General features: G+C 34.0%; 24 protein-coding genes and 2 long non-coding RNA genes across 42 annotated transcripts; 19 read left to right on the forward strand and 7 right to left on the reverse strand.

Moving 5' to 3' along the window:
• The first annotated feature begins 3,589 nt into the window (after window positions 1-3,589).
• Window positions 3,590-6,234, forward strand: LOC133699680 (abscisic acid 8'-hydroxylase CYP707A2). The gene is made up of 6 exons (XM_062123044.1): window positions 3,590-4,225; window positions 4,407-4,793; window positions 4,895-5,069; window positions 5,179-5,285; window positions 5,398-5,516; window positions 5,640-6,234. Exons 1-6 carry the CDS (start codon window positions 3,692-3,694, stop codon window positions 5,731-5,733), a joined length of 1,416 nt encoding a protein of 471 aa, XP_061979028.1. The 5' UTR covers window positions 3,590-3,691; the 3' UTR covers window positions 5,734-6,234.
• Window positions 6,235-9,426: 3,192 nt separating this feature from the next.
• Window positions 9,427-13,313, reverse strand: LOC133699681 (uncharacterized). Its single transcript, XM_062123045.1, has 8 exons — window positions 12,889-13,313; window positions 12,712-12,780; window positions 12,583-12,612; window positions 11,909-11,941; window positions 11,087-11,157; window positions 10,459-10,540; window positions 9,835-9,927; window positions 9,427-9,718 (listed from the first exon to the last, which is right to left on the reverse strand). Exons 1-8 carry the CDS (start codon window positions 13,012-13,014, stop codon window positions 9,671-9,673), a joined length of 552 nt encoding a protein of 183 aa, XP_061979029.1. The 5' UTR covers window positions 13,015-13,313; the 3' UTR covers window positions 9,427-9,670.
• An 875-nt stretch (window positions 13,314-14,188) lies between these two features.
• On the reverse strand, window positions 14,189-21,480 carry LOC133698512 (AP-4 complex subunit epsilon). Its single transcript, XM_062121457.1, has 11 exons — window positions 20,717-21,480; window positions 20,127-20,312; window positions 18,861-19,076; window positions 18,638-18,748; window positions 18,236-18,433; window positions 18,007-18,138; window positions 17,427-17,483; window positions 17,202-17,318; window positions 16,803-16,880; window positions 16,298-16,441; window positions 14,189-15,807 (listed from the first exon to the last, which is right to left on the reverse strand). The coding sequence occupies exons 1-11, from the start codon at window positions 21,317-21,319 to the stop codon at window positions 14,707-14,709; spliced, it is 2,943 nt and encodes a 980-aa protein (XP_061977441.1). The 5' UTR covers window positions 21,320-21,480; the 3' UTR covers window positions 14,189-14,706.
• A 2,176-nt stretch (window positions 21,481-23,656) lies between these two features.
• On the forward strand, window positions 23,657-27,136 carry LOC133698456 (decapping 5-like protein). Its single transcript, XM_062121377.1, has 7 exons — window positions 23,657-23,923; window positions 24,410-24,510; window positions 24,920-24,991; window positions 25,080-25,901; window positions 26,038-26,235; window positions 26,373-26,480; window positions 26,574-27,136. Exons 1-7 carry the CDS (start codon window positions 23,776-23,778, stop codon window positions 26,712-26,714), a joined length of 1,590 nt encoding a protein of 529 aa, XP_061977361.1. The 5' UTR covers window positions 23,657-23,775; the 3' UTR covers window positions 26,715-27,136.
• Window positions 27,137-27,390: 254 nt separating this feature from the next.
• LOC133698457 (protein MODIFYING WALL LIGNIN-2-like) lies at window positions 27,391-29,622 on the reverse strand. Its single transcript, XM_062121378.1, has 3 exons — window positions 28,916-29,622; window positions 28,609-28,814; window positions 27,391-27,936 (listed from the first exon to the last, which is right to left on the reverse strand). Exons 1-3 carry the CDS (start codon window positions 29,024-29,026, stop codon window positions 27,702-27,704), a joined length of 552 nt encoding a protein of 183 aa, XP_061977362.1. The 5' UTR covers window positions 29,027-29,622; the 3' UTR covers window positions 27,391-27,701.
• Window positions 29,623-30,244: 622 nt separating this feature from the next.
• LOC133699082 (long-chain-alcohol oxidase FAO4A) lies at window positions 30,245-34,138 on the reverse strand. Its single transcript, XM_062122217.1, has 3 exons — window positions 33,656-34,138; window positions 33,069-33,338; window positions 30,245-32,315 (listed from the first exon to the last, which is right to left on the reverse strand). Exons 1-3 carry the CDS (start codon window positions 33,938-33,940, stop codon window positions 30,453-30,455), a joined length of 2,418 nt encoding a protein of 805 aa, XP_061978201.1. The 5' UTR covers window positions 33,941-34,138; the 3' UTR covers window positions 30,245-30,452.
• A 37,531-nt stretch (window positions 34,139-71,669) lies between these two features.
• LOC133698651 (uncharacterized) lies at window positions 71,670-74,001 on the reverse strand. Its single transcript, XM_062121654.1, has 5 exons — window positions 73,562-74,001; window positions 73,385-73,462; window positions 72,996-73,077; window positions 72,354-72,496; window positions 71,670-72,055 (listed from the first exon to the last, which is right to left on the reverse strand). Exons 1-5 carry the CDS (start codon window positions 73,838-73,840, stop codon window positions 71,846-71,848), a joined length of 792 nt encoding a protein of 263 aa, XP_061977638.1. The 5' UTR covers window positions 73,841-74,001; the 3' UTR covers window positions 71,670-71,845.
• A 1,671-nt stretch (window positions 74,002-75,672) lies between these two features.
• On the forward strand, window positions 75,673-76,660 carry LOC133699950 (NDR1/HIN1-like protein 12). Its single transcript, XM_062123479.1, has one exon. The coding sequence runs from the start codon at window positions 75,973-75,975 to the stop codon at window positions 76,576-76,578; it is 606 nt and encodes a 201-aa protein (XP_061979463.1). The 5' UTR covers window positions 75,673-75,972; the 3' UTR covers window positions 76,579-76,660.
• A 9,702-nt stretch (window positions 76,661-86,362) lies between these two features.
• On the forward strand, window positions 86,363-89,918 carry LOC133698827 (uncharacterized). 3 transcript variants are annotated; one of them, XM_062121910.1, is made up of 4 exons: window positions 86,363-86,583; window positions 87,099-87,404; window positions 87,610-87,789; window positions 88,993-89,918. In XM_062121910.1, exons 2-4 carry the CDS (start codon window positions 87,153-87,155, stop codon window positions 89,686-89,688), a joined length of 1,128 nt encoding a protein of 375 aa, XP_061977894.1. In that variant the 5' UTR covers window positions 86,363-86,583; window positions 87,099-87,152; the 3' UTR covers window positions 89,689-89,918. The 3 variants fall into 3 exon arrangements, with proteins under 3 accessions (XP_061977894.1, XP_061977896.1, XP_061977895.1); XM_062121912.1 differs by having other exon boundaries at window positions 89,158-89,918; XM_062121911.1 differs by lacking the exon at window positions 86,363-86,583 and adding an exon at window positions 86,604-86,627.
• A 9,531-nt stretch (window positions 89,919-99,449) lies between these two features.
• LOC133698372 (uncharacterized) lies at window positions 99,450-102,444 on the forward strand. The gene is made up of 2 exons (XR_009843100.1): window positions 99,450-99,828; window positions 102,153-102,444. It is a non-coding gene; the product is annotated as an uncharacterized LOC133698372 (long non-coding RNA).
• Window positions 102,445-112,578: 10,134 nt separating this feature from the next.
• Window positions 112,579-117,691, forward strand: LOC133699618 (pectin acetylesterase 8-like). Of its 7 annotated transcripts, none has more exons than XM_062122935.1 (15): window positions 112,579-112,797; window positions 113,542-113,663; window positions 113,772-113,854; window positions 114,114-114,243; window positions 114,342-114,421; window positions 114,501-114,587; window positions 114,670-114,794; window positions 114,884-114,944; window positions 115,027-115,080; window positions 115,162-115,239; window positions 115,619-115,724; window positions 116,078-116,223; window positions 116,370-116,492; window positions 117,122-117,321; window positions 117,407-117,691. In XM_062122935.1, the coding sequence occupies exons 2-14, from the start codon at window positions 113,543-113,545 to the stop codon at window positions 117,209-117,211; spliced, it is 1,284 nt and encodes a 427-aa protein (XP_061978919.1). In that variant the 5' UTR covers window positions 112,579-112,797; window position 113,542; the 3' UTR covers window positions 117,212-117,321; window positions 117,407-117,691. The 7 variants fall into 7 exon arrangements, with proteins under 7 accessions (XP_061978919.1, XP_061978920.1, XP_061978921.1 ...); XM_062122936.1 differs by lacking the exon at window positions 112,579-112,797 and adding an exon at window positions 112,969-113,413; XM_062122930.1 differs by lacking the exon at window positions 112,579-112,797 and having other exon boundaries at window positions 112,970-113,663.
• A 9,075-nt stretch (window positions 117,692-126,766) lies between these two features.
• Window positions 126,767-129,990, forward strand: LOC133699244 (pectin acetylesterase 11-like). 2 transcript variants are annotated; one of them, XM_062122417.1, is made up of 13 exons: window positions 126,767-126,967; window positions 127,099-127,222; window positions 127,331-127,413; window positions 127,578-127,707; window positions 127,799-127,878; window positions 127,989-128,075; window positions 128,173-128,297; window positions 128,397-128,457; window positions 128,622-128,675; window positions 128,761-128,838; window positions 129,133-129,238; window positions 129,402-129,550; window positions 129,661-129,990. In XM_062122417.1, the coding sequence occupies exons 2-13, from the start codon at window positions 127,102-127,104 to the stop codon at window positions 129,769-129,771; spliced, it is 1,185 nt and encodes a 394-aa protein (XP_061978401.1). In that variant the 5' UTR covers window positions 126,767-126,967; window positions 127,099-127,101; the 3' UTR covers window positions 129,772-129,990. The 2 variants fall into 2 exon arrangements, with proteins under 2 accessions (XP_061978401.1, XP_061978402.1); XM_062122418.1 differs by lacking the exon at window positions 126,767-126,967 and having other exon boundaries at window positions 127,014-127,222.
• Window positions 129,991-135,672: 5,682 nt separating this feature from the next.
• Window positions 135,673-138,623, reverse strand: LOC133699245 (uncharacterized). 2 transcript variants are annotated; one of them, XM_062122421.1, is made up of 5 exons: window positions 138,410-138,623; window positions 137,774-137,915; window positions 137,231-137,457; window positions 136,533-136,790; window positions 135,673-136,125 (listed from the first exon to the last, which is right to left on the reverse strand). In XM_062122421.1, the coding sequence occupies exons 1-5, from the start codon at window positions 138,449-138,451 to the stop codon at window positions 135,820-135,822; spliced, it is 975 nt and encodes a 324-aa protein (XP_061978405.1). In that variant the 5' UTR covers window positions 138,452-138,623; the 3' UTR covers window positions 135,673-135,819. The 2 variants fall into 2 exon arrangements, with proteins under 2 accessions (XP_061978405.1, XP_061978406.1); XM_062122422.1 differs by lacking the exon at window positions 138,410-138,623 and adding an exon at window positions 138,276-138,401.
• Window positions 138,624-139,557: 934 nt separating this feature from the next.
• On the forward strand, window positions 139,558-142,041 carry LOC133699715 (hexose carrier protein HEX6-like). Of its 3 annotated transcripts, none has more exons than XM_062123102.1 (3): window positions 139,558-140,003; window positions 140,220-140,542; window positions 140,622-142,041. In XM_062123102.1, the coding sequence occupies exons 1-3, from the start codon at window positions 139,874-139,876 to the stop codon at window positions 141,693-141,695; spliced, it is 1,527 nt and encodes a 508-aa protein (XP_061979086.1). In that variant the 5' UTR covers window positions 139,558-139,873; the 3' UTR covers window positions 141,696-142,041. The 3 variants fall into 3 exon arrangements, with proteins under 3 accessions (XP_061979086.1, XP_061979088.1, XP_061979087.1); XM_062123104.1 differs by having other exon boundaries at window positions 140,454-140,542; XM_062123103.1 differs by having other exon boundaries at window positions 139,867-140,003; window positions 140,108-140,542.
• Window positions 142,042-142,180: 139 nt separating this feature from the next.
• LOC133699714 (hexose carrier protein HEX6-like) lies at window positions 142,181-145,113 on the forward strand. Its single transcript, XM_062123101.1, has 3 exons — window positions 142,181-143,037; window positions 143,298-143,620; window positions 143,761-145,113. Exons 1-3 carry the CDS (start codon window positions 142,908-142,910, stop codon window positions 144,835-144,837), a joined length of 1,530 nt encoding a protein of 509 aa, XP_061979085.1. The 5' UTR covers window positions 142,181-142,907; the 3' UTR covers window positions 144,838-145,113.
• Window positions 145,114-149,235: 4,122 nt separating this feature from the next.
• On the forward strand, window positions 149,236-153,673 carry LOC133700019 (uncharacterized Rho GTPase-activating protein At5g61530). Its single transcript, XM_062123573.1, has 10 exons — window positions 149,236-149,486; window positions 150,045-150,122; window positions 150,209-150,471; window positions 150,795-150,857; window positions 150,964-150,982; window positions 151,129-151,227; window positions 151,329-151,406; window positions 151,495-151,739; window positions 152,897-153,059; window positions 153,212-153,673. The coding sequence occupies exons 2-10, from the start codon at window positions 150,062-150,064 to the stop codon at window positions 153,355-153,357; spliced, it is 1,137 nt and encodes a 378-aa protein (XP_061979557.1). The 5' UTR covers window positions 149,236-149,486; window positions 150,045-150,061; the 3' UTR covers window positions 153,358-153,673.
• A 2,596-nt stretch (window positions 153,674-156,269) lies between these two features.
• Window positions 156,270-162,411, forward strand: LOC133699907 (ceramide kinase). 3 transcript variants are annotated; one of them, XM_062123426.1, is made up of 14 exons: window positions 156,270-156,655; window positions 156,895-157,059; window positions 157,157-157,324; window positions 157,441-157,533; window positions 157,738-157,830; window positions 157,947-158,172; window positions 158,260-158,286; window positions 158,488-158,572; window positions 159,469-159,618; window positions 160,113-160,214; window positions 160,809-161,047; window positions 161,135-161,189; window positions 161,790-161,856; window positions 161,931-162,411. In XM_062123426.1, exons 1-14 carry the CDS (start codon window positions 156,467-156,469, stop codon window positions 162,066-162,068), a joined length of 1,797 nt encoding a protein of 598 aa, XP_061979410.1. In that variant the 5' UTR covers window positions 156,270-156,466; the 3' UTR covers window positions 162,069-162,411. The 3 variants fall into 3 exon arrangements, with proteins under 3 accessions (XP_061979410.1, XP_061979408.1, XP_061979409.1); XM_062123424.1 differs by lacking the exon at window positions 161,135-161,189; XM_062123425.1 differs by having other exon boundaries at window positions 156,271-156,655; window positions 160,809-161,189.
• Window positions 162,412-162,574: 163 nt separating this feature from the next.
• On the forward strand, window positions 162,575-165,128 carry LOC133699908 (derlin-1-like). The gene is made up of 7 exons (XM_062123427.1): window positions 162,575-162,779; window positions 162,887-163,022; window positions 163,141-163,214; window positions 163,303-163,396; window positions 164,027-164,155; window positions 164,418-164,578; window positions 164,747-165,128. The coding sequence occupies exons 1-7, from the start codon at window positions 162,763-162,765 to the stop codon at window positions 164,964-164,966; spliced, it is 831 nt and encodes a 276-aa protein (XP_061979411.1). The 5' UTR covers window positions 162,575-162,762; the 3' UTR covers window positions 164,967-165,128.
• Window positions 165,129-170,697: 5,569 nt separating this feature from the next.
• LOC133699546 (U-box domain-containing protein 35-like) lies at window positions 170,698-176,870 on the forward strand. The gene is made up of 10 exons (XM_062122837.1): window positions 170,698-171,485; window positions 172,180-172,390; window positions 172,681-172,802; window positions 172,901-173,022; window positions 173,265-173,464; window positions 173,699-174,015; window positions 174,482-174,583; window positions 174,780-175,208; window positions 175,519-176,271; window positions 176,371-176,870. Exons 1-10 carry the CDS (start codon window positions 171,480-171,482, stop codon window positions 176,581-176,583), a joined length of 2,475 nt encoding a protein of 824 aa, XP_061978821.1. The 5' UTR covers window positions 170,698-171,479; the 3' UTR covers window positions 176,584-176,870.
• Window positions 176,871-178,701: 1,831 nt separating this feature from the next.
• On the forward strand, window positions 178,702-181,618 carry LOC133700002 (acid phosphatase 1). The gene is made up of 3 exons (XM_062123553.1): window positions 178,702-179,500; window positions 179,964-180,173; window positions 181,248-181,618. Exons 1-3 carry the CDS (start codon window positions 179,103-179,105, stop codon window positions 181,423-181,425), a joined length of 786 nt encoding a protein of 261 aa, XP_061979537.1. The 5' UTR covers window positions 178,702-179,102; the 3' UTR covers window positions 181,426-181,618.
• Window positions 181,619-187,667: 6,049 nt separating this feature from the next.
• Window positions 187,668-190,393, forward strand: LOC133699549 (putative kinase-like protein TMKL1). Its single transcript, XM_062122841.1, has 2 exons — window positions 187,668-188,563; window positions 188,994-190,393. Exons 1-2 carry the CDS (start codon window positions 188,068-188,070, stop codon window positions 189,587-189,589), a joined length of 1,092 nt encoding a protein of 363 aa, XP_061978825.1. The 5' UTR covers window positions 187,668-188,067; the 3' UTR covers window positions 189,590-190,393.
• An 8,476-nt stretch (window positions 190,394-198,869) lies between these two features.
• On the forward strand, window positions 198,870-202,416 carry LOC133698429 (glutathione S-transferase zeta class-like). The gene is made up of 11 exons (XM_062121339.1): window positions 198,870-199,033; window positions 199,146-199,242; window positions 199,346-199,402; window positions 199,524-199,609; window positions 199,708-199,779; window positions 200,083-200,136; window positions 200,263-200,338; window positions 200,831-200,892; window positions 201,160-201,219; window positions 201,717-201,848; window positions 202,200-202,416. The coding sequence occupies exons 1-10, from the start codon at window positions 199,031-199,033 to the stop codon at window positions 201,825-201,827; spliced, it is 678 nt and encodes a 225-aa protein (XP_061977323.1). The 5' UTR covers window positions 198,870-199,030; the 3' UTR covers window positions 201,828-201,848; window positions 202,200-202,416.
• A 2,060-nt stretch (window positions 202,417-204,476) lies between these two features.
• Window positions 204,477-210,913, forward strand: LOC133698892 (leucine-rich repeat receptor protein kinase HPCA1-like). 2 transcript variants are annotated; one of them, XM_062121997.1, is made up of 20 exons: window positions 204,477-205,105; window positions 205,272-205,392; window positions 205,483-205,554; window positions 205,713-205,787; window positions 205,892-205,963; window positions 206,122-206,283; window positions 206,384-206,458; window positions 206,603-206,674; window positions 206,748-206,819; window positions 206,906-206,974; window positions 207,115-207,189; window positions 207,349-207,420; window positions 207,555-207,689; window positions 207,826-208,307; window positions 208,447-208,593; window positions 208,671-208,807; window positions 209,018-209,237; window positions 209,455-209,687; window positions 210,152-210,604; window positions 210,640-210,913. In XM_062121997.1, exons 1-20 carry the CDS (start codon window positions 205,024-205,026, stop codon window positions 210,721-210,723), a joined length of 2,910 nt encoding a protein of 969 aa, XP_061977981.1. In that variant the 5' UTR covers window positions 204,477-205,023; the 3' UTR covers window positions 210,724-210,913. The 2 variants fall into 2 exon arrangements, with proteins under 2 accessions (XP_061977981.1, XP_061977982.1); XM_062121998.1 differs by having other exon boundaries at window positions 210,152-210,913.
• On the reverse strand, window positions 209,877-211,912 carry LOC133698893 (uncharacterized). The gene is made up of 2 exons (XR_009843209.1): window positions 211,550-211,912; window positions 209,877-211,259 (listed from the first exon to the last, which is right to left on the reverse strand). It is a non-coding gene; the product is annotated as an uncharacterized LOC133698893 (long non-coding RNA).
• Window positions 211,913-214,766: 2,854 nt separating this feature from the next.
• LOC133699255 (leucine-rich repeat receptor protein kinase HPCA1-like) lies at window positions 214,767-222,201 on the forward strand. Its single transcript, XM_062122435.1, has 19 exons — window positions 214,767-215,095; window positions 215,573-215,693; window positions 215,794-215,865; window positions 216,173-216,247; window positions 216,338-216,409; window positions 216,507-216,668; window positions 216,773-216,847; window positions 217,059-217,130; window positions 217,219-217,290; window positions 217,403-217,471; window positions 217,574-217,648; window positions 218,612-218,683; window positions 218,816-218,953; window positions 219,085-219,563; window positions 219,663-219,821; window positions 219,898-220,034; window positions 220,620-220,839; window positions 221,051-221,295; window positions 221,546-222,201. Exons 1-19 carry the CDS (start codon window positions 215,014-215,016, stop codon window positions 222,023-222,025), a joined length of 2,877 nt encoding a protein of 958 aa, XP_061978419.1. The 5' UTR covers window positions 214,767-215,013; the 3' UTR covers window positions 222,026-222,201.
• A 9,295-nt stretch (window positions 222,202-231,496) lies between these two features.
• Window positions 231,497-237,391, forward strand: LOC133698745 (leucine-rich repeat receptor protein kinase HPCA1-like). 2 transcript variants are annotated; one of them, XM_062121779.1, is made up of 19 exons: window positions 231,497-231,646; window positions 231,962-232,082; window positions 232,181-232,252; window positions 232,520-232,594; window positions 232,676-232,747; window positions 232,840-233,001; window positions 233,097-233,171; window positions 233,349-233,420; window positions 233,499-233,570; window positions 233,687-233,755; window positions 233,854-233,928; window positions 234,276-234,347; window positions 234,462-234,605; window positions 234,894-235,372; window positions 235,489-235,647; window positions 235,740-235,873; window positions 236,044-236,263; window positions 236,407-236,642; window positions 236,779-237,391. In XM_062121779.1, exons 1-19 carry the CDS (start codon window positions 231,574-231,576, stop codon window positions 237,217-237,219), a joined length of 2,823 nt encoding a protein of 940 aa, XP_061977763.1. In that variant the 5' UTR covers window positions 231,497-231,573; the 3' UTR covers window positions 237,220-237,391. The 2 variants fall into 2 exon arrangements, with proteins under 2 accessions (XP_061977763.1, XP_061977764.1); XM_062121780.1 differs by lacking the exons at window positions 231,497-231,646; window positions 231,962-232,082; window positions 232,181-232,252; window positions 232,520-232,594 and having other exon boundaries at window positions 232,840-232,984.
• The last annotated feature ends 34,224 nt before the right edge of the window (window positions 237,392-271,615 follow it).

Here is a 271,615-nt window from a genome sequence, read left to right on the forward strand (position 1 = left end):
AAGTTAAGGGGTGATCGATGCATGGGACATATTAATTATGGGTTTGGTGGTGGATTTTGCTACGTCCAGGTGTCCTTCTATATATTGTGTCCTAATTAATTAAATATTAAATCTCTTTGGGTATCAAACTTGACTGATCGATCGGTTACGTGCATGCCGATCGGTGGTCCACTTGCATTTCATGATCATCAGAAACCACGACCAAGGAAGAAAGAAAGATGCCTTGGTGGTCAATTATAATTGGTCTCAAAATACGTATATATCATATCATATTTAATTGGACTAGTCCTCTAACTAAAAAACTGGTGATGGGTAGCTATTTGCTGGTGATGAATTGATGGATCGAGGGGTAATTAAGTGGGTTTTTTTCATTTAATTTATGAGGCCGAGCTGATGCTATATATAATTAATTAATAGCTTGCGCAGGGTTATTTTTAAACAGATTACCAGTCTTGGTGCTAATACATGTATGATTAATGAATGTCTTTTCAAATAAAACGATGGTGTAAAGTGAGTACAATTAATATTTCTCGTCCAAAAGAGAAATTTCATAATTAAGACTTTGAGATTAAATTTAATTCATAGAATTCCAGTAGAACTTATGTAATAGCGTTCCTGGTCTCGTACGTGCCAATTGGTTCTATAGAGTTCGTGCCACATATACATGGAAAAAACTTTAAAAAACACAATTAATACACTAAAAGTATGTATTTTAAATGATGGGAATTAATTAAGAAACTGAAATAATAAACTTGGTGGAAAATCCCCATGAAAAATGGATAGCAATTTGATTTAAACCTAATTAAGACACAATTAATTAATTAATTAATAGTCACATCATTAATTCATGTGTTCATGGTCAGTTTTTGACAAAGAATTAGATAGTATAATTAATCAATAGTACTGTTGTGAACTTCATTGGAGAAATGCCATGAACTACTGAGTGTACACGTAGCTTGGTTTGTTTTTCTCATGCATTAATTATTTCAATCCCTTGTGTAGTCAACTTCATTGCATAATGTTTGACAAAATCAATTATTGACTTTTAACACCCAGCAAGCACACTCAAGACACACGTAGCTCCTTAATTATCCGTACTCCTCTTTCTGGTGTTACCAGGTGCTCCTAGTTGTATTTTCATTTTGAAAATGTAATTATATTATTTATAAACAAGAGTACTTCAAGGGTATGGCAAATCGAATGATTAATAATTTAATTCTTAACGGTGAATAATATAGTTTCTTGGACATAGAAACATGGGCAAATTAACCCTTTAATTTGACAGACTGGATCATGTTATCTACCTTAATTTCTCTAATATTGTGCAACCATTTATCAAAGAGAAGAAACCCTCTGTTATGTTTATTATACAGTAATCTGTTAAGCTAATGGGCAGGATTAAAGATTTAATACGACATTATCGTGGGGCTCGAGCGGATGGGTCCATGAACTGTGACCAGTTGTTTTAGACCGCCTTGCCTTCTTCATTGATCATGCATGGAGTTGATGATCAATGGCACCCACCGGTCTGTCAAACTGTCTGCCAGTGTCAGTGTGTTTCTCTCTCTCGTTTTTTTAGGAGGAGGCAGGGAGTCTTCTTCCCTTAATTTCCACTCTCTCTCTTTCTACGTTCATTTTAGATGCAATCCCCATAAATGCAAAGCAGATTACAAGTCAAACCCTTCGGCCTTCTAGGTTGCAGCCATTAGGTGAGAATAGGGGAAGGACCCTTTCTAATTCAAATTAATATATATATTTGAATTGAAATGATGCATGAATTCGATGTTCAGTACTTGCCTTGCACTATTTGGATTCATTAATTTCTTCCTTCATTAATTATCACTTAGTTTGACAATTAAGGTGGTGAGGTAAGAAGAAGAAATCAGCTCAAATACTGAGCTTGGAAAAATGTTCTCCATTTGAACAGGAAGTTAAGTGGTTGCATCCTAGAGTTGGTAGCTTGAAAACAATGATGTTTGACACTACGAATTATTTACAACAAATTATTAACGAACATATAGACATTTAATTATGAATTAATGCGAATACAATCATAGTGAGTGCGTACTCTCACTGTATTTATTCGTTAATTATTTTATTTTTTTCTTAAGTGTAACAAATTTCTCTCCCTCTCTCTTACCTAAATAAAAGATTGTTGAATTAAAAGGAGGAGGAGGAGGAGGAGGAGGGTGTGGATTTCATTGAATACAATTAGGTCCCATTAATTTCAATGACAAAAGTTCTGACTTCGAGATCTATTAACACGATTTATAAATTCAACTCCAATCTGTTTATTAATTATATATATACACACATATGCACACATACATTACGTGTATTATTATTATAATAATAATAATCTTGGTCAATTCATTTATTTGCAGCATATGAAGCTGCTGCGAAAATATTACCTTAAGCCTTTGGAAAAAGAAAGCAGGGATTAACTTGGTCTTTTTTTATATTTAAAAATCATGGGAATTTAAAATGAACTCTTGAGATTGTTTGTGAAGTATGGGTGGGCCTTAATTCGTTCAAGTAAAGGAGGAAGCTTGGGCGTGTATGCATGCCGTGCCATGCCGTGCCATGAGGGCACTCATGCGATAAAAGGACATCTTGCAACTTTGTGCAAATTTTTTATGGCATTGAGTGTGTGGTTTGTGGTTGTGGTGTGGTTGTGTGTATCTATCTATCATATCTATGTATTATGTCAAATATTGTATCTTTGAGATGAGAGAAGTTGAGGGTGTGGTACGGACACGATCGATGAGCGAGCTACCGATGAATGATGATGATGTAATAAAAGGCATAACCTAATCTCCACCCTTTCTGTCTAAAGATTAAAAAAAAAAAAAAAAGGGAGCATTTCTCTTCATTCCACTCGTGCTTTTAAAACCGGGAATGGCTACATGGATGGATTCGAAACCGGGAATGGCCTCATCAGTTTGACTAAAAGGAATTTATCAGTCAAAAACTCAGATTAATTTATTGACCCAATTAATCTAAACTTGATCCAATTGGCTCTGCTCTTAAGTTGTTTTTTTTTTTTTTTTTTTATCAAAACAACGTTATTTTTAATAAAATTTAGAAATTAATCTGGGATGATTCTCTGGAGGAGGGACCCGTCACCCGGGTCTACCCGGTGAGATTTTACAACTATGACTCTACTGGCTAACCTGCAAACACCGTTGCTCCACTAGTGCTTGCATATTGTTTGCCTTGTTATTTGTAAAAGAATACTCACAGAAAATGGCCTCTATCCTTCCAAGACCACTTAATGCCAGTCTTATTTTTTTGCCTCGAAATCCTCTTTGTGGTCAAAATCTCAAACTATCTCTCTCAAGACCAAATAAAGGAAGCAGGTAGGAAAGGGTAATATACGTGACCAAAACCATGAATGAGCTGGAGGGAGATTCCGTGTATGGGATTCAAGCTGTATTTGAAAGGCTCCTCTCTCTCTCTCCCTCTCTCTCTCTCCCTCCCTCTCGCTACCCCACCCTACTTTTCCCTTCACCCATCCTCTTTTCTTTCTTTCTTTATTATTCTTTTTTTTTCCCTTGCTACCACAACAATTTGGACTGTGGAGGTTAGCTACTCAATACCCCCTATAAATACCTCCTCTTCTTCACTTGTTTTCCCCACACAAGTTTCTTCACTACTCACACATAAAAAAGAAAAAAACAAGGCAACAGAAATGGAATTCTCCCCCTCTGTGTTTTTCCTATCATTTGCTTCCATTCTATTGCTTGTAGGAGGACTTCTCTTCAAGTCCCTCCTCAAATTCTTTGCTTCTGATCGCCCCCAGAGTTTGCCGCTCCCTCCCGGCACCATGGGATGGCCTTATATGGGTGAAACATTCCAACTCTACTCTCAAGACCCCAATGTCTTCTTTGCCTCTAAGAGAAAGAGGTATGGCTCTATCTTCAAGACCCACATCTTGGGCTGTCCCTGTGTCATGATATCCAGCCCTGAAGCTGCAAAATTTGTCCTTGTAACCAAATCCCATCTCTTCAAGCCAACTTTTCCGGCTAGTAAAGAAAGGATGTTAGGCAAAGAAGCCATATTTTTTCACCAGGGAGCCTACCACATGAAATTGAGAAAGCTTGTTCTTCGTGCCTTCTTGCCTGAAGCAATAAAAAACATCGTCCCTGATATTCAAAACATTGCCAAGGACTCTCTTCAATATTGGGAAGGAAGATTAATCAACACTTTCCAAGAAATGAAATCAGTAAGCTTCTACTTATTCCCATTTCCCTAGTTCAAAACAGAGCTACTCTGCTTTAGCTTCCCCTGTTTATCTCTGCATGCAGGACTGCTAAGACTTTTAGATGACTAAGAATGGGTAGTATGTCTTCTAACTTTTTTTGGTTGATTACTGATCAAATTATGGGTTCTCTTTTTCCTCGCAGTACACATTCAATGTTGCATTACTTTCAATATTTGGGAAGGATGAAGTTCTATACAGAGAAGATCTTAAGAGGTGCTACTACATTCTCGAGAAGGGATACAATTCAATGCCCGTTAACCTCCCAGGAACACTCTTCAACAAATCAATGAAAGCAAGAAAAGAGCTGGCTAGGATCTTGGCTAAAATCTTGTCCACAAGGAGGCAAATGAAGCTTGATCACAATGACTTACTTGGATCTTTCATGGGTGACAAGGAAGGCCTCACTGACGATCAAATTGCCGACAACATCATTGGAGTAATCTTTGCTGCTCGTGACACCACAGCTAGTGTTTTGACATGGATTCTTAAATACCTTGGAGAGAATCCAAGTGTTCTTCAAGCTGTCACTGTAAGTAGCGATCAATTACTAGCACTAATTTGTACATAATATGACAAAATGATTGTTCTTCCAATGACTTGGTTTTGTGTGCTTGCCTTTTGGCTTTACAGGAAGAGCAGGAGGCCATAATGAGGAGTGAAGAAAAGGGTGATGAGGAGAAGCTCCTTACATGGGCAGATACCAAGAAGATGCCGATAACTTCAAGGGTCATTCAAGAAACTCTAAGAGTTGCCTCGATTTTATCTTTTACCTTTCGAGAGGCGGTGGAGGATGTTGAATATGAAGGTCAGAACTCCAGCTTCCAAAAAAGCTAATCTGACCAAGTTGCAATGCCCTTTTCTTTTTGCTCGCCATAGCTAATAAGTGTGTGTTTTCTTTTTTTAAACTCTTGCAGGATATTTGATCCCTAAGGGTTGGAAAGTCTTGCCACTTTTCAGAAACATTCACCACAGCCCAGAACTGTTTCCAGATCCTGAGAAGTTCGATCCTTCGAGATTTGAGGTAAGAACTTGTAGCGGAGAGGTTGCTTCTTAACACTTGAATTCACCACAATCTGGAGGAAGGAATAAAGCTATAAGCCAAGCCAATCATTTGTTGTTAATGATTTGTGCAGGTTGCACCGAAGCCCAATACATTTATGCCATTTGGGAATGGGACCCACTCATGTCCTGGGAACGAGCTAGCCAAGGTGGAGATTTTGGTGTTACTCCATCACCTAACCACCAAGTACAGGTTGGTAAAAATGGGCTAGTACCTAGTTACCCACTTACCCTTTTGAGGTGGTGTAACAGAAGATTTCAGTTGCTAAATATAGAAAGTAGAGACTCTTTGCTGACATGGTTAAAACTCTTGCAGGTGGTCTATTGTGGGTGCAAATAATGGGATTCAGTACGGCCCTTTTGCCCTTCCCCAGAATGGTTTGCCCATCATTTTATCCCACAAGTCATAGCAGAATGATGGGAGAGAGAGAGCTCTCTTCCAATACTACTAGGGCTACTACTACAGTACTACTAGCTAGCTAGCTAGCTAGAGCATCATCATCTTCAGTTAGCTTGATGATCTCTACTTCCATCAGAAGATTGATGGGGTGGGAGAGAAAGGGCTGGTCTTCGAAGGGAAGACCACTGTTTGACATCAAGAGATATGACACACCTCCCATGGACGGAAGAGTTATTTTAAGATTGGTATACAGAAAGGAACCCCAAGTGTACAGAAGAGTCTGAAAAGAAAAACTCATTGCAATCTACATATAGATATTATCTTCAATTATTATTAATATATTTTTATTTGTTTTTTTCTTGATTTTTGGAGAAGAAACAAGCGAGTGCATGGTATCCGCAAGAGGGTGTTAATACCCCCAAATCGGGGAGTACTTTGTATCTAAAGCAAGGTTTAATTATATTGCCGCAAGGCAGAAATGAATGGAAATTCCAAATTTCATTCTCTTTAATTCCCTTTGGCATGCTTTAATTCTCAGTGTGATTGATTTAAGCATTTCCCAGAAACCACATTAGTGCATTTCAGCATCTAATTAAGGAGTGATTACATCGCCAATTCTCTAAGGATATAAATTAACATCATTTACGACATCTAATTACATTTCCTTGCATAGTTTTCATCTCTCTCTCTACATCAGTGTCGGCCTGACAAAACGCCAGCTTCCTTGGTTTTCGCCTCTTTGTATCAGTGTCGGCCTAGCAGAAATTCATGTTTCCCACGGCGCTGCTACTTTGTTATAAATTAATGTAATAATATCCAAGCAATCAACGGCATTAACATCACTTGATTTAATCTCCATGCACGCATGTGTATGTGGACGTCTCCCATCTGTACAGACTAAAGACTCTGATTAAATTACATTTGATGTCATGCACATAACCATCAGTCATCCTCGCAAGCAACAGGACGAGCCCTTGTTCTCTTTAACACAGCTTGCTTCCATATGCATTCCTATATACTCCTAGCTAGCAAGCCGACATATAAATTTAGTCTGCCACGTTTATTAATATATATATATATATATATATATATATATATATATATATATATTTAAGTATTTTACATGACCATTTTATGCTCCTCTACGTGTTCATTAATTAATTAATATAATGTATGAGACTTTTCTTCTTTAATTTTCCATTCCATTTACAATAGCTGAAACCCTAAAAAGCAGGGAGCTTGCATGGATTTTTAAACTACTCGTATTTACCCTTTTAAGTTCTTGTGTATTGATATTCAACGTACATATATACATACAGGGGCTGAGTAAGAAAAAAAAATTAAGGGGCCAAGAAAAAATTTCAATTATTTTTATTAAATATTTACAAGGGAGGGGCATTCAGCCCCCCTCCCTCCGCCACTGCATATATATATACACACACACACACACACACACACACACAAAATCTTAAATACATAACCATTATATTTACAAAGAGATTATAGAATAAATATAAGCTCAAACTATATTATATCCTCACACATATATAAAACAAACATTTCTTAAACATTTTAAAAGTCTTATTTATATTTTGCCCAAGACTTCATTCACCGGCTCCGATTAAGCATCTCTCTTTTAAAAGTAATTTTAAAAACACATTAGGAATTTAATAAGTTTTTTTTTTTTCTGGATTTTGATTCCACTCCTAAACCTTCAAATCAACACCTTGAAATTACAACTTTCAAATACGAACACATGATACTTAATTTAAATCAAATATACACTCCATGTGTGTATGGTTTTCATGAAACTAACCCAAGTAATTTTGAATTTCGCTAGGAGGGACTCGATCAGATAGGATCAGTAACTAGAATCGTCAAACTTAACAGCCGAAAGAGACCGGTAAATCTGGCTTAATAATGGGACCATGACTTGAATACTCGATTTTCAATTACAATTATTAATTTGAATGATATTAAAACATTTCCCTCTGACTCTCTTTTTCCCTTCGGAAATCCTATTATCTTAAAACGCCGACTAAATTTAGCTTAGGATCTTCATTTCCTTATAATTCGATTTAAACACGTGTCCTTCATTCACTCCTTGATGTCAACTCATCCAGAGACCAAATGGAACTCATTCTTGTTTATTAATTAAATAATCTCCAAGGATTTTGAAGACATATCACCTAGCTAGAATAAATTTGGAGTTTCTCCCATCATGTTTATTGCATCTAAGATCTTAAATTAAATGAGCATGACAAAAACAATAACTTCACTCGTTATATTATTTTTATCATCAATTCAGATCATTAAATTCATAATTAAAACATGACCGGCCATGTTTCTTTAAAAATATAAAAAAAATCTAAATCCATTAAAACATCAGCAGCCTAGCTAGTGATGGTTTTGAAAACTAATTAGGGATCCTTAATTACATCACCCATGATCTATGCGGCTAGGCACGGGGCAAGTTTTTAGGAGGCTAAATTTAAATCAACAATCGAATGAAGAAATCAAAACAAAGAAATTATAGTTAACCAACCAAAACAAGCAAGAACTAGCAGAGCAGACTTCTACTTAGCTTAAAAAAAATTGATTTGTCTTTCATGAATGTCAACATAGAATTAGGAAATCTGTCTCTATACAAACTCTTTAGCTGCTACTTATGATTCATGAATTAATAATATAATTTTGCTTTCAACATCATAAACTTAGTGGACACTTGTTTTGGACATGGAGAAGTATTTGCCCCCATGAGACCTTATCCCTCCTCTCTCACCTAGATATTTTTTTTTGGTTTCACAGGACACGTCAAAATTCGGTTTTTCTTTTCCATATTTAGCCACACTGATTCAGGGTATGGTGCCGCTTGATCAAAATCTGGGGCCAAGGAAGAAAGCTGAGTTGCTGGGGAGGAGAACAGCTAGCAAAAAGACAACTCAGTGTAATAAGATGACAAGACACAATGAATCTGAATAAGGATTCTTGCAAAAAGACCTACATATTAAAGGTCGGATAAGCGGTTGCCTTGTGGGAAGGCAACAACGTTTCACAATCAGAAGCCTACTAGGCCAGTTTGCATTTCTCAAGTGGGCTTCTTAAATTGGAGATTCGCAATCAAACTGCCTACTTAAGAAAAGCTCCACTGGCTGATCAAAAGGGAGCGAAAAACCCTCCCCACTAATATATATAGTGTTAAAAAAAAAAAAGCATGGCACAACTCATTGCCACTAACATTTAATGGTAGGTTAATTCACTACGAGTTTGGCTAAAGGTTGCTATCGTGGTCCTTGAAACAGCAAGTACTTTCCAGGTACGAGTTTCATGAACATGGTGTGGGCAGAATAAAGATCGTTTTTTTCTGCACATTTATATGCATGAGATGAAAATCATTTTCGCAGAACAAAATTGCAAAAATGAGTTTCAAGAGCATGGTGTGGGCACAACAAGCTGGTTTTTTCTCTACATGTATATGCATAAGATGAAAACAGAGAAATCAGAGCCGCATGAACCAGCTACGTACCTAGACAAATTATGGTTCCTAAAACAGTCTAACCTCATGCATTGTGACCACCGCTAGGTGCATAATTTTGGAATGCACTGATAAGCAACGTATACCATCAATTTGGTTGCACAGGTGGTTTAATGAAGACCTACAAATTTAACAAACCCCATTCCATGTATGACACCTTTAGCCAAATACAAAAGAACAACCTGTTCATGCTTTAATAAAAATGGGAAGTGAGAGATTTCGCTGATTCACATTCACTTCAAACAAAAAGCATCGGGACGAACAATAAGAATCCTACAGAGTTTAAGCATCTATTACCAAGTCCAAAACAAACTTTACCTACACCTTAATGAGCTTTCGCTTTCTCCTTTCTCTTGCCATGCAGCTCTGCTCATCGATTCCTGGGTAAATATATTACTCCATTGGTGGCGTGTTAAATCCCATTACTGCATGTTCCATAACTTAAATTGCCACTTTTGAACTGCAAAAATTACATGTTGGATAAACGCAGTTAAGATACTAGACAGTGAACTGTGTTCACTTCTCTCTTTGCCCTATCATGATCCTTATAAAAAGGTCACAGAAAGAAATCCAAACCTTCTCCATGACAACTGAGATGCCCGAGTCATCAGGCATTTTTTGCTTGAGTTGTTCAACACGATCTCGGATACGGCGATTCTGCTCTTCAGCCTAATAAACACACAAGTAGTATTACACATACCAAAATTTAAGACAACTAGCAGTCCTTTACACTGCCATTCCATTTTTTGACTTTTCAACCTCCAACTATCTGTTTGATAGGTGATAACTTTTATTAAGACTAAGCCAAGTAACAAGTAAAGGTTTATTAACATGGGCAGAATCACCTGAGCCAAAACATGAAATGCAACTGCTACAAAATTTAAGGACCAAAAGTATCATCGGGCATGTCCCAGGAGCAATCCTGGACTGAAAATCTAATGGCCTCTGATAGGATTGAACATCCTTATCTATTATTGAAAATCAGACAGCTTGAATATCAAATCATGGTATGTTAGACACCTTTTAGAGATCTGACCTTTTGGATTGCATGTCTATTTTAGATCCACCAACATGGTTAAATCACAAAGTTGAATTTGGCAATAGAATTCAATAAGATACAATCTCTATGAATTCCCATCTTTCCATTTATTCATACTGATAGATTTAAATGGGGAGATTTTATGACAATGCTATACTCACCTTTTCCAGCATGCCCATCAAATAGTGGATCTCATTTTTCTTCTCCATTGATAGACTCTTTGCAGCATCCATTATATTAGACCTGCAAATAAAGACTTTCATGCAATGAAAACTCTACATAATGCAGTGCAACCTCCTTGGCAAACATGACACTGGGAAACTCTGACAGAAACACCCCATATTTGATAAATCCCCTACATAATGCTTGCAGGAGGATTTGATAAATCCCATCCTAAACGATATAAATCTTATCCCTACTGAGATGACCAACTAATCCTCCTGCAAGCATTTTCCGAATAAAAAAAAAGTTCACATCATAGGAATGCATGATTGAGCTGCTCTCATAAACAAGCCTCCCGGTTCTACCCGTAGGATCACCTATATATATTAAGAACCATGCCGAGAATGAGAAACAACTCAACATTGCCAAAACCTAGAATGAGAAACAGAGCAAGAGGAAAAGTTAATTCCACGTCATAATTTCTTTTTCTTTGTTGCAGAAAACTTTCTTTACTGCCCCTGCATCCCAATGTCACGAAATAAAGAAGTGAATATAACTATCCTGTAGCAAGACCATCAATGAACCACTATATATTCAGATGTCACCAAGAAACTACGTGATGCTTACTGTTCTGAGAACAAAGGGTCCAGATTTTGCTCTTCTACAAGTTGCTCCACAGTCTCAAGAGCAGTTCCCACCTGCAAAGTAGAAGTGAGAATGGCATAATGGGACCATGGATGATGGAACAAGATAATGAATGCTTACCCACATAAATAACATTAAATATAACAGAATATATGGACCAAACAGAACACTACCGCCCAAAAAGAGCATAGAAACTAGCCTCTGTAGACCGAAAGATCAAGAACTTAAAAGTTTGAGAAAGCTAGGATGTAGTGGAAGATAAGAACATAGAAGCAGAGTCTAAAAAAAACCCAGCTTTCAACTTACAAACCAATTAAGCAGCCAGTTAAAAGGGTCATATTTTCCATGTAACAAGATCACCTGAAGTGGACCCTTCACTTCTATATGGACAACTTTAAATTCAAAAGAAGAGTGGAAAATTACTGGGTTTTTTTATTAAAAAAATCAATATTAACTCTACTAGTTCAGCCTTGTTTTTTCTTTCTTGAAAATCTTGTATTGAAGGTTTAGTAGCTCCTATCATCAAGACTACCATAACTTCAAACTTCATAAAAAAAGAAAACAAAATCTATTTTGGATTTTTCCTGAAACAGGAGACTGACATCAAAATGAAAAATCCATCGCATTCTTAGTTAAAAAGGAAAATATATTAATAATGCCCTACATCCTACAAATATTGATTTCCAACAAACATGTGGGATACAAGAAACCACATTCTAAATTCACAAGAGTCTAAATTGTTTCTGTGGCAAACACTCTTAAGAACATAAAAAAAGCAATTGTTGTTGTAACAACAAGATTTACCTGTGTTTCGAGGCATAGAGACTCGAACTCATCCTGTAAAATTTTAAAGAGACAAGATTAGGGTTCAGATATGTGATCAATTCAAAACTAACTAGCAATAAAAAAGTTTATACTGGTTTCATTTTGAAAATTAGTTGCCCTTGCAGAGAGGTGGTTTATCACCAAAAAAGTGGGATGGTAATTAAGATACTATTCTTGTAATCTTCTTTTTAATTGTATATTAAAACTAAAATTTTCAAACATGTGGAAATTGAACTCCATTATTTGCCTCAACGAGTACTACAGTTTATAGATTACGTTATCGTATCTGCCTCTCGCATTCTTCAAATTCAGAATTAATATTTACACAATTGCCGCATAGAGAGAGTTAATATTCTCAACCATTTGAGTGAGACTCAAACAATAAAATAATCGATTGGAAACTTTAAATTTCCACCACTAAACCAATCAAGTAGGCAGCCCAAAATCAATTAAATACGAGATTTCTCCTGCAATAGTTTGTATAAGAAAGCAAAGGATTCAATCCTCCCATCCCATGGATTCAAGATCATCATATTTATAGTGGAAATTCAAGCTCATTGTTGGGCACGAACAGAATCTAGTCCATTCAACAAAATAAAATAAAAAGAAAAGCATAAATCAGCGGAGAAAATGCAGAAGAAATGTATACACACCTCTACCATTTTATGCAAAGAAGTAATAACCTGAAAGGATTTTATAAATATATATTAGTAATTTATGACACAAACTGTAATTATAAATTTTGGACATGAAATACCAAAATAGATAAAATAAAAAAATACCTGAATGAAAAGACGGTGAAGACTTTCCTGCTCTGCATTACTAAACTTGGAGAATGCTTTTGCCAACTCCTTCATTTTCATTATTTTTTTTTTTTTAATTTCAGTCTCCAAAATTTGAGGTTCTCAAATTGCAGTAATCATAATTTTTTTTTTAAAAAAAAGGAAAGAGTAATTGACCTGTTTGGAGCAGGAAGTGAGGAGAGAGCGAATAGCGAGCTTGAAGGATCTGTTGAGATCGGATTGCCTCCTTGATCCTCCTCCTCCTATTTTAGCAGGAGCAGCACTACTAGTTGCTTTCTCCATATTTCTCAATTTAAGATACAAAGGAGAAGAAAGTAAACCCTAGATCTAACCTAAAACAAATACAAATAAATAGATTGGAGAAGCAGTTGCAGCAGCAGCAGCATGTAATGTCAAAGTGATGTGATTGTAACCAACGTTGTCGTCTATTTTCTGGATTTGCTATTTGAATTTTTTTGAGTACTTGGTAGAGACTGGAGGGCGGCAACCTTCGGCGCCCAATTTTATTTACATTGACGTCATGGTCCTCTTCTCCTTTCTTTTGAGTTATCATGTCTATTTTGGGAATTCATTGGGAAAAAGTCTGTTCGCTAAATTAATTTGCGGGTCACCAACTGATCGAACGTGGAAGTATGAGAAGAACGATACATGCTTTTCTTTAAAAGAATATTAAAATAATAATCTTTTTTTTTTTTAAGTTATTTTTAATAGGAGTATGTCAATAAAAAAACATTAAAAGATTAATTTAAAATTTAAAAAATATAGTTGGAACTTGGAATACAATGCCAGATAAAACTAGAATCAATTATTTATATTAAAATGAATGTTTTTTTCATTATCGAGTTTTATCAAGTCAGAAAAACTTCGGGGTAAATTCATCAAGCCACACTTTTGCCAAAAGCCCAACTATTTTCTTAGTTTATCAAACAAAAAAGCCTAAACCATGCCCCCTAGTTTTTTACCACGACGTAGAAACCCAATTAAACAAAACCCATAATGAAACAAAGCGCAGCAACAAGATCAAGTGAAGAAACTGAAACTAAAACAGAGAAACTATGTCTACCAAGCTAAATTCACTTCGATTCTTGGATGTCTTAGCTCCATGCTTGCTTCCACGATGGATGACATCACTTCCTACTCCTCCCTTCCATCAAGATCCGGGCCCGTGTGAATTTTCCAGCCCAATTTTCACAATTTGCTAGCATTTTTATCAAACCGCACCTTTTATCGTTATCTTTAAACCCTAACTCGACAATTTTTTGGATTTTTATAATCCGGCCCACACAGAAACAAAGGTCACATGTAACAACACTCTTCATATGTTTTACTGAGTTGGATTTTAACAGAAGCTACATGATGGGTTGAGCATGTCATATGGAACACACCAAGCTGTGCGAACCCAACCGAAATCATCACAGCTTCAAATCGAAGGAGGCTAGAAAAAACCCACTAACAATACGATAAGAGGGAGGGAGAACCTCGCCATGCTTGGAGCATAACAGTCCGCTAGGCAAACAAAATGGGAGTTGGAAATTGGAATACAAAAAATGAATAAAAAAGGACAGAGACCATACATAGAACTTATTGTTGCAGCATTATTATAACAGGTTTTGACTCACTCAAAACTCATCTGACGCAGAACCAGTCAAACATGGATTGCACGACCCATTCGTCCACCCAGAGGCGCTAAAAAGAAGCTCTACACCGATTCACCACTCAAAAGGGAATAAATACCCTGTGTAACCCCCAGCTCTGTTCCTGCTACTAAAAAAGAGTTAACAACATACTTACGCCGTACAACAAATTGAAACCTGTACCTGGTTTTTAACAAGACTCCAGGAGGCCACTGGCTCCATTCCAAGTTAAAAGTGAAATCATCAAGCCAGCCAGCAGTCTTTGCAATAACCATGTGGAAATGACATGGCAACTGATCTCAAGATTAAAGATTTTAAACTCGCAAGTGTATGTCCAATTCTAGCCGAACAGATCCTTGAATAAGTTGGGATTTTGACCTGATGGCGTCACACCCATCTGCCTTACAAGTGCATCCTTTTCTAAGGCATCCTTGACATTCGGACCTTTGCTAATTTGCGAGGGGTTCGTCACTGTAGCTCCACCGTGAACAGTATTGCTACTTGCAATTGACAACCCAGGTGCTAAATTGATTTCATCCCTAATCAATGATAAGGGATGAGAAACACCAGCACTCTGCCCACTTGCAGGTGTCTCTGCATATAATGCCATAAAATCAGGTGCTTTGGTACCCCCCAAGGTACCAGGAACTTGGGTTGAGTCCAGCAACCCTTCCAGTTGCCTGAATGGATCTACTGATGGAGCACTACTTGTAACAATTGGTTCGCCCAAGTCAAGCAAATCTGGAGGTGGTTGAACAAGATTTGGTTTTTCCACTGCATTGTCAGCGCTAGAGATAGCTGTGGACTTTGGAGTGTGGAGCTTTTCAGCAGCTTGGCTGCTTGCCTTTGCAACCTTATGGCCTGTAGACGATCTCCTCTCAGTTTTTGATGAACCCCCAAATAATGATGCAGCAAGCTTCTGTTTTTCTTCAGAGATTTCAACTTGTGGCCTCCTTGAATCGTATGAAGTTTCATGTGTTTTTGAATTTCCAGTGCTCACCCCATCTACTTGTGTGACCCCATTCACCGCTTTCAGTGAAGAAGAATTTGAAGTAGAAGCTGAAGAAGAGGAATAAGTTGGCCTGCCCCACTTCTTTTGAACCCCATCAAGTCGCAGCTTGAGTCCTGATGGCCCTGTATCAGATGAATATGGCACTGATGCTGTTTGTGGGGTCTCTCTATAATAAGATGGCTCAGGAACGGGGACAAGTTCGGTTGAAGATGCCACTGACATAGGTGGAGTCCATGACTGCACTGAGGGCTTTGGAAGTTCATAAGCCTCAAACCTCAGACCATGAGATGCAACTTCAAGTTGGTCTTGGTTTCTGAAGTTGCTGATATTTACCATTCCAGAACGTTCATTCTCCAGAATATAGGGCTGAGCCCCTTTCTCTAGTGATTGCTGAACATAACCATTAAGAAAAGAAAGACACTTGTCAACCTGCAATGAAAAAAATAGTAGATGTCACTAATCTAGCAGGGCACCATTTTCTGAGATTGAAAGCAGTCAAATGAAGTGGGCACCAAATCACAGGTTTGAAGATGAGCACAAAAGGGAAACATAGAGAATCAACAAAATAAGTTTAAGTGAATAGAAGATAGTTGATGGTTCCAAGTCTCAAACAACTTATTTTTCATTAAACAAAAATTGCAAAGAAATTGCATCTATAAAGGTATAGAAGTCCATCAGAAATCATGATATCCATCACTCTTAATAGTTTGGAACTGACAACAAAAAAATGCTCCAAATAAGCCAGATGATAGTGTTGCATGTGTCTTAGAAACAGACATTTTTTATTAAAAAAATTCGAATAAAAGCAAGCAGATACTTGGGCTGGGAAATATGGAATTAATACATCTTCTAAACCAAGGACATGCCTTTTGACCCTTAAAAGAAAGTTAAATGAATATTAAGAGTAGAATAAAATGACCTCAATGTCTTCGCAGCTCGCATCTGATGGCATAATAGATCCAATTGCTCTCACATCTAAGCCAATGACTGCTTGGAGTTCATACGCACGCTGCTGCAAGTCTGTTGAGTGGGAAGCTGATAATTCCTCAATCAGAGATTGACACTGCAACAAAAGAAAGTGAGATTTACCAAAATACAAATCCTTCTCAAATGATTCAGGATATAAGCTAGCTAGACAATATGACAGAATTCTGGTGGGAGGAAGGCTGAGTATAAGAGAAAATTCAAGTTTTCAAGGACTAATGCATGACTGAACCACGTTGAAATTGCTAAAATAAATCAAAAGTTGCAATATAGATACCACATACATGACTAAAATATATCAAAAGTTTCAATACATAAATTGCATTTTACAAGCATTTAGGAAGAGTTCTTCAACTATAATCCAGAAACAGAAATTAAATATACAGAAATCAATTTGGATAGAAGGAAGAACTTTGCACTTGAGGGTTTAAAATACTTACCTCAGGTAGTATATCCAATTTTCTCCCAGCAGCTATTTCAAATGCATATATTTTCATGAGCGCTGTAACCGCATACGCCTTCAAAATTTAGATAAGAGTCATTCCCATTTCAAAATAATGCACCTCAACTGATACAAGAACTCAGTTTTTAGATACAAGATATCAACAATAGCTTCAAAAATAGCCCAATCTAGCATCTTAACTATCATGTAAAAAACTCAGGCATAAGCTATAGTAATGCAACATAAATCATGCAATTAGAAGGGGCAAGGAACTGATGGCCTAAAATACCAATGATAAGTAGTTTAAACAACATAAAATCTATTAAAAAAGGAAGAAAAGATGCCGTAGAGATCCCACAGAAAAAAGAATTAAGATGTCTTGAAATGCAAGGGATACCTTGACAGTTTCATCACTTGAATATGACTCTGCCACATCGCATAATTTTCCAGTGACATATGAAGCAGAGAACTTTCCATCAGCAGTTCCATATTCCCCCAAGACCCAACAAATGACCTGTTATCATAACCCAGGGTAGTAATAGGAGGAGGATGTTTCAGAGCAGCACTGATATGCAATACATATTTAAAGAGAAAAGATAAATCATAGTTGGACAGAACATACTTGAAGAAACACAGATGGAAGCTTCGGCTCCCCAATAATATGCAAATATGACTCAACCTGCATCATGTCAAAAAAATTTCTAATAAATAAACAAGGAACATCAAGAAAAGGACAGCTATATGAGATAAGAGTGCTATATCTATGCATATATCCAGGAATGATTTACACTGTATATCACTATATCACACCCAACAAGTTTCTACATGAAAAAACTGGAAAAAGAATTAGAACTTAGATCTTTGCATTACCAACAAACCAGCAACTTTCTTTTGGATTTGGCTCCCCTCAAGTTAGGGGTAACATGATGTATCATGGTGGTCAAAATTCCAAAAAATGATTTTGAAATCAGTTTTATATCACATACGATTTGGTATTAACCAGTGATATGGGTCCCAGTCTTCATGATTTTTCACTCGTACTTCTATTTAATAAATTATATGATGTGCTTTTGCACTGTCCTTTTTGTTGTTTGTAGCCTGTTAATGATGCTTCATCAATGCACCTAAAATAATAATATTAAAAAAAAAAAGTAGTGCACACACATAATTGACGACCAGGTACAAATGCTAAAACAACATACAGCAGATGATCTCAGCTGGCTATCTGCAGTATCATCATCCTCCCCAAATCCCTCAGCAATCAGGCGCATCAAGTTATGTGCCACCTTAATATTCACCAGATCTCCCGCATGCTCAAAGACTTTATTCATGGTCTGTGGAATAAATGCATCAGGGTAGCTTAATAGTTCATATTGAAACAAAAATCTCAAATAGACAGTCAATTTTGGGTAAACAAAAGATGATATGTACCTGAATAAACCAGTGGTTGCTAGGTGCAAATTGCTCAGCAAGTTCAACACATCGAGATGCTATTTCAGTCTTGTAATGATTGTCATTAATGCTAATCATGTAATCAATCATGCGGTCAACAATCACTTCCACGTTAGAGGATTTAGTCATTTTATACAGGAGCTCAAATGTTTTTCTCTTCAAAGTATCATCTGGATCCTGTGTCATGCACCAACATTGAGCACTGCTCTATAAGCAATCATGAAAAGACATCTAATTTGAAAGCCAAAAATTTGAAACAATAGAGTAAGCATAGACAGTGAGGATGACTAGGTAGAGCATAAGCCACGGAGCAAATCCAATAGCTCGACGGACCCCAACAAAATGATTTGTATCACAGGCACTTAATGGTAGAAGTCTCACCTCTAAACAATCTATCACAGCCAATTGGTGTTGTTCAGCAATCTCTGGACTAAGTTTTATCAATCGACCAAGGGCATCAATGCCCATATATTTCAGATTGTGACTGTCACTCTGCCAACAAGATAACAATGTTTTGATGTGATCAATACAATAAAAAAAAATGATTCAACAATCCATTCACACTAAAAGTTTAAAAGCAATGCACAAGCTGCAGGAGGCAAACCTTCAAAAATCTTGCTATTACATCGGCAGCAGCTTCTAATAGCTTAGGATTGGGATGTATTGAAGAAACACAGCATATACACTCATAAAGGACAGCATTTCCTATATTACTTGATGAGTCACACTTCCCGAATATGTCACCCACAACAGTATACATGTGCTCGCTTGCTTGCTTGTCACCACTTCCTAGCAAGGCTAGAATTTTCAGCAACCTGATCTGCAAGAGTTAAAATATGATGTAAATGAACCATGACCTAAAAATATATTACAAAAAGAAAAGGACAAACAAATCAACAACATTTTAACAAAGTATCTGACTCTCACTCCAGGCTAGCAAGCTCCACTAGTTTTAACACAACTATTTTTTTAGGTATGGAGAAGAGACATTGTACACTACATGCTATTGAGACCAAACCAAGGTGCATAAAATCATAGATTCACATGCTAACGTCATGTAATTCCACAATGCAAGACAAAACAAACAAGGTGCTAGCAGTGTGCACGTTGGAGGAGGGGTGGATCAGTGACCATAATTGCACATCCTTTCGAATCATATGGCATGAGTAGACTGAATAGAAGAGTTGTATCCCACAAAAAAGACTCACATGTTTACAGACTCTTGGTATACTGATTCTAAAAGATTCTACAATTACACTCCATCCAGTGGACCAGATAACAGTTAAAGATGGCACAGCCATACAAAATTTACGATCTTCCAACACAGAACCCACACAAAGCATGCGTTTAGCAGGTCCTTCACCATACCAAGCACCACATCAAAGTCCCCAAATAAATCAAACAACCCATGCCACATGTCTTAGGCTATAGGGTAATGTAGAAATAAATGGTTCTATTGCAGCACATGACAGACACACATCACAAGAAAAAGGCTCAGTGAAACCACTAAATCTGCACACGTCGATTCATTATGCAAACTTAAATTTGCAGGTGCTTTCAACAAAAAACAAAGTTAGGGTCTGAGAAATGTGAGAAAACAATGACAATAAGAAAATGCCCTTCATATTATATCTTTTTAAAATACTTATTAGAATTGAAATAAATGGCATGATTCTATTCATGGCTTGTCTTGATAAAAAACAGCTTACACAAAGGCCAGTTCATAGTTACCCCTAGAGCTGTAGTATGAAATGTTCATACTCCAACCAAAAAAATACACAATCACCAAAATTTACCCCCCCCCTCCCATCTCCACCGACACCACAAAAAAGGAAGTTTAACAGGAACAAAAGAATATAATGCAAAGCACCTGAATGAACGGAGCTGGCAACTGATGATAGTCATAAACCTTTGGCAATCTGCGTTCAGCTACTTGTTTAAGAATGCTGACGAAGCTGACCACTAAATCCTTATAAGAATTCGCATCTATTGTTATAAGATCAAAAAGTGGGCAGAGTGTTGCACCCATTACGCCAGGATCGCTATCGCAAAGCTTCTGCAACAAAAGAAGCCGCATTATGATAATCTTTCACTGTCATCTTGTTCTGAATATACATACGTCTCTTTCTTTAATGCATAAACTCTGATGAATTCAAGCAACTTAACAACTCTTATTGAGTTTACAGCATAAACTCTGATGAATTAATGCAACTCAACAACTCTTATTGAGTTTACAGCATAAACTCTCCTTCAGCAATGCTTATTTATATCTCAGAAACATGCGTCATAAGCTACAATGATACCCAGAAAAAAAAAGGGTTAATCTGTTTTATAGTGCTGGTAAATATTTTGTGATTGCCAGAACTAAGCCATCAATAACAATTTTTCAACAGCAACAGATTGTTATTAAACATAGAAAAAAAGATTAAATTCTGCATTCGAATTTCCTCGAATACATACCTTGCGGAAATTAGAAAGGAGATGTGAAACAGAGGACGGAGACTTATGATAGAAGCGATGAAGAGCCATAATGGCCTTCTTCCTAACAGCCTCCTTAGAATGCCCTAACAACTCAACCACTTGCGGCAACACAGCAGGTATGGTCTCCTCATTGATCAACTTACAAACGGCATTCAAAGCCGCACAAACAACCAAATAATTGTCCGATTTCAAGTCCTTTTGTATCGTATTGACAATCAAGATAATGAGATCATGATCTTCGTTCAAGAACAAAGTGACAGCCAAGTAACCAGTCCGTTTGAGGACCAAATTGTCGTCATGAGTCATTTTAACGGCGTGGATGTATCCGAATGACGCGTCGTGGCCGAGCATCTCGACGTAGACTAAACGGATTATGTACTCCTTCATCTTGCGCTTGGGGATGCCGGGTTCAACGATGCGTCGTTTGAGGGATTCGATCTCCCGAAGGACAATTCGATCTTCTTCGGCCTTAGATCGAGCCTCGCCGATTGATTTGACGAGATCGAGGAATTCTTTGGATTGGCCGAATCCTCCCTGAGACCCCATCGCCAGCTCCCTTCCTATTGTTTTTAGTTGCTCCATCCAGTTTCCCTAATTTCTTTTTGCGTGTAGAAGAAGAAGAGCTTGAAAGTGAGATTAAGAGAGAGCTTGATATTTTTTTGATGAGATCTAAAATGTGAAGATCGAGTTTTTTTTGTTTTTTTGTTTTTTTGTGAGCAGAGAGTGAGGACGAAGAAATAACGACTGTTAGTAATTCCTAATTCGATAGAGGTGTCGTCGTCCGAGGCTCGGAGGGACTAAATTATAAATAAGTCCCTCTAGTTTTGAGGAACAAGTTTCTTGGTCCTTATTGTTTAAAACAGGAAAGATTACCCACCCTCTTATAGTTTAATCACTTTTCATTTTGCTTCTATTTTTTCTAAAATTATAGTTTTTCAATTTAAATAAAAGACCAAACTACAATTATATGTAATACACTGAAAACATCTAAAAAAAAAATTATCTTTCTTCATTCACAATTTCTCTCTTTTTCTCGACCAAAATCAAAACCTAACATTATTTAACCCAAATAAAAATCAAATCTTGGATCCTATAATTTCAGCCCTTGTTATTTTTAACTAATTTGTAATTACAGTAATAAACAGATATGAAATTTTTGAAATTTCAAAAACCATTTACATATTATTTTTTTTATTTTTTAAAAATTATTCTTAATATCATCAATATATTAAAATGATCTAAAATATTAAAAAAATATTAATATAAAATAAAAATTAACATCTTTCAAAAATATTTTTAAAATACAAAAACAAAAATGTATTTGGAGGGATAACATGTCTTAGTAGCAATGATATAAGGATTGTGATGTTTTTATAAATGAACTGTCATGATTACTTGGAGAAGCATTGCAATAATATGAATACATAATATTTATTTTCCTTGCAATTCCTGTGGCATCAAACTTGTAGAATTTATATGTTGAGTAGAACCTATGTTATATTGCTCGGTATTGCAACGTTTTTTTTTTATTAGGGATAAATTTGTTGAATAGAACTCATCTACTGTTAGGATAGATCTGCTAAGTAGAACTTAAAATTAGCAAATATTTAACTTCCCCTCTTCTTTCTTCATTTGGGATTGTGAGATTCTCACTAAAGAACACGAGATAAACAAAAAAAGAACCCTTTCAATTACTCTTTTAATCGTGTGTTTTATTTCTTTGTTTTGCTGGTGAGAAAATGTGACAGAAACTAAAGGAATATTATAGTTTTACTATTTTTTGCAGGTGAAAGTTTTGAGACTGAGCGAGGAACTAAATCGTGAAAATCTAGAAACGTGGTTTCCTAAAAAATCAGTTATAACATTTGCGTATATTTTGTGATTTTGTATCCGAGTTTTCTTCAGAAACTGGTGAATTTTCCTGGCTAGGAGTATTTTTTGATTAACAGTAAAATTATAATATTTAATACAAGAGTTGTTAATTAGAATACAATGAAAATCTTGTAATTGTTTTGTTGATCTTTTAGAGCATATAAAGTGGTATGTAACTTGTAAACTTTGTAGTTTTGAAAAATATGAAGGTAAAGTTTTTTTTTTAAAAAAAACTAAGATAAGGAAGGTTGAGGTAATTTTTCCTTTTAAAAACTATTTATTTTATTCACTTGTCATTCCTTTTTCTATTTATTTTATTCTTTTAATAGCAAAATAATATTAAATTTAGTGTGATCAACACAGATAAAAGGACAAAAAAATTAGTCTCCAATTAATTTATTTTTCAAGGGATTAATTTATAATCTACTCTATATATAAATCAAATTGACAGGCAATCAAATCCTTACTAATTACCAATGATAATAAAATTGTCCATACTTTTTTTTATTCGACGGCAAAATTATTATCGAATAAACTAAATTTTTGGTTGAGCAAAATTAAGGTATATTTCTCATATAGAACCGATACATTCAAAAGAATTTAATAAAATTCATTTGAATATTCACTCCAAGATTTGAAAACAAATCTATAGTCTATTCTTTAAACTTAGTATTTTTTTTAGTAGGTTTTTGTAACCTATTATAGCAAATAATAAGACGCGAGAGGGAAAAGTGAGAGAAAAGTAATAAAAAATATAGTAAAAGTATGGAAAAAAATTACCTTTAGTAAACATTAACAAATTAGCGTTAAAGAGTAAAATTCGAACTTTCCAAATAACGTAGGGGGTAACATTAGAAAATATAAAAGTACAAGGATAAAAGCGGAGCACCGATAACGTTATGAGGGTACAAATACAGTTTACCCCATAAAAACCAAAATACGAGCCATCCCCTTGAATTTCTGGGCTTAGAAACCGAACTATGGGCCGGCTCATTATGAATAATCCATAGCCCTCCATCGCTCCCTCCCTCCCTCCCTCCCTCCCATTCATAAATTCCGCCATTCCCCGCTTAACTCTCTCAATTTCATTTCCCCCAAAAAAAAGAAAAAAGAAAAAACCGCCTCAACCGATCAGTCACAGAGAGAAGAGAACCCGAGGAAGATAAATGGCGTCGTCCTCTTCTTCGTCGTCTTCAAAAGCTGGAGAATCGTACTTAGGAAGCCTAATTAGCATCACTTCTAAGTACGAGATTCGCTACGAAGGTGTTCTTTATCACATCAATCCACAAGACGCCACCATTGGCCTAAAAAACGGTGCGCTTTTATATTCTTCTGTTGTCTCCCTACGTTTTCTTATTTATCACGATGAATCTGTACTTGAAAGCAAATTACATGAATATCTAATAATAATGATAATCTGGTGATATGTGGTTTCCGAGTAATTTTTGAGAGTGATGAATTTTGTTATGCTGCACGCTACTCTCTTTTTTTAGTGATTTTACTGGATAATTTTGTTGTAAATATCAGTTCTGCGAGTTTTAATTATTTTTTTATGTTTTTTTAATTAATTTAATTTATAGTGTGAATATTGAAAATAAGTTTTCTGCATTCATTTCTGGTAATACAACGCGTATTCATTTGCTCTTAGTGTGTTGTAATTTGTGGTTAGATAATATTAATGTAGATAAATTACTGTGTTCTATTGTTTGATACGGGAGATGTACATTTTTCTTTGTTTTGATGCAATATCTGGACATATTTATTTATTTGCAAAATGTTGCCTTATAAACTATGCTGCAGTGAGGTCTTACGGAACAGAGGGTCGTAAGAAGGATGGACCACAAATTGCCCCTAGTGATAAGGTGTATGAATATATTCTATTTCGTGGAAGTGATATTAAGGTAAGCCGGGGATAATTATCTGCCTCTCGTATGGATTTTTTTTTCCGGTGGCCTTTTTGTCGTAGCTTCATGTTGTTACTTCTGCGCTTTAAGAATTGAATGGCTTCTTTATTCAGTCATTTTATATGGAATTTGAGCAACTGATTAGCATCATGAATTCTCATTCGTATTCCTGTTCGGAACAAAAGATGTTAGGTTTCAGCTTTTCTTTCCTTTATTTTTTGTATGATTTATAGATAACGATGCTTTCCATACTCACCAAGTTGCCATCTAAGTGTTTCTAAGAATTTTGATATTTCAAAGCGATGCTATCACACATAGAGTTTCTGTTTCTTGTGCTAAGTGTAGGAACACTGTTTTGTGCTGTGCATGTAATGTGCTTGCTGCAATTAATTACTGCTATTATCAGGATTTGCAAGTGCAGTCCCCACCACCTGACCAAACAGAGGAACAGATTTACAATGACCCTGCTATCATCCAGGTTTTGACATTTGGCTTATATTGAGGAATTATGAAAATTATGAAACTCAGTCTATACTTATTCATTCTTCTGTTCCTGTGTTCTGTAGAACCATTCTGCTTTAAGTTCTTCAACTGCAGCTGGTGTTCAGGCACAACATACGCCTGCTTTGACGACCAGAGCCTATTCTGGTGCATTGCCTTTGTTTCAGCCTGTAAACCATGTTGGCTTAACAAATCTTTCCCAGGCTACTCAAAATGCTGGTCCATCTCTTTCAATTCCAAAGCATTCACAAGGATACCATGGAATATCTTCCCAGCAGTCTATGGTTTCATCTCCCTTAATAGTTCAGAATCATATGCAGGCTCTTGGATTGCAGGAACCTCCAGTTATGGGATTGAAAAGTCCTTCAGAATGTATTACTCCTGAATCAACTGTTGCAACTAATCCATTTAATCCATTTTTTTCATCTTCCCTTTCACCGGTACGGTATGTGACTTCTCCTGACACATCATCCTTCTTATCTCTGAAGACACCTGTTCCATCTCATGCTGCATCTCTTCCTGCTAATAGATTCACCATGTCTTCGATTCCCATGACTTCGATTCCCATGTCTAGTCAAGACATCAACGCAACTGAAACTCTAGCTGTTGCGGACCCCATGGCTATGCGTCCTGCCCAATCTTTGCCTTACCTCATGCCATCCTATGTTGGTTCCACTTCTAGCTCTGTGTTAACACCACTTCCATCTCTTTTAAGTCCTCATCACTTCTTACAGTCTAGGCCACCCGTGCTTTCGTCCCCACAAAAGCTGTACCCTGACCAGAGAGATGTAGCTGCTCAGACTCCTTTATCATCTACTTCTCCACCCTTGCTTTCTACTCCAGCATCTCAACCACCATTATTACCTTTGCCAGGTTCTGTACAACAGGTTGGACCTCTTTCACTCTTTCCGTTAAAGTTCTATAGAACTTTGTTACATGTATTGCCTCTCTTGCAAAAATATATGTATACTTAACAGTTCTGAAGGTGCTTTCCTTCTGTCTTTTTGTTGACATTTACCGCAGCATAAATACTTGACCTCAAAATTTACTGAAGAATTCGATTTTGAAGCCATGAATGAGAAGTTTAAAAAAGATGAGGTTTGGGGTTATCTTGGAAAGGCAAAGCAAAGAGAGAAAACTGAAGGCATGGAGGATAATACAACTGATCAAAGCATGGTGGACAAAGAGGCCCCTGTTGTGGTTCTTAATCTCGATCCTAAGGTAGGTCTTTGAGTTTTTTCATTCATTAGTTAAGACACATTTATGAAACTTTAAATTACTATCTCCCAGCAGTTGAAGATTTATAAATTATTTACCTCCATTCGCAATGTTAAAACCATTATTGATTCTCTATTCAGCCTGCCTACAAGAAGGATGAATTCTTTGATACAATTTCTTGCAACATCCGCAATCAGCGGTGGAATGGGCAGAATTGTTTCTCTGAGCGAATGAAGCTGGATACTGAGGTTTGCTTGCAGGAGATGATTATTAATTTGTGCTAATAATTCACTTTAGATTGGATGATTTATTGATATTCTGACATTATTTTCTTTTATCAGACTTTTGGCAACTTGCATCTCAGACCTAATTTGGGTTATGGAGGCATCAGTTCTGGACGTGGTGATACCTATCACACCTCACGTGGTCGGGGAAGGGGATATGGTTATCGTGGGAGGGGGCGTGGGTACATTGGATTCTGATGCCATCTGATCCCATTAGTCTCCGGCTATCCATCTGCTTCTGTACATTAAATCTCTTTTCCAATGTTCTACATCTACGAGTTATGGTAAAGGATATGGGACCATGGGGGACCTTTTTCTTAGAATATCCAGTTGAGTTGTCAACTAGGAACTGCAGGAATGAACACTGATGGCTAGTTCATGCTTTTTTTTTTTGCCGATGAGCCAGCCTTTCACTTTTACTACCATAAGGAACATTGATCTTAGATGTTCGAATTAGATGTTTAGGAGCCTACTGTTCTTGTGCTTTCTTTTCTAATTAGATCAGTTGTGTTTGTCAATGCTGACAGATCCATTTTACCCATCAGCTTCATTGTAATCGCGGACAGGCTTTCCTGGTATGAAGGCAGGCATTAAATCGTAAACCGTATTCTGGTGAGTAACATTGGATCCATTTGCATGTCCACAGAAATGTAATCTGTGAAATGGTTATGCTTGGTATGTAGGATGTTATATAGATTTTTTTATGAGTTGAAGCTACAATTTGCTATTCACATCACTGGGATTTCCCCTCTCTCAAAAACCTCATTTTATCCCCCTCGATTAGGAATAGCTTGCATTTAGTGTTTCCTCAACAGCTTAGCTGACTTGTTCTGACTAGTAAAAAATATTTGCTAAAAAGAAATTTGCAAGGAACTGTCTCAATCGTTTTGTTGAAAATTATTGCTTTTGAAAAATAGAAAGGGACTTGAAGCCTTTGCAGCATGCCTTTATTCTTTTCCTCATCTCGTCCCAACCACACAAAAGAATGGCAATCCCCTTCTCTCAGCCACTTTGCACTTTTTTTTTGGGGCATCTATACCTGTTACATGGTGGAGTTGTTCCCACTTATTGGCATGCGTATGGGGAGATTGACTCCATCTCTTCTTGTACACAAATATCAGTGCATGTGTGTGTGTGTGTGTGTGTTTTGTCTGTTGATGTGTATTTCCTTTTTGAGTGTGTTTTTTATCCAACTTGTGCATGCATTTTTCTACCTTGTTCTGCTTCTGCCTGTCTAAGTGTAAAGATTGCTGAGCCAAGTAAGGTGGCTGTGGTAACCAAGATTAGGACCCCTGAGCCAATAAACACTCCATCTCTGACCACATAGCATTCATGATCCAACCATCCTTTCCCATAGGCTTGCCTCCTGCTCATGCTTGTGGCTGTGCTTAGTAAAATAACTGCAATTCCAAAGCTGATCCTGCCAAATCCATTATATTATTAATTATAACTCTGGCATGCTTCTGTTTGAGAAACTCTGGCATCGCCAGCTGTCCATGTTCTTTAGAGGCTCAAATATCCTAATAACTGAGATCACTAGCACAGTGCCCCACGTTACTCGTATTTGTCCTTTTCCCCTTAAAAAATTGTCATTTCATTGCCACTGGTTAGTTGCTATCTTAATTCTACAGACGAGCCATGAATTGTCAAACTTTTAGGATGTAATGACATGCGCTCTATTATAGTATCTAGATTCATTGAAGTTCTCCCTTACAAGATAGCAGGGTATCTTTGCCTTACAAAAGTAAATCCATAATTTCCTAAATTAGGTCAATGTCAAATCACTGTTGATCGATTCTGATTGTTTTTTTGTGCGTGTAACCATTTGTTTGTATTGTTAGCTTATAAATATATCAAGATAATACTTTTTTTATAATTTAAAACTATATGTGAAAGAAAACCGTAACGTGGTAAGTTGGAAGCATTCTTATCACTCCATCTACGAACTTAGTGATTCATTTTACTTTTCCCTAATTTAGACAACTGAGATAATCCATGGAGGAGCTAGGATGTGTATGTTTTAGCAGTGGAAAGCCGAGTGCCAACAATGGGTATATATATAAATACACACGAGATGTGATTGATTACCTACCAGGAGAAAACCAGGAGTCCCGTGGCAATCTTTGGTTTCTTAGCCTTGGAGCTGTTACTGTTCTCTCTGTGCCGAAAAAGGGTGTAAATCATCACGTTCCCAATGACTTGAGCGATGACAAGCCATATCAGAGCTGCAATACCAAAGCCAAATGCATGGCTTTGGGGCAATTCACACAGTTTATTGCTCAATTTGAGATCCTCCTTCTGCAAATTAAACACCCCAAAACAATTAGGAAATCAATGAATTGGCTTGAATCTTTACAGCAAAGATATATATAAAAAACAGGCGAAAACAAATCAAGTACCTTGGCTTTCTTGGACTCAGCAAGAATACAAGAGACGAGGGAGACGAGGGAGAGGGAGAGGGAGACGATGATGGAGAAAATTAGCAGGAACCCATGTTGATGTCTAGCCATGGTGGAGAAATAGTGTGTATCTTTCTTGGAAAAGGGGTTGGTATAAAAGAAGAAGAAGAAGAAGAAGAAGAATAAGAGGATTGGATGCTTTGAGCTTACTCAAGGAATAGAAAGAGAGAGTGGCGTTCTCTTGATACTGTTGGTCCTCCTCCTTGTCATCATCTTTCCTTTGAAGTAGTTGAAGCCTTCTTTCATTGCTTTGAAGGAGAGGTACCATTCCTAACTGTATCTAGGCTGTTTTGGAATATATATTCTCGCTAACCTTTCCTTTTTGCCATGGAGCTGGCCAGTTGTTTAAATTTTGGTTTGCTTGCCATGGCATAAGATGACAGATCGATCCCTATAGAGACAGAGAGAGGACATAGGCTTCCATGGACTTCAAATTTGCTTGATCTGGACTGTTAGTGGAAACTGAAAGGGAATCTTAGTTGTTAATATAAAATGATTATTGTTTTACATGGGCCCAAGTTGCATACATGATTCTTATCACATACACAGATAGAGTCTCTCTTCCAGTGACAAAGGGATGGGAGAGGGGGAGATGGATCCAAGGAAGGTAGCATTAGATAAGTTTCATGTGATTCGTAAGAAATTTCCTTAAAAGTTGAAAAGTCCTCCATTAAAAAATGCAACGCATCTGGGCTTTTACTTAGAAATTAGGTCCCAAGCATCCATCTTGGATAGAGATAGTTTTCTTGGATGGTCTGTTTTCCACTCACTCCGATTTGGTGTTGGTGTGCTTCTGCGATATGGCTTCGATTCTTACTCTAGGTGGTAAATACTGGGATTTGTTCCTGATGGTTTGCTTTTACCACGACTCCTGTTGCTTGGACAGCCCTTGTTTCTTCTGCTTTCGTATTCCTAATTTGAAAGCTCCATCAGCTCAACACGTCTTCAGATTCCAAAATCTTGACTTCGAGTAAAAGCTAGTATTCACCGTAGATTATACGGAAGAAGCTAATGGCACAACCGTAAAAACACCTCGTTAAAGAGTTTGAGTTCAAGTTGTGATGACATAGCCCCTTGTCGGTGGCAATTCTATATCCTCGGCTCAATTCGCGGAGAATTCTTGACTTTGGCCTTAACATTGGTGGGGACTTGTCTTGGATACGCGCGGATGAAGTGGACATAATGTAATCTGCCGGGAGTAAGGGGACGCCTTCTTGTCTTGCATTACTATGGGGGGGGGGGGGGGGGGGGTGGGCGGGGGGAAGGTCATGCTGTCCTTAGGGAAGCAGGCTGCTGCGTTCGTTTTTGGAAGGGCCAAATTGAGTTGGGATCTAGGCTTTTTTAACAAGTAAGATAATCATCTTTACCTTAGGCTATAAATAACACAGGGAACTTTGAGAGTTGCAGGAACTTTATTATACCTGCAAGATCACGAGTACATAGCAGACATATATATATATATGAAGAGTAATACAAGTTAGTAATGAGTTCTCTTCCTAGAAAGAAGTTGCACAACTGACTGTGCAGTGCAATAAGCGATAGCTTGGACTGTGACCATTGGATTAACACCCAGAGCAGTTGGAAACACACTTGTATCTGCAACAAACAGTCCCTCTACTTCCCACGCCTCTCCCATTTGGTTCACCGCCGACTCCTTTGGATTCACACCCATCCTGCAACTCCCCATCTGATGAGCTGAACATATTTGTCCTGTTAAGTCTCTTAATGGTCTTGCACTCTCCTCTTTCACAAACCTTTCGAATTCACGGTAACTCACTTTCTTCACATTTAAGCTCTTCCCTGTGCTGTGATGTGTTCCGATCTCCTCAGCTCCTGCAGCTGCCAGTATCCTCAGTGTCTTCTCTAGCCCTTCCTGTAGATTCTTCTCGTCTTCAGCATCCATTCTGTAATTTATTGAGCTTGGCGAATTCACGGTTCCCGATCCTCTATCTCTTGCCAGAGCAAATACATGGGCAGTTCTTGAGAACCTGCACATCCTCCTTTTCATATCAGCTCCCGAAATCCATGGAATTAGACCCGAGAACATACCAGGATGCAATGATGGCGTCTGTATCACTGCCCCATATCCAGACTTGTTAACATTTGCAACAACTGTTGACATTGCTGTCATTATCCCTCCTTCATAGCTCTTCTTCTGTTCCTCTGGCCACGCCGTGGTTGAATTAGGTGCTTCTGGGAAGTAGCCCCATGCCATTGTGACTGGATGGAGGTGTAAGTGTTTACCAATGTTGGCATTCTTTAAGCCGCTTGCTTTTAGCAATGCAGGAGTGCTGAGAGCACCACCGGAAACAATAGTCACCTTGGACTCAACCACACACAAGTCTTTCATTCCATTGTATTCGAATCCAAAAGCTACTCCCGATGCAGTACTTCGATCCTTCCCTTTCTTTCGCTCATGCAAGACCTTAATAGCCTCACATCCAGGAAGAATTGCACCGTTACCTGAATTCACCATGTCCTTTAGCCATGTCTCACTAGTGCCCTTCTTTCTTCCATCCTTGCAGCCAAAACAACACCAGCCACAGTAATGATCCGGCACAGAATTTCGAGGAATAGTGTTTACAGGATAGCCCAATTCTTCACACCCTCTTCTTAAAACAGCACTATTGAAACCTTCCTCATCAATATCAGATTGAACTCCCATTTTCTCACACACAGCATCCAATGCTTCTTTGTATAATTTACTGTCAAATAACTCAAGGTCGTAGGTTTCGCTCCATTCATTGATCACATGTTGCGGGGTCTTAATTGAAGCTGACCAATTGATTGTGGAACCTCCACCAACAGTAGAGCCTGCAAGAACTACCACTCCCATATCATCGCTTGCTAACATACCTGCACCTAAATACATTTGATCCATTGAGGGCCCTTCAAGAAGTGAGAGATTGTTTCTAGCAAAATAGTTTCCTTTCTCCAAGACAAGCACTTTATAACCAGCTTTTGCTAGAACCCCAGCAACCACACCACCACCAGAGCCAGAACCAACTACTACTGCGTCACATTTGATGACTAAACTATGATTCCTAGTAGAAAAGTCCCGTGACGAGTCAATGTCTTTCCCGCGACAAATGGAGACAGGGAATCCAATCTGACGCAGGGAGTCTGCAACTCTATCCCTTGGAAGGTTGAGATCAACGAGGCCTCTGTAAAGAGGTCCAAAGAGATGCTCTTCTTTGCAGTCATGTTGATCATCATCTTTTAGACTTGCATATAATGTTTCTGGCAGCCCGCAGGTTTGTGTTTGTCTTTTGAGTGCTGCTGGGTCAGGCCCTGGATAGCCTATGGCTTTCCATGTCAGGTTCTCATTCTTTTCATCCACCTGAAAATCAATGGATAGTCGTCAGGTTATATATATATATTGAAAAGAGAGAGGCTAAGAGATAAAAAAAAAAACAAGGGGAAATATTACAGCCCACAAAGATGGGGTAAAGCTAGCACAAGCTCAAACCCAAGCCAAGCCCAATCACGTTCAACATGAACCCAACTCGACATCTTTCTTTATATATTTTTTTTGGATTTTCCCCCTAAAAACCTTTGCGAGCCTTTTCCACATTCGAAAACTGATTTCGGTCCAACACACATGGTCTATATTATTAAATCTTATCTAAAAAAAGTATCTATCACCTTCATTTATTTATTTACTATGAAACATATATAATTAAATAGAATATATTATGCATAGATATATGGATTTGTTGTAAAATTTTTTGAATATATATGATGGATGATTTCAGCTCTATTTATTTGATATATATATATATATATATATATATATATATATATATATATATATGAGGCATTAAATATATGTTTGACTCTCGAGTATTCCGCGCTTGTCATGATAAGGAAATATTGAATTAAATCCGGCCCTTAATTACCTTTTCGAAGCAGGGACAACAGTACCATTGGATTATTTATCAATCTTGATTTAATTTGATTACAAGCAAGAAGGCCGATATTAAGATTAGTATCCTGCATGTTTATCCAAATCTTTTTTTTTCTTTTTTTATAAAGAATATATCAGAAATAAATATTCAAGTAGTAATTAAAAGTGCATATAATTATATAGTACCTGAGAGAAAAACACGAGTGGGATGACGAGCTTGATGGATTTGAAGAGCATCCTGAGGAGATAGAAAAAGCTGGTAGCCCAGGAAAACACTATCTGCTCCCTCTTGCTTTGAGAGATTTGAGAAAATCTCAGGAAGTAGGGAAAAGAAGGTGAAATGCTGGGCAATCCACACAATATGAAGGTACCGATCCATGTAGATAACAAATATAGCGTCAGTCTTATCAGCCACTTCTTTGGATGCTGCACCCTCTCACAAAACAACTCTCCTACCTGCACCACCATGTTTGCTCAAATAGTAAAGAAACACTTTGCGTTGCGTTGCGGTTTGAGAAAATATATTATAAAAAATATGCATGTAAATATTAGTTTCAAAACGACGCAAGATTCAGCTAGCGTATTGGATGCACATATATATATATATATATATACAAGAAAAGAAAAGGAAATTTAGTTCAACCAACCTTAACATAATTTGTTAAAAACAAAAATGCATGGCCGCATGTGTATGTATGTGTAAATTAAAAAGGGTGCAAAATGTAGGGGTTGGTAGCTAGGGTAGGTACGAAGCTAAGAAAAGGATGTCATACACGTTGAGGAGTTCCGGCCATGGAAGCAGAAGATTGATAAAAAGTAGAGATACTATTGGTGGAGCCATCATCGGCGGAGGCGGCGATCATACTGCTATTATAAACGGATGGGAAAAGGGTGTCGCAGATAGCAGTGAGGGACTCCATTTCTCGGGAAGAGAGTGAGTTGACATACGAGCACGTCGACTGCTTCTCTCCCCCCACAAACAGTCCTTGTGTGTCAATGCTCCCCAAATCAATCACCATCGGTGCTTCTTCCTGCTGCTCCTTTTTTACCTCCTCCATCTTCTACTACAATTAAGCTAAAATTAAAGAAGACTGTGTTTCGCTGTAGTTTAGCAAGCCAGTGAGCAATATTTATCTCATAAAACTATATAGCAGTACTGTACTATACGTGCAAGGTTATAGTTGTTTTTAGCTTATAAGTGCATATAATTAACGTGTGAGCAAGTGATCATGAAGAAAGCTTGTAGCTTTACACACATATATATAGGAAGAGGAAGTAGCTAGAGGCCAAGTAGAAATGAAGATTAGAGAGTGTGGAAACGTAGAGGACATGAGAAACCAGCTTGTGATGACGATGGTGTCAGCCAAACTGGCCCCTTGAAAATTCAATTCTGCTATTACAAGGACACATCTAATTAAAATGCTATCAGTTGCCGTCTGCCAGCAATAAATTATCCCCTGTTTAATCAAACACAGCTAGCCACACAACTTGCCCCTTTTCTTTTCTTTTTTTCTTTTTTCTCCGTTCGATGGTGAGTGTTGACGAGTATTTTAAGAGAACTAGATTTAATATTAATTTATACATAAAAATAAGAGAGGTTATAATTTCAATTAGAATTCAATCCTGGATACTTAAAATGATTTCAAAAATGATTTTTTTATTAAATTAAATTGAGAGGGTTCTAAACATATTGGAGATATTTTTTTAACAAATTTAAATATATATCTTCTCCATATGGTATGATTTAATAATTTTTATTGTAATTACGGGTCTCAAAATTTAATCTTAAAAAACGAAAATAAAAACGATAACAAGTTGTTTTAACCATCAAACCAACCACGCAGCAACTTGCCCCACACCTGAACTCACCTTACAATAATGGATGCCACTGGACCAACTTAAGATAAACTATTCAACAGGTCTTTACTATATATATATATATATATATATATATATATATATATATATATATATATATATATATATATATATGGATCATAAATAGGTTAGAAACAGCTAGCCCTATACTAACCAGTCCTTGATTAAATATTAATTTCATTGCCTTGACTATATAGTATATATAGAGCCCACCTTTGGCTTGGTTATGCTCTACTCCACGTGTGTGTGTATATATATATATATATATATATATATATATATATATATATATATATATATATATATGTTAATTGATTCTCATGTTTTAGGCAATATATATCACTGCCGATATATTAATTAGGTACGTATTTATGAGCACTAATCAATGAATAGATTCCATTAGAATGGTGGAACTTAACTTGTGTTTTGTGGGCTACGCTACCTAGCAAGGTGTCTCTTCTGTAAGTACAAAAGCAGCTCTATTTCTTCACTGATCGCTTCTTTTTTTGGTATATCCATTCTTACTTGTCGACCTCTTACTCTTTAGGCACAAAAGCTACTCGTGGACACAGATTTGTATGATAATGATAATAATTGCGACCCATCGAACTAATGTTAATCGAATACTCGGCAAGAAAACTATATTCTTATGATCAAGCGTTTCACACAGCGGTAGCTTTTACTTTTTGAATTATCTTTTCGTTTGGCTGAAATGGGGAATATGAAATGGATGGATGGTATTGAAAGTTTATCTGGAAATTAAAGACGATTAAAGTTTTCACAAAATACTCCATTCCAACAGCTTCTTAATTTACACGGGACTTGGGAGAGTGACAGACAAGGGACTTACACAGTCAAGGCTTACAGCAACATAATAGAATTTCCAGGTACATCCCCATTCACATCACTACCATGGAGAAGATTAGCTGCTTCTCCAAGGCAGAGTTATTATACGGGCCCTTTTAGCACGATGAAATTTAATGAATTTGAGCCAAGCAGTATATCCTTTTCGTGAGGAAGAAAGTACTGAGCATGTTAATCACTCTTTTCTACTTTGCCTTGAGTCCTGGAGGATCTGGCAACGTTTTCAGAACTGGTTTGGTATTATCTGGTGTATGCTGAAAATCATGGATCAAGAAGTTTTGCAGTGGAGCGTAATGGTTAAAGGGAAGTTCCAGTGAAGAGCATTCATAATGCTATCATATGTAATTCTATGGGGGTATTTGGAATGTAAAAAACAACTTTTTTCTTTTTCTTTTTCTTTTTCTTTTTCTTTTTCTTTTTCTTTTTGAGAATAAAACACGAGATTAGAATGTAATGTTTCAGCTCATCCTTCATCGTCGTTGAGCTCGATCTCTGGTTGAAAGTCATAAATGGTAATTTCTCATAAAATAGAAATGATTTATTTAAATGTCCTAATGGTATTTTGAAAACCATATAATGAGTGTTTGGTGTATAAGTTTTAGTAATTGATTGTCATTTCTTCTACAAATTTTTATAAATATGTTGTACTTTTCAATATCTTTGTTAATATGATATACCATGTGTATTTTGGTTTAATCATTAATTAATTATTATATAAAAAAATATTTTTTAAAATATTTTTTATCTATTAAATTAATGATTTTAGATGCTTTGGATTTTTTTGATATATTGATGTCAAAAATAAAATAAAAATCACCAAAATCGATGGTTTTAAACTTCTTTTATATTTTATTTATGTATTACTTTAAATTAATCGTTATAATATTATCAAGTCAATGAAACATTCATAAGTGATCTTGCTTATTAAAGTAGAAGAGTGGAAGTTTATATCACAATTAAGGATAAGTTTTTTATTGGTAGTAATTAATAGATGAAGGAGTGTAGTGGTGGTGAATCTATCCTCTCTTTTATTCCGGCTACTTGGTGGGTCTCGTAGAGATATATATTGTCTACATTAATATTTATAATATCAAAAGAATATTGAAACCGAAACTGTAAATGAGATTTATTTTTTTTAATTATTTTTTATACATTTAAATGTTGAAATTAAAGTGAATATAACTATTATTCAGTTTAATTAAAAAAACATTATTATTTTTATACTTGGGAGCTTCTCGATATCTCTTGAATATGAATATTTACAATATCAAAATAAATATCAAGATCTAGACACATGAAACTAAAATATATAGCTAATGTGAGATTAATTCTTCTAAATTAATTTATTGAAAAATATGATTGCTGGGATTAAATTGAATAATAATAATCCGGTTAAATTAAAAAAAAATCTATAAATAAACTTGTTACTGCATGAAATATTTTCTTTTTTGTCTCTTCTTGTACTTTTTTTTTCCCTAGAGAGTTTAGAAGCGCAGTAATTGCACGTTGTACTGTGAATGTGTTGCTGGACAGGTATATACCTTAAAAATAATAATGTTTATTAGATTTTTTTTTCTGTTCCTTTATCTTTATACCAAATTTTCTCCGATAATATATGAAAGACATATCAAATTATTAACCTTCAAAATTATATTATGCATATTAATTTATTTTCATACACACACTCGTACTAGTGCATGCAGGCAGGAGTGGAAAGAGCTACACATGCTGATGCTGCCTCAATTCTGATAAATTTATCTCGAATGTAGTTGTAATTGTTTTGTAAAATATTTTTTACCTAAAAATATATTAATATAATATTTTTTTATTTTTTAAAATTTATTTTTGATACAACACATTAAAATGATATTAAAATAAAAAAAAATAAAGAGAAAGCCTAGTCGAGGCTAATGGCAGGGAAAATGAACGTGCCTCATGAGTTCTAAATTAATTAGGTTTGCAGGAAGGGTCTGCATCCCAAAGTAATTATTAGTCTGCAGCTCCATTGTTCTTTTCACTTGACACCAACGTATATCATCTCTAGGTGCCTCCCGACTCAGGAGCATTAATATTAATGATTGTCGGCAATTTCGAAATTCAATTATTCCACAAATTAGTTAATGCCAACCGTTTCCTATCGAACAATCAACCATATATTTATTTTAATTATAGTTTCCTTTTTATTTTCGTTTAACTTTAATTATTTCAAGATATTTAAATTTCAAAGAAATTCAAAATATTTTTCACTTAAAAATACATCAAAATAATATATTTTTTAAAAAAATTATTTTTGACATCAGCACATGAAAATAATCTGAAAACACCAATAAAATATTAATTAAAGCAAAGAAAAAATTAAAAAAATTTCAAATTTTTTCAAAAACGCTTTTAAAACGCAAAAACAAACAGGGCCAAATAATCAAACCGCCTCTTTCTTTCTTTCTTTCTTGAAATGTTAAATGTTAATTGTAGATTAAACATACACACCTATGCACCGAGTCCATCACCATGTTCGTTTGTTTGTGTGGTTAGGTTGCGTTTTATCTGATCACATATTCTAATAAAACAATGAAGTGGTTATACTTAGTTTCATTTGGGAATTTTCTCATGAACTTTAATAAAAAAAACCTAATTTCTGAACATCAAAGATATTGTCAAAGACATAATTTCTCAGTTGCATATTTAAAAATAAGTTAAGAAGAAATAGGAGGTTTAACATATTAGTTGGCTAATTTTTTTTATTTATATGTGTAAGGCAATATACAGTAGTAAAGATAGATATTATAACACTAGAATAGTCCTATAATATTTCACACGCACGCACACACTCCATAATATACCCCCTCAAGCCGAGAGTGGAGGATCGATCCAAGGCTTGAATTGAAAAGCAGTAAAAGAAGTGGTAGGAAACGGCTTAGTAAAGACATCTACAAGTTAATCATAAGAAGAGATAAAAACGAATCTAAATCTCTTTCTTTGCAACCCTGCCTCATATAGAATGATAATCAGCCTCAACATGTTTAGTACGAGCATAAAAGATAGGATTTGCAGATAAATAAGTAGCACCAAGATTATCACACAAAATGGTAGGAGCAGAGGTTGAAGGGATCTGCAGATTTGTTAATAAATACTGAAGTTAGATAACCTCAGCAGTATCGTCTGTTAAGGCTTTACACTCAGCCTCAATAGAGGAGCGGACAACAATGCGTTGCTTGCTTAATTTCCATGAAATCATTGTGTGACCAAAGAAAATAAGGTAATCACCTGTAGACTTGCGATCATCAATGTTACTGCCCAATCTGCATCTGTAAAACCATGTAAAGTAAAGAAGGAATCGCGAGTGATATGTAAACCATAGGATGTTATAACCTGAAGATAACACAAAATGCATTTAACGATAACCCAATGAGAATTTGTAGAAGCACGTATAAACTGATAAACTCTATTAATAGCAAAACAGATGTCTGACCTCATAAAGATGAGATGTTGAAGAGCACTAATGATTTGATGAAGCTATGTAGGATCAGATAACAAGAAATCAGACAGCACGGTAACTTTGGAGGTAGAAATAAGACTATCAACAAGTTTACAAGAGGTCATATCAGCCCGAGTAAAGATGTGGTGATACTGGGCAAGATGGGCAGAAGGCAACATAGACGACATGGGAAGCAGAGAGGGGTTGACAACTATGGATTGAAGAGAGGTCTTGTGTAGAAACTCATGGGTAAGGAGATGACTATGAAGAGCGGCATATGACAACAATTCTGCCTTGGTTGTGAGGATGGTTACCAATTCTTTGAACTCACCACGGAGGCCACAAAACACATAGAGGTTGAAATCTTCAAGAGAGATTGGTCGGCCAGTAACAGCCAATTCATCAAATAGGGTTTTTACTTACTGCATATACATAGCAACTGAAGCATCACGTAACAACCAATTCATCAAATAGGGTTTTTACTTACTGCATATACATAGCAACCGAAGCATCACCTTGTCAAAGATTGTGAAAAGACCCATGAAGTTGCATAATGCGAGAATTAGACGAAGATGCGAGAGTCTGCTCAAGAGTGCGCCAAACATAATGAGAGGTCTAAGAATCTACCACATGATACAATACATTCATTGAAAGAGAGGAGAATAACACACTCAAAATAGTTGATCATGTTGCTTCCAATAGAAAAAAAAGGCATTGATGGTCGAAAGAGAACCGACAGAACTATTAAAAATATAAGAAGGAGAACACAACATGGAGCCATCAATAAAGTGGAAGACACCCTGACCAAGAAGATACGGCTTCATTTGCATTCGCCAATAGAGATAATTAATGTTCATAAGTTTCAATGAAATAACTTGTGGAGTGTTGGACAAAACAACTATAGCTAGAGTTGAGGCCCCTATAATATGAAGAGGAATGACAAAAATATGAGAAGATGAACCATTGTCATGCTCTGCAAGAGAGGGAGACTGTTAATGTGGGAAGGGGAAGGGGCCACCGGTAATAGCCTGTGAGTGGTCGGCTGGCCGGGCAGCAGTGCCGGTTTGATGGAGGGAGAAGTTGGTGGTAGCAGTAAAGTACATTAGGAAGAGGGAGATATGAGTTTTGATGTGTTAAGATTCTAATATCAAGTTGAGAAAAAATAGGAGGCTTAATCTATTAGTTAATTAACCTTTCATATTTTATATGTGTATGGTAATATACAATAGTAAATATAGAGATTACAATACTAGAGTAGTGCTATATATATATATATATATATATATATATATATATTGCATAATACCATATAACAGAGTTTCAACTAATTTTTCATCAAAACTTGAATTTGTTTTGCTACAAACTAAAATTCTTAGTATTTTTAGATCATTTTAATATGTTAATATTAAAATAAATTATAAAAAATAAAAAATATTATTTTAACATATTTTAAATAAAAAATATTTTAAAAAATAACTACGGATATAATCCCATCACCATCGGGAGAAACACCCAGTCACAGTAGCTAGCACGTACGCAGAAGAATCCAAAGGAGCATCCACAGTTCAAAAAACAGAAACCAGAAAGTCAGGCAAGGTGGGAGCCTGCATGTCATGGTGGCTATCCCATCGTGATCAGTAAAAGGCTGCTGATCTTCAAGGTTCATAATTGTGTTTCTATTTTCAACGGTATCAGAGCTTTCCAACATATCAACGGTCTTTAATTGCTCAACAAACACCTAATAATTTATTGTTGGCGTTGACTAAGTTTTTCGTTATAATTACCCTTCAGCTAGCTGATCCAGTCGGACTCACTAATCTAATCTGGCTGAAAAGACGTTCAAAAAGACAATAAATTGAAAAAGCTGCTTGCATACAGTGTTTTTTAGTATGTATTTTCTTGATTAACGTACATGTTCAATAAATTTACACGTGTCTTTATCAATCTTATAAATTTAAATAAATAACTATTTAAATTTTCAATGATTCTAATATTTAACGTAAATATTTAAATAAGTTCCACATATCTTTATTAATTTTACAAACTTAAATAAATAATTATATAAATCTTTAATGGTCTTTATAAAACAAATCTAGAATATAATAAATTAAATTACACCCCTCAATATTATTTTTTTATAATATATAATTGAAATAACTAATCCTTGATTAATCTGATATATTAATTAATTAGCAAGTAGTAGTTAGCTTCTTAGTCAACTTTTAATTAAAAATCAATCTCTCTCGTACTAATTAATATTTATTACTGCAGGCTTGGATTTAATTTCAACAGAAAATTAATTAATGAAACAATTTCTCCAATGTCTACTTGTGTTTTCCACTTGATTTGCTGACAAAAGATTGCAATTGGTGGATGTGACTAGTGATTGCTTTGTTTTTGGAATTTTCTTATGACGATTGTGATGAATATTTTTAGTAGATGAATTGAAAAAGGTCCATGGCTATAAAGTAAGATACCAGTGGAACTCAACGCAGCGGTGGATCCAAAAATAAATCATTATTTTTAAAAGATCATGTAAATGAAATTGAAAAGATCCTTTCGTTTTTTTTTTTTTTGAAATATCCATCCTGAAATCCTTGAATTATTAAAGGGAAGAGACTATAGGGTTATTTTTAGAGAGATTTTTTAAGTAGATTAAATATTTATCCTTAATTAAATTATTTGTTAAATTATATATACATGTATATAAGATCTTTTAAAAAGACTTACCATACTTACTATCTCATTAATGATATGTCAAAAATATTTGTATTTCATTAATATCGCTAGAAGCAAATAACTTTCTAGTTTTTTTTTTATTTAAAAACAACAAGGTTTATGAGTATAAATATCATCTCATGATATAAAGATATATAGATTTCAGAGTATTAACCAACTTAAAATTCAAGAACAAATTAATATTTTTGTTCTTTGAATTTAAAATTCTTTTAAATAATTTATTGTCTTAAATCATTTAATATATTTTTCATAAATATACTGAATTTTTCATTGGAGGATTTTTAAGTCCCCTGATTGTAATTATTTTTGCAGGTATTCAAGCTTGTTCTATAAACCCGGAGTTCCTTAAATTTAAAAGGAAAAATAAAAGCACTTGAATATATTAATTAATTATTATTTTAAATACTAAATAACTTTTTAATTAAATATCTTGAATTTTAAAATATAATTAATAGGTTAAAATATACTTGAACTACGGCTGAAAGGGACCGCTCCAATGTTAATTTATATGGCGAGGCTCAAATATGTATACCTAGCTAGGGGGTGGTGATCAAACAATATTTTACGAATTAGCTTTTTCCTTCATTCTTTAACACTCTCTCTCTCTCTCATTGGGTTGGTTTTTTTTCATTAAATATTAAGGAAGTTCTTTGAGTTAATTTACATGTAATGGGGATTAAGTTTCACTCTAAGCGATCTTAATTTATCCTTCACTTTATTATATATATATATATATATATATATATATATATATATATATATAATCACAAAATTAATAATTTATTAATATTTATATCAACTATATACGAGCGTTATATATGTTGCTTTCCTTTCAAATCCATCTGCTTGTGAATTTTTAATTATGTCAACAATAATTTAATTAATTTGAGAGCAATGATCTGGAGACAATACCTCATGTACATCACATATGATGCCAGGCAGCCCTTTAAGCTGTGTACGTACGTACATATACATTGTATACAACTAGTTAACCAATAATAAAATTAATTAGCTATCTAGTCAATTGCCATTAAATAACTTTCAAAAGGAGCATGGATCTTTATCTACATCACATGCTCTTAAAGGTTTTTTTTTTTAATAAAAAAACAAATTGTTATTATTAATTATGACTTGTTTGTATGTGGAATGTCATTATTCATGATATTAAATCATGGATTTTCATCAGTAAATTAACCTCTTCAATTACCAGTCTAGTACTCAGAATTAAAAGAATGATAATATCATTAATTATACATAAATAGGTCTTCTATATGTATAATTATATATGTAACATGCATATAAGACCACGGACGAGATCAGTCAAATGAAGAAATTAATTTATATTCTCTTGTAACTAAGTAATTGCATTTCATCAAATTTATTTGAGAATTTAATGGCGTGATTCTTCTGTAGCGTAGAATCAATTAAACAAACAAGCGAATCAAACTTGATTGAAGATCCTAATTAAAGGATATTAAGAAAAAAATATTTTATAAATTTATTTTATTTTATTTTAATTTGTCTCTTTGTTCTCTTAATAACCTTTACTAGTAGCATAAAGCTGAACATTTATGATTTTAGAAGCTTTAAATCACAACAGATTAGTTGAAGTTAGCCAGGAAAAGAGAGAAAACTTGCTGCCATGCGATCTAGTAATTACTAGTTATTTACCCTGCAATTCACTACAAGTTGGATATATTTTTAGTAAAAAAATAAATATACAAGTTTTTCAAATGTATTTTTTTAATTCTAATTATAAATTAAAAGGTCTATGCATGTATTTAATTAAATACATCGATAACCATCTATGCCAATAAATATAAAAAACAAAGTATTAAAGTGTCTATTCAACTTGCCTTGCTACAAGTCGAATGATTTTTTTGCCATCATAAAAGACTTAATGTGTAGATGCTATTAACATGTTTTTTGACATCGAGTAAAATATATAATCATAAATCAAAAAGTCGATACTTACATATAATAAAATATCTTTAAGAATTTTTTTTTTAAAGAATGAAGATAAGAAAAAAATAGTGATAAATAATTCAAGTGTAGAGTGATAAGCATTTAAAGTGTATAAAATAAAAAATAATATTTTTTTTTCAAAGAAAAAGTGTAAAGAAAAAAACAGAAAAACTAAAAAAATATTAGAAAAAAATAAAGATAAGAAAAAAAAAATGGTGATATATAGGCTAAATTTAAAATGATAAAAATTTCAAATATAAAGAGAAAAAATGTATAAAAAAAACCTGTTTTTTTTAAAAACAGAACTGAAAATTATAATATTACAATAAAAAATTGTAAAAATTTATAATTACATCATTTCTATAGAAAATATGTATAATTATGTGGAGGAGAGGGTAGTTGTAGTCAGAATAATTCAGTTTTCCAGTGATGAAATCAAGGCACCCCAAGATACATGACATGAAGCTTAACCAACTCCAACCCTCTTATGTATTTTCTGCAATCTCTATAGAACCTCTTGTGCAGACATGTAGGGTCACCCTTTAAGCCAGACAAATGATATTGATTTAGAATTCCTCTGAATTTGAACAACAAAACACGAGTAAGCTTCACTTCTTCTTCTTCTTGTTTTTTTTATATATATTTTTGATGATATAGAATTAATATACTCTTCTCAACCTCTTCATTCAACAAGGCACTCCATATATAACAATGATACGAGACAGAGGGTCCCTTGTCTCAAGCCCTTTTTACCATCAAAATTCCCTCACAAACCACATCTATGATCATAATGGAAAGTCTTCAACAAGTTGCCCAGGGAACTTCATGGCTTGCAGATGTTTAAAGAGAAAGCTTCGATCCAGTCTACTACTCTAGAGAGAATCGTAGCTGGCTGCACCCTACATGATTCTTGTGCCCTTGAGAAGAACAAGTAGATTATGCGAGCTAGTGGTCAGAAAAGATAGGTCTCTAGAGTCTAGCCAGTGCATTATAAGAATATTCAACAGCTCATGCCTTGTTCCCCAGCTAAAACATTATATATTATTATCTACCTTCAAAATCAAGTTGCATTCAATCCTACAAGTTGACTATAAAAAATCACTTAATTTGTTTATAACTTGCATAACTTGATCAGTGGAGTCCAGCAAGTCAAAAACAAATGTAGAGGCAGGGCTAGCTCTTGTTCAACCACATTCAAGTACTTCCATGTCTACGCATGGATATTGTCTGGTCTAGGTACCTCACTGTAAAACATAGATGATGGGCGATATTTTTAAAGAACAGAAAAGATGTTGTCAACATATTGATTTCTCATCAGCAGGGGCCTACCTTTTTCACCTTTCCAGGCCTCGTATGATCACTTGCCAATGCCAGCTCCCCCAACATGCTTGAATACTATATATACACTATCGCGGCTATATTTAAAAATAGAAATGTTTAGTGATTAAATAATTTATTCTTAGAAAAAATAGATAGATTATCTCATAAAAGCAGATTACAACTGATCGCAAGAGAAGCATGTAAGCTCACACACACACACACACACACACACACACACACACACACACACACACCTCATCTGCAAATTCAATTTCTATAGTGCTCCACCTTTTTTTCAGAAGCCTTGATTATATTTATTATTATATTGCTTCTTTTTCAGAAACAAAAGAAAAATGGGAATTTTATGGCACAGTGGTTGATTGTTTTTATTTGCAAAGTCTTCCATGTCAGAAAATAATATAAATCATATATTGAGATTTCATTTAATAGCTTAAGTTATTGGGTTAAGATGATTATTTGACATAATATTAGAGTTTTGATGATCAAGCGGTCACGAGTTCAAATCTCACCGTATTTATTTATTTGATAAAAATTAAACACGAGATAATATGAGTCTATACAAATTTTAAGCCCAAAGAGCTTTCACTTGAGGGAGTGTGTTAGACAATAATATAAATCATATATTGTGACCTCACCTAATAACTTAAGCTATTGGGTTGAGATGGTTCTTTGACGTTTCCCTATGACATGGTGTTACCGTTCCAATCTCCCTCCATAAAAATTTCTAGGTACGTGATTTAATTAATTTATTGTAATTTTCTATTAAAATATTTTAAAAGATTTTTTAGGATTTTTTATAAATGAATAAATTTGGATTTTTATTAAATATAAATGTGTTTGGTTTTTAAATAATTTTATGTGAATTCAATACCAGAAATTTGACGAATACAAATGGAATCACCGACAGAATTTTTTTCATCGGTATATTGCGGTGAATTTTATCAACAGAATTTTCCGTCAGTATATACCGAGGGAATTGTAGTGGGAAAATAAAGAATAAAAAAGTCAAAAAAGTACGATGACATATAACTTTTACTGACGATAAAGTTCGTTTGTAAATATACCAACATAAATAATCTCTCAGTATATACCGATAAAATTACAAACGATATTACAGTGAGGTTCAAAAAGATAAATTGTACAGTGAAGTGATACTTTTTACCGACAGAATGACCAATGAAATGCCAGATATATTCGTAATATTTAATTTATGACCTGACGATCGACTCTCATCTCCTCTCATTATTCCTTCTTTCTTACGTATTTTTTCTGCAACAAACAACCAACCCCTCAATCTCAACATAATTCAACTTTCCACAACACTTGGTTTATCAACATTCGTGTTCTAATTCAAATTTTATTGAGGATTCTCCACCTTAAGTAAGCAAATCTATCATTTTTTTATTTGAACACAATTTTTAAATACTATTTTTTTTGCATATTTTTATAATATATGTATTTTATTTAGGTATTTACTTGTTTTATTGTTTTTTCTCATATAATTTTGTTGTATGAATTTATGATTTGTACATGTTGTGGTTTGTTTTAAATTTTGTAAAATTGTATTTGTTTGTAAACTGATGAAACTTATGTTGAATTTTTTACTTTAGTATTTTGTAATGAAATAAATAATGACTTATTTAATGAGTTCATTTTTATATTTTGTTAATTCTATTGCTGAGTTGTAATTTTCAGTAAATGTGTAGAAATTTAAATTTATTTAGATATATAATTGATAATGAATTAAGAGAACTATTACAATAGATTGAATAAGATTGAACTAAACCAATATTTTTATAAATTTATTTAGTTAATATAGTTAATTAATACATGTTGTCATTATTATTTAAATAGGTTTGATATAAGTAATGGATCATTGTTCATGGATATATCGAGATTCACCCCAAGGGTTGTGAAGGATGAATTATTGTAATGGGATGTAGAGTTTTATTAATTACACACTATCTAATCTGTAAAATATTAGTGGAGTCAGTATTAGATGTTCATGTAAGAGGTGTACAGATAAAAAAATTATCAATGCAGATATTGTAACGATGCATCTTTTACAAAAAAAAAGGTTCACGGAGAAATATCTGTGTTGGTATGCACATGAAGAACCATATGTTTCTCGCGATACCATGATAGAGAGGATGGTTGGGTCAACTTCTAATGCTAGCAACGTGCATAAAGTTGTAGATGACAATAGTAATCCTTATAGGAATATAGTTGTGGATGCAATGAGAATGGATCAGGGTCATGTCGGTCAATGTCCAATCATAGATGAAGAATATAATACACATGTAGCAAGGTTTTTTTTTTTAATCTTTATAAGATCTTGACGAACTATTATGGGATGGTTGCATAAATCATAGTAAATTATCGATCGTTGCACAAGTGTTCACCATCAAGTCGGCTCATGGGTTGAGTGATACCGATTATAAGAGAATTGTTGAATAGGCAAAAAACATTTTACTTGAAGGGAACAGACTGAAAAAGAACTTCTATGTTGCCAAGTCTATGATGAAACTCCTCGGTCTAGGATACCAGTAAATTGACATGTTTCCAAATTTCAGCATGTTGTACTATCTTGAAAATGTAGAGTTGACCGAGTGCAAAACATGTGAACATTCTCGTTATAAACCCAGAACTGGCATGTGCAGAATTTTTATCACACATAGAAAACTTAGATACTTTCCAATTACACTTAGATTGCAGAGGTTATTCATGTCACCAAAGACTGCTGAGCACATGACATGGTACCAATCATATGATGTGGTGGATTGAGTGATGATGCAGCCTTCTAATAGTGAAGTATGGAAACACTTTAATAGTGTGCATCCTCAATTTTTAGTGGAATCAAGAAACGTGTGTCTTGGATTATGTACAAATAGATTTAATCCATTCAAGTCATTTGTTGCTCCTTACTCTTGTTGGCCGATGATACTTATAGTTTACAACTTGCCACTGAGGATGTGTATGAGGCCGTAGTTCATGTTTTTATTTACGGTCATACATGGTCCTAATAGTATGGGTCGAAATATAGATGTTTGACTTCGACCTTTGATTGATGAGTTAAAACAGTTGTGGTCATCTAAGGTTTTGACTTATGATGTATCAAGGAAATAAAATTTCTTGATGAAGGCAGCTTTGATATGGATTATCAATGATTTTCTTGCTTATAAAATGGTTTTTGGTTGGAGTATGAATGAAAAATTAGCATGTCTATATTATATGGAAAATAACAAGGCCTTCACATTAACCAATGACGATGAAACATCTTATTTTTACTGTTACCGGCGGTTCATGCCAACGGATCACAATTACAGAAAGAATGAGAAGGATTTATTTGTTGGTAGAGTTGAAATGAATGTTACACCGCCACTTCTTTCGGGTGAGGAATTGTATGACTTGGTGTCGGAGTATGGTGATATTGTGTATGGTTTTTAATTCGGTAAACATAAATTTCTTGGTTTTAGTTTGACCTATAATTGGATTAAACAAAGTATTTTCTAAGAGTTTTCATATTGAAAAACCAATCTCCTCGCCTATAACCTTAATGTGATGCACATAGAAAAGAATGTGTTAGATAATATTTTCAACAGGGTTATGGATGTGAAAGGAAAGACAAAGAATAATATCAAGGCTAGAATGAATATAGTTTTGTTTTGTCATCGTAAAAATATAAAGTTGATTTATGTTGCGTCACATGTTTAAAAGCCCAAAGCTTGCTTCGTCTTTGACAAGAATGTATAGTTACTTGTCTACTAGTGGCTTAAAAGTTAGTGTTTTCTTGATGAACATACCTCAAACATATCAAGGTTGGGGAGTTTGGAGGATCACAAATTATATAGAATGAAGAGCCATGATTGCTATGTATTTATACAAACACTCATTTCATTAACTTATCGGGATTTATTACCAAAAGGAATATGAGATATACTTACGGAGATCAGTCATTTATTTAGATATATATGCTCTAACAAGTTACAAACACAACACATGGAGAGGATTGAAATGAATATTGTCCAGACAATATGCAAACTTGAGATGATATTTCCTTCATCATTTTCAACTCGATAGAGCATCTACCCATACATTTACCATTTAAGGTAAAAGTTGGAGTCCAATCCAATATAGATAGATGTATCCATTTAAGAGGTTAGGGATTACATATGCATTATAATTTTTTTTTATTATCTTTCTTTGCATAATTTAAAATATTCATTTAATTCCATGCAGGTATTTTTTCAACCTTAAGAGAAAAGTAAAAAAAAAAATATGCATGTTGAGGCTTCGATATGTAAGGCCTATATTGTTGAAGAGATCTCAACAATTATCTTGTAATATTTCAAATCTAAATTAAGAACAAAAATCAACCATGTTCCAAGGTATGAAGATGGTGGGGAAGTGCTTTTGAGTGAGAACTTGGCAATATTTTCCTATCCTAGAGAACCTGTACCAAAAAATATTATGAGGGGAAGATATTTATTTGAAATAGAATTCAGAAAAGCATATAATTATGTGCTATATAATTGCGATGAATTGAGACATTTTATTCAGTAAGTATACTACTTAACATGTCATTATTTTTGAATAATTTATCTCTTATGATATCATAAACTAATACATTGCTGAATTCTTCGTAGGTAAAATCGTTAATATTTATTGTCCCAAGACTCATAGTTGACTAAATCTTAAATTTTTTAATTACAAAATGAACAATTTTCCATGTGATTTAGAACACATGTAAGTACTATTTAATTATCCTTATTTCTTGGGATACTTAATTTCATTACATATTTCTTGTTAACTGTTCATGGTTGTACTTTATGCATCAGGTTTATCAATTGGGAAGGAATGCTAATATTATTTTATCTTTACTAAGTCTAGGTCCTGAAAGAAAGACGAAGTGCTACAACGGGTATTTAATCAATGGACATGTGTTTCATATTGAAGAATATGAGAATGGTAGAAAGATATATAATGATGAGATTTGTGTTAATGGATCAATTTCTAACGAGTTTGAAGTTGATTATTATAGGAAGTTAGAAAAGATAATTGAATTGCAATATCATAACAAACAAAATATAGTTTTTTTATTTAGATGTTATTGGTATGGCACCATTGATAAAACAATCAAAGTAGATCCCCATCATGATTTGGTCAAAATTAATTAAAAGGCTAGACTTCACAACATCGATAATGTCTTTGTTTTTATCAATCAATGCTAGCAAGCTTATTACACATACTCCCATTTCTTTAAAGATAATTGTTCAAGAGTTGATTGGTTATTCATAGTGAAAATTAAACCTAGGGGTCGTGTTGAGGTTTTCAACATGGGAACAATGAATTAACTGTGGGAGATGACATCTTTCAATTTAGTGAGTTAGTTGATCCATATTGAGTTGTCCCATTTAATGACTTAGAAGAAAATTTAAATTTTCACATCAGCAATAATATTGAATAATGTTTTGAGCTCTAGCGAGCATACACAAATCAATGAAGAAGATAATAGCGACGAAATCAACATAGAAGATTGCGATGGAGATAAGGATGAGTCAATTAACGAAGAATAAGATAATTCTGATTGATAATAAAATATAATGTGATATTTATGGACAAAATACACTTCAAAGTAATGACAATGATGTTAATTTATTACTGAATGTTAAGGAAATATTTGTTTTATTATTGTTATGTGAACAAGTGTTATTGTGTTGTGCATGTAACTATGAATTTAGGTATTTGCAGGATATATAGATAGAGAATACATATACAATCTGGCATCAGGATATGTCCGTTGATATATTCCAGAAGCAGAGGGAACTGTTCCCTTTCTCCCTGTCATTGTTCATGGTGTTAATTACACATGGATATACCGATTGAATGTGTTCGTTAGTATATTTTAATGGCGAAGAAAATTGTTTCTCTTCTCTCTAGCACTGTTTATTATGTTAATTACACATGGATATACCAACAAAATATTTCTGTCGGTATATTCCAGTGGTGATGAGAATTGTTCACTTCTCAAGGTGGTGATAATTAATGCGTTTTTTACCAATAGAATCACCGAAGAAATGAGAATTCCAACACACTAACAATTTATGTTTTTTTTTAATTGCGATACACGTTTCTTGACAGAATTACCAATGGAATGAGAATTTCAAGGTACTAGTAATTAATGCTCTTTCTGATTGTTTACTGTTTTACAAATAAAATCCCCAATGGAATGAAAAGCTATCAATAATATTTTGAGGGGTTTTTAAAATTTTTCATACGAATTGAAAATTTTACTTTGACTTCACAAACAGAATCACCGAAGAAAATTTTAAACATATTAATATTTAATATTCCATTAGGAATTTTGTCAGTAAAACCTAATATAAAATACCATAATCATAGAAGACAAAGCTTTATCTTCTTCTTTTGTCCTCTCTCTATTTTTCTCTTTTCTTTTTCACTTTTATTTCTGTTCACGACCCGAATAGATATCAATCATCTTCTCTTCTCATCCTAAGGTATGTTATCTTTCTTTATTTTTCTCCTTATTTTTCTATTTTTTGAGTTTTTTGGCAATCCCCTTTTCATTTATTTTGTTTTTCTTTTAATTTTAGTTCTTATTTAAATAATTTTTTCATTATTTTGAAGAATTTTAGTTATTTTTTTTCAATTTTGTTGTTCAATTTCAATTAAATGTGTACGATTAATTTTAATTATTATTTTGAATTTTTGAAAATTTAGATTATTTTTTTTTTGTAAATTTAGGATTAAAGTACAGGATCACTGCTAGTTCTTATAGGTGCCAAACAAGAAGAAGCACTTGAGGAACAAGCATCGACTCATAACGCGAAGTCGTTAAGTGCAATGCCACAACATCAAATGGGGTCCTTTCATAGCGGGATCCATTTATTCGCAAGTATGAGGACCAGTGGAAGGACAACCTTTCAATGTAAGTTTGATGTGCTTTCACAATGACATGTTTAATAATTTTTTTAAATTAATTTTATTTAACGAATGCAATTTAGGTTTACAAACACTGAGGTTGAAAGAACAATAACACCGACCTTTAAATCATCAATAAAAATTCTATTGTTTCAATGGAGTCAGGTTTCCAAATAACCTGAATGGAAATCGCAGGTCGATGCATGATTTTCAAGGTTTAAAGTTAGTATTAACTTAAATATTTTTTTATTATGTTACTTTAGTTAGTTTATTGAAATTACTAAAATTTTCCTTTTATAAATTTTTATTGCAAGGGAAAATCTGAATGAGAGAGAGTTGATGATAATATTGTGAGGAGGGTTTGAGAGAATCATGGTGCAACTAGATAAGATTGAAATTAAGATAATTTAATTATTTAAAATATTAAAATTTTATTTTTCATCTACTAATAGATAATTTATTTGTAACATATAGCTTACATGATTTTTGGTATGAGGCGAAAAAGAAAGCAAAAAAATATGTGAGAGAAAGCGAGCTTCCAACGTGAAATGATGTGGTGGTTTGGAAGGATTTTAGACCACCATATATCTCAGAGGCTGTATGGGTAGACTACATTCAGTACGTGACATCCATATATTTCACTTAACGGTCATAGTCCGGTACGAAGAACACCGACATTGGCGTGTTCACGGTTCTGTTACCATGCACACTGGTGGCCCTGTTCCATTCGTTTCACATGTGAAGCAGATGGTAATGATTTTTTTATTACTTCTATTTTTATTTTTTATTTTTTATAAATATATTTATTTGACAATATTTTTATCTTGCAGGCTACGAATCTTAGACGGGTGCCAAGCCCGATGAAACTTTTTGTTGAAATGCTTGTGCATAGTGATGACCGCCAAAAAAAGGTGCATTAGTTCGTGGACAATCGAGCTCAACACTTTATGGTATGTTGGTTTTCAATAAGTTTTTTAATTAAGTTATAATTTCCTTCAATTTGATGAATTTATCTTTTCCTTCCAAAATACATATAACATCCGCTTGAAGAAGAGATATGAGAATAATCTTTCGACCCATCTAAATCTTGATCTGAATTTGTGGTTAGTGGTAAAATCATCCAGTTGGCCCAATAGAAATCAGGTGTACGGACTCTCTAACATTACGGTTAGGAACTCGTGGACAACTAACAATGTTTCAATCATTGGATGCTTGCAATCGATTCCAATTACTCAAACTCCTGTGTTTGAGGTAATGTTAGACTAACAAATACAGGATCAGACGACCCATCTCAGTGAAAAATATGAATGACTCACTCCGTATTAGGAAGAACTCTGTCGAGTGGTAATTAAAATGAGATCACACATGAGTGATCCATGTGGTCCTCCTTATTGGCTTTACGGTCTTAGCGACGACTAGCCCTCCTCCCCTTTCTCCAACACCATCTCTGTTTTAGATTTATTCCTCCTCCTCCATCGCCGTCTCTGTTTTAAATTTATTGTATATGAATGTATAAATATTTAAGTTTATAATAAATATTTAATTTTTATATTATTTTGATTTCTTTTTATATATTTGATTTTAATTATTCTTCTACTTCTGTTCAATATATTTTTTTAAGAAAAATATTTTAAATTATTATTGACAAGATTATCGACGAAACAGTTCTGTTGGTATATTATAGAGAGTTGAAAAAGAATTATTGCAAATGCCACTGCTCCTTTTAACTCTTCGATATAATTACAGATGGTATCCCATTAGTAATATCTTATATTTACTGACAAACAAATAAAAACACCAAGAATTGCATACGGTATTCCATCGATTATATGACAAATTTCCCAAGAGAAATACTGACGGAATGAAGCAGATAAAATTTTTTTTGGCTTGCTTTGTCTGTTTGGAAATCCATCGGTAAATTTATTACCTTCAGACTCACCAACAGACTAGAAATTACCGACTAAAGTTTTCTCAGTGGACTATTTCTATCCGTGAGCTTGTTGGTAAAATACTTACTGATGGACTATGAGTATAAATATCAACTAAAATTTTTGTCGCTAAAATTTTTAAATCTGGTAGTGATTTTGATAATTTTGGTGAATAGGTTCAGAAGCATTATATTACTTTGATAAGAACTTACAAGCGAAAGATCAAAGCACAAAGATAGTGGCAGTACATATACAATCCACATCCCCAAAAGGATGACGAAATCAAGAAAAAGAAAATACAGAGAAAAAAATACACTTCGAAAACAACAGCAACATATAGTGGAGACCATGGTATCTTCTTGATAAAATATCATCACTCAAGAAAGCTACGTCATTTGGGAAGTTTGATATGTCGCAGATCATTTGGTTAAATAGAGACTTCATAAGGGAGTAAATTTAATTGTATGAATTTAGTTTTTCCAATTTCATAATTTTGATTATGATCTAGTTTTGTGGGTTAATTGGAAAGTGTTTTTAAGTTTTGTTTGGTTCATGTTTTACTTGTACAGTATTTGATATTATATTTGTTATTCTTTTTTCTCATCTTATATATTTAGCTATTTTCTTATTGGCTATACCAGATAATAATGAAGTTCTCGTCTTTGAAAGAAAAAAAAACTATAGAACTCGATAAATTATGCATGATATTTATAAATAGTTATTCTTAATGTGAGACAACTAGGTAAGGAATATATATAAACCAAGTCTCTCTCTCTCTCTCTCTCTCTCTCTCTCTCTCTCTCTATATATATATATATATATATATATATATATATATATATATATATAAGTTTAAGAAGACAACCTTAAAAAAATACGCATCATTTTGTTTTTTATAATAACATTTGATTTAGATATCTAATTAATGCAAATTTTATGAAGTGAAAAGCTAATTAAGAGACCCACAACCTCTCATGCTTCTAGTTTCTGGGTTGAAAAGCATAAAAAATTATGCTTTTCAACCCCAAAAACATAAATAATAGGGTAAACAAACATGTTCTTAGTCATAATTATAAGGTCATCATATGTTGTTTTTGTAATTTTCTTGGTTAAACACCAACGAAAAGTTTTCGTTAGTGTATATTGAGGGATACAATGAGAAAATATTATATTAGTAAATGTCACTGCAAATCTGCAATTTATCAATGGCATTGTTTTCATTTGTATTTTTTTAATTTTCTAGCCATGATTGTTGTCTTCATAGCATGTTGTTTTGTGTTGTCATAGTATGGATATTAAAAGGAAAAAAAAATTAATTTTTTAGTTCAGTTAAGTATATGTGCACTAAATACATTAAAGTATAGACACAACATATAATAAATAACTAGCATATTGACCTGCACTCCGTAGTGGATCAATAATAAAATTTTTTTCAAATGTAAAAAAAATATGAAGAGTATAAAAAATATTTTAAGTGTCTTAGGTCTGGCAGCCAAGCCAAACCCAATAGCCTTGGGTCTTATTGTCAAACCAACCCAATAACCTTATGCTTGGGGGCCAAGCTAGACCCAATAACATTAGGTCTTGCTACTAAGCTAGGCTCAATATCTTTGGGTATGAAATTGTGGTGCAAAATATTTTTTAAAAGTATTTTTTACTTGAAAATAGTTCAAATAGTTTTTTTTTTATTTTTAACAACAACACCTTAAAATTATAAAAAAGATACTACAAAAATGAATTAATGCAATGTTATTCAAGATAAATACACCTTTAAAATACAAAAACAAATAACTTTTAAAGCAAATATGACAAAGAAAATGTGATTAAGTTTAATATATACAAGGCGGCATGTCCGCACGCTACTGTGGGGCAACCTTTTATTTCTATAAAAATATATAAAAAATATAAGATCCTAAGAAATTGGAAGAGAATTGGGTTAGGATGTCGGACCAAGGGGGTTGGGGGTTGGGATCATGGTCGGACCCAAGGGGGTTGGGACCATCCATGTCCGGACCCAAGAGGGTAGGGGCTCCTCGGTCAAACCCAAGCGGGTTGGGTTTGGGGTCGTGTCCGGACCCATGGGGGCTGCGGTCTGGGTCCTTTCGTAGCCGAACCCAAAAGGGTTGGGGTTGGGTTTAGGGTCCGGGTCCGGACCCAAGGGGGCTGTGGTTTGGGTCCTTCCATTGTCGAACCCAAAAGGGTTGGGGTTGGGTTTGGGGTTCGGGTCTGGACCCAAGGGGGTTGGGTGGTAGATCCGTGTCTGGACCCAAGAAGGTTAAGGGTTGGGTCTGTGTCGTGACCTAAGGGGGTTTGGGTCTATCCGTGTCCGGACCCAAAACAGGTTGGGGTTAGGGGTTTGGGTTTGGGTCCTTTCCTGTCCGGACTTAAAAGGGGTTGGGGTGGGGTCCGGCCGTGTCTGGACCCAAGGGAGTTTGGGTTTCAGTCCTTCCCTGTCCGGACCATAAATGGGTTGGGCTGGGGTCAGAGTCTGGACCCAAGGGGTTCGAGGATAGGTCCATGTCCGGACCCAAGGGGTTTGGGTCCTTCCGTGTTCGTACCCAAAGGGGTTGAGTTTGGGGTCAAGGTCCAGACCTAAAATGGGTTTGGGTGTAAGTCCTTCCCTGTTTGAAACCCAAATGGGTTGGGCGGGGTCGGAGTCCGGACCCAAGGGGTTTGGGGATGGGTCCATGTCTGGACCCAAAGGGCATTTGGGTTTGGGTCCTTCCGTGTCAAGACTCAAAGGGGTTTGGGTTGGGATTGGAGTACACACCCAAGAAGGTTGGGGGATGGGTCCCTGTTTGGATCCAAGGGGGTTTGCATATGGGTCCTTCCGTGTCCAGATCCGAAGGGGTTTGGGTTGGGTTCGGAGTCCGGATCGAAGGGGGTTGGGTTCGGGGTAATGTTCTGGACCAAAGGGGATTTGGGTGTGGGTCCTTCCCTGTCCGGACCCTAAATGGATTAGGGTGGGGTAGGATTTTGGACCCATAGAGGTTTGGGTCTGGGTCCTTCCGTGTCCGGACACAAAGGGGTTTGGGCTGGGGTCGGTGCTCGGACCTAAGGAGGTTGGTATGGGTTAGCATCCGGACCCAAAAGGGGTTTGGATGTGGGTTCTTTTCTGTCCAGACCCAAGAGCGGTCGGTGTCCCGACCTAAAAGGGTTGGGTTTGGGGTCAGTATTCAGACCCAAGAGGGTTTGGGTTTCGATTTGTATCCTCCCTTTCAAGAACCCAAATAGGTTGGGGTGGGGTCGGAGTCTGGACCCAAGGTGGTTTGAGTCTTTCTGTGTCATGACCCAATGGGGTTTGGGCCGAGGTCGGAGTAGGGACCCAAAACGGGTTTGGGAGTGGGTCCTTCCCTGCCAGACCCAAGATGGTTGGGGGTTAGGTCATTGTCCGGACGCAATGGCTTAGGGGTGGGGTTGCAGTCCAGACCCAAGGGGGTTGGGGGTTGTGTTTGTGTTCGAACCTAAGGGGGTTTGATTTGGATCCTTCTGTTCCGAACCCAAAATGGGTTTGGGTCCTTCCGTGTCTAGACCTAAAATGGGTTTGGGTGTGGGTCCTTCCCTATCTACACCCAGAAGGATTAGGGGATGGATCTATGGCCAGACCCAATGGGGTTGGGTCATGCGCAGGACTCATTTCCATTCGGTCCTGCGCAGGATCCAAGCGTATTGGGTCCTCACAGCGGCCCATTCCTATTGGATCCTGATGTAGGCACACAGTCAAGGTAGCCCAAGTGCCATGTGGCGCTCGGGTCGAAGTGCAAGTTAGTCAACCTAAGTGCCACGTCTCCGCATATTATTATTTGCAGTACACATATTTTTATTTTTATTATAATTGAAAATATTAATATTTATTTTTATTGAACTTCAAAATATTAATATAAAAAATATTATTATTTGGGGTACCAAGATTATTATTTTTATTATCATTGAAAGTATTAATACTAAAAATAGTATTATTTGTGGTATAAATATTATTATTTGCGGTATAAATATTTTTTTATTGTTATAATTGGAAGTATTAATATTAAAAATAGTATTATTTGTGTTTTGAATATTATGATTTTTATTATAATTCAAAGTATTAATATCAACAATACTATTATTTGGGGTATAAATATTATCATTTGTATTACAATTGCACTAATAATATTTAGAACACAAATTATAATATGTTTGATATTAATAGTTTCAACTATAATAAAAATAATAATATTTATAAGAGAAATAATTATATTTAGAAACTTAATAGCCTTGGATCCTGACAAAGGACCCACGAAAATTGGATCCTAATGCAGGACCATGACCTAATAGCTCTGGATCGTGACAAAGGACCCATGAAAATTAGGTTCTGATGCAGGACCAATTAGCCATGGATACAATGCAAGCCAGCCCCAACGCTACGTGGCAAGCTAACCCAGCGCCACGTCGGGTCTAACCGAAAGCATAGGCAGGGCAATAATAATAATAATAATATTACTAATGGTAATTTATTAATGATGATGATGATCATAATAATAATATGAATAGTAATTTTTAATTTTACTTTTCAAATTAAATCTATGGTTGTTTTTCAATATAAATAATATTTTTTTTCTAATTTAGTAATTATTTTATTAATAATATTAATTATTATAAAAATAGTAATATTCATAACACAAAGATAATATTTTTAATATTAATATTTTTTATTACAGTAAAAATAATAATATTCATAACACAAATAATACTATTTTTAATATTAATACTATTAATTATAAGGAAAACAAATATTTAGAACATAAATAATAATATTTTTTAGATTAATACTTAGAATTGTTGAATATTTTTAATAATACTACAACGCGAGCTCACCTTTTATTTTTATAAAACATATCATAAAAATGTATAATATAAACATTAATATGTTTTCAATATTAATAATAATAATTTCTTTCAAATTTATTAATTATTTTATTATTAATTTTAATAAAAATAAAAATAATTATATTTATAATACAAATAATTATACTTAGAAACTGAGGACCGAAGAACTTAGGGTCTTGCTGAAGGACCCAATTCTATTGGGTCCTCACGTAAGACCCATTGAGCTTGGGTCCTAATGCCGGACCCATTTCCCTTGGGTTTAGTGCCATGACCTAAGTACCAGGTGTCCCTAAGTGAGGCACGGGCATGGCTCACGCCTAGTGCATCCCAAGCACCAGGTGTCCCCATGTGGGGTGCGGGCCTAGCACTTGCAACGCAAGACAACCCAAGCACCACGTGTGCACTGGTGTTCAGTTGGCCCAAGCGCCAGGTGTTTGTTCCTGAGGCTGCAGCACACCATGCCCCCACAAAATGTGCAATCCACAGTTCAATGAGTCTTGGTGAACAGTACCCGTTTTTAGCATTGTTCTAATCCACAGTGCAATGAGTCTTAATGAACATGACTTTACCACATCATTTTGCAAAATATGCAATTCACAGTGCAATGAGTCTTGGTGAACAGTTCCTGTTTTAAACACTGTTCCAATCCACAGTGCAATAAGTCTTGATGAAAATGACTTTTCCCACATGATTGAGTTTTATGTATAATATAAAAAATCCATATTAATTAAAACAAATATGCATAGGGTCAAAAAAATGAAAAAAATTGTAAATATAAAAATGCATGCGTATAAAAATATCCGGATGGATTATGTAGGCCAAACGGGTTAGAGGTTACCATAACTGCCATGACCTCTACCGCTTTGCAGATTTTAAGCATTGTCTCCATACTTGACTACGTGTATAAAAAATCTTCTTCTGCATCGCTTTTCATCAATGTGATTACACACACACACACACACTATGTACACGGTACTCTTAGATCCAAGAGCCTTGGGTTTGACAACAATTCCAGACCCAATAGCATTGGGTCTCGCGGTCAAGCCGAGCCCTATAGCCTTGGGTCAAGCGGTCTAGCCAGATCCAATCTCAATAATCTTCTCCCATTGTTCTTCATCAATCACTACCACTCCTTTATATGACGCCTGTAGTCACTTTTTTTGGAAAATTTGAAGTTTTGGGGACCTACATCACTTCCAAAGAAGCATTCGTATTCATTTTTTTTTAACAACAACACTTCAAAATTATAAAAAAAAACATACTTAAAAAATGCATTAATATAATGTTGTTTTTTTATTACTATGTTTTTTACAGTGATTTGGGTGAAATTTAGATCCACGAAGAGACATAGTCGAGTATTGTATTGAAGGTTTTCCTTTGCTTTCAAATATGTGATCCAGTGATATTTACTTGGAATTTTTATAGATTTCGAAGTGGATTTAAGATTTGATTAGATTCGACTTTAATTCTATAATGGAGTCTATTGAAGCTAAACGATGAAGAAAGTCAAGAGCTGAAATCAATAGCTAATGCTTTGAAAAAGCAAGCTTTGGATTCTAGATGGAAGCCATTAGTGGGTAGGTATGTGTTGAAAGAGTCTGATAGTGGGATTTGTTTGAGGAAGATAGTGTATTATGATACTGGGTTTGCCGGACCTAACAACATTGGGTCTGGTTGCCGAGTTAGACCCAATAACACTTGGTATAAAAAATAGAAAAGACAACGTTCCAATGATGTTACAATGTCGTCCACAATGCCAACACTACATGTCTACAATGTGGTCTACAGTGCAATGTATCTATATACACAGTACTTGCACAGTATTCTCCCGCGCGTTTTAAAATATAGTATAATAAACGGATTTGTTAATACTCAAAAACCTTTAAAAAATATGATAATACTGTAAAAAAAACTTATTTGAGATTTTGAATAAGCAACAATGGTGGTCAAAGGCCTACAAACAACATAAATAGTCAGCCTATTTGATGGAGGGCTACACTAGAAAATAAAATCAACTTAAAATCAAAATTTATGAATAGAAATACAAGAAGTAAGAAGATAAAGAAATTAGAATGTCTTAATAAACTAGAGTAATGCGGACTTCAAAATAGGTATTTGAAATGAATCTTTGATCTTAAAAATGACATATGATGACCTTACAATTATCATTAAGAACTCGTTTATCTATACTATTATTTATGCTTTTGCGGTTGAAAAGCATAGAAAGTATTTTTTATTTCTATCAGTTTATAATATTGGGTTTGCTACTATAAACAAACCTAAATTTTTTAGGTTAAAAACTTGGTCCAGAATAGTGAAATGTCCTCAATTATCTTTAAGGCTTCTTTTGGAGTAAAAAATGAATTTTTTTGGCTATTATGTCATTTTAAATAATATTTCAGATAAAATTTCTTATAATTTATTTTTCTTATATTATATATGAATGAGTTGTATTACTCCCAATAATATTTTGGATATTTACCTTGTATAGGTTTTTATCCTTATATTAAAAGTGAGTAATAAGAGATCATTATCCCTAATAATATTTTGGATATCAACTCTTTTGTAGATTTTTTTTTTATCTTTATATTAGTGAATAATATATTATTTTGCCTAAAATAATTTGAAATATTTTAAAAATATAGGCCAAAATCTTATGGAATTTTACAAACTTGTTGTAAAATCCATAAACACTTTTTTAAAACATGCCAGAAGATTTTAGATTTTGAAAAAATGATCAAATATTTTTTTAGGATTTTTTTTCCATATGAAAGGAAAAAATAATTTTTTTTTATTTAGGCTTTTTTTGGAAAAAAAAACTCATTTTTTCTTAAAATAAAACTGTCCTAAACAAGCATAAGAGGGTATTTGTCAAACATACCTTAAGCAAAAAAAAAAAAAAAACTTTTTTGCAAAAACATTGCCAACCAAAGCCTTAACAATATGACCTGATATTGAATTGATGGGTTGACCTGAAATCTTTGGCTCTACCGTAAACCGAACTAAAGACTACTTGTTTGACCCGAAAAACAAACCATAAATGGTACTAGAACCAAAACAAATCAAACTAAAAAAACAAAAAAAAAACTCTTTATCAAAACGGATCAAACATAAAAAAAAAATGAAGAACACGAAGAACAAATGAAGAACATTAAACAAAAATCCAATAATATGGATCAAGCTTTAGACTAGATATGAATAAATCAAATATATAAGCATGTTAGAAATCAATCTCTGAACAATAATCAAGCATTAAACATCAACAATTATTAGCCAATAATCACGATTTGATCAAATATGTTCGGTATAAAAACAAACCCTATATAGAAATCATGATTGTTGATGCACATTGACCCTAGATTATTGATTAACAAAGTCCAAGGAAGTGTTTGTTGCAAAGAAATGGACTAAAACTGGTCCAAAATATGGGGCTAAGATAATGTTATTTCCATGAACACGTAGAACATTGCCTTAGAACCCAGAAATACCCAGCAATGTTAAGCCCTAGAAATGGCCTTTAAGGCCTCTAAACACGTTACTTTTGGTTCTCACGAACCACATTATCAATACCGAGCATAATTGAATAGAAAGAACTAACAAAAAAATATATCAAATCATCAAAATCATGTATGAGGTTCTACTTTTCAAAACTGTAAAATTTGAACATCAAGTATATTTAACAATTTGGAGCTTAAAACTGATATTTTCACATCTAATAGGACTCAACCAAAAAATAGAAACCAAGAACATGCATCAGCCAACATAGAAAAAACATCACAAACATAATGTCGTGTTTAGTAGAATTCAAAACCACTTTATTTCATCAAAACCAATGCAACAAACATCATCTAAGTATTCAGGAACATCAACAAACAACTCAAAACATTTAAACACTCAAAACAATATTCTTATGTATTAAACCAAATTAAAACTAAGAACATCATAACACTAAAACAAGTTCAAAAACATCATTAAACATGTAAAATAAGCTAGAGGTGTGTCTTATGGACATCACTTACTAGGTTAGTGGAAGTTTATATCTTCTCAAGACTAAGAATAGTTGTTGCCCTTCTTCCTTAAAAAACTCCAATCTTTTGCTCAATATTTAACTTATCCTTTTAACTCTTAAATGCCGAGCAAAAAACGTGATTACTAATGAACTCCAAGAATAAATTTTTTTAATTAATGAACAGTAAGCGTCTATGATGAACAGTAACTTATTCGTTGAGTTAATTTATTTTAGGCTATTAGATTATGCATGGAGCTATATCTTACATATAGCATATCCTTTGCTAGTTTGCCATGCTGACTAATTAGCACTTCAGGACCACTAAAACCAATTTTATGTTGAGTGGAGGTGTATACTCAAAAGTCAAAACAACCATTTATCAAGGAGAAGAATTTATTTTAAAATTATTATAAAAATAAGTTTATTTTATATGAATATTTACTATGACTAAAATTCCACTTACCCTTTCCGTGATTTTTCCTTCCTATTCAGACATAATCTAAGAGTGCATCAAAAAACAAAACTCCACTGGTAATTTTGATAAATTAATTATCTGCTGACCTCAGACTCGGAGTGGGAATATTTCCTTAACAACAACGTTTTAATTAAATTTAAATGGGATTTTAAGTGTGGAAGTATATTATATGAGAATCCATGTCCAAGAGACAAACCTCTATGCGTACTTATTAGTAAATGTTATCTAAATTTCTTTAATAATCTTCCCCAAAGAATCTAATGCCTTGTTGTAAAGTGCAAGTTCAGGGAGAGATAGGTTTCAGATACTTTGTGGGCTACTGCTACAGATCCTGGAGAGGTAACCGTACCTTTTTTAATTCTTTTCCTTTTTCTTTTTGGGCATCGATCAAGGGCATCAAAAGAGAAATCCTATAGTTTATTGGTATATTCTTGTTCTTGCTGCCTAGCTACCTCGTCATTTCAATAAATATATTGAACAAAAGTACCTAAATGCGCAATGTCATTGGTTCTTAACATGGGAATGGTCAGGCAGAAAAAGGGAGATTTCTTGCCCAAATGCGTGGGCTTGCAATGGCGCGAGACATATAGTACGATATGCCACTTTAAGCTAGATTTGAGGTTAGGATTTCCTTAAACTAAAAAAAAATAGAAAGAAAAAGGAAGGAATTGATTGTGATAGAAGAGTATGCATAATTAACCATCACTAATCTTTAAATTAAGGGAAGGGTAGAGCCCTTAGCACACATGGAATCTCTCCCTAACTAGGCATTTGCTGGGGATGGTGTTTCGTGTTGGAGGCTAGTTAAGCTATATATATATATATATATATATTTGAATTTGAGATTTTCTCAAATAAGATAGAACATTAATCAATCCTAGTTAGTTCATTGACTTAATCTCTTCTATACAAGAATATGGAAATACATGATCCAGCAGATAAGAAGAAATAATTAATTAGACTTCATATCAATATATTTACTATCCGATAATAATTGACTAGCTAGATTGCTGCTCTCTGGTCTTTTTTTCAGCCATCGAAGTTTTTATTTTTTCCCTTCCCCGATGAGAAGGGTATCTTCTAATCAACCTGCATATCAATCGAAATCTTTTCTCTAACATCTTACTTTAATAGTCAAGTTGGGAGTTGTTATTGTTAGTGCAATATTTTTTACCTTTCATAATTATTTCATGGTTGATCAGCCGACATTTTGTCTTGCGGCCAACTAAATTCCCTGTCACACATACAGTGAAATACACACAAAAGAAGATTACTGACAGAATAAATAAAAAAATATTTCAAAGGAGATCGATCAGCCTCTCCCAACTTAGCAGTAATTTAGTACAAGTCTCAAAATGGATTAATTTAATTGGAAATTTTTCTAAAACAAGCAGCTGTGCGTGCAACTGCCACAGTGAATCGAATATCTCTGATTTGCGCTAAATCACTATAGAGACCTTCTTCTTTAAACAGCTAAGAAACTGATTCCCAGGGAACCTTTGAAAAACAGTTGGCATTGAGTAAATGAAAGAAAATCACAACTTTTTATGATCCTGATCAACTTGTTCATCAAGTCTTGATAAACCTAATTGCCTATATATATATATATATATATATATGATTTTGTAGTTCAAGACAAGTTTAAAACCGTGTGAGCCTTTGTTTTTTCCTTAAAAATAAATAAATCAAATAGACGTTATATATCTATATAATAAGTTTAGTGGAGCAAGCATTTTCCTTTTTAAAAAAAATTAATTAATGAGCTCAGAGCATTTCCATTTTCTGTTGTTGCCAACTTCAGTCGTCTCCTGAAAGCTGCTAATCAAAACAGAAATCTTTAAGCAAAGTGTTGATGGTGTTGTCTAATCACAGCCATGCTCTTTCCTTTTAAGTTCAAATGCATGTTCAACGAATGGTCGTAAGAAAGGTCTTTGAATTGGAGTGAATCGAGATTGCTAAACTTGCCATTTATAGAAATTATTCGCATGCTTTACTTTTCTCGACTCATCATTACATTAATGGCTTCCTAAACCCTACCATGTGCACCAGGAAGCCTATTTTATGTTCAAGTTGAACTTCACTTGGGGCCATTTATATCGCCTTAAATACCACACTAACTTATCACCTTCACTCATCAAATTATAATGTTTCATGTGTAGATTGCAAAATAATTCGGGGAAGCTAGCTTGAAAGCTTGGTTTCTCTTGCTTGCTTATCTTCAATATTTCTTGTTTGCCTTTGATCAATATATAAGAACTTTAAGTTTTTTGTCATTGATCATGGCAGACAAGACCCGCAGCTTCATGTTAACTTTCTTCACTGTTGTCCTACTCCTCTTGCACCAACATTTCGACTTGACGGCAGCATCAAGGCCACTAGACATTCACTCACCAGCTATCCCTAGATCAGGCTCGGAACCTCCTCCTACGGATGTTCATGATAGTTGGTATCGTATAAATCGTTACAAGAATCTCGAGTCAGACGCTTTCAGGCCAACGACTCCAGGCCATAGCCCTGGTGTTGGTCACGAGAATCCACCAGCTGCTCCTTGAATGCAGTGCTACATGCAAAGATATGAGGAGCTGGCTGATGATATATGGACATGATGTTATGCATGCATGAAAAATAACAAGAATATTGAGTGGAGGTTGTTTTGATTTTGGTAGGGCTAGCTAGGGTTTTGGAGTGATCTATATATTATGCTTGCAAAAGAGTGAAGAAGGTAGTAAAAGGCATGCATGCTCTAGATTTTTAACAATGTACAAATGGGAAATCGATGAAGATTTTCATTGATAGAAGTTTTGAATGTTGTTATTTTTCTAATGGAACATTCATTCCATTTCCTTTCTTAATATAATTAATTAATGATTGGATATTTTCAATTCGAGGACTATAAGAAAATTCCTTTTTTTTTTTTTTTTGTCTGATGGATTCTACTAATTATTATTGTTTTTCAATTGTAAGAAATGTATCTTTAAAATTTTCGATTTAACTCGATCGATATACAAATTAATTTTAAGAAATATCTTTTATATATTATTTTGCTATAATTACCTTGTGATTTGGACAGATTACATCTGGACTTAATTTCCTCTCTCTCATGATCAGTAGGTGTTCACATGCATAAAGAGCATCGTACGGTTAATTATGCCTTTTTTTTTTTATAATGATGAATAAAGCCATATATATATATATATATATATATATATATATATATATATATATATATATATATATATATATATATATCAGTCTCTCTAATTACAAAACACTTTCCTATCTTTTTTATATTTTTATTTTTACTCTAAAATATTAATCAAACACATATTTTTCTAGCTAGTAGCAAAACTGGCATGTTGTTGAGACTTTAAAACTCATTTAAGAGGAAAAGGACTGGTTGACTGAAGAACAGCTAGCGAAGGAGGATTGGGTAAATAAGTTTGAATGGTGAATTTGCCCACCATATATTCAGCCATCCAGGAAAGCATGGCAGGCTAACATTTTTTAACCGTGTTGGAAATCGTAGTAAATATTGTTTTTTTAAAAGATTTTTAATTTAAAAATCTATTAAAGTAATTTTTTTATTTTTAAAATTTTATTTTTAATTTTGGTATATTAAATCAATTTAAAAACATATAAAAATTAATTTAAAAAAATATTAAAAAATTTACACAATTATACCGCAAAAATAAACACAGCATTAATTCGTATACAAAAGAAGCTTTGTGAGAACGAAAAAGGCTTGATTTCAGTCAAGGAGTGAACAGATAAACTAATGATTAGAAGTTCTGTAAAAGGACAAGTGGTGAGATGATAACTTTCATGAGTAAACAAACAAGGTTTGTATTTATTTATCCAACACAATTACTAATTACTTTGAATGTGATGAAAAATATGATTGTGTTTAGAGAGTAAGGATTAGTGGCTTGGATGACGCTGCGGGCTGGACTAAACAAATTGTTTAGCTTAAGAAATTTTAGGAGATGATTATGCTTTTTACATAAATAAGAAAATTTTGATTATCTAGTTAAATATTGATTAATATGATAATATAATAAAATAAATTAAGATGACAACAACAAATAAAAAAACTACCTCGTTTAAAACTGGGATAACACGTGAAACCTGTAACCCAGACATGGGATATGTCCAGATTACATGTTTATTGTGTGTTCTAGGTCATGAGAATTCAATAGAAAAAGAAATTGATAATGAATAAACATAAAATTAAAAAAAAAATAAGATAATTGTAAATTAAATTATTTAATATTGTAACCTGAATTATTTATCAGGTTATGTTTAATGAATTTGTTTATTAAAATTAATTTATAATGAAAATCAACACTTATAAAAGTCATTGAATAAAATAAAAGGAAAAAAAATATTATGCAAGGAAACAAGGATTAAAAATATTATAAAAAATAAAATATTTTTAATTTTTAAAAATATTTTTAATCTATATAAAATATCTAAAAAAATATAAATAAATCATACTAATCTTCTAAACAATTAAATACACCCAATAATTAAAAAATTATCACCATTTATAAAATGCTAAATAAGCCAAAAGAATCACAAATAATGAGTATTAATTAAAACATAAACTTAAAAATTATTTAAAAATAATATATAAAAAAGGTATTAATTAAAAAAATTCAAAAGGAAAAGAAGGAAAAAAAAAAAGAATGAGGTCAGTCGTTAGTAGGCTTGGTAAGTCAGGCCAAACACCTGGCCTATCAAGAAATGGTTCACGCGCAGGCTTTTTATTTTTTTTTCAAGGTAATGGGGCAGATGAAATTAATTTATTCTAAAAAAATATACAGCGTGTCGTCTGGATTTTCAGATTCTAACCACTATGGTGGCTGAAAAATATTGTTCATGTTTTGTTTTCACCCAAAAACCCCTTTTCATCCCATTTTTAACCCAAAACACTTAGAAAATATTCTAAAAATCTTGTTAAACCAATTCATGGCCTCAAAAAATACACACAAAAAAATCTTCAAAATCCAATACCAAAAATCTTCATGACCTCAAATCTAATTTTTAGGCACTTTCATGAACTTTTAAGATTAATTTCAAAGTCGCTATCTAATTCACCTGATTTTGTCACTTTTATCATCTATCTTTCAATTCAATCATTTATCCCCAAAAAAATATGCAATTGTGTAATGGGGCGGATGAAATTAATTTATTCTAAAAAAATAAACAACGTGTCGTCTGGATTTTCAGATTCTAACCACTATGGTGGCTGAAAAATATTGTTCATATTTTGTTTTCACCCAAAAACCCCTTTTCATCCCATTTTTAACCCAAAACACTTAGAAAATATTCTAAAAATCTTGTTAAACCAATTCATGGCCTCAAAAAATACACACAAAAAAATCTTCAAAATCCAATACCAAAAATCTTCATGACCTCAAATCTAATTTTTAGGCACTTTCATGAACTTTTAAGATTAATTTCAAAGTCGCTATCTAATTCACCTGATTTTGTCACTTTTATCATCTATCTTTCAATTCAATCATTTATCCCCAAAAAAATATGCAATTGTGTAATGGGGCGGATGAAATTAATTTATTTTAAAAAAATGAATAGCGTGTCGTCTGGATTTCCAGATTCTAACCACTATGGTGGCTGAAAAAATATTGTTTATATTTTGTTTTCACCCAAAAACCCCTTTTCATCCCATTTTTAACCCAAAACACTTAGAAAATATTCTAAAAATCTTGTTAAACCAATTCATGGCCTTAAAAAATACACACAAAAAAAAACTTCAAAATCCAATACCAAAAATCTTCATGACCTCAAATCTAATTTTTAGATACTTTCATGAACTTTTAAGATAAATTTCAAAGTCGCTATCTAATTCACCTAATTTTGTTATTTTTATCTTCTATCTTTCAATTCAATCATTTATCTCCAAAAAAAATATGCAATTGTGTGCTGATTTGTGCTCAAAAGAGCTAAATTGTGCAAAATAAAAAATTTAAGAATCAAATCAAAAAAAAAAAATCATTGCTCCAATCCTAAATTATTTATGAGATAGTGAACAATATTTGTGCTACAGTAAATGAATGAGCTCTTTTAGTATATAGTTAATTAATGGTATTTTATTAGTAATTTCTTTGTATCTTATAGAAAGAGATGTATATAAAAAAAATAGTAGATATAAAGGGACATGTACCCTCTATTTCCATCCTCTATGTCTTTTATTATTATTTTTTTTATCTCAAGCTAGTAATTAAACACTCCCTCAGTTTTCCATGCCACAGCTTAACATCAGGAGGCAACGGAATCAGACTTTGCAATTGAAAAGTTGAAATGGGAGATGGGTGGAGGGTGAGGAGTTGCATCACAGAGATGATCAGACATCGTATTCAAGTATTTTTGCTCCCTCTACAGCAGGGTCCTTTGAAAACATCCTTCATGCAGTTCCACAGTCACCCAATTCTCATGATGCCTTCTGTATAGGCAGTGTCTGATGCAAAGGGTAAGAGAGCTGTTTTCTCACTTGGTGGCCATAAGGATGCAGGGCCTGATGGGTTTGGTGGTCTTTTTCACCATTAAATATTGGGATACAATTGGAGGTCATGTTAAAGCCTCATTTCAGAGCTTCTTCCACACAAGGATTATGGAACCAGAAAACCATGTTGCCAATATTGTTTTGATCCTGAAATGTGTAATCCATTATAGACCAATAAGTCTAAAGTGTATGCTTGGCATGGTGTTGCAAAAGCAGGTTTAAAAAAAGCTATAAATTGTAGCTTTTTCTTAACAAAGATTTCAAGAGAAAGAGCTTGCAGTGAGATTTATGTTAAAATTATAATGTTAATTAACCAAACACTTTCAAAACAAAACATAGTTTCAACCACACCGCACCAAACTTTCAAACACAAATAATTTCAAAGGCTTCTAGAGTCTAACCTTGGCTTAATTAACTAATTTCCCCAGAACAGGTTGCTTTTGTTCAAAAACAGTTGTATCCAAGACAATCTTGTGAATATCCATGAAGCATTCCATCACCCGCGAACAACTAAACGGGGTCACAACTACAATATGGCAATCAAATTGGATATGACCAAGGCTTTTGACAGAGTAGAATGGGGTTTCTTGGAAGAGGTTTCAAGGACAATGGGTTTCAATGACACTTGCATACGATGAGTTATGCAGTGGGTTCCCACGGTCATCTGCAAACATGATATAAGATAAACGGGGATCCTCCATCCCCTTATCCATCCATTCATCCTAGTACCCGATGCTCTTTCACACTACTTGTCATCTTTGCTGAATCAAAACAACATGGTGGAATCTAAAATCAAGAGAGCTTGTCCTTCTTTATCTTATATCATGTTTGCAGATGATACGTTTTTATTTGGAAAAGCTTGCATGGGTGAAGCTACATGTATCATGCAAGCTTTACAGGTCTATAGCCAAGCCTCTGGGAAAGAGTTAACACCTTTCCAAAAGCAGTGTTTATTTTGGAGCAAATACTCACCGGCGCGGTCCAAAAGTAAATTTCTCGATTACTTGAAGGAAGGGGTGGAAAAAAAGGTCCAAAGCCGGGGAGGAAAGCTGCAATGCCTTCTTACGCACGATGGTTTGTTTTAGGCTTCCAAAAACCTTCTGTGATGATATCAATCCAATCATTACAAGGTTTTGGTGGGATTCTAACCACGAAAAGGATAAGCTCCATGGTGTAAGCTAGGACAGGTTGACCCCACCGAAAATTGAAGATATTAATCTCTTCAACACTGCCATGTTAGCAGAGCAAGCTTGGAGTTCTTAATAGAGGAAGATACGGTAAATTATAGTTTGGAAAATTAAGATACTTGTTAATCACGAACACAGCAAAACATATCTTCTGTTTTATCATTTTTATATAATGCAGGCACCAAGGTTCTCACAACTTGCAATGAAGGCAGAGTTAATGCGCTATACTGAAACCTAAACAAAGATTAAATAAAATGAGAAGAACAGGGTTATAGCTTCAGGAATTTGGGGTCTTGAGAATCTAGTCTCAAATTCCAAAGCAACCATTAAAATTCAAAAGTTTAATAATGGTAGGAGCATTACATGGCTCCGCCTGTTCATAAGTAAGGGGAAAGCAAGATAATATAGATCAAGGAGTCACTCTATGGAGTTGAGAGTGTCATCTACCAAAGAGTGTGCAATTTCAATTAAGGGAGGAAAGAAGAAACAAGCAGCATTTCTATAGGAACTTGAGTTCATCAACATACAGCCACATATAATTTGTTTGAATGATCAACTAGTTAGTGAAGGCCAACTGGTTCAAGAAGCTCAAACAAAAACTAACTGCACATAGAGAGATTTTATTGCAGTGAGCATATGGTTAAGGTTTCATTACATGCCACTATCAGATCTGTGGAACGAACTCTTTGACCTCACTTATTCACATTAGTTTCCACTTTTTCTATAGACAGCATTTTCTAATCATTTTAACTCCTGGGGAAATTATACATGTCATTTGGTGTCGCCAAGCTTAGATAACAAGTAGAGGCAACCAGAGCAAAGGAAGACAGAAGCTGAGAAGCAAAGTAAATCAATGGGAGAGAGTATGATTGCCGTCTTACTCTTTTCAAAGAAGCCGATCAGAAGAAGCATTACTATGACGTGGCCAAGCTTGGTTTTCAGCTCATTAACAGTTTTCACTTCTAACCATTTCGGTCGTTCCTGCCAGAAAAGGTAAAAAGAGAAGATCTCAATTAACCGGGGTGCACAGAAACAAGTCAACAACACCATAAATGGAAAACATAATTTTTATTATAGTTCTACTCTTAGGAAGGTCAAGTATCAAATAAGATATCATTTGGATATGACAAGCTGAAGAGTATAGTTCCCAACCAACAGGCAATATAAATATTTCCCCGCTCATCAAGAAGGCTACAATTTCTACGAAACATTAGCTGCATCATATTACATGCATTGCTAAAATATAAAAATTGCTGTTGTTTAAGAGAATCAAAGATACCTTCAAGGCAAATAAGCCAAATAAACTTGACCTGTTTGGTGTTTTCCCCGTTGACACCTGCTTTGCAAGGTCAAGATTGCTAATAAAAAGTTCATATAGACCCATTCCAAAGACTAGCATCACTGTTCCCAAAAGATAGACATCTGGGATCCAATAAAACAGTTATTAGTAATTTTCTAGGGAGCTTTTCAGCAACAAAGCAGGCACTGTAGAAGATGGAGAATGAAGAGCTGGAAGTTCACGGAGAAAAAAAGACATCCAAAAGATGAACCCAACCCCTTCAGCAAATGCATGTATGGTGATTTGATATATATCTAGCAATTGCAAATAGTCTGGTGACCTACTCACCAAGCTGTAAAATAAGTATACATGAGCCAAATCCTTTATCTTAGTTTTGAGTTCTTTTACAGGTCATCAATCAATTCCAGAATTCTACCAGGGAGAAGCAAGAAATAGTTTTACTTGCCCCGCAACTACCCCATTGCAAAGCATTAGATTAACCCATTGCGAAACATGCATGGTACAAGGCTTAATTTGATGGAATGCTAAAAAAACATTGTGTGCTAGTTGTGGGTTCAATTACTTCAAAATAATGAAGCAAGGCATAGCCATTAATACTGAAAACTATTCCCAAGCACACACCTATGGCCTCGACCAGCAATATAATCACTTTGCTACGATTGACGAGGTATTGCATGAAAGCTGACCCAACATAAGTGCAGCCCTGCAAATCAAAGTAAATGATGTGATGATTAATACACCGTAACAATGTAAAGATCAGTACCTTCAACCAAATTGAAAGTACTACACTTGAGCTCAAAAGAGCCGTCCTTAACGGCATGTAATTGACAATTTGAAATCACATGCAGGTAGTGTTGCTATTGCTTGCATAATTGAACTTAATGCTTCCACTTGCATCAATATTTGTGGAAAAACAATGAGAATTTCAGTTTAATTTCATGAAAACTGAACTGAAAATTTAGAAATTGAAACCCAAGAAAGATTAACTTAAGAGTTTGGAGAAGCAGCACCTTTATGAAACAGAGAAATGATCCAACCATAGAGCCCAAAACCCCAAGAATCGCCAAGAACCGACATCGATAAATAACCTGCACATCATTCAAACAAAATTAATTAATGCTAATAATAACGATGATGGTGGTATAAAACACACACAAACAAAGAATTGCTTAGTTGTTGTTATATACCTTCTCTATGTTCTCCTCTATAGATTCGAAGTCGAGTATCTTTGATGCAATTACAGGGGATGCACGAGACGAAGAACAAGAAGATTGTGTAGCTTCTGCTGCTGCTAAATGAACATCACGAGCTCTTGAACATTTGGTCACAGCAGGTGAGAATCTAATACCATGTCTATGTGGGCTAAACCCAGATACCCTTTTAGAATATGGACTCAAATTACAAGTCTTGAGCACGAAAGGTGGTATTTTGATGGGTCTTGAAATAATGGGTCGGGAAGGGTTCATGGTGGATGACAGTAGAGAGCTTTTGGCATGAATGCTAGGTACAGTGAGTTGGAGGCACCAAGTTCACTGAGTGAAAACGATGGTGGGTACTGGGGAAGTGCATGCACTGACTAGCAAGATTGATGATTCACGGAAACTGGAACCACATAAATCCACTTAAAGTTTAGAATTTTGTTTTTCTTTTTTTTAAATATAAGCCAATAAAAGTATGGAACTTGGAAGCATTTTAAGCAGTCAAACTGTACTAATCTTAGCCCAAACATTGTCTTGTTTGTGTGAATATCTATATAAATTATAGAGGGAAACCTCAATTTAGCCTCCTAATATATTACTATTATCAATTCAGTTCAAATACGTTTGATTTTATCGGTTTTATCCCTAACAATGGCCAATATTAAAGATATCAACCCTTAATAATTTGTTATCATAGCGATTAAAAGATTTCATCTAATTTTTTTGGTAGGGATCAAAATAAGTTTTAACATGTTCTAGAAGACAATTTTACACTGAAAATAAGTGTTGTGGCATATTAGACATATAGTTGCACATTGAATGGAAATAACTAAAGATCATATGCAAATTGTATGGAGTTTTTTTAATAATTACTAATTATTTAGAGCTCGATTGTCTACTCAGTATAAATTAAGTTTTTAACTAAAAATATAAAAAATAATACTTTTTGAAAAAACAACTGGAATTGTACTCTCAAATATACGCAGTCACTTAAAATGAATGGGTTGGTGCATCGAGGGGGTGACATTGTTTATGAGATAATATTTGAAGGGGTAAATTGATGTTTCCCTTAAACATGAATAAACTCCAAAGGGGGCAGGGATGGGCGGCACGTGACTTCTCAATGTTCCTATCTGACGGGCTTGCCTCTCTCCGACAGTCATCCACAATACAGGTTCTGTCTGTATCTCTCTCCATCTCCATCTCCATGTGGGCATGTTTAAATTAGGAAAAGACTGGATTTTTAGAATAGAAGTAGCAGTAATGAACTGTAAAGCCATTGATTTTTGTATATTGCTTGATTCTTTTAACACAGACAGCAACAATCGAGGGCCGAAATATCCATTCATTTAGTTTTGCCATTATTGATTGCTAGGCTGAACACACTCTCCTCTTTGTTAAAACTCCGACCCCAACGCCTTAAAATCTCAATTGGAAAGTTGGAACCAAACTTGGACTCTCTGGATAGCGTTTAGATTGACCAAATCTTAAGAATAAATCATGGACTTGTCAACTAAAAGTGTTAATCAAACTAACAAACTTTCTTGACTGAATTGGATGAAAGGGTTAAAATGCCTCAAAAGTTGGGTTGCAATAGTTCGCGCGCGGGGCTCGAAATAGGATGGAGGATTCGGCAGAAAGCATTAAGAGCATAGTTGTAAACAATGGATCTGCCGGGGCTGGTCTCTATCGATTAGATTAAAGACAAAACAAAAGAAGAAGAAATCCGGTTATTTTAATATATTTTCAAATAAAAAATATATATTTTAAAAAATAAAACTGCCGAACACTCTAATATTTCACAGATGAAGCAAAGGGTACAAGATGATCATTGCCCCGTACTTCGTTTTTGGAAATGATCCCGTTCTTATGCAAGGAAACGAAAATGGGCTAAGCTTTGAGGCTTCTTTACTTTCACCACCAATTTCAACAAGCAGGCTGCTACCCTTTTTTAGTGGGAATCCACGTAGGACGTCCAATAAATTAGAGAGATTGCTCTAGCTTTTCATTAAAAATAAGGAGGTGTTTAATTTGAATTGAATTGCAAGATAAGAATATATTTGCTCAAGGCAGGATGGATAAAAAGGGTGCGGTTACCTAAGCTAAAGATTCCTTGATAGAGAAGAAAAGAGGCTCTTCAGGTACACTACTACAATAACGGTAAGATGGACATATCGTAGACACCACAAATGCTTTAAACTATGAAAAGAAGATACCTAAACCTTCCCCACCAAAGAGAGCCAAGAACCCAACTTGAAATTCTTTACCTTGCTGCCTACCTCTACTCCTGTTAAGAATTCACCTTTCTTCATAACATAAAAATTGCCTCAAAACACCGAAAAGCCGGATGTTGTCACTCCTAGAGTGCCAATTATTACTTGTCACCGCCGCCGTCAATTATGACCAAGAGCTTTCTATCCAGTCCCCCACCTCGAACCCATTTTCTATGGTGGTTTGCTGCTATCTTTTGTGCCATCCTCACCTTGGCAATAATCATTGCCGGCATCGTCATCTTCATTGGCTACATGGTAATTCACCCAAGAGTTCCAGTCATCAGCGTTGTCGGTGCTTATCTCCCTCATTTCAACTACGACGGAGCCGGGGTACTTGTAACGCAAGTAAACATCCTGATAAGGTCGAAGAATGACAACATGAAGGCCCATGCCAGGTTCTCAAATTTCAATCTTGAACTGTTCTTTGATGGGAATAGGATAGCAGTATTGTCAACTGCGACTCCATATGAGGTGAAGAAGAATAGTTCAGTTGATTTTAACTATGAATACACCTCGGATCCTATACCATTAAATCCTATGCAAATGAATCATGTGGATGAATCCCTTAAAAAGGATGAGGTGACTTTTGAGTTGAAAGGAGGTGTAAGAACTCAGTGGAGAGTTGGGGTTCTTGGCTCTTTTAAGTTCTTGTGTCACTTGAATTGTCAACTACAATTTCGCCCATCAAATGGAAGCTACATAACAAGACGTTGCTCCTCCAGGTCTAAGTGATTGATTTGCTCATCTTTTGTTTTGGATTTGGATATCTGTTCTTTCTTATTTCTCCTTAATTTAATTATCATGTATTTCTTCAGGGTTTTTTGTTCTTAATCCTTTCTTTAGGCTAAGTATCGGTTTAGTGCAAGCAATCACAAGTTCCAAAAATTAATACAAACCAAACTACGGTTTTTAATTTTCCTTCTCCTAGGAGCATAATTATTTCTACTCCTCGCTCGCTACTAATTAACATAGCTATTAAAACTAACCCGACAGATGATTTTGAGACCCGGCGGCTGACTTGTATTTTAGGTTGGGCTTTTAAATAAAATCAAAATTTAAAACCTTTATCTTTCTGAATGGGAATATATAGTTGATCTAGCCGACTCGATAAATCAAATTATAACTTGATTAATTCTTCAAAACTTGATTTATTTTTTATTAAAAAAATAATTTAAAATAATATTGTATTACTTTTAAAAAAAATAAAACTCGAGTTGATGAATTTAACCAAATTTAATTACTATGCTAATTAATTAGACTTCCTTTATATACTGAGAAAAAGTATTTATTCCATGAACTATAATTGCCTTCCAATGCAATATTAAGTCGAACTTGAATTTATCAAGCATTATATATTTATCTTTCTTTCTTTTTTCCTTCCACTCTTCTGATTGATCTTGAGTAAACTGGTGATTAAAAATAAAAACTAGTTATGAACTTTTGGTCAGCGATGAATTAAAAAGGCAAAAAGAAGAAGAAAAAGGAAAGTGGAAGGGTGCGCATCACACACACACCAACCTGAGTGCTGCAGCCGCTATTGTGTTAAGAAAAAAGTAGCCATGGCCCATGGGTGGAGCCTTAAAACCAGCAAAAAGCATCTACAACTATCTGCAAGCTTGTGAAAAAGAAATCCTTTTTTTCAATTGATAGATCTTTTGGTGATTTCAAAGCTTCATTCTAGTTACTTCCTCATGGCATCAGCTCTCCTTTAATCTGAAGCTTTGCCTCTGGGGTGCTCAAAATTCTATGCCACCTAATTAAAATTTATAATTAACAAAGAGAGATTTTATTATGCACCCCTCACGAAATATTATTTACAACATTTTTTTTGTTTTCTCTCTTTAATTAATTTTATCATTTAATATTTGTTTTATTGAAGATTAAATTTTATGATTTGTTATGGTCTGGTTTTTTATGGTTATTCTAGTCTCGTGACTCATATCGTGGATTTGATGAATTTATTCATTTGACTCAAGTTTTTTTTTATTGAATTTTATTGAATTTTATCTTTTAACATTGGGTTGATTAAGGATTAATTTTCATGATTTGTTTTAATTTGTTTTCTATGAGGTTATTATGATCTCTTGACTTGGGTCATGAGTTTTGCGAGTAGACTCGTGTTGTTTTATTATGTCTTTTTTATATATATTTTTTCAATTTCATCCTTCAACAATAAGTTTATTGAAAATTGAAGTTCATAATCTATTTCGATCTGTTTTTTATAGAATTATCCTAGTATAATGACTCGAGTACGTAGTGGGTTTGGTTGGTTAACTCGGGTTATTTTTTCTCTTTATTTTATATGAGGTTATCTTGGTATCATGACTCGTGTCATCATTTTGGTAAGTTAACTGAGTTGACTTGGATTTTTTTGTTTTATTTTTTTAATTGGATTTTTTTTTTCAATTCATCATTTAACATTAGACTTATTGTACATTAAGCTTCATAATTTGTTTTTACTTACTTTCTATGGGGTTATCTTGGTCGCATGACTCAGATTGTGGGTTTGGCAGGTTGACTCAAGTTTTTTTTTTCTTTTTCAATATTGAGTTATTTCAGAATTGAGATTCATAATTATTTTTTTTTAATTTTATATTAGGTTATCATAGTCTCATGAATTAGGTTGCAAATTTGACAGGTAAACTCAAGTTGATCTAATATGTTGACATCGTAATATTTTAAAAAAAAAGATGTTATCTTGACTTTTTTTAATCAAATTATATTTTTATCGATTGTTCGATTTGAATTTAAAATCGCCAAGTTGACATGTCATATTGAGTTAAACCCCACAAAATTTAAAATACTTTTACTACAAAAAAATTAAAAATTTCTAAATATTTTATTTTTTTATCAAAAACTTTTTTTGATCCATAGCATTGTGCACGAGCTAATCATTTTTGTATGATTTGAGGCTATAAGCCAGCTCGAGAATTGTTTAGGCCAGAAAATATAGTTCTATAAAGTACAAATACAAATACAGAATACGGATACGACATGATATGTATACTAATAAGATGATGTAGAAATTAAAAAAAAATAACATGATATATGTGGGTAAGTTAATTACACACACACACAACAAAATTATTTTGAAAGTAAATAAAAAAATTAGCACTTAAAAATCAATATAATGAATTGTGTGTGTAGAAATAAAAAAATTTTACCAATCAAATTATCTTCAATTATCAAGGACCTTTTAGTAGAAGAAGAAGAAGAATTATTCCTAAAGTCACCATATAAAAAACAATATAGTGCGTATTAGATACATATTTAAAAGAAGGGATAGGGAACAAGATTATAAATCTCATGACACTTATATGTCCTAAAGATAATAATAAAAAAAAAAGAGGGTAAGAGATTACCTTGAGAAAAAGCTAAAGAAGAGTGATAAGGTTATGAATTGCCAAAACCGACACCGATGGGTCGTAATAAAAAAAATTTAACAACCATGACCGTTGTTGTAACTCAATTTTGACCCATTGGCTTTTTAATTTAATTTTACAGGGTTTAAAATGTAAAATTAAAATATCAGAGATTTATTTTGATGAAAAGTGTGATCTGTCAACTTACATGAAAACTAAGGACTACAATGTGCTTTTGTCATTTTATCCTTATCTTCAAGATAATCCTTGTCTTCAAGATAATGATAATTATCCACTTTCAAATTTGATTCTTAATCAAATTCAAACTTCAAAAAAGAGAATGGGTTTGATTGAAACTTTGTTTCTCACACGCGAAGGGATTCTGGCACTATAAATACAGATCTCAGTATATACAAAAAAAGAAAGGAAAGAAAAATAGCAGAAAAACTAGAGAAAAACAAAAGAAGAGAAAATAGAGGAGAACCTATTAATAAACAAACAAAAGCAGAGCAAGGAGAGACCGAATAGAAAAGAGAGAGGAGAAGTCAAAAGGAGGAGGAGGAGGAAAGAATTCTCCAGGAGTGCTCGAACTGTTACTGTCGCCTTCACCTTCGTCATCGCCAGGTAAAGTCTTCCTTTTATCTTTGTTTCTGCATATTTGTTACAAAAGAAGAAAACAGTGTGAAGGTAATTTAATTACCTTCGCACTGTGCAGTGCACGGGTGGTTTGAGCCACGCATGCCTGCTGCCTAGCCGGGTCACTAGTTTGGGCCAGTGATCAGGTTGGGCCCGCTGGGTCCAACCCAGTCCATGCGGGCTGGCTAGACCCAGCCCTAAAAAAAAGAGTGTGTCGGGTTTGGGCTTTAGGCCCAATCGACCCAAATTGTGTTTGCTAAAGGTGTGTTTGGCAAAACACACCCTTATGCCTTGGCCATAATTTTTATGCCCATTCTAGTTTGATGTTTGGGCAAATGAGCCCCTTTTCGATATCAAAAAATTTCAAAAATATTTGGGGGTCTTCGTTGATTTATTTGTGGGTCCCTCGCAATTTATTTTATTTTTTTCCTTGTGTTTGTATTTCTTTTTTAGCTATATGTTCAATCTATGGATTATTACTGTTAAATGCAAATGTGTCATGCAAGGTTTTTTTTTCCATTCAAAAAAGGCCAATAATAATAAAGGATAAACAAGAAAAATGGCATAGAAAATTTCTTCGTCAAATTCATTTTTTTTGCGAAAATATTCACTAACGCTAGAGTCAGGAGTATCGTATTTTTTGGATTTGCGTAATATTTACCAACACTAGAGTCAGGAACATGAAAGAAATTATAGAAAAGGAAAAAGAGAACAAATTCTTAGCAATTTTAGACAAAACTAGCAATGTAGCTTGCCTTAGGTAAGACGCTTAAGGGGTGATAACATCTTTCCTTTTGCGTAACTAGTCCCGTACCATAGAATCTCTATTGACCAGTTTAGGATTCTTAATGACCATAATACTAAGTGGCGACTTCATGAACAAAACCTTTTCCCTTAAAAGAACAAGATATCAAATATTTGTTCTTTTTCCGTATCGAGAGATAATTTTTAATCGGTCACCTCGATATCCGGGTGTGACAATCATTAAAAAAAAAACTCTTTAAGCACCAAGCCTTGTGAAATATTACAGCAAGAGAATTCAGATCACCAAAGAAACTCGCATAGAACTCAAGTGATCAGGCGGTTAACCTACATCCAAATTCCAAAGAATGTTAAAGAAAATTGAGTTATAATCCAACACGGGACAAATACTTATATCATTGAAGATATGATCCATTCATTGAACATGAACAAGTCACAGAGTTATTCAAGTGGAGAAAGCCTTGAAAAATGCCAAAAAAAAAAAACATGCTAATATGGTTGAGAAGCTGCAGGAAGAATTTATAAGACTGTCCAAGCGAACGACATTGATTTCTGATGCAAACGAGAAGGAAAAACACTTGCGGAAGCTCTTTTATTTATAAGGCTGAAATGGTGGAATTGCTTTGGCCTTCATGTCTGATGAATTATAGAGCTGTGGGAGAAGCAGCCTTGAACTCGCAATGTTTGCAGAAATAATCTAGAGTTGAGAGAACACATCATAATCTATCAATTCAGGGCTGAGAATATATCATAATTTATGGTAGCAATGATTAGGGAGTATTGGTGACAAGGATGCTGAATCTCTTGCGGCAACTTCAACCGTGAATATGCCTAATGAACAAGGAATTTGCAATTCTGAACTACTGGTTGGAAGATCATGTATATCCACACATAAAGCCCGAGAAAATGTGTGAATGAGACCAGTTCACAGTCTAAAACAGCAAAGTTGAATTTTTGCTACGGTTGGTTTGTAAGCATAATTGACATCCAAGTTGAGGTTTTGCAATGCTGACAATGACAAGAAGAATGATTAAGTGGAATCTGTCTACAACAAACATTTCATCCAACTTCAATCTTTGATGAGGCTCTGCATATAAATCATGTGGAATCTGTCTACAACAGACTATACATCCAATTTTATGGGCTTTTGAATCTGTCCACAACTCAGAATTGTGTCCTGCATACATACAAAAACAAAACAAAGAAAACTTGCAGTTGTAAAACAAATACTGAAGAGCCATGCATACGTGCTAAGACCATCGCTGATGTCGGACTGCTATGTGGAAATTGCACTGCTACGAGGGAAGTAGCTCAACTGGTTAGGTTCTGGATTTACTTTTTAGATATTACCAGTTCGAGTCCTACAAATCTTAAGGTGATTGTAGGCTTATATGGTCGTTAACTTCAGGGCCCGCGAGATTAGTCGAGGTGCGCACAAACTGGCCCGAACATCCACGTTAATAAAAAAAAAACAAAACAAAAAACAAAGAACTACTAGGTTGAGGCTGCACCATTATTCGAATTCGAATTTAAGCAGTGCCACACTCGGTTTAATGATATCACCAAGTAATCACCTGACCCAACATCATTCTGCTTGACCTTTGGCTGACCAATTCTGTCCATAGATGCTAACCATACCCAACAACACTTGACAATCTTCACGAAGCAGCCAAAAAGTTCGATATTGATTTTGAAGTGAGACCTTCGGTTGCTAGGTTGAGGCTGCACGGTTAATAAAAGAGCAGTAGGAAGGGCTGCGTGGTTGGTAACAAGAAAGGGACAATGTAATGCTCTTTTATAACCACCCCAGGAATCCTTTCCTAATCTAAATCAATAAATCTTTCTTATTCTGTGAGAGCAAAGTCAGCAACAAGAAGAAGAAGAAGAAGAAGAAGAAAAGCAATTCATTTCCTCATTTGAAGCAGGTACACGGGGAGTCAAATTTTGTTTTCCTGTTCAAAGCATAGTAACGACAAAAGCAAAAAAGGAGCAATTGCAATAGTTCCTATTCTGTGAGGAAATATTGTTATCAAATCATGATAGATTTTTTTTTTTTTGGTTTTTTTTGTTTTTTATCAATATTTGATATCATGTCGTTCGATTCCACAACCATTAAGATGCTGATTACAATTCATGCATAAAAATCAATTTTATTTGGTCCCTAAATATGCAATTGTTTCAAGTAAGGTACTGAACTTTTATTCTATAATTTGATTTGATAAATATCAATAGAAATTAGTCCATAAATTTTTATTGTTTACTATCATATTTTATTTTCACAATAAAATATATTTATTTATTGTGAAAATTTAATATGGTCAAATCAAATTTTAATCAAAAATATATTTAAAGTACAAAACTCTATCAACCATATTTTCAAGACATGCCCATTTATTTTCAACAGTAAGTAAATTTGTCTCGAGTGGGCATTTGTAGAAACAAAAATTTTCTACCATTCGAATTTCATCATATGTTATTTTTATTTTATTTTATTTTATTTTGAAAGGATAAATTAAAATTGAAATAAATAACATAGAAAATAAATGAGTTTTCATATATTTCTTAGTGAATAAAAGGTTGACATTTGAGATGAGATATTCAATATATCTTGTCAAAAATGCAAGATCTCATCAATAAAGATCAACCAATAAAATCATACCATGTGGTATTAAAAAAGAACTTAGAAGTCCTTACAAACCTCTTATAGAGGCTCTAAACTTAGAAAAACAAAAAAGAAGAAGAATTTTTGGAGATACAAATTTTCTTCGGACAAGTTCTTCAAATAAGGAAGCTCTTTTTTCAAATAAGGAAAATCTCTCAAAAGTTCTCAAGCCTCCTTCGTCTACGCTTGAAGTCTACAAAGAATGAAGCTCTGCTGGAATAAGCTTAAACGCCCCATAAAAGTTCTTCAACAACATTTTAAAGACAAATTAAAGGTACTCTTTAAAGTATCAAATCACCAAATCTTGCTTCGCAATACACATTTAAATTCATGTTCTTGCAAAACATAAATTTTAGCTTGATTTTACAAATAAATCAAGTTACCATATATCAAATCAAAGGAAAAATTTAGAGAATTGTCTTGTTCTTTCGAAGAATACTTTAGATAAAGATTATACTCAGTCATATATTTAATAAAATTATATATTTATACACGCATACTTGTTTAATTTCAAATACTTAAAATTTTGTTTATAGTGTGTATCTATGCATCCATTAACTAGAATTGAACATTCTTCCTATATATATTAATCGATTCTCAACTCTCCTTTTTTTTACCAATTATGGCCCCAATTGTATTTTTTACGTGATACAAAAAATTAATTTTATATTTTTTTAATTAATCAAAATCAAATACATTCAAACTTAAAAATAGAAACACACATGATATTAAATACTATTTTAAAATTTTATGAAGTGTGAATTATAAAAAAAAACCCTAAAAGTACTATAAAATTACAATGACTATCCAAAAGTTTAAAGATATTATAAAACAATACCTGAATATTACAAAAACCTCCGTTTGTGTCCAAATTACATAATAATTTTAAATCATTCCCTTAAAATTAAAACCGAAGTGGATAAATACATAGGTATCAAATCCGGCATGGGGGTTGACCCGATAAAGGGGCCGGGTCCTAGGTTTCATGGGTCAACCCGAAAAAATTAAAAAATGTATATAATTTTTTTTTAATAATTCATATGAAAAAATTAAGAAAAAAATCCGTGTGAATATAGGCTATACATGTTGTAAATAATGAAGTTTGAAAGAATATCTTAAAATTTTTTTATCCCACATTAAAAAACATAATTTTTTTCTTGTGAACATAGAGTATATATATTAAAGAGCTTCAAATCCTATATTGAAAAAATAATTTCTTTCTTGCGAACATAGAGTGTATATATATTAAAGGGCTTCAAATACCATATTGAAAAGATATTATGTTATCATTTTAAGTTGAAGTATTTAAACCAAAATTTTTTTTTATCCTACATTAAAAAAACATAACTTTTTTCTTATGAACATAGAGTATATATATGAAAGAGCTTCAAATCCCATATTGAAAAGATATTATGTTATCCTTTTAAGTTGAAGTATTTAAACCAAAAGGTTTTTTATCCCACATTGAAAAAACATAACTTTTTTCTTGTAAACATAGAGTATATATACAAAATGGCTTCAAATCACACATTGAAAAAATAACTTTTTTCTTGAGAACATAAAGTATTACACAATATACTAAAAGGGCTCAGTGCCTCTGTTACTGTTTACATAGACACAAAGCACTGTGGATTGGAGCAGTGTAATGGCAATTCAGCCCTTGACACAAAGAGTTGCAAGGGCAGTAAGGGAGGGATGTGGTTGTCTTTTTCACTGGGGCGCATTTGGTATTGAAGAGTTGGTTATGGGAGAAAATGGTCAGTACAAGTTTTGGTGGGGCTGCAGGTCATGGGAAGCGGGCACCTGACGCTGCCCATGCAAGGACAGCTGGCGCTGAGGCAGACCCCAGCGCCACCTAGGGTTGGGGCACACTGTCACACCCACACCCAAGGTGGGTGTGGAGGCGTCCACGCCCAAACCCAATGTGGGTTGGACGCATCCACGCTCACCTTAAAGTTGGGTCTGGATGGATCCGCGCCCAACCACATGTGTTAATATAATAATGTGTGTTATAAATATTATTTTTTCTCCTATAATTCAAAGTGTTCAGATAAAAAATAGTATTATTTGTGTTATAAATATTATTATTTTTATTATAACTCAAAGCATTGATATAAAAAATATTATTATGTGTTGTAATCATCCTTGAAATTCTTAATATAATTATTTATGTTATAAATATAATTATTTTTATTATAATTCTAAATATTCATATCAAAAAGGGTATTATTTGTGTTATAAATATTATTATTTTTATTATAATTAATATTATTAATAAAATAATTAATAAATTTGAAAAAAATATTATTATTAATATTAAAAAAAATATTATTTTTTATATTATAAATTTTTACAATAGTTTTTATGAAAATAAAAAGTGAGTCCGCCGCGTAGTGCCAGCATCCAACTAGTATATACTAAAGGGTTTTAAATTTTACATTGAAAAAATAAAATATTTTTCTAAAATTTATATATTAAACTTTAAAAAATATTAATAACTAACTACAAAAAATAAAAAAGAAAGATATAGAAGAAAAACCACATTTAAAAAAAACTATATCTGATCTTAGTTTGTCCGAGCAACCTAGATCATGGTTCAACCCGTCGGTATACCAGGTTGGACTCATTTAATAACTAACTACAAAAAATAAAAAAGAAAGATATAGAAGAAAAACCACATTTTAAAAAAACTATATCTGGTCTTAGTTTGTCCGGGCAACCTAGATCATGGTTCAACCCGTCGGTATACCAGGTTTGACTCATTTAATAACTAACTACAAAAAATAAAAAAGAAAGATATAGAAGAAAAACCACATTTAAAAAAAACTATATCTGGTCTTAGTTTGTCCGGGCAACCTAGATCATGATTCAACCCGTCGGTATACCAGGTTTGACTCATTTAATAACTAACTACAAAAAATAAAAAAGAAAGATATAGAAGAAAAACCACATTTTAAAAAAACTATATGTGGTCTTAGTTTGTCCAGGCAACCTAGATCATGGTTCAACCCGTCGGTATACCAGGTTTGACTCATTTAATAACTGTGGATAAATATCTATCTTGGTTTGTTTGGTACTATACTGTGTACGAGAACAAGTACATAGAAGATGCAGGCAGCAGCCACGTGTCAGCCATGACAATTCTCTCGTTGCCACCTCTTCCCTTCTCCTCTTCTCTCCTCTACTTATCACTGGTTACGATTTCCGACTCGCCCGCCTCTCCCTTTACGTGTCTGTCTTTGGCTCTCTCTTTATCTCCAAAAGGATTCTATCTTTCAGTGCTGCCTCACTCAATTACTTCGATTTCATTTCTGAGTAAGTCTCTCCCTCTTTCTTCATTACTTTGATTTCATTTCTGAGTAAGTCCCTCTCCCCCTCCCGCTCTTCATGTACTTGTGGGTTCTTTTGAATGTTTTTACCTTTCCTTTATTGCTTCTTGAATACTGGTGCTGCAACTTGAGAAACTGCATGCACCTACATTTTCCAATTATCTCAATTTCCCTTTTGAAAGAGCTGGGCAGATGTGTTTTTGGTTTCAGCAGTTTTTTTCTCCAAAAAGTTGCTATCTGGAAGCCAAATTTAGCTGCTTTCTTGCTTGCTTCAGATTTCCCTACTTTTAAGATCAAGCTATTTCGAGAATCGTTCATTATCTGTCAATACTCAATGCTAATTCCTGAATATGTTCAGTGCAGAACTTTGTTTTTCTCTCTTCATTATTGCCTAAAATGTTCCTGAATGGAGTAACTGATTACAGCATTTCTTGGACTGATCTTGAATCATATCGTAGCTAAGAATAATTAGTTGATATTTTGCTTTAAACCTCTACGCAGCGCTCGTGGACGTGTCGTAATTGAGCAACAAATGAACTTAATTGGTCAATTATAATGGATCCAGTGGTGCTATTTCCGGAATCAATGGCAACTGCTTTAATCTTGGTGACAAAGCCTTTCTCATTATGCAAATTGGCCATCATGTTTCCTCTCAAAATCATGTTTATTGCGATTCACACTTGGATAGAGCTGCTGGTGGTCACAATCAATTTTCATCTAAATATGTTCTGGAAGGCCATGGTTTGCTTTGTCGGTCTTATACTTTTTCCTGGTCGGGTTTTGACTGCCTTACCAAGGGAGAAGATGGTTAGTTTTAACTCTTTGATTTCTATGGCTTTCCTAGATAAGATTTTTTTTTTTTTAGCCTTGATGGGCTATCAATTTGTGTGACGATTCGTATTTTTTGGTTTCTTAGCTAGCTAGGACCTACATGACTGTATGTTAATGGTGAATTGGAGCTACGTTTGCTTTTGATACATTTCTTAAGCTACTTTGCTATTATGATTTTCAGCTGGAAGACCATCTGCTTCGGATGCAGATCGAATTGGATAATCTTATTTGGGAAAGGAAGGAACTTCATGGCCAGCTCCAGACAGCAGATAAAGAAATTAGAATTTTGGAATCAGTGTTAGCCGAAGTTGAAGAGGAAAATGACAAGGCCATTGCCAAAATTGAATTTCTAGAGGTTGAGGTAATTGCTCTACCCTCCAGAAAATTGAGTTAATTGATTAAGTTAATTTGTGGCTTCAATCATCTAATTTGTGGTGATGGCAATTACAATGTCATACTTTTAAATTACACATTGCAGGTGCCTTTATGAAATTGTTTCCCTTGTAATTGACATGTTTTGGTTGTCCAACCAGGAAGAAAATGGAGAGAAGTGTTCCGATTTGAACTTTTATTTCAATACTCAATTTGCGTTATTGTGACCTGGCCTGTAGACTAATTCTATCGTTTAATTGCAGACATCAGTCTCCATTTCTGAACAGATTTCTAATAAACAGGCACTTAAGACTCTCTTCTTGAACAAATTAAAAATAAGCAGTAACCTGTTGCAGGCTTAGTTCTTCTAAATGGGCGAATTCAGTAGTCTAAATCATGGAGATTTTATAGCCTTTTCAGCCATGGCTTATCTCGATAGCATACGTTTTAGTGGAAAAAGATGAGCAGAGTTTGCACGTCAGCATTGACTATTAATGCATGATAACCTTTTACCTGGACTATCTTGTTCATAATGATTTACAGAGTATCAACCTTTTGATCGAAGTTTTGATAAGAAGTTTGTTGAAAAAGTGCTGCCCCTAAAGTTGCCATGTCTAACAATGTGTCCAGCCTAATATGTTGGATGAGTTAGATAACCTGCATTTGTTTGGTTATCGTAACCTTCCCTTTCCTTTGCATGTGTCAGATTGATTGGTTCATCCTTTCAGGTCTTAGCATAGTAGATAACCGATCTTGTTATCTATCTGACCTTTTTCTCACCGTGATCTGATGTTGAAGCAATTGCTTTAAAATCTGAATGCTGTGTTCTAAAGTAGTAGTTGGTGTTTACTCGATTCAAGGATAGACAACCTGGTAGAGATGCCATTCTTTCCCGACCTTCCTAGTCAATTTGAAAATAGCAATTTAGCAATGCTTACAAATTTGGAAGTGGGATGAATTGACAAAATCTTACTTGACATGCCAAAAAGTTAGATAGGGCATACCACAAACAAATAATGTCAAGGAATTGCTTAATCTAGGTTAGATTTTGGATCTGTATCTGTAAGTTTCTGTCAGTTTCCCATAACCCTTACAACTTATGCATCTATATAAGTTGAATTTTATGCTATTGTTTTGCCTACACATTGTGATTGTATTCTGTGCAAATGAAAAAATATGTGGGTTCCAACAGTTGCAGGATCTGAAGGCTGAAAATGCTCAGCTGAAGGAAAATCTGGGTAAAGGTCGTTGGAGCTTTAAAGATCATGATCACAGAGACAATGGCCATAATATCATTGCTGACAACTATGGCCATAATATCATTGCTGACAACTATGGCATTTCTTCTGGTATGCAGTCATGGAAATCTGACTATAAAGGAACTGAAATCCTATTCCAAGACCTGATGATGCAGAGAGAGGGATGGGAGGGCGACTGCAAGAGCAAAGCAGAATTTGTCAACTGCTTGAAAGCTGAATCCACAGATAGTGTGGCCATCCACCAAGTTACAACGGGTATTTTCTCAAGGAATTTGGACATTAATGAGGCTCTGATACATAGCAGGGAGGCTGCACTCTCTCAGTCTCTTTTCAGTGCTGTGCTATCACTTTTGGTAGGAATGATCATCTGGGAAGCTGAAGATCCTTGCATGCCCCTTGTGGTAGCACTCTTCACTGTTGTTGGCATGTCACTGAAAAGTGTGGTTCAATTTTTCTCCACTATAAAGAACAAACCTGCTTCTGATGCAGTTGCTCTTCTAAGCATCAACTGGTTCATACTAGGCACACTTACTTATCCAACACTGCCAAGGGTAGCCCATATTTTGGCTCCATGGGCCTTGAGTTTATTGGACCGGACAGTAAGCTGGCTTGGTATCTCTTCCTGTTAACTGACAATCTACGTACGTAGCTGTAGGAAGTACAGTATGGAACCATGTAATGTAAGACAGGCCATCGGTCTTTTTTGAGGTTTTCTTCATGGTAGTGAACACATTGTATAGCTTGCTTGTACGGTATAGGCTTTTCTTGTGTTTTTTTCCTTCTCTGCTATTAACTTGTGAACTCCCTTTTATTTTCCTTTTAATTAAACAGGAAGTGTTATGAGTGTAGGAATTCGTTATGGATTGTGTTATCGTCTATGTGGCTTTTCTGCATGTTTTTTGTTTTTCTGTATTTAGTGCCTATCTTTGTCATATTTCTCACCCCTAGAGGGCAAGCAGTCATGACATGTTACCTGGGACCTTTAAAGGGATGCAGGTTAAAGAGTAAATGGAAGAGATCAGCACAGCACATGCTTAGCTTGATGCGGTGTATTTCCGACGATGAGCACGTAGCTTCTCAGATATATATGCTATTGAACAGCTCTTCCACTTTCAATAGAGAGGTCAGTATCACTTCTTTTTCCATTTCTGCCTAAGTTTTTCTTTACATAAAGGGTAGAAGGACACGAATTTTGATGGTATGCGTGGTTATAATCAACCAAACATATTTTCCTAGGGTGTCAGTCGACAGTCGGTACAAGGATTAGTCTAATCTCATAAAGTTTAACTGACCTTGATCTCATGATCTGATAACATTATACTGGGTAGGACTTTAGCTTAGTTAAAGCTTTGAATTTGACTTGTCGAGAATCAGGAAATTTCTCTGTAAGAACTATCTTTAAATTCACGTCATTAAAGTAGAATTGCACTTGTGGTTCGTGGGCTCAATTAAAAGGACGTCAGAGCCTACCTTTACATCTCTTCCATGTATTTATAAACAGGAATATATTTGTGGGATCATGCTTGGTTGTCTCTTCTACATTCAACCTTATTCTATTTAAGTGGGAAATGGACTTGATGCCATTGAATTGAGCGTTTAGGGCCCAACCAGGGAAAATAACGACTCATAGTTGTTTGTAAAACAATATCCTTTTAAATATGAGCCTGAATGAGTGGGATGACAGAAGGTTGTTGTATAATTTCATCTCTTGAATCTTTTATCACGTAACTTGCACATCAAGCTGTTTGTATGTGCGCGCTTTTGAAAGTTCTTGAGCTGAACAGCTAGTTATGAGAATGAATTCTGTGGAAACACCTTTCTGTTGGTCAAGTAGCTAGCCCCTTTATCAATGACGGTCCAGTGTGGTACATCAATTGAAGCAAGTGTCTGTCTAAACACGACATGTTTTCCTTACAGTTGTGTGGTGCCATCATTTGCTAGGACACGTTATGTCGCCGGTTCATCGATCGCGTAACAGGTTTGATGATACAATCTGTGCTGTCCATTTAGTGGTTGTGATCTCCTTTTTGTTTATTACCTGGATGAGAGTTTGAAGCAGGCCACTGTTTATCCAAGTGGAGAGATTAGCTAGAAGGTTAATATCAATTCTCTTCTTAATCATGCAGAGTGCACTCTTCCCTTTTTTCGTGTCCCTCTTTTCTCCTGTGACTGCAATGATTTGCATGGAAGGGGCGATGAGGTTGTTTGGTGACACCGTGTGATTTTATTGAATAGGGTATCAGAAAAGTGTGGTCCTGCTGAGAACAAGTTTCCTGGGTAGACAAGCCATAATCATGTGACCTCCTAAGTAGAAAGTGTTATCGAAATATTTTTAGATGAAAACAAATAAGGAATTTGCCTAGAAACGTGAAAATACTGTTTTTAAAGTATTTATTTGTCATACATAGAAATGATACAATTAATTTCTCTAAACCACTAAAAAAATAAGCTGATAAAATAAAGGAAAGAAATTGTGTTTTTATTGTATATTTGTTTTCTGTGTAGTGACAAATTTTATTAGACTTGAAAATCTTATAATAAAATATTATATCTTTTAATATTATGACTTTTAATGAAACTATATGACTGTTAATGAAATAATTATATTTTAAATTAAACTGAATAGTTGTTATTCAGTTTTATCCCAACAGTCATAAATGTCAAAATTAATTACGAAAATTAAAGAAATTAATTCAAAAACAAATTAATATTACTAACATATCAAATGTCAAGTGTCATTTTCTGATATTATAAATATTCATATAATAGCATTAGAAAACCCACTAGGTGAGCCTATCCACCATGACTTTCACTTAATTTACTACACAATAGAAACTCACACTTATAAATACTTAGGAGAGAGTGTTTCTTTTTAATATAGGATAAACATCTTTTCCTTCTTTATTCATTTACAAGTTACATCAACAATCTCCCACTAGTTTGTAATGAATGGCTTTTCACTTGATAGAATTATGCTTGCAATAAAGTATTTTGCAATTTAAATCTTCAATTAGTGTTAGAACTTGAATCCTTAGAAGACTCAAGTATTGTTAGACAATATTGAATCTATTTCATCATTTACTACTTCTTTTCAAAAAGCAACATTCTTAGAAGACATAGCTTCACGGAATGTCTTTGGATCATCTTCCACATTTAGGATCATAGGTGTCACTTTAATTACTGAATTTTTGTCACCTTCCACTAAAAATATAACTGAATCAGTAGAAATAAAATATGTATCTGTGTTTTTCCTTTCTAACTCTATGACTTCATTTAGGTTCACTTGAACCTATTACTTCTAGGTTTTTATATTTTTCACTTGGAGTTGAGCTAGGAGTCATTACTTTTAGATCTATTTCTTGCATATTTGAATCACTTATGAATTTATATTTGATAAATTCAACATGTACAGATTCAACAATCATATTAGTTTCTAAATCTAAAAGCTTATAAGCCTTTAAATTTTGTGTATAACCAACAAAACACTCTTAAGACCTCTAGGTCCTGATTTTGTTCTTTGATTATCAGAAACTTTATAAAAAGCTACACACCCCCACACTTTAAAATAATTCAAATTTAGTTTTCTACTATTTCATGCTTCATAAGAAGAAACATTAATTGTTTAAATGATACTCTATTATGAATATGACATGCAGTAAATAAAGTTTCACCCCATAAATTATTTGATAAATTAGCATTCAAAAGCATGGCATTGACCATATCTAGTAAAGTCATATTTTTCCTTTCAACAAGTCTATTATGCTGTGGTGTATAGGGTGTTGTCATTTGATGAATTATTTCGTTTTCGTCACAAAATGTAGAAAACTTGTTAGAGAAGTATTCTCCACCTTTATCATTTCTAAAAATTTTAATTTACCTTTTATTTTGATTTTTTACCATTTTCTTGAATTCTTTGAATTTTCCAAAGGATTCTCTTTAATTCTTAACAAGTAAACATAGGTAAAACAAGAATAATCATCAATAAAAATTGTAAAATATCTTTTCCCGCCCCTTGTTAAAATATCATTTACTTCACATGTATTAGAATGTATCAACTCAAGTAATTGAGAATATTTTTTTACCTTTGAAAAATGCTTTTTTTGTTATATTTGCTTGAATACATACTTCATATTTATCATTATTATCATGTTGATATGAAATATAATTATGCTTACACATATATTTTAAATATCTATAATTTAGATGTTCTAATCTAACATGCCAAAGAAAAAGAAGTAGATTCAACCATATAAGCATAAGTAACATTGACTTCATTAATACTGAACTTAAACATGTCATCACAAGAATAATTTTTTTCCCACAAACATCCTACTCTTAGTTACAATAACCTTATCAGACTCTAAAACAATCTTGAACCCTTTCTTGCTTAAGAGACTAGCAGATACAAGGTTTTTCCTAATCTTGGAAACATTAAACACATTGACTAAAGATAATTTTTATCCAGAAATAAAGTACAACTCAATAGTTTTTTTTCCCAAAACTTTGGCAGAATTATGGTTGTTCATCAAGACCTCTTCAGGCTTCTTCGATTCTTCATAAGTCTTTAACCATACTTTGTTGTTGCATATATGAATTGTTGCATCAGAATCTAGCCATCAATCTGAAGTCTTCACAATATTAGTTGTCATATTTAATTCAGTAATTATTCCAATTTGAATGTTTGAAACCATGACAACTAACTCCTTGACTTTTTTTTTTCAACCATATTCACTTTAAAACAACCATTTTTCTTGTTGAAACTCTTGAATCTGCACTGTTTTATGTAGTGCCCTTTATTTCCACAATGAAAACAAACCTTGTGCTTCTTGTTAGCATTATGTTTCTTCTTGAATTTGTTTCCTTTCTTTTGCACTTTTAGATTGTTTTGAGTCATTGTCAAACCAATTTCATACATACGAAATTGAACCTCAATTTGCAAGTGAGTTTGAAATTTTTCAAAGATATAATTGTCTATAAAATACAACATCTTCTTCCTATATTCATTCTAGGATGGAGAAAGTTTTGATAAAACAACCCCTACTTGAGGTAAATTAGGATCTTTGATATCTAGATCATAAAGTTTTGATATCAGTATTTGAATTTCATGGACTTGATCCATGATTGACTTATTGTTAGTTATCTCATACTCAAAAAAATTTAAAGCAAGAAAAAGATCAGAACTTGATTTTTCCTACTTATAGTGTGTCTCCAAGGCAACCCAAATTTCTTTTGGTGACTTTCATTTGAAGAAGATGTCATAAAGTCAATTGGTTAGAGTATTAAGAATATGCCCTCGACAAAGCACTTTATATTCCTCACGTTTTAGTCTTTCAGTCTTAATAGTAACATATTTATCTTCTTGTGGTTCAGGTAGTGCATATAAATTCGGGTCAAGAATGTAGCAAATCTTTAATGAAGTAAACAAGAACACCATCTTGTCTATCCATCTTGTGTAATTCATACCATCGAAATGATCAGGTTGAATTTTGACATCCTTAGCAACCCTTACGCTTGAATTCAGATTTGTTTCCATTAGAATAAACACCTTAAAATTGTTGTCGAAATATTATAAGATGGAAACAAATAGGAATTGGCTTAAAGACATGAAAACACTGTCTTTAAACTATTTATTTGTCTCATATAGAGACAATACCTCTAGAATATAACTAAACCCTCTAAACCTCTAAAAGAATGAGTTGATAAGACAAATGAAAGAAATTATGTTTTTATTGTATATTTGTTTTCTATGAAGTGACAGATTTTATTATACCTAAAAACCATATAATGAAACATTATATCTTTTAATATTATGACTGTTAATAAAACTATATGATTGTTAGTGAATCAATTATATTTTAAATTAAATTAAATGATTGTTATTTAGTTTTATCCCAACAGTCATAAAATATCAAAATTAATTATGAAAATTAAAGAAATTAATTCAAAAATAAATTAATTTACTACACAATAGAAACTTACAGTTATAAACACTTAAGAGGAAGTGTTTCTTTTCAATGTGGGATAAACATCTTTTCCTTCTTTATTCATCCACAAACTACACCAACAGAAAGTCTTGTGAATTCTAGTATATGGGGCTAGAAGGCCAAACTCAAACAGCTCTGTTATGATGTTGATTTTATAAGCATTTACACCATCAAAGGGAGATCCAGCAATTTCCTATTAGGCTTCGCTTGATTATGTGGTGCGGTCTATATTTTGTTCCAACCACAGTTTTAAAAGTGTTTGATTAATCAACATACACTAAAAATTCTCTTTTAAAATCTTAATTGAGAAAAAAATTACAATTTATAATTGTGTTTAAAACCTGTATTTTTAAACTCAATCATAAAAATTACTAAAATGATAAACATTAAATTTTATATCAGATAATAAATATCTTGATTGCATTAAAATTTATAAAGTTGAGGTATTATTTTAAACGACAATTATTGTTATATAGATATTAAGTGATGATGATGTAGCTATGAAGTGATGATATGTTCTTATTTCATTGTTTTTGTGAAAAAAACTTTTTTGAAAAATATTTGAGCATTTTTCTTCTATTTCAAAGGCATCTTTATCATGCCAAATCTTGTTTACACCTTAAAGGTGCATCATGCCTTTTTGTGCTTGCACGTTACCTTTTCTTTGAATTTCTTGTGCTCTCTCTAGAAAAACAAAAATTAAAAAAAAAAGGAAAAAAAAACCTCGATATGTCATTAAGGATGCTTCTAGAGTGCAATCATAGCATGTATGCTGACTTTACACCATGCCTTTTTCCATGCCTTTCTTGGTGTTAAAACATAGCTGAAGATTTTGCCACGCCCTTTGTTTATAACGATGGCACACGTCAGCATTACTCTTACGAGGTGTGGCCAAATCATCACCCAGCATGCGAGTTTGAGACGTCTATATTTTAGGTTGATGATGCGGTTTAAAAATTAAAAAAAAAACAAACAAAGAGTCCTCTAAGTTTTATGAACTTGATCATCGATTTGTTCCTTGCTTGTTCACCAAGTGTTTGGCTTCTGGAAAAGATATGGGGTTATAGAATGTTTTAGATTTGATTTTAGATATCATAATTATATTTTTATACTAGTTTTTTCTATGACAAAGAAGGTTGTTTTCACACTAACTTTTATCTACAACAAAGCATTTTTTAGATTTGAAACTATATTAAATGCATGTCTCTTACGGGGTATTGTAGTAACTTTTACGATTGCGATTTAAAATAGTTTTATTTAATAAAGATTTTTAAAAATAGTTTTTAGTGGATCGATCATGCAGAATCATAGTATGTTTAACTTAAATATTACAAAAAATATACCGCACCACAAAAACAAACAAAATCAAGCTCGAATCTTATTACGTGTTTATTATTATTATTATTAAAAACATTATTAATTGCAGTGTTGTTGGGTGTGGATCTCAATTTTTTCGACAACTTTATCTTGGAATCCGGAGTTATCCTCATGTTTCATATGTTGGACCACCGTAACCAAGTTAAAAGTCCATGGAGTTTCTGTACATAGGCCCCCCTTCATGGAAAAACTGACACCGTCTTTGGAGTTGGAGAGATGATGATGGTAAAGGGGGCAAATAGAGCTCCGTGGGCGTCAGAAAATTGGAAAAACAGCCGGCCAGTCATGTTCTCCACGCCTTTTCAGAGACCATTTCCGGCGACATGCATCATGATTTCCTTTGACAATTGCTTCTTCTTGTCTACACACTTTAAAGGTTGCCACTTGTTTAGATTTGATTTAAGATCTCCATTTCATATATGATTAATATTTTATGTTTTTTATTATTATTTTTTTGTTAATTCAACTCTAAGATTGAATTCGAAATGAGATTTAAAAGCGGCAAGAATAATCGATTGGGGTTTTCATTAAAACATGAAAGAACCTAAAAACTTTAAATGGTTCATTGTTAAATAAAAATAATGAAATGATAAATATATAATCTTTGAAGTTGAATGTTATAAGTTCAAACTTCATTATAGATAATTTTTCATTTTAAAAAAAATCAACTTAATGTTTCACCCACGAATCTAACCGACTAGATTTTCCAGGGTTTTATCAAGTTTAACTAGTTTTCACTAAGTTTCTTGAAGGTCTGGTTTTAGTATCATTGTGAACTTAAATTTAACCAATTTTCCATCAAGTGTCTCGAAAATTCAGTTTTTAGAATCAGCTCGGACCAATTATGTTATCGAAACCTTATATTTTTTATCAAACCAATTAGTATAGTCTAAATTTAATAATATTATTTGATAGCAACACGATCAGTATCTAAATTTTTTTTTATTAATTTTTTAAGAAACCACTTTGGCATCTTAAGGTATAGAGAGATTTTTTTTAAAAAAATGTATCATATAGAATAAGTAATACAATTACATTAACTTTGTTACTTTGTTAATGGATTCAAAAGCATAGGACGGAAAGTGAAAGTCGATGCCACAATACTGTTTTATTTATTTTAATTAAGATCCCAATTTAATAATAACATGCAGGGCCGGCTCCATGGAATCTTAAAATCAATTTTTCTTTCAAGCTCTGTCCTCCAAAATGCCTGAAGAGCTATGATGCTGCGAAGGAGGCCAGCCTTCAACCATGGGCTTTGCTAATATTATTCCAGATTTTTTCACTTGGAGTGGAAGACTTGTTCTTTTATTATTATTATTATTATTATTATTATTATTCAACATGGGTAATCCCACATAGATGCTAAGATTTTCGTTAGTTTATCTTGATAAATTAATTTGAAAAATATAGGATTTGAATTCTAATTCAATTTGAATTTTAATTGAATAAAATAAGATATTATCCGATAAGATTTGGTTGATGGGTCTGATTTTTAATGATTTGGTCTAATCTAATTAAATCGATATAAAAAAAATGAAATAACACTATTTAAAAAAATATTAATCCAATAATTTAATAATTAACTCAATATTCTAATGATTTTTTTTTTCCCGAATCAATACGTGCCGAGTTAAGTGCTAAATCCATTGTAAAAGTCAGAGTTTACCCCATAAATTGTTCTTACGTTGTTTTCATAACCTGTTTTGTTTTTAGTGTTCATTTACCCTTACAAAATTTAGTTTAATGCAAAAGTGATTCCATCAAGCAGCATTGATATTTAAAAAAATACATGTTCGAGAAAAAGTAAAAGGTGTGTGCCTAACTTTTATTTTTTATTTTTAATTAGTTTAAGCCCTCGAATTAATTAATTTGACCTTTCTTTTTTCAATTCAAGAATCTAATTTATATGTAGATACATTTATTAATATTTTTTTCCTCTTTAAATATAAGAAACTCCTGGATGGCTAAAGGCAGGGGCGGAGAAGAAAAAAAAAATTGAAGAGGGCCAAATTAAAAGAATCATTTTAGAAAGGTTTGTTTGATTGAAATATGTATTAAATGAGGGCCAAGGGAGGGGCTGGGAAAATTTTCCTCCGCCACTCCTAAAGGCATCATCTTGAGATATGAAATTAGCGATACCATGATCTTTGAAGAATTAAAATCTTCACGCACAGAAAAATAAAAAAAAATAAAAAAATGCTACTTTTATATTTTACACTGTGGTGTAAAAAATTATTTAAAAAACAGAGCACGGAGGCTAAAGATCACGCGCACGTGCATCCACTGTAGCACCACGCAGGACCCGACACAAATCGCAATCTTCATTAAGCTCCAACCCTATTTTCATGTCATTGATTGCCACAAATCGTAAGAAAACACCCCCGTGATAAAAACTATCCCTGATTTTCCATCCTAAACAATTTGATTTCCTGAAAGCACCCCTTCTTCCAAGATCTCATCAAGAAATTAACAAAACAATCCTTACAAAAATACTTGGAGCTCCTCTCCTTCTCTCTCTCAATGAGTTCGGTGTTATTAAAATCGACATAGTGTAGTACATGGAAATTAATCCGGTCAAATTCAGATAACTTAATGAATAGTACAGGTTAATTCATACAACTTATAATTCTGACTTTAAACCGAACTGTGTTTAATAACTTTATTAATAAGATAAAAAAATAGCAAAATCTAGAAATATAATTTTTAATTGAATATCATTGCTAACAAGCAACTACCCTATTCAGGATTCAAACTAAACCAATAATAAAAAGGATTGGTTATTTATTTTTTATATTGTAATTTGTAAAGAAAGAGAGAGAATTCGAGAGGATTTTTATAAACTTTTCGGAGTAAATTTGAAAAATCATATTGTTTAGGATGGGAAATCAAGGATTATGTTTTCGAGGATGTGTTTGTTTTTTTAACAAAAGTTCATTGGGGCTTTTTGTAATTTGGCCAAACCAAAACCACATCCCGCTTATGGTTGCCGCCTCAAGGAACGGGAAGTCGGTGAGAGGCGACGTGTCGAAATCACGTTCGTCTGTGCTCACTATAAATAACCCTCATCCCTCACCAATACCTACCCACTCCTAAATATGTAGTATATAAGTAGGGCTATTTACGGTAAAGAAATTAAAATTATTTTTTTTGTAGAGAAGGGGAGAGGATTTTTAGTTACCGGCGGTCTCTAATTCGCTTGGTGCAGGTCGGGAACTGATTCAGCGATTTGATTGCCAGATGGCTAAACACGATTGGCTGTGAGGCAAATTATAAAAAGAAAGAGAATTGGATCCCGCCTTGCATCAACTGAATCGGAGACCGCGGTGAAGACGCCGCCGCCGCCGAAGCAGAGGCATTAGCGTTAGATCTCTATACCGTGCTCTTTGTATCTCAATCAGATCTCAGGTCTTCTCATATATTTACTCCAAGAAAAGGAGAATTTTATTTTGATTTGATTACTTATAATAGATCTTGGCCCTCTTGTGGTTGAATCGAATGCAGTGTAGTTGTTCTTTGTTAGATCTTGGCTTCTTAGCTTCTTTTTTTAATTTAACGTACGATTTTAGGTTAGAAATCTCATTCTCAAGTCATAATTTACAAGTTAATTATATTTTGAAAAGTCAAGCATTTTATTTAATGCTACTAAGCGTGTTGAATCCTTTCAATCTATTGTGTGAGCATTTTGGCATGAACGGCGAATATGTAATTTCTCCATGATGTGTAATTAGCGATTTTATTGCAATTTAGATCTTATATAATTCATAGATGGTTGTGGGTATAATTTCAAAAAATAAAAATAAATGAATAAATGGTATGAGCAAATATTTAATAGCAATGTAGAAATATTATTTTGTATCTTAGGACCAAGGAGGAGCCAAACAAGGTTTAAAATGTTTCCTTGGAAATCTGCCGACCAAACACAGATGGCTTTGAGAATTACATTCCTGAGATTATGATCTGAAAAGGAAAAAGGTCCTCATGCTGAACCCCATATTCAATATGCCCTTTAAATTAAATACCTGCAAGGAATTCTAGCTTTCTAGCTAGACCACAAATTTTTACCTTTATTGTCAATTGGCATATGTAAGTGCATGGAAAATGCTATGCAGGTGGTGGTTAGGTGTTTGGGAGAGAGGATGGGTAGAGAGGTTGCTAATAAATGCCTGATTCTCTACTCTGCCGATGTTTTTATGTGTGTGTGTGGTTGCTTCAATGTCTTAAGAATTTATGCTTTGTTTTGAATTCATTTTTGGACCAGCCTCCTAATTATTCCATTTAGAAAAGTATGGCTTTTTGTCGAAAATAAGTTTCCATTTCCTCTTTTGGAAATGTACTTTTTTCTCCAAAAGTTTCCAGGGAATAAATGCTGATCCTTCATCTCTAATGCTGGAGGTATCTACTTGATAAAGTCTTTTATTCCAAGTTGTTCAAGAACTTGCTTGAATAATCAACATTACTTTATCTTTTCAGTGAATAGTTGTTAATTGAGCTTGTGTCCAACACATGCAGTGAAAAGCTTAAGTGAAATGATAGGGCTGTTGTAATATGGACCTGCTCATAATTTATTTCTGCTGGTGCTTTGCAGTTTTTGGAAAAATAGTTTTGGTTAGTGATACACAGATAATGATTCAATGTTAAGAGTGTAATTTGGATAGAAATAAGGTATGAGAGACTACAATTAGTAAAGCCATCTATATGCTTACTGGTACTGTGAAGACTGAAATGCCAGCAGCTCCTTGCCCTCTCTTATTTTAGTACGTATCGGAACTTTTAGCATTCAATAGAACATATATAGTCCGCCCATAAGTTAGTCCTTCACTGTGAAGTGAGGAACATTACAATCACAGATTTTGGCAGCCGTGGTACTTTTGCAGGTACACATGCCAATTCTCCATGGGCAAGGACTCAGTTTCTTGCTGAATGATTTATGATGTGTAGCTCATGAACTCTTCTTATCTTGCATTGAAAATCTTAAGAACCTTGACCTTTTGTGGAACATTACGAAAGGAGTGACCTTTATCAACAAAAGTAGGGAGTCGAAAAAACATGCTGTCGAGTGTTGAGTTCAACTTATTGAGGAAGTCTCTGGTAATGTGACAGATAAATAGTTCTTCTGGCAGGCAGCGTGTGGGGGGGTTCAGCTTTACCTTTGCAGGTTTTTGATCATTCTATATCATCATGTTCCTCTTTCCGTTTTCCACGTAACTTCTACTGAGGATTTATTTGCACGACTCAAGGATCAAGTTGCCAATTGCCATGAATTCCTTGATATGTTGTTTAGAAGATGGTATTTATGTATTTGATGGCTGACTGCAGTTGCCCTCTCAGTAGGTGCGGAACTGATGTATTGTTACTGTGGAAGAATGGCAATGATACTGGCTATGAAATATTGAAACCTTCCACGCTGTGCTCTCTAATTAGAAAGGAAATAAAATATGGATGATATGTTGCAACGGGGAAGCTGTTTCTAGTCTGTTATCAATGCCTCTTTTGTCATGTTTCTTCACTTCAGTAGAACTTAAATGTTCAGTATGTAATCAGTTAGTATTTCAATTTTCATCTTCATTACCATTCTGGGGATAGAAAGAGATTCATGAGTATATATATATTCGAGGAAACCTCCCTCTGCTATCTTTTCATGCTCTGCATTCTGAACAGATCAACCAAAACAAGTATCCTTATGATCTTTTTATTTTCAGCATCTCTGAAGAATTCTAGCATTCAAACAGGTTATGGGGGCCAAGCCAAACTCGATATGGGCAATTCTGCTGTCTGTAGCTCCTGCTAGCAAGCTCCATTTTCTGATTGGAATGAGGTCATGGATGGCTTTAGGTCTTACAACAGAGAGAGAATCCAATGTGAAAAGCCTAAACTTACTCTGCAGGGTTGCCACATTGTCTCTCTTGTTGCTGCCCAAATTGTCAAGGTATCTTTTTTTCGCTCATCATCTAGTCATCCCATTTGGTGTTTATTTGTCAACACTCTTGGCACGTTATATATGTAATTATTTAATTTTTGTCCTTGGTTGGTCTTTTCCTTTGGACATGTATTATTATTATTCTCCCCCGCGTCCTTCCTCCACATGGAAACTTGGATATCTTTTGTCATTGTCGTTCTATTTGCTTGATTGGAGCGAGGTGGCCAATTGCGTTGCATAGATGCTCTCCTTGGTAAAGCGCAAAAAATTATGTAGCAGGGGCGGGATATTTTCGGTTTCGGTAAAAAAAAAAAAAACTAAACTGATTTTTTTTTAATTCAAAACCAAAACAGAATTGGAACGGGTTCAAATTGATTCATTCAGTTTGGTTTAGGTCAGGGTTGGGAAGAAAATTGAGTATTAGTAGAATCAGTTTGGTTCAGCGCTTTTGATTTTTTTTAATTGGTTAATTTAATTATTGTGTTTTTGTTTTTATTTTTTTCCAGTCTTTTTTGTTTTTTGTCTCATCGCAATCCCATTAGAGCAGAGATGAATAAAGTATATTCTCTACTCTCTAGTGGAAGGTGTGAAAAAAATACTAAAAGAGGAGGTAAATGAGGGAATGGTAGAAGGACCCTCGGGAAAAGTAAAGGCAAAGGGCATCCACCTAGATCCAAAATTAGTGCTCGCCGCTACATTACCGCTTCTTCTTTTAGCATTATGGGTTTATTTTATTTCAGAGATGTTACAGTAAAAAGTGATAGATAGATTCCATAAATTCCATGCTTGACAGCTGACTGTGACCAGACCAAATGTACTGTACTGGTATAGCTGCTGTATGCTAAATGGAAAAATGCTAAAAGTACAGTAGCATGAGCACTCTCTATTTTCAAACAATTCCTTTTATTTTTTTAAAAAAACATATTTAATTACGGAGATAGAGGTGTGATGTTATTATAGAGGTTGTAGTGGCGAGGAATATATATATATATTTTTTTTTGTTAATGATTGATATCGAAGATGAAGCATCTACTAAGAAAGCTCCACATCGGTGACCATCACAACCAATTTGGTGGTGAGACCACCCTTCAATAAAATTAAAATTATAATATTATGTTTCCGAACCGCGATAATCCTTGAGTAGATTACCTGCAAATCAGTAAGTTAATTTTAACGATGACTTTTCTAAAAACCTTTGAAACAAAGAGATTCTTTTTGTCTCTCCACTCTTTGGGCCTCCAATTATTTTCATTTCTCTCTCAAACACTCACATTATCTCACTCTTAGATTTTTTTTGATGTTTTAATTTAAGCTCAAAAGTATCTCACTTTAATCATTCTTAGATTTTTTGTTTTGTTTTAATTTAAGCTCATATAACTTTGTTTTATTATTGTAAAATATGGAGTTGGTAATCGTTTAGTTGAAATCATGAATGGATTATGCCATTGAATTCAGGACGACGAGACCATCAAATATATATATATATATATATTAGAGTAACCATTTATGGTGAAAGAAAAGGATCCCGCATGCCGGTCAGGTTGTGGAGGTAGACAAGATGGCAGGCTGTGGGGAGGTTGGTGGCGGCCAGCGGGATGGATTTCTCCGGTAAATCTATCTCTCTCTATATTTTATGTCATTGCTTCCCTTTGTGTGAATTTTCCACAGCAAACTTATTATTTTATTATTTAACAAAAATAAAATAGTAAAACCAAGCCAAAAATAGCTAAGAAATATGAAAGATAGGGATATTTGAAGAAATAATACGAATGTAACAGGATAATGTGGAAAATAAAATGAATTGAATTATATATTTTTTAAATTAGTGAATTTAATTCATTTTATTAATTTACTTCAAATTAAACACTTGAATTTAATTTAAAGGCTTCTTCCAAAATTATCATGAAAAAACAGAGAAATATTGAACTTGAACACACTGGGCTTCCCATTTTGAATTGAAAGGGCCCTCAGCCCCTCTTTAGAGTGCTGATAAGAAAAAATTGATCCATAACTATTAAGAAAATAAGACAAGCTTATACTAACTAATTAAGAGTGCTTGAATATGATATTATTAAAATACATGGAAATTAAAAAAATAACAATAATCCACATTCCAAATATAGGCAAAGATTAATGGTGTAAGATAACAAATATAAACACCTATTTGAACGCTAAGAACTTCTGAAAAGCATTTGAAAGAAAGTATTTGAAGCTCGAGTTTGAAATTATGGTTTCAATGTACGTGATCTTTACTTACTAATTAAACCTTATTGATTAGTATTACACAAGAAATCAATATAAATACTAATACAATTAGATTTGCTCTTCATACAATCTCACAAAAGATCGTTCAATATCAAAAGATCGTTCAAGATTATAAAATCTTTTTCTGTTAGATTTGAAGTGTTGCTACGCAAAATATATATCTAAGTAATTGCTCCATAGATCTTGAATCTATCTATCTCTCCCAAGAAAAAAACATGTCTTGCCTATGTTCCAAACATGGTCCAAGATGAATGGTATAAGATATCAAATAAAAACACCTATTTGAATGCTTAGAGAACTTATAAAGGGCCATTAAAAAAAATGAATAAAACCCAAAAAAACAAAAATTATGAATAAAGTGTGATCATAAAATAGGATGAGTTATGTCTACATGAATTCAGGGCAGCCCATGTGGCTTATATAATTCCACATCTTTAATTAATAGTATAACTAGATGGATAAACACATATCCATTTTCATACCATAAAATCCAAGGTGCTCGCCATTGTCTTCATAATTTAGGCAGGTGCATGAATTTCTTTGTGCTAGCTCTATGTTTTCAAAGCTAGTTTTTGCATTAATTTCAATTTAATCTTTTTTTTATATTTTTGACCAATTTGTTGCATTTTGAAAAATATTTTCTTATAGAGATACCTAGAACCTTCTTAATCATGACAGAGAGACGTATGGTTAATAATCAAAGATATATGTTATCGATCATGCTAGGCTTTATTAGCATGTGCTTGTCTCATGTATAGCTAGGGCTTCAATATAATTACAACCATATCTCTAACGCTTGGCTATGGTCGAAGAGGCTGTCCTACATGGGACCATATATTACAATTCCCAAGCTTATATCATTAAAGTTCAACTATTTCATGTGGTCAAAATCATTATAAATTTCGGCTCCTAATTTATTAAGAGTATAAAATTATGACCCTCTCTTCCTTTCAAGAATTTTTTTTTTTGGATTCGAGGATCTTTATTTTCTAGAAAACACACTTTGTGGGTTCAGATTAGTGAGTAAAATTCCGGCTATTCAAGGCTCTTACAAGAGATGCACGCCCTGATTCGAACTCGAGACCTACAAACTCGAGACCTGTTATGTAAATCTCAAATCCTTTATCACTACGCTACGCTTCTGAGACCCTCCCTTTCAAGATGATCACAAGTACTCCCTTCAGTGGTTAGATCTCGATCCTTGGTGCCATAATAATTCATTATAGTTCAATTATATATTTTTGTGCAAGACTTCAAGTAGGATATCTAAATAGATAATCGTGCTTGACTTTCATTACTTAAGAACTTGTTTGGTTTCGGTCATTTTCTCCATTATTTTTATGTTGATATTCCTTCAATTGTTGCTCAATTCCCAACTACGTACGTTGGTGATTTTAATCATTGCTTTTTATAAATATATACTGATCAGCTGGTAACCTAAACAAATTAAAGGTAACCAACTCTTGACAATCACTTGCCTATAAAACTTGAAAATCAAGTCAATCGAGAAAAATAAAACGGAGGGTGTGTAGAAATTCAAATCTGAAACTAGCTAAAAGAGTCCTAGCTAGCTAGCTAGCTAGATCGATTGCCATCATGATTTACGAAAATAGATTGTGTAACCAACTCCTTAAATTGACTAACTAGGTAGGCCTTTAGCTTGTTTCAAGTTATTTCTACCAAGAATTTAAAATGAGAGGGAAGAAAAAGAAAAACCAAGGTGATATTTATTTCTACCATCAAATATATAAGGAGGCTGGTAAAAACTAGTAAAATTTCCTAATCTTGGCCCCCTCATAAAATTTCCTAAGCTCCACCCCAAAATATATAAAGTTTCCTGGCAAAACACGCGAAGCAACTGGGAATCCCATGAGAAAAGAGATGTTTTTTTGTAGAGAAACGAAGAAGAAGAAGAGACTTGTAAGATGGGCTCTAATTAATTAATACAAGATAATTATTAAATTTTTTTCACACACTAAATTAGTAATGAGAAGTCTAATCTGCATATAAAGTATGATAAGATACGAATTAATGTCCAGTCATTCAATAAACATGCATGTCTCTCGTAGCTATCCATATACTGATCATGTTTCTTCTTGAAAGCACGTCTCTTTATATAAAATATGTTCTTTTATATAATAAAATATTATAATATACATAATATTCTATACCAAAACATTATGATCCATGTATAAGAAAAGAGAAGGTCACTTGCTATTTCTTTGAAACTCTAGCATATGGCAGGAAAGGATGAGAATATTTTCTCCGGGGAGGAAGATGAGGAGAGGGAGGGGTGTGAGTGTGATGTAACAGCTAATTGGTGACATGACACCACACCAAGCTTGAACCCTCCTTAATTTTATCACAATTCATGATGCATATATAGCTAGCTAGGTGCCAATATTGCCATATTATAAAGAATCATTAAATATTGATTTTAAGTCGTGGGGAGTTAGGTTTCCCTCTGCATCATTGGATTTTTGGACCGTGCATGAAAGAGAAAGAAACCGATAGGTTAAGCTCTCAGACCACAAATGCTCGTGTGGCCCATGCCAAGATGGTGATTGACGAGCTAGTGCTTCTCTACCAATTCCTTAATTGGGTGATCACAAAGTTGCTGCTATATATATATATATATATATATATATATATATATATATAACCCCAACTGTTTTGCTCATCTTATCACATGATTGTGTTCGGTTCTGCAATTATTCAACACCAAGCATATAGTTGAATCAATGTTTTAATTGTTTTAGCAGTTTTCTCTAATATATTTCTTCACATTTAATACAACGTTGTTATACACAAAAACTACATGGATCGATCTCCTTAAAATATATGGCATTATATGATACGATAATTTTCCATCATGCTCTTATATTCTAATTAATCGGATCAATTTCATGCTTAAATCCACGCAAGTCTCTAATCTACCATTCAAATAAAAAATAACCTCTTCAAATCACGTGACTAATCTTGATGGCTTCACCACAATATCTTATCATGAAAGATAAATTAACAAAATTAACTCAATAAATAAAATAGAAGAAGAGATTACTTTTATTCTATAAAAACAAATTGAATTATTAACCCAAAAATAAAAAAAAACAAAATAAGCTTGTTTTGATTATAATACAAATCAGTATTTTAATATTGTCATTCTAACTTGTTTATAAGATGAAAACAAAAGTTAACAAATATAATATTTTAACGATTATTTAAGTCATGTCTTCTATGATGACAATACTATTGGTTCTGAAATTCATATTCACAGTTGAAATAATAAAACAAAATTATTTAAGAATTTCTAAGATTTTGTTAGACAAATCTAGAATTGTATAAAATTTACTTTAAGATTTGATCTTTTTCGACTTTGGTTAGATTCTTAGGGATGGATTGTCGCAAACTATAAGTTATCCAATTATCCGGCCTCTAATGGTAATCCACATGAACCACCAGTGAGAAATCTTTTATATCTCTATTTAGAAGAAAGAGATTTATTAAGCCTAGAGTACTAGCTCTAATTTTGTGTTATATATTTTTTCTGTAAAAAATATCTGACATAACTTTTTTTTTCCTACTAAAATAACAGGCTTAGCTTTATATTTATAAGAAATTCTAAAATCCATATATATATATTATTTAAGGATAATTTTAGAAATTCAATCAATTAAATCCCTACCTGATTATTCTAGGACTAGAGTTATAATCTCTGAATTAAATACATTTTAGTGCTTAATTTCTAAAATTACTTTCAATTAAGTCACATTTGATTAATTATCTTAGTTTAATTTTTGACTAATTAATGGTTCTTAACGTGTGTGACCCATTAAGTTCCTAAACAATTTAAATTATTATCAATTTAATAATTGATTAATTTATATTTGAAGATCAAGTGCACCGTCTAGCAACATGTCATGATCCTCCAAATATTAGGAAAATCATAAATGGTTTGACTTAACCTTTTAGTGACCAGTTTTCTAGTGTAATTATTATCCCTTCATCAATAATGTTCTGATTTAGATATTTTAGCATTGAGTGTTTCTGTCATGTCAAATTATATTTGTTCGTAACATTATAATCACTGATCCTTTAAATAAGATTTAAAACTCTTTTCAAATTTCATTCCACCTTGCATAAGGGGTTAACAATTAATACTATTTGAGAACGTGTATAATATTTTTTTCTATTTCATAAAAGATGATGAATTCTCTTTTGACCACTCAAATAGCTTCATATAATTTATGTTATATTCAATGTCTGCCCATTTGTTATCTTTACCATGATAACGTGTAACAAAATTTAAACATAGCACTTCGTGTATAAGATAACTTAGTGATTTCAAGTTTAATAATTACTTACACGACTTTCACGTGAGTCTTTCCATAGATATATATAATATATTTATATGGAATATAAATTAAATATGTTCATTAAATTCATAAATAATACATAGATTCATTTATCAAACATTAAATTCATAAATTAAATATAAATGCATATTAAAGATAAATAATACCTTTATTTAATAAAATTAAACATGATCTACATGAATAAAATAGTGTCACGTATAACCAACTAGTCAGATATATGACATATAAACTAACAATCTCTCACTTGCACTAGAGTCAATCGATCATATATCTAATATCATATCCCTCCATATAGTGATTATGTTTATGCTAAGACAGTGCCTTAGTGTGAGGATCTGCAAGATTCTTTTCATTTGGTATTCGCTCTATTTTTACATCTTTTTTTTCTATGCTTTATCTAATCAGATAGAATCACCTAATTACATATTTGAATCTTTGATGAAATCTTGGTTTCTTTGATTGTGTAATAACTCCATTGTTGTCACAGTATAGGACTACTAAATCAACAATGCTAGGAATCACACTAAGTTTTACAATAAACTTCTTGATCCAAATAGTATCTTTTGACCCCTTAGACGCAGAGATGTATTCGGCTTCAGTTGTAGAATCTGTTGTGGTTTTTTTTTTAGAATTCTTCCAACTCACAGTGTTTTCATTTAGAGTAAAAATATATTTTAACTGAGGTTTGCTATCATCAATATCTGATTGAGAATTAATATCTAAATAACTATGAATTTCTAGTTCATTTCCTTTGAAGACTAGAAAAATCATAATATATGTATGCGTGTATATTAATATCCGAGTAATTAACACCCATATGAATTTCAATATATCTCTCTCTATTATAGTATATCGTGATGTTTATATTATATGCTTCGAATTTTGAGAGGGTACAAAGTCATGATCATGAATTAGAAAGGTCTTTTTGGAATTTTATTTTTCGGTCTCTTTCTTCCTTAATGGAGTACTAAAGGCAGGCACATGAGTTCCTTTCAGGGCGGTGAACAATAAAAAAGAAAATATTCTATAGAGATAAAAAAAAGGATCTTTCCTATTGTTGACTTTTTAGTGAGCTCTCAATTATGTTGGGAATAGTTTAACATGCATTTATAACATCATTGAGCAATATTAGTGCTTTCCAGCCAAACTTGTATAACTCAAGAGATTTCTTCCTCTAGATTGCGTTTGATTAATGTTTTAGACAGAAAAATACATATAAAAATATATTTAATTAGAGAAATTAAAAAAATATCTCCTAAAGAATTTTGTTTAATTATATAGATTATGTTTGGCTAATGTTTTAGATAGAATAAATGTATATATAATGAGCACAAATGTATTTAATTAAAAGATAAAGACAAAAACATAAAATAAATCTATCTCAATAACAATTTTAAATTAATTTTTTGTTTTAAAAAAGGAAAGACATAGGACATGTCTCTTTTTTTATACTATAGTTTTATAATATACATTCTTTCATACAAAGATTAATAATATTTTTTGTCACATATTTAAGATTCATCATTTGTGGGGAGTGACTGATTTTTTTATTTTTTTATTTTGTCAAAAGATGTACATTTATTAACCATGAGCATGCACAAACACAATTACAATCTCTATATCCAGCAATAGCAGATTACATAGCGAAAACAATTAAGAGAAAAAAAAAAAACATAATGGAACAGATTTATTTTTGTTTGAAAGATAATGATTTATTAAAACTGTGAAATGTGTAATCAAATGTATTTTTTTAAAATTAATTTAATATTTAATGAAATCACGGTATTTTTAAAAAAGGGGGAACTAACTTGGGTCCCACTGAAAGCCGATCACCGCCAATCAAGCGACAAATTATAGGTAAACAAAATTCATTAACAAACCTTAACTAATGATAATATAAGACGTGTCAGGAGGAAAGGGTAGTGGGGTCAAATTCCTCCCATGTTTCCTGCTTCCACACAAGTTTGCCGCTCATCTGATGAAAGCCAATAATAATATACAATATATATATATATATATATATATATATATATATATATATATATATATATCAATTTATTTTCTTATAAGATTGTTTTCCAAATTAATTCCTATTGATAAGGATTCAAATCTTACATGAATAATGAGAGTTGATTTTTTATTTCCACGAATCTTCTACTCTTAGCATAGGCGATTTGTTTTATTTTCTTATTTATCATCTAATTCGTTTTTTTTATTTGTTTCCAAATTTATTTATTTTTCCATTCCAAATTACCTCTTGCAAAACATATTATAGTTCTTTCTTTAGAATAAAATCTTTATGTGAAGAATCTCAACTGATATAGCATATATATAGAACCTTATCAATTTAATTAAAATGCAATACTAGAATATTATCAAAGACTAATAATTATTAGTGCAATCTTAATTATCAAACACTAGTCAACCATTTAGCCTAATACTATGATAAAAAAAAAGTGCTATGTAAACGTATTAATCATTAATATTATAATATATAATGAATATTTACAAAATAAAATACATAATATGGAGATTCAATCTATATATATATATATATATATATATATATATATATATATATATATAAAAGTTTCCGATAATAAAAAACAAAAAAGAATAAAAACCCATGATAGAAAATGCAACTTTAATTTGTTACCTATTTAATTCCTTTTATTTAGGAGGGAAGCACGTAATTCGATAAATTGGTGACAACATTAGATGCCTTTTAGCCGCTAATTTTATGGGTCAGGTTTTTGCCCTTCAAGGCCCGTGACATACCCAAACTACAACAATTAATTAATTAGGGACTACTTTTTTATATAAATTTTTGCTTCTATAGAATTCAAACTATTCCATTTTGGTCCTATATTTTCTTACTTACCCTTTATGTTTTCATAGATTTTTCTATAGTAGCATCTCTTAGTTCATAGCTAGAATAAGGTAATCGCATGTCCACTTTTAAATTATTTATTTACAAGATTTTATATTGTAAAGGAAAGAAAAAAGAAAAAAAAGTATTAAAAATTAACAAAAAAGAAAAAGAAAAAGAAAAAGAAAAAGGGATGTTATTTGTAGAGCGGATTCAAGCTTCTCAAGATTTTTAAATTAGACTAGTTCAAATATTGTTCTAATTATGAAAGAAAAAAAAGGGTATTTATATTTTAGGATATGTCTTTATATAATTCATATTTTAAAAGTATAAAAATTTACTCTAGTAAATTATCACGGATACAGGTTTATTTCATGCTTCTATCTTTGATTTTTTCAATCAAACATGTTTGATATTTTAAAAATACAGAAATAGATTTATTTCATGTTTATTTTTTTGATTTTTTTAATTAAACATGTTTTTATATTTTTTATATATGTTATTTAGATTTTTGAAATAATAACTAAACGCAATCTCGAGTTCACACTCACCTGAAAGGTCACTTGGATATATGGTGATATCGGAACTTTCTGGAAGCATAAGAGATGATACGGTAGAAATACAAAAGTTAAGGACTAAAATGAGAAGCTCTGAAATTGTAAGGGGTTAAAGAGTAGTTTTACCCTTTGTTTATTCCTGTATAAATACCTTTTGTGAAAGTGAATGTTTTTAGTCGAATGAGTGTCGGCTGGCTGTCCAGCCTTGTGTTCTCTGCTCAATAAACAAAATAGCTGTAGAATTTCTCAGGCCTGTAGCAACTCTCTCCTCTTCTTCTCCCATTCTCTTGCTTAGAAAGCCAATGCACTTCCACTGAACTACTTGCTGGGTTTCTTTCGCTCACATTCTCTCTCTTCTTTGCTTCTCTCATCACCCACCGAACAGCAAAGGTTAGTAATGATCACCGCTTCTTCTTCTTCTTTTTTTTTTACCACTGTGCTTTTTAATTTAATTAAAAATGATACGACTGTGTCTATGTCACGATAGTGACTGTTAAGTTATATAATATTATATATAAAAAACCTATTTCAACTCAAAAAACTTATGGAAGTTTTACTCTTGGTTAAAGAAGAGAAGAGTGATTCAGCATTGTAGTTTTGATTCTAATAATGGAAATTATGCTGCTTGATCTGTTCATGATATATGTTATATTCATGGTTATTTTCTTTTTACATGTTTTGAAAAAAAAAGAAGAAACTTTGAGGGAATCATTGGTGGTCCGGAAATTCTAAAGCTGAAAGCAATAGAAAAGATTGAAACTTTAATGGTTGCCGCTAGATTTTGCGGTGTCTTTTTCTTTATATTCAATGCATATGGGTTGGTCGGTTTTTATATGCTTGTCAGGTTGCCCCATTGTCTGTTTTAACTTATTTATTTTTACAATCTTAGCACTAAAAATGACAGACCCCATGATTTCTTTTATAATATTTAAAGATTCTCTGATCATGGGAGTTCACATTTCCGTCTTCTGTTGCTAGATTATGCTGTATTATTGTATAATTATATGTCTGTTCCTTGATAATTCTCACTGCCATTCCCTATTTTCTTTTTTGCTTTTGGCTTCTTTTCTCTTTGCATCACTTCTTTGTGTCAACCTGTGTTTATACTGTGTAATTGCTGTTTGGCATGTGCAGAATGGTAGATTCAAGATTAGGCCACTGGTTAAAACTACTGGTTTCTCTGATGTTATTGCTGAAAACACAAGGGCTTTATGTAGGAATTACTTACGTAAAGAGTGCAGTGGCCAAAGGAGCTGGTTAGGAATTACAATACTCTGATTGAATTCAATTATTTATTGACTTTGTTTTCAATTATAAATTTATAATTGTTTTTGTTCTCTTGGAAACAATACTTTTTTCTGCAGTTTGTTTGGATGGAAGCCCGCCGGCTTACCACTGGGATAAAGGGTTTGGTACAGGCATTAATAGTTGGTTGATACATTTTGAGGTATGTGTTCTTGTCCTGGTCCACTTGATAATTTCTTACGGCAATAAAATGAAGCTGTTACTGGTTAGGGGCCTGGTTTTGATTACAGGCAAGTTGGTTTTGGTTTTTGATGAAAGGGACATGAGCATTTAGTTGTATGAATCAGATAATATGAGTAGTAGACAGATCGAGGAAATCCAGTTTTACACGTCTAGAATGGCTTGAACTGTTTATAATTCATTTAATCTTGTTTAAGATGCCTTTTGCTTGTGATATTAAGGGAGGAGGATGGTGCAACAATGTCACGAGCTGCCTTTCCCGTAAGAAAACTCATTTAGGTTCATCGAAGCTAATGGGACAGCAAATTGCTTTCTCTGGGATTATGAACAACAAGCGGCCGTTTAATCCAGGTGTGGCCAAATATTTCATTATCTGAGACCTTGCTATTGAATTTGAGTAGCATGGTTTTTGTAGACAGGTTATTGATTAGTTTTGTTTGAATTTGCAGATTTTTACAATTGGAATAGAGTTAAGATCAGATACTGTGATGGGTCATCGTTTACCGGTGATGTGCAGGCAGTCAATCCTGTAAGTTAATAAAAAAAATTGAGCAGGAACCATTTTAGAATTTCATAGTTTCATTTTTAATCAGAAACAATTTGATCAGGCTACTAATCTTCACTTCAGAGGAGCTAGGATTTGGCTTGCTGTCATTGAGGATCTATTACCAAAAGGATTGAAAAATGCTGAAAACGTAAGATCCATTTGAAGATCTGTCAGCATCTTTCTCTTTTGACCGAACTTTCTCTGTAACTTGTTTAGTCATCTCCGAACAGGCTCTTCTTTCTGGCTGTTCAGCTGGTGGATTGGCTTCCATTTTGCATTGCGACAGTTTCCGTGCACTCCTACGGATGGGCACTAAAGTAAAATGCCTTTCAGATGCTGGTTATTTTATCAAAGTGTAAGTTCATTGATACGACCTATTTCAGAAACCTATGCCGTTATCTTAATATTCTTTTGAAATCTTACAACGAAAGTATTTTGTAACAGGAAGGATGTCTCCGGAGCCCCGCATGTGCAGACCTACTTTAATGAAATTGTGACATTACATGTACTGTCCTCGGATTTTCTTCTTCCTTCTAATGTAGATTTCACAGAAGAGCAGATGAAGACTTGCTATTTTTCTTTTTCAGGGATCTGCAAAAAATCTGCCCCTGTCCTGCACTTCAATGCTGAAACCGTCATTTGTAAGCATGCTCTTGCTGATATGGTTTTTTCTCTTCATCGTTTCGTATACAGTCTTGCTGATACTTCTCAACAATTTACAGTGTTTCTTCCCACAATATGTGGCTCCACAAGTACGAACGCCACTTTTCATTCTTAATGCAGCCTACGATTCATGGCAGGTTAGCACACATCTGGTTCTCCGTAAACAATTACTTTCCATTGAACAGAAAGTAGGTTTATCTTTTATGTTACTCAGTACTGTTAAATGGTCTCCATATCCATTATGTGGTGAAGGGGGCTTATACACTGGAAAGATTCATGTTTTCTTATGCAACACACGCCTATTTTTGAGAGATGAAATTCATTAAATGAATGGAAGGTTTTCTTTCATTCCAAGTAGTGCAAACATATCTGCTGTGTTGTGGATATGGAGACGAGTTTCAGAGTAATCTCTATGTCTGGAGCACTTTCTCTTCATTAAAATTAATTCATATTTTATTTATGCTTTATATTTCTCCTTGCATATCTTATTTCTAATTCGTGTTGTATTTATTTCAGATAAGAAACATTTTGGCACCGAGTATTGCTGATCCCCTTGGCGTCTGGAAGAGCTGCAAGCTAGACATAAACAACTGCTCACCTCTTCAACTCAAATCTATGCAAGGTGACTGGAAGCAACTTAATTTAGACACTCAAGCAATCATCTGAACTTACTTTTCAATTTTTTTTTTTTATTACAAACCATGTTTAAAGACTTCAAAATTTAAGGTTAAAAACTGTGTCCCCAACAAGAACAGAAAAAAAAAGATCAATTGTTGTACAAACATTCATCAACTGAGCTGAAAACACTTTGATGATTAGTGGTTGAAACTCTTAAACATTCCTATTTCAGAACTTTCAGACATCTGTGATAATCTTCTCCCAGTCAACAGAGAGTAATCATAGATAGCATTCATTCAAAACAACTAGTGGTTGGGAATTTTTTTTCAAGGATTTCATTGTGGGTTTATTTTTCAGATTTTAGGTTGCAGTTTCTGAATGCGTTGAATAAATCAACCAACTCTTCATCTAGAGGATTGTATATAGACTCTTGCTATGCCCACTGCCAAACTGAAACACAAGAGAAATGGTTCATGGAAGACTCCCCAGTGCTTGGTAAAAAGGTAAGAGACTGCAAGTTTTCTCCTCATTATCAATCCTCTCCTATTGTGTATACATCAGTAATATTTTTGCTGCAGCTCATTCTTCTTTTAAGCTAGCATAAAAGATTGATTTCTTTTCTGTTTTCTAAAACCATACTATTTTGCAGAAAATTGCAAAGGCAGTTGGAGATTGGTTTTATGATCGGAATCCATTCCAAAAGATTGATTGTCCTTACCCTTGCAATCCATCTTGCCAAAACAGTGGTTTGGCTCCACCAAACAACCCAGAAGTATAGATTTATTTCTTCAAACCACATATTTCTTTTCATTAGTCACAGTTTTAGCAGAGATAGAGCTTAAACAAGCTAATAGAAAATTATGATTAATTAAGGCTTCTGAATAAGCAAAAGTCACCACTGCACTCAACCTATGTGCGCTGGGTGTCTCCCATCATTGTTAGTGTATTCAAATTCAATTATTACTCAAAACAAAATCATTCTTTTCTCAATGGAGAAACAGTAGTATATGATTTTACTAGATTCTGTTTTTGTGATTCGCAGCTTTTGCATAAAAAATCCCAAACTCTACGACTTATCACAGAGCTCTCTCCCTCCAAAATCTAATAGTTATCCTTGAAAGTCCCAGCTCTGTTTTACAAGCATTCTCATCTCTTAAAGTAACCTAAAGGAATCTGTAAGCACAAAACTGGGAAGAAACCTCCATGGAACATTACTTTCATTTGCCAAATTAAAAAGTAACAAGAAATGAAACTGGAAAATCAAGACCGCATCAGTATTACATATAAGCTCACATGTAAAAATATCCAGAGAAATACATTTAACCTGTTAAGGAAATTTCACGCGTAAGAAAAGGGACAGAGGAATGGCATGGTTCATATATTGATGGTTTGCTTTTGCAGAAGAAACCGCCAAAAGGGTCTGCAGCATCAGTCAATATGAGTACGTTATTGTGCGGGTTACTAATGCTAATGGGAGTGATGTTGCCATGAGAATCAGTTTGTGAAAGATGAAATCAAGTAAGCACAAATCAAAGAGTAAATTTCAAGCACGGAAAGGTTGCTTTGCAGCTACTGAGTCTGCTACATGTCTTGAATTTCAGGTACATAAACCCTAGCTTTCTTTTTTGGTTGCAATTGAGGACAGGAGTTACATGTGTTAATTTGCCATGGAAACTTATCTTTTAGGTTTCTTTATGGTTAAGGAAGAAGTTGATGCTGACTCACAAAGGAAATCCACTGGAAGACAGCAGTTCCCGGATGATGATGTAATAATGGCAGCAACAACCCCTAACAAAGCTGTGCAAGTGGAGGGAACATCCATCAACTTTACATCGACGCTCGTCCTCTGGAATTTTCTTCCTTTGCTTTTATGTTGCAGGAGGCCTCAACAAGTTTTATTCCAATTCCTAATTCTATTATTTGATTATCTTCAAATTTTGTGAATAAACCAGAATTCAACCTTTTTTTTTTTGTATTTTATTCAGTTGTTTGTAGCTTAGTACTTAGGCTTGTTGGTGTGAGCTACAAATAGTTTAGTTGATAAAACTAGTTTATGCTATGGGTTGGAATTTTTTTTTTTAACATGATAAACAATCATCTAGGCCGCAACTTTTTTATTAAACATGTTTTGGTAGATGAACTTTAAAATTTCTCGATTTGATTTTTTATCTAACTCAAGTTTAAAATAACTTGAGAGTTGGCTCAATGTGATCTAAAAATAACCCGACCGACTGATAAAAAAAATCTTATGATGAAACTGACAAAAAAAAAAAATTTCATCTAAATTTCTTGTGTAGTTCGGGTTTAAAATTAAACTATATGAGAATTGTCTTAACATGATCTAAAAGATTTGACCAACCTAAAAATAACTTGACCAATTAATAAAAAAATTTGAGGATGAAATTAAAAAAAAAATTGATAAAAGAAAAACCTTTCAATTAATTATTTACTTAATCTAAATTTAAAATTAAATTATATAAATTTTTTCTATGATGTAGTTAATTTGAACGGTCTAAAAGCGACCCAAATTATTGTTAACAAAGGTCAAGGATGAAGAATGAAATTGGTAGAAAAGAGAGGGGAATGGAAGAAAAAGGGTGGCGGTAGAATTGGAAAAAAAGAGAGGAGAGACTTCACTGTTCATGGCTCCACAAGTTTTCCCAAGCTTTTGAGTCTAAAAGGGTAGGTAATCTTCTGAATAGATCAGAATTTAAACTTACCATGCCTTGCAAAGCAATTTTCCATTAAAGCTACAGTTTAAATCTTAAAACAAAAGCATCTATGCTTTAAAAGCACAACAATGCTAAAGAGACTAAAGCAGAAAAGTTGTTAACCTGTTATGTTCTTGTCTACTTGTTCGTGGTGGTGGCAAATGCAACAGCCTCCTCGTACTCAAAGTCGCATGTGGTGGGTCTAGTTGAGAAAGCTAGTGGTTACCAACATCAATGATCTTCTAGAGCGCCATTAATGGCGTGCTGGACAGGAGAAAATAAATGAAACTGGATCGAGTTGGGCTCGACAGTAAATAAATGAGAGTTAAATGGGTTAGGCTGGATTGTAAAGATACATTTTCTTGGAGAGTGTTTGGCGCCTAAGAACGAGTGAAGTTCCAGATAAAGCTTGCATATTGCTGGCAGAGTTAACCGATGTTCATTCCCTGGATACCATCGTTGTTTCTTCTCTGGGAAAAGAAATTCACAACTCGTAAACCTTCTGCCTCTACACATCATTGCTCAGTCAAGCTTTCGCTCATTGCAAAAATTTCTCATTGCTGCCTCCCACAGGAATCTGGGTGATGTCTCAGTTCTAGTGTGTCTGGCGCATAAGTTATTGCCTCACCATCTAGCTTATAATCAAACGGGAGAGCTCCTCCTCGGGTGGATTCCTCCTCTTGCTTCTCAATTAACAACGTTTTCCGGTTGTCTTTCCCCTCCCAAGAACAGGTTAATACACATTACTCACCCGTCTGCAATTGAAAACTCCACTTCCCGCCTGACTTGCATCGTTCATCTCGAGCTAGCCAGGTCGAACTCATTTTGATCTTTGATTTTTCTTAAAAAATAATTTATTTTCATGACATGTTAGTTCCTATTTAAGATTTTTTAGTCCTCTAATAGATGTTATAACAAAACTTCATAATAAAAATATCACAAGAGATTCTTCATGAAGATCGAATTAAATCTCAACAGGAAAATTGATGTTTTACCACCAATCACAAGTTCTATATTAGAAGCATTACTAATATAGGAAATTACGATCAAGGATTACTCGATCAACCCCCGTATACTTTCAATATATCAAAACATATCTTCAGAAGCTGTCTTTGCAGTAATCTGCTTTCTTGAACTGATATTTACATGTTCGTTTCCTATTAAAGACTTGCAATTTAAACCGTACAAGAACCTGTCTAGCTAGCTGTAGCAAACACCAAGACTCTCATTGCAACGAACGTGGAGAAGGAAGCCCTTGTTGATTAAAACATTCTTGCCCATGCATTTCCTCCTCTCATAATTAAATTATTGCATCAATCACTCCTTCTCGAACAAAGAAAAACAGTGGACAGTCGTGCGTATGGAATTTAGGACAAAGTCCATCCATTATACATGATGACCGGCCAAACTTAACTCGGACCGCGTGGTCGATTGTCTAAATTGAAGTCCATCAAGCACCGAAAACAATCCAAAACTTATCACTAAATTCGTTTGGGACACGTCCTAGCACACGATATTTGCAGTAAGAATCTCCATGGACTCTTCCTCTTGCACATGCGATTGGTCTTATCTATAAAAAATTACAATACATGCGTTGAAAATTGAAATGCTCTAAGACCAAGATGGAATGTTACTGTGAGCTCGATTTGACAATGACGAAGATAACCTCTTCTTCAAAGCTCATATAATTGACTGATTTAAAGATTTAATTAAAGCAAAAATTTAAGTTTGAAAGCAAAAATTAAAAGAATTAATTAAATTTAAGAAATTCATTAAACTTTTAATGGGTTTTGCAGATCAAGAACTCAATTAAAAAAAAATGAAGTTTGAAAGTCTAATTCAAATTAATTAGCAAAGATTAGAAGATTAGGGACACAATTGAAACTTTAAAAAACTAATTTGGGCAATCAGAGGCTTAATTGAGAGAAATTTGAAATATGAAGTTCAATTAAGGACCAAATTAAAGAAATCTGAAACCAATGACAACTTTGTAAAAAGTACTGAAATTTAAGGGTTCAATATTTGAAGAAGACTAAAGGTGAGATTCTAAGGAAACAGAAAGATTAGGGTTGATTGAGGGCTTCATTGCAAAGTTCCAAAGGTTCAGGGATCAAATTGAAAAAAACTATAATTTTACAATTCATTGTCTTCTTCCACACAAAAAAAAACAAAAGAAAAGGATGCCCAAGTATCCATTTTTCAGTCTTAATTTCTCCCTCACCTCTGCACCACACCACACAAATTTTATGCCAACTTACACCCTAGTACCTATACTTCACCCTAAACCAAAATTCTAGCTCTTATTGCACTAAAAACACCTGCAAACTCTCTCCCAAAAACACAATTTTATTTTAAATTGCACACGAACAAATTTCTAAAAAAATAAATCATATTTGCATAATTTAGCATATTAGAAAAATCATAAAAATAATCTTTTAATTTTGCATGCAAATTGAATTTAATAACTAGTTTATTAAAGTTATGAGAACTTGACCTACATTTCAAAAACATAAAAAATTTATTTTGTTTCTTTTAATATACGAGATTACAAGCTTATATGTAAGACATATTCTAGATATTAAATAAAATAATATATTTTTTCTTATTGATCACCAAAAAAAGTATAATCTGTACTCCTAAAATCAAACATAACCCTTCTAAAGTCTATGTCTTTCTATGACTAAATAACAAAAAAGAAGAATCAAGTAGTTTAAGGGTGAGCATTATCTAAAATCAAGTAAGTAGAGTCTTTTCTTACAATTGAGAATAAGTCTCGCTCAAAGCTTCTTCAACAATTTGTTTTAGCAAAAAAGTGGTAAAAGTGAAAATAAAAAATGAAAGTGAGAGTGACTAGGAGGGTTTATGATATGAATCTCATAATTACATGGTTACATAACCCACACACAATAAAGATAAATCCTAAAAATCCAAAGATTCAAGTTTCATAAAAGTGTGACACAAAAATTACTTGAATCAAAACACCAACATTATTGGCCTGTGAACCCCCATCCAACGATTAGCGAATCATGAATGAGAAGTATAAGGAAGAACATCACAAAGTTAGTTATATTTTAATAAGTTCAATTATCTTTTTTCGACTAAAGAGAAAAGTGTTGCATCACACAAAACACAAATTTATTCAAAACATCATGGCTCCAAAGCTAAGAATCTAAGTACAATCTAAATAACCTTATTTATAATAGGTGAAAAACATCCTAAGCAATTCTAGAAAAAAAATAATAAAAAATTTCTAAATAAAATATAATAAAAATTCTAAATCAACTAGGAAGTTAATGTAAATCTTGCATTGTAGCTTCTGGACCTTATTACAAGACCTTTCTAAAGTCGGATTGATCTGAGATTTAAACCCGATATAAAATAGGGCATAGAAACGTTTGGTAAAACTTCAATCGAATCTAATAGTTGAAAAAAAAACAATATACTTGTTGGTATAAAATTGTGCAATATGAGAAATCAACCCAAGAATCCTTATAAGAAAATAATTTTGGAATATTAAAAGAATCACTGCCACACCTGAAAACTATATTGTTACCCATAAAAAATCATTTTAGAACTAGTAAAAGTCTTAAAATTAATTATTAAACATCTTTGCATTATTAGGAAAAGAATCCTTTTCAAATATGAAGTCCATCAGTCAAAAAGTAACAAATAACAAAATTCATATTGCATCTTTTGACATGTATCATGATACCTTTTAGAACTTAGAATGGCCTAAAAATTTTTAAAAATATAGAACAATATGTTTGGAAAATCCTGGTAAAATTAAAGTTCAATCCAATGATGTAATTGAGAATTATGCTCTATAGAGTAAAACTAGACAATATTCACAATTAAGGTAAATTTTGAATTTTCTTGTTCAACCCTTTCTTGGATCATATCAATTTATAAAAGAAATATTTTTTCATCCTTATTGTTGGATGAATAACCCTTGATGTCACCACAAATCTCCAAAAAAAACTACTCAATTACTGCATTGAATTCATGCAGTCGTTTTCTCTTCCTAAAAAACTTTTTTTTAATGAGGGCAAACCACTTAATCATAAGAATCTCAACTATTCTATTTAAGATAATCTATCATATGAGGAAGGTAAAACCTCTCATTAAAAATTAAAAACCCTTCAAATCTTTACGTATTAAATACATAAAGACTTAGGGGGCTATTGATGAATCAAAATTTTTAGCATTCTATGAAAATTCATTTTTAAGTCTAAGTCCTTGTTTAGAAAGCCTTAAGACAGGGTGATAACCCATTGATAGGTGGGCGTGGCTTGCATCTATACCCAACATCTTTAGGAATGACAGAATGTTAGACCCAGATGACATGGGTCTAACTCACTTTCAGGTCCAACATTTTTAAGCGTGGCCACGAGTTGAGCTTATGGGCATAAGTCTGGTGAGTTGCCAAACCTAGTGCCTTTGAGTGTGGCTGCCTGTCAAATCTAACTGGACACGAGTCTAGCAAGTTCCCAAACTCAACATCCTTGAACTCAGCTACGTGCTAAACTCAAACGAACATAGGCCTGGCAAGTTTCCAGACTCCCCACCCTTAGGCCTAGCACCGTGCCGAGCCTAAATAGGTATGGGGTTGGCTAGTTGCCAAAACCAATGCTCTTGGGCCTGGTTGCGTGTCGAGCCCAATAAGACACAGGTCTAACGAGTTGCCAATCTCAATGCCTTTGAACTCGACTACATGTTGAGCCTAATAGAACATGGTTCTGACAAGCTGTCAAACCCACAGCCCTTGGACTCGGTATAGTGTCGAGTCCAAGTGGGTATGAGTCTTTTGAGCTATTAGACCTAGTGCCCTTAGGTTTGGTTGTGTGCCAAAACCAAATTGAGGATTGGTTTGGAAACCTTCCCGACCCATTGACCTTGGGCTTGGCTGTGTGCCAAGCCTAATTGGGCATAAGTCTAGTGTGTTGCCAAATCTAACGCTCTTGAGCTTAACTACATGCCAAACCAAGTGGGCATGAGTTTAGCTCGTTGCTATACCCATCGACTGTGGGCTTGACAGTGAGCCAATCACAAAAAGATTAAGGTTTGGAGATCATTATATGCCTCATGTTGGGTCGTAAGACTCTATTTGCTTATTCTTATTACTTTTAACTTAAAATGTTAATGTCATGGATATTTGTCTTTCATTAATATTTGTATAAGGGATATTTATCCTTCATTAATTTATCAGTGTAAAATTACACTTCAGCCCTTCCACTTAAACTAAGGAACAAGATTCATAGATTATAAATACCTCATGTATCACACATAAGGAGTTCACAATCTATATTCTCTACAAAAATACCTTCTTGATTTCAGAGTATTTATCGTATCAAAACTCAGAACAAACACTCTTGTTCTTAAGAATAAATGCTCATTCTCTCATTTATTATAACCATTTGCTTATAGGTCATTAACCTTGTCATCCAAGAATCCTCAAATCCCACTAAAGAGAACTATTTTGCATAATACAGGCTTTCTACAAGAAGCTACGAGTTTCATAAACAACAAAAACATAGGCTATCTTGTTGTAGCATGTGATTAACATATAATTCAACTGTTAAAAAACCTATTCCTAAGCACTTTGTATTTTAGAATATCATCACTAATTAGAGTTGTAATTTGTCAAATCATAAAAGAAACATATAATTTTACCATGTTCTATTTAATTTAGTTTCAGAAAATTGTTATATTACCCGGATAAATAACATTTTGGTATCAAGTTTGGTTGAACCCGACAGACTCTAGCATAGTTGCAAGCTTGAAATAAACAAGTGTACACATTGAAAGATATTACTAAATTAAATATTAATAAATAGAAGGAGAAAAAATAAAGAGAGAACTAGGGATGCCACTGGTAAGAGAAAGTCATTGGTAGTTACAAGGTTTTTTTTTTTTATTTTTTATATATGTGTAAGATTGAGAGAGAACCTTAAGTTCTATCGGTATCATCATCAATGTTATCCTTAATTCACAATTGAACCTTAAGTTCTATAATCCCTTACAGTTTTAGTAATATGATCACGAAGAGAAATCTATTTAATATTTTTTTTCCCTCTTTATAACATTTCTTTTTGTACTAAAAAATACTATGATTTTTTTTTTACCTTTGTATAAATATTAAAGCTCTTCTTTTTATTTTTTCTTTTTTAATTAAACCTACTCTTTTTTTTTTATCTTTTTATTTTTTTAATTTCATTATTTCTTTCTCAGTTTCATCCTTCATTTTTCTTGATAGTCATAGAAGTAGTTTTTTTTAACCGATCAAATCACTATATCACATTGAGACAACTCTCACACAATTTAATTTAAAATCCTAATTAGATAAGAAGTTGAGTTGAAAGATATATTTCTATCAATTTTTTTTAATTTTATTTTCAAATTATTTTTTAAATAAAAATTTTGATTTAATTTGTAACTCGAGTTTCTAAACTAATGTTTTTTAAAAAACGATTCCATATTCGTTGGTTTGCTTAAACTAAATTTGACTGTAGGTAAACATAAATTCAGTACTGGATTGTGTTTAATAAGGGGTGATTGAGAGTGTGGTAGCGGTTATTTTTCAAAATACTTTTTACCTGGAAATACATTAAAATAAATTTTTTAATTTTTAAAATTATTTTTTTACATCATTACATCAAAAAGAATTTAAAAATAAAAAAATAATTAAATAATTTGCTTACGGATAGAATTAAGTTTTTATTATTATTATTGTAAAGATGCAATCACATGATGTGACTTATTTTACTCTCATTCCGCTGTCCTCCAAAGGTTCCGAGAATGGATTGAAAACGAGTGAAAGGAAGGTGAAAGGAAGATGTGTCTGTATTTTCCTACCATCCATCCAAAGAATAATGAAAAAGAAATTCAGCTGGCTGAAACCCACCTTTGAACCAATTAGCCCCATGGGCATAGAAAATGGGAGTTAATTATAAATTATTCCCTCTAGTTTTGATAAATGAATTAAGTATTCCGTTTCACTTCAAAAACTATTTATTTACTCATTTTCATCTATTTTCTTTTCTTTTCATTTTTTTTACTTTTTTTTAAAAAATAGATATTATAAAACAATATATAATGAGTGTTTGTTTTTATATTACCATGTGTTTTTTTAAAGTGTTTTTCTCCTAAAAAAACATAAAATTGATTTGAATACTTTTAATGTGATGATAAAATAAAAAAAAAAAAATTATTTTAATATATTTTTATTTAAAAAATATTTTTAAAAATCACCCCTTACCGGTTCTAAACCCACATATAATTTGAACCAGGATGCATGCATATATATATATATATACTAATTAGTCAAACCCTTGAGACAAGGTTCGGCTAAATCAACATCATCCAAATATAAAAATCTATTTTTATGTAATATTTACTGGCCAGCAACTTCACCTAATATAAAACAAATATATATAATTTGGGATTCTACACTTAAATGTATATAAAACCCTCTTTTTCCCACTTCCACTTGAGAAATTTGAAACCAGCATGCATGCATATATACTAATTAGTCAAGCTCTTGAGATAAGGTTCGGCTATCATTTCAAATTCAAAGTCAGTGCAAGCTAAGAGAAGGCAATTTTTACAGAAATCCCTCCTTACGCTTTAGAGGGAAAAGAATCTAAACAAAAGAAATATACCAGTTTTAAATCAATATCTTATTTGAAAATGTTCAAACAATTTGAATGTGAAAACTAACTGTCAAAACAAAAATATTTTGAATCCCAATGCCAAATTAAGGATGAAAACATCAATGGCTAGCCTCCTTTAAAGACCACCGACAATTAATAACTAATGATATGGATGTACAAGATGATAAAAGATCTGACCAGCTGCTAGCAATGACAGTAAAGTTTGTACTGATTCGGAAGAAAAAAGAGATGGGCTACCAACCTGTAATGAAATCTCAAAACTAAACGACATAGACAACAGAAAACGACATCAATTTGATCATCTAGCCATTTGCATGCATGGACTGATCATCATGGAAAGAGACAACAATCTCCATTCGGCCACCCATTGTTTCACTTCCATTTGGAAATCTTTCACCAAAAAAGACGTTTATATATTTCTGGCAAGTCAATGAACGTAAAAAACTTGGAAACAAGTTATTTGCAGACAAAATTCTTAGCCCCTAGATTCAACCTCTGTTTGACTTTAATCAGTGTTTGGTTAACAAAATAGATAGAGATAATCGTTTATTTTTTCTTTTAACACAAAAAAAAATTATTTTAAGACTATCATAAAAAAAATATTTATTTTTAGTTCTCTGAAATCAAAATACTTTTCTACTCACAAAGAAACTGCCGATTCTCCTCTTACATATATAATCTTAAAATGTTTTTTTTATAACCTTAAAATTAATATTTGTCTGAACACGTTATATATGAAGTGTTTAATTTTTTTTATTCCCTGCATTATCTCTTACAAGTGGCATTTTGAGTTTCTTGTCTGAAAGGAAAGTTCTGAGAATCTATAGCATTCTTTTCCTGACGCAAGCCCTCTTGTTCCTGCACATGTACGACATCCTTTTCTCCCCTATATATGGTGTCCCAAGTTTATATTCTTTTCTTTAAGCATCCCTATTTTTCCTTTTTGTGTGTTAATTCTTTCTTCTAAATCACTTTGTTAATTTCTGACACCAAGCAGTGTATGGCTGGTTCAAGATTAGGCCAATGGCCGTGTCTTGTTGTTTGCATACTGATATTGCTCAAGGCAGAAGGAGCTAGCATTCCCATTACTATTGTCGAGACTGCTGTTTCAAGCGGAGCTGGTGAGCAACTCACAAGCTCATTTGTTTTGTGCTAATGAATATACAGTACGTGTTTTTAATCTTTTTTTTTTTTTTTCTAATCTGTTGTCACTGTGATTTACTGTGCAGTTTGCTTAGATGGGAGTCCGCCAGGTTACCACTTTGACAAAGGATCTGGTTCTGGGATTGATAACTGGTTGGTTCACATGGAGGTTAGTTCTTATTGGCCTTGATCTTCTTTCTTGCTAGCTATACTATGGAGTAGCCTGATGAATTTGATTAAATATGATAAATGGGATGTTAATAATGATAGTTGTATATATGAGTTTGATCTACTTAATTATAACTTTTCTTCTTGTGAAATGGGGGTCAACAGGGAGGAGGATGGTGTGAGAGTGTTGAGTCCTGTGTTTCTCGTAGGGACACTTTCAGGGGTTCTTCATCGAAAATGGAGAAGACAATGGGGTTCTCTGGCATACTGGGCAGCAAGCAAGCAGCTAATCCTGGTAGCTAGGATTCAACAGTTACTGGTTTAGATCTTGTTATCAATCTGTATAGCAGCTTAATTAAGTAATTGGGTTCTGTTTGAATGTGTAGACTTCTATAACTGGAATAGAATCAAAGTCAGATACTGTGATGGTTCATCATTTACTGGTGATGTCGAAGCTGTCGATCCGGTAATAAGCTTGTTGACTTAGTTGCCTTGAAACTTCAAAGATTTCTTCTACAGATGAAAATTCTAAATTGTTGTATATGAACTGAAGTAGCATTTGATTTTCTGGACCAGGAAACTAAGCTTTACTTCAGGGGAGAGAGGGTTTGGCAGGCTGTAATTGATGAACTACTGGCGAAAGGAATGCAAAATGCTCGAAATGTACAACTCCTTTTCAATAACTACTACTGAGCCTTATTTACTTGCGTTTTATCCCTTTATTCTCTTGGGATAACCTGTCGGGACTTGTCAATGACAGGCTATTCTTTCCGGATGTTCTGCTGGTGGATTGGCTGCTATTTTGCATTGTGATAAATTCCAATCCCTCCTGCCTGCAACTGCTAGAGTAAAATGTGTTTCTGATGCTGGTTATTTTATTCACGGGTAATTAAGCTCATATACCAAGAACAGATCCAATCTCCCTTTGTTTAACTGCGAGAATCTTCTATATAAGTTTTTTTTTTAATATAATTTTCTTGACAGGACGGACATTTCTGGAGGGTCTCGAATTGAATCCTTCTTCGGTCAAGTCGTTAAAACTCATGTAACTCTCTATTCTATCTATGATAATTGTTTCTATGTTATTCTGAGTTTCTGACCTTGCTGTAATGTGCATGTAATTGAATTCTTTCCCTTCTCTTGTTGTTGACTTGTGAATTTGATTTACTAGAGTTACCTTTTCATTCTGTTTCTCTATGTTTTCTGCAGGGATCAGCAAAGAATTTGCCTGCATCATGCACTTCAAAAATGAATCCGGAGTTGGTAATGAAGGCTATTCTAATATTGACCTGGTACCTCTCTTCATCATTTCTTCTCCAGTCTCACAATTCCTTTCTTGTTATTGCAGTGTTTCTTCCCACAATATGTGGCGCAGACTATGCGAACACCACTTTTCATCATAAACTCAGCTTACGATTCCTGGCAGGTTAGCAAATTTCTGCTTCTCAGTAAAGATTTTTGTTCAATATCTCTTTTTTTGCAAACATTTTCTTATCGTTCAACTATATATCTTCCTCTTGTTGTTATATCTTTCTTGAAAGACGGCGGAAATGGCAAGGATTGTGGCTTCATGTATGCTAACTTGTTACTCAGTTAATCTGAATCATTGTGCACCCCAACCCACACAATGATTCCCAAAAGATCACACAACTGAGCAATTTTATGCGACACATATCTCTTCGTGTGTTATCTGATCTTCCATCTTTTCGTATTCGTTCAGATAAAAAACATCCTTGCACCAACAGCTGTTGATTCCAAAAAAGAATGGAAGGACTGCAAGCTTGATTTGAAAAAATGCTCAGCTAGTCAACTCCAGACCGTGCAAGGTGATCATTTCCAAAGCTTATGTCCCCTTATTAATCAATAACCAAATTTCAGAGTTTCGTTTTTCGAGAGCATTTCTTGGTTCTTGATGGGAAATTAAGTGAAGTCTATCGGCTTGGTTTTCCTTTGCGCCAACAGAAGTTTTATTTTGGATTGCATTTTCAGATTACAGGACACAATTCTTAAAAGCAGTGGATACTGGACTTGGCAGCTCTTCAACAAGAGGATTGTGGATAGATTCTTGCTATGCTCACTGCCAATCTGGGTCGGTATCTACCTGGTTAAGTGATAAATCTCCCGAAGTGGGCGATACGGTAATGACTGGCATATCTTCCTTTTATTTACCTTATTTCCACCATTTATAATCTTATATTGATTGCTTCTGCATTCCTACTAATCCTTGTATCGGCTCTTTTTACTGCAGAAAATGGGAAAGGCTGTTGGAGATTGGTTCTACGACCGAAGTGCCATGGAAAAAATCGATTGCCCTTACCCTTGCAACCCTACTTGTGTCACTGTTGATTCTGAATCGTAAGAGCAGTCAACTAACGCAGATTTATTGATAATAAGAAATATTACCAATCTCATGAGTCGTGGTTATAAGCTACAATCAGCTAGAGTAAGAGTATTGCTTGTGATGTTGTTACCAAGCCTTCAAAATAAAGATCATTGCACAGAACATATCTGTGTGTTCTGTCATTGATTATGTAATACCTGTTCAATAATCATTATTATACGTGTAATTTGTTTCTAATTAGCGGTTCGATAGCTAGACAATGAGCCTTCTTCTTTGCAAATTTTACTATTTTATTTTTGAACAAGTTGAACAGAACAGGTATTACAAGTGATTGAATTATCAAATACTTGTGTTATTAAATGACCGCTAAAGTTTGATATTAATTCTACTTTTAAGATAAAGATCTAATTATATCTATATATATAAAAAAATAATTTGTCCTTAATAATCTTTTTAAAATTCTCATCCCATCACCTTTATCATTAGCATTAAAGGAATATATTGATTATTTTTACCAAGAATAATGAGGTTTAACAAATCCTAGTCTATGAATAAGATAACCTGATTCAGATTATACTTTAATAACTAAAAGACCTAACAAAAATTTGATCTTGAAAATTAAAAATATTATCAGAATCGTCTAACGCTATACTCGACATGGTTCATAAACATGTATAGTTATAAAGATGAGAAAAGATAGTTCAAATTTTATATTATTGGATTTTAATTGGGTTTATTATTAGGATTAATGTTATTTTACTGAACATTTTATTTGGCGGGCTATAAGATTAATTATTGGTTGTGTTTAGAGTTTTATTATTATTTATATATAGTTTTTTTTATATATTATAATTAGTTTATGATGAATTAATAAAAGTTAAAAAGTTGTAGACTTCTCATCCTCCTCTCTTTCCCTTCTCTTCTTCAACCCCCAACTTCTTCTTCCTAACTCTTCTTCTTCCTTTCTTTTTCTCTTCCCCTTTTTTACTTCTCTTCAAATCTCTTTGTTCCGCATCATGACAACCATATGTCATTACATCAATTTGTTAAAATCCTTAAGATTAGTGACGTGGAAGTTAAGGAAGCTGTTAACTAGCTAGAAGCAATTAGCATGTGATAATTGTAGAGTATTGCAGTGGAGGTATAACAAAACCTTAGCATGTGGAAGATTAGCTGGTTAGGTTATTAGAGTTAGCTATAATCGTTAATGGTTAAATTTGTTAGTAGTTATCAAATATAAGCAATAATCCAGGAACTTGTATATAAGCTAGAATAATGAATGAGGAAGGCATGAAATGAATGAAGTAACATTTTATGTATCAACTCTTCTTCTTCTTCTCTCTTATTTCTTTATGAGACTGAACTTGTTTGGTTGTAACCTAACAATTGGTATTAGATACAAGATTCAAGGTTACTGGAACCAAAGCATAGATTGATAGCAACGATGATTGATAATAGCAAAATAAAGGTCTTAGAGGAGCATAACATGAAGGTGGACGAGCAGATCCAACAAATAAATCAGAAACTACAAGAAATGATAGATAAGCTAAAATTGAAAATAAATTCTATTATAATGACATTAAAGACTTTTGCTAAAAACAAAGAGATTGAGAAAGAAAAAAGGCTTGGCCAAGAATTAGATGAATTTTTTTCTCATCTAAAAGTTAATCTGAGAAAAGAAAGTAGAGAAAATTCGAAAGTATAGAAATGAGGGTATAATGGAAATTAGCCTGAGGTGAAATTAACAACCTTTTGTGGAGAAAATCCAAGATGTTAGTTGAGAATATGTACAGGGTTTTTCAAGATAAACTCTATACTAGTTCAATAGTGGGTAGAAATGGCTTTTATATACTTGGATGGCAAGACAAAGGTGTGGTACGAAGGATTTTTATGTGAAAGGGAATATGTGATTGAAAAGGAAGAGTTTACAAAGGTTTTTTGTATAAAATTTGGTAATACGAAGGATGTTGTTGAAGAATTCAACAAGCTAGTGCAAGAAAAAAGAGTTAAAAAGTATGTGAAGAGGTTTGGAGAGCTTAAGTCATTAACATTGTGTTTAATCCATCCTTACCAAAGGCTTATTACATTTCAAGTTTCTTGAGTAAATTAAAATAGGATATTAGACCTATGCTCAAAATACTCAAGTCAGTAACTCTAATGAAGGCTTTTAATAGAGCAATGGCAAGAGAAAACAAATAATATCATGGCAAAGAAGTCAAAGGTTTTGCCAAGAAACAACTTCTCCTATAAAGCTAACAAGATAACAAACAATGCTTCATCGATCAAAACCTTATAATCATTCAAAGGCAAAGATAATAGAAGGGCCAAAATATCATGTCAAGAGTTCACATGATTAAAGACGAAGGTTGGGTCAGTGTTTTAGATATGAGAATAAATATGTATTAGGCCATCAATGAAATAGTAAAGGCTTACATATGATGAAAAGCATGAAGCATGAGCATGAAGAATTTTTTGAAGTGGCTAAGGGAGAAAACAATGTGATTGTAGGTGAAGAAATAAGGAGTATGAGTCATTATTGAATGCATTAGCAGAAAACTATGTTCATAACGCTATAAAAATCAAAGGGAGTTGCCAAGAAAGGAACCTGAATGTTCTAATTGACAGTGAAAGCATCCATAGTTTCATTGACATCAAAGTGGTGAAAGAAATCAAAGTCATTATGTTAAAACCATTGTTCTAGCAGTAATTGTAGCAAATAGGAGAGTGGTAAGGTGTGATTCCAAGTGTTCCAAGTTGACTTGGTTCATGTAAAAATATGAATTTTAAGATGAGTTAAAGATATTAAAGCTTATAAGGTGTGATCTAGTTTTGGGAGTATGTCGGTTAAGAAGATATTCCCCTATTTTATTTGATTTCATTAAAATATTATCTTTTAAAAAAGAATGAATGATGATTGAACTTAAAAAGTTAAAAAGGATGCAGAATTCTAAATAGTCACAAAAACAAAAATACAGAAGAACTTGAAGGAAGTCATTTATAGATTAATATTTTTTTTTTTGTTGAAGCAGTAAAGGAATTAATGGTGGATGAACAAGATGCAGTAGTCTAAGAATTGCTAAAAGAATTTAAAGGAGTTCTTTTAGAATAAACTTAATTGCCACTAGTAAAAACCTTGGATTATAGGATTCCTTTAGTTATTAAAGCCAAACCTGTGAATATAAGGCTTTACAAGAGCTCTTATATGCATAAGAAAGAAATTGAAGAATTGGTGAAGGAAATGTTGATTAATGGATTAATCCAACACAATTCCAGTTTTTTCGCCTCTTCAATCTTGCTTGTCAAGAAGAAATATGGTTCTTGGAGATACTATATTTATTATAGACAACTTAATGATTTAACAAGCAATAATAAGTTTTCAATTTTCATAATCAATGATCTTATGGACGAGTTGCATGGATCTTAGTTCTTCTTGAAGTTGGATCTTAAGGTAGGCTACCATTAAGTGAGGATGCATGTAAATGATATGAAAAAAACTATGTTCAGAACCCATCATGACCATTATAAATCCAAGGTAATGTCATTTGGATAACAAATGCTCCAACTGCTTTCTAAAGTTTTATGAATATTGTTTTAAAACTATTTTTGAGTTTCTTATTTCGAGTTGCATATTCAGTATTTAAGAATGGTTTTGGAGCCATTACAAATGAATTAATTGTTTGCTACAAAGTCTAAGTATTCTTTTGGTGAAAGAGAAGTGGAATATCTTAGTTATATTATCTCTTTAGAAAGGGTGGCCACTGCCTTAAACAAAATTAAAGCAGTTAGAAATTGGCCTACACTGCAATCAGATAAAGAATTGAAAGGTTTTATAGGATTATCTTGTTACTATAGAAAATTTTTTAGGAACTTTGGAGTTATAAACAAACCACTTACTAATCAGTTGAAGAAGAAAATATTTAATTGGAATGAGAAATCATAAGCAATCTTTGATGATTTAAAAAAAGCTTTATCTAAGACATCAATTTTGGTTTTACCAACCATTTATCTAGGAAATAGATGCTAATGTTACTAGATTAGGAGTTGTGTTAAGTTAGAATGGGAGAAGTAAAGTTTTATGTCCAAGATATATTGGTTTATCTATTCATGGAAAAAAGATATTGTTATTCTCATGATGGTGGAGAGATTAATGTATTATTTAGAATATGATCAGTTTATTATCAAAATTGATCGTGAAATTCTGAAGTTTTTGCTAGAACAAAAACTCCACATACCTATCCAGATGAAAGGATTAACTAAACTATTGAAATTGAGGTATATTATTTAGTATAGAAAATGAAGGAAAACATGATAGTTGATGTATTATTTGAAAAGATGACAATTTAAAGACAATTAGAAAACCCTAAAGAAGGAGGGTAGTGACTTAGCAACCATTATTGTTATTACACAATTTTGGTATGACTAAGTTGGTGAAACTATAAGAGAGATGAGTTGTTTAAGAAGATTGTAGCAGAGAAGTTAATCAATATAAATAATTGGCCAAAGTATGCATATTTAGAAGGAGTCCTAGGATATAAAAAGCAAATTTATCATTTGTTGTATAGGAGATTTGAGAGAGAGAGTTGTTAGTCTGGCACATGATTCTCAAATGAGAGGGCATGCTAGAATTCAAAATTCATACAAGAGGCTAAAAGCTATGTTTTACTAGCCTTTCATGAAATCTATAATAAATAAATTTATGAAGGAATTTAATGTATGTGAACCAGCCAAGATGGAAAAGGTGTTTTATTGTGGTCTGCTTCAACCGTTGTCTACACCTAAGAGTATTTGGAGAAATATAACAATGAATTTTCTGGAGGGATTGCCAAGATTAAGAAGGAAGAATGCCATATTGGTTATTGTGGGTCGATTATCAAAATATGCACATTTCTTAGTTGTTACACATTCATTCGCCGCTTAAGAGATTGCTCATTTTTTTCGTAGAATATGTCTATAAGTTCCATTAATTACCTTCTTCTATTATGAAGGATAAAGATAAGGTTTTTACAAGCCTATTTTGAAAAGAAATGTTCACACTTCTGAGGTGAGATTGTTGATGGGCACATCTTTCCATCATCAAACTGATGGTCAAGTAAAAAGAGAATCAATGCCTAGAAACCTACCTGAGGTGCATGTCATGCATTGCCATAGTAAACGGCATAATTAGTTAGGGTGGTATAACTCAAGTTACCATTCCGTTATTGAAACAACATCCTTTCAGGCATTATATGGCTATATTGGAGTCGATTCTTTTGCAACAACTTTAGTATCAGCTTTGGAAAAAGCTATCCAACGAAGAGAGAGTATGAATTAATGGCTTAAGTTGCAACTAGAATGCTCTGAGGAACATGATGAAACAATGGCAGAAAAGGGCAAGACATAAATAATCTTTAAGTTGGTGATTTGGTTTATTTGAAGTGCAGCCATACAAACATACAAGTTTAGCTTTGAGGAAGAACATGAAGCTTAATTTAAGGCTTTATAGGCCTTGTAAGGTTTTTAGCATTGAGGTTGCAATGGAGGTACAACAAAAGCTTAGCACATGAAATATCAGTAGGTTAGGCTGTAAGAGTTAGTTACAGTTATTGGTTAAATCTGTTAGTAGTTATTAACTATAAGCAATAATTCAGAAACTTGTATATAAACTAAAATCATGAATGAGGAAGGCATGACATGAATGAACAATTCTACTTCTTCTCTCTTATTTCTTTCTAAGACTGATCTTGTTAGGCTGTAGCCTAACACAATTTTGTTTAAAAAAAACGTTGGAGATTTTGCGTTCATCTAATTAGAGAGTAAAAGTGTTCAAGACGGAATAAAAGTTGTTTGACCATCATGGATTAATTTTAAAGACAGCAGCTTGTTCCTCGAGGGGGGGGGGGGGGGGGGGGAAGGCTGATAGCTTTACAGTGGAGCACAATCTGCTAGAAAAGGACAACAGATTGCATGAATAGACATCCCCTACAAGATTTATTTGATAGAGTTGAAACCACAGAAAGTGGAAGCCGGTCCTTCCCCTGCCAATGGTTCGGAATAGCTTGTGACCACAATTCTGACTGCTCAGATTCTTTAAGGTAACAATACAACTGACCCAGATGTTTTTCGACTCTCCAGATCTGCATGTGCCTGTGCTGCCTGAGATAGAGGGTATGTGTGATTCACACGAACCCGCAACACGCCAGATGCAATGTTGGCAAATACCTCCCCTGCAGTTTCTAGCAGCTCACCCCGGGTTGCAGTGTATTGCATGAGCGAAGGCCTTGTCAAGAACAGTGATTTTGGGGCAAGCACTGACAGTGGGAACGGATCTGGTGTCCCAGATGACTGTCCAAAACAAACCATGTAGCCACGAGTCTTTAAGCATGCCAATGAGCCCTGCATACGACAGCATACCAATGAGGACTCAACCAACAAAAATTGAGAGTAGAAGTGTGCGCTTGGCCTTATACAAGCTAAACCTAGCAGCCCAACTGGTCAGAACGCAATTTATGTTTTCTATAGTTCTTCTGAATAGAACTGAATAAAAAAAAATCAGGTTTTTCCAGGTCAGAGCTGTGACAGATCAGAGTTTGAGGTCAGGTGCAGTTTTTAGACAGTTTTTAGTTTAAGATCAGGTGCAATCTGTAAGAAAAAAAAAGGTCTTTGGGTTCATGACAAGCCAAACCTGCTTATGTAAAGAATATAGACGATGTAGAATCAAACTACAGCTGAAAGTATCAATTTGGGAAATAAAGGCATTGCCTTCATAGACAACATAAATGGAAGAATAGAATAAGCATTACCTGAAAGGTATCTTTCCCCACGGAATCGTAGACAACATCGACACCATTTCCTGATGTTATCTCATTGACACGGGCAGCAAAATCTTCCTCTTTATAAATTATAACATGGTGACATCCATCGTCCTTGGCTTGTGCTGCCTTCTCCTTGGTTGAGACAGTACCTATGACAGTGGCACCAAGAGAATTTGCCCACTGACATAACAGAGAACCGACTCCACCAGCTGCAGCCTGAACAAGGATAGTGTGCCCTGGTTCAACCTGGAATAAAAAATCTAACTCAGTTATTTGTTTCTCAGGAAAATGACAGATAATGAAGTAACTGAAATAATCCACTGCAAGAAAAAAATTTATCATTATTATGTTCTTTGTTTTTAAGGTCCGTGTAGCCAAATAATGAAGTCCAACAAAAAGTTGAACAATTAAAAGACGATGATAATCACAAGTATCTCTAAATACCAAGCTGAAAATGCAAATGCTGCAGGAACATAGAAATAGAAAACTACATGAAAAGGTGTTAACTTACATTGAAATTTCAATGAACAAATGTTGTTTTGCCTTTTTTGGTACTTAGATGTCAAATAATAATTTCAAATTACCTCTCGGGTTTTTGAACCCAAAATATTTTACGACCTGATACACATGATAGGACAAGTTCGAAGGCTTGCTTAAGTTAGAAAGCAGCCAGATATACAACCTACCTTGAAGCAACGACGGAGTAAGTACTGAGCAGTCATGCCTTTAAGCATCACAGATGCTGCTATTGAAGGACTAATAGAAGGTGGGACAGGCACGACCTTGTTTGCAGGAAGGATCTGCTCTTCAGTATATGAACCCATAGGACCACTAGCATAACCTACAACTTCTCCAACTTTCCTATCTGTAACTCCAGGGCCCAGAGCTATCACTTCTCCAACAGCCTCCATACCTTCAATAGAGAAAAATTCTCAAATACCTTCAGGAGATGGGACTTCAATAGCCCAACATTGGCTGGTATAAAGGAAAATAGATGAAGATGCATGTATACCTTCATACTGTCAAAAACTATAGCAAAAACTGATGGAGAAAATATCCTAAACAAACCATATACCAAGATTCTAATTTTAAGACATTCCCCGTTTGTGCTCTCCCTCAAAATTAAAAAGTTCTATTCTTCACATAATAGCCAATCTACTAGAAATATGTCCACTGTTGTTGAATAATTACAGCCGTCACACAGTGATCCGAGAGAGTTAAAGTTAAACCTGGAGTGAAGGGCATTGTGGAAGCCTTATAAACTCCTTTGCGGAAGTAGACATCAATGAAATTAAGCCCAATGGCCTTGTTCTTCACGCGTATCTCACCCTGACCTGGCTCTCTTATCTCCACATCTTCCCACTTCAGGACCTACATATCATTGCCGTCATGAACATTCAATAAGCAAAAATGGGTAATTAAAGAATAAGAAATTAGGCACGAAATGGTCGTCAATAAAGATGATTCTAGATATGCAACACCAAAACACGATCTTATACATTACTCCCACGAAGATTTTTAAGAAAAACTATAAAGAACTGAACTTTCAATGATTTTAAGTCCAATCTCACACATGGGCACACTTAAAAGGAAAGCATAGAAATTTGGACAAAACAAACTCAGGGGGCTTCTATTTTTCCCAAATCATGGTGTCTACAAAACCCATCACCAACTTAAAAAGATGAATCATTTCATTGATTCCAAAACAGATAAAACTAATGCTTATCGAACCTTATCAACAGGGTCACCATAATTAGATCAATAGAACAAAACTTTATCAACCCATCACCATAATAAAACATTAGCACCCTATAAGATCACCTGTATAACATACAAACAATAGTTCAAGAGATCGAGAAAGAGACCTCAGGTCCACCAAGCTCATGAACCCTGATAGATTTAACCATTTCGGTTGTCTTTGTTGCAGCTGCTCTTGCAGTGACTATTACCAGGACAACTGGAGTTATATGGCTTTTTATTGTTGAAAATGAAGCCAAATGAAAGAAGTGGTTGATTTTAATTTTGCTGCTCAAACGTCGAAGTTGATGACGATGACGATGACGACTTAAAGGTGGTAACTTTGGATGATGACAAAAATGTGGAAGCAACTAGTCACTGGTCCAAGGCTGAGCTAAGCGTATTTGATTATTCCACTTGCCAGTAGTTATCACTCCTCTCCAGTCTCCATTAACCCCATGTTATATAGCATGAATATGATTATTAAACTTGACTTTACGGGCTTAGATGTGATCCGGTCAATTTAACTAATTTGTTATCTGATTCATCAAGTTTAGTTTTATTTTATTTTATTTTTTAATAATATTATTTTAATTAATTCATTTTTATTGAAGTGGCTTAACTCATTACTTGAGTTTTGAACTGGGTCGTGAAATCAGTTTGGATTGTGATACTCGATTTATTTTATTTAATTATTTTTATTGATCTGTCAGTTTTATTTTTCTTGGTAATACCAAATTATTTGAAGTATTTTTAGGGAGCTATATGAAAAGAATATATATAATCCTCACCACTTTTCAATTACCTGTTAAATTTTGAATTTAAAGGCTATTTTGGTATCTAATATTATAGAATTTTAATTATAAGATACAAGCATATTAAAAAGGGCTTAATTAATCAATACAAAAATAAATAGAGTAGAAATAACAATAATGGTCACTCCATGCAATCGACTTGATCTTGATCTTAATAAGTCTTGATTTGTTTTTCCAATTTTATGAATATTTAATGTTTAAGAAAATAAAACAAATACTTCCTAATCTTGAAATTATTTTGGAATATATTGAGTTTTTATTATAATATGTGAAATTTCAGCTAAGCATATCAAACTATAATTTTTTACAATAAATTTTGATTTCAAGGACATAATTGATTAGATTGATAGTTCAAGCCTCAATTTGCCCCAACCTCAATACTGAAGGAGCAAAAACTTCCTTTTAACCCATTCATCGTCAAAGATATTCTCCTGCTCCAATAATTGAGGGCTGCCACCATCCTTTCTTATTTGTGCAATATCTTCAAAGTTTGAACAGTTTTTTTAGCATTTCATATATAGACACCATGCCAACTGATGAAGTTAGCTGGTCCTGCAATAGTTACTTCTTTGAGAGGGAAACCATAAAATATTTCTTAAGTCAAGGAAGACCGCAGAATTTTGTCCCACAAAAATCCAGATTGTGAATGATATTGCATTTACTTTCAATGTTCATGGTGCTGATATCTACAACTCAAAGGAAGGCTATCTGCAACCTCTCCTCCTTCTTGTCTTCTCTCTTACAGACATTTGTGTGTAAACTTAGAAAGATTAAGCCATGGCAGCAGGGTTAGCCATAGCAGGTGAAGGGGGGCAGTATAATGGGAAGATGACTTGGTTCGTTGCTTTGTCTTGTATGATGGCTTCCATGGGAGGAGTCATTTTCGGCTATGACATTGGAATTTCAGGTCCGTCACGCTCTCCTATCAAGTCTTTTGAAATGATTTCTTCATTGCCAATTGCCTGCATATTTTCCTCTTCTGTTTGCTGTTCTAAACTATAAATTTGCTAGATTATGCTTTTTTGTAGACACTGTCTTGCCAATTTCTCATGTAGATCATGATAATGATCATGAAACTAAAGAAAATAAGTAGGAAGATTGAGTAATGTAAGTTCATGTGAAGGTGGAGTGACTTCAATGAAACCATTTCTGGAGAAATTCTTCCCTGAAGTGTATAGAAAGATGACAGAAGACACAGACATTAGCAATTACTGCAAATTTGATAGTCAATTATTGACCTCCTTCACATCCTCACTGTATGTTGCTGGCCTTGTTGCTTCCTTCTTTGCATCATCGGTCACCAAAGCGTTTGGGCGCAAGCCATCGATTCTCTTAGGTGGTGCTGCCTTCCTTGCAGGTGCCGCCCTTGGTGGTGCAGCAATTAATGTGTACATGCTAATATTCGGCCGTGTCTTGCTTGGAGTTGGTGTTGGTTTTGCTAACCAGGTAATCTACTTGAATCCTTTTCAAATTCTGAGTCTCTAGAGTCTTTTGATAAAATTATGATATTAAATCTATTTTACAGTCAGTCCCCCTCTATCTGTCTGAAATGGCTCCACCAAGACACAGAGGAGCAATCAACAATGGTTTCCAATTCAGTGTTGGCCTCGGCGTACTCTCTGCTAACCTTATAAATTATGGAACTGAAAGGATCAGAGGGGGCTGGGGCTGGCGAATCTCCCTATCCATGGCAGCAGTACCGGCTGCAATTCTTTCTCTAGGTGCACTTTTCCTCCCAGAAACAGCAAACAGCCTCATTCAGCGCACTGATGACACAGAAAGGGCTAAGCTGATGCTACAACGGGTCAGAGGCACTGAAGATGTGGAAGCAGAGCTTAACGATCTCATCCAAGCTAACTCAACCTCAAAAACCAATGAGCACCCACTTAAGAATATCATCAGAAGAAAGTATAGGCCTCAGCTAGTAATGGCAATAGCCATACCATTTTTTCAGCAAGTAACAGGAATCAATGTCATTGCATTTTATGCTCCTGTACTTTTCAGGACAATCGGACAAGGCGAAAGCGCATCCCTAATGTCTGCAGTTGTGATAGGGGTTGTAGGCACTGGCTCAACATTTATATCGATGCTCGTAGTAGACAAACTTGGGAGAAGAGCATTGTTTATATTTGGTGGAGCACAAATGTTTGTGTCACAAATAATGGTTGGAGGTGTTATTGCAGCCCAGCTTGGCGATCATGGCAGCATAAGCAAAGGGTATGCTTACTTTGTGTTGATTATGATTTGCATTTATGTTTCTGGGTTTTCTTGGTCATGGGGTCCATTGGGGTGTTTAGTCCCGAGTGAGATATTCCCATTGGAAATTCGTTCAGCAGGGCAAAGTATTGTGGTTGCAGTGAGCTTTCTCTTCACTTTCATTGTCGCGCAATCCTTTCTGACCATGCTTTGCCACTTCAAATCTGGGATTTTCTTCTTCTTTGGGGGATGGGTTGTTGTGATGACTGCCTTCGTGTACAACTTGCTGCCAGAAACCAAGAATACGCCTCTTGAGAAGATGGATAAAGTGTGGAGGGAGCACTGGTTTTGGAAGAGATTTGTGGGAGAAATGGATGAGAATAGTAGGACGGAAGCTGCTTGAAATACAAGGAACTAGCATTTTTATGTCCCCTCTGCAAAAACTTACAAAGCGTTGTGGTTGCAGTAGGCCATCTCTTCTCTCTTTCCTTGCTTCCTTTTCCTTCCAAAGAAGAGAAAACAAATTTCTTTAAGTGGGTTCACATGAACTCCATACATAAGCTGTCCTTGACCAAACAGGCCTAAAAAACGCACAGCTGCTGTTTGCCCCAGACAGGTCCTAAGAAAAGATATATATTATCGTGTGCTAACTGGGGACTGAGGTCTTCCTTTTCTGTTTCTACATTATCTTGGAAATTCATACAAGTCTACTTCCCGTGAAAAGAAATGATTTGAAAAGGTTTATTATACACCAGCTATCTAATCCATGCTCTTCCGCTCTTCCGCAGATTGTAAATTTAAGAAAAAATATCGGATATAAGCTCCTTTTAATATGTTCTTTTACATTGAAAAAATCAAAAAAATTGAAAGTATTTTTACTTTTTAAAAGTTTATAAAAAGTCAAAAAAATTCTTGATTAACAGTTTGAAGTTTTATCAACTTCAAGGATAAAAACGTAGTTTTATTGTTAAAAGGATTTGTGTGTGAACTTGGACTCATGGCAGTAGGATTAAGCATAACAAGGGAGCTATACAATGGCAAGATGACATGGTTTGTTCTTTTGTCTTTTATGATGGCTGCCATGGGAGGAGTCATTTTCAGCTATGACAGTGGAATTTCAGGTCTTTTTTTCTCTGCAATATCAATCCTGAACAGGATCTTTCCTGCAAATTTTGCTCTTCTGCTCGTTTTTAGGTACTATAATTTAACCTTATTTCGCTACACAATGTGCCACATATAACTAGCCTAAATAAGTTCAATCAAATCTGAATTAAATCCCAAAGTGTGCTGTGAATTTGTAACACAAATGATATTACTAGCTAGTCTCCAATTTCTGCTTGGATTTTATGCGATGACCATGAAAAGTAAAGCATGTATATATACATTGCTAGACTCCATATCTGTAACCTCAACATCCAAGTATCCAACCTCACATGCTCCTATCAAGTCTATTTCAGATAACAACATCGTAAAAAACTCTTGCTTTGACTATCCTACACTGATGATGTTGGTGGTGGTCTCTATCAGTCAAGGAAGGCTGCTCTTTTTATTCCCTATATACTATCCACAACTTGGAATATCTCTTCCTCTCTTTGAACTTGTGGAGGATTAAGCCATGGCTGTAGGATTTGCTGTAGCAAGTGAAGATGGTCAGTATAATGGTAGGACTACTTCGTTTGTTATCCTGTCTTGTATGGTAGCATCCATGGGAGGACTTATTTTTGGTTATGACATTGGAATTTCAGGTCTGTTGCTCTAACCTTCTTTCTTTCTCTTTAGTTTTTTAAATTTGAACTTGAACTTGTATTCCCTCACTTGCAAGGAGGGTAGGAATATTAAACTACATAAATCATTAAAAGAGAGAGAGAGAGAGAGAGATTAATTTCCTTGATTGAGCTGAATTTTATCACTACTGCTACTGCTATTGTAAACGTTTTTGCTGTCAAGTAATTATTGCTATAAAAGAGATCAAATTGATTATTGACTTAAGCAATTAAATTTAAAGGTGGAGTGACATCCATGAAACCTTTTCTCAAGAAATTCTTCCCAGAAGTGTACACTAGAATGAAGGAAGATACCAGGATTAGCAACTACTGCAAATTCGATAGCCAGCTTTTGACCTCCTTTACATCATCACTCTATGTTGCTGGCCTTGTCGCTTCCTTCTTTGCCTCGTCAATCACTCGATACTTCGGGCGCAAACCATCAATCCTTGCAGGAGGTGCTGCATTTCTTTCTGGTTCTGCCCTCAATGGGGCAGCGACTACTCTGTACATGCTAATATTTGGCCGTGTCCTTCTTGGAGTTGGAGTTGGTTTTGCAAACCAGGTAGTGTACCTTGAATCTTTTAGCGCACCTAGATTGCCATTTGATCACTTGACTGTTGTGTCTCCTAATTTTCATGTGGTAAGGAATGGATACTCCATCTCTCTGAAATGGCATGTTGTTGTCCTGTTATTTTTCTGTAGGCGGTTCCCTTGTATCTCTCTGAAATGGCACCTCCAAGATATAGAGGGGCAATCAACAATGGCTTCCAACTCTGCATCGCTATTGGGGTGCTCTCGGCTAACTTCATCAACTTTGGCACTGAGAAGATTGAAGGTGGTTGGGGTTGGCGAATCTCCCTAGCAATGGCGGCAATCCCTGCCACATTCCTAACAATAGGTTCACTTTTCCTACCAGAGACACCCAACAGCCTAATTCAACGCTTCAACGACGAACAAAAGGCCAAAACCATGCTACAACGCATCCGTGGCACAACCGATGTCGAAGCAGAATTTAATGATCTTATCAAAGCAAGCTTGGTTTCAAAATCCATTGAACATCCAATCAAGAAAATCATACAAAAAAAATATAGACCACAACTAGTCATGGCAATAGCAATACCATTTTTCCAACAAGTAACAGGCATCAATGTCATTTCATTCTACGCTCCAATCCTCTTCCGAACTATAGGTCTAAGCGAGAGTGTGTCGCTCATCATGTCTGCGCTGATAGCTGGGGTCGTCGGCACTGCTTCAACGTTCCTATCGATGCTCGCAGTGGACAAACTTGGCAGAAGAGTAATGCTCATATGCGGCGGTGTACAAATGTTTGTGTCACAGATTATGATTGGAAGTATCATGGCAGCTCAACTAGGTGATCATGGCAGCATAAACAAAGGGTACGCTTATTTTGTTCTGACTATGATATCCATATATGTATCTGGCTTTGCTTGGTCATGGGGTCCATTGGGATGGCTAGTTCCAAGTGAGATTTTTCCTTTGGAAATTCGATCGGTAGGGCAAAGCATTGTGGTGGCGGTGAATTTCGTCTTCACTTTCGTTGTTGCACAGACATTTCTGGCCATGCTTTGCCATTTCAAGTCAGGGATTTTCTTCTTTTTTGGTGGATGGGTGGCAGTGATGACTGCCTTCGTGTATTTGTTGTTGCCTGAGACTAAAAAAGTCCCGATCGAGGTAATGGATAGAGTGTGGAGGGAGCATTGGTTTTGGAAGAGAATTGTAGAGGAATTTGATGACAAGAGTAAAATGGAACCTGCTTGACTTCAACTCCACAAGATTATTTGTGCCTTGGCCTGTAGTTCTTGTCAAGAAATGGAAACATATCCATGCTTGAATGTGTGATCCTCTAGCCCACTTGGTTTGCAGAAATGGAAATGAGGAAAAGGCTTCTGCTTTCCGAGGGTGTCTGATACCGTGGGTGGAGAATGTTTTGAAAGTGTTATTGGTTTGAAAAATAGTACATTGATATTTGTTTTTTGTTTTTTAATGATTTTAATGTGTTAGTATTTATAATAATATAAGAATTATTTTAATGTATTTTCAAATGAAAACTATCATGCACTACAGTACTAAAAACAAATTTATAGTGGGAATAATAATTTTAAAAAAAACCTAAAAAAAATTGAAAAGAAAAAAAAAATTAAGCATCTTCCACACCAGACCGTAAATTATATATTTTTTAAAAGGATCAATCCAAGCGAGCTTTTGTTTTTCATGAACAAGAGAGAATTATAAATTAGTTTCTCTAATTCTACAAAGCAAATTAAATATTCAATTTTATCTAAAAAAACTAATTAATTACCCCACCTTGATTAGTGTTGACCATGCTTAATTTTATTCCAAAAAATGTTTTCTCTCTCTATAATATCTATCTTCTTCTTTTTTCTTACCATTTCTATTTCTTAAAAAATATAAATTGAAAAGGGGTATGAAAAGAAAAAAGGGACTAATTAATTAATTTTTTTAATTTAGACAAATTATTTTGTAAAACTAGGGGACTGATTTATAATTTACTCTCATAAATAATAGAGAAGATAACGAAAGCAAAACATCATTGATGATAAAGAAGCAAATGAATCATTGCCTGAGCTTTTTCCTCTCACTTTCTCTTCAGGCAGTTAGCTGACTCTTCTAAATTGTGAGGCTGCTCAAATTAGGCAGTCCAAATACCTCAGCTGCAGCCGCCTCCCTCAATAGATTATTAATTAAGTGATTTAATCCATCTACCAACAAGAATAATATAATTCTAAGAACAATCAAACAAAAAAAAGTCAATTATCTCTAGAAACAGAGAGAAAAATAGCTGCTTGGATCAAAATAATATAACACAAACAATGTGTAATTTTGTCCAATAAAATAATTATTTAACAACTTCATTTTAAAATTTTATTACTAATTTTTTTTTAAAATGGTATGTTGAAATGTAAGGTAAACAACCTTATTTATATTGTATAAAATTTAATGTGAAACTATTTTTTTCTGCAATATAAGAAAAAAAAGATGAAAAAAAAATTAAGTTCAATAAAAAAATAACCCAACAAACCAATTTTGGCTTTGTAATTTATTTCTTATATAAAAATAAAATTGAAAAAACCGAGAAACAAATGTAAAATCACAATATGGGTTATTTATTTAACTGTGTTTAATGATTTTTTTTATTAAAATCAATTTGAACTAGAAATTGAAAAATATATAAGATTTATTGAATAAAATAAAAGGAAAAGAAAAAACATACTTTACAAGGTTGTATATATTAAAAAGTAAATATTTTTTATTTCTGTAAATAAATTTAATATAAATAGATTATATAAAAATTACAAATGAGTCATACTAATCTCTTTAAAATTTAAACATATCCAATATAATTAAAAAAATCACTATTAAAAAACAAATATGCAAAAAAATCACAAATAAGTGAAATACAAACTTACAAAATTATTTTAAAAAATTTCTAAATTAAAAAAAATTCAAAACTACAAAAAGAAACGAAAAGAAAAGAAATGAAATGAGGCTATGCCAACCCGAGCTAACACGGTAGACATATAATCTAGACATTAAGGGACGAGCTAGTCTGGATTCACCTGACAAACTTGTGTTCTAAGTTATAATGTTGAGATAATTCGATAGAAAAATAAACTAAATAAAACCACAAAGCTATTTTTTAAAATAAAATATCAAACGATAATATCATAAAAAAATAAGACAAAAAAGATGTCAATCTTTGACCCGAGTCATCAGAGAAGCACCATAAATGACATAATCAAGAAGCCTAATCCCTATAAAATAAAATGTTAAAGTATGCAATTGGAAAAAAAAATGCAAACAAAAAATCTAAAATTAAAAATAGCAATTAAAAGAATAAAAGTTAAAATTAAAATAAAAAATAAATTAAAGGGCAACAAGAAATTTTCATTTTGATATTTAAACTGAAAAGAACAAAAACATTAACAAAATGAAAACAAAAACCAAAAGAATGAGGATAAAAAAAAAACAATACGCTATCAACTTAGATTGAATGGTGAAATTAAAAACAATTAAATTTTTATAAAAGATTTAAGGAAAAATAAGAAATTATAAGAATAAGGACTAAATTAAAAACACCAATACATTATTAAAAAAAATTAAACATGTAGAATTTTTCAACGTGTTTTTTATATTAAGAAACTCATAAATATAAATCAAAAAAATTATGCACACTTCCAATTAAATAAATCATGAACTATTGTATAAATAAATGAAAAAAATCATTAATGATAAATAAAAATGTAAGTGGAAAAATTGAGAGACAAATTAAGATATTTAATATTGCAAAACAAGTTATTTACTTGGTTGTATTTAATAAATTAATTTATGAAAATTAATTTATAATATAAATCAACACATATATAAAATTTATTTAAAAAAATAATATGCAAGGTTGCACATATTCAAACAATTATAAATACATTAAAAAATTATAAATGATTTAAAAAAACTAAATAAGCAAAAAATATATAAATAAGTGGTATTAATTAAAATATTAAATTTTTATTTTTTAAAAAATACATATAAAAACAAGCATTAAATTTTTTTTTTTAAAAAAAGGAAAAAAATTGAGACCAAGCTCATTATAGAAAAGCCTGTGTGTGGGCCTGTAATTTTTTTAAGTTAAAGGGATGAACAAGGTTTTTTTTTAAAAAAAAACAACGCATCATCTGAAATCCCAAAATCTAATTACTATAGTGGCCAGAAAAATAGGGTCCATAGTTTTTTTCCATCCAAAAAGCTCATTTTAACCTGTCCTGGCCAAAACTTCTAGGAAACATCTTTGAAAATTTGTTAAACCAAACTATAGCCTTCAAAAACACAAAATACAAGCTCAAAACTCAAAATCAATCTGAAATAAAAAGTCTTTCCAAGCTCAAATATTAATTTTAGATGTTTTCAAAGGGGGAAAAACATATAATCTTAACTCCTCTCAATATATGATACCTTTTGACATGAAAATCATAAGTTTTGGTTGCCTAAATCTTTCCAAATGATTACTTTCTCTCTTTAAGTCAGAATCTGACAACCCCTTTCTCTTTTACTTAAAAAGGACTAAAAAAAATAAAGTTTTGATACCAAATTTTTTTTTTTAATTATAGGGATTAGATACCTAACTGTTCAAAAAGTTGGGAATGAAAATGAAATTTTTAAACAAATTGCATAATTGCCACCAATTTTACCAGCTTTCATCACTTCAGTTCCTTGTATTTCAATTCAACCCTCACATAAAAAAAAAATACAATTGGATTTTAATTTGTGCTTGAAATTGCTCAATTATACAAAAAAAAAAATTTAAGGTTCAAATTAAAATTTTTAAAAATTTCACTATTGTAATCAAAATATGAAATGATAAACAATAATTAAGCTACAAGAAAAATGCCATACTATTTAACTTTTCTTATAATTGGTTGCATGATTCATAGTTGTGCTATTAATTAATGGTTCATCTGCGCGGAAATGTCATTGTTGAAACTATAGTTTGAATAAAAAATTTCTATTTTAACATTTTTGTTATTAAAATTATAATTTAAAAAGTTATATATATATATATATATATAGAGAGAGAGAGAGAGAGAGAGAGAGAGAGAGAGATTTAGCATCTTTTAAAGGATGACAAATATTATTTTTTATAGTATTATTTGTTTAAAAATATATTAAAATAATAATTTATTAAATTTTTTTTATTAGTATTAGCACATCAAGAAGATTAGAAAAATAATTTCATTTAAAAAAAAATGGTTTCATGCTCTGAAACAAACCTTTAAAATATGCTAGTTTGCAACAAAAACAATTACCGTGTTATTTGAGGGGGAAAAAAGTCATTATTTGGTACAAGAGTCGTTATAACGGTTAGAACAGAAGAAGGTAAAACCAAACAAGAATTATCCACATGGCAGCAACCCATTTTTCATTTTAATTGTTTGGAAATGTAAATAAAAATTGTTTTTTTAAGTAGTTTTTATTTGAAAATATATTAAAATAATAATTTTTATTTTTAAAATTTTATTTTTAATATATATATATATATATAATATAATAATCTAAAACTAAAACAAAATTAGAACCTTTTAAAAACAAATTATACCATGCCGCAATGTCAAGCATGTATAATAGCCCCCCGCAACCGCGTCAGTCTCCCATAAAACTAAACAAACACAACCAAACGCAAACCACTTCTCTCTCTCTTACACCAAAAATATTATTATTTTTTCCAAAAAACAAATAGTTTAATCCACTGACTGTCAATTTCAATTTCAAAGTTTTAAACTTTTCAACTTGTCTCACGATTACTTCCATTTAACTATCAAAAAGCTAAATCTCTCTCTTTGATTCTGTTTTGTGCTACTTTCCCTTGACTCTGTGCCCTCAGAAACTATAAACAGGTACAAATATTCTCTCTCTATTCAATTTCTGGCTTTTATTTTGTTAAATTTTATTATCTGATGATGGATTCTTTTTTGGTTTTGTTTTTTTTAGGCGAAATTCTGATAAATTTATGTTCTTTATGCTAGTACTGTCGTGGATTTGATAGCTTGTTTGTTTGTTTCTTCCTTTTGTGTTCTTGTTTGGCTGGTGCAAAAATTGGAGGGAAGGTGGGATTTGGAACTTTTTAGCTTAGATTAAAAGGCATGTTATCTGATGATGATTTTAGTGAACTGTTAAGCTAAATCAGAGATAAAGGTTTGTAACTTTTTGATAGCTGATTGATTCACTGATTGGTTTTAATTACTGAAAAGTTTGTGTTTTTAGACGGATTCTATTTATTTGAGGGAGATGCTGATTGGAATCAAGCTGGCTGTCTGTTTGTTTATATTTTTCTTTTCTTTTTTGTCTGCTTGAAATTTGTCAAGGCTTTAAGTTATATAAAGGTATATACTTCTTTGATGGTTTTGCTTCAACAAGATTCAATTTTAAATAGTTCTTGTGGAATTTGCTACTAGGTACTGTGATTGGAGAGATGCCTTCAGCTGTCTCGCCTCAGTGGCAGGAGAAGGCTACTGGTTTCTTTTCTACCTCTGGTGAGTTTATTAAAATTTCAACTGCTTGATGTAATTTTCTGTTTTAAATTTCGTTGATTAGGAATTTAATTGTTGTTTTTATGAAGGGGTGAAGCTTAAAGAAGCTGGACAATCGGCTGGAACATTTGTCGGAGAGGTTGCAAAGGATGCCAAAGGTAATGTTGCTGATGTAGCAGAAAAAGTTGGATCAGCAGTCAAAACTCGATGGGCAATTCTTAGGGAGCCATCGACTAGGCATGCTATGCAGGAACGTCTTATAACTGCTGCTGCTACAACTGGTATGTTCTTCAGGAAGGGAATCTCAGAGACAAAGGACAAGGTTACTGTTGGGAAGACAAAAGTGGAAGAGGTATATTCACACTTGCCTATTAGGTTGGGTACTTTCTGTGGCTCAAAATTGGTGGTTATCTTGTGTTGGCAGGATTATACCGTGTATGTTGGCAAAGACTACTTTGAATTGTAATAGTAAACTTTCAAGACTTTATGCTTCCCATTCACTTGGTTGCCCATGGATTGGAATATTTTATCGTTGACAAAACTGATACTTCATAATTGATACTTCATAATTTTCAATCCTCGACTACCCTAGTCTTTATTACTAACAGCTAAAAATAGGTTTATCCCTTGTAAAGTTTGATGATCAACACCTTTGAAATGGTGAATCTCCTGCAGGTGGCAAAAAAGACTGCTCAGAAAAGTAAGACAATATTGACTGACATTGAACGATGGCAAAAGGTACAGGACTGTGAGGCTGCATTCTCCTGTTTTTTCCAGTTTCATTCTTTTGTTTTTGCTTGCTGTCACATGCTTTGATGTTCTTACTTCTTTTTTCCTTTCCCAGGGAGTTGCAAGCACTGACGGTGAGTTTCACACTATCATAATCTTTGAAAATATTGCTTATTGATTGTTATTCTGTTCCTTATTTTTCTTTTCATTTTCCTGAAAGTATTGCAAAATTCTAAATTACATGTAACTTGATGGTTGTTGATAAAAAATTTATCTTCAGTATTTGGAGTTCCAATTGAAGTTACTGTTCAACGACAAGAATTCAGCAAGCTTGTTCCACATATATTGGTCAAATGTGCAGATTATCTCATATTATCAGGTAACTGATATAAAAATCAGACTAGATAAATTAGTAGTCATTTGGTATTGTGAAGCTCATTCCTTTTGAGCAGGGATTAATAATCTATGATTTTGATTCAGGATTGAACTCAGTGGACTTGTTTAAAGCTGAAGGGGATAAAAAGGTTATTCAGCAATTAGTATCCCTGTACAACCAAGGTATCTATTGTTATGTGCTTGATGCTGACTACTGTTCTGTTTAGTCTCAGTGGTCTTGTATTCTAATGCTGGTTGGTGTTTGTTTCAGACTCCAATGCATCATTGCCAGAGGGTCTAAATCCAATTGATGTGGCATTTCTGGCCAAATGCTATCTTGCAAGCCTTCCTGAACCCCTAACCACATTTGAACTTTATGATGAGATCAAAGGTGCCCGTTCTAGCATCCATGTGATGAAAAACATCCTGAAGAAACTTCCTGCTGTAAACTACATGACTCTGGAGTTCATCACTGCACTACTGCTCCGTGTTAGCCAGAAGTCACTTCTTAACAAGGTAAGGAACACTGCAGATTGTGCACGTGTCCCTTGTTGATCCTGTTTATCTTCTCATTAAAGAGTTGTCATCATTTTCTCATTCAGTCCACTTCATGGAAGACTGCATATGGTTTCTGTTGGTGTGTCCCTTTACTTAGATTTCTCACCTCTTGTCATTCTGAGTTTCAGAAGCATACATTTTGGATTTATCACTTCATTATGACACACATTGTCTATGAACCTTTTAAGGTTAAAGACATGCAAGCTGCTGCATTTTACGTGTGCAGGCTAAACTTTTCTTTTATATAGCATCCTGATGGGTTGTTGCAACTTCTCTTGTTTCAATATGGGATTGCACAAGTGCATTTGTATGTGCATATGCTCATCCTCATGTACATGTTGTATTTCTCTTATTGTGGATAGATTCCTTTCATGTTGATGAGAAGTTATGGCTGTTTGCCTATGTAGTACACTTTGAATATCACATTTTTCACAACCACTGGTATATAGATCTCAATGAGGCATTTATTTGCTAGCTTTTGATCTCTCAAGTTAAATCTGAACGAATGTCCTAGGCCATATCCTTCATTTTATTTCTCTAGTCACCTCGAGTTTATTGTGAGAAGAATGCCTTAGGCCATGATGGCAGGACTGACTTAAGATGAATAGAGGTCTTGGGAAAAATTATAAATGGGGTTTTTTAAAAGTAATTAAGAAATATTTTTATTTTATTTTTTATGTATGTCTGACAAGTGGAGCCTTGAGCAATTTTCATTTTGTATTTGAGACCTTTTGTTAAGTGGGAGCAATTTTCATTTCATAAAGCATAACTAACAAATATACCTTTTATTTCTTGGGGTTTTTTTGTTAAGTGGGGGCCTTGGGCCATTGCCCAAGTTGCCCATATGCTTTGGCCAGGTCTCGGCTCTGAGACCATGACCTTCATTTTCATTTTCTGTCCATTTCATTTTCCCTTGGTGAAACAACTCTTTAATTATGTGAACGTGATTGTTGGATTTTATTTTATTGTCCTTTATTTTTTTATGGAATTGAACTCTTAACCCCATCTCTTCCAATTGTGGTCTTACCATTGAGGTTAGATTACCATTAGGTGAAAGTGATGGATATGGCGCAAATATATGATAAGCATTGCCTGCTGTTATTTACTTTCTACAGATGGATGCCCGGGCCATTGCCACAGAAATGGCCCCTGTTATTATGTGGCAGAAAGAAAGGAAGCCAGAAACTTACAGGTCATATTGGAATAATTTGTCAAGAAGTCCTTCCAAGAAGAATATGGATCCAGCTCCTACTTACAGTGCATGGGACATGCTTTCAGGTAAGAGTTTATCTCGAACAGTATACTTACACTACACATATGATGAGGAGCACAGCTTTTATACGTGACAGATAAAGTTAATCCAAGGGATAGGGAAAAGTAAAAAGCTAACTGCCTTAAATTGATGGGTTTCTTCTCTTATATGAAAACAGAAGAAAGCGAAGACATGGATGGATCCTCACTCATTCCCCTGGATGATGGAATGCCAACGGACTTCGGTGCTATTGACATTGTTCAGTGTCTCATAGAACAGCACAATGCAATCTTTACTGATGCAAATGAGACTGTTTGGAGATGAATCAAGTGTCCCAGGCTGGAATCAACCGAGAATCCATCCTGTTAAACATAGCAATTGATTACTCGTGAAGATGGAATTCTGAATTTGACCTGGATAAGCCATTGCTCGATAGCAGATATTATGGTTTTAGCCAAATCTGAGACTGTTGGACGTGGTTCTGTAAATTTTAGTGATTAGCAAGTTACTATATTCTGATTTGTTTGTCTTTGGAAGTGCTCAAATTTTGCCCTAAACATGATTGTTCTATGAAAATCAGGACAATAAGATGTGTAATATTGTAATCATTGCTTGCTATAGGCACACTGTTTTCTTTTCATATTTTTCCAGGAAAAGTAACCAATCCCTTGATTATGTGTGGAGGCAAGCAAAACTCTAAGTGTCTTGCTTTATATATATATATAAAGCGCGGGGGATTTGGGATTTTTGTTGTATATTTATCATTGTGCAAAAACAATTTTCTAGTTTGGTCCTCAACTTTTGTTTTTAGACGATCAAGTTCTATTTATAAAGCAATTGATTTCAAAATTTTATAAAAAGATGAGATTGGAAAAGGGGGGATTGAAATGAAAAACATGGCAAACATGAGTAATGTATTATAATTTTTGAAAATATTCACTTTAGTTTTCCAACTTAAACAATCATTCAAATTATAGAATTTCAATTTCTTGAAATTGTTTTAATTTTATTTTGATGCGTAGGTTTATTTTTGTTATATTTTGTACCTAGTTGAGAGATGAGAGAGAAAAGTTGTCAGATTTTAACGGTAAAAAAAGAACTTATTATTGACATTAATTTATACCACCAAAATAAGAGGTTTTTGTGTCAAATTGTTTCATTTGATAAGGGGAGTTCATATTAGGTGTTGCGTATCTTAGAAGTTCATGAAAAAAACAAATCTAAACTCGGGTTGATTTTTAGTTTCGGGTTTAGTTTGGTTTTTGGGGTGATTTTTAGGTCATATATGAGTTTTTGGGCGATCAAGTTCTATTTAAAAAGCAATTGATTTCAAATTCTTATAAAAGGGTGAGATTGGAAAAGAGGGGACTAAAATGAAAAACGTGGCAAACATGAGTGATGTATTATAAGTTTTGAAAATATTCACTTTAGTCTTTCAACTTAAACAATCATGCAAATTATAGAATTTTGGTTTCTTGAAATTGTTCCAATTGTATTTTGGTGCAGACGTTTATTTTTGTTATATTTTGTACCTAGTTGAGAGATGAGAGACAAAAGTTACCTGATTCTGATAGTAGAAAAAAAAACTTATTGAGAGATTTTTATGTCAAATTATTTTATTTGATGAGGGAAGTTCATATTAGATGTTTTGTACCTTAAAAGTTCGTGAAAAAATAGATCTGAGCTCGGGTTAATTTTTAGTTTTGGGTTGAGTTCGATTTTTTGAGCTTTTTTTATGTTTTTTAGGCCATAGATGAGTTTTTCATGGTTTCTAGAGTGTTTTATAGGTGTTGTGGCTAAAAAACAGATTGCAAAACAGGTTTTTAAGTCAAAAGAGCATAGGTCCTAATTTTTCAATCATTACAATGGCCAGAATCTAGGCAAAACAGGCAACGCGTTGTTTGTTGTTGGCATGATTACTAGATCTAAGCGTCTTGTGTTTGACATGGTTGTCTGACCCAATCCACTTTAATCTGGTATGGTTACCATGAAAATATAATTTTAAGGAATACAATTGAAAAGAAATAAAGTGACATGATAGGTTAAAAAACTAGAAATCAAAAAAATGGACAAAACTTTCTATTTTTTATTTTGTTTAGAGAGTTTATTTTAAATAATATTGATTTTTTTGTTATGCATTAAATTTTTGAAGAGATTTTTCTAGTTCATCTATGATTTTGCTTTTATTTTTTATATAAATAAATTATTTTTTGAAAATAAAAAATATTTATTTTCATATAATATTTTTAATATATATAGTCTTACATGTTATTTTTTTTCTTTTCTTTTTATTCAATCAATTTAATGTTTTATTTTTTTAAAATTAAATATCTTGATTTATATTTACTTCTTGGTTTTTCAAGTTTTATTTTTAGGTGTCATTAATGATTTATTTATTTATTTATTAGTGCACATAATTCTTAGTTTATTTGATTATATGGATGCATAAATGTTTTGACTTGTTATAATTTTTTAAACTATAAAAATATATTGAAAAAACCTATATATATAATGTTTTTATAAAAAATAAAAATAATATAAAATTGTATCATGTAGTTGATGTGTGTGTGTATACAGAAAGAGAGATAGAAAAAACACATTGTATCATGATCATTGGTCAAGCATGATAATAATCATATAAGATTTCATTTTATAATTTTTCAAGATTAATTAAGGTATTTGTAAACTGGTTCAGATATTATGATGGAAAAAAAAATCAGATAAAATTAGTAGAAAAAAATACTTCTTTCATCTTGTTCTAAAATTCAAATGGCTATAAATTTCAAACCGAATACTTTTTGTCTTAATGTAATTTGATCCATGAATCAACAACACTACATCACTAAAATATCAATCTAATCAACAATTCTTTGAAGATAAAAGCTCAACCTTTTTTAGAATAACACTTGAAGAATTTATCAAATTCCTTTAATTCATTGAAGGAAATAAGTAGCATGTTTTTAAAATCATTTATAAAGGATTTTACTCTCCTGAAATCTAGTTTGAGAATATTTTTATTTTACTAAGATAAAAATAACTTTGTTTTGGTGGCTTAACATGTTTTTTAAATTACCTTTTATTTTAAAATATATTAAATTAATATTTTTATACAAATAAAAAACTATAAAAAATGATTTTTAATATACCTTAAACTAAAAAATATTTTTTTAAAAACACAATTCCTTGTATTACCGAACATGCATTTAATGTGATGTGAGGGTACCATTAGAGCCCAAGTCGTGTATGGATCATGAATAAGAATAGTAAAAAATGCCAACTTTGAAAATCCAACCTAGTAAACGTTCCTGACTTTTGATTCTTAAATTCGTAATTGATAAATCAGAAAAAAATCTGGGATAGTAAAGTTGATTGAGAATCTGTAAAAATTTATTTCTAAATTTCCTTTTCCTTTTCCATATTCAAGTCTGTTTTAATGGAGATGAACAGAGAAGATTATAAATCAGACCCGAAAGTTGTGGAGTCAGGTAATGTCGGAGAAGCAACATCATCAGCATCGTCATCGGTTTTGAAGTCGACCCTTTTGTTAGAAAATGTTGGGGATGTAGTTCTCACTCTCAATTCTGATGGGCTGTCTTTGGAATTTCTTGGTTCCTCGTATAATGTAAGTAAACCTACACTTGAAGTGGATTTGACAGTTTAATGTGGTTTTTTCTAATCTTTTTGTGATTGTAAAATGTAGTCTTGGTTGATGTAAGATGTGTTAGCTGAGAAAGATTGAATCTTTTTGTGCTAACTTGGTTTTTCAATGATGGCTTGATTTGTTATAATGGATTTTTATGATCAAAGAATTGAACTTCCTAACTTGTGTTGGTTTTTTTATTTTCACATTTGATTGAACAGGACGGATCAATAACTTCTGGAATTAAACCTATTCAAAAATTTGTAAATGAGATCAGATTTTCTGATGTGTATGGTGTGGAGTTCATAAACTATGGTTTAATTAATGTTTCACGTCAATCCAAAGCTGAACAGTGTTTTCAGGGTCGTGCCTCTCATGAATCTGAGGTTTGTTTTGGTTTCTCCTTAACTTGTGTGATGTTTTTTTGTTAATAATATAGTACTTATATAGGTGATGTGCTTTGCTTGTTAAATGATGTTACAGATGTATCGCTTTACAGTGCACAGCTTCCAAAAGTCTCGAGGCCAGCCTTGTCTTTGGGTCCTTGCCGTGTACAGTTTTGGTCACAAGGATTTGCAGACATGTCAGACATGGGTTGATCGAATTAACGCTTCTCTGAACTTAGAAATGGGGAGACCAAAGAAACTTCTGGTTTGTGCTGCTATAGGTTCATTATTATGTCTTCTGTGCTTTTGGATATATTTTTAATGGCTGAAGGTATAAACTAGTTGTAAAAATGTTTCCAGAATTTGTTTCTTATTGACTAGGTTTTCATTAATCCAATGAGTGGCAAAGCCAGTGGACGTAGAACCTGGGAAATGGTGGCTCCCATATTCTCACGTGCTAAAGTAAAAACAAAGGTAATGCTAAACATATTTAATCATCCCGTGACTAAGCCGAAGGTGATATGTTGAATCATGTGTATGTAATATCAGTTAATATTTGCTGGATATAATTTTTTTTCCATGATGCAAGTTAGTGTTGCAACAATCTGAAGTCGGCTATCTAATCACTTTGCAAATTGGTATGCCCTGAGTTAACTATCTGTTCAATGTCTTGATCAGGTGATTGTGACAGAGAGGGCAGGACATGCATTTGATGAGATGGCATCTGCTGCAAACAACGAACTTAAATCATATAATGGTGTTATAGCTGTTGTAAGCATCAAGATCCCTCAAATTCATTTATACTTGTGTTTTTTTTTTTTTTTTGGTAGTGCTAAGTAGCAAGTTATTTCCTAGTTATTGATTGTTACTGATCACTTTGGTCCCAGGGTGGTGATGGTTTCTTCAATGAAATCCTCAATGGGTTTCTTTTATCTAGACATAAAGCTCCTCGGCCACCATCCCCTTCAGATATTGTTCATTCTGATCAGAGTAGTGGCAATGGTTTGTTTCGCAATCCAAATGAGAGAGTTACTGAAACTACTTGTCAAAATGAAGACCATTCTCCCCTTTTATCAAATTCAGTTTATAATGGAACGAGACAAGCCAATTTCAGTATGTGTTTACCATACATTCATGCAAGTAAATTTCGAGTTGTAATATCTGTTTATCTTATGTATTACTGGATCTTCTGAATTACAGGAACAGAAGATGGTACTTGCAACATAGGTTAGTGAGCTCTAATCTTATAGACTTGGGTATTTAAATTGATAAAAATAGAGCATGTTATAATTGTTTCTCTTATTTGAATAGCTACCAGAATAAGGAGCTGATATAAGCACTTGCTTGGATCAGTGTTCATGTGTACACATACATGTAGTGATACCTGATATCTAACAACAGTTCTTGTGCTACTGTTGCAACTTACAGGTCAAGATTTTGAGTTTCCCCTTCCAGGTGAAGAGTTTAGATTTGGAATCATTCCTGCTGGCTCAACCGATGCTATTGTGATGTGGTAATTCCTTGTCTTGTTTCCCTTAAGGTGTGAAATTTCTAAACTTATTTGATAGCATTTGCTTATGGAGTTCTTGTCATCTCCTAAGATTGACTTCTTTGAGAATTAGCATATGCAGTGTTGTTGAAAAGACTTAAATAAATAAAACATAAAAAGTTTCAAAGTTGTGTTACAGAAAGCCTGATCAACATGCATTACATGAAATATGGTCCTAGCATACTATCAAACTTGAAAAGGACAGTTGTGCTTAATCAGTTACTGATACAAATGACTGATTGACACAGGGTGGGAAGAGGAAAACAGTAAGAACCAGAAATTACAGTAGAATAATGGCTAAAATTTAGATAAAGTCGCATGCAAACAACGTGGCCCTAGATTAATTGACTCTGATATCAGAAATATAATAAAATAAATTCTAGAGAGCTCCTGTCACCAATCATGCTAAGAGAAGTCATCAGAAACAAGAGCATTAAATGGGAATGAAGAATGGAGATGACTGTTGTTTGTGCTCTATTTTTTGTGAGGGACCGGGGGAAGGAAAGCATCACTTCCAAGACTAGGGTTTGTGGATTTAACTTTAAATTAACTTGGTTCAATGTGCTTGGGATTGCCAATTTATACTTACAGAAATCTTCAACATTCCTTAAAGTGTTAAATACGAATTAGTGAAATGTCTATTGTTTTTCTCCTGTTTGTATATAACATGCACTATTCTCTAGCACCTGTCTTTCTTTTAGTACTCTTTATATCCTACAGACTGCATTAGTGCTCTGCGGTTTGCTGTTGATGGGTCAGTAAAAGTTAAACGTGTATATCTGGTATCAGTGATATATTTAGTTATTTTTTCCCTACCATTGTAATGCACCTTTGTACTTGTATTGCATTTCTCTTTGCAGTACAACTGGAACTCGAGATCCTATTACATCTGCATTGAACATTGTCCTTGGAAAAAAGGTGTGCCTCGATATAGCTCAAGTTGTGAGATGGAAAACAACAACGGCATCTGATATCGAACCTTATGTACGCTATGCAGCTTCTTTTGCTGGGTAGTTTTCTACTTCACTCACTATTACATGAGCATGTTAAGTGTTAATGAATCATCATGCAATACATTATGCTGCCTGCCTGTAACAAATAGCGTTCATTTTTTATGTTCACCATCCTTCCCAGATCAAGCAGAAACATAGCCTAGAGAGTATCATATCAGCAATTAATTCATTTTCTTTCTTCCTTCGACCACAAAAATAAATGTCTGAGACTCTCTACCATTAACTGCACATCTATTTTCACTCATAAAAGTTTTTGATGGTTAAATTGTGATTGATCCTCATTCAAATACAGCTAACCATTTTCATCTATCTTGTATGTTTGCATTACATTGTCTCTTTACGTAATTCCTTCCCTGTTCGCACCATGGAATTTCTTGTCAGTTCTTAAAAGTTTGGCCTAAAGAGATGAAAAACACCAGTGCTATTATTTTTGTACTCGTTTAAGATGCTGCTTGGAGAGTTTCTTGAAATTATCATTCCACTGTCATCAGGTATGGGTTTTATGGAGATGTCATTGCTGAAAGTGAAAAATATCGCTGGATGGGCCCCAAACGTTATGATTACGCTGGAACAAAAGTGTTTTTGAGACACAGGTAATTCTTTCCGTTGGCTCTTCTTTTTTCTTTTCTTTTCTTTTCTTTCTTTTTTGTTGTGTTCTATAAGGTGTTTTTTTTATTCTGCGTTGAGTAGAAACAGCAGCTAAAGTTGGAAGGATCACTGTACTGATAAAGTTGATTGCGCACATAATAATTTCTTTTTCTGTTTTATTTTTTTAGAAAATTACTCCATTAGGAAAAAAAAAATTACTCTTACTTCCATGGGATGTTCTTTTTTTCCTTAAGCAAATACATGGGTTTGAAATGTGACATGGCACGGACCCTCAGATGCTTTTCTTCTTTTTCCATCAATTAGTCACTTTTCTCTGCCTGCTCTGGTTTCTGCTTTAAACCCAATTTCATCCGAGCTATGCATGGTTGGTTGGGTTTATTTGTAACTCAAAATAACCATTACTGAAATGGTGTGCCAATGTGCATGTCCTTTTTTGGTACTCTATGTCCATTTTCCACCACTTTTTTCATACATGGGACACCTCAGCCTTTTGGAATTTTTTTAATGTTTATATCAATACATTTGATGTAAATAATTTGTTTACCTTTTCTGATTGAAATTATCTTTATGGTGTTCAGCTCATATGAGGCAGAAGTAGCATACATAGAAACTGAATCTGAAAAAACAAATCCAACTGTTGAGAAGGGTCAACTGTTTAGTGGGCTAAGAAAAAGGCAGGGTCCTAAAAAATCAGAAAGAGTAGTTTGCCGCACAAACTGTGGTGTCTGCAACACGAAATCAGATTATATGTCCAAGAGAAGTCCCTGTCCAACACCTTATTCATCTTCGGGTGAAACTAGATGGCTGAGATCTAAAGGTAAATTTCTTAGTGTTGGTGCTGCCATAATTTCCAACAGAAATGAAAGAGCACCTGATGGTTTGGTGGCCGATGCACATCTTTCAGATGGTTTTCTGCATCTTTTAATGATTAGGGACTGCCCTCACGCTTTATATTTATGGTAACGTAAAACCTCTCAGTCTCCAATATTTTTTCAGAATTTGGACTCTTGTTCTAGCACAAATATTTCTTTTATTTAATTACATGTACCATATTGTTCAGCATGTGGCTCATTACAAAGAGGACAAACATGGCATCCTTGCTTCCTTTTCTATTATTAACTTTCTGTCGAAGAAAAGGAAATCGTCTTGCATGTGAACAGAAAACATTGATTATTGAGTACTATGATGCACATGTCAAATCTGGCAAATATCTTCACCCCCTCAATTCTCCATTGTTTTCATTCATTTTAGAGTTAAAAAAAAGCTCTGGAAGAAAGAGGCCATGATGCCATTTGTTTCAGCAATCAATGTATTTCACTAAAGCAAAGGTGTAACTGTAGATCATCTTGCTTCTCTTTTGTTGTGTTCTGCCCACATACCCCCTGCAAGTTTCTTGTTCAGGCCCTGTCTCATTGTATCAAGTCATGCTTTTTAAATCATTCTCTCTACCCTAAAATAATATGTTGCTCAAAACCATAGTTTTCAGTTTGCTTTTTTTCCTTCATGGGTTTGTCTCAAATCCTTATGTCATTAACCACTATTGAGTCTGGAACATACAGGCACCTTACCCAGCTTGCAAAGAGAGGAGGACAGCCCCTCAATTTTGAATTTGTGGAGCATCACAAGGTATTATTCTTTGCTTTATTGCACCCGCATTGTGTTTTGAAGAACCTTCTAATTATGCTCTCTGCTGTCTGCAGACGCCAGCTTTTACGTTTACTTCTTTTGGCAAGCAGAGTGTCTGGAATTTGGATGGCGAGCTCTTCCAAGCACACCAGCTTTCTGCACAAGTATTTCGAGGCCTTGTTAGCTTGTTTGCATCCGGCCCTGAAGTTTAGTAGAACACCATTCAGATGGCTCTCTTGCTACATAATTGACTTGCTGGACGACTTGAAGTGCATCCCAACCAGATGGCCTGACAGCAGAGCTTTGGAAATGGTCTGGCATCAACTTAGGCCAGAGGTGGTGGTTTTTAGCCCACCATATTGTATCGCAGGTCAAAAAAAAAAAAACTATAGGATTGCAATAGGATACAGTGAATCTGATGTAGCAATCTCCACGTAGTCAAAGGAACCTGCAATAAAATAGGTAGGTGTGTGTAGAGGTTGAATACCATGTAATAACCACAGTCTCACATGGGTAATCTTATAATTAATTAAAAATTTTATTGTATTTCGTAAATTTGAAGTTTAAACTAATATTTATTTCAAGGATATTAATTTACAAAAGCTTAATTGTAGAAAAAAGAAAGAACGAAGAAACTGTGTACATGCAGCAAGGGGCAAACATAATTATTTTATCGTTCCACCGCTATTGAATTTTGTCCATGGTAAATTTTTAATGTCAATGGCCTTAACCCCAAAGGACACTGCAACGATGACTTGACTTTTTGCATCTGGGAAGACTCCAAAGTCCCTTCACTTCGGAAGACTCACCACCACCATCGAAGACGCCAAATATAAGACCATAACGTAGGAAGATGTCACATTACTCTTTACAATTCCACCTCCATCACCTCCAACAGCATTGAAAATGTCGACTCCTGGAGAGTAATCTCTCTTCTTCTTCTTCTTCTTCTTCTTCTTCCCTCTCTTGAATTAAAGATTGCCTGTGTTCATAGATTTTATTTTGTTTTCTTAATTTAATTTCTGTGTAGATACTATCGGTCCTTACCACCTGTGAGCAAGGCATATGGGGTGGCTTGCTTAATGACCACAGCTGCCTATTATCTTGGTCTTTACCAAGCCAGTTCTATAGCACTTTTCTATGATGATGTAATCAAACGTTTTCAGGTAAAATCTTGTGCTTTAATTAAGTGATTATGTCCATTGATTATGCACTAATCGATGCCTGGAAGCTTAGCTAATTAATAATGTCTTAGTTAATTATATTATTTCGTTGTGATTGCAGGTTTGGAGGCTAATTACTAATTTTTTCTTTCTGGGGCCATTTTCATTTCCATTTGCATTTCGGCTTATAATTATGTAAGAAAGTCTCGAGTCTTTTGTTTTTTTTTTCCCCTTTAATTCGTGCTTCAAATTAATTTTCTTTCTATTTCTTTAACTTACACAGAGCAAGATATGGTGTTCAACTGGAGAGAGGACCATTTGACAAAAGAACAGCAGATTTTGTGTGGATGTTCTTCTTTGGGGCACTGTCACTTCTGGTATGTGAGAAAATGTGCTGTGATTAATACTACAGAAACCTTCCTTTACATGCAAGATTCCCTTAGTTAATTACTATTTAAAGAAAATAGTTAAACTACAAACTTAAAAAAAATTAATCAGAGAAAGAATATAAAAAAATGGTTTATGAATTTTTTCAATTACATGAAAAATATTGATTTCACTATTTAATTTTTGACAGTTTTGATACGAGGTTCTTTTTAATATTCTATATCTATTTTTTAAAAAAAGAAAAACAATTTGACTATTTTTTATAATTATTTATTATGGATATTTTGGTTATGATAAAGGATTTCTACTGAATTTTTGAGCGGTTCCTGCAATTTTATAACACCTCAAAAGAGTTATTATTGTAATTTATTCCAAATTATAATAATTTAATCCTTGCGATCTTAGCAGTATAATAACTTAATTATTTTTTTTGGTTTTAGGAATCATGATTTTCTAAGAAGTATGAGGATACAATCCTTAATTTGTTCACTTATAATTTTCAATCAGATTGCCTTCTACGTTATTATTTCATAAGAAAAAAAGAGTATATACAACATAATAATCAATTTTTTTTTAAAAAAAGAATATGATCGTGATTAATTTTTATTTATATTAATTAGGTGATGGCTGCTGTTCCCTTTCTTTGGTCTGGATTTATGGGAGTTTCTCTGGTTTTCATGATAGTCTACATCTGGGGACGTGAGTTTCCAAATGCTCAAGTCAGCATTTATGGTCTGGTGTCCCTAAAGGTATCGATCCCATGATTAATCACTAATCTTGTTTTAATGTCTTCGTTGTTTGATATTGCGGTGCGGTACGGCTGAAGAAGCTGTTCCGACCACCATGACTTCAAAAGCCGTTTGATTCTCATTGTTTAAACCTGCTTTTTATCGAAAAAATCTACTGTTTATAGTTTTTCTTAAACTTGTTTTTTTTAATTGCAACCGTAAATGCTATCAGAACAGTACTAAACACAAACTTATACTAGTTAATACTTGTTGTTTGACACAGGGATTCTATCTACCCTGGGCAATGCTAGCATTGGATTTGATTTTTGGCAATCCACTAATGCCTGATATTCTTGGAATGGTTGCTGGACATCTCTATTACTTCCTTACTGTGCTTCATCCACTCTCTGGTGGAAAATTCATTTTCAAGACCCCTATTTGGGTGTATCCTTCTTAGCTTTTCCTTCCTTGATCGTCTAATATTTTGAGAATATTCATCACTTTGTACTCTATCCACTTGAGTTTAATCACATATACGTACGTACTGATCGGTGGCAATCACGTTAAATTTTTTTTTTTTTTTTAATGTGAAGTCCTTAATGTAGTTTACAGTCACAAACTGGTAGCATTCTGGGGCGAGGGGACACAAGTAAATGCCCCAGTGCAGCGTGATCCATCTGCAGGGACTGCTTTTCGTGGAAGGAGCTATCGTCTCAATGGCACCCGGAATAACTCTGCTGGGCAAGCACAAAAAAACCCTCAAACACAGCAGCCTGATTCAAATAACGGAGTGGCTTTTCGAGGAAGAGGCTATCGTCTCGGTGGCCAGTAGCTAGTATGCTTCTTGTTTTTTCTGGCCCTTCAAATTACTTGATAATTATCGAAGCCAGGTTTCTCTTTGCAGTTGCTTTTGGTATTGCATATGGCGCCAGTCAGGCTGTTTGTAACCAAGACAAGTGAGATTCTATCTATTGACAAATTGCGAATCCTTGAATTGCTCTCCCATCACTGATACAGAACCATATATACATGAGACTGTAAGACTCCTCGATCTTTCTATGGATTGCTTCTTTACCCTCTTTTTCCGTCGAAGTGCCTATGGTACCGGTTCATGCTTGGTTACCCGAGGCTAATGCAGAGGCAGCTGATGTTTTTTAAAAAATATTAATTAAATATTTTTTAAAATAAAAAATATTTTAAAACATATTTAACAACAATCTTGCCAATATATTCAAATTCCTAAAAAAGAACAATGAAATGTTACTTTCTACAAGTTAATTCATTCACATCCACATATTCAATATCTAAATGACTTTTGGAGGTCACTCCAAAATATTTTGTTCACCAAACATTCATCCATTTTTTGTGCTTAAATGAATAGTTGTGTTGATTCAAACCTTTTATTTAATGTAAAACAATTCATTGATCCTCCTCCTATTATTATTATTATTATTATTATTATTATTATTATTATTATTATTATATTGGTTAAATTTGTGAATTAAATGAACATGCATGGTAGTTCAAGAATTTTCTCCTCCATCCTTTACGTTCTTTTTAATCAAATTCATAATCTAAATAATAAATACTTTGTTACGTGAGAAGAATGAAAGTGAAATTCATTTTCAAGCCATATTAGAAGTTTCAACAAAATTCATTTGATTTGTACTTGGAAACAGATTATGAAGAATACAGAAGTTTTGGATAATCCAATTCATTTGATACGTTAATGCAATTTGTCATGTTATAGTTCATGATGTTTTTTCTATATGAAAAAATAAATTAGAATTTCTGTTTAACTTACTTCAAGACAATTTAAAATTGTTTTTTTTATAAAAAATAAAAAAAATATAAAAAAATTAATTAGTCCTTATATATCATTTGAACAATCGAAAGATGGTCAAAAAAAAAATCTATATTTTACAAGGCTTCTTCCCATACCTATAAATTCCATTGGATTCATAAATGATACATTGAAAAAATCATTTGGGTCTTCCAATATCAATAGATTAATTGTTTCGCTCCTGTATCTTTTAAAAGGAAAAAAAAGAGTCGTTTCCTGGTCCCACTGTATGAAAGCAATTCTCTAACCACTGAGTTAAATAGGTAATTTAGAATAAAAAAGAGAGAAAAATTGAACCAGTCACATCGATGGATTATAAATGTAATATTATTTATAAACAATGCCGATCAAAGAGAAAAGTTGGATCATGTAATATTCATCTTGACAATAAATTATTGACATGATAAAATATATATCATAAACAAAAGGGTTGTAGCTCAGTGTCGATGTTTTTTCATAGGAGTATATTATGGAATCAAAAAAACTTATTAAGAAGATGATGTCTTACTCCATGACTTTTAAGGGACAAAAGAACAATAGTTGATCAAGGGTGTAGTATTATTTGTAGTAGTGGTCCTTATATATTGTGTTAATAATCAAAACATGGTTGAAAGAAAAAGAAAATCTCTTTTTAACAGGGTTTCTTCCTATACCTATGAATTTCATAGGATCCAGAAATGATACATTGTAAGAATTCTTTGGGTCTTCCACTATCAATAGTCTTATATCTTCCAAAAGGAAAAAAAATCTTGCTTTAGGTTGTTTACCAATGTCAGTAATTGATGATTATACAATTCAAACAATTTTGAATTCATCTCAATGTTTAATCAAAATAGATAAACCCTCTTTGATTAAATATTGATTGAAGAGTCATTTTTAATCATTAAACAAGGATCTAGGTTTGATCTAAAAGTCTGAAATATTTTTTTTTTCATTTTGTTTGGTCAATAACTACAATAGCTACAAATCCCAACTAGCGATTGGATTTAATTGATCGGTGAGAATTGCAGCGCAAAGTTAATTTGAATTGAAAATCTATTAATATAGTCATAATTCTATCCATAATTATTTCCAAAAAGAAAAAAAAGGGATTCTAGTTGTAAGATATCTAATGAAACCCATTGGTAGTTTAAATGTTTTTTTTATAAAAAAAAATAAAACAATTTATAAAAAAAATAAATTAGAATTTTTGTTTAGGTTACTTCAAAAGTAGTTTAAATATTATTTTTTAAAAAAATTAATTAGAATTTCTGTTTAACATACTTAAAGAGTAGTTTAAATGTTTTTTTTATAAAAAATAAAAAAAATAGAATTTCTGTTTAGGTTACTTTTAGGATAATTTAAAATTTTTTTATAAAAAATAAAAACAATTTATAAAAAATATTAATTAGGATTTCTGTTTAGGATACTTTAAGGGTAGTTTAAATGTTTTTTTAATAAAAAATAGAAATAATTAAAAAAAATAATTAAAATTTTTGTTTAGAATACTTCCATGAGAGTTTAAATGTTTTTTTAAAAAAAATATAAAAAATATTTATTAAAAAAATTAATTAGTATTAATGTTTAAGATATTTCAAGGATAGTTTAAATGTTTTTTTAATAAAAAATAAAAAATAAAAAATAAAATAAAAATCAATTAGAATTTCTATTTAAAATATTTTAAGAGTAGTTTAAATATATTTTTTTTATAAAAAATAACATGGTCGCCAGACCCAAGATTTAAGGTTTGGAATTGTCGTCAGATTCAAGACTAATGGGTCTAGAATGGCGCCAAATCTAAGACTATTGCGTCTCAAGACACTTAAAATATTCTTTATATTTTGTTTTTGTTTTTTAATATTTTTTAAAAAATTGTTGTTGACTCGCAAAGGAGCGCGGATCAATATACTTGTGTAAATATAGAACAATTATGCATATATTATTTATTTGTACTTTTTTTTCTCAAAATACACAGTAAATAAATTGATTTTTTTTAATAAAAAAAGGTCCATGGATTAACTATTCGGTTTTGAGCAAGTCGGAACCGAGTCAACCAAGATTACAAAAACAACCAAATTTTTTTTTTTTTAACTTAGATGGATTAAATTTCAAAGCAGTTGTTCAAAATCTATAATTTAGACTGGTACAAGTTTTAAAACAAAGTAAAATTGCAAAAGGCAAGATAAAGATCAAGGGTACTATAGTATTATTAGGTAAAGGTACCAACAAAGTCAAGGGCACCAGAAGGAAACTGTCAGGAAATTGCATTTCGAGATCACCAGGCTACTAATTGGTAATATTGTAACTGTTGAAGGATTGAAAATCAATTTCAAAACTAAGAAAGAAGAGGAGACTACTGGGGGTGTTTGGCTAGGTTGTTGATCAAAAGTTTTTAAAATTTTTGATTTCTTTTAAAAAATACGTTTTTTATTTTTAAATTATTTCAATGTAATAATATCAAAAATAAATTATTTTAATATTGTTTTTTTAAAAATAATCTTTATTACCTTCCAAATAATAAAGGGTCATTTTCTCTCAATCGAGTGAGATCTTCAAGTGGATATTCCCATGTCACGTCAAATGACAGCATGTAAGAATCAAATACTTAGACTAATAATTAATTAGTTTGACTAGCATTAATTATTCTTAATTTAGTAGTTTGTTTTTTTAAAAAAAACCCTTTCTTCTTGATTAAAAATTTATCCAATTGCTTACTTGTTTTTTCTTTATTCTATTTTAAAAAAATAAACAAAATAAATCGGAAAAGAATATAAAACTAATTAAAAGAATAAATTACAAACAAAAACCGGGCCATGACTGAGAATAAAGAGGAAAACGAATTTTGTTTTTTTTAATAATCAAGGGGTTTTCTGGTCAATGTTATTATATTGATACTTGTAGAGTTAATTGAAACTTAGTTCTTGTGCTATTTGAAATAATTAAAAAAATCCCTTGACTCGACTTGATCATCCTCAATTTAATTACTGTTTTTTTATTTTCTACAGGAGGCTTATTTCCTAATCAAATTCCCTCAACTACTTACTTCTCTTTTCTTTATTCTATTAATTTCCAAGAAATATAAAAAAATAAAATGTATTGAAAGGGATCATAAAATTAATAAAAAGACTAAATTAAAAACTATAAGGATGAAACATATAATTTCTAAACTAGGAGGATTAAATAATTAGTTTGTTTTATTGCACACCCAAATCAAAAGTGAAATTTCCTCCAATTATTTAATAAAAATATCAAATTGAAATGTGAAATTGAATTTTTTTTAAGAATTGTTAAACGGTCCATGACAACTATGGATGGTCCATGATCGTTTTGTGGTAGGTTGTTTGAATCATCACATCAACAATTATTTAAAATTAAAAAAATTATTTCAATACATTATTATATATTTTAGGTTTAGTCTTCAATCTATTCTAATGTTTTAGAGAACACTACATAACCTAAATCTTCTTCTGTTTTTCTTTCTCATGCTAATATTTTATTAATCCATTGTCCATTCTATCATTTTAATAGATATTTCCATTCAAATTGATATGAAAATAACATCACTTAAAAAATCCAAACCCCCACCTAGTTTATTAAAAAAATAAATTATCATATGATGTTCAAATTTATTTCTTTCATGACTTTTTTTTAATAAATTAAATTAAATTTGACTTTCTGTTTCATTTGTGTAAAAATACCCATTAAATTAAATTAAATTTGACTTACTATTTTTTAGTAAGTGTAATAGCTAGGGACCTCGAGTTGATGAGCTCTTACTTGTGGTTTGGTCTTTGAAAGTGATGATAAAAGAAAATTCTATATTACAACATACATTCCTTTTATAATCTAGAATCCATTTGTTTTGTTGTTTTAAAATCATTTTTGAAAAAGAATTAAATTGTTTATTTATTTATTTTTATTTTAAATTATTTTTTTTTTAATATTTTCATATTATTTTAATGTGTTGATATCAAAAATATTTTTTAAAAAATAAAAAAAATATTATTTTAATCTTTTTCTAAATAAAAAATATTTTATAAAATAATTAGTATCACACTTTCCATCATCATCTCTAAAACTAAATAAATAAATAAATAAAAAAAAAAGCAGAAGAAGAAGACGACTTTTGACGAGGTCAGCTCTCGTGCTTTTCGTTTTACAAGTAAAAGATGCCGTATCTATCCTGCATTAAAAGACTTTCACCCACCAAATTCATGAACCTCGTGCGTGCCAGCCATCATCTTCCTCGAGTTGACTCGCTGGATAACAAAATTCTGAGAGGCCAAATTCTCCTTATTTGCAGAATTAGCTCCTTATACTTTATATAAATCTTTTAATTTATCTTTCAATTTAAATTATCATTTTTAACATATACTTGTTAAAATATAAAAACAAAAATAATAGATTAATTTCAGTACGGAAAACGCGTTGATGTAGATTGAACTTTGCTTTCCTGTGATTCATGAATCATATTTTGTCTGGTTCATTATTATAGAATGGCCAGGAGGACAGATTTTTAGAGTGAGTTCGTGGTTGTGTTTTTAAGTTTTTTTTTAAAAAATATATATATTAAAAAAATATTTTTAAAATTTTATTTTGATATTAACATTTTAAAACAAATTAAAAATATAAAAAAATTATTTTAAACAAAAAAAATAATTTTTAAAAACACGATTAAAACAGTTCCAAATACGCGCCCCACTGAGGTTGCAAGAAATCTCATCATGTACTCTATCTTTCATCATCCAATCAATGCATCAAGAATAGCAAGCCAAGTTCATAGCAATTAAATTATAGAGTCCAAAACAATTGAATTGTAGTAAAATTCCAGGGAGGTCCTAGCAACCTCTTACTTCTCGTGTTGAAAGTAGTTGCAACAGGCACATGACTATTCAAAGCGTGAGAAGATTTACAGTGGTTACAAGCACAAGTGTTCATCCTTCTAGAAAAATCTTTTAAAAAATTCCTTGATTGTATTCAAGATGGGTCCTCTCCTCTTCAGACGAAACAGTAATGGTGGTTAATGATGGATTAATCATCAGTTGCCGGAAGGAAAAGGATTCACTGCACATCTCGATATTCGATTTGATGCCTCCTATATAAGACAGTCAAAGTTGAACAATCTTTTGTCTACTATAAAAAAACAGAAGCATTAAACAAATTCATCTTTTACAACTTGTGATTATTTGTATTGTCAAAGTCTACTTCCAAAAAACTGTTGATAGAACCAAGAACGAAGGTCTTTCTCAGGGATAAGTAAATGCCTCACGGCCAAGTTACACAAAAAAAAACCAAGGTGTACTTGTTAAGGGGTAGCCTAGGTTGTTTGAGGTCACCTACTCTCTCCTAAGCTAATAAAGGTTTGGTCTTTTTTTAAAATTCTTCTACTTCAGGTACATGCTGCCTCCAAGACCGAAGTTCGAATTGTTTTGTTAGAGAGATTGAAATGGTGGGTTTCTCTTTATTTCTCAAAAGAGTCAAGAAAGATCAAAGCTTGGTGCTTTAAACTGTTGTTATGCACGCATGCAAGTAAGTTTCTCGCCGTTTCTTGTTTTGACAGTTCCTCTAGTAATTTGCTTGTGTATATGTTTCTGGGTTTTTGAGAGTTTTTCTTTTTGTTTGGAGTCTAAAAGAAGAAACTCTTCATGTGTAAGTGTTTGATTTCTGAGAGATTTTTGCAGGTCCTTGTATCTCTGGTTGTTGTTTAGACTCCTGAAATGAAATTTCTCTTATTTGATGTGTGAGGATTATTCATGGAATTTAGGTTTGGAGATTTTACAATGGCACTGTTAATTTCAAGGGAACTGAATTAAGACAAGATGTGGAGGGGACAAGTAAATTATTGACATATAGGACCAAGGAGGAAGCACCAGCAATTCTGATGCATGTTATCCCCCTTGTGTCTTATCTGAATTAACTTTCTTGGTTTTCACTTTCTAGATTCTTACAATCTGATTCTGAATAGATACTGTTTATGGTTTCTTTGGAATAAAAGGAAGTAGAATTGCAGTGTTAGATCCCTTACATTGAATCCCTTTTTTTGCGTTTGTTGTTATTAAAAGCATGACGCTTCAATTTCTGATTCCAACAAAAGAGAAGTGATTGCCTTTTTCCTTTCGTCTTTCAAATACTATTGACTTATGAAGATCTCTTACTGTTCTTGGATTTTGACCTGCTTGTGGGGCTAACACGAGTTGTTGCGGTCATTCTTTTGCTGGCACAGATGATTATGATGGAGCAAAGTGAGATAATTGAAGAGGAACATGTTCTTGGTTTGCCTCCTTCACCTCCTCTAACTGTTGGGATAGCTATAGATGGAAAAGGAAGCAGCAAGTACTTGGTGCAATGGGCATTGGAGAAGTTCATGCCTCAGGGAAAGGTTGCATTCAAGTTATTACATGTTTGCCCAAAGATCACAGCAGTCCCTACGCCAAGTAAGCAGCTCCTCTCTAAAATTACTTGCAGAAATGCCTGCTTGCTAATTGTTGTTTGATTCTAGTTTCTTCACCAAAATGCTTGTAGATCTGGTTTATGAAAGATTATTGTGTTGGTATTGAAATATAGGGGAAGACAATGCCGGTGTTGCATTTGATGGTTATTTTCAAAAGGAGAACACAATTTAACAAATTTGAAAAAATAATGCTTTCAATCATCAAGAAGCTTGATATTTATTAATGAAAACTAAACTCTCTTCTCTTGACATCTGATTTTGTTTACCTTCCAGTGGGGAATTTTATTCCTATATCACAAGTACGAGATGATGTAGCAGCAGCTTATAAGAAGGAAAAGGAGTGGCAGACACTCCAAATGCTTCTCCCTTTCAAGAGTATTTGTACCAGGAAAAAGGTCAGTCTTGTTCCTTGCAAGACTGTTTGTAGTCAAATAAAGTTCATGAAGTGATCCTGGGAATGCTGACCTTAAAATGCACTTCAATTTCAACACAGGTGCAAGTAGATATTGTGTTAACTGAATTGGATGATGTGGCGAAGGCAATTGCGGAGGAGGTTGCCAAGTGCAATATCAATAAACTTGTTATAGGAGCAGCTTCTCGTCGCATGTTTACAAGGTATGCCCATGGTTTCAGAAGTGACATTAAGTTATCGGATGTTTGTTATCTAAACATGAATGCTTGACAAACTAATAAATCGATCCATATTCTAGGATATCAAGAATACCTATTAGCTTGAATAATAATTTGGATCTCTGGTGACTTGATTAGAGAAAATGATCCGGGCCTCGGATGCTCTTATATAGCTTTTTATTTTTTTCACATGCACTTGTTACTTATTAGCATGATAATCTTTTCAGGAAACATAAGGGAAATAATCTGTCCTCAAGAATCTCGGTTTGCGCTCCAAATACTTGCACAGTCTATGCTGTTTCAAAAGGAAAATTGCTATCTATTCGTCCATCTGATTTAGAGACAAGTGGAAGCTTTAGAGATGGTGTCAGTATCACCAGTCGTACTACTAACTCCTCATCAAGTTCTACTTCGAGCTCTCAAACAGGTAATCTACAATTGTAGTGAAGATTTGAGGTCCATCCACTTATGACCACAAGCATGAATGTGTAATTTGTGGAGAATAACTGACATATGAGTTCGTCTCATGGACTTAGCACTACCCTTGCCTTGTGGTTTCTACTGTCCAAGCCTAGGACTGTCCACGCTGCAAAATTTGTCCAGAAAATTGTGTAGAAACAAGTTTTTAATCCATCTCTTCCTCTGTTTCTTGAATATGCAGGTTCCAACTCAGTTTCTCCATTCTCTCATTTCCAATCTCCATCCCTGCCAGTTCAGAGATTTCAAGCTCTTTCATCTATAAACCAGGGCTTTCTTTATACCAGAACAAATTCCTGTGAGACAAATCCGTCAAGAAGCCTGTATCTGGATTTTGAAGAAAAGGTTATAGGGAGTTCTTGTCCGAGTATTTCAGAAATAGAACACCCAGTCACTCAGAGTTCTAGCTTCAAAAGCTTGTCAACTGATCACCTGTCATGGAGATCTGATCAAGCTTCAACCTCAGATGTGCTTACAGATTGTTCCTCATCTGACAGCCAGGTAGTTTTGCTTCTTTTTTTTATTTGTTTCGGTCCTCGGTGACATTTATTTGAGGTGTTCTTTGGCATCATTTATTTGCAAAATTCTCACCTGCTAGTAGTGAAATCTTAATTATACAGAACTGTGTGTAAATATAAAGGTTCAACTTCTTCATGCAAGCTTATTGAAATCTGTACAGCACCATAAATTTCTTGAAAATCTGCACTACTAGAATAGTCTCTGCCAAATATATGTTGTTATTAAAGAACTGATATTTCAGGAGAATGTGCTATATTCATTAGAAAAGCTCACGTGTTGATCATAAAAAAGTACTCCTCTTTTGAAGCAACAGTTCAGTTGTGTGCCGGTGCTTCATCAATGACAATATGGTTGTAGACTTGTAGCCTTTGGTGTGGTACTCGGAGGTGAATGTGAGATCTAAATACCCCACCCCACCTTATGTTTTCCTTTGCAATCTTTCATGCAGGCAAATATCAACTTTGAGCTAGAAAAGCTGAGGATTGAACTAAGACATGCTCGAGGAATATACGCAGTAGCTCGAAGTGAGACATTTGATGCTTCTCGAAAGGTTAGTATGAGTAAATGTATTGGTTTATTTCTGTGATGATTCTGCTAGCCAATTGACCTTGGCCATAGTCTAATCAATAATGACTTCCTATAAGAATTCCACTGAGATCTGTTCTGTTTCTACAGTTGCAAATCAATTCTATCCTTTTTTAATTTATTTATTTAGATTAATGAGTTTGAGCTACTATTTTTCTCAGTTGAATGATCTTAATAAACGTCGGTTGGAAGAAGCAACAAGACTCCAGGAAATAAAACATGAAGAGGAAAAAGCCTGGGAACTGGCAAGGCAAGAGAGGGGAAGATGTGAAGCTGCAATCCAGAAAGCTGAATGTCTAAGGGAGTGTGCCAAAAGAGAAGCTTCACAAAGGAATGAAGCAGAAATTAAAGCCATGCACGATGCCAAAGAAAAGGAAAAGCTTGAGAAAGCTATTGCTGGTTCTGTACAGCAATACCAGGAGATCACATGGGAAGAGATTGTTTCTGGTACCTTATCGTTCTCAGAAGAGCTTAAGATTGGAATGGGAGCATACGGAACTGTTTATAAATGTAATTTGCACTATACAACCACAGCAGTGAAAGTTCTTCATTCAAAAGAGGACAAAAATTCTAAGCAATTCCAGCAGGAGGTATGCAAGTTGTTGAGATTAATTAAAATTGTAAACTTCACAAATACTCGAACAAATTTTAAAATGTTTCATTAATAAGCATTTTAGTGCTAACCATCTTTCTTTTTTTTTCCCTGAAAGTTTAGTCAATGTATTTTGGAGGCATGTCCACCACGTCACCTGCAAAACAAGGCAATTTGTTTTGCCAAATGGCATGCACAAACATCTTTTAGTTTCAGCTTCCCTGTTATACGCTTGGGAATTCACTCTTTATGATTGTACTTGACCGATAATTCAAGTAAATACTTACTGTGCTTCCTATTGATTTCAGCTTGAGATCCTGAGTAAAATTCACCATCCACACTTGCTCATTCTTCTTGGCGCTTGTCCTGATCATGGTTGTCTTGTTTATGAGTATATGAAGAATGGGAGCCTGGAGGATAGACTGCAGAGGGTGAACAATACACCCCCTATCCCATGGTTTGAGAGGTATCGAATTGCTTGGGAAATAGCCTCGGCACTTGTTTTTCTTCACAGCTCCAAGCCAAAGCCAATTATTCACCGTGATCTGAAACCAGCCAACATCTTACTTGATCATAACTTTGTGAGCAAGATTGGTGATGTTGGCCTTTCAACAATGCTTTGTTCAGATGTTTCTTCTTTATCCACCATGTACAAAAACACAGGACCTGTTGGGACATTATGCTACATAGATCCTGAGTATCAAAGAACTGGGGTGATTTCTCCAAAATCCGATGCTTATGCTTTTGGGATGATAATTTTGCAGTTGCTGACTGCAAAACCAGCTATAGCATTAGCACATGTGATGGAAACAGCAATGGAGGAGGGTCATTTGGTGGAGATTTTAGATTCAGAGGCCGGGAACTGGCCATTGGAAGAGACAAAAGAATTGGCTATATTGGGACTAAGCTGTACAGAGATGCGACGCAAAGACCGACCTGATCTGAAAGATGTAGTACTTCCTGCATTGGAGAGATTGAAGGAGGTTGCTCGTAGGGCCCGAGATTCAGTTTCCAGTCTACAATTGACACCTCCTAAGCACTTAATCTGCCCAATACTAAAGGTATATGTTCCCACATGCTTATTATTCAAGTAAAAACAGAAGAGATTGACACGGGAAACAGTGTGCAGAATGGCTAGTCTTATGTTGTTTCTTTTACAGGATTTAATGAATGATCCCTGCGTTGCGGCGGACGGTTACACTTACGACCGCAAAGCAATACAGAAGTGGCTTGAAGAGAATGACAAGTCACCAATGACGAATTTGCCATTGCCAAACAAGGATCTCTTACCCAGTTACACGCTTCTATCTGCTATAATGGAGTGGAAGTCCAAAACCCCATCCGACACCCTCCACATTCATTCTTCAGGTTAGCACAGAATGATTGCTTTTAGAATCCCTTTGAAAAAACCATTTGTTTCCCATGTAAATGTCATCGGTAGAGCTTCTGATTTAGAGTAATGTAGGTATATAGATAAGTTACCGCAGTTGCACGTAAAATTCAGACTGCAACGACAATGTGTGCAGCTATTTGAGTTGTTTTGATAGTAGTTTGCTGCAAGCTATTTATTAATAAGGATATTGAAAGTGTAATATTATTTGATTATTTCACTTTGGCCATAGCAACAATCAATGGATCATATGCCAATCTTGTTTTATTATATCCAAGCTTAAATATTTACACGCATGCAAAATAAATAAAGCAGTTCAAAATATAGTTATTTTAGGGATTTGTGAGCTAAAAAAGAAAAATAAAATGATCACTCTTAATATTTGATTTTTTAAAATAAACAAGAAAAAAATTAAACACCATAAATGAAAATATCTTACTAAATTAAATAGGAAATAATAATAACCAAGAAAAAAAATTCATTAAAAATCCTGGGCATTTTAACAAGCATGGTATGGTGAGTTGATAAGAGAAATTCAAGATTCGGATTGAATTTCTAGATTGAATTTCTAGTTGAACTGGATATTAACCTGATCCAGTTGACTCGAATAGATTTTTAGTAATTTACCGGATCTAGTCGAAGAACAAAACAGGTTGGCTTGATAACACAACGTTTTGAGTGTATTCTCGATTGGGTTTGACAACTACTCTAAATTGAAAACTGGGTTATGTGTTCAATTGTCGACTGACTCCATAGAACCCTCCCCGGAAACAATGCAAATCAATAGGATATTTGTGAACATGGTCAATCCATGAGGATTCTTGAATGTAATTGGTGAAGGATGCGGTTCGACATTGATACCAAGCCCTTGTAAATGCCTCAACAATCATCGTTCTCAAAATCTGGCTCACTTCTGTACAGCCGTTGATGGATCTTATTTTGCATCTCACACCAATTTTGGACAGAATTTGGAGGAAGATTCAGGCACCACCGCTTTAATGACGATCCAGGGATGGTTGGGAATGCGGGTGTGGCGGCGATGCTAACCATAAGCATCATTTTGATTCCACCCCCCCAAGTCAGTCGGGGGCGTCAGCATTTAATTTTTTGGCCACCCCCCCCCCCCCCATCCCAAGTCAGTCGCCCCATTTAATTTTTTGGGGTAATGTGAGTTTTTTAGTATTTTTTATAGATAAAAATGTATTATTTTATTAAGATATAACTTAAAATATCAAAATATATCATGAATTCTTGAAACTCAAGTTTATAATCTTTTACTCTGCCTTTTTTTAAAAAATATTTTTATATTTTTTTTCTCTATAAAACTATTAACTTTATTATTAAAAAGTCTCCATGTACATGAAACAAAACTTTTTGTGAATACTAACTACCAACCATCTTATTTTATTAGACATTATTTATTATTACCAATCACATAAATTTTTTATATTAAGCTATTAAATAATATATCAATCTTATTTTTAAACATCTTAGATTTTAAAACTCATATGTAACAATAAAAAAGTAAGGATGTTTGGTTTGCTGTTGAATTTTTTTTATATATTATAAAAATATTAAATTAATATTTTTTATAATATAAAATGTGGTTTTGATTGCTTTACTAAAGAATTATAAATCATTTATTATAATTTTAAAAATTGAATTAAATATTTTTATGTAGTTTTGAAAACAAATTAATTAGTCTCTTAATTAGTATTGACCAATTTTGTTTCAAAAAAATATATTCTTTTCTTATCTATTTTTTTCATATTATTTACATATTTTATTTTGTTTTATGTTTCATAAAAAATACAAAAATAATGAATGAAAATAATGAAAAGGATTAAGTTATGAATGGATCCACAATCAAAGGATTAATTACATAGTTTATGAAACTATAAAGAGTAATTAATTATCTATAATAAACTATAGATATTGGTTTGGAAATGTGGATGCAATGCAACCACAGCCGGGAGAAGTTCTCCGACAATATTAAATTCTTCATTAAACAGGTCCCGTGTTTTTCGTATTCTACCCAATCACACACAGCCACGTAAGCAACACCACATCACATAAAACCCAAACCCATTGGCTTCCCCTACCTTTCCCTCCATATCCAACAACCAAGAAAACAATATAAAAAACCTTCGAAAACTGCAAAAACCCGAATATTCAAAAGCCAACAAAGCTGTCTTCCTACCTCACGGCACCGACCAACCAAAATTCTGAGAGATTACTGTTCCTGTTGGGTTTCCTTTTGCTCCACAGCTTTCTCTCTCTTACCTTCTATCCAAAAAGAAGCAATCTTTTTTCTTATCTCCAAACAAAACCTTAATAAAAGAAAAAGGAAAGGACATCACTTTATGTTTCAGAAGCTAAACCCAAAACAGACCATCAATTCAATTCCTCAAAAGACTCAGACTTTTCACTGTTTATAAATCCAATTCTATTTCATAAAAAAGCCCTTCAAATTGTTTTTTCTTGATTTGATCAAATCCAGCAATGATTTTACCAAGACTTTTCCTTTTTGTTTTCTTTTTTTCTCTTGTTTTATGCAATGAGCAATTCAATTCTCACGTTCTTCCAAGACCCTTGATTTTAGAAACAACCCAGCTGAGGGAAGTTGACAATGAACTCAAATTGCAATGTACAAGCTGGAGATTTGGTGTTGAAGCTAATAATTTGAATCCATGGAAAACAGTTCCCCTGGAGTGTGGAGAGTATGTGAAAGATTACATGCTTGGAAGAGCTTATAGTTTGGATTTAGAAAGGGTGTCTAATGAAGCTGGGGTTTATGCAAAGAGTTTGAAATTGAGTGGTGATGGGAAAGATATTTGGGTTTTTGATGTTGATGAGACTTTGCTTTCTCATCTGCCTTATTATGCTGATCATGGTTACGGGTAAGTTTCCCTTTATTTTTCTTTTTTTTTGGGTTTTGGATTTTTGGTTTAGGGTTGTCGAGTACTTGTTTGGATGTTGAGAAAGTTGTATAAACATGAATGACTTGAATTTTTGGATAATTTTATGGAATTCTGTTTGAATCCCGTTTGGTTGGTGCGATTTGGATTGTGTAGGACTTGAGAAAGCAATACATCTAAAAAATGAATGAGGTCTAATCGATACAATTAGTGTTTGGATACTGAATGTGGTAGAGCACTTGATTTTTGAGAAATTTTCTTTCGATTTATTGGTGGCACCTTGGGATCCAGACTAGTTGTAACTAGTAAGGGTCAGGTTGATTGGATTAGTAGGTTTTTTATTCATCTTGTTTTGATTCTCTGTTATGGGGGTTTTTTCTTGAAACAAATAGTTAACTAATGTAGAGTTTTCTAAGAAAATAGTTCTTGTGGTGTGCTTTTGCAGCTTGGAGATATTTGATCCAGCGGAGTTTAATAAATGGGTTGACAAGGCTATCGCACCTGCTCTGGAGCCGAGTTTGAAGCTCTATAAGGAGGTCATGGGTCTGGGCTTCAAGGTTTTCTTGCTGACTGGACGCAGCGAGATGCAAAGGAGCGTGACAGAGGAGAACTTGATCAATGCAGGGTTTCAGAATTGGGATAAGCTTATTTTGAGGTGAGTATGGAGGCCTTTTGTGACTGCCAATATGGAAACTTTGATTGGTATGTATGTGCTATAAGTGAAAATGGATATGAATGTTGCCTCACTATGCCGTTTTCTGCCAGTATGGAAACTTTGATTGGTATGTATGTGCTATAAGTGAAAATGGATATGAATGTTGCCTCACTATGCCGTTTTCTGCCAGTATGGAAACTTTGATTGGTATGTACTATGTGCTATAAGTGAAAATGGATATGAATGTTGCCTCACTATGCCATTTTCTGCCAGTTTGTTCATATGTTATAGTTTTTCGCCAAGCACACCGATGCATATGTATTTGTGGATTGATTGTTTATGGAAGGATTGAATCTTTACAAGGGAGGCCATGTTAGCAATCCATTATATGTAGGAGGAGAAATCTCGCAACATATCCAGGGATAATAATGAAAAATGAATCTCTTTTGCGAGAACACTCAAGTTATACTCTTACAAAAGAGTATGGATTGCAATGTGCTTTAAAAGATCTGGATTGCATGCTTGTCTGAAAACAAGAAACCACTTTTGAAGCAAACCAACAAGCCTAAAATTGTGAATTATATGATCCAGGCTGCCCTTTTGTCATTTCTAGGGCTAATGTAGTTCACTAACTGGTAAAGGCGCCAAATTCTGTGGGTTAATCTTAGGCTAATGAACTGGCAACTTTATATATGAACAGTGAGCTACATAGCAGAGACTCCCATTACAATTATTATCCATGTGAGCTTCACCAGTGTTTTGTTTTCTGCTAGGAACTTGAAATAATGATTGTGTATGTGCATGATTTTTTCATGTTTAATCATCAACGACGAACAGAGAAGGATGAAGTAACTTCGATGACTCATCATAGAGATTGCCGTACTGATAGCTTGACATTTTCATGTTAATTCTCCTCCTTTTCCTGTTCTTCGTTTAAATCATGAGACACGTTGAAATTTCTATCACGAAGAACAAGCATGCACTACTTTTTTAGCGTTGGCTCTGTAATAACTGGAGTTAATTACTGTGCTTTTGCCTATAGCCTAATGAAGTCTTCTTCTTTGTGTTCGTCAGGGGATCTGAGGATCATGGGAAATTGGCAACAATATTCAAGTCGGATAAGAGAAGTGAGATGGTGAAAGAGGGATATAGGATTCTCGGAAACTCCGGAGATCAATGGAGTGATTTATTGGGATCCTTCATGTCAAATCGCTCCTTCAAGCTTCCGAATCCTATGTATTATATTCTTTGACATGGCCAAAATTCTTCTAAAATCATTGTGCCCTGTATAAGTACCTGTGTAATATGCAAGAATCTGATGCTGTGAATTGTAATGACTTTTAAATTCTCTTTTACCGTGTAATTTATGATGCTATGCGAATGTTCATGGCACTGCTGTTAAATCTAGGTGGGTTGATATATAGACCGGTGGGTTAACCTTGAAATGATGTCTTGGTTTTTTTTTTTTTTTTTTTAAAAAAAAAAGAGACTAGTTTGAAGCAAAATTCATTGGAATGCTCGTGATTATATCATCATTGTTTCTAATCTAGCTCCTCTTTTTTTTTTCTTTTTTCTTTTTTCTTTTTTGCTTCTAGCTATTTATATTTTGATTTTTTAATAATAACATAGTGCAATATTTATTTATTTATTAACTTTATCTCATAGATTCTTTCCATCAAAGATCTGTAGCAGCAAGATGTAATCAAATGGTGAAGAGGGAGGTCGGCTTCCATGCTAATAGGAAGCACTACTTCCTTTCTATATATATTATCTGTAATTAATCATATTTTACATAGATTTTCTCAAGTTCTTAAGAATTATAAGTTAATATTTGCAGCACTTTTCTGTGCTCAAGGGAGTACAAGGAGGAATCTTCTCAATGTTTGGCTTGAAAAAATATTTATTTTTTATATTTTTTCAAGCTAAATATAGAGCCGAAGAAGCCATTAAAGAGTGTCTTAATTTTCAACTGTATTATTAAAGAGGAGCACTGTTTGGTAGCCCATCTGCACTTCGAGGCCCAGCTCTCTTAGGTCTGCGATTAGGAACCAACGGATATGCTTGCTTTTCACGGTCATTATCAACCAAAAGCCAGACTTACAGTTAGATTGTGTCATTTATGGCCGAAAATAGAGGCTTCCTGACTCTTGTCGATAGGATGATGATGATGAGATCGAATGTAATAATAATTATTTTTTATTTAAAAATATATTAAAATAATATTCTTTTTATTTTTAAAAAATTAAATTTAATATTAACACATCTTGTAAAATTATAAGTACATTCCAAGATATTATCATGCCAGGTCACTTCTTGGTAAGAAAGCTAAGATTAAATACTATTAATAATATTTGAAGATCGACCCGAAAAGGGTTTAAGGTATCGGTAAGCTCGGATCATTTATTTTTATTATTTTTTTGGTATTTAATTGGTTAGATTTGAATGGGTCAATTAAGTTATTAAAAGATTGATCGAGTTAAATAAATTTATCTATGTTAATATCTTGTTCAATTTGATTAGAAATCCGATCTAAATGAAGCTTCAAGTCCTATATTTCTCGGATCAATTTATCAAATTATACAAGATTCAATAACTATGTTTTTTTTCTAGGAGTGATCATTTTTGGTTCGGTTTTTACCTATAAAAACAACTACACCGAAATTTTGTAAAATATATATATATATATATATAAATATAAAAACCGAACCGAAAATGGTTCCAACCTACCAGTTTCGGTATGGTTTCAGTTATTTTATATTAAAAATTGAAAATTATATTATTTTTTTGAACTTTCTGATGGGCTCTTTTCGGTTCGGTTCGGTTTGGTTTATTTCTTAACTAAACCAGTTTGGTTTGGTTTTTTGATTTCAGGCTTCTGAAATCAAACCGATTTTTTAAAAAAATATTTTTTTTCATGGTTTAATTTTTTTAATTATTATTTTTTAATTTTTTTAATTTAATTAATTTATCAGTTCTTTTTCTCACCTCCAGTTTTTCCATAATCTCCTCACTCTTTGAGATTACGACTTCAATGATAATAGAAGGTTGAGGGCATCAATTGCATGATTCCACACAGTAGTTGTATAATAACTATATAATTATGATAGGCTAAACTTTTTAGTCGTCCATGAAATTATTATTTTTTTATTTCAAGAAAGGATAGTTATTCCCCCCCTCCCCCCACATTTAACAATCAAAGCCAAGCAGATTCCCAGCTTCCACTTATTGCTACTGACTACAAGTGGAAATGCATTATAATTGCAACAAATGTCTTCCTCAAAGGGATCCGGGTTTCGACTTGTGACAATGCTTAAGTTACGGTCCAGAGAATTAATCAGAATTGAGTGGGAATGCTTTGTTTTGATCAATTTTATTTTTTTTAAAAAAAAACATAAATCAATTGGATGGCATGAATAATGAGATAACCTGGATTTTTAATTGGATAAAGTTAGATCTTTAATTTTTTTTCTTTAACTTGAACCGATCTAGGGTCCTGTTTATTTGCTGAAAAGTAGTTTTTTTTTTTGAAAGTGAATTCCAGGAATGTGAATTATTTTCTGATGTTTGGTAGTGTAATGGAAAATAAATTAGAAAACACTTTCCAGTGTTTGGTTATGTCATGGAAAATGAGTTGTAAAATAACTTATTAATGTTTTATTTTTCTCAAGTTTATTAAAATAATAAGAAACAAATATTACAAATTAAAAAGTTGAATGAGAATGAAATTGAAAAAAAAATATAATTTCATAAATTATCTCAAATAAAATAAATAATAATCAAAATAATAGAGATCAAATCTAAAAAATAAAAAAGAAATGAAAGATGAAGAAATTAAAATAATAATAATTAACATTTCATAAATTATTTCAAATAAAATAAGTAATAATCAAAAGAATGATGATCAAATTTGATAGATAAAAAATTTCAATAAAAAAATTATAAGGAAAAAACAAATAACAATTATAAAAATGAGGACCAAAATTGATATAAAATTAAATTTTAAGAGATGAAATTAAAAAATAAATATTCAAAACAAAATATATATAGCAATAAAAAGTTTGAGGACTAAATTTAATATAATCAGCAAATAATATGACATTTCTAATTTTTTCACAACTTCCGGAAAGTGTTTTCCGCCCAAATTTTTCAGGAAAACACTTTCCTGGAAAGCAAGCTAAATTTTTCTTTGATTGAAAAGTGTTTTCTGTTAACCAACTTTTCTAATACAAACAAACATAAAAAAATTTAAAAAATAATTTTTCAAAAATTAATTTATGAAAAACAAACATGACTTAGATCATATATTAATCAAGTCTCTGATCCGGGTCGAGTTTTATAAAAATAAATTATTTTTTATTCCCCTTGTCTGTTTTGGCGGTGGGCTCGTGGCCTCGTGTGGCATGTTTTATTCTTTGATATTTTGAGGTTGATCACACGACATTATTGATTAAATAAATAAATTAGACAACACGTAAAGTTGATTGAGTGGTTATTATTACTTGTTTTTGGGAGATAGAATTGAGTTCGTTGGTATGTCCATTTGTCCGTAAATAAAATATAATGTGCTCTCCAAACCACACTAACAGCTATTTCCTTCTATTTAATGATACCACTTTCCACGAATCCAATTATTAAATCCCCAAAAATCAATTATTTTCTTAATAAAAAATCCTCTTGTTTTTTTTCCCCCTTAAATTATCATAGGAAAATCGATGTATTTATTCCAATTATCACCTCCTCTCAATTGTGTTGACAAACAAAACTATTTTTCCCAATTGGATCCTTTATTTATTGAGCATTATCACTCTCCTTCATAGTTTTCAGATCCGATCCGGTGACCAGTTCGGTCTAAGGTTTGGGTTTCGGGTTTTGACCGGGTCACCGGGTTAATTTTTTTAAAATTAAAATGACGTCGTTTTAGTAAAAAAAACAAAAATTAACGGGTCGCAATCGGGTTTTTGACTGGGTCTTGCCAAGTCAACCGAGTTTTTTCTTCCCCTATTTTTTCTTCAACCTGGCTCCAGGTCGGCTCGCCCGACCAGGTTTCAAAACCATGCTCTCATTAATATTTTTGCCTCTAAGATCATAAAAAAAATACTTGGAGATAGTTTGGGGATAAATATTTACTTTTTCCAAATTTGTTTTTCTCCTTCTGTTTGCATGTAGCTTTTCTAGATGGATTCCAACTAAAAACCAATATTTTAGACAAATATATACAAAAAAAAAAAACCCAACATCCATGTAAGTATGCTTGCATGTCCTATCACAGATTACACCTAACAAAAACATCTTTTTAAGCTAATGAAAGCCATACCTTGCAATAACTCTCTCTTGTCATTTAGGATGAACACAAGCACGATGGGTGAGGTTTAATTAGCTCACAATTCCCTTCGGATATATAGAAGAGACGTATGCTTACTATATTTTAACTATGTTTTCCACCAAATGAAAATGACAATTTTATTTTAAAAAGAATGAATAATCTCGCATGGTTGTTATATGATACATAGCCGAATTAGGTGAGATTTCTCAATCAATTAATGTGGAATATGCTAAGAGCAAGAGGGTCAAACACAGTTTTTAGATCCCAGAAAACTGAATTGAAATAAATTCAGAGTTTCAGTGTTTTTTTAATTTAATTATGAGATTTCAATTCTCATGTTGTATAGAAATAAAATCTTTATGAATTTTTATTGTAATATAAACGGTTCATATTTGATGGTATCTTTTGATTTATGATTTTTATAAAGTAGAGGGCCAGAGAGAGAGAGAGAGAGAGAGAGAGATTGGAGCAAATTTGTTAAAAAGAAGTGTGTGGGCCCATATGTAGGTCCCACAAATTTGATGATCCAGACCATCAAATAAGAGCTTCAGTGTTTGTCTGTGGGGCCTACCTTACCACCAAACTCATCAATCTCCGCCGTTGATTTACATTCGTTTTCTCAACCAACTCTCGTAGATTGTTTTACGTGGTGTGAAACGTTCTTTCTTTTAACTTAATTATAAGTTTAATTAATTAATATATATCATGGTTTAATTGAATTTTTTTATTAAAATCTTGATTAAGAAAAGATTATAATTTATAAAAAAATTTAAATTTATTAAACTGCAATGACAAAAACGTTGTATTTATACTTTATTTTTCTCTAATGTGTTGGGACATGATTGGTTTGTTTGTTTTTAAGAGCTCTACCATGTATAAAACGAGGGTATGATTTTATATTTTTTATAGTGTTTATCATTTTAAAATATATTAAAATAATATTTTTTATATATTTAAAAATTATTTTTAACATCAGCATATTAAAATTATCTAAAAACATAAATTTTTATTTTTTAAATTATTTTTAAAATATAAAAACAAACAAATTCATAGCAAGAGAGATGCTTCTTGAAGGGGCCTTCTACCACAAGTCTTACAAGCCCTGTAGAGCAATCCACAACTCATAAACTGGTTGAATCAAAAGCATTATTCCAGAAACAAAATTGGAAGTCAAACCCATGACCTTCAATCAAGGAAACTCCCAGCTTTACCGCTAATTGTCATCTTTTCACAGTCTTCATACCTCTGGCTGGTTATTTTCCCGTTCAAACTTATTTATTTAATTATTTTTTGTGTTCGTCAAGAGAAAGATTTCTTGGTTAGATCTCGATTTACACAATATAATTTCTTATTTTATTTAAATTCAATGGTTTTAATTATCATCTACATTGTTCATATGTATTTTGGACTTTAAGTGTTTTCCAGCAGTAGCAGTGTGGAGAAATTTTTTTCCAAACTAGAATAATTACAAAAATAATTTCTAAACTAGCATCGTTTAACTAAGTTGCATATGTTTAACTTGCACAACTGCATACACAGAAATACCACGGGTATATATATATATATTTTCGGTTATAATTTGAACATTTTTTTTTAATTAACGTGGATATTTGGGTCAGCTTGTGCGCATCTCGACTAATCTCACAGACCCTGAAATTAACGATCATGTAAGTCTTCAATGGCCCTGAGGTTTGTGAGACTCGAATTGATGACCTTTAAAAAACAAACCTAGAATCTGACTAGTGAGCTACACCCCTCGGGCTAACATTTCTTCTTCTTGTTAGCGCATGTGATGCTGAAAACATATTTAAGTTATGATTATAAAGTACAATTAAAAAAATCTCAATAAAATAAAGAGATAACTCAAACGTACCACCTAAAAACGATAATATGCTCACTTATGAATACATATAACACACCGTGATAAAATTTATAATGTGTTTGTGCGTATGCTAAAAAAAAATTAAAATTCTTATGAGATGTGAATATACTATCTATACATTTGACTAGTTTAGAAATTATTTTTATAACTTTACTAGTTTGAGAATTTTTTTTCTATTATTGTTGGAAAAAATTTTTTTAGATTTTTCCAGGAAAAGAAAAGGGAATAAATAAAATAGAACAATGAAATTAAAGCCTGTCATTATGAAATGAAAAATCCATACACAATGGTATAATTGAAAGGGCAGACCTTCACCGCTACAACACAGATAAAACATCACATGGCTAGCCTAGATCTGGCTGACTCTCTCTCATTACCATTAGATTTACTTCTGGAACAGCCGAGCTTACATCTCCACCATTTCTCTTCCTCCTCAAGTACTTGTACAGATACAGTACACAAGTGCCTCTTTTAATCTTGATCCAAAGGCAAAGCCAAAACCCATTTTCATTCTAGTTTAGCCCTTTTCTTCTCTTTCTCTAACTTCTTTTCACATAATAAATCTTGGGTTCCACACTTCCACAGCAAAGTTCAATTCTATCTTCATCTTCTTGTCCTCTCTTTCAATCTCTCTGCTTCCCAGATCTTCTTTCTCTGCTCTTTAACATATACTTGCTAGTTTTATCACAATGTCTCATACCAGGCAGGGGCTAAAACTTGTGGTAGGGCTAACTTTAGTTATTTTCTTGTTCGTTGTTGTAGCTGTAGTTTTTGTTTACTTTAAAAGAAAGGCAGAAAGAAAGACGTGTAATGACATAGAAAACACTGAGGAGAAGCATGGAGATCATGGGGCTGAGACGACAGAGGACCTGGTGACTTTTCAAGGTGGTCAAGACTTAACAATAAGTGACATTCTTGATGCACCAGGAGAAGTTATAGGGAAATCCAACTATGGTACTTTGTACAAGGCCTTGCTGCAGAGGAGTAACTGTGTGAGGTTGCTTAGGTTCTTGAGGCCAATTTGTACAGCAAGGGTTGAAGATTTTGGTGATGTGGTTCAGTTGCTGGGGTGCATTAGACATCCCAATTTAGTGCCTCTTTTGGGGTTCTATGCAGGGCCTAGAGGTGAAAAGCTCCTTGTTCATCCATTTCTCAGGCGTGGCAACCTGTCTGATTTCATTAGAGGTAAGTTTGTTGTGTGTTCTTCTGCAAGTTTTATTTAGAAAAATACATGGACTTGATAGTCTATTATTGGAATTTGCAATTTCTGCTTTATATTCATTACTCCATGGTTCCAGTCTTTTTAGTTTTCTGCTGAAATGTTCTCTTGATTCAGCATCATCAAATTCCTTTTAGATCTTGTTAAAAATATTTAGGATACATTCTAGATCTCTTCTTGGGCACATTGCCAGCTAATTATGGTTTAAATGCTGCCTAATTTGTTGCTGTCGACACCTACCTTTGTCATCTAGCCTTGCCTGCGATAATGCTCGCCATTTTTCAGCTTGTACAACCATATTTTTTCTAGCTGTTTCAAGTAAAATCCTGTCATTTTCGTACTTTTGGCCTGGAAAATGTTTAGCTTCAATGGACCAACTCTGTGTTTTTTTGGCAGATGGGAAGTCTGAGTTTCACAAATGGACCGTCATTTATAAGATATCTATTGGAATAGCCAAAGGATTGGATCATCTTCACGCTGGATTGCAGAAGCCAGTAATTCATGGGAATCTCAAGTCAAAGAATATATTGTTGGATCGCAATTTCCATCCGTGTATCTCCGACTTTGGCCTTCATCTCCTCTTGAATCTTACTGCTGGCCAGGAAATGCTTGAAGCTTCTGCAGCTGAGGGATATAAAGCTCCTGAACTTATCAAAATGAAAGAGGTCACTGTGGAGACTGATATATACAGTCTTGGAATAATTCTGCTTGAATTACTCTCAGGGAAGGAACCGATCAATGAGAATCCAACCGCTGATGAGGATTTTTATCTGCCAACGTTCATGCGAAATGCAGTCCTTGATCGGAGAATTGCTGATTTATACCATCCAGACATACTTCTTAGCAATGGCGATGATAATGAAAGACCTGTAACTGAAGAATGTGTACTCAAATACTTTCAGTTGGCTATGGCCTGTTGTTCTCCTTCGCCTTCTCTTCGACCAAACATCAAGCAAGTCCTTTGGAAACTTGAAGAAATTGGAAGACAATAACATCTTTCGAAAATTGAACAGGGTTTTGGTGGCAGGGCACTGTGCAGTTGATTTCGGGCTAAAATTTTTACATTTTCATTTCTTTCAAGATCTTGTTCAATGGTTATGACAAAGTTGATGACACGGATGATATCGTCGTAACGTGCGTGGGAAAAGTTGAAATGGATGTCCACCTCAAGCTAAAAAGTCGACAATTTCAGCTACAGCACATAACAAGAAGTGGGGTTTTGTGAATTGCGATGCTATCTTTTATGGTGGAGGAAGTTTGAAGCAGGAATTCTAACTTGAAGCAAAGTCTTGCACATTCCAGCCATCAGACAAGAAATGTGGAATTGGTGATTGGCTTTGTCGGATTCCGAGACTACTTTGTTGCTAAAAAGCACCAGCGACACAAGATTATGAATCTGATATGGTCCCCCGCTTTGTTATGTGGATGCATATATGTTTACGAGAAAGGGCCAATTATCAACAGCAAAAGTGTCATGCTTATTTCCACTACCCCAGCAATTGTACCTGCAAACCTCTCCAGAATCCAATGGTAAGTTCATCTTAAATTTGCAATGCAACGAGGCACTTTTACAATTCTGTGGAGAGGTAGCTAAACATTTACTCTCTGCCCTATTCCTTGGACAAGAAACAGTGGCAGCACATGAAAGATACTGATGCTTTGGGCTACTTGGATGCTTACTCTTGCTCTACTACTTGATTAACCCGGTATTGCTCACATGGTTACATGTATATTAAACCAAAATTGACGTGGGAAATTTGTATAGAAAATCAATTATCATTTCACGTTTCTTTTTCTGTGCCTCTCTTTTGATAGCATTTCCTGTTAGCTGGCATTGAATTGTGGTGGGTAGCTTTTGAATTTTGATTGGTCTAAACCATGAGAAATTGAGAGATCACTTTCTGATTCAGTCAGGCAATAACTCAACTTTAATTTCATAATGCAATTTCAACTACTTAATAATAATGGCACTTTTGGTCAATGGCCGTCTGTGCTTTCCCACATCATCCATCGCTCTGGGCCATTGGACCAGTTCTTTAACATGGTGCGGCACTTTCTCAGCAGTAGGTTGAGCAGTCTAGCGTCACCATCCCAAAATGCCACCTGGACTTCTTCTTGCGTGCTTTGCCTCAATTGAATATATGCGTACTGTGATATTTACCATGAAAGCTGACGGTCCATCATCTTCGTAAATAAATACAGGCGAAACACTTCCATTTTCAGGGCCATTTCCAGTTAGCAATGTACAGGAAGAAAATAACATGTCTCATCTAAAATTTGCCCATCACGAAAAGAGTAAGTGCGCTTGTTGGCCACCTTTTCTTTTTTTTTTCTTTCTCTTTGGGCCATTCTTCTCTCTTTCCTTTCCTTCTCGTCTTCTTTATTGGGTTTAGTTTGGCAAAGATTTAGAAACTGCAATGAAAAGGGAAATGAAAATTGTCTAGCGCGTGAAGAAAGGTACCTTTGTCCGATAGTAGCCTTTCTTAGTGGCGTTGGCCGGCTCCATCTCGATGAGTTGCACCTCCTCATTGGTCAGTGAGGCTTTGATAGCACCTTGACGACATCTCTCTCTCCTCTTTCTTTCTTGGATTCCGCTCGAGCTTTCTTCTCTCTCTCTCTTGGTTTTTTCTTGGGCTCGGTTAGGCATTTTATTTTGACCACTGGAATCATTAAAAATTTAGCAGAGCTGAAAAAATCAAAACAAGAAATAAAATGTGAAAATGGAACTCAAATTCATCACGTCAGAATCAAACAAACATAGCCAAAACAACTGAGCTTCGCTAACAGAAACAACGTCAAACACAGGCAAGACTCTCAACATACTGATAAACATTGAACATTACAAAGTTCTTTTCCTTGAAGTCATAGGGTATCACTTTGCCTGGTATGTGCAGCAGCACTGAAAATGAGTCCTCGTCACTTTCTCCCCTAACAAAAGCCAGTATCTCAAAAGCATAACTAGTCAGCTCCCAAAATTCCAGAGGTGAGCTCATAATCATCTCTGGAAATGCACCAGCAATTGCATTAAGATCGATGTGGTGCTTCACAAACCATCCGGAGTTGTCTGCCCTCATCTCATAAACATCAAGTTGTGTGTTAGCTTGAGGGGGAGGGCCATGAATCTCAACAAGAAGCAAGCGCCCCCGAGATTCTCCGAAATACCTAACATTTCTCTGTTCCATACCATCATCGATTTGAGGAATCGGAGGCATTGGCATTTGCTTAAGCTGTTCTCCGTCAACATTTGTTTGATGAATACATCTCTATCTGATAATGATGTTGTCAGGTGATTCTTTAACAAGCCATTTTGGAGCTGATTCTCAAGCAAGTTTATAGTTGTTTTCTTGGTCTTTATATGAAGCAGCTTTGGGTTGCTTTCTTGGAATAGACCATATGGAGATGAAGGCGATAAAGCAGGCATGTTTCTCAAATTTTTTAGAGATTTATCATGATTTTCAGTTTTATATATATATATATATATATATATATATATATATAAAATACGGAAGCTGATGTAAGGCGTATTGATGGATATAATTAGATAAAATTTGTACCCATAATCATATTAAAGTGCGGTAGGTTTAGGTTAAGACAGATTACAAAATATTTTTTATTTTTTAAAATTTATTTTTAACATCATCACATTAAAACGCTAAACTAAAAAAAATTAATTTTAAATAAAAAAACATTTATCAGATTTTTGACAAATAATGTTTTGGCCGCAATAACAAACACACACTAAACCCAACTTCTAATATTTTACAAATTATAAACCCAATCCATTTAATTTTTCTTGGATTTAACTGGGTTGGGCTATATTTTTTATGAATATTATAAATATCCACGGAATTAGGCTTAAAATTATAAATATCCACGGAATTAGATTTACATTGCTAATTTTCATGGGTTTGTATTTAAAAACGGACCTATAACATAGACTACACCCTTAATATTAGGTCTAATTATCATAAATTACACCACCATTAAATTCTGTTTATCTTCCCCTTCCCATCAAGCAAAAAATAAAAAATAGCTCTTTTATGTTGTATAGAAATTTAATAAGAAATCCACTAAAATTCAAAAAATATTAAATAAAAATAATAAAAAAAATAAAAAATAAATCTACATACTATTAAATATAAAGATAAAGAAATATATGGTATAGGGCGGTTATTTCAGGTTAATTGAGTTTCAAAAATTTTAACCCATCACTTGACTTGTAATATTTTTTTAATTATTTTTATCTATTATTATTAATAATATTTATATTATTTAATTTTAACATGTTAAATCAACTCAGATAATATAAACATTACTGATGAGCAGATTTTTTTTTAACACCAATCTTACATAAGCAATGTTTTGGGTGGAAAAATTCCACAAGAGATGCTGCTTTGCTGCCAGTCTTCAAGAGTCAAAAGGACTAAAAACAAAATAACGAAAAGGTGAGACACTCAAATAAAAATAAAGAAAATTGTACACTCAACATGCAATTCTCTTTCATAATTTTTGTTTATATTGGAGCCCCTTTTTTGTCACTTATCACAAAATAAGGATACATTACCACTCAACAAAATAATTTAACGGTAAACACTAAAATTAAATAATAATAATAATAATAATAATAACTTAAATAGATAAAATTAGTTTTGTTGCTTGCGTATGTGTCGGTAACAATTTTATTAGCATTTTGTTTTTAAATTACAGGCGTGAATTTATAACATATATAAGATAATCCAATCAAAACTTGATTTAACTAATAAAAATTAAGATGATGTTTTTCTGATTTTATTTATTTTTTAAAAAATTAAGTGATGTTTTTTTGAAAATAAAAAAACATTCAAGTCACGAAAAACTCTTTAATAGTATCATTGAACCTGACATAACAAGTTAACCTTGAAACATCTTAAACCAACTATTTATCCAGATCAAGCTATAAATTGAACGTGTGAGAATTGGCTTGACATGACTCAGTTGATTAGGCGAGTTCAAAGGCAACTCGGATGACCAATTAAAACATAGTTTGACTTAAAAAAACTAAAATAATATCTTCTTTTTTTTTTAATATGAAGTGAGCGAAAGGGAATAGAGAGAGGAAACTCATGTTATTAAAGAGAAAAAAGAGGAGCAGAAAACTTTGACTTGAAAAAATTTATATCATTATTGTGTAAGACGTTATAAACTCGATTGTACAAGTTTAAGTAAAGATTAATAAAGTTTATGTAAAAAATCTTAAATCTTAAATTAGGTTTATTAAATGTTAAATTGTGAAAATGTGATGTTCTTAGGATGTAGTATAATGTAAATGACTCTAAATAAAGCATAATTCAAGAAGAAAAATTGGTATTTATGGTGAAAGTAAAGCCAACCATTTAAGAGGGGAGAAATGAGAACTTTTGGAAATAAGATAAATGTTTGTTAGTTATGTGTATTTAGTATGTGTTTTTGTATTGATGAGGATTAAAATGGATTTAATTATGCTTTTTTGTTGTAGTTTAATTTTCAATATAACTTAAAAAAGGACCATGAAAAATTAACAATGTAAATAATTTATGATTATGTGCTAGGTTGCGATATACAAAATGAATGTTTATGATGTTAGGATGGCGTGAAAATGGTTTTGGGATGTTTTGATGTAGTTCAGTATATGTGTACTTTCAGGTTTTTTTATTATGTTCTAATTAGATTATTTATTTAGTCATGGATAAGTTTGTCATTAAAAGAAAGCAAAACGTTGAGGATACACCCATTGCTAATGATGTTTAATGTTATAAATAATGGAGACACTTTATCAAAAACAAGTCATATGGAACTCAATTTAGATGATCTTCCTCTAGATCCGGGGTTAAGAAAGAAATTTTCTGAATATCATCCCAATGATAGAGACAAATTTTAAAGATCCTACTTGTAACAAGGGTTGTGTTAACCTTATAATTATAATTTTTCATAAAGAAAGATTGGGAATATATATCGACAATTTGTCTCAATTTGGTTTAAGGAGCATAGTTATTGGTTAGAGTATAATAAGGATGACGATTCATTATTTTTCTTATGTTGTTATCTCTATAGGTCGGATATGGAAAATCAAGCAAGTGTTGATTATTTTGTTGGCATGAGATTTAAGAACTGAAAGGATAAAAAAACATTCAAGATTTATGTCGGAGATCCTAATAGTGCTCACAACCAAACTGGGAGGAAATGCCATGATTTGATGAATCAAAGGCAACATATTAAAGTTGCTCATGTTGGAACTTCAAATCAATCTTGAAGATATTATCGAATTCGGTTGACTGCAACTATTGATTGTATTTGCTTTCTTTTGTGTGAAGAACTAGCTTTTCGTTGTTGTAATGAATCTAAGAACTCAAAGAGTCAATGAAACTTTATTAAGCTTCCACGGTTTCTTGCTGAACATAATCAAGGAATCAAAGATGTTGTTTTAGACAAATTTCCCGATAATCTAAAAATTAAAGCTTATAACATTCAAAAAGATATTATATGTGCTGCTATAATAGAAACCACTAATATCATCTTAAATGATCTTGGTCGCGAGTTCTTCGTTATCTTCATTGATGTGTCTCGTGATGTATTAGTTAAAGAGAATATGGTTGTTGTTCAACGCTGTGTAGATGTGAAGGGATGTGTTATTGAATGCTTTATTGGTATTGTGCATATTAAGAACATAATCGCTCTATCGCTTAAAGAGACAATTGAAGCATTGTTTTCCAAACATAGGCTTAATATATCACATCTACTTGGACATGGCTATGATGGAGCTAGTAATATACAAGCTGAATTTCATGGCTTGAAAGCTTTGATAATGAAGGATAATCCATCCACATATTATATTCATTGTTTTTCCCATCAATTGTAACTAGCTCTTGTTGGTGTGGCAAAAACCCATGTTCATATTGTTTTGTTATTCAATATGGTTTCTAGTTTGACAAATGTTGTGGGAGCCTAATGCAAGAGAATAGATCTTTTTCGTGAAAAGTTATATAACAAGATAGTTGAAGCACTTAATGATGGTGACATTTCAAGTGGTTGAGGTTTACATTAAGAAACTATACTTTGAAGAGCCAATGATACACATTGGAACTCATATTATGGATCTTTGGTAAATCTAATTATGTTTTTTTGCCTCCGCTATTGATATGCTTGAAGTCATTGTTGAAATTGGTGTAAATTCAAAGCAAAGAGACGAAGCTTATGCACTTCTTGACTCGGTATAATCCTATGAATTTCTTTTTAATTTTCATTTGATGAAAAATATACTTAGAGTTATAAATGGATTATCTCAAGCATTGTAAAAAAAAAAGATCAAGATATCATAAATGCAATGTCTTTGGTTAAAGTTTCAAAACAACGACTTCAAATGATGAGGGATAGAGGATGAGAATCTTTAGTTAATGACGTTTCTTTATTTTATGAAAGATATAACATTGATATTCCAAAAATAATTGATATGTTTATCATTCACGGTCGATTAAGGTATAATACTTAACAATTAACAAACTTGTATCATTACAAAGTTGAGTTGTTCTATACAAGAATTGACATGTAACTTCAAAAGCTTAATAATCATTTTACTGAGGTAAACACATAGTTGCTTCTTTGCATTTCATGTTTGAATCCAATTGAGTCTTTTTATACTTTTGATAAGCAAAAGTTGATTCATCTTACTCAATTTTATCCATTTGACTTCTCTATGGCTGAGCTTGTAACACCTTGAAACTTACATTTTTGACATGAGATTTGTGAAGAATTTTTAAAGCTAAAAGAAATCAATGATCTTGCTCAAATATTGGTGGAGGTAAATAAGGTTGTGGTATATCCTTTAGTCTTTTTACTTGTAAAATTAGCATTAATTTTACCAGTGGCCATTGCATTAGTAGAGAGAATATCTTCAATGATGAAATTGATTAAAAGTCGGTTACATAATCAAATTATGGATAATTGGTTAAATGATTATTTGATTACTTGTATTGAAAAAAAAAAAATATTTGAAAGTGTTGATGATGAGAAGATCCTATCACGTTTTCAATATATGAAGTCTCATATACGATTTTTTTTTGTGGAGCGACTTTTTATAAAACATGTGAAATTTTGAGCTTTATACAAGAAACTTATAATTTTTGAACTTTTTGAATCTTAAATAATTTATTTATATATTTATATTATTTTGTCCCTACTGAAGTTGGATCTTGGATCCGTCCCTACTAGTCTCCAATAAAACTACATGATTGAATTTTATTTTTTACAATATGCAAATCCATATTGTAATTATGTGTTGATACATAGTAGAAGAATAAACAATGAACTACCTATCTATTTTAGTTTTTTCTTATATTAAAAGCTCGTTAGGTGTTGTGATATTGATTGTTTTTTAAAGTGCTTTTCGCTTGAAAATACATTAAAATAATATTTTAAGTTCATTTTTGACATTAGCACATCAAAACTATATGAAAAAAATAGTTTGAAGCACAGAAAAAATAAAAACAATTTTAAATTTTTTTAAAAACACTTTTAAAACGCAAAAACAAATAGGCTCTAGAGATAATGAATTCAAACGTAAAAAATATATTTCAAATTTGAAAAAGACTTGTCCAAAATAGATGAAATAGTAATTGGAGAAACAAAGTCTGATAGATAAAAATAAATTGCTTTTGAGTGAATTTTTATGTTTTAAAATACAAAATACAAGGAATAGGTGACTTTTGTCTTCCAGTCTTTTATCACACGTTGAGAATTGATAATCAAGGCACATAGGTTGTATTTTTATCTCAAATCCAACACGCACTAGTGGGTGTTTGGAAGTGTGATAATAATTATTTTTTAAATTGTTTTTTATTTAGAAATGCATTAAAATAATATTTTTTTTATTTTTAAAATTTTATTTTTGATATCAGTGCATCAAAAAATTCAAAAACATAAAAAAATAATTAAAATTTTAACCCAGTTCTGTTTAACCCGTAATCCCAAACAGAGAGTAACATAATCATACCATAAATTGAGCTTTTTTTTAGTCAAATTAGGACAACAAACTTAAAAATTTTAGGGAATGACACCGTTTGAAAAAGATTTGGCGAAATAACATAATTTGACGTTGTCGCGCGTCTGAAGCGCGACATCCACTAAATATCGCTCTTCTGAAAAGCAATAACTACATGACGTGCTTCTGAAGCTCGACAACTTAAGATGTCGTGCTTCATAAGCGTGATATTAATTAAAATTTTAAATGATCGAAGAGTAGATTGAACACACAGTATTGTCTCTCTCTCACAAAAAAACCAGCAACACCGTCACTTCTCCCACAAAAAACCTGTTAAACACTTATATTTTTTCCTTAAATCAATCAAAAATCAAACTCATCCTAGTCTCCAAAAATCCTTTCATGTTTTTGTGTTGAAAATCCATCGCTCCCTTTGCTGCCACCACCTTTGCCATGACTGCCCCAACCATTCTTATGATTACAGACGAGGAGTATATAATTTGATACATGAGTATAACACGATAAATTATTACTTGAATATTTTGGGATTACTTAATATTGTAATATTAAATTATTTTATATTTATTTTGCATGTATATATGTTTTTTTCTTTTATATTCATGGGGCTACTTGTGATTATGAAATATGAGAATATGTTGAGTTTAATTAGAATTTTTTGATTGTGGTTATTATGGTTTTTTGCAAGTTTTTTTCAGCGAGATAAAATTTTAGATATAATTCCTATATAGAGAAAAATTTGTTCAAATTTTGAAAAAAATTGTAAATATTTTAAATCTCTAAAATCATAAAGTAAATAAAATTTCAGATTAACAAAAATTATGATTTTATAAATTTTTTTATGGCCTAAAATACAAAACAACCTAAAACCTTATGATAGCTAATATTGTTTGAGAGTTTTGACTATTTTTTTAAACTATTTTATCAATTACCTAGGTATTTTTTAAATTTATTTCCTTGAAAATATTACAGTACAACTACAACACCAATTATCGTAATTTTAAAAGAAAATACATTTATAAACCATAATATTATTAAAGTATCGCGTTTTTAAACTCCAATATCTTCAAACTATACGTTAAAACCTATTTCAATATTTAATTATACTTTGAGCGCGATGTGCGCAATTTATCTAAATTGTCAGCTACTTTGATAAGGTGGGCCCAGAGAAGGAGACATCTGTACACGTTGCAAGACCTGGGCCACAGCCACAACTCTATCATTTTAATATAATAAAATGAATAAAAAGAAGAAGTAAAGAACAAACAAAGACGGGTTAAACTATGGTGCTACTATCTAATATTTTATTGCTGACAACATAAAAAAACTATCTTTATTTTTTTTTGTTTTTTTGTTCATACGTTTGTCAAATTTAAAAAAGGAACTGTGATGTGGTAGAGAGAAGGAGAAGGCAGGAAGTTCGATGGTCTCCCCCCCCACCCTCTGTTTCTCTTCCATTTACTTCTTACATGATATGATTGTGGCCCGAGTTTTTTAGGTTAATTTTGCTGTTTTATTTGGGTATATGTGATGTACAGGCAGAAAGTGGAGAGAGCAATAAGAATAAATTGAAGCTGTATTCTTACTGGAGGAGTTCTTGCTCTCAACGTGTTCGCATTGCTCTTAACCTCAAAGGTTTTCCCTTTTCTTTTACTTTGCTTAAAGTTTGGATTTTTCTTTTGGTTTTTCTTGGTGGGATTTCATTTTCTAGTCTTGATTTTTAGTTTCTTGCTTACAGGGCTCGAATATGAGTATATACCTGTTAACCTGCTTAAAGGAGAACATTTCAGTCCTGGTGATAACTAATTACTTGCTACTAGTTATTTTTTTCTGTTCTTTCACTCTTTATTTCCTATTCTTTTGTTCAATCTTGTATTAAATGTAGAATTTTTTTTAATACATATTGTGTTGGGTAGATTTCTTAAAGCTGAATCCTCTCGGATATGTGCCTGCGCTGGTAGATGGGGAGATTGTAATTTCTGACTCTTTTGCCATTTTAATGGTGACTCATTTTCTATTTTTTTTGCTTCTTTGTTATTTATGGTGCTCATCGATTGACTCCCTTTTTAATCTTTCAATTTTTTTTCTCGAAATATGTAGTATTTGGAAGAGAAGTACCCTCAGCATCCTTTGTTGCCTAGTGATCTTCAGAAAAAAGCCCTTAATTATCAGGTGGCATTGCATATCCTTCCGTGTTTTTTAACTACTATATCTTGTTTGCGCACCACTTATACCAACAATTCATCAGCCAACACAATTGGGTTCATTATTGGAAGTTGCAGTTTTGATATGAGTTCCTCTGATCATAAATCTTGAGTTCCTGATTTAATTGGGCCAACTGTTTGTTATATATATATTGGGCACAACTGTCTGTTTTATATATATTCTTTCCCATCACATTCAGTTTTACCAACAGCTTCTGTGCCGAGTGTCAAATACTGATTTTCTCTCTCTCTTTAATCTCTTCCATTTTAGGCTGCAAATGTTGTCTGCTCTAGCATACAGCCTCTTCAAAACTTGGCTGTGCTAGTAAGTATCTTATTGAGATCATTGCTCATGTTAATCTGTTAATTGTGTTAGAATTCAGATGATGTTTATCTGACATTGTCAGACTACTTATGTTCCTTATGCTGTTTTGCTGCACTCTATTTACAGAAGTATATTAAGGAAAAAGTTGGTCCAGATGAGGTGATTCCTTGGGTTCAGAGTCATATTAACAAAGGGTTTGCAGGTAAACCAACTTTTTTCTTTAAATACTACATGGAAAAGCTGAAATTCCATTCGCAAAAAATAACATTCAGATCAGTCCTCCATGTTGAATTCTTTTTCAGTGTAAAAGCTAGACAATTAGCTTTTCACTTCTCATTTGCCATAGGCTGTCAACACTGACAACTTGTACATACAGACCTTGCTTCTCATGTTCTCCGTCGATATGAGTCATATGACCTGTTTCTGCTATGGTCTAAATTCATTCACAAGAAAAGTCACACAAGACTTGTAATAACAAGAAACATCTGACAGTTTCATCATTAACTACTTGTTTGGTCATGTTCAGTATTTGCCAACATTAGTGTTAAACTCAGTAAAATTATGTTTAAATGCAAATCAATGGATGATAGCCATTTGAGTTTGCCTGGTCAGATTCAATATGAATATAAGCTGACATGTTAAGGCGTGTTTGTGCTTCTTATTTGAATTTTTCTTCATGTATTGTGTGTCTCAGCACTAGAGAAGCTGCTAAAAGACTCTGCTGGAAAATATGCAACTGGAAATGAAGTATCCATGGTTTGTTTTCTATTGTTTTTTCGCTTCGTCTTTGTTTTCCTTGAAACTCAAACTTTCATGTATAATATACACCTTTTATGGGACAACAATCTGGATCTAACTTGACTCTGCTCCCAAACCATGGATCTGGGTTACTGATATGAAATGGTGTTGTTGGAGCTCCAAATGCTATAAGATGGTGGATTTTTGAAGTGCTTGTGACACATTATGCTGAATCCTCACTTCTATGGCATAGAATAAATTACGATACATTATTTCACCTTGCAGGCAGATCTGTTTATAGAACCACAGATTCATGGAGCAATTAAAAGGTTCAATGTTGACATGGTAATTACCGTTCCCTGATTTTTTTTATTTGTGTATTAAATTCTTATTTTTGCATGTAGTTCATCTGTTCAGTTTGAATTGGTACAAATCAAACAAACATGTGCTTTATAATATCCATCTGTAGTCAGCACTAACATGTTTATCTTTAATTTTTTCTTGTAGTCTGTGTTGAATTTGTTATGGTAGAATATTAGGTTTAATGAAAATATGTAACAGTACTAAAGTTGAGAAAAAAAGTGTAATCCCCCTATGAATCACGCTATTTAACCTGTAGCCACAATTTGTTACAGTAAAATAACTTTGTTTTTGTTTTTTCATCATTTATGTATTGCTCATCTCTCTCCGTCCCCCCCTTCTCAAAATCCCTTGCATTTGAATTGTTGTGTGCAAAGTGATATGACAACTACTCTCTAGATTCTTAATTCTATGTTTTAGTTTTCTGTTCATTATTTAACATCCAATTTGACAACTGTGTTCTTGCTTTCTCATTTGTGCAGAGTCAGTTCCCTCTTCTATCAAGGTTGCATGTAGCATATAGTGAGCTGCCAGCATTCCAGAATGCCATGCCAGAAAATCAGCCAGATGCCTCACCTTCATCTGTCACTTAGCTGAACCAGTATATCCTGAAGGTAAAGGTCTCCAGTAACATAGCGGAAGCAAAATGATAAATACTTTGCTGTGCATATTGTTCTGATGTTCTTCAAGTTTAATTTCTTATGTCTGTTTTCACTAATGTGCTTGCCAGAATAATTTATCCACCAATAATTTATTGAATAGAGTTAAAGATAATGTCGAGCCTTACTCAAGCTCAAGCTTGTTTGTTTTTTTATTTATTTTGCTGTTGATGGGGAATGGAGGAGGGGAAAGTAATCGATTCAGGATCTGTTTGAGTAATTTCCCTTTAGTTCTTCCCATATCAGCATGCTTATGTCTTTGCTTATCGTTCTACTGAAATTGGTTTGGTTCATTTTCCTTTTCAGATCAGATTTTCTCATCGGAAAATATCGATGTAAAGCAACAATCAGTGAGATATCGACGTAAAGCTTGTGATTTCTAGTATGACATTACAATAAGGATTTGGTTGTACCAAACATGTATGTATCAATGCAGATTTAGAATAGTAATGGCACAGCGAAGGTAACTATCTTGATATGAATAAATTGTCTGGCATGCATGCATGCATGCATGCCTCAATCATCCTGTCTTCATCATCTTGCATTTCTCTATTCCCTCTAATAATCAATTTGATCAGTTTCATCAATGTTCTTGAATTTTATAGCATTCAGGAGGAGAGCCTTGAATTCCATGCTTTGACAACTTCATTTCTGAAAAGAAATCCAATCTCAATTATTCTTTGTAATTTTCGTTTTCATATGTAACCCACCCTCATGTTATTCATTCAAGCAAGTATAATCCTGCAACTGTCTAGCTTTAAGGTTGATCATGATTGGCAGATCTAAAGTACAGAGTCCGACCTGGGTTAAGTTTTTTTTTTTTTTTTTTTTTTTTTAGTCGAGATAAATATTGGCCTTTTTAAATCCAAGTGAACCTTTAAGTTAATTTATAAACCTGGTTAAACTCGAATTCAAATGATACTTGACCTGTTTCAATTTTTCTTTCTCCAAAACTTTTTATTTTTTAAAAATAAAACAATGTTGTTTTGAGATAGGCTTGAGTTGACCAATAGATTTATAGGTTGTACCGTTGTAGTCTAATAACTATGACTACAAGAACACAATTGGAGCAGTTAATTCCTATCTAGAGGGTATCCATTTGCAAATGAACCTTCCCTGATTAGAGGAGGAGGAGGAGGAGGAAGAATGAATCACTGCTTTGCAAGATTGACCATAAAAAAAGTTCAAGAAAGTCTTGAGGAACCACTTTTCAATTTTGACTTTTTTTTTTAATAAAATTTGGTTCATAGAAGAAGCCAGTCTATTCAAATTGGGTTTCTGGAGAAGGCTCTTAGGAATATTTGGCAAATAAGCCATTGCTTGGTCCAATAAAAGGAGAACTCATCAGAGATCAAGCTTCTTGTAGTGGTTTGATAATTTTTATTTAAAAAGTATTAAATTATAATTATTTTAAATATATTTTGATGATTTTGATAATATAAAAAATAAAAAATATTATATTGATGTATTTTCAATTTAAAAACACTTTTTAAAAAAATATCATTATCATATTACAGAAAATATAATTATTTATATTATAACTTGGTGTTATATTATCATCTCAATCTTTTTCTATTTGGATGAGTGAAATACTAATATATATAAAAAATTTATTTTAAAATAATTTTCAGTTAAGGCATCCTTGTATATAGTTTTCATGAATGACTTCTATATATCATTTACTTTCTAATCTAATTTCTTAAATTATATTTTTTTGCTTATAAAAAAAGGAGAAAGAAATGCTTAGCATTTTGCTATATCAATGAAAATTTGGTGTTCAAGCATGCATGATATAAAATCTCTAATAATCTTTTATTTTTAGAAATATTTCATCTGGATTCTTATCAAATACGCTTGATTTGCTATTTTTTTTTAATCTATTTTTTTTCAAGCGTGATATAAAATACACTTATTCCTTGGATTTTTTTAAAAATATATATATACAAAAATTATATGTAAAAGGGCACCAATAAATTTATAAAAAGAATTATATGAAAGGGCAGGCATAATTCTGCTATAGCCTTACCATGTGAAGGGGCACCAATAAAAAGAAGAAGAAACCAAAAAAGAAAAGAAAGAGAAAGGAAAACCCTTGAAAGTATATAAAAACATATAGGATCATGCAACTTAATGTTCTTAAATAACAAAATTAATCTTTGAATATTCACTTGAATTGTGCATATATCATACAATAGAACAGGAAAAAGATCGGTCCAAGTTGGAATAAAATATGAGAGTTGTTGTGCCAGTGGCTCCCATTTCTTACCAAACCAGCCACGTCACCACTTTCTCCTTTGGCACGATGTATTGACAATGTGCAAGAAAACAGGATTTGGTAAACCAAATGGGAACGCATATAAAGAAGAAGGAAGAACGAGTCTTCTTAAAGGGTTGAACATTCGGATGGAGATCGGGTCCAAACACCACTTTCTTGGAATTTCTTCACCATATTATGTTTAATTATTTATATGGTGCTGGATTCTGCTAGCTTGCTTGTGTCACGACATAACCTAGTCGATAAATCTGGTTTGACAGGTTGATATGAGAAACTTCTGGTCCAGTTTCAAATTAAAATAAAAAAAATATGAATCCTGATTGATCTATCCAAACCCTGTCCAAACCTGCCGGGCGAACACCAAGACATAAGAAAAATGAAGCCATAAAAATAAATTGACCTTAGATGACCCAGTAAACGTGGATCAATTCTATCTTCGTTATAAACCCGAGTCAATTTCAAGGTTTGTCTCCGCCCTGTCTGAAAACTATGTTTAGCAAAAAATATCTGAGACTCTCACGAAAGAAACTTTAGATGACCAAAGTAAAACCTGTACTAGTCGTCTGTTGCTGATTATGATTTTCAATATGTTGAGATCATTCAACAGGACTTGGCCTATTTAGTTTTCATATTTTTTTTGTTTTATCTATCGAAGTTTATTTCTACCATCAACATCTCACAAGGGAGCAGTTGACGTTGTAAGCAGCACCCCTTTTGATATAGTTTTCGTTCGCCAGAAGCCGGTGACGTTGGAAAACAATACAATTTGCAAGTGTTCATCAACTATAGGAGGCAGCTGAGAGAAAGATTTTGAGGTTTGAGAGCCTTCTGTTGGAGCTCAGCAGTCTGTAAGAAATGGGTTCAGGACTTCCGGTTTTCCTGCTGATCTCCTGCCTTCAAGTTTTAGTCATAGCAGCAGTGACAGACTCTAATGACTGTAAGTTCATCTATGGTTTTCTGAGCAGAATTAACCCTCGAGAGTGTTTTATATTATTTTGTTATTTGGTGTGGAAGTGCCAACTTACCTCAAATTTTATTTCAGCCTTTGTTCCTTGTTTTCTTTATGTTTAAACCATGGCAACTGTTGTGTCGATCTGATGCAGTATCTGCTCTAAATTCTCTCAAGAGTAACTGGAAGAACACACCGCCGAGTTGGATTGGTTCTGATCCTTGTGGCGGTGGGTGGGAGGGAATATGGTGCACCGGTTCTCGCATCACCTCCATGTATGTAACTCAGTGCTAACTGCTTTTGATTGTTTTTTTCATGCTCATCTTCGGTATATCTGAACATAGAGCTTGCGTTTCTGTTTTCAGAGTACTATCAGGCATGGGATTGTCCGGCACGTTGACTGGCGACATCGGCAATTTTCCAGAGCTGCAAACTCTGTGGGTTTTCTCTATGTTCTCTTGTCCCCTCTTAGTTCAACTTTCATGCTTGAAAATCCAGTGATGAGTTCTCTATACTGCAGTGATCCATGTGACTTGAGCTTTTAGATGAGTGGCAATTAAACCATGTAGTTATCTGATATCAGTTCTGCATACAGGGATTTGTCTCAAAACAATGGTTTGACAGGAATTCTCCCATCAGCAATAGTAAATCTGAAGAAGCTTGAAAATCTGTAAGCAAATTGAAGTTTTTCTATGCTGTTCTTGAGCAACCTATCTTTTCTTAGCTACAAACTCAGAAACTATCTTTTACTGGTTACTTTACATTGGATGCCAGATTCCTTGTTGATTGCAATTTTAATGGACCAATTCCTGACGGGATAGGATCTCTGACGCAGCTGGTCTCATTGTAAGAATTTCTGTCGTCGCCATTTCAGAATTTGATTAGTAGAAAACAGAACCTGGAGACAATACTTCAAATATCATCTGCCTAGTCCGTTGATACATGGTGTGCAATATTTGCTCTTCAATTCCTGTATGCAATTTCCCAAATTTCTTCCTGTGCAGATCTCTAGCTTCCAACAACTTCAATGGACCAATACCACCTTCCATCGGCAAAATGTCTAATCTTTCTCTGCTGGATTTAACCGACAATAAACTCAGCGGGACAATTCCAGTATCTGATGGGACTTCGCCTGGTTTAGATTTGCTGCTAAAAGCAAAGCACTTGTATGTACTATAGATAATTTCTGTATCTCTTTGAAGCAGTCATTTGGAGTTGATCTATTTCTCCAGAATAATGTTCTGTAATTGCATCCATTAATTGCAGTCATTTGGGGAAAAATCAGTTAACCGGCGGAATTCCATCAAACCTTTTCAGCTCAAATATGAGTCTCATACATGTGTAAGTTATCCGAAAACCTGATAATGTTTTCTGTTGACTGTACATGTAATTAGATCTGAACAAGGAGAGTAGAATCCTTGAGATTAGAAAATCCGAAATCTCAAACAGAATAGTTAATCCTTTTGAATATCTTACTTTGAGCAGGCTTTTTGACAGCAACCAACTCAGCGGCAGCTTTCCTTCTACACTGGAACTAGTACAAACCTTGGAGGCGATGTGAGTATATGTCCTGATCATAGACTGAAACGTTTCCAGTTACTTGATATTAAATATTTTCTCTTGTCAACAGACGTCTAGATAGGAATTCATTAACCGGGCCCATCCTTTTCAACTTCACCACTCTCCCAAGTCTTTCCGAGCTGTAAGAACACAATTTCTCTTCAAATTTCCTTGAATTTTATGTTACCCGCTCTACTGGATTAAGCATAACTTGGTATTTGTTTTTAGGTACTTGTCTAACAATAAATTTAATGGATCAATGCCTGACCTCAGTGGCATGAAGGTCCTCACCTATGTGTAAGTAGCCTTTGATTATGTAAAATCTAAATCTATCTTCAGATTGCTAAAGTGGGACTCCAGTATTCCCTTTTCCACAGCTCGGTGCTGTCTCAGTTTCAGTGTCATATCTGATTCTCAGATTCATTTTTTATTTGCAGGGACATGAGCAACAATAGTTTTGACGCATCATTAATCCCACCATGGTTTTCAAGCCTACAATCCATGACATCATTGTATCCCTCTCTCTCCCTCTCTCTCCCTCTATCTTTCTCCAAACACACACAAAGCACAGAGGCAATATAACAATATTCATACCTTGCGCTTTTGCTCTCTTGGATAATGAGAAAGTGTTGATCTCTGATAACCCTAATGGGTAAACTTTGTGCTGACAGAATAATGGAGCGCACACAGCTTCAAGGACCACTAAATGCCACCCTCTTTAGTCCTGCTCAGTTACAGTCTATGTAAGGATCACCTTCTTCTCAAAAAGCATTATATTTATACTCGATTGATTGGAATCAATACTGTGACATATTTAGTAAAAACCTGATAAAATCCAGTGATGTTTAAAGCTGATTCTTCTGACTTATGTTGACAGAGTATTAAGTAACAACCAGCTTAATGGCACCTTGGATTTGGGCACCAGCTATGGGAGCCAACTGCTACTCATTGATTTGCAGAACAATTCCATTGGTGAGTTTGCACAAGGAACAGGATACAGCAAAGAATTATTGTAAGTGACTTCTTTGAATCTTTTTATCTCCCAGGCAAGGAACTGAATCTGGTTTATTGCTAGAACACGGAATCCGGTATCTATCATAATTGTATCAACTCAGATATAATGTTGTGCAACTGTCATAACTTTTCAGGCTTCTTGGTAATCCGTTTTGTCAGAAGATGCCGTCTTCAAAAAACTGCATAGTTCCCCAACAGCCAAATTCTTCATATGCTACACCAACAGAAAATTGTGTGGCTCGTTCTTGCAATGCCCAGCAACTTCTCAGTCCAAATTGTAACTGTGCAAATCCAATAACAGGAATTCTACACTTCAGATCATTTTCCTTCTCAGACTTTCAAAATGGAAGCTATTATACTCTTCTCCAGGCTGCAATGATGGAATCTTTCAAGTCCGATCAACTTCCCGTTGATTCAATTTCTCTAAGTGTTCCATTGAAGGATGCTTATGATTACCTTGAAGTAAGGCTGGATGTTTTTCCATCTGGCGTTTACGTTTTCAACCGGACAGGATTTTCTGTCATTACATCTCAGCTCAACAACGTAACTTTTGTCAAACTCCCAGATGCTTTTGGACCATTCTTTTTCACTCTTAATACCGACAACTACTTTACCGGTAAAGCGAACTTTGAGCAGAAACTTGTGCTTGATACTGACTTGTAATCCAGAGGCCTCATTCCCTGGACACTTTCTATAGTAGCACCAATAAAAATAGCCTACACTTCTACCTCAATGTAATCATAAATATTATGCAGGTTCGAACAAGTCATCAAATACTGGGATCATCATTGGAGCAGCCGTAGGTGGTTCTGTACTTATGCTACTCTTACTCATGGCTGGAGTTTATGCTTTCCATCAACGGAAAAAGGCAGATCAAGCTACTCAACTAATGAATCCATTCGGTAAACAAAACCCAACACTTCACCTTTTTTGTTTTGAACTCCTGGGAATTACTCATCACTCCCTTGTACAAATGCAGCATCATGGGACCAAAATAAAGCCAACGGAGCAGCTCCCCAGATAAAAGGAGTGCTAAGTTTCTCTTTTGAGGAGCTTAAAAAATGCACCAACAATTTTTCTGAGGACAACGCTCTTGGATCTGGGGGATATGGGACGGTAAGTTGACTATACCTGTAACTTGGAGAATATATCAGCATAGATTCACTTCTTTAGGATACTTCATAGAGGTGCTTTACCCACTTCTTAAGAGGACATGTCCATGTTGGACCATGGCAGCATTTCTAAAGCTTTCAGTAGTACTTCACTACACTATTATGACAATCTCTATATTTCTTTCTTTGCACTCAATTTGCAATGTGTTCTCAGGTTTATAAAGGAACTCTTCCCACTGGTGTGCTAGTTGCCATTAAAAGAGCTAAACAAGGATCATTGCAGGGTAGTCATGAGTTCAAAACTGAGATTGAGCTTCTATCAAGGGTTCATCACAAGAATCTTGTCAGCCTGTTAGGTTTTTGCTATCAGTTAGGTGAACAGATGCTGGTCTATGAGTACATTAAAAATGGTACTCTTACAGACTGTATTTCAGGTATTTTCACATCTCTTAATACAAAACTAATAGCTTGCTGCATCCTCTATTGTTCTTTTCATAGAAAATAAATCAAGTTGAAGTTCTTTGAGTATGTGACTTTCAATGCCCATCACCCTTTACTTATATGAGAAGAATATAATCCTAAAAACACTAAAGACAACATGGAAAATTCTCCCTAGTTTCTCATCAGACAATATCCTAATGATTTATGCAGGTAAGTCAGGCTTCAAGTTAAGTTGGACGAAGAGACTCGGAATAGCAATTGATTCAGCTAGAGGTATTGCGTATTTGCATGAGCTTGCCAATCCACCCATCATACACAGGGACATTAAGTCCACTAATATCCTCCTGGATGATCAGCTAATTGCAAAAGTTGCTGATTTTGGTCTATCAAAACCCATGGACAATAATGAAGTTCATGTTTCTACTGGAGTCAAAGGGACACTGGTCAGTGTATCATCTTTCAAATCTTTATTCGAAGTATAGAGAAATATAATGCAATAACAGCTAAATCTATTTTATCTGCTCAAATAGTGATAGCAAAGGATTCATAGCAGTAGTTTTAGGACCAAGTCCCCAGCTTCCTCAAAATATTAATAATGGAGCCTTGATAACTGTTTTAGAAGAATAGGAGAATAAGAAATGGTGCAAGGCACCTATCATTTTCCCTAATTTTGTATGTACTTCTAGGCCTAGCCTGCAGGCAAGGCTAGACATGCATGGACAAGCTTATTTTCAATCACCTCCACCGTTCCACTATTCAGGCAGACCCTTGCAGAAAATATCCTGACTTTCCCTTTAAAGAAGCTAAAGATTAAATGAATTTAAACAAGCTATAAAGACTAAAGGCTAAAGTTTAATGAATTTCGTAACACTACTATAAAATGTGCCTGAGATTGGATTTTCTGCAGGGCTACTTGGATCCTGAATATTTCATGTCCGGACAGTTGACTGAGAAAAGTGATGTTTATAGCTTCGGAGTGGTAATGCTGGAGTTAGTTACTGGTCGAAAACCAATAGAACACGGGAGCTATGTTGTGAGGGAGGTGAAAACAGCTATGGGTAACCAGAGGACAAAAGATTCAAGCAACCTAGATGCCATCCTTGATCCCGCTCTTGATCCGGGCAAACCACTGAAAGGCTTAGAGAAGTTTATTGATCTGGCGATTAGGTGTGTCGAAGAATTGGCAGCCAACAGGCCTACAATGAATGAGGTGGTTAAAGAGCTTGAGAACATCCAGCAGCTGGCTGGTTTCAATGGCAATGCTGAAATTGTATCCACCTCAAAAACTTACAGTGAGACAACAAAAGGGAGTTTTCACCACGATTATAACAAAAAGGCCTTCTTTGAGTACAGTGGAACCTTTCCACATTCTGAGATAGAGCTTCAGAAATAATTTTTCATTACACTCATAGTGTTGAACATAAACCTCTTGCAGTTTCTTTTGATCAAGCACATCACTTACCTTCTTCAACATTTTGACACTGTTGTTGTATATAGCGGGATGAGAACACACAAATACCTTTCCTCTCTGTTAAAGCATGCAGAAGCATAGATCTCTGTAGTTTTCAAGTCTCCATGTGGAGAATGTACCTTTGCATGAAGTCAAGTTTGAGATTTTTTCACATTTCCAATGATTTTACCCTAAGAAAATCATGTTAGGATTTCTTTTTCTACTTCCAACCTGTTTGTTTCACTTGGTGCTGAATGTTTTATGATGCTGGACAGGTTCTGATCTTTAGCAGATACGAAATATGAAGGCACCGAGTTTTTGATTTGCAGAACATGCTCTGTATACTTAACCAGAGGAAACTGTTTAATTTCCCATTAATCCACAGCTAATTACCATTAATTCCCCAAAGTCCATTGAGGTCAATTATCTTTGCTATGCCTGCAAAAAAACACAGACATTATGTTGCCCTAAAAATTACAACCTGATCCATGGAGTCGAGTTAGGATTTTGTTGCCGTACTTTTGCTTGCCTAGGTGCATTTCAGATCCATGTAATCCACGGGGATCTGCAAAACAACAAACACATGAAGAATAAAATTTTTGCTAAAAAGGACTTTCACCACAAGAATCCTAACGTATCTTTTTACTAGATATTTGAGTGTCATCCATTAATCAGAACAAAAATTACGACCTTTTTTTGTACTGTTTTTCCTATACGAACACAAGTTAAGTTTTCCGCATGATTCATTGATGGCAAATCTATAATTGACTATCCAAAACTATCAGATTCTTTGAACCTGCCTACGATCACTTCCATTTAGTAAATCACAAGCAATAAGCACAGGTTTTCACTTACTTCTCATTAAACAAAGATGGCTCTGCAAACTAATGACTCAGAACAATTAAAAACACCAGCTTATCAAATAATTTTCCAGTACTCTAAGAACCGGAGGGACCTAAAAGGTTAGGGTTTAGCTAGGCCTTCTCTTCTCCGATCTTAACAAGCCCCAGTCCTGGAGGACCTAGAAGGTCAGGGTTCCGTTAAGCCTTCTCTTGTCCAATCATAACAAGCCCCAGTAGCCACGTGTCAAAGATGCTCGCGTCCAAAATTCCTATCCAGACTCCAAGCTCATAGCCATGTTCTTCCTTCTGTCTCGGTAGGAAATATAGAAATTTAATCAGAAAGCTTGGGCACCGGTGACTGCGCTCAAAAGCCAACCTTTTCTCATTTTGTTTATTCAGGAATAATTAAGTATTATTTTGTTTTTATTCTATAATAATAAGAATATTCTCGAATTAATTTTGTTATCACATTTATTTATTCTTGAATTAATTCTTACATTAATCAAGATAAAGCATTTTTCAAGTTAAAAATAGATCGCACAACGGCAATTAACATTAAAAAAAAAACAATTAATCCCTAAAATCAAAACTTAAAGAGTGGTAGAAAGTTAAAAGAATGAAGCAGTCGTCATTAACCACAAAATCAATATTTTAAAGTTATAATTAATTAATGTTAATTTTACCAAATTCAATGGAAAAATTAAGAAAAATAATTGAAGCAGCAGCAGCAGCTCACTGCTGAAAAATTCAAAGTGGTGGGGCTGAGAGGGTATAATTTCTATGAATATTTAGGTATATGCGGAGGTAGCAGCAACGTCCTGGTGCCTTTCTGTTTAGATATTTTTTTATTCATTAAAGAAGAGTCAGACAGGTAAAAAGTCTTTCTTTGAAAGCATCTCTAGGGCTTTTTAACTTTAAAATTAGAGGGAATGATATCGCTAAAAAAAGATTTGGTAAAACTGCATCGTTTGTGTTTTTGAAATGTGATGTCGACATGGTATTTTGCTTCTGAAACGAGAAAACTATATACTATTTTTCATATTAATTAAAATTTAAATAGATTAAAAATACAATATTGTTTTTCTCACCAAAAAAACCACTGCCACCCTTGTTTCCCTCCTCAAAAACCCGTTAAACACTTAAATTTTGATTGTTATTATACGGTTCAGAGCTACAAGTAAGCATATGAAATGTTATTATATCCATTACTAGACGAGTTAAGATGAATTGATTACATTAGATTTTGAGTGGAAGCAAACTCATCTAAATGAAAATTAAAACGTAGTCAACGAATATCTACTTGTTTATACAACGAGATGAATGCAAGAGAAGGTCATGCACATTATAGATGTGGGATATGTAATGACACAGGGTGTAATATAAAAATATATCCTAATCGACAATGAATGTATAAAAATTTATTAAGTCATGTTATGATATATTATGACATGTTTTAAGTATATTAAACTTATATAATTTCACATCAATCACAAGTACTATTGCACAGGATGTCATGCACTCAAAGTGGTAGATTGTTTGCTTATGTTGAGCATTCATATTTGGATGATGATCATGGTGGTTTTTTGCAGGTTTTTTTAAACGGGACAAAATTTTAGGTATAGTTTCTATATAAAGGAAACTCTGTCCAAATTTTGATAAAATTGTAAATATTTTAATTCTTTAAAACCATAAAGTAAATAAAATTTCATTTTAATAAAAACAATGATTTTATAAACTTTTTTCAGGTTTAAAACATGAAAATAACCCTAAACCTTACAATAGCCAAAACGGTCTGATCGTTTTAGCTACAGTCCAACCATTTTATCAAATGTCCAGTCGTTTCTTAAAACAGTCTTCTTGAGAATGTCGTTGTTTAGAAATACGATATTTCATTAAGGTCACGGTTATGAACTGCAACATCAATTGTCGCTATTCAGAAATGCGACATGTAACAATTATGACGTTTCTAAACTATAACATTATTAAAATGTCGTATTTCTTAACCAAAATATTTTTTTACCAAAATGTTTTTATCCTATATTTTTTTTTGTATTTAATTATATTTTGGGTGCTAATTATCCAATTTATCCCTAAGTTGACATATAAAAAAAATGACCACCCCTTTTACATGCTTCCACGAATTAAATATGTCTAGCAAATTTATGAAAAAAAAAACAATTTAATGTTTTCCAAGAGAATAATAATTTGAAAAACATTTAAAAAATCAGGTTAAATTACGTAAACAAACACTTTATAAATCGGATGAGAGTTGATTTCTATTGTTCGAGCAGCAAATTTGCATTTAAAGGTACGAAACAAGCGTTTTTGAATAGATGAACGAACCCATCTCTCTTTCTTCTTTAGCTGGAGATCAGGAAAGCCAGAAGCGAAGTTAGTTCTTTCTTCCCCCGCGTAAATTCAATATAAAAAGAAGTTTTTGACCCGTCCCTGTAAGGACCTCAGGAGGCAGGAGCTATCTTTCTCTGCCATAAAACTAAAACAGAGAGCTCGTACGTAGGCCTTATTCTGCAGATCAAAGATCAACGTAATTCCCCCCTTCATTCGTAGGGGGATTTGGCCTAGTCTGACCAAGCAGTAAGCTCATGACTTGGTAAAAAAGATCAAATCCTAACAAAAACTAATTGGTTTGACCTTTTGTTTTTTATTTTTTAAAATAATATTATTTTAGATTGATTTGACGCATGATATGAATCTTTAACCTATCTTTACGTTAAACTAGGTTTAATAACTTTATATTTTTTTTTATAATACTATATAATCTTATTTTTACCACAATATATACACAATAAAAATGCTATCATGGAACCATGTTGCTGGTATATTATCCTTCTTGGGTCATCGAGGACCTATCTCATGATGTCTAAAGGTATTTTATTAAATACGTTTGACCTTATTTCTTGTGGGATTTATTACATAAATTTAATGCCACAACCCACCAACTCCTTAGCTGGATGGTCCCATGTCTCACTCAAGCCTGTTTTATTTAAATTTAACAAATTAAATTTTATAGAAATCTCTGTGTTTGATTATAAATTGCAAAAGCTTGAAAATTTTTGATATCTTGACTTGCTCTAGCACGCCAGCCAGCCAGCCTCCAAGTTGTCCCTTTTCATTATTAATTCAATGAAGGTGTTTGGTGAGAAGTCTATTGTATTTTGTATTTTTTTCTTTAAACTTGTGATCATGATATGAGAAATGGACAAAATTGGGCAACTCAACTTGAAGACAAATCCTCTTGACTTGGTATAATAGCGTGAGGAGATGAGTCAACTAGACAATATTTTTTGTGTGTGAGTTTTGACATGGTATAATTTGGAAATAAAAGAAGGCCAAGTTTTCAACAGTTTGAATTGAAGACCTTCATGTGTGAGATTTAACTGCTGATACTAAATGGGATTTCAGTTTTTCGACTTCACCAACTGAAAACAAAGAGCTTCCTGTAGGGTTACTTGAGAAATGGGTTCAAGAATTCTTGTGTTCTTGGTTGTTGCTCTAATTCAAGTTTGTACCACACCAGCAGTGACTAACAATGATGATTGTAAGTTCTTTACAGTTAGTGTTTTCTTGTTTTTGGTAAATTACTTAGAACATGCATGTTGTTTTAGCACTCGTTTGATCCAAATTAGTATCAACTGTCTAATGACCTCTTGTCTAACATATACTAAGATGAACTGTAGATTTAGGACTCCAGATTCCACTTGCTTTTGCAATTCCAAGAGTCAGGGAATCATTTCTGGCTTATGATTTACTTGGTTTTGATTCTGTAATTCTGGTTGTAAAGTAGAAGCTGGAGCTGGGAGATACTTTGTCAAACTCAGTAGTGTATCCAGCCTTCATTGGATGCCTTTTCCTGTTCTTATATGATGATTGTTGGAACTGGTGATGCTAGCTAGGCCCCAGAATTGTCCATTAGGCTCGTTCAATCTGGGGAATAAGACTAGTTATTGTAAATTTGTTATTAGCTTTCCATATATAGACCCTCAATATATGTATATTCTTTTGATTCCTGATGCAGTTACTGCACTGAAAGCTCTCAAGGATGTCTGGGAAAACGTACCACCAACATGGGTGGGGTCTGACCCTTGTGGAAGCAGGTGGGATGGCATTTTGTGCACCAATTCGCGTGTGACTTCCATGTAAGTCATTGGCTTTATTTCATCTTGTACAGCTTATTGAGGCTTGCAGATCATTCCTTCCTCTGCTTTTTTAGATTAACCTGACTATTCTCATCTGCAGAACATTGGCAAGCATGAGATTGAAAGGAACACTGTCTGGAGACATCTCAAACTTGTCAGAATTGCAGATTCTGTATGTCTTCACTCTGTGCACTGTTACCTTTTTTTCTTTTATGTTATGAAAAGGATCCAAGCATCCAATTTACAACTAAAGTGCTTGGATTACTGTTCTAAAGGTTGATGCGATGCGTTAAGTACTGATTACGCTCATGCCTCACTCGCGTATAGAGCTTCTTTTTGTATTCGAGAAGCGCATCGCTTAGAATAACTGTTGCCAAGGGATTGATTTCAGATATAGCGATTAAATGATATAAAAAAGGGATTGATTTCCTTGGAAAGGATTGCTATGATACATTTCTAATAATTGCATCTTTATACAGGGATTTATCCTACAACACAGAATTGAGTGGCCCTCTTCCTCAAGCAATTGGGGATTTGAAGAAGCTAACAAGCTTGTAAGGGGATACTCTATTGCGCTATAATGTATCTGATGCTCAATTTCTTTCCTGGTTTCAGTCCTGATTTTCCCTTCCCTTCCATTCTAGAATACTGGTTGGCTGTCGTTTCTCTGGTCCTATCCCCGATACAATAGGATCTTTGCCACGGCTCACCTATCTGTAAGTATTTTTCAACTTGTAATATTCTTTTATCATTTGAAGTTCAGTTTATGCCCGTGGCAGCATTTCTAAAGCTCTTCACTGGTATTACCTGCAGATCTCTCAATTCGAATGGTTTCACTGGATCAATTCCCCCTTCACTTGGCAATCTAGATAAACTTTATTGGCTGGATCTTGCTGATAACAGGCTTACTGGGACCATCCCAGTCTCTACAGAGACTACTCCTGGCCTTGACCTACTAGTTCATACAAAACACTTGTATGTCGATTCTCCTTGTTCTATCCATCTCATTGCTTTTTTCTAACTATAAATTAACGATTCTGTTTTCCATGTGTTAATGTTCCTCTAAAACCTATTTACAGTCATTTTGGATTTAATCAGCTCTCAGGCCAAATCCCGCCTAAACTTTTTAGCTCAGGGATGGCTCTCATACATGTGTAAGTTCCATTCAGTTGTTCAAATGCTGGATGATGCTAAATAACTCCTTTATAGATTGGATATGAGATCATATTTCTGTTCTTGAATTTTTAAGATTACTTCACTTTTGTTTGAATCTTTTGGAATTGCATAATTCATAATCACAGATATCTGCCCGTTTAAGCATTTCTTTGATTAATTCTTTTGGTTTCTTTGTCTTTCTTCCGGCAGACTTCTTGAGAGCAACAAGCTGACAGGCAGCATTCCTTCCACCCTTGGCCTTGTGAAGTCTTTGGAGGTTGTGTAAGTATCGATATTGGAAACTCAAGTCATTTTGTACTGAGATTCTTGATGCTTAATGTTGTAATTGAACATGCAATGTTGGTTACAGGCGTCTTGATAATAATTCGCTCACTGGACCTGTTCCTTCAAACATCAATAATCTTACCAATGTCAGTGAGATGTAAGTATGGAGGGGAGAGACCTTCCATTACAACTGGTTTTATTGAAGTCATTAATATCTCTTATGGGAGTTTTTTCTATGTTAAGTGTGTTGCTTGGTGACCAATTTTCAGGTTTTTATCCAACAATGGCTTAACTGGGCCACTTCCCAACCTTACTGGCATGGATCATCTCACCTACTTGTAAGATTTTACATGGTTTAGACGTACATATAATCAATTGTTGAGATGAATTCTAGCTCTACTTTTTTCTCTGCGTGTATTTTGACGAAATGTTGTTTGCAGGGACATGAGCAATAATACTTTCGACGCTACAGATTTTCCTCCATGGTTTTCAACCTTGCAATCTTTGACAACATTGTATGGTTCTCTGCCTCCTTTCTCAGTCTAAATATGTTCTCCCTAAACTATGACATATACATTCCTAAGCTCATTGAAAGCATAAACGCTTTCCATCATCTTGCTTTGAATGAGCTCTTATATTAACTTACTTGACAGATTACAGCCATGTGCGTTTTGAAATGCTATCGGCATATCAATCATTTGTTTTCTTTTCTCTTAAACTCAAGAAAGTTTCTCTATAAATTATCAGTTCTTATTTTCTAATCACCTATCTCCACATGCACCTTTAAGCAGCATAATGCTAATTTGGGCTGTATATTCGTCCTGCCGTTCTGTAACATGTGGCTTTCTGTACCATCTTCTTATTGAATTTTTATTTATATTTTGGTACAAATTCCTGTTGAACTCATAAAAACTTGGGAGTTTAACCTCCAATCCGAGTAAGTAATATCTGCTTGAGTAATCTCTAACTTTTAGATGAATGAACCAGTACATTAAGCTTATCACAGCTTTATACTCTTTCATAACTCCTCTTTTTGTATTTAGCTTTGCTCATCCTAAGCTTTATTATCTCTTTGTGGTTTTCATAAAAAGTGCTATTTGATTTGTTTGTGTAAACAATACTATTAGCATCCACTTCACGAAACCTCGTATTTCATATGCATTTGTTCATAAAGGCACAAGGCTTGATTTTTCTCATGCTTTTGCTGACATAATGCAGCCTTCTTATCTTTCTCATCATCCATTCTCTTCATATTGATGGCTGTGCTGGCCTTTACATTGCTGGAAAATCTTGTCAAGTTTCTCTAGCTTCAGTTATAGGGCTTGCCATATTATATCTCCTTGGTTCTTTGTGCATGCATGCATGCAAAGCTCACAATGATCAAGTGCATGAGTGCCTAGTTGCTGTTTGAACTTTGAAAACGTAAAAAGAGATTAAGGCCCCAGTCTTGGTATGATACCATTACCTTCTCATTGCAGGGTGATGGAGACAACACAACTTCAAGGACAGATTCCTTCTGACTTCTTTAGCCTTTCCAATTTGCAGACTGTGTAAGAGTCAGCTTCAAGCTGTTCAACGAAAATTAGCTTATTCCTTTCTTGGATTCATACAAAATGGGTTTAGATAGATATTTCCATGTTATGACATGGCTAGTTGATAGCTGATTTGACTTCTGGTGACAGGGATGCAAGAAATAACAAGCTCAATGGCACATTGGATATTGGAACAAGCTCTATAAACCAACTGTCATTGATTGATTTGCGACAAAATCAAATTTCTGGCTTCACAAACAGACCAGGAGTAGAAAAAGTGGGCGTAATGTAAGCCAGATTCTTTGTTTGTATCCATTACACTGTTAGACAAGACCATTTCAGTACTCTTGAGAAAGTCGAATTGCCAGGATATATGCTTGTTTCTAGCTTTATGTTGTTTACCTGTTAAAATTTTGCAGACTTGTAGGCAATCCAGTTTGTCAGGAATCAGGAGTGACAGAAAGATACTGCAGTGTTCCCCAAACCGAATCTTCCTATTCAACGCCTCTAAATAATTGTGTAGCTTCTTTGTGCTTTGCTAATCAGACTTCTAGTCCGAACTGTAAATGTGCACTTCCATACACAGGACTTCTAAAGTTCAGAGCTCCTTCATTCTCGAACCTGGGAAACAACACTTATTACACTGTTCTTGAAAAGTCTCTGATGGACTCATTCAAGTTACATCAACTTCCTGTGGATTCAGTTAATCTAAGTCATCCAAGAAAAGATTCATCTACTTACCTTGTTTTGAATCTGCAAGTGTTTCCATTTGGCCATGATCGTTTCAATCGAACAGGAGTTTCAAGTATTGGTTTTGCACTGAGCAACCAGACTTTCAAGCCTCCACCGCAATTCGGACCTTTCTTTTTTATTGGTGATGCGTATCTAAATTTCGCAGGTTGTCTCATAACTGATACAGAGCTACAAGAAAAACTTATCCTACTGTTTCTCCTTTCTTATTGTAACATCTCTCTCCTCCCTCTTTCTACTCATCCAGACGAAGTTACAGGATCAAAAAAATCATCGCACACTGGTGTTATCGTTGGAGCTGTGGCGGGTGGCTCTGTCCTCCTGCTGCTATTGCTGGGCGCTGGGCTCTATGCTCATCGCCAAAAGAAGAGAGCAGAAAAGGCAACTGAACAAAACAATCCTTTTGGTATGAAAAGGCTTTGATTATTTACTTTGTATTTACAGTTATGGAATATCATGGATTTGTTTTGTTTCTTTTTCAGCACAGTGGGAATCAAACAAGAGTATCGGAGGTGTTCCTCAATTAAAAGGAGCCAGAAACTTCTCTTTTGAAGAGCTCAGGAAATACAGCAATAACTTCTCAGAGACCAATGACATTGGTTCTGGGGGTTATGGAAACGTAAGTCTGATTCTCTCTGAAAGCCTAGCCACATCTTATGTATCTGCGCATGGATATTTGCATTTGAACTATTCATGTTCCTGATGCACGTAAAGATTTAAATCAAGAAAACCCTTAATCTCAAGCTCTTCGGAACTGGTGCACAACACTTGATTCTTGTCAATCATGATTCTTATATTACAACTTCACTATATCTGGTCTGGTTTCCTTAAATCTTTACATGTAAACTATGCCAATTTTGTCCTAAATCCACCCGACAAAAACCTGTGAAAAAGAGGCCTGTTAGTATTCAATTTTACTGGGCTCATTTCTCACACTAGCATGGAAAATGTTTGCTTAATCATAGTATATTTTCAAAATACACTTGCTGATGTTCTTACCTTTCCAGTGAAATGCTTTTTTGTTCTGCACTTCAATTATTTACTGATTCTTTCAAAAAAAAATTCCCCTCATGCTGTCTTGTTGAAGGGATCCAAACGCTTTCTCTAGTTCATTGCCAGAAGAAGAATCCCTCGCATTGATGTTTTTTTGTTCTTTTTTGGTTTCTGAAAAACATGGAATTTAAATATGATAACATCCTTACAGGTTTATAGAGGAGTTCTTCCTACTGGAGAACTAATTGCCATCAAACGAGCTCAACAAGGATCGATGCAGGGTGGGCTAGAATTCAAGACTGAGATTGAACTTTTATCCAGAGTCCACCACAAAAATGTTGTAAGCCTTATAGGCTTTTGCTTCGACAGAGGTGAACAAATGCTCGTATATGAGTTTGTTCCAAATGGCAGTCTCATGGAAAGCCTATCAGGTACTTTCATCGGCACCTATGAGCTATCAATGCTTCGATTTGATACTGGAATTTGCTACCATACAATCTTTTTTTCATGAAAATTTAGTGTATGCCATCTAACAAAACTCTATTGCTTTAATTCTTGTGCGTAATGAAGCTAAAATATAAATGTAGATAAAACTACACTAACCCCTCACACTCTCCTATTTGTTCTTTCCAATCCAAGCAGGGAAGACAGGAATCAGGCTTGATTGGGTGAGGAGACTAAAAGTGGCCCTTGGTGCAGCAAGAGGTTTGGCCTATCTGCATGAACTTGCCAACCCTCCCATTATCCACAGGGACATAAAGTCAAGCAACATACTATTAGATGAGCGTTTAAATGCAAAAGTTGCCGATTTTGGTCTCTCCAAGCCTATGGGAGACAGCGAAACGGGTCATCTGACTCATGTTACAACTCAAGTGAAGGGGACGATGGTCAGTGCCTCCATACCTCCACTCCATCTGCGTCATACCATTATTTCTTACTGATCTTATGGTATATGGAATTAAAATGAAAAAAATCATCATCTTGGCTCTGTGTCTACATGCAAACAGGCCGATTCGTTATATGTTATATTACGAGAATACATAAACTACAATTGATTTTACAAAATGAAATGCAGTTTTGGCACGACCGGACTGGATGATAGAACTGATTGTATTAATTATTGCATTTTTTCCCCAGGGTTATATGGATCCAGAATATTACATGACCCAGCAGCTGACAGAGAAGAGTGATGTTTACAGCTTTGGAGTTGTCATGCTGGAACTATTAACCGGAAAAAGGCCGATAGAAAAGGGGAAGTACGTGGTGAGAGAGGTAAAGACGGCATTGGATAGAGCAAAATATTTGTACAACCTCGGCGAACTTCTTGACTCAAGCATTGGTTTAGACACAACATTGAAAGGTCTAGATAAGTTTGTGGACGTTGCATTGAAATGTGTAGAAGAGAACGGAAGTGACAGGCCAACAATGGGTGAAGTGGTGAAAGAGATTGAGAATATCTTGCATCTTGCTGGTCTGAACCCTAATGCGGATTCTGCATCCACTTCGGCAAGTTACGACGATGCAAGCAAGGGAAATGCTAAACATCCATACATTTTTAGCAAGGATGCCTTTGATTACAGTGGGGGCTTCCCAGCTTCGAAGGTAGAGCCACTATGAGTGAGCGTATGAACTTGGCTTGGAAAATGTTTCAGTGATACTTCTTGCTCGAGAGTACGAGTTGCCATTTTTCTTGTGTTGTTTGCACTTTGTAGCATATAATGCATCAGAATTGTAGTTATTTGCTTTGTGAATATTTAATTTAGCACTTGAATTCCCAGAACTGCAATTCTTCACTTGTGAATTTACAAATTTCAAACTTTATTCTTTTAATATATATATATATATATATATATATATATATATATATATAATTTTTTAAAAAAAGATAACAAAAAAGGGCTCACCCCGTCCAAATTCAACAGGCTCAAGAGCAAGAAACAGAGAGTGGGAGGAAGAATGAGGGAATGTGACTATGGGGTTTTTTGAGACGTGGTGTGATACAATTGGGAAACTTTAATAAAAATCAATATTTGTATATACACTAGAATTTAATTATTTCAAGAAACCCAATGTGGCTTGTGCTAGCCGCTATTCAGTTTTTTTTTTTTAATGTCATGTATTTTTTAGAAGGAAAAAGAAATTTAAATAATGAATTCAAAATCATATGTATATCTAACCTGGTTGAGCCCATGTTTTTAAGTTTGATCACTTGTTTTTTAATTTTATTATTGCTCAATAAATTAGAATAATTAACTTTCAATTTAGGCATAGAGACATCTAATCGAAAATTAAAGAAATTTAATTAAGGATTAAAATAAAAAAAACAATCCACTACTCGAATCCACGGTAAACTCCTCACCTCTTTATTTTTTTTTAATAATAAACCGCCATTTGAGAGTGATATATATTATAGTTATTGCAATATAAAACTTGTTTTGGATTATGTTTTAAATTGAAATAGAAAAAATATTGATATGTAATTAAAACCCAATGGCTCTAATTAAAATTTTAGTAATTTGATTAACCTAGCTAAACTCAGTTTAATTAATACAATTTTTTTAAATAAAATAATATTATTTTAAAATAATAATTTTATCCAGATTAATCTAGTGATTTGATATATAATGGGAAGACTTGGTAGCTTATACCCCTCAATCTCAATTGTTATCAATAGTAAAGATGGTATGTAGAAGAATTATGAAGACTCTCTCTGTCTCATAACATTGATAATGACATGTGCTATCAAATATTAGAGGATAAAATGAACTATTATAGTGGTCAATAATGTTCTTGTTGATGGATAATTTTTATTTTTATTTTTATTTTTTATTTACAATTTTTTTCATTCTTTTTTTTCTTTTTATGTTATAGTTATCATGGAGTGTAAGTATATATAAAAGATAATAAATATAGGAATACAAAACTTTTAAAAGAAAAGAGAATTCTAATTTATAATTTTATAATTGAATATTTTTTATAAGTAGTATGTTGTAAGTTTATAATTTTTTAAATAAACTCAAAAACTAATATAAACAAACTTGAAAACCTGAAGTAAAAAAACAATAAAGATCCAATTATTAAACATAAGATTTTATTTTTTAAACTAAATAAGAAATAAAAGTAACTAAGAAAGCAAAGTGTGTGATCAAAATGAATTCTAGTATGCATACTTAGCATATAATCTAACCTGCAATTGATATTAATTTAAAATTCTAGCATGCATACTAAAGGGTACTTATTTGTTGAAGTAGTTTAAGATAATGAAATTTTTGTTATTGTTAAAAATAAATTATTTATCTTTAAAATTTTACTGTTTCTCACCTGTGCAATTAGGATGTTTTTAATATATCTTCCAAGACTCTAACAATACACTTTAGTTTAGATATATTTTTAAACAATGTTTTTGAACAAAAAAAAATATAAAACTTAAATGTGTTTTAATAATTAAGATGAACCTAATCTCTAAATTTGAGAGAAAAATCAAAGATTAAAATGAGAATAAAACACTAAAATATGAGGCAAATAAGAGTACTGTAAGAATCTGAAAAATTTAAGTTGGAAACTCTTTCTTCACTTTTTTTTTAATAGTGAGTTTTGGAAGGTAAAATGATGAAGAATTAATTTCCATTATTATCAATCTGATTAATCATTATAAATTAGAAATTAAATATTAAAAAAATTAAGAATTATTTGAGTAGAAAACCAAGAAATTTTTTAGATGAACTTTTTTCATTCATGTTAATTAAATAAATTTCCAGCTAGCACTTCTAGCATGCTGTACTGATTGTTTGCATCACATGAGAAACCGCAGTACTGCCGTCAAGGATCAATACATTTCTCGCATGCTGTGCTAGTTGTTTCTCAGGCCAGGTGCTGTCAAGTCCAAGAGAGAATGGATTCTTGCAAGGGTTGATGGAGGGGAGTGGTCGTAGGGGACCCGTGTGTTTGCAATTAGAGGGACAGATTCGTTTGGAAGAAATTCTGATATCTTTATGGGTCAAGCTGGTGACTGACGGAAGCATTTTTTCCACGAGTGAGTTCAAATATTCTTTGGAGTTTTCTTTGGCTCTTATCTCTTGACTGACCAGAATTTATTTATGTGAATTTAAATGACCAGCAAACGACTATCAGACTTGATAGTTTTATTGATAGAAATTTCTTTTTGTGTTTACATATGTTACCAATAGACTGATGGACATAAACAGTCAGTTGAAAAAACTCATGTTGGTAATTTATGGACTGTTGTTAAGTCCGTCAACAATAAATACACCAATGGATTTACAAATTGATAAAACACACCAAAAACAAATTTATCTGTTTTATTCTGTCGGTATATCCATCGGTAAATATAACATATCACCGACATAATACCTTCTGTAATTCCATCGGTGCGTTAATAGTAGCAGTGACATATGCAGTAATTCTTTTTCACCTCTCTGAAATATATCGACAGTCTAGTTCTGTCGGTAACCCCATCAGTAATAGTGGCATTTGTAGTAATTCTTTTTCAACCCTCTAGAATATACTGACGGAGTTGTGCTGTTGGTAACCCTGTTAGTAATATTTTAAAAATATTTTCTTAAAACAAATATTGAAAAAAAGTAGAAAAATAATTAAAATAAAATAAATTGGTATAAAAATAAAATATTTATTACAAATTTAAACATTTGTACATTCAAATACAATAAATATAAATTAGAGGTGACGTTGAAGGAGAAGGCTGATGGTCGCCAGAACTGTAGGGCCAATTAGGGGTTGCATATGAACCACTCATCTATGATCTCATCTCCATTACCAATAAGCGGAGTTCTTTATAATTAGTAGTGAGTTGTTTATATTTATCGTTAAGATGGGTTGTCCGATCCTGTACCCGTTGGTCTAATATCGCTACGAAATCCAGAATCTGAATGCTCAGAATCGATTGCGAGCATCCAACTGTCGAAGCACTGTGGGTTGTCTGCAAGTTCGGCTATAGTGTTAGAGAGTCTGTACACCCGATTTCTATCGGGTCCACTGGACGATCTTGCCTTCAACCACACATCCAGATCGATATCTAGATGGGTCGAAAGATCGTCCCCGTATCTCTCCTTCAACTGCTGTTATATGTATCCTAGAAAGAAAAAAATAAATTCATCAAATTCAAGGAAATAATAACTTACATGGGTTTCAACAAAAAACTCCATTGGGCTTGGCTTGAGTCTAAGAATTGTAGCTTGCAATAAAAAATGTTTTCAGTTAAGCATATTTATATAAAAAAAAACAACAAATAAAAAATGGATGTTAAAAAAAAAATCCTACCATCTGTTATTATTTGGTTGTTAAAAAACAACCAATGAAGCTCTCTTTCTTTGGCATAATTTTTGGATTTCTTTTGCGCCTTGTACAAAAAATCACGCAACCTATATGATATAAATTACTTATATGTTAGTAAATAAAAAATAAAATTTTAATATTTGGAATAAAAAAAATTATCCTGAATTCGATTTTATCTAATTGTAGCGTGATTCTCTGAAACCCTTCTCGCAAAAATTATCATCAACTCTCTCCCATTCAAAATTTCCTCTAAAGTAAAAATTTATAAAAGGAAAATTTCAAGAATTTCAATAAACGGTAAAAAATATTTAAGCTAATACTAACCTTGAACTTTGAAAACCACGCATAAACCTGCGGTTTCTATTCAGGATGTTTGAAAATCTGTCTTCATTGAAATAATTAAATTTTCATCATGATTTAAAGGCCAATATTATTGTTCTAGCAACCTCAATATTTGTAAACCTGAAATTGCATTTGTTAAATGATATTATTTTTTAAAAAATTATTAAACATGTCGTTGTGAAAGCAAAACAAATTTATATTGAAAGGCCGTCCTTTCTCTAGCCTCGTACTTGCGGGTAAATGAATCCTACTGTGAAGAGACCCCTCTTGATGTTGCAACATTGCACTCGACGAGCCCTTATCATGAGTCGATGTGTGTGCCTCAAGTGCCTGTTCTTGATCGGCACATTGTTAATAAACCCCAAAAAAGAAGAAAAATAAGAAGAAAAATGAAGAAAGACAACATACTTAGGATGTGAAGAGAAGAGAATGTTTGATCTAAGGTGAGAAGGAGAGAGAGAAGAGAGAGAGAAGATGTTGAAGCCCTAATCTATCATGATTCAGGTCTTTTACTTTAGTTTTTATCGACATGAAATTACATATTAATATTTTTTGAAAGCCCTAATCGATAATATAAAGTCAAATGGAAATTCTCAACTTGTGCGAAAAGTTTTAGAAAGCCCCTCCATATATTATCGATGACTTTTCATTCCGTCGGTGATTCTATTAGGAAAAAAAGTGAACAATAAAAGCATCATTAATTATTATCGCATTGAGAAGTGAATAGTTTCCATGGTCCCTGGAATATACCGACAGACACATTCTGTCAGTATACCTATATGTAATGAATACCGTGAATAGTGTCAGGTTGTAGGGGCACAATTCCCATAGTCTCTGAAATATATCGTCGAACACATTTTGTCAGTATACCTGTATGTAATGAATACCATTAACAATGTCAGGGTGAAGGGGAACAATTCCCATGGTCTCTGGAATATACCATCAAACACATTTTGTCGATATACCCGTATATAATAAACATCGTGAATAATATCATGGTGAAGGGGCATAGTTCCCATGTCCTCTGAAATATACTGACAAACATATTTTGTCACAAACCTATATGTAATAAACACCATGAATAGTGCTAGGGTGAAGGGGAACAGTTCCTATGGTTTCTAGAATATATCAACAGATACATTCTGTCGATATACCTATATATAATGTATAGTCTGTCCGTATTTTTATCGGTGTAAAATGGTGTCTGATGCCAAATTGCATATGTATTCCCTATTTATCCATCCTACAAATACTTAAATTCATAGCTGCACACACAACACAATAACACTAGTTCACATCACAATAAGAAAATAAATATTTTCTTGTTTTTCAATAATAAATTAACATCATTGTCATTACATTGAAGTGAATCTCGTCCATAAATATTACATTATAGTTTATGGCATTAGACATTTGTGTTGTGCAAATTCATCATAATTCTTTTCTACTTTGTCAATTGACTCGTCCTTATCTCCATCACAATCTTGTATGTTGATTTTGTCGTTATCATTTTCATTGACTTGTGTATAGAGCTCAAAACATTCAACTTCTCCATATCAACATCAATAAAAATATTCTTGACGATGCAAAAATTTAAATTCTCTTTTAAGTCAATAGACAGAGGAACTTGATATGGATCAACTAACTCACCAAATTAAAAGACATCATCTTCCATAATTAATTTATTGTTGCTTGCAAGGAATTCAACAATGTATCAGTTTATGATATTATAAGAGATAAATTGTTAAAAAATAAAGATATGTTAAGTAGTATACTTACTGAATAAAAGGTTTCAGTTCATCGCAATGAAATAACACTTAATTATATGTTTGTCTGAATTCTATTTCTGAAAAATATATTCCCCTCATAGTACTTTTTGGTACGGGTCGTTCAGGATGAGATAATATTGACAAGTTCCTACTCGAAGGCACATCCTTACCATCATCATACCTTGGAATACAATTGATTTTTGTTCTCAATTAAGGCTCGAAATAGTACGAGATAAATGTTGAGATCTCTTCAACAATATAAGCCTCACATATCGAAGCCTCAACATATGCCTTGTTTTTTGCTTTTCTCTTAAGGTTGAACAAGTACCTGCATGAAATTAAATGAATGTTTTGAAATAAACAAAGGAAGATAATAAAATTTAATTACAATACATGTGTAAACCCTAACCTCTCAAATGGATACATCCATCTATATTGTACTGGGTGTCCAAGTTTTGCCTCAAACAATAAATATATGGGTAGATGCTTTATTAAGTTGAAAAATGTTAGAGGGAATATCATCTCAAGTTTGCATATTGTCTGGACGACATTCATTTTAAATCTCTTTATGTTTTGTGTCTGCAACTTGTTGGAGCATATATCTCTAAAGAAGTGACTGATCTCCACGAGTGCATCCCATATCACTTTCGACAATAAATCCCGGTAAGTTAATGGAATGGGTGTTTGGATAAATACGTGGCAATTATGGCTCTTCATTCCATACAATCTGCAATCCTCCAAATTCACCAACCTTGATATGTTTGAGGCATGTCCATCAGGAAAATGCAGACTTTTAAGCCATTGATAAACAAGAAACTATGTATTCTTGTCTAAGGTGAAGCTGACTTTGGGCTTTGCGACCCATGACCAATATAAACTAACTCCATATTTTTATGGTGACAAAACAAAGCTATTTCCATTCTAGCCTTGATGTTGTCCTTTGTCTTTCTCTTCACGTCTATAATCGTGTTGAAAATGTTCTCAAACATGTTCTTTTCCATATGCATGATATCAAGGTTATGGCGGAGGAGATTGGTCTTCCAATAAGAAAGCTCCCAAAAAATACTTCGCTTTACCCAATTGTGGGTCAAATAAAAACCAAGAAACTTCTGCTTACCGGATTGAAAACCAAACACAATGTCACCGTACTCTGATACCACATTATACAATTTTTCACCTGAAAGAAGTGGTTGTGCAACATCCCTTTCAACCATGCCAAGTAAGAAGTCCTTTATGTTCTTTTTGAACTTGCAATCTGTTGGCAAGAATTGTCGGTGACAATAAAAAAAAAGCACTTTAAGGCCGTTTATTAGTGTGAATGCCTCGTTATTTTCCATACAGTATGGGCATGCTAGTTTTTCATGCGCGCTCCAACTTGAAACTATTCCATAAGCTAGAAAATCATTGATAGTCCACATCAAAGCTGCATTCATCATAAAATTTTGTATCCTTCATACATTATAAGTCAAAGCCCCGGATGACCACAACTACTTCAACTCATCAATCAACGGTTGAAGACAAATATCTATATTCCGACCTGGACTATTAGGACCGGATATGATCATAGATAAAAACATGAACTCCGACTTTATACACATCCCTTGTGGTAAGTTGTAAACCATGAGTATCACTAGTCAACAAGAATAAGGAGCATGAAATGACCCGAATGGATTGAATTCGTCTATACATAACCCAAGACGCACATTCCTTATCTCCACTGAAAACTAAGGATGCATATTGTTAAAGTGTTTCCAGGCTTCACCATCGAAAGAGTGCACCATTACTCCATCCACCGTATCATGTGATTGGTGCCATGTCATGTGCTCAATAGTCTTTGGTGATATGAATAACCTCTGTAATCCAGGTGTGATTGGAAAATATCTAAGTCTTTTATGTGTGACAACAGTCCTTCCCCTGCAAGTCATGAGTTTACAACGAGAATGCCCACATGTTCTACACTTGGCCAACTCTGTATTTTCAAGGTAGTACAACTTGCATAAGTTTGAACACATGTCAATTTTCTGGTATTGTAGACCAAGGGGTTTCATCATGGACATAACAACATAGAAGTTCTCTTTCAGCGTGTTCCTGTCAAGTAAAATGCTTCTCGACTATTCAAAAATTCTATCATAACCGGCATCACTCAACCTATGATCTCATTTGATGTTGAACACATGTGCAACGACCAATAATTTACGGTGATTTATGTAGCCATCCCATAATGGTTCTTCAAAATCTTTTAAAACATAAAAAACCCTTCTTGTATCTACATTAAGTTCTTCATCTACAATTAGACATTGACTATAATGATCGTGATTTATTCCCATTGCATCCATAACCATATTCATATAAGGATTATTATTGTCATATACAACTCCATGCACGTCGCTAAAAGTAGAAGTTGACCCAACCATCCTTTCTACCATGGTATTGTGAATTTACAAATTTGATTCTTTCAAAAGAAAAAAAATGTTCTCCAAACCTTTAAACTATATAATTCCTTTTTTTTTAAAAAAAAAATCTTTCAAAAAAGCACATCTCATCCCATCCAATTCCAACAGGCTCAAAAGCATCTTTTGAAAAGAAACATAGTGGGAGGAAGATGGAACGTGACTTTCGGATTTTTGAGATGTTGTGTGATAAAATTGGGAAACTTTTTATTAAAAATCAATTGTATATACACTAAAATCTAATTATTTCAAGAAGTTGAATGTTTATGTACGGCTCCGATTTAACTAAATCAAAAAACATCTTTTGAGTGTAATTTGAAGGCCTTATTATAGAATTAGACATATAAATCCTTTAGTCAAATTTAAGTCCAATTCAACATTTAGATGAAAAATTACAAGCTTTTTTGTCCGACTAGTTATTCTATGTAATTATATCTCTTTTTAAGCTTAGCTCATTCCTACATCAAATTTTTTTATATTCCATTCATATGAGCATTTGAATCATTAAATGTGCCAAATGCATTTCTTTTCCTTTTTTTTTTAGATTAATGTAGGTTTTCGGACTAGTTTGCGTGCACCTCAACTAATCCCACGAGCCCTAAAGTTAACGATCATGTAAACCTCAAGTGGCCCTAAGATTTGTGGGACTCGAACTGGTGATCTCTGGGGAGCAAACCCTGAGCCTGACCAGTTGAGCTACACCCCTCAAGGTTTGCCAAATGCATTTCTTTCTACTAGTCTAATTAGTAGACTTAGTAAAATCATCTACACATCTCGTTAACAATTGATAACTCCTTGTATTGATTGCTTAAAAAATGACTTTAGCAGACGATCATGACCACTTGCTGTATGTTCTGTAGGAAATGTGGAAATGCTCTCTGTATTCTGTAAGTGTATGTAGATGCAATCAGAGTGGATGCTTATTATTAGAATCAACATTTACTATATGCAAGAAACCACTTGGTGGGTTCTTTCTATCACTCTCACAACTCATTCTTATCACGTACAGTATCTCGTAAATTGTTTCTCTACTTGTATTTTAAGGAGTCTTAGAGTTTCATATTGACTGTAAACTTGAAAATGACTAGAGATGGGAGGTCAATTGTCTTTGTATGTAGTACGTGATTCATACGAACAAAAGTGTCCCATTCATGTCCTTTCACGATATAAATCTTGAGATAAGTAAACGATGGGGATATGTAAAGATCGTCCTTCCATGTTTTATCATATTAAGAGTTGTACTTCTAAATATCAATTCTGCTAACAAAGAGCTTTGCAATTTTGTTGAGAAATGTGTCCCAAAGTTCTCACGTTTTTGCTGGTCGCTTCCTTTCAAATTTATACAGAGACCTATGGTGATGATTGTAAGTTAAATAAATTAATATTCCCCATTTACTGCAAAGAGTTTTTGAGCCATATCTCATGTAGGATGTAGCTTTTTATGCTAATCAGAATAAGTGCTTAAGGGTCTTCTTAACTTTATAGATGAACTGCAGAATGAATATTCTGAATTGCCTGCCCTTGGGCCAAAAATCACGCATTAAAGTTCGAGGCTAGATTAGATTTAGTAGAGATCTTTGCTAGCGTTAATGGATCCTCCATACTCCATGTAACTAGACAACTCTGATGGTGATTGAATCATATAATTTTTTTATTGTTCTGCCCCATTCCTGATGCAGTTACAGTAATGAGTATTCTCAAGGATGCCTGGCAAAACACACCACGTAATTGGGTGGGTGCAGATCCCTGTGGAGGCAAATGGGAAGGCATTTCATGTTACAATTCACGCGTGACTTCGATGTAAGTTATAGGCAGTTGTTCAGCTTCAAATGTTAATTAAGCCTCGCACCTTCTTCCTTCTCCAAGTTTCGAGATTAGCTGACTGTTTTCAACTGCAGAACGTTGGCAGCTGTGGGATTGACGGGTGAGCTGTCTGGAGACATCTCCTCCTTATCAGAATTGGAGGTTCTGTAAGTCTTGAGTTTTCACTTCACATAATAAATGATCCCAACTTACAAGTAGTCATAGCCTCAAATTAAGATGTAGTGCTACGATACTCTTTTGCTTTCCAGATGTCTAGACTGGGCTGCTCTAGCGTCCGGATCTCAAGGCATGAGGCACATATTGAGAAAAGGCCTCATTCCCAGAACTGCTTTCATCCTTTTTCTTGATATATGAACATAGTGATTGTTTTCCATTCCAAGGATTCCTTGCTCATTGACAGTGTCTGGTTATAGGGATCTATCGTACAACACGGGGTTGAACGGTACCCTTCCACCATCAATTGTGAATTTGAAGAAGCTAAAATACTTGTAAGGGAATAATATGATGTTAGTATTAACTGAGACCAGTCCTCTAATTAACTGACAGAATTTTCTTTTCTTCCATTCTAGAAAGTTGGCTGGTTGTAGTTTCTATGGCCCTATCCCTGAGTTGATAGGGTCTCTTCAGCTGCTGGAGTCTCTGTAAGTGTTTTACTGTTTTCTTGTGGACTAAACATGTGCTCTATTGGCAACCTTTACTGTTTTCTGAAACTCTCTATTGCTATTTCCCGTAGAGACCTGAATTCTAATAGATTCACTGGATCAATTCCACATTCAATTGGAAACCTTTCGAAACTCGTTGTGCTGGATCTATTCAATAATCTGCTCGATGGAGCCATCCCTGTCTCCAGTGGAACTACATCTGGTCTTGATATGCTAGTTAATGCACTACACTTGTATGTCAAATCTCTTTGTGCTGTCCAGCTGATTAGTGTGCTCTCTTGCTTCGGCGTTATTGACATCTGTTTATGGTGGTCTGAAAATTATTCAGTCATCTAGGAGGGAATCAGCTCTCAGGCACAATCCCGAAAGAGCTTTTCAGATCAAACATGACTCTCATTCATGTGTAAGTTTGTATTTGCTTTGGATGTTGAAGTCAAACTACTTCACCAATGGAATAGGGGAGAAAATAGGAAGTGGGATTTTAATTTAATTTAAAAGAAAACAATATTCTTTTTAATTTAATATGCTTCTTTAAAAGGTTTACAATTCTATATACATCATATAAATTACTTCTGTGCAGGCTTTTGCATGACAATAATCTCACGGGAAGCATTCCTTCTACCCTTGGACTTGTGCAGACTTTGGAGGCTGTGTAAGCATCCACATGGCAAACTGAAGTGATTAATCTACACTGATCTAGTTTGTATTGAATGCCTTATCTTTGTTGCAGACGTTTTGAAGGGAATTCATTAACTGGACCTGTCCCTCCAAACCTCAACAATCTTACCACTGTGAAGACGTTGTAAGTATACAGAAAACGACATTGCCAGTAAAGATATCACAATGGTTTGGCTAGTTTGTTAAGTCTTTTGTGCGAATTCTCACTCTGTTAAGAGTGTTTTTGCTGATAAATTTCAGGATTTTGTCCAACAATAAATTTACTGGGCCTGTTCCTAATCTCACTGGCATGGCTTATCTCAGCTACTTGTAAGATTTCAAGTCTATTAACGTTGTTAGGTATCTCAGTATGAAATACAATTCGACTTTTCTCCAAATGCTTACTTTGACCAAAATCTTTTCTCCAGGGACCTGAGCAATAATAGTTTTGACGCTTCAGATTTTCCGTTGTCATTCTCAAACTTACGGGCTTTGACAACACTGTATGTCTCCCTTCCTCCCTCCTTTTCTCTCTGTCGTCACACACACTCGACCAGCTCAATGAAGCCTTAACTAAACTGTTTTCTTTCAAGAATCACAAACCCTTTCCACCATCCCACTTTGCAATTAGCCCTTAAAATTTTGCTCAGGCATCATGACTTTACATGCTAGATTATAATTGTCTCCATGTTTAGCAAGTGTTTTATGAAGCAGTCATTGGGTTTTTTGACAGACATTTTTGTCCATGGAACCTCTTTTGACTATGCATTCCTGTGTATAAAAGTTTACAATTTATGATTTTTCACGCTGTCAACATAGTGAAGCTTTCTTCACTTCCTGTGAATAACAGAAAGATGGAAAACACTGGACTTGAAGGTCGGATTCCTCCTACACTCTTCGATCTTCCTAGTTTACAGACTTTGTGAGCATCCTTCCCCTTGTTTCTTCAGTACCATAGCAGTCAACTTTATGGATATTGATAGATTCTTTCATCTCATGGAAATTGATGGATATCTAAATTCACAAATGGTTACAGGATTTTAAGGAACAACCAGCTCAATGGCACATTGGATATTGCAACAAGCTCTAGCAGCCAACTGCAAGTCATTGATATGCGAAACAATCTCATTTCTTCATTCTATTCAGAAACACCAGAACGAAGGAATAACGTGGATGTAATGTAAGAGGCATTCTCCTCCTCCTTTTTTTGGATGAATTACAATAGTCCCTCTCGGATATTACAGAAAATCATCCCTTCAATATATATCAAACGTTAACGGCATTTTTCGTTCAAAAGTTTTTATAATATCTTCAAACTTTTGAGATGTCTCTGTAATTCTTTTTTCCTTAATTTTGTCCACTTGACTGCTAAAATGTGACAACGATAGTAGTGGGAAAAGTTAAATCCTGAGGAGATGTGCTATACAACTTGCCTGCATAAGAGTGTTTGATGTGTTATATTTTGCAGACTTGTGGGTAACCCAGTTTGTGACCATCCAGAAGCAACAGGAAATTACAGCACAGTTCCTCAAGCCAATTCTTCGTATACGAGGCTACCAGAGAAATGTGTTCCCCTCCACTGCATTTCAGATCAGATTTCCAGTCCCAATTGCAAATGCTCGTATCCATACAAGGGAGTACTAGTTTTCAAACCTCCATTTTTAGAGTCAAGAAACTCAACTTATTATGTACATCTGGAAGAAGAGTCTCTGATGCGTTCCTTCAAGTTCCATCAACTTCCTGTGGATTCAGTTGATGTAAATTTTCCAGCGAAGGATTCGTTTGGGTATCTTGAGTCAAATTTATCTATGTTTCCGTCAGGCCAAAATCATTTTAACACAGCTACGATTTCTGAAATTGGATTTGTGCTAACCCTTCAGACTTATGAGAATTCAGATATCTTTGGACCTACATATTTTAAGGGTTCTGCATATCCATACTTCGATGGTACTTACACATTTCATGCACAAGTGAGAGATTGGCTTGCATTGTTCTTTCTTTCTTCTGATGACACATCCTCCTCCCTCCCTCTCTCCCTCCTTCCCTCCCTCTTTGTCATGCAGGAAAACCTACGATGTCAAAAGAGTTATCAAGCACTGGAAGGATCATTGGGGCTGCGGCTGGAGGAGCCTCTTTCCTGCTACTATTGCTTCTTGCAGGGGTATGTGCTTATCGTCAGAAGAACAGAAGAGAAAGAGCAAGTGAACAGAAGAATCATTTTGGTACTTTAAGGTTCTAGTTTTAGACCTGATATTTTCCCATTCATCATTGAAAATTGTGTTTATTTCTTTTTCTTCATTTTGCCAAATTGCAGCATACTTGGATTCAAGGAACAGTAACAGCGTTCCTCAGTTGAAGGGAGCCAGATGCTTCTCTTTCAATGAGATTACGAAGTGCACGAATAATTTTTCGGAAGCCAATCATATTGGATCAGGGGGTTACGGAATGGCAAGTTTCTCCCTCTTTTCCTGTCCTGGTGGTTTCATTTGCATAAACAATGATTGTGGGTGTTGCTGGTTACAATTTGCCTTCAAACTATCTAACCTCTGAGCTGGCATGGAATACCAAACCTTAAGAATGAGTATTTGAAAGTAACCTTTCAACATTTTTGTGTACAGGTTTATAGAGGGATGCTTCCTACTGGACAACTGATTGCCATCAAACGATGTCGTCAAGGATCGGTGCAAGGTGGGCTTGAATTCAACGCAGAGATAGAAGTTTTATCGAGAGTTCATCATAAAAATGTTGTAAACCTTGTTGGGTTTTGCTTTGAGAGAGGTGAACAGATGCTAATTTATGAGTTTGTTCGCAATGGTAGTCTCAGGGACAGCCTATCAGGTATTGCACATGGAACCTTTCAATCTTACAAGCATTGAGTTTTCCATGACAACCCTTTGGTGCCTTTGTTCCGAAAATAAGCACACGCATTCTATAGTTGAAGTAAGTCTACACTATTATATATCCTCTTCTCATGTAAGCAGGTTTGAGCGGGATCTGGCTGGATTGGAGGAGGAGACTTAAAGTGGCTCTTGGTGCAGCAAGAGGTCTTGCCTACTTGCACGAGCTTGTCAACCCTCGTATTATCCACAGGGACGTAAAATCAGCTAACATATTACTGGATGAATACTTAAATGCTAAAGTTGGTGATTTTGGTCTTTCCAAGCCTATGGACAATAGTGAGCTTATTCTTGCTAGCACTCAAGTTAAAGGGACAATGGTCAGTACCTCCAAAACTTCAAGAATTTAAGACTATCTAGTTTCATTATATGCAGGCCGCCTGCTGGTCTATGATTAAAGCCAATTAATATATATCAAAGGTTACAATTGACAAGATTACTATATTTTCTGCTTAGGGTTATATAGATCCAGAATATCAGAAGTCCCTGCTCTTGACTGAGAAGAGTGATGTCTATGGCTTTGGAGTTGTGTTGCTGGAACTAGTAAGTGGAAGAAAGCCTTTAGAGCGAGGGAAATACCTTGTAGCGGAGGTAAGTAGCTCATTGGATAAAAAAAAAGATCTATATAACCTTCATGAACTTCTTGACCCAAGCATTGGTTTAGACACGAAGCCGAAAGGTCTAGACAAGATAGTGGATCTGGCAATGAAATGTGTACAAGAGAAAGGAAGTGACAGGCCGACAATGGGTGAAGTAGTGAAAGAGATTGAGAATATCTTGCATCTTGCTGGTTTAAACCCCAATGCTGAAGCAGAATCCACTTCAGCTAGTTTTGAGGAAGCAAGCCAGGACGAGTTTCCACCATCCTTGAAGGAAGAAGAGCTTTCATTATCTTGAGTCTAGAACCATGATGAGCATTGTTTAGCTGGGAAAGATGAGAAGTTGCTTCGGTACTGGGTTTTACAATATTTTCTTGCGATGTTTGCCGCGTGTGGTGCATCAGATTTGTAAGAGTCAACTACTTGTGAATATATGGTTAGCAAAACCTTTGTATGTTGGGTGAAAGAAATCCTCGGTGAATATGGTTGTGCATACTGGACCGAAAGCAAACACAAATAAAACACAAACAAGCAGATTTACGTGGTTTCCCAAAACCGGGTATGTCCACGGAGGCAGCAGATTGTATATTATTGGAGGAATGATATAAACACTCAACTCAACCCGGTACAATCCCAGAAAACCCAATATTTCACTCTTACACTCACTCACTCTCTCAAATCTGCTCTCTTTCACTCTCACACACTTCCTTTGCACTTGCACTCTCTCGTCTCTACACTCTCTCGTCTCTATCTCCATTTATAGGAGAAAGAAGAGCCTTGGCAGCAACCCATGTGCAACCTAATAAATGCCTACCAACTACTACAATAAAAAAGTTATGGTGGTTGGAAAAAATGTTGACAAATTTTCTACAAATCTCCACTTTGGCAAGATTTTTCCATCCAATCCTCATGATTGATCAATGCTGCCTTTAACGCGCCATATAGCGCTACACCCTGAAAGTGCTTAACACCGAGAGATGTTGACCAAGTCCAAACAATGTTGAAACTTGATCCCTGAGACACATTTTGTGAGCATGTCAGCTGGATTATCTGCGGTACCAATCTTCTGTAGCAGAATTGTAATGTTTTGAATTAAAAGAGATAGGAAAAGGCAACCAAGCCCTTGGTGGCTTAGAAGAAAATATAATTAAATGAGGGGTATTGTAGTAATTGTATAAAGAGATGATAAATATAAATAGGAAGTAAAAAAAAAAACAAAAGAGGGAGTTGTGTTCTTGAGAGCAAACCGTGAGAGAAAAGGGAGAAAGAAGAAGAAGAAGAGAAAAGAGGGAAATTAGAAGGGAAATAGAAAGGAGTTGGAGGAAATAAGTAAAAAGGGTAAGATTATGCTTTAATGTGTATAATATGTTTTCTTTAGCTTTAATTTCAGTTTTGATGAATGTTAGGGTTTTGAAAATTTGTGTTTTGTCATCAACATATAAGAGTAAGTAAAGAATATCATTGGCCGATGAATGAAAAAATAGACCAGAATCTGATTTGCTACAACTAAAACCAATAATGAGTAAGAATGTGGTGAATCGATGAAATCATGCTATTGGGGCTTGCTTCAAGCCATAGATTACCTTTTTGAGACAACAAACCTGATGTGGGTAAGTGTTGTATGTATTGAAGAGAGAACAAAACTTTCTTATTGTAGTTGCAGAAGAACACATATTTTATTGAATTCAATATGATTATTTATACAATAAGGAAAAAAAGAATTGCAAGATATTCTCTAAACATATCTGATTTTCTGTTATATAGAATAAAAGATAGCCATTAAAATAGCAACAAACTCTGATACTGTAATCAAACTCAATTCTACTGAGATTTTATTTTGCTTCTAGAGTCATTCTTGATCAACAATTCTCCTCATTGACTCTGAAGCTGCAAGCTCCAAACTTCTGTCTCAAATACTCAAACTTGAGCTTGGGAAGTGCTTTTGTTAAGATATTTGCATGTTCCTTCGTTTTGCAGTAAAACAGCTTCACTTCTCCTTCTTATTGAACTTCTCTTAGAAAGAAAAATTTAATCTTGAAATGTTTTGTTCTACCATGAAATACTGGATTATTTGAGATTGATATTACAACTTGGTTGCCCACAAATACTTGTATGCTTTCATTTTGCTTCAGATTCAAATCTGTTAGTAGTTTCCTAATCCAAAATGCTTGGTTTGCGGAGGCAGTAACAACAACGTATTCAGTTTCTACTGTAAATTGAGCAACAATTTCTTGTTTCTTTGAGCTCCATGAAAAACACCTAAACCGAAGCTAAAGTAATAACCAGAGGTGCTTCTCATGTCATTAATGTTTCCTACCCAGTCACTGTTAGAGTAGCCATGAAGATTGAATTTTTCAACTTGACTGAATTTGATCCCATAATCAGCTATGCCTTTTATGTACCTGAGGATTCTCTTTGCTGCTTTAAAATGAATTTCACTTGCACAATGTATATATCTAGATAATAGACTTACAACATGCATGATGTCTGGTTTTGTTACTGTCAAATACATTAGGCAACCTATTAGGCTTCTGTATAGCTTTTCATCCACTTTTCCAGCTCCATCTTCCTTGAGAATTTTCTTTGCATATTTGTGCTAACACAAGAATATTTCATTTTGTTTTTGAAATATTTGCATGCCAAGAAAGAATGTCATCCCTCCAAGGTCTGTCATTTCAAAAACAGACTTCATCTCTTCTTTGAACTTGTCAATTTACTCTCTACAGCTTTCTGTTATTAGTAAATCGTCAATATAAAGAGATACAACAAGTATCTGTCCTTCAGCTCCTTTAATGTAAAGAATAGATTCACTTAAACTTCTTATAAAGCCTAAGTTCTGCAAGTAAGCATCAATCCTGCTATACCAACTTCTTGGAGCCTACTTTAAGCCATGTAAGGCTTTTTTTAGTTGATATACTTAATTCTCTTGTCCTGCAATAGAAAAACCTTCAGGTCGTTCAACAAAGATTTCTTCCTCCAAGTAACCATTTAAAAAAGCTGACTTGACATCCATTTGATGTAAAGTCCAGCCTTTTTGTGCAGCAAGTGCCAGTAGCATTCTTATTGTATCCATCCTTACAACTGGAGTGAATGTTTCAAAAAAATCCACCCCAAACATCTGAGCATATCCCTTGACAACCAGCCTTGCCTTGCATTTATTCACAAAACCATTAGAATTCACTTTGATTCTAAAAATCCACTTGACTTCTATGGCTTTTTTTTGTTGAGATCTGTCCACTAATTCCCACGTTTGATTCTTTTCAATCGTTTTTAGCTCCTCCTTCATTGCATCTAACCATTTTTGCTCAGTTGTAGCTTCTTCATAACTTGCAGGTTCTATTGCAGCAACATTGCATCTTTGATAGATGTAAGCAACAGTTCTAGTTCCTTTCACAAGTTCATCATCTATTTCATTCTTCTGATTTTGATCTTCAATCTGCTTTTCATCCTTCCAATCTCAGCTATTAGATTTGAAAAACTGAACATCCCTGGTAATGATTACTTTGTTTCTTTGAGGTATGTAGATTTTGTAGGCTTTTGCAACAACACTGTAGCCTAAAAAAATCCCAGTTTTAGCCTTCTTGTCCAGTTTGTCTCTCTTATTTTGAGGAATATAAGAGAAACATAAACAACCAAATATCTTTAGATTAATTAGCTTTGGTTTGTAGCCAAACTAGGCTTCAAATGGAGTCCTTGTTTGCAGGGTTTTTGTTGGCAATCTATTCAACAAGAATACTGATGTATTAGCTACCTCATCCCAGAATTTCTTGGGTAGTCCTTTATCATGAAGCAAACATCTAGTCATCTCCATCACTGTCCTATTTTTTCTTTCCACAACACCGTTTTATTATAGAGAATATGGTGCTGTTAGCTGGTGTTCAATGTCTGCATCTTCACAAAATCTGTTAAATTTTTCAAAAGTGTATTCAGTTCCATTATCGGATCTGATTACCTGAATTTTGTAGTTGCTTTGAGTTTCAATCCAAGCTTTGAATTTTCCAAATATATTAGCAACTTCCGCTTTGAATTTCATGAAGTAAATCCAACACGTTCTGGAATAATCATCAATGAAGGAAACATAGTACTTACTGCCATTTAGAGATGATGGGTTCATTGGTCCTCCAACATTTATGTGAATTAATTGCAACTTCTGTGTAGCTCTCTACGCTTTGCTTTGTTGAAATGGAAGTTTTGACAGCTTTCCATATTAACAGGCAGCACATATAGGAAAATCTTTTCCTAATTTGGGCAAGCCTTTCACCATGTTGTTCTTTTCCATGAAAAATAATGCTTCATAACAATAATGCCCCATTCTCTTGTGCCAAAGCTTTGAATTATTGACTTCTTTGTATATAACAACCAGCTCTTCTTTAAAATCCAATACAAAACTTTTTCCTTTCATTTGAATATTGAAGAATTTTATGCCTTCAACATCTTCAATCACGCAACTTTTATCTTCAAACAACACTTTATAACCTCTGTCTAGTAGTTGAGAAACACTTAACAAATTTTGATTAATTTCATGAACATATAGTTCATTTGAAATTAATTTAAAACCTGAGTGTGTTTCAATAACTACTGTTCCTTTTCCTTTAACTTTCAGGTGAGTTCCATTTCCAATCTTAACTTCGAAAATAACATTTCTATCAAGCTCTGTGAAGAGCTTTCCATCATGAGTCATATCATTTGTACAACTGTTATTGATGAGCTAGTTTTTTGTGAATTTATTTGTGGCTAAACATGATACCACAAACAAATGCTCCTCTTGATGTTGATCATCAGCAACCTTGGCTTCAGTTTGTTGTTGTTGAGTCTTGCATATCTTTTCCATGTGCCCTAACTGACCACACTTAAAACAACGTGCATCAGGTCTCTACCAACATTTATTCTAAGGATGATTTTTTTTTTCAGTGAGGGCAGGGTGGAAAGCTTTGAGTATTGTTGGTCTTATTGTTTCTGGTATTGAATGCAAAGCCTTCAAACTTGTTGTTATGTTTTTTTCTATTCTTACCATCATGGTTATTTTGGGATTTGACAAAGAATACATCCTCTACAGTTCTTTCTTGCCTCATCAGCCTCATTTGCTTTTGTGCTTGTAGTGCATTCAACAACTCTGCCAAGGTAATGCTTGACAAATCTTTAGAATTTTCTAAATATGAGATTGTCGTCTCAAACTTCTCTGGAATTGTTACTAGAAATTTTTGAACAATTCTAGAATCAGAAAAATTAGTGCTAAGGAGTTTTATATTGTTAATAATACTAAGAAGTTTGTTAGAATATTCCTTGATTGTTTCTGATTCTTTCATCTTTTGTAACTCAAATTCTCGGATTAAGTTGAGAACCTACATCCCTTTAATTCTCTCTTTTCCTTCGTATTCTCCTTTCAGAAAATCCCAGATTTCCTTTGCTATTTTCAGAGTCATTATCCTGTAAAAAATGGTGGGTGAGATTGCCGCAAACATAGTTGCTTTTGCTTTCGATGTTCTCTGCTTCTTGTCTCTGTGATTTTTTATTTGTGCGACATCTGGATTGTCTGACAGAGTTGGCACTTCCTATACTTGTTCAACTGCTTCCTATAGATCATTAGCATCAAGATGGGCTTCCATTCTAACAGCCCATACTTGATAATTGATCCCATCAAATACTAGAGGTGCCATTGCAATAAATGGCATTTTTGAGTTCATATTGGATATGTTGTGTTTAGATGAAAAGTATTTGAAGGTTGTGTTTAGGCTCTCTCAATCTCACAAGTGTTTGAAGGTTGTGTTTAGGATCTCTCAATCTCACAAGTCCCTCAAGAAAATAAGCTCTAGTATCAATTTGTTATATATATTGAAGAGAAAACAAAACTTTCTTATTGTAGCTACAACAGAACACATACTTTATTGAATTCAATACGATTATTTATACAATAAGGAAAAACAAAATTGCAAGATATTCTCCAAGCATATCTGATTTTTTGTTACATAGAATAAAAGATAGCCATTAAAATAGTTACAGCAAACAAACTTTGATACTATAAACAAACTCAGATTCTCCTGAGATTTTATTTTACTTCTAGAGTCATTCTTGGTAAACAGTAAAAGGCATTAATATATCCTGGTGGTTGCTCTATATAAACCTCTTCTGGTAGTATACCATGTAAGAAAGCATTTTTAACATCTAGTTGATGTATGATCCAGCCACGAGAAACTAAGATAGAGAGGACGAGTCTGACTGTGGATGCGCGAACTATTGGGCTGAATGTATCATTAAAGTGGAGACCATAGAGTTGTGTTTAGCCTTTAGCAATAAGGTGAGCATTGAGCTTATCAATAGTTCCATCCAAATGATAAATAGTACGAAAGACCCATTTGGAGCCAGCAACATTTTTGGCAGATGGTCTGTGAACTAAATCCCATGTTTGATTGAGTTGGAGAGCATGAATTTCTCCATTCATGGAAGCAAGCCATTCTAGAATTTTAGCAGCACTTTTGAATCCCTTTGGTTCCTTCGTTACTATAAGAGAGTATGGTAAAGGAGAGGATGGAACTTGACAAACATAATTGGAATGCTTAGTTTTGGAGATACCAGCTTTCCCATGAGTGATCATAGAATGAGAGTTCTGAGTTGAAGAGCGCAGATTTGATGGAGGCGGCATATCTGATAGAACTTTAATTGAGGAAGTATTTGGAGAAGGTAGAGGCAGTGCTAACACATGAGAATTGTCCAACTCTAAGGCACAAGATTTACATGGCGGAGACTCAGATGTGTGTGGTGAGGATTGAGAATCTGCAGAAGAATTAGTGCCAGACAAGGAAGAGTTCGATACACAGGGATCATAAAAGAAAATGAAATCTGAAAGAGTTGAAGAAGGCTGCATATTAGAAGATGAAAATGGAAATACTATTTCATTAAATCATGCATACATGGTGACAAAAACTCGATGTGATGTAGGATCTAAACATTGAAATCCTTTATAGGAAGTATTGTATCCAAGAAAGATACAAGGAAGACTACGTGGTTCAACTTTATGTTTAGCATAATCATGTAAATATGGAAAGCACAAGCAGCCAAATGCGTGAAACATAGCATAAGAATGAGTCTTACCATACGAAATTTCAAATGGAGATAGTTCATTTATGACAGGTTTAGGCAAGCAATTTATGATGTATATGGCTGTACTAAAGGCTTCATCCTAAAAACGAAAACGAAAAGAAGAATTAGCATGAAAAAGCATTGTGAGACCTGTTTCAGTAAGGTGTCTATGTTTCCTGTCGGCTCTGCCATTTTGAGATGGTGTATGAGGACAAGAAATTTGATGATGAATGCCACATTTAACGAGATGAGACTTAAAGATTGCACTCATGAATTCACCCCCTCATCACTTTGAAATATTTTTATTTTTGATGAGAACTAATTTTCAACCAAGGTTTGAAATTGGATGAAGGTGGGATAAAAATCAACTTTGTTCTTTAATGGATAGAACCAAGTAAAGTGCGAGTAATCATTGATAAAAATGATGTAATATCGATATTCTGAGAGGGAAGGTATAGGTGTTGGTCCCCATAAATCACAATGTATAAGACCTAAGATGATGTTTGAGCGACTATCATTGATGTTGAAGTTATGGCACTAAAGCTGAAATTAATATATTGATGTTGTTTAGTTAGATTTTACTTCTTTAGATTTGAAACTTATTTAGAATAAGTTACGTAGCTCTTTAAGTGAAGGAGTTTATGTTAGTTACGTTTCTTATTTTTGTTGTGATTGATTTCATCTATAAATAAAAGCTAAGGGATGGAAGTAACCTATGAAAAACATTCTGCTCTTTGTTCTTTGCTGCAAGTTCTTTGTTCTTTGTTTTTTTGGTTATCATCAACATTCAGTTCTTTATATACCTATTATCAACATTTGGTATTAGAGAAATTTCTTGATCTTAGATGGGATTGTGAGTGAAACACGAGAGATTAGTGAGGTTAAATCAAAGAAGTTTTCTTTGAAGGGATTGTGAGTGAAACACGAAAGATTGAGTTTTTTTTTTTAAGAAATGGATTCTGTAAATTTTCCAGCAAAGACACCAATGTTCACAAGGCAAAATTTTGGTGTGTGGGCTATAAAAATGGAAACTTATCTCAAAGCTTTTGACTTATGGGAGATAGTGGAGAGCGATAAACAACCAATTCCACTAGGAAACAATCCTACGATCGCACAAATGAAGTTTTTTAATGAAGAAAAGGCAAAACGATTCAAAGTTCTTACTTGTGTTCATCATGCTGTGAGTGAAGAAATCTTCATAAGGATTATGGTGTGTAAATCTGCCAAAGAAACATGGGATAAATTAAAGCAGAATTTCATGGTGATGAGAAGTCAAGAAAGATACAGGTTTTAAACCTTAGAAGACAGTTTGAAGGTTTAAAGATGAAAGAAACTAAAACCATCAAAGACTTCTCATCTCAAATTTTAAAACTTGTGAATTAAGTGAGACTTTTGGGGGAAGATTTTCCAGATTCAAGAATAGTGGAGAAGTTCTGGTAAGTCTACCAGAGAAATTTAAGCATAAGATTTGCTCTATGGAAGATTCAAAAGATTTTTCAGAAATGAGTCTTCAAGAATTGGTTAATGCATTACAAAGCAGTGGAGCAGAGGCAAGCTTATAGATACGAAGAAACAAGTGAAAGAGCTCTTGTTGCAGTTTCCAAGGAGAGCTGGACTATGAATTTTTACAAGAACAATTAAGAAGGAAAAAGAGAAAGAGGGAGAAGTTGGCAATCAAATAATTGGCATCAGAACAACAAAACATCATCACTTGAGGGAAAGAAAAGAGAGAACATTTCCCTCCTTGCAAATTCTTTCATAAAACAAATCATCTAGAAGCTTGGTGCTGGCTTAAGAATGCACAATGCAGAAGTTGCAAAAAATTTGGTCACATCCAAAGGTTCTGCAAAAACAAATCAGAAGTAGTGAAACAAGCTTATATCGCAAAAAATTCAGAAGCCAAGAAAGATCATTTATTCATGGCTACATTAGAACAGATGTGCAACACAGCAGAGGTAAACAATTCATCATGGCTTATTGATAGTGGCTGCACTAATCATATGACTACCGATTTGAGTTTATTCAAGGATTTGGATAAAAGTTACATGTCCAAAGTCAGAATTGGCAATGGAGAGTATGTGAAGGTTGAAGGCAAAGGAGCAATTGAAGTTGAAACAATGTCAGGTACAAAAACTCTAAACAATGTGCTTTATATACCTAAGATTAATCAGAATCTAGTGAGTGTGGGACAATTACTGGAATTTGGCTGCTCATTATCTTTTAATGATGGAATGTGCAATATTAGAGACAAGATTGGAATACTATTGCTCTCTGTTAAGATCATGAATAAAAGTTTTAATATTGATTGGAAAAAGGCTTGTTTGAGTGTTAACACTTGTTTCTATACTGATTCTGTTTTATGGCATAAAAGATTGGGGCATTTCAGTTATGCTACCTTAAAAAGGATGGTTGATCAGTAGATGGCTTCTGGTTTACCAAAATACAAGAACAACATGATATTTGTGAAGCCTGTCAATTAGGAAAGCAGACTAGAATTGTTTTTCCTGATAATGCATTTAGAGCATCATCAAAGTTCCAGCTGGTACACACAGATGTGTGTGGTCCGATGCACAAGGAATCTTTGAATGGTTCAAAGTACTTTATATTATTTGTTAATGACTATAATACATTTTGCTGGGTTTATTTTCTTAAATCTAAGGCTGACGTGTTTGCTGAGTTTGTAAGATTTAAGACAACAGTTGAACTAGAAACAGGAAACAAACTGAAGATGTTGAGATTTGATAATGGGGGTGAGTTTACCTCTCAAAAATTTAAGGGATATTTGGCAAAAGAAGGGATCAAACATCAACTAACAATGCCTTACACTCCACAATAGAATGGAGTCAGTGAGAGGAGAAACTGAACATTGATGGAAATGGCAAGATGCTTGCTATATGAGAAGAAAATGCCATTAAAATTCTGGGCAGAGACAGTAAACACATCATCCTACCTTCTAAATCGTATGACCACAAGAGTGTTAGGAGATAAGACTCCTTATAAAATCTAGTATGGCTTTAAACCCAATGTTGATCATTTAAAAGTTTTTGGCAGCCCTTGCTATGTCTTGCAACCTGAAGTTAAGAGAAGAAAACTTGATCAAAAGGTTGTTATGGGAATTCTTATAGACTATAGCACAAAATCTAAGGCTTATAAAATCTATGATCTGAAATCTAATAAAGTTGTGATTGCTAGAGATGTAAAAGTTGCAGAGAATGGTACATGGAAATGTGAAGCTGCATCAATTGTAAGGACAAAATAGGAAGCATCAAATTGAACTGGATGCTACAGAGGATGATGATACTATCAATGACAAACCAGTAATGGGGACAAAGTCCTTAGCTGACATTTACAGTAGGTGCAATGTTGCTGAAGCAGAACCAATATATTTTGAAGAAGCTATCAACTCATAAGTATGGATAACTGCAATGAAGGAGGAGCTCACGATGATAGAAAATAATGAAACATGGATGCTGGTTGACAGACCCGTTCACAAGAAGGTAATTGGTGTAAAATGAATTTTCAAAACCAAACTGAATGCATATGAGAGTATCAATAAGCACAAAGCAAGACTTGTAGTGAAGGGTTATTCACAAGAGCCAGGTATTGACTTCACTGACACATTTGCTCCAGTATCTAGGCTTGATATAATAAAGCTCTTGCTTGCTTTAGCAGTATAAAATAGTTGGCATATTTTTCAGTTAGATGTTAAGTCTGCATTTCTGAATGGTGTTCTAAATGAAGAAATATACATTGAACAACTTGATGACTTTGAAAAGGAGATAACATCAAATCAAGTATATCTGCTAAAGAAGACTTTGTATGGACTTAAACAGGCTCCTAGAGCTTGGTACAACAGATTGGATGGGTATCTTTTGAGCTTAGGCTTTGAAAGAAGCATAAATAGAGTAACTTTGTATGTGAACAATGTTGACAAACATACTCTGATTGTATCAGTGTATGTAGATGATTTATTGATTGCAGGAGACAAGGAGCAGCTGGTAGAGGAGTTTAAAACTAACATAAAGGATAAGTTTGAGATGAATGAATTGGGTTTGCTTTTATATTTCTTAGGCATGGAATTAACTCAGTCGGAGCAAGGTTATTTTCTATGTCAAAAGAGGTTTACAATGAAGCTACTAAACAAATTTTCAATGAAAAATTGCAAACCAATCAGTACACCAATAGTTTTGGGATAAAAGCTAATGAAAGAGGATGGAGCTCCCAAAACTGATTGAAAAACCTACAGAAGTTTAGTTGGCAGCTTGTTGTATTTAACTGCTACACATCCAGATATTGTTTTTGCTGTCAATTACCTCTCTAGGTTCATGCAAAGTCCAAGTCAAATACATTTTATTGCAGCCAAAAGAGTTCTAAGATATCTGAAAAGGGACCTTAGAGTTTGGCATGCATTTTGTGAAATCAAGTTCTGTTAAACTAATTGTTTTTTCTGATAGTGATTGGGCTGGAAGTGATGAAGAAATGATGAACACCTCAGGTTATTACTTTGCTATTGGAGGAAGCATTTTCTATTGGAACTCAAAGAAGCAATTAGTGGTTGCACATTCCACTGCAGAGGCAGAATACATAGTAGCATATGTGGCAGCAAAGCAATTGATATGGCTAAGGAAAATGCTGAATGATCTAAACTTTGATCAACGAAGTCCCACAGAATTGTTCTGTGACAATACATCAGCAATAACTATTTCAAAGAATTTTGTTTTTCATGACAGGACCAAGCATATAAAAATCAAGTTCCATGCTATCAGGCAATTCCAGCAAAAAGGGGAACTAGAGATGATATACTGCACGTCAAAAGAGCAATTAGCAGACCTGTTCACCAAGCCTTTAACTAAAGATAGATTTGAAGATCTAAGGGAGAGGATAGGAATGTGTAGCTTTGGAACTAACGAGGAGTGTTGAAGTTATGGCACCAAAGCTGAAATTAATGTATCAGCTGTAGGTTATCTTTCATTAATGTCTATCTATTAGTAACATCATTATCTTGATATTGTTTAGTCAGTTTTTACTTCTTTAGATTTGAAACTTATATAGAATAAGTTACATAGCTCTTTAAATGAAAGAGTTTATGTTAGTTACGTTTCTTAATTTTGTTGTGATTGATTTCATCTATAAATAAAAGCTAAAGGATGACAGTAACCTATGAAAAACATTCTGCTCTTTGTTCTTTGCTGCAAGTTCTTTGTTCTTTGTTTTTCTAGTTATCATCAACATTCACATTCAGTTCTTTATATACCTATTATCAACAATTGATTTGAAATGAATATTTATGGCTTTTAGCCTTTTTACAGCTAACACATAAGGATGTGTAGGAATTAAAACGAAAAAGTCAACAAAAGTCAACAAAAGTCAACTCAGATCAACCCAAAACCATGCACTGTTCAGATTCAAATCTGGAATTTCCAGAAAAATGAAGAACACGGGAAGAACACTAAAAACTGAGATTTTGCATAAAAATGGGCAGAATCAAGTTGGTTACTGCCATCCCTCTTCTTTATTTATAGATAAAAGAAATTACAAGAGTTTTAGTTGAAACCAACTTCTTCTTGTACATGATAAGCTAAAATTCAAAACTTAACTTAATCCTAATCAGCTAATTGATCAACATGATCTGTTAACTAAGAATAAACTGAACTCAATCCTAAACTTGGTCAACATGACCTTTATTTAAAGATAAGATAAACTCAACCTAATGCTAAGCTAATTCAATACTCAGCTAACACTAAAAACTTAAGACACAATCTTCTAATCTTCAATCTTCACAGCCTTGGACTTCATTGTCTGCAGCAGTCTTGATTCCATAAAATTCAACACTCCTCCTTGGATTCAAGACTGCACATCCCAAGCTTTTCCCTTCCTTGGACTTCATTGTCTGCAGCAGTCTTGATTCCATAAAATTCAACACTCCTCCTTGGATTCAAGACTGCACATCCCAAGCTTTTCCCTTAGCTCTTCGAATCTTCCTTTAGCTAATGGTTTAGTAAACAAGTCAGCTAATTGATCATTTGTATTGCAATATTTCATCTCCAATTCACCTTCCAGCTGAAACTGTCTTAGAGCATGAAATTTGATCTTCATGTGTTTCGTTTTGTCATGAAACACAGCATTCTTTGAAATTGCTATAGCTGACATATTATCACATAGCAAATCAGTAGGATTTGATTGATCACAATCAAGATCCTTTAGCATTTTTCTCAGCCACACCAGTTGCTTGGCTGCCACATAAGCTGCTATGTACTCTGCCTCAGCTGTGGAATGTGCCACAACTGATTGTTTCTTTGAAATCCAGCTGAAAACATTCACTCCTAATGCAAAACAATACCCTGAAGTACTCATCATGCATTCATCACTACCTGCCCAATCACTGTCAGTGAAACCAACAAGCTTGTTCTCACTGTTCTTGGCAAAATGCATGCCCAGATTTTTTGTTCCCTGCAAGTACCTCAGGATTCTCTTGGCTGCCATGAAATGCGTTTGGCTTGGTTCCTGCATGAACCTAGACAAATAATTAACAGCAAAAAGTATATCAGGCCGAGAAATGGTTAAGTATAATAGGCTCCCAATCAAGCTTCTATAAACCTTCCCATCTGCTTTTGGTGCTCCATCATCTTTAACAAGTTTCAGTCCCAAAATCATAGGGGTAGAAACTTGTTTGCAATTTGCCATTGCAAAATTGGTTAGTATCTTCTGCACAAAGGTCTTTTGGCATAGGAATATTCCTTGTTTAGATTGAATTATTTCCATGCCTAAGAAATAAGACATCAACCCAAGCTCATTCATTTCAAAGACCTCCTTCATGCTTGTTTTGAACTCTTCAATCAGCTGCCCTTTATCACCCGTAATTAGAAGATCATCTACATACACAGAGACCATTAGCACATGATTATCAACATGTTTCACATATAGTGTTACCTCATTGATGCTCCTCTTGAATCCCAAACTCAGCAAGTGATCATCAAGCCTACTATACCAAGCTCTAGGAGCTTGTTTGAGCCCATAAAGAGCTTTTTTCAATAAATACACTTGGTTTGGATTTTGATTATCAAAACCTGCTGGTTGTTCAATAAATATTTCCTCATCTAACACACCATTCAAAAAAGCAGATTTCACATCTAATTGAAACACATACCAGCCCTTTTGTGCAGCAAGTGCAAGCAAAAGTTTCATTGTTTCATGCCTAGAAACAGGTGCAAAGGTGTCTGTGTAATCAATCCCAGCCTCTTGAGCATAGCCTTTTACAACCAATCTTGCCTTGTGTTTGTTGATACTTCCATCCGCATTCATCTTTGTCTTGAATATCCATTTAACACCAATAGTTTTCTTGTTTGCAGGTCTGTCAACAAGCATCCAGGTCTGATTTTTTTCAATCATATCAAGCTCCTCCTGCATAGCTTTTAACCATACCTTAGACTTCATTGCTTCTTCAATCTCGACTAGTTCAGCTTCAGCCATGGAGCACCTGTTGTAAATGTCATCTAGTGACCTTGTCCCCCTAACAGGTTCATCATCTATGTCTCTTTCATTTTCAAGTTCATCATAAAATTCTGGTTCTTCATGTTGAACTTGATCTGTCCAGTTGACTGCCAAATTCTCCCAATTCCATGATGCATCTTCTACAAACTTAACATTTCTTGCAATTATAACTTTGTTAGCCATAACATCAAATATTCTATAGGCTTTAGACTTTGAACTATAGCCTATCATCATACCTACATCAGCCTTCTTATCTAGCTTTTTTCGATTAACATCATGTATCAACACATAACATATGCAACCAAAGACTTTTAAATGCTCAACATTGGGTTTAACATCATACCAGATTTCATAAGGAGTTTTATCATCCAAAACTCTTGAAAACACACGATTTTGTATGTATGATGCTGTGTTTACAGCCTCTGCCCAAAACTTTAAGGGCATTTTCTTCTCATACATTAAGCACCTTGCCATTTCCATCAAGGTTCTGTTTTTCCTTTCACTTACCCCATTTTGTTGAGGTGTGTAAGGCACGGTCAACTGGTGTTTAATCCCTTCTTTCATCAAGTAATTCTCCAATTGTTGGGAAGTAAATTCTCCACCATTATCAGACCTTAGCATCTTCATTTTCAGTCCAGTTTCAAGTTCCACTTCTGCCTTGAACAACAAAAACTTAGAGAACACATCAGCCTTGTTTTTTAAGAAATAAATCCAACAATAACTGCTATAATCATCCACAAATAGCAAGAAATACTTTGATCCATTCAAAGATTCAACATGCATTGGCCCACACACATCTGTGTGTATGAGCTGCAATTTCGAATTTGCTCTAAAAACAGATTTTGAGAAAGCAACTTTGGTTTGCTTTCCCAATTGACAAGCCTCACAAAGATTACCTTGATCATGTATGCTTGGTAATCCACGTGCCATCTGTAACTCAGCCATTTTGTTCAATGCAACATAATTATAGTGTCCCAACCTTTTGTGCCAAAGAATTGATTCATCATTCTTGCACATGTTGGCAGTCCAACATATCTCTTTCAAATCTGCATTGAAGCATCTATTTGCCATTTTTGCACACAACAAAAGTGTCCCCATTTTATCTCTAATAACACACATTCCATCATCAAAAAATAGAGAATAGCCAGATTCTAATGGTTGACCCACACTCACCAAATTCTGATTAATATTAGGCACATACAAGACATCATGTAGAGTTTTTGTACCTGCCCTTGTGTCCACTGCTATTGCTCCTTTTCCTTCAACCTTTACAAAGTCTCCATTACCTATCTTCACCCTTGATTTATAGCTTTTATCCAAGCTACAAAAAATTGAGAGGTCTGCTGTCATGTGGTTTGTGCAACCACTGTCAATGAGCCACACTGAATTTGTCTCCTCTGGTTTTCTGAGCATGTTGTGCATTGTAGCTACAAATAAATGCTCATCCTTTACTGCCAAGCTTTCTTCTTCTTGAGCTTGTTTTACTTCTTCTTTTCTGTTTTTGCAATATTTCTGGTAGTGCCCAAACTGATTGCAATTTCTACATTGCACCTTCTTGAACCAACACCAATCTTCAGAATGATTGGTTTTCTTGCAATACTTGCATGCAGGATATTCCTTTCTCTCCTTCACTGTCAAGTTGTTGGGTTGCCAACTACTTGAATTCTGGTGATTTGGTCTCCATTCTTTGCTTTTATCTTTCCTTCCAATCTGCTTGGTTCTGGAGAAGTTGTAAGATTGCTGCTGTTTTCCTTTGTAAGCAACAAGTGCATTCTCACTTGTTCCCTCATTTCGATAAGATTGCCTTTGTTCCACTGCTTGTAAGGCATTTACAAGATCTTGGAAACTCATCTCCGAGAAGTCTTTTGAGTCTTCCAAGGAACATATTTTATGTTCAAACTTCTCCGGTAGACACACCAATACTTTCTCCACAATTCTGGAATCAGGAAAATCTTCCCCCAACAATCTCACTTGATTAACAAGTTTAGAGATTTTTGAAGAAAAATCTATGATAGATTCTGATTCCTTCATCTTCAGCCCTTCAAATTGCCTTCTCAAGTTCATAACTTGCATTTTTCTTGATTTCTCATCTCCTTGGAATTCGGCTTTAAGCTTGTCCCAAGCTTCTTTGGCAGTCTCGCATGCCAAAATTCTGGAAAATATCTCTTCACTTACTGCATTGTGTATGCAGGTAAGTGCTCTAAAACCTTTGGCTCTCTCTTCATTGAAGTACTTGATTTGATTCATGGTTGGATCATCGTTTAGTGGAGTTGGCTCCTTGCCATAATCCACATAATCCCACAAGTCAAATGCCTTCAAATAAGCCTTCATTCTCACAGCCCAGGTGCCATAATTCACCCCTGCAAATGAAGGTGCAGTTGCTGAAAAACTGGCTCCAGAATTCATTTTTCGTTTCTCACCAAAAAATGACTTTGAATTCCCCTTTTTGTAAATCTCACCTTCCACTCGTGTTTCACACAATCCCACCTAAGATCCTAATTGCTCTGATACCAATTGTAGGAATTAAAACGAAAAAGTCAACAAAAGTCAACAAAAGTCAACTCAGATCAACCCAAAACCATGCACTGTTCAGATTCAAATCTGGAATTTCCAGAAAAATGAAGAACACGGGAAGAACACTAAAAACTGAGATTTTGCATAAAAATGGGCAGAATCAAGTTGGTTACTGCCATCCCTCTTCTTTATTTATAGATAAAAGAAATTACAAGAGTTTTAGTTGAAACCAACTTCTTCTTGTACATGATAAGCTAAAATTCAAAACTTAACTTAATCCTAATCAGCTAATTGATCAACATGATCTGTTAACTAAGAATAAACTGAACTCAATCCTAAACTTGGTCAACATGACCTTTATTTAAAGATAAGATAAACTCAACCTAATGCTAAGCTAATTCAATACTCAGCTAACACTAAAAACTTAAGACACAATCTTCTAATCTTCAATCTTCACAGCCTTGGACTTCATTGTCTGCAGCAGTCTTGATTCCATAAAATTCAACAGGATGGACTAGGCAATATAGATGTGAGAGAATAAAGACCCTTTTTATTGAGCACAGAAATTATTTTAGAGGAGGCATCCTTTTCCACGTTAGGAAATTTGGAAGAGTAGTACCGATAGCCTTAGTACGAGTTGGACCTTTCTTATTCTTAAACCCAAATGAGCATGCCAAATATCAAAGGAATGACAAAGTTTTGTTTTGTAATGATAGAAGAAAGAGCTTGGTTGCCACGCTTCAGTACGTAAAGGCCATCTACACGATCATCGCTTGCCATAACCTTTCGAGTTTGAAGATTCTGTATGATAAAGTGATTGTCAGTAAAGGAAACACAGAAAGGAAAATCACTTGTAAGTTTGCTGATAGATAACAGATTTTTCGTTATTTGTGGAAGAACAAGAACATCTTTTAATGTGATAGAAGGAGTGGGAGAACATGAACCCATATGGGTAATGGGAATAGATGATCCATTTCCAACAGTAATTATGTCCATACCAGTGCAAGGTTCTACTTTGTCAAGTTGAGACACATCTAAGGTCATGTGTGTCGATGCTCTTGTATCAGTATACCAATCATCAGTGTCATTGCTAATTGTGCAATTTGCAAGTGCTTCAGAAACGTGAGCATCATGTTTTGTATATCTATGTTGACAGTTTGTGGCATAGTGTCCTTCTTCACGGCATATTTGACAGCGAGGAAGGCGTTTATATTGTTGTTTGCCTCGATTTCCTCCTTTGAATTGGGCTCCCTTATATTTCTGGTGATATTTGTTAGGCTTAATTTGCATATCGGTTGAAAGAGGAGGCATTAGCAACATAGGCAGAGGCACCTGCATTGTTGTCAATGGTCTTGAAAAAAAGATCAAAGCTTTCAGCCTTAGGGACAATATCGTAGAAACTCGGGATTGGAGTTGAAGAAAGTTGAGTAGTGGAGAAAGTGGAGAATTCATGGCCTAGACCACGTAAATACCAGTGAACTTTGTCAACATCTTCAACTGGTCATCCCATTGCCGATAGTTGATCACATGAGATTTGAATACGCGAGAGTATTCTGCAACACTGCGAGAGCCACGCTTTATGAGATAAAGTTCATCCTTGATTTGAAGCTCATGAGCCTTGGATTTGTGACTGATAGCAGTTTCAAGAGCAATCCAAACATCTTTTGAAGTTGTAAGTCCAATAACTATAGATAATGCTTCCTCCGTAAGAGAGGAACGAAGAAGACTCATAATAAGCTGGTCATTTTGTTTCCAAAGATCATTGGCTATGGGATCAATGGTAGCAGAAGGCATTAAGGTTGAACCATCAACATAACCATAGAATTTTTGGCATTGCAGTAGAGGTACAACTTGACGGCGCCAGAGAAGAAAGATTGTTGATGATAATTTGATTGTTACCATGTGAACCATGGTCTTGAAAGTGAGGGTAGTGGTAGAAGAATTGGCTGAGGCCATAGGATCGGTTGGAGGTAATTAAGTCCTATAAACGCCTCTGATACCAAGTGAAGGTTTAGACCTTAATGAAAGGATAAAGGAAACCAATGCACTCTGAATATGGCTGGAAATTTACTTATATAGAAACCTTTATAGACTCTATTTAAAGACACACGTGCTATACAAGGAAATATGACTATACATTCTATAACCAGCACAAATCAATTCCTATATCATTGCAGTAATTATTTTCTTAACATATGGATGGCTTCCTTGATTCAGTAATTATTGTTAAGATAACAGAATTACATAGAAGTAAAACAGAGAAGTAAAGAGAAGCAAAGATAATTTCTTAAGAGTGAAGAGAGAAGGATCAAATGTTTTCTTGTTCAATACATTTTTCACACTGTTACAGACCTTTATATCAAGCTATAGTTAGAAGACGTGAACAAGCTTCTAACCTCTCTTTTATTTTCACTTATCAATGCTAACAGACTTTCTTAACTGTCAAACAATACTATCAACATTTTAACCACTTGATTCTCTAATCTCTTGACATGTGACAAGACTAAGTTCTTTGATATCTTTACAATTATTTTCTTGATATATTGCTTCCTTGATATATATTAGTCTTGATGTTCTATGTGATCGCCAACAGAAGATCCCCTCTAAGAACAACTTCATTAATGCCTTGATAGAGCTCAGTTCGAAGATCATTCTGGTTTGCTCTAATGTAATCAAGCCTGTCTTCTTCAACATTTGCAAACACATCAATTAAAAACGGTTGGTAAAGACAACCGTCTTTTGTAATATTGTCATGACTGTATTCTCTTTCATGAATAAATATAAGCATAGAAAGCTCTTATTAGAACTTTTTGGTTAACCATGTTCACCAAAGGGAAAAAGAAGAGGATATTGCAAGGACATAAATTTTTTATGTAATCTTGAGTTCTTCTGCAAAGTCCTTGCCAAGATTTCAATGATGATATCTCGTTCTAAATGATAATCACGAATATCTCCAACAACCAAACCATCAACATCATTCAATGATGGATAATTATATTGTATTGAGTCATAACTTCTTTGACCAAGCAATCAAAGCTTGTATCCAGGATTGTTAAGCTGGTGATTAACAAGATGGCAATGGCCATTTATCTTGAAGACATATGGCCCAGGCTGGGGATTAACTGATTGACCTATATTAGTCCCCATAGATGTAAAAGCAAACATAGATTTGTAAGCAAGAATATTTGATCGGAATTTCTTAGAAGGTTCACTGTACGTAGGGTCAAGAAGCTCATCAAGAATATAAGGTGTTGGATGCGGTCATGGAAGCCTAATTTTTCCACCAAGACAACGGAGTGAGAATTGTGGATTGGTCTTGGTAGAGCATGCAAGCCTCTCTTCAACCCAAAAAAGAGCTCCATCTCGTGGATTTGAGTGTGTTACTTTTTTTTTCGAGGATTCGAACGATTTTCCAAGAAGCAGGCGGTGCCCTACTTCTTCATAAACTTCCGCTATGTCAGCAAGCCTCTTTTCAAGCCAAAAAAGAGCTTTACATTGAGAACACTTGAATGCTTTATCAGCAAAGTCGATGTACTCAACAAAAGTTCCCGGGGAAGAGAATTTGGGCCAAATGGCAGCGGATAATAAAAGCGCTGTGAAAAACTAATTTGAAAACCTAAGAGGAAAAGAATGGAAACGAAAGCACACGTTTTCTCTTCCTCTGATACGAAGCCTGCCCATTCGTTAATTGTTCAACTAAAGAATCCATCAGGTCATTATCAACATGCTCAAAGCCAGATTCATCAAGACCACCAATGGACAACGGAGCTGCAGACTGAGATGAGTAAGATAGATTGGTTGCAAAAGGCAAAGAGCCATCATGTTGATGATCAAGAAAAGATAGTGAAGGCCGAGAACATTAGCTTGCAAGGGAAGTACTAAACATTTTGTTGAATTTTCTTTGGCTCTAATCTCTTGACTGACAAAAATTTATTTCTGTCAATTTAAATGACTAGCAAACAACTATGACGATGCAAGCAAGGGAACCACTATATAAACGTCCATACATTTATAGCAAGGATGCCTTTGATTACAGTGGGGACTTCCCAGTTTCAAAGGTAGAGCGACTATGAGTGACTTCAGAATCCATGGTATGAGCTTGCCTTGGCAAATCTTTCAGTGATACTTCTTACCTGAGGGTACGAGTTGCCATTTTTCTTGTGTTGTTTGCACTTTGTAGCATACTGAGCTCACTATTTTCATTTTCTTCACGACCTTTTTGCCTTTTATGATACTGCTAATGAGGAGTGCAGTTAAATCTCTGGTTTCTTGGGTTTACCTTTCTTGTGTACTGTCCTAATTACAAAATGAGGAGTGCCGTCTTCCCCAGGGATCAAGATTAGGGTAGGCGCTGTCAAGTCTAAGAGAATGATTTGTTGTACGCATTCATGGAGAGGAGGGGACCCATCCATGTGTTTGCAATTAGAAGGAATGAATTGTTTGGAAGAAATTCTGATATCTTCATGAATCATTTGCTTGTTAATATATAACAATGGCAGCAGCAAGTCAAGTAATAATCAAATTGGCCTTATCCATCTAGGATCTGGTCCATAAACATATTTGCAACACGCTCTCCGTCAATCTAGGATATATTCTGATGATTGGTCAAGCGCGCGGGACTGAAGCAAGCATTCTTTCCACGAGTGAGTTCAAATATTTTGTCGAATTTTCTTTGGCTCTATTCTCTTGACTGACCAAAATTTATTTCTGTCAATTTAAATGACTAGCAAACAACTATTTCTTTCCCTTCTTTTACGGTTTCTCCTTTCTTAATTAAGAAGAAAATTATTTGAGATTGGTGAACTTTAATTAATACCCGTATGAGAATCAGAGCTCCTGCGCTATCACCTTGCTAAATCGTATAACAAAAATCAAAATCTTAAATCAAATAGGATAAAAAAAAACAACATTAAATCCAAATTAAACTGGAAATATAAAAAAAATAACAAAACTAAATCAAAGAGCATTTTAATTTTGAACCTAATTTGAATGACTGCTTATAGAACATTTAGATAAAAAATTATGAGCTTTCTGTTCGACTAGTTGTTCAGTGCAGTGTTTTAAGACCCGGCCCGGCCCGGCGGGTCAACCCGGGACCCGGCCGACCCGGGCCTGCGGCCGGGCCGGGTCTAAGCAAAAAACAGGCTGGGAATTGGCCCGGCCAAACCCGGCTGAGACCCGAGTTTGTTTTTTTTATATATTCTTATGACCGAAACGACGTCGTTTTAGCCTTTTACAATTAAAAGGCCAAATTCCAAAACGACAAGAGCAGAGAGACGAATCACGAGCATTGCAGAGCAGAGAAGCGAGAAGAAGACCTAATTAATTTCAAGAATTTGTCAAACCCATTTCTTAAAAAGTTGGAGTCGAACCGAGAAAGTTTGGGAGAAGACGCTCATTTTATTTGCCAAGAAAGGCAAACCTTTAGGGTGGCTGATGGTGTTGGTGGATGGGCTATGAAAGGAATTGATTCTGGGATTTTCGCAAGAGAACTTATGTCCAATTATCTCACAGCTCTTCGATCCTTGAAGCCTAAAGGGGATGTTAATCTCAAGAAAATATTGTTAAAAGCGCATTCCAAGACTGTTGCTTTAGGATCATCCACTGCCTGTGTTGTTACCCTTAAAAGAGACCGATTGTGTTATGCCAACGTGGGTGATAGCGGTTTGATGGTTTTCAAAGGGAAAAGGCTTGTTTACAGGTCACAACATTTTCAACTACCCTTTTTCGTTGGGGAATTGGGTTCAGAAGGGTAAGCGCCGGGCTTCGGTTTTCCTTTGTGAATTTGATGTGGAGTAGGGGGATATTGTGGTTGCTGGTACCGATGGATTGTTCGATAATCTTTTCGTCTCTAAGATCGAGGAGATTCTTCAAGAACATGGAGGAAGATCTTGTCCTCAGGATCTTGCCTGGACCATCGCAACTGTTGCGTCCATGAATTCAACCAGCGAGGATTATGACTCTCCCTTTGCAGTTGCTACTGAGTCTGAAGGAATCGAGCACATTTTTTTTGGGTTGACCTGGGTCAACCCATCTGACCCGTGACCCGGTCACTGGACCGGGTCGGGTTTTAAAACTATGGTTTAGTGTGATTGTATCTCTTGGATTTAACATTGTCCTCTTAATCCATAAATAATTTTAAAGTTTAGCAGGCTCATGGTCCGGTGTGGTAAATTCCTTTACATCAATTTTTTTCCTCCATATATTTAGATGAGCAACTGAATCATTAAATGAGCCAAACTCCAACTGTCAAATGCATTTCTTTCTACTTGTGTAGTTAGTAGAGTTAGTAAAATCATCTACACATCTCATTAACAATGGATAACTTTTTGTATTGATCGCTTCAATAATGGCTTTAGCAGACAATCATGACCATTTGGTGGGAAATACTATTCACTCTGCAATTATCACTCTACAGTACTATATGAAAGAAACCATTTGGTGGGTTCTTCTATTGACTGTAAACTTGAAAATGACTAGAGATGGGAGGTCAATTGTCTTTGTATTTAGTATGTGATTCATACGAACACAATTGTCCCATTCATGTCCTTTCACGATATAAATCTTGAGATGAGTAAACGATGGGGACATGTAAAGATGTTCCCTCCATGTTTTATCATATTAAGAGTTGTACTTCTAGATATCATTTCCGCTATTAAAGGGTTTTGGAGCTATGCAACATTCATAACAAAGAGCTTTGCAATTTTGTTGAGAAATGTGTCCCAAAGTTCTCACGTTTTTGCTGGTTGCAGGACGGTCCCCTTTCATTATTAATTCAATGAAGGTGTTTGGTGAGAAGTCTATTGTATTGTGTATTTTTTTCTTTGAAGTCGTGATCATGATATGAGTGTTAAAATAATTCAATTAACACAAAAATAAATATCAATATGAAAGAGAAGGAGCCTAGAATTCTCTTTAATTGATTTATATTAAACTTTTTAATTTAACCTAAATACAAAGAGCTTGTATATGGTTAAGCTAAAAATAGTATTCTATCATTAATAAATAAAACAAGATAAATATATTATTTAACATCTCCTCTCAAACTTACGATGCGGCAGCTACAAGCATCGAGAGTTTGCCAACTAGAAAACGAAAACGAGAAATGAAATGCGACTTGGTAAAGAAATTTACAATCTTCAAGGAAGAAGAAATAAAAGGCAAAGTAATGGTGCCATGCTTGAGATGATGACGAGTAAGATAATAATCAATCTCAATGTGCTTAGTTCGTTCATGCAAAACTGAGTTGTGAGCAATCTGAATAGAACTCTGGTTGTCATAATACATAGGAGTAGGATGAGAAAGTGAAACTTCCATATCTGCAAGTAACCAACGTAACCAAATAATCTCTTTGGTAGTAGATGTCATAGCACAATATTTTTCTTGGGTTGAGGATTGAGAAATAATAGATTGTTTCTTGCTCTTCCAAAAGATAAGAGAATCACCTAAAAAGATACAGAAACTAGTAATCGATTTGCGATCTATGGGATCACTGCCATGATCAGCATTAGAGTATGCACACAGCTCCAAGGAAGAAGTGGATGAAAGTAAGAAGCTTTGAAAGACTGTACCCTGAAGATATTGTAAAATATGAAGAACAGCTGCCTAGTGAATAGAAATAGGAGAAGCAACAAACTGACTAACAACATGAATAACATATGCTATATCTTGACAAGTAATGGTGAGATATACCCACTACCAAAAATTTGCTTTTGACTGTCACCGTTGTTTCTTGCCACATAATCACAGGTACAGAAAGAACAGAAAAGATTTCTTTGTTGCCAGAGTTGAAAAGGATGTTGCACCCCCGCGTCTTTCTAGTGAAGAATTGCATGATGTTGTATCAGAGTACGGTGACATTGTGTTTGGTCTCCAATCAGGTAAGCAGAAGTTCCCTGGTTTTGGTTTGACCCATAATTGGGTAAAGTGAAGTATCTTTTGGGAGCTTCCTTATTGGAAGACCAATCTTCTCCGCCATAACCTTGACGTCATGCACATTGAAAAGAACGTGTTTGAGAACATTTTCAACACCGTCATAGATGTGAAGGGGAAGACAAAGGACAATATCAAGGCTAGATTGGATGTAGCTTTGTTCTGTAACCGTCAAAATATGGAGTTGGTTTTTGATGAGTCACGGGTTGCAAAACCAAGAGCAAGCTTCATGTTAGAGAAAAACGCACCACTACTAGTCTACAAATGACTTAAGAGTCTGCGTTTTCCGGATGGACATGCCTCGAACATATCAAGGCTGGTTAATATGGAGGAATGTAGATTGTATGGAATGAAGAGTCATGACTGCCACGTGTTTATGCAAACACTCATCCCATTAACTTTTCATGATTTGTTGCCAAAGGGGATATGGGATGCACTCACGGAGATCAGTCATTTCTTTAGAGATATATGTTCCATCAAGTTGAATGTTGATCACATTGAGAGGCTTGAAACGAATATCGTCGAGACACTATGCAAACTTGAGATGATATTCCCTCCATCATTTTTTGACTCAAGAAGCATCTCCCCATACATCTGCCATTCGAGGCAAAAGTTGGAGGACCGGTCCAGTATAGATGAATGTACCCGTTCGAACGGTTAGATATTATAGTTGCAATGTAATTCATATATAAAAGTATTTTATTTGTTTGTTTTAATTGAAAACATTTGATTAATTCAATGCAGGTACTTGTTCACTCTCAAGAAAAAGGTTAAGAACAAGGCGCATGTTGAGGCTTCGATATGTGAGGCCTATATTAATGAGGAGATCTCAACATTTATCTTGTACTATTTCGAACCTTATTTGAGAACGAGAATCAATCGCGTTCCACGGCATGATGATGGCGGTGAAGTGTCTTCCAGTGGAAACTTGTCAATATTCTCCAATCCTGGACGACCCACACATAAAAATGTCACAAGAGGAAGATATTTGTCAGAAATAGAGTTCAAACAAGCACACAATTATGTTCTATCGAGGGTAATTAAAAATGTTGGTGCGAAATTCAAAATTTACCGACGGAATAAATTAAAATAATAGTTTTTAATTCCCGTCGGTGAATCCGTTGGTAAAACTACCCTATAAATCTCAGCAACCGCCCCTTCAGTTCATTTTTTCATTCCTCCATTCTTAATTTCCCCTCCTTTTCGATTTTCTCCTCTCATTTCCTTCAAGATTTCTACAAAGGTTACTAGTTTTATTTTTGAATCTTCATCAAATTAAAAGGTATGTGTTTCCTCTATTTCATTTTACTTTAAGGATTTTTTTTTATTTTAGCTATTTTTATTTTTGTTATATTTTTTGTTTTGGTGTATATTTATAATGTAGATAAAGTCTTGAAATAAACACATTATTAAGGTAAGCATATTTCATTCCTAAAGTCTATAGTTTTTTTTTTAATATATTTTATTGTTGTATTGGCATAATTATTGAATAATTTATTGAATTGTAATTGTTAATATTGAATTTACCTTAGAATTAGTAATTGAATATGTTGGAATAATTAGTAATTTCTCTATTATTGCATGATTTGTGTTTAATTATTTCCATTGATTTTAATTGTTAGTCTATAGTTTTTTTTTTGAATTTTTTGAATATATTTTATTATTGTATTGGCATAATAATTGAATAATTTGTTGAATTATAATTGTTAATGTTGAATTTATCTTAGAATAAGTAATTGAATATGTTGGAATAATTAGTAATTTTACTACATTATTGCATGATTTGTGTTTAATTATTTGCATTAATTTTAATTGTTAGTCTAGAGTTTTTTTTTAATTTTTTGAATATTTTTTATTGTTTGTATTTATATAATGTTGAATATGTTGTTAATGTTGAATTTACCTTGTAATTAGTATCAATGTTATATGTATAAATGTTATGTTATATATACAATATTAGTATTGTTGTAACCCATTTTTGGGTCCCCCCACAAAAATAAAAATATATAGCCGGAAGAAAATTAGAAAAATAATAAGAGGTGGGAGCGCTCAGAGAGAATCAGAAAAAATTGATTAAGGAGGTTCAGAAATGCAAGGAGTGAAATTTTTAACAGTATATTCTTGAAGGATGAGAGCCCTGTTGAAGAAGAAAATTTAATTTGAAGAGAAAAGGGCCAAAATTGGATGTTTATGGACTCAATTGGATTTTATTGAAGGTTTATTTGAATTTATAGAGGTTTTGATTGCAAGGAAAATTGAGTTTTAAGTCAATTTAGGCTTTAATTGGAAGAAATTAAAGTTCTGGGGTCAAATTATAATTTTTGAGAGTTGATTTGGTTAAATCAAGGGCCTAATTGCATACATATTGAAGTTTAAGGGTCAATTAGGGACTTAATTAAGAAAATCCGAAACCAGGGACCGATTTGGAAAAGGCACGTAAATAAGAGGGGCTGTATTGGATTTGATCCGGGGCCAAATTAAAGAAATTGAAAATTGGAGGACTGATTTGAAAAGGGGCAGGAACTGTTCATTCTCTTCCCCACCGAGCTGCCCGAGTGGCCGACTTCCAGGCGTGTTTTCTGCCTCGTTTGGCCCCCAAATCCGACAAAGCATGCACCAACATGTCGACATGAAACCCCTTTATCCCGGAGAATGGTCCGGTTGGGTCGAAAAAGTTAGAAACGGGTCCGTTCATTGGCCCGAAGTGGCCACCTCGGGCAGTTCACAGCCTGGAGCTGCCAAATTTGGCAGCTCAAGGTGCACACTTTGAGCCAACGGTTGAGATGCTTCCTAACTGAATCAAGGGCTGTAATTTTTCCACAACGTAGACAAGATTGCCCTCTTCCACTTCCTATAAATAGAGTCGGATTTGATGATCTGAGGGGGGAGAAATTGGGGTCCAAAGTCAGCCAAAAAACCAGCATTTTCACCCAATTTCTGCAGATTTTTCTTCTTCTTCTTTCTTCCTCTGCCACAGGAAACCGACACCGTCTTCCTCCAACCCCACCGCTGCAACCACCGGCTGAACCACCTCATCACAGTAGCCACAACCCCTTCGGCCAAACAACAGCAGAACCACCGCGAGAGGGAAGAGCACCGTGAGAAACAGAAGAAGAAAGGAGAAGCAGAGGAGAACAGAGTAAGGGAAAACACAGTGAAGAAAGGGAAGAAAAGCTCACCACCGTCCAAACTATTCTCCGGTCAGCAACCGCCAGCAGCACCGCCTTCAGAGCCACCACAAGTCAGCCCTCTGCCCCTTATCTCGTTTTACTGTTCATCTTCTTGCATGCAGAACGTGCACTGTGCACGTTCTGCAAGCAAGAAAATAATTAGCCGGTTACTGTACATGTGCACAGTAACCAGCTAATTAATTAACGGGTTGTTGTGCATGTACAGTACCCCCGGTTACTATGCGTGTACAGTACCCCCGATGTACAGTACCCCCGGTTACTGTTGTTTTGGGCTGGAACCCCAGCCCAACCCATGCTGCTGGGCTGGGTCCAGCCCTGTAGAAACTAGGCCCATTTTATGTTGGGCTGATTTCGGTCCAGTTTCCTTTTGGGCCGGGTCTGGACTGTTCGAACAAAAATTCTTCAAAAAAATTATTTCAAAAAATATATGATTTTATGCAATTTTATTACTGTATTTTGACCAATATCGGTTTGTATTTTTATACTGTAAAGATACAAATCCGATATTAAAATACCTGGTTTTTGTCAAGACATAAAAAAATAAAATAAATTAAAAATTTTTGTTTTCATGCATACGGCCTAGTCTCTCCAATATATATATATAAATATTATAACATCATATTTTCACACAACAAAGGAAATTTCAAAAACAATATATGTATTAGCATGCATTTTGGCTTTAATAACCAGTTTATTCAAGCCATGAGAACTAGGCTAATATTTCAAAAATTCTAAAAAAAACTTTTTGTCTTATTTTAGTATTTGGGATTACGAATTTATACATAAAACGTATTCCTGATATTAAAAATATGGTTTTTTTTATAGACATTAGAACGGTTAGGTTTTACCCGATAAGATAAGGACCTCCTTATTGAGGAGGACTTTTCTTGAACCATAGACGGACCAACATACATAGACATTAGAACGGTTGGGTTTTACCCGATAAGATAAGGACCTCCTTATTGAGGAGGACTTTTCTTGAACCATAGACGGACCAACATACATAGACGTTAGAACAGTTAGGTTTTACCCGATAAGATAAGGACCTCCTTATTGAGGAGGACTTTTCTTGAACCATAAACGGACCAACAACTAGAAATACCATAACACCTTAGCTTTTTTATCAGACAATCAAACAATGCAGCTTACCTTAGGTAAGGCGTATTTGGGGTGCTAATACCTTCCCTTTACGCAACCAGTCCCCGTGCCCGATCTCTGAGACCAGTTAGGGTTCCTAGTGACCAAAATACTAGGTGGCGACTCCCATTCCATTTTTCACTGCTAAGAGGCAAATAATTCCTTGTCTCCCTATATTTACCATATATATACCCACACTTGAGGGTGGACGATTGTCGCGACGTCGCGCACCCGCGACAAGTATAGATGGAGTCAATTGGTTGTGGCTTTTGTCAATATTTGCAGGTTTGTGGATTTGGGTATATCCAGTATAAGGGAGGTGCTGTCGAATTTTTTTTAACATTCGAATTTAATTATATAATTATTCGTATACAATTGTGTAGATGCGTCGAACGAAAACCACAGCTCGTCGCTCATGTATGGTCGCAGCTAGTTCTTCTAGCAGCGAGGATGACGTATCCTTAGGTGCCTCTCAAGAAGAGGCACCTACGCCACCTGCGCCGTCAACCGATACTGCCTTTTCCAGCGCGGGTTCACAGCGCAGAGGTGGCGTGCCTTCGCAACAGAATCAATTCACCCGCAAATATGAGGCACAGTAGAAGGACGACATTTCAATGTAAGTTTGTTAAGGTTTTAGTTTTTTCTTTTAAATTATAACATAATTTATGAACAACTAATCAATATTTCATGAATTTAATTTATTTTCAGGTTCACAAACATTGAGGCCACCCGAGTAATATCATCGGCGTTTAAATCGTCGATGGAGATTCCATTATTTAAATGGAGTCAGGTATCCAGACATCCTGAATGGATACCTCAAATCGATGCATGGTTTAACAGATTTGAGGTTGGCGTTAATTTTTAATTTCCAACTTATTTCTAATAATTTATTAATATAATTGTAAATAAATTATTATTTTTATTTATCTAATTATTTATACATAGCACAAATTCACCTGGGATAGGGCGCATGACAAAGTTATGAGGAGGGTGTGGGAAAATCACGTGGCAACTAGGTAACATCGAAAACAATACAAGATTTCTTTACAAAAAAATTTATGTTTCAACTTCTAATTTCTCGCTATGGAAGTAGGTTGCGTGATTTTTGGTATGAATCACAAAAAAGGCAAAAAAACCCACGAGAGATAGGGGTCTCCAAGGCTGGAACGACATGGTGGTTTGGAGGGATTTCAAACCGATATACATCCCGGAAGATATATGGTTGCACTATCTTGAGCACGTGACGTCTGAGCGGTTCACACGACACTCACAGTCCGGTGCTGGCAACCGGAATTGACCAATTCATGGATCGGTGACAACGCACACCGGCGGCTCCATTCCATTTGCTGCACATGCAAAACGGATGGTAAGATTAATTTAAATGAAATATATCATTAAATTAATTTGTTGTTAATTAATCTTTTTTCATTATAGGTTACGTCTCTTGGATGTGAGCCGAGCCCAATGAAGTTGTTTGTGGAGATACATGTGCGGAGTCAAGACCGCCAAAAGGGGGCGCAACAGTTCGTTGACAACCGTGCTCAACACTTCATGGTATGTTTGTTCAACCATTTTATTTTGTAAGTTATTATTTTTATTAAATTGAATATGATGATTACTTTTTTTATTTTCAGGAAATCTATAATAGCTGATTGAGGGAGAGATATGGGGACGATTCTTTGATCCATCCGGAATTCGATCCGGATTTGTGGATGGAGGTTGGATTGTCTGGTGGACCTGATAAAAATCGGGTTTACAGGCTCTCCAACACTACGACCGAGAACTTGCGGGCGGCCCGTAGTGTTTCAACTGTTGGGAGCTCCCAATCAGTATAGAGCACCCAATCTAAGGAGTTCGTGGCCTTGCAGCAACACACGACTCAGCTCACCGAAAAATACGACCACCTATTAGCAGAGTATACACAACTCAAAGCGGAGCATGCACAACAAAAAGCGGAGTATGCACAACAAAAAACAGAGCATGAACAACTTCGCGAATTTGTCATGAACATGGCATTACAGAGTGGTGATACATGTGCGCCTCCTCCTTTTTGGCTGTATAACAACCAGCCTCCTCCTCCTCCTCTAGCTCCACCATTATGTTAATTTGTAATGAATATTATTTAACTTTAATAGTTAATTTAATATTTTTTTAAACACATTCAGTTTGTAATGAATATTATTTAACTTTATTTTTTTTGTTTTTGATGTTTAATAAAAATTTTATTTGCATAATTGGTTTTTATTACCATTAATTCATATAATTTTATATTATGTATTCTAAATAATTTTTAAAAAGCATATTTAAAAATAATCACAGAGGGTTTAATCGATGGAATATATCTGTCGGCATTTCACAGTCATCGATGAATTTATAGACGAATATATTCGGTCGGTATTATACACTCAGACAAATTTACCGATGGAATTAATCCATCGGTATTTGACAATACCTGCCACAATGACTGACGAATTTACAGAAGGATATTTCGGTTGGTATTCCAAACACTCACCGACAAAATTACCGACAGTATGAATCCGTCGGTATGGCACACTATCACCAACGGGATAAATCTATCGATATATTTCAAGCGGGAAACTTTTTTTTTGGCGCGTAATTTCCGTCTGTAGAACCATCGGGAAATGTTTTTTTTATTTTTCCGATAGATATAGCAACGGAATGTGGTATTACTGATGAAAGGAACGCCGACGAACGTATTCCATCAGTGAAGATGTCGGTAATTAAATTACTGACGAAATCTTAATTACATACCGGTGGAATATTGCTGTCGGTAAAACTGTGAAATATTGTAGTGACCAAGCTCCTAATAATAGTACAATATAAAGTAGGATTTGTCAAAGGCGAACCATCAGAAGAAGAATACCTTACGTTAACTTCAATAGGAGTGTCTACTGTCTTGTTATCAGTAAGTTCAGCCCACTCAAGAATATCTGCAACATATCTAGTTGAGTAAGCTACTTTGATACCCAGGAAATATCGAAGAGAACCCAAATCTTTCATTTCAAACTGTCTAGCCAGCTCTGTCTTCAAAACTAAGATACCATCAATGCCATCACTAGTAATAATCATGTCATCAACATATAAAGATAAAATGATACGACTTGCATTAGTGCTCTTAATAAAAAGAGCAGAATCATGACTACTAGAAACAAATCCAAGAGATGAGATCACAATAGAAAATTTCTCAAACCAAGCACGAGGTGCTTGTATGAGACCATATAATGTTTTCTTGAGCTTACAAACATACCTAGAGTCATGTGAAACACTAGGAGGAGGCGCCATATAAACTTCTTCTTAAAGATCTCCGTTCAAGAAGGCATTTTTAACATCAAGTTGTGAGATATGTCATTGACAAACCGAAGCTACAACAATAAGAGTATGGATACTAGTCATTTTTGCAATAGGAGCAAATGTCTCCTCATAATCCATACCATACTGTTGAGAGTATCCTTTTGCAACCAACCTAGCTTTGTATCTCAAAAGACCATTCAGAGTTAGTCTTGATCTTATACACCGAACGACAACCAACAACACTCTTACCAGGAGGTAGAGGAACCAAGTCTAGTATCTGTCTTATGCAAAACAAAAAGTTCCTCATCCATAGCTTACTGCCAAAGAGGATCAAGAATTGCCTCTTTATAGGAAGAGAGCTCAGAGAGACAATGAATAGAAGCTAAAAAGGAAATAAATGATGAAGAATAAGCAAAATCTGGTAGTTTTATGGACTTACGAATGCGTATGGATTAACGTAAAGGTGGATCCACAATCTTAGACTAAGCTTGGGGGGCTGTAGATGAGAATGAAGTTTCAGGTGTACCAGAGAGTAAAGTATCGGTACTTGTCGGATGATGAGTACAAATTGGTTGAACAGAGGAAAGGGTATCTGAGGTACTGGGAACCTGTGATGATATATTATTAGAATCCTCAAAAAAGGGATTTATACGAATAATATCAGGTCTGGTCAAGTTATGAGTAGTGGATGGAATAGAAAATAAAGGTATATACTCAAGAAAGACAATATGAATGTTAAAGACAATCAAGCATAATATAGGAAATCAAGTATAGAATAGGGAGTTAGCTTAGTCAAATACTGTAATTGAATCTTTAATTATTTGTTTCCTTATTCATAGTATAAACTGTAAACTATGCTTACTCTGAATATAATAAGAATATCATTCTCTTCATGGTATCAGAACATTGATCTAGGTATCAAAATAAAACACAACAAACCCTTTAGCCGACTTATATGGGAGATGAAAACCAAAGAAGCACAGCTTCAGATGCAAGATGGGATCATCCTAATCACCAACTTTACCTTCACCATTCAAATCAACCTGGTGCTATCTTTGTGCCATAACCTTTGCTTGAAGACAACTATAGCACATGGAGCCAATCCATGACTATGGTTCTAAAAGTCAAAAACAAAATTGGATTCATAGATGGCTCAATGAAGGAGCCGATGAGAAGAAACTAGATGAGTAACTACAATGGAATTGATGTAATAGTTTGGTTAAGACTTGGCTACTAGGATCTATGTCCAAAGAGATTGCTATCAGCGTCATCAACTGCAAAGATGCCAGACAAATGTGGCTTGATTTACAAGAATGATTCTCACATGTGAATGTGGTTCAATTATTCAATGTCGAGAATGAAATTCACAACTATATGCAAGGCAACATATCTGTAGGATCTTACTTCACAAAGCTGAAAGGCTTATAGGATGAGCGTGATGCACTCTACACCTTTCCAACATGCACTTGTGGATCAATAAAGGAAGTGGCTACATATCTGGACATATATAAAACCATGAAATTCCTCATGGGTCTTAATGATTCATACGTGGGTGTTTGTAACAACACTCTGTTATAAGATCCATTACCTACAGTAAACAAGGCATATTCACTGGTTCTTTGTCATGAGAAACAATTAGAGGTGACAGCCGGGAAAAGCCATGGTCAACCAGAGGCTGCTGTCTTTGCTTTAAAGAACTTAAGCCATGAGTCTGAAACTGAACAAAGATGCTCTAGATGTAACAGAACAACCACACCACCAAGGATTGTCGTGCACATCTCAGGTGCACTTTCTGCCGCTGGAAGGGACATACAGTTGAGTATTGTTGCAAGAAGAAAGCAGTGACTGAAGTTGAGTTTAATGTGGCAATTTCCAAGGGAAACCAAGTTGCATCACACACGAATGAAAGAAGGAGATGAATTTCCCTTTCACACCTGAAGAGTGCAAACAGATACTTAGCATGAAGTTTGGTGAATGGTTCCATCTAAAGCAAGCAACTGAAAAAATTTATTATAAGTATATTCCCCACCCAAATCACAC

This window comes from Populus nigra, chromosome 7 (genome assembly GCF_951802175.1).
Source record: "Populus nigra chromosome 7, ddPopNigr1.1, whole genome shotgun sequence".
Lineage (NCBI taxonomy): Eukaryota > Viridiplantae > Streptophyta > Magnoliopsida > Malpighiales > Salicaceae > Populus > Populus nigra.

Coding starts and splice junctions, on each gene's coding strand:
- LOC133699680 (XM_062123044.1), top strand. CDS start 3,692: ATGGAATTCTCCCCCTCTGTGTTTTTCCTATCATTTGCTTCCATTCTA. Junction 4,226..4,406: donor CTTTCCAAGAAATGAAATCA/GTAAGCTTCTAC, acceptor TTTTCCTCGCAG/TACACATTCAATGTTGCATT. Junction 5,070..5,178: donor GGAGGATGTTGAATATGAAG/GTCAGAACTCCA, acceptor AAACTCTTGCAG/GATATTTGATCCCTAAGGGT.
- LOC133699681 (XM_062123045.1), bottom strand. CDS start 13,014: ATGGAGAAAGCAACTAGTAGTGCTGCTCCTGCTAAAATAGGAGGAGGA. Junction 10,541..11,086: donor GACCCTTTGTTCTCAGAACA/GTAAGCATCACG, acceptor CTTTATTTGCAG/GTCTAATATAATGGATGCTG. Junction 9,928..10,458: donor TGATGGGCATGCTGGAAAAG/GTGAGTATAGCA, acceptor TGTGTTTATTAG/GCTGAAGAGCAGAATCGCCG.
- LOC133698512 (XM_062121457.1), bottom strand. CDS start 21,319: ATGGAGCAACTAAAAACAATAGGAAGGGAGCTGGCGATGGGGTCTCAG. Junction 18,749..18,860: donor TAATAGCAAGATTTTTGAAG/GTTTGCCTCCTG, acceptor TCTTGTTGGCAG/AGTGACAGTCACAATCTGAA. Junction 18,139..18,235: donor GCAACCACTGGTTTATTCAG/GTACATATCATC, acceptor TTTATTCCACAG/ACCATGAATAAAGTCTTTGA.
- LOC133698456 (XM_062121377.1), top strand. CDS start 23,776: ATGGCGTCGTCCTCTTCTTCGTCGTCTTCAAAAGCTGGAGAATCGTAC. Junction 25,902..26,037: donor TGCCAGGTTCTGTACAACAG/GTTGGACCTCTT, acceptor CATTTACCGCAG/CATAAATACTTGACCTCAAA. Junction 26,481..26,573: donor GAATGAAGCTGGATACTGAG/GTTTGCTTGCAG, acceptor TTCTTTTATCAG/ACTTTTGGCAACTTGCATCT.
- LOC133698457 (XM_062121378.1), bottom strand. CDS start 29,026: ATGGCTAGACATCAACATGGGTTCCTGCTAATTTTCTCCATCATCGTC. Junction 28,815..28,915: donor CTGAGTCCAAGAAAGCCAAG/GTACTTGATTTG, acceptor TTTAATTTGCAG/AAGGAGGATCTCAAATTGAG. Junction 27,937..28,608: donor GGACTCCTGGTTTTCTCCTG/GTAGGTAATCAA, acceptor TGGATTTGGCAG/GATCAGCTTTGGAATTGCAG.
- LOC133699082 (XM_062122217.1), bottom strand. CDS start 33,940: ATGGAGGAGGTAAAAAAGGAGCAGCAGGAAGAAGCACCGATGGTGATT. Junction 33,339..33,655: donor TGGCCGGAACTCCTCAACGT/GTATGACATCCT, acceptor ATGGTGGTGCAG/GTAGGAGAGTTGTTTTGTGA. Junction 32,316..33,068: donor CACTCGTGTTTTTCTCTCAG/GTACTATATAAT, acceptor ATTGATTTTCAG/GTGGATGAAAAGAATGAGAA.
- LOC133698651 (XM_062121654.1), bottom strand. CDS start 73,840: ATGAACCCTTCCCGACCCATTATTTCAAGACCCATCAAAATACCACCT. Junction 72,497..72,995: donor ATTGCTGGTCGAGGCCATAG/GTGTGTGCTTGG, acceptor ATTGGATCCCAG/ATGTCTATCTTTTGGGAACA. Junction 72,056..72,353: donor TTGGCTTATTTGCCTTGAAG/GTATCTTTGATT, acceptor CTTTTCTGGCAG/GAACGACCGAAATGGTTAGA.
- LOC133699950 (XM_062123479.1), top strand. CDS start 75,973: ATGACCAAGAGCTTTCTATCCAGTCCCCCACCTCGAACCCATTTTCTA.
- LOC133698827 (XM_062121910.1), top strand. CDS start 87,153: ATGGATCCAGTGGTGCTATTTCCGGAATCAATGGCAACTGCTTTAATC. Junction 87,405..87,609: donor CCTTACCAAGGGAGAAGATG/GTTAGTTTTAAC, acceptor TATGATTTTCAG/CTGGAAGACCATCTGCTTCG. Junction 87,790..88,992: donor TTGAATTTCTAGAGGTTGAG/GTAATTGCTCTA, acceptor GGGTTCCAACAG/TTGCAGGATCTGAAGGCTGA.
- LOC133699618 (XM_062122930.1), top strand. CDS start 113,534: ATGTGCAGAATGGTAGATTCAAGATTAGGCCACTGGTTAAAACTACTG. Junction 114,588..114,669: donor GATTGAAAAATGCTGAAAAC/GTAAGATCCATT, acceptor ATCTCCGAACAG/GCTCTTCTTTCTGGCTGTTC. Junction 114,795..114,883: donor GCTGGTTATTTTATCAAAGT/GTAAGTTCATTG, acceptor ATTTTGTAACAG/GAAGGATGTCTCCGGAGCCC.
- LOC133699244 (XM_062122417.1), top strand. CDS start 127,102: ATGGCTGGTTCAAGATTAGGCCAATGGCCGTGTCTTGTTGTTTGCATA. Junction 127,223..127,330: donor TGCTGTTTCAAGCGGAGCTG/GTGAGCAACTCA, acceptor TTTACTGTGCAG/TTTGCTTAGATGGGAGTCCG. Junction 127,708..127,798: donor CAAGCAAGCAGCTAATCCTG/GTAGCTAGGATT, acceptor TTGAATGTGTAG/ACTTCTATAACTGGAATAGA.
- LOC133699245 (XM_062122421.1), bottom strand. CDS start 138,451: ATGGTTAAATCTATCAGGGTTCATGAGCTTGGTGGACCTGAG. Junction 137,458..137,773: donor CACAATGCCCTTCACTCCAG/GTTTAACTTTAA, acceptor TCTCTATTGAAG/GTATGGAGGCTGTTGGAGAA. Junction 136,791..137,230: donor TACTCCGTCGTTGCTTCAAG/GTAGGTTGTATA, acceptor TTTTTATTCCAG/GTTGAACCAGGGCACACTAT.
- LOC133699715 (XM_062123102.1), top strand. CDS start 139,874: ATGGCAGCAGGGTTAGCCATAGCAGGTGAAGGGGGGCAGTATAATGGG. Junction 140,004..140,219: donor CTATGACATTGGAATTTCAG/GTCCGTCACGCT, acceptor GTTCATGTGAAG/GTGGAGTGACTTCAATGAAA. Junction 140,543..140,621: donor GTGTTGGTTTTGCTAACCAG/GTAATCTACTTG, acceptor TCTATTTTACAG/TCAGTCCCCCTCTATCTGTC.
- LOC133699714 (XM_062123101.1), top strand. CDS start 142,908: ATGGCTGTAGGATTTGCTGTAGCAAGTGAAGATGGTCAGTATAATGGT. Junction 143,038..143,297: donor TTATGACATTGGAATTTCAG/GTCTGTTGCTCT, acceptor TTAAATTTAAAG/GTGGAGTGACATCCATGAAA. Junction 143,621..143,760: donor GAGTTGGTTTTGCAAACCAG/GTAGTGTACCTT, acceptor ATTTTTCTGTAG/GCGGTTCCCTTGTATCTCTC.
- LOC133700019 (XM_062123573.1), top strand. CDS start 150,062: ATGCCTTCAGCTGTCTCGCCTCAGTGGCAGGAGAAGGCTACTGGTTTC. Junction 151,228..151,328: donor AGATTATCTCATATTATCAG/GTAACTGATATA, acceptor ATTTTGATTCAG/GATTGAACTCAGTGGACTTG. Junction 153,060..153,211: donor TGCATGGGACATGCTTTCAG/GTAAGAGTTTAT, acceptor ATATGAAAACAG/AAGAAAGCGAAGACATGGAT.
- LOC133699907 (XM_062123424.1), top strand. CDS start 156,467: ATGGAGATGAACAGAGAAGATTATAAATCAGACCCGAAAGTTGTGGAG. Junction 156,656..156,894: donor TTCTTGGTTCCTCGTATAAT/GTAAGTAAACCT, acceptor TTGATTGAACAG/GACGGATCAATAACTTCTGG. Junction 159,619..160,112: donor TATGCAGCTTCTTTTGCTGG/GTAGTTTTCTAC, acceptor CACTGTCATCAG/GTATGGGTTTTATGGAGATG.
- LOC133699908 (XM_062123427.1), top strand. Junction 163,023..163,140: donor ATGTAATCAAACGTTTTCAG/GTAAAATCTTGT, acceptor TTGTGATTGCAG/GTTTGGAGGCTAATTACTAA. Junction 164,156..164,417: donor ATGGTCTGGTGTCCCTAAAG/GTATCGATCCCA, acceptor TGTTTGACACAG/GGATTCTATCTACCCTGGGC.
- LOC133699546 (XM_062122837.1), top strand. Junction 174,016..174,481: donor GTTCCTCATCTGACAGCCAG/GTAGTTTTGCTT, acceptor TCTTTCATGCAG/GCAAATATCAACTTTGAGCT. Junction 174,584..174,779: donor CATTTGATGCTTCTCGAAAG/GTTAGTATGAGT, acceptor TATTTTTCTCAG/TTGAATGATCTTAATAAACG.
- LOC133700002 (XM_062123553.1), top strand. CDS start 179,103: ATGATTTTACCAAGACTTTTCCTTTTTGTTTTCTTTTTTTCTCTTGTT. Junction 179,501..179,963: donor TATGCTGATCATGGTTACGG/GTAAGTTTCCCT, acceptor GTGCTTTTGCAG/CTTGGAGATATTTGATCCAG. Junction 180,174..181,247: donor TGGGATAAGCTTATTTTGAG/GTGAGTATGGAG, acceptor TGTGTTCGTCAG/GGGATCTGAGGATCATGGGA.
- LOC133699549 (XM_062122841.1), top strand. CDS start 188,068: ATGTCTCATACCAGGCAGGGGCTAAAACTTGTGGTAGGGCTAACTTTA. Junction 188,564..188,993: donor CCTGTCTGATTTCATTAGAG/GTAAGTTTGTTG, acceptor TTTTTTTGGCAG/ATGGGAAGTCTGAGTTTCAC.
- LOC133698429 (XM_062121339.1), top strand. Junction 199,403..199,523: donor AGGAGAACATTTCAGTCCTG/GTGATAACTAAT, acceptor TGTGTTGGGTAG/ATTTCTTAAAGCTGAATCCT. Junction 200,339..200,830: donor TATTAACAAAGGGTTTGCAG/GTAAACCAACTT, acceptor TGTGTGTCTCAG/CACTAGAGAAGCTGCTAAAA.
- LOC133698892 (XM_062121997.1), top strand. CDS start 205,024: ATGGGTTCAGGACTTCCGGTTTTCCTGCTGATCTCCTGCCTTCAAGTT. Junction 205,393..205,482: donor GGTTCTCGCATCACCTCCAT/GTATGTAACTCA, acceptor TTCTGTTTTCAG/AGTACTATCAGGCATGGGAT. Junction 206,820..206,905: donor CTCCCAAGTCTTTCCGAGCT/GTAAGAACACAA, acceptor ATTTGTTTTTAG/GTACTTGTCTAACAATAAAT.
- LOC133699255 (XM_062122435.1), top strand. CDS start 215,014: ATGGGTTCAAGAATTCTTGTGTTCTTGGTTGTTGCTCTAATTCAAGTT. Junction 217,291..217,402: donor CTTACCAATGTCAGTGAGAT/GTAAGTATGGAG, acceptor ACCAATTTTCAG/GTTTTTATCCAACAATGGCT. Junction 220,840..221,050: donor TCTCATGGAAAGCCTATCAG/GTACTTTCATCG, acceptor CAATCCAAGCAG/GGAAGACAGGAATCAGGCTT.
- LOC133698745 (XM_062121779.1), top strand. CDS start 231,574: ATGTGTCCCAAAGTTCTCACGTTTTTGCTGGTCGCTTCCTTTCAAATT. Junction 233,421..233,498: donor GTGCAGACTTTGGAGGCTGT/GTAAGCATCCAC, acceptor TCTTTGTTGCAG/ACGTTTTGAAGGGAATTCAT. Junction 235,373..235,488: donor TGCATATCCATACTTCGATG/GTACTTACACAT, acceptor TTTGTCATGCAG/GAAAACCTACGATGTCAAAA.